This window comes from Rhinatrema bivittatum, chromosome 12, assembly GCF_901001135.1.
Source record: "Rhinatrema bivittatum chromosome 12, aRhiBiv1.1, whole genome shotgun sequence".
In the NCBI taxonomy this organism is placed as follows: domain Eukaryota; kingdom Metazoa; phylum Chordata; class Amphibia; order Gymnophiona; family Rhinatrematidae; genus Rhinatrema; species Rhinatrema bivittatum.
In genome coordinates this window covers 31,967,018-32,255,375 of record NC_042626.1, presented here as the reverse complement: position 1 = coordinate 32,255,375, position 288,358 = coordinate 31,967,018, and the positions used below count along the sequence as shown (strand labels likewise).

Sequence of the window (288,358 nt, the reverse complement as noted above, 5' to 3'; positions counted from 1 at the left end):
GAAAGGGTAAACGTTAATCTGTTGTTTACTCTTACAAAGAATACAAAGACTGGGGACACACAATGAAGTTAGTAGGTAATACATTTAAAACTAATAAGAGAAAAATTTTTTTTTACTCAATGCATAATTAAGCTCTGGAATTCATTGCCAGAAGATGTGGTGAAAACTATTAGTGTAGCTGTGTATAAAAAAGGTTTGGACAAGTTCCTGGAGGAAAAGTCCATTAACCATTATTAAGGTAGAGTTGCAGAAATCCACTGCTTACTCTTGGGATAAGCAGCTTGGAATCTATCTCCCCCTTGGGATCCTGCCAGGTACTTGTGTCCTGGCTTGACCACTGTTGGAAATTGGATACTGGACTCGATGGACCTTTGGTCTGACCCAGTATGGCAAATCTTATGTACTTATCCATGCTGGCATGAATGATATTGCTAGGTACCACAGAGTGTATCAAAAGTGATTTCATAGCTGTGGGAGTGAAGATTCACAAGTGATGCTCTCCTCAGTCCTCTAGTCAAGAATAAAGGCCCCGACAGGGAAGCTCGCATTCTGTAGATGAATGAATGATTGCCTAGATGGTGTTGAGAAGACCCCTTTTGATTTTCTGGACCATGGGATAGTGTTCCAAGGACTGCAGAGCAGCGATGGGATTTACCTGTTGAAGAAGGGGTGCAGTATGTCAGACTTACTGAGGAAGGCTTCAAACTAGGATTCTTGGTAATGGGCAGACAAGTAAAAGCACTCAGGTAAGGAAATCTTTAAACACTAGGGGCCAGATTTTCAAAAGCATTTAAACACTTAAAACTGGGTTTTACATGTGTAAATGCACTTTACCCATGTAAGTGGGTTTTTGAAAATTGCTACAATATTTGTCATTGAATTGTCCGTAGGATTTACCTGTGCAAATGCACTTTATGCAGGTAAATGGCTTTTGAAAATTGTTACAATAGTAGTTACATTTACCCCTGTAAATCCTTATGAAAATTATTTCCTTAGGGGTAATTTTCAAAGGAGTTCTACATGAGATGAGAATACAGGAAGTGCCAGCACCGCGCGTGTTGAATTACCGTGGTGCCAGCACATGAAGAGGAGCTGCAGAACAGCTGCTCTCCACAAAGAAGAAAGTGCAGGCTGGCAGCAGCAGCGGAGGAGGAATGACCCATGGATCCTGACTGCCTGGGCTGGGTGTTTGTGTCTTTTTATGTGAGTTGGGAGCCTACTTCAGATGGCTGGGGGGGGGGGGGGGGGGGGGGGGGGGGTTGTCTGTGTGTGTGTGTGTGTGTGCGTGTGTGTGAGAGAGAGAGAGAGAATGGGATCCTGCCTGGGATTTTGGTGGATATGAATGGGAGCCTACTTGGGGTGCGTGGGTATAAATGGGAGCTTGTCTTGGGGGGTGGGGGTGAGAGAGAATGGGAGCCTACCTGGGTTGTGTATTTGTGAGAGCAAGACAGAGAGAGAGAGAATGGTAGCTGCCTGGGTTGTGAGTGTGTATATGTGTATGTGTGTGTGTGTGTGTGTGTGAGAGAGAGAGAGAGAGAGAATGGGGGCTGCAGGTACATTTCAACCTGCCAACAGCTAAAATGAAGATGAGGGCCTGTGGCTGCTGGCTGACCCAACCAAAGAATAGCTGGAGACATTTGCGGGTTTGTCTGAGAGGGAGCGTATGTGTGTATGACCTTGTGTGTGTGTGTGTGTGTGTGCGTGTGTGTGTGTGTGCGCGCGTGCATGCGTGTGGTGTGTATATATATAGAGAGAGAGAGAGTGAGAGATATAGATATATAGATATTTAAGAAAGAGAGGAGAAAGTTTGTGCATCCCATTCCCACTAATCCACAACAATCTCAGTGTGACTGGAAATCAAAAGTTCCCAGGTATGGAGAGCATACATTTTTTAAATCCTTTTTAGTTTTATTTTTCTGGTGTTATTTGATGTGTCTGCTGTTTTGAAATATTTTATTGGTGTTTGGGACATATAAAAAAACTTGTATAGGAGTTTTTAATTTTTTGACTTTTATTCATCAGCTTTCTTTGAAATAATATTATTAGTATGTTTTAGTATTATGATTATGTATTTATTTTATTTCTTGATTTTATTGTTTGACGGTTCTGTTTTTTCATTGTTGCACTGCATAGAGGGGCGGATTTTAAGAGCCCTGCTCGCGTAAATCCGCCCGGATTTACGCGAGCAGGGCCTTGCGCGCCGGTGCGCCTATGTTCCAAAGGCCTACCGGCGCGCACAGAGCCCTGGGACTCGCGTAAGTCCCTGGGTTTTCCGAGGGGGCGTGTCGGGGGCGGGGCCGAGCGGAGCGCCGTTTTCGGGGCGGGACGCGGTCTTTCGGGGGCGGGCCAGGGGGCGTGGTTTCGGCCCGGGGCAGTCCAGGGGCGTGGCCACGCCCTCCGGAACCGCCCCCGGGTTGCGTCTAGGCGCGCCAGCGGCCCGCTGGCGCGCGGGGATTTACTTCTCCCTCTGGGAGGTGTTAATTCCCCAACAAAGGTAGGGGGGGGTTTAGACAGGGCTGGGGGGGTGGGTTAGGTAGAGGAAGGGAGGGGAAGGTGAGGGGAGGGCGTTAGCGAATTCCCTCCGAGGCCGCTCTGATTTCGGAGCGGCCTCAGAGGGAACGGAGGTTGGCTGTGCGGCTCGGCGCGCGCCGGCTAAACGAAATCGGTAGCCTTGCGCGCGCCGATCCAGGATTTTAGCAGATACGCGCGGCTACGCGCTTATCTACTAAAATCCAGCGTACTTTTGTTTGCGCCTGATGCGCCTACAAAAGTACACGAGGGCGCCCTTTTTGTAAATCTACCCCAGAGTGTCTGGCTTCTTGCGGTTTCCAGTTCAGTTTTTGTCTGCATGTTTGTATTTCTACTTTATGGTTGCTCTATTCTGTATTTGGTGAGGGTCTGTTTATGTCCTGCATGTATGACTGAGGTGAGGTATTTTCTTAATAGGAAGTGTATTAGTGTATTTAGGCTTTCAGAGGGCCAAGTATAGGGATGTGCATCATCATGTATTGGGGGTCCCCGAAAATGATAGGAAAACCCCACGAAAATTTGTGTGGTTTTCTTATCGTTTTGGGGGGGAGGGAAAGGCACACAGAAAAACAAAACCACCACACCCACCCCAACTCTTCAGATCTAATTATTTATAATCCCCCACCCTCCCGACCCACCCAAAACTTGCCTAAAGTCCCTGGTGGTCCAGTGGGGGGTCCCAGAAACAATGTCCCCCTCTCGGGCCATCAGCTGCCACAAATCAAAATGGCCCACGCCATTTTTTAAGATGGCACCGGCCGTCCATTGCTCCTACCATGTGACAGGGACCGGCCAATGGCACCGAAAGCCCCTGTCACATGGTAAGGGCAAAGGGCCACCGGCACCATTTTGTTTACTGGCAGCCAATGGCCCGAGAGCGAGAGATCGCTCCCAGGACCCCCGCTGGACCACCAAGGACTTTAGGCAAGTTTTGGGGGAGTTGGGAGGGTGGGGGATTGTAAATAATTAGATCTGAAGGGTTGGGAGATTTTTTTTGTAAATAATTAAATGTGAAGGATTGGGGTGCACGCTAATGGGTTGTGTTAGCGTGCACTAACTCCCGTTAGTGTGCGCTAAACCGAAAATGATTCTATACGAAAAAAAAATGCCGATCCGCGGGAATACGAAATTTTCCCGCGGCTACATGAAACCGAAAGCGGAAACGATCGGGACCCGATGCACATCTCTAGTCAAGTACACACCCAATGCTCATCAGAATATAAGAACATAAGATATGCCATACTGGTTCAGACCACGGGTCCATCAAGCCCAGTATCCTGTGGCCAACCAAGTCACAAGTACCTGGCAAGTATCCAAACATTAAAGGCCGGATTTTAAAAGGCCCGCGCATGTAAAAACAGTGCATGTAAATATAATGTAAGTGATATTTTTACCCCAGATACTGATTTTTTTCATGTAAAATATAAATACATAACTCTTAACTGTGTGTGGAATGGGGCGAGGGAGGGGCTTTATGCAAGGCTGTAAGGTTCACCTAGGGCACCTAATACCCTTGCACCAGCCATGGGTTTGGGGGCGGGGGATGGTGTCAGTTTTTAAAGTTTGTATCACTGAAGGGAGCTGAGCTTTTTTTTTTTTTTTGGTGTGTGCCCGGGATAGAGAATGAATGAAGCAGGGGCGGGGGGGGGGAGCACAGTAATTGTTGCACATAGGGCACAAAAAAGCTAGCACCGGCTCTGGCTGGAGGGGGACAAATTAAAGTGTGGCACAACTTCAGCACGAGTCTGGAAGATCTAAAGACACTGTTATTGACACAGACTAAGGGACACAGGAAGAGCACGGAGACCCATTTGAGTGGATTTATTTTCTTGGACAAAGTGCTCAAATTATTTTATTTATTATTTTTATATTAGGGAAGCTTATCTTGGGCTATCAAGAGGGCCTGAAGGAGGAATCTGGCAAAGTTTAAAGTTTGGACTATGTTTTTTATGATGTCAGGGTGTAAGGATCCAGGGTGAGGTTTAGTGAACAGCTGATTGACAGTTGGAGATTGCTGTTGGCTTAGTGTGGAGTGGGGAGGTTGAAAGATGGAGGCTAAAGACTTAAGCTGCTATTAGCTCTGGTGTGATTAGAATTTTCTTTAAAAAAAAAAAAAGGAAAAATTCTTGGGTGCACAGGGGATGAATAGCCAGTAGGTAAAAGTTGGTATTGTTGCCCCTGTATAGGTCTCCGATGAGACCTTATTTGCAGTGCTGTGTACAGTTCTGGAGTCCACACCTTCAGAAGGATATAGTCATTCCAGGGGGCAGCTACTAAAATGGTCAGTGATCTTCATCGTAAAGCATTTTAGGATAGTCTTAAAGATCTAAACACATATACCCTGCAGGAATAGAGAGAAAAGGGACATAGATAAAGACACTAGCAGCATGGGATTTATTTAATGCTTGGGGACTTATATCCTGGTTTGGCCACTGTTGGAAACAGGATGCTGAGCTTGATCAACCCTCATTCTGACCCAGTACGGCAACTTCTCATGGTACATAACAGAATGTAGTTTCTGGAACAAGGGGTCATACTCAGGAGTAATCTAAGGAAATATGTCTTTACAGAATTGGTGGTGGATGCATGGAACAGCCTCCATGTGGATGTCGTAAAGACAAGGACAGTTATCAGAATTCAAAGAAACATGGGAGAAGCACAGAGGATTTCTTAAGAAGAGAAAGGGACTACAAAACTAAGCAGGGTATGTAGAAGAGTAGACTGGATGGGCCACATAGCCTTTATCTACTCTCATTTTCTCTGTTTCTATGTTTTGACCTCTTGTTTTGGGGGACGGTTTGCCTGTCTGAGCTCCAGACAGTAAGTAAACTCCTTCTGGGTTGCTTCGCTTCATTAATCTCTGACGAGGGCTCACAGGGAAGGCTCTAGCCATTTGCCTCATCAGTTTGCTGGTTCAAAGTCAGCTTGAGCTCTTTTTCCCTCACAAGATAAAAGCCTTAATACATGAAATGTTTAAATTTATTGCATAGGCCCTTAAGTCTCTGAACATGACCTTGGGCTAGTCATTTAGGTTAAGTAACTTAGCTGGATATGACTAATCTGGCTAAGTTACGATGTATATTCTGCGTCACAGCAAAGGTGCTGAATATACGTGTATATATTTGCGCTCTTAGCCGGATAAGTCTACCAGGCTAAGTTTAGACCTGCTCTATGAGGCATCTAAACTTAGACAAAAACTTTTGCGGCTAACTCTCACCGCCTCCAATCCTACTTTCTTTGCATGTAACTTTTAGCTGTATAAGGGATTTATACAGCTAAACAGTGGACATTGATCGTAGGCGCATATTCAGTGGCCACCACTTAACCACTTTTCCTGCTAAATTATATCTAACAGGCCACCGCTCCCAGACATCCCACCTGCATACTCTTCCACAAGTTTCCCATCACACGTTCGCAACCTTGGTGTTTTCATTGATAACCATCTTACATTCAAACCTTTCATTAAATCTATCATTAAGGAATGCTATTTTAAGCTCCAAACCATAAAAAAACTCAAACCACTGCTACACTTTTCTGATTTCCGCACTGTACTACAGTCTATCATTTTATCTAAGGTAGACTATTGTAATGCACTCTTTCTAGGCATCCCCGCTACCCATACCAAACCCCTACAACTACCACAAAACGCTGCCGCCAGGATACTATCAAACTCTAAAAAAAGAGATCACATCACCCCTACACTTATCGAACTTCATTGGCTCCCTATACACTCTCGAATTCTCTATAAAGCCTGTTCCATCATCCACAAAAGTCTGTTGAACTCTAACCTGAATTGGATTAACCCCCCACTCCTCCCCCGTACCTTGAATAGACCCACACGTACTGCCCTCCAAGGAACCCTACGTGCACAACCTATCAAATCTTTCAAATTATCATCCACTATAAACAGAGCTTTCTCCCTAGCCGGCCCCTCTATATGGAACTCCCTGCCTCCTGATATACGCCTGGAATCATACACACCCACTTTCAAAAAAAAACTGAAAACATGGCTCTTCCAGCAAGCTTACCACACATCACCTCCCATTACATAAATCCCTACTGATTAAATAAGAAGTGATTCTCCTAGAATCTGATACGCGACTTATGATTTAATTCTCGGATTACGTTGTATGCCTATCGATTTTGTACTTTGACTCGGCTATTTATGTACTTATCTATTGTATATAGTTTTGATGATATGTATATAGTGATTTTGCTGTTCTCAGTTTTATGTAAGGGCCCTGCCCAAAAGTTAACCTGTTTGCAATGTTATATGTAAGGGTTCTGCCCAATGGTTCCTGTTTAATTGTAAACCGATACGATGTGTGAACGGCTATCGGTATAAAAAAGACATTAAATAAATAAATAATAAATAAATAAATAAATAGCACTTAATGCGCCTTGAATATTGGGCCCCACGCCTTCCTGTGCCACAGGTTATCTAGTAGTTAAGTGCTAGCCAAAACTCAGAACAACTGGCAAAGAATTGGGGTCTTTTTTTTCCAGTCCCAGATATCTGTTTTGAGCTTCACCAGGCTTCTCCTGCCACTTAGACATTTTCTGGGCCTTATACTTGTTTTCCGATTGGGTAATAATATAGAATTAAGAGAATACCATCAAATTACAATGCCATGGCAATACAGTGTGGAACCTGAAATCAAAAGGCAAGTGACTCAAGCACTAGGGAAGTGCTGTAAAGCCCAGACAAGGTGCAATCTGAAGGATCTTACCATAATGTATTTGAATGTAAATATCTGTGATGTTACATCAGTGCATTTTCCTGGTCATTGCATTGTGATTATTTATCCTTCAGCATTCAAGGCCATGGTCATAATATTATGACTAGCTTATATCTGCGTTTAAATAAATAAAGCTTATAACAGCTTTTAAATAAATCAATAAATAAACAAACTCACAAATAAATAAGTAATACATAAATACATCTGTTATGGTTCTAAAGTGCTTTGATGTCCTGGTTTGCTAAAAAGGAGTTAGGAAAAGCTGTTTTTACTTTGTATGATCCTTGGTGTCTTCATTTACCTGTGTCCACAATGCATTTGAAGAAATCAGTTGCAGACAAGAGTTTGCATAGCTGAAATGTATTTTTGCCCTTCAGAAACTGCTGTGAAATTTTCCTCCATAGAAATAGGTTTCGTACAGGCTTAAAATGGAAAATGTAGCTGGTTTTCAAACCACCATAGATCACTTCTGAAATGAATTTGAAAAGCTTTCTGGGCAAAGAGAAAAGAAGGCCATCCAGTCGTTTAGGGACCTATTCAGCAAGGATTTTATTTTTCCTAGATATACAAAACTCCTTTTTTTTTTTTTTTAAATGAGAGCCCTAATGAATTGATGGGGCAGTGCGTTGCTGGATAATTTGTCAAACCCACCTTAAATTTAGTGTGGCTTTCTTTGATTTTATTTTTCAGGCAACGACATGAATAAGAAAAAGAAAAAAAAATGGTAAAAAAAAAAAAAAAAAGCTTGGCAGAGACGAGAGAAGGGGGTACGGTTTTGCTGCTCTGTCACAACAGTACATTAGGAATAAAGCCGTCCACTTAAACACTTAAATGAAAACACCGAGAACCTAATTTACCATTTGTAATCACATGATTTAAGCAGAAGCTGCTTTAATTTTCTTCCCATTTTGCTTCATTTTCAATGTGAGCCCACATTAGCTTCCCCTATGAAAAGCCTCGGCTAAAATCACAACACTTAAGCCCTTTCATTTTCTTTCCTGATTAAATAATTGAAATTCCTGTCACTGCCTGCACTTTACCAGCACACAAATTTTGTGTGTGACGATAAATACTCTGGGGTGGGGGGGGTTCCCCCCACCCTCTCTTTCATCCTTAATCTTAAAAGCAGGCAAGGTTTATTTTATTGAAGGCTTCACAAAATAGATCAGTACTCTATTCACCTATTTCAGAGAAATTTACTGCTCCCATTAAGTGATTGTTTGGAGAAATTGTAGAAAACCCATATTCACTAATTCATCCCGAGGTTATTGCTGAATAATACTGAATGGTCCTGAAGCCTTCATGCTTGCCCCTAAGCCTTTCTCTCTTATCGGATGTGCATCCATTAACCTCCCAATGCCTTTATTTTTCAATTTATTTGGCTCAATAAGGGTAACGCAGCATCTATTAACATCTTTTTAACATTATCTACTAAGTTATCTAAGTGAAAGCTCAGACATTTTGTAGGGATTATTGTTGGTGGCTGGCAAAGGATGTAAAGCCGGTTCCAGAGAAGTGTCTCGTACATTTTTTTCCCCCCTTTAAGTAGCCTTTGCTGTTAGGGAGGATGCAATTCATCTGCATATTTCTCCCAGCTGCCTCAGTGGTCAATTCTGGAGATCACCACAACCCACCTGGGTTTGCACTGCTGCCACCCCACACTCCTTCCAGCTGCCAACTGGAAGGCATATTATCTCAGGTCAATAGATTTTTTTTTTCCTTCTTTTTCTTTCTACTGCATTTTCTTTTCCTAATACTAATACTCCCCAGTCTTATTCCCTACCGCAAACTACTATGAACATCAAGTCCATCATCTCCCTGTTCTCTTCAATCTTCACCTTACCAGCCGTTCTGTTTTCTGCCTTGTCCATTGATCTTGAACTTCAAAGTTTGCTTCCTGTCATCCAGCCATCTCCACTCTCCCTGACAATATCTCCTCCTCATCACTCTTCCACTTTGTAGTCGTCTCCTGCTCCTTCCTCTTCTCAACTGAGGATATCAATCCCAATCCTGGCCCTCCAAGACAACTCTCACCCCATCTGTGCACATCAAAACCGTTACCCCCTCCAATCTTATCTCTATCAATCCCCTTCCTCCTTCCCTTCCTTTATCATGCTCCCTATGGGGTGCCCACTCTGTTTCCAAAAACTTGCCTGCATTCATGTCCTCTTTATCTGTCATACTCTTCATCTTCTCACCTTGACACAGACTTGGCTTTCTTCTAGGGACTCTGTTTCAATTGCTGCCTTCTGTCATTGAGGTTATCTTTTCTTCCATATACCTCGCTCAATAGGCTGTGGTGGCAGTGTCAGACTGCTACTCTCCCCTCCTGTAGTTTCAACCCCTTCTTTTACCTCAGTCCTTTGAGGCCTGCTCCATTCATCTATTAACCCCACTTCCTCTCCATATAGCTGTAATTTATCAGTCCACTGGAAAGTCCCTCTCATTCATTCTTATTGATTTTGACTCTAGGCTTTCCTTTTTCCTTAAACCATCTTCCTCTTCCCTGACTCTTGGGGGTCTTTAACTTCCATGCTGATGACCTCTCCGACTCTTATGCTTTAAGCCCCTTGCTTTAATCTCTTCATGTGACCTCTAGCTCTGCTCTACTGCCCCTGCTCACCAGCACAACCACTGCCTTGACCTAGTGCTTTCTTCCAACTGCTGTATCTCAGTGTTCTCCATTTCAGTTCTTCCCCTCTCTGACCATCTTCTTTCACACTTAACCACCCTTCTCCATAATCTCTTTCAATAACCACCAACACCTTCAGGAATCTCCAGGCCACTGACCCTTGTATCCTCTTAACTACTGTCTCATTTCTCCTCCATTAACTGCTGTTAATCAAGTTGACTAAGGGAATAGCCACTGCTATTAATTACATCAGTAGCATGGGATCTTCTTAGTGTTTGGGTAATTGCCAGGTTCTTGTGGCCTGGTTTGGCCTCTGTTAGAAACAGGATGCTGGGCTTGATGGACCCTTGGTCTGACCCAGCACGGCAATTTCTTATGTTCTTATTGTCATAATCTATTGACAAGGCAGTTTCTTCTGTACTCTATACTCTCTTCTGCTTTGGACACTCTTGGCCCTTCCCCTTCGCCCCTCTAGAATTCACTTCTTTCCTTCCTATCCTATCTCTGCAAAGCACCTCTGGCTAAAATCCCATGCCCATTCACTCACCAAGCAAGACTACTATGTTCATTTGACAAACTCCCTTGCTCCTCACTCCTCAAATTGCCACTGCCTTGCACCCACTTCCTCTCTGTCCAGACTATGGCTGACTACTTCCATGACAAGGCCTCTACCTCTGTCACTTAATTCCTTTCCTCTTCCTCTGACCCCTCCACCTTCCTTCCGAGGCCGCTCCGATTTCGGAGCGGCCTCGGAGGGAATGGAGGCAGGCTGCGCGGCTCGGCGCGCGCCAGCTGCCCAAAATCGGCAGCCTTGCGCGCGCCGATCCTGGATTTTAGCAGATATGCACGGCTACTCGCGTATCTACTAAAATCCAGCGTACTTTTGTTTGCGACTGGTGCGCCAACAAAAGTACGCGAACGCGCATTTTTTTAAAATCTACCCCTAAGTGAACTTAATAGCAGGTAATGGACTTCTCCTCCAAGAACTTATCCAATCCTTTTTTAAACACAGCTATACTAACTGCACTAACCACATCCTCTGGCAACAAATTCCAGAGTTTAATTGTGCGTTGAGTAAAAAAGAACTTTCTCCGATTAGTTTTAAATGTGCCTCATGCTAACTTCATGGAGTGCCCCCTAGTCTTTCTATTATCCGAAAGAGTAAATAACCGATTCACATCTACCCGTTCTAGACCTCTCATGATTTTAAACATCTCTATCATATCCCCCCTTAGCCATCTCTTCTCCAAGCTGAAAAGTCTTAACCTCTTTAGTCTTTCCTCATAGGGAAGTTGTTCCATTCCCCTTATCTTTTTGGTAGCCCTTCCCTGTACCTTCTCCATCGCAATTATATCTTTTTTGAGATGCGGCGACCAGAATTGTACACAGTATTCAAGGTGCAGTCTCACCATGGAGTGATACAGAGGCATTATGATATTTTCCATTTTATTCACCATTCCCTTTCTAATAATTCCCAACATTCTGTTTGCTTTTTTGACTGCCGCAGCACACTGAACCGACGAATTCAATGTGTTATCCACTATGACGCCTAGATCTCTTTCTTGGGTTGTAGCACCTAATATGGAACCCAACATTGTGTAATTATAGCATGGGTTATTTTTCCCTATATGCATCACCTTGCACTTATCCACATTAAATTTCATCTGCCATTTGGATGCCCAATTTTCCACTAGGTGTCACTATAGAGTGATGACTTGAGTTACCTGCCAGCCCAGGGTGTGAACTCAGATCCTCTATATGGCAGCATAGTCAGTGAGACACCACACTTATGCACATTCTAACATACTATTAACATTTTTGGTTAAGAACCCCAAAGATTCCAATATTTTAAAATGGAGTGAAAAAGAAAATGTATTTCCATTTTATAACAGTGTAAAATATTTTCTTTAAATGAACATGATTATATTTTATGACCCTGCTTAGGAAAACAATTCAAGAAGATATATATATATATCTACATACACACACACACACAAACACACATATAGCCTTGCACAAGATGCAAAATGCAATTTTCACTTTGTTTTTGCACACATTATATCAACATATACCATAAAAAAAGTGGAGAATTTACCTTATAAGTACAAAAGAACATGAGAATTTGCCATACTGGGTCAGACTGAGAGTCCATTAACCTAGTATCCTGTTTCCAACAGTGAGCAATCCAGGTCACAAGATCCCAAACAGTAAATGGATCCTATAAGGCTATCATGCATTTATAAGTAGTGGCTATTTCTTAAGTCTGCTTAGTTAATGATAGTTTATTGACTTCTGCAGGAACTTGTCCAAAACGTTTTTAAAACCCAGTTACACTAACAGCCTTAACCACATTACCTGGCAATTAATTCCAGAGCTTAATTGTGCATTGAGTGAAAAATAATTTTCTCCAATTTGTTTTGAATGTGCTACTTACTAACTTCACGGAGTGTCTCCTAGTCTTTGCATTTTTTGAAAAAATAAATAACCTATTTACTTTTCCTGTTCTATTCCACTCATGATTTATAGACCTCTATCATATCTTCTCCTCAGCCTTCTCTTCTCCAAGCTGAATGTTTATTTGATGTATATTGTATTATTTATATTGTTTGTACATCGCTTTGAATGATTTTTAATCTGAAAAGAGCAATTCATAAATAATTTTAACTAATTAATTAATTAGCCCTAACCTTTTTAGCTTTTCCTCATAGGGGAGCTGTTCCATCCTCTTTATCATTTTGTTCACCCTTCCCTGTACCTGCTCCAATGCAATTCTATCTTTTTTGAAATGTGGCAAGCAGAACTGCACACATTACTCTAGGTGTAGCCTCACCACGGAGTGATACAGAGGCATTATGACATTCTCTAGTTTATTCTCCATTCCTTTGCTAATAATTCCTAACATTCTGTTTTCTTTTTTGCCTGCCACCGCACACTGAATCGAGGCTTTCAAAGTATTGTCTACTATGACACCCAGGTCCTTTCCCTGAGCGGTAACTCCTAATATGGAACCTAACATTGTGTAACTGCAGTGTAGGTTACTTTTCCCCATATGCATCAATTTGTACTGGTCCGCATTAAATTTCATCTGCCATTTAAATGCTCAGTCTTCCAGTCTCACAAGGTCCTCCTGCAATTTTTCAAGCAAAGAGCATATAAAGCAAAGACAGAAAACAAAAAGGAGATGAAACTGGCAGGCTAGATGAAATATATTTAAATGCAAAAGACAACCTTTTTCTGCAGGAAACTAATTAAACGCTATTTTTGTGAATTTTTTTTATTTTCTTTCATTCTTGACTGATACAGGCCATATAACATGGCTAGACTTACTAGAGTTTACCAAACAAAATAACCCTTTTGAGGATCAAAGCAAGAAATTGCTTCCATTACCTGCATTAGCTTGAGCTGCTCAGACTGCGGCCTTCAGAATAAAGGAAGAAAGGTATTTTAGAAGGCTCTGAGTGACACACTTTACTCATAACATTTTGCATTATATACTGCTTGTTTGCTGTTTCAGCTTGGCCTGTATCTGGGCACTTTATTTTAAGCACTGTGAAAGTGGATGACATGTCTGAGGAAAGATAGGATCTATTCTGCATCCAGCAAATGCATCTTCAAATAATGCTTTTTAAACTGGAAATTACGTTTTGAAATAGCATTTGTACATTTTCAAGGATGTGGTATTCAAAAAGGTAATTTAATATTGTATAACATTAAAACTGGCTCTATGGACAGCACCCTGATCTTATTCAATTTAATTTTATTATAAAACAACAATCCAACCTTTAATATTCTTCTGTAGGGGCAGCTCCTATACAAAACCAGATACTGGAGTAAATTTGCTGCTGACAAAGAAAATGAAAAGAAAATCTGAACTTAGTGGGACACACGTGAATTCTGAATAAAAGCTGTGTCATAGTAACTTGACATGAGGCTTAAACTCTGTTTTCTTACGCAAATAGTTTTCACTACAGGACAACTAGTCCCGTAAAGAGTTCAGGTGTACTTAACTTGGCTTCATTCCCTTTTGTGTGCAGCCTGATGCCATAAGGTGTTCCCAGGATAGCACACGGGTTTACTTGTGGTTGGGCGCGCATTTCAGACATGCAATAATAGCGTCCGGTGCAGTAAGATTAGCACGTCTGAAATGCATGCTCTAACAAAATCATACCAGATAGCGCCCATTACATTTAGATTCTGTGTAGATGAAGACATTAGCTATATTACTGCCTGATGCAGGAAAGCGCACCCAAAGGCTGGGCACCCAACGCACATTTTTTAATGCGGGTAATTTAACTCCAGCTCCGGAGGTGGAGTAAAGTTAACTCGCAGACAAGGGCTCATGAGAAACATAAAAAAATAGGGTCCACTGTGTTGCGAGAAATGTGTCTTCCTCCTTAGTCTCATCCTGACCCTTGAATTTACTGCTTCCAGTGGAGAAAAATATATGTACATTGATTTGATCAAAAAGAAGTGCACTTTTATTATGACCGCACAATTTAGATGCCCGTAGCAATGGGGGCCTGAAATAATACACTTCAGCATTAAAATCAACAAAGACTCTGAACCTCAGCAAAATAACCAAAAAGTAACGTGCTCAAAACAGAAGCTCATACTCAGCGCCCATTGCAATAACCTTCTTTGAGCATCAGAAATGCACAATTCTCCCTCAGTGTGCCCTTTTTAACGCCACCCCGATTTCACTCTCATTGAAATACTGCGTCGAGCACACAGGGAGTATGGATGTGCGCGTGTTAGAAAACTGGCATTCAATACGAGCGCCCGATAGAAGCTTGCGTCTTATTGATCGGCCTGTGAGTGAGGAGACCTATATTCTGAAGTGACAAGAGCTTGGCCCGACATCTCATAGTTTGGGACTAATGTGCCCGAAGACCAATGTAACCCCAATCTTTAAAAAGGGCTTCAGGGATGACCGGTGAGCCTGACTTCAATGCCGGGAAAAATAGTGGAAACTGTTATAAAGAATAAAATCACAGAACACATAGATAGACATGGTTTGATGGGACACAGCCAGCATGGATTTACCCAAGGGAAGTCTTGCCTCACAAATCTGCTACTTTTTTAGAAGGGGTTAATGAACATGTGGATAATGGTGAGCCAGCAGATGTAGTATATTTGGATTTTCAGAAGGCGTTTGACAAACTGCCCCGTGAGAGGCTCCTGAGAAAATTAAAAAGTCAAGGAATAGGAGGCGATGTCCTATTGTGGATTGCAAACTGGTTAAAAGGCAGGAAACAGAGAGTAGGACTAAATGGTCAGTTTTCTCAGTGTAGAAGGATAAACAGTTTAGTGCTTCAGGGTCTGTCTTGGGACTAGGACTTTTTAATATATTTATAAATGATCTGGAAAGTAGAACAATGAGTGAAATGAACACATTTGCAAAAGACACAAAATTATTCCAAGTTTCTAAACTGTAAGCAGATTGTGAAAAACTGCAGGAAGACCTTGCAAGACTGGAAGACTGAGCAATCAAATGGAAGATGAAATTTAATGCGGACAAGTGCAAAGTGATGCATATAGGGAAAAATAACCCTTGCTGTAGTTACACAATGTTAGGTTCTATCTTAGGAGTTACCACCCAGGAAAAGGATCTGGCTGCCGTAGTAGACAATACTTTGAAATCCTTGGCTCAGTGTGCGGTGGCGGTCAAAAAAGCAAACAATATTAGGAATTATTAGGAAAGGAATGAAGAATATAACAGAAAATGTCATAATGCTTCTGTGGCACATTTAAAACTAATCGGAGAAAGTTCTTTTTCACTCAATGCACAATTAAACTCTGGAATTTGTTGCCAGGGGATGTGGTTAGTGCAGTTTAATGCGGACAAGTGCAAAGTGATGCATCTATGGAAAAGTACACCCTCCGACTTAATATCATAGCGATATATCAAGTCGGAGGCCCCAAAAATTTTTTTAAAAAAATGTTTAAATCAGCCCGCAGCCCGTGGGTCAGAAGACGGATGCTCAATTATGCCGGCGTCCGTTTTCCGAACCCGTGGCTGTCGGCGGGTTTGAGAACCGATGTCAGCAAAATTGAACGTTGACTGTCAAACTCACTGACAGCAGCCGCTCCTGTCAAAAAAGAGGCGCTAGGGACGCGCTAGTGTCCCTAGCGCCTCTTTTTACCGCGGGCCCTAATTTGCATAGGCCACCCTCCTGAATCGCGCGCCCAGGAGAGTGGCCTGTGCACACACCGGGAGAGCAGGCGCTTGCCTGCCATGCCGCGTGTTTTTCTGTATCGGCCTGTATGTTATTGGGTACTTGCCTGGTTCTTATGGCCTGGATTGGATACTGTTGGAGACAGGATGCTGGGCTTGATGGACCCTTGGTCTGACCCAGTATGGCATGTTCTTATGTTCTTATGTATCACTCCATGGTGAGGCTGCACCTGGAGTGCATTGTGCAGTTTTGGTCATTGCATCTCAAAAAAGATATAGCTGCAATGGAAAAGGAACAGACAAGGGTGGCCAAAATGATAAAGGGGATGGAATGACTCCGCTATGAGGAAAGGCTAAAGAGGTTAGAGCTGTTTACCTTGGAGAAGAGATGGCTGAGGGGGGGATATGATAGAGGTCTCTAAAATCATGAGTGGAATAGAATGGGTAAATGTAAATTGTTTATTCTTTAAAAAAGTACAAAGTCTAGGGGACATTCCATGAAGTTAGCAAGTAGCATATTCAAAACAAATTGGAGAAAATTATTCTTCACTCAATGCACAATTAAACTCTGGAATTCATTGCCAAAGACTGGGACAGTAACTTATTTATCTAACTCTGGCCCACCCCAAAACACTTCCTGCCCACTTCCCGAATTTAGTCACATACGTCTTCAAATATCTCTGCTTTTCCAGTTATCCATCTAAATGGTTTCTGAATATTGGCCTCCTTATATTTAGCAATATAGGATTTAATGCTCATATACTGTATTTGCCAGGTGTATAAAATCTAGGGATGTGAATCGTTTTCCATATCGTCTTAACGATAGAAATCGTGTGGCAGGGCAAGAAAATCGTCTTAGGCACGATTTTTTAGTTAAAAAATCGTTAAAAATCGTTTTTTCCGATTAGTGCGCACTAACTCGAGTTAGTGCGCACTAACTGGGAGTTAGTGCGCACTAACTGAAAATGATACAATTTGACACTTTTCAGGTCAGTTAAGGTCAGTTTAGGAATGAATATGTATTCCTATTGGCTGCCCTCTTATTTATTCATGTTACCAAGTTTCCTACTGACAGTATATGGGGGATGGGAAATGGAAACAGTTGGTAGCTTGACAAAACAAGTAATGTGATCAGTCAATGTGACTAGAACTTGTGCCCTAACCCTGATACCAGGGGTATTGTGATCTTCCTGCACACAGTGCCCTATCCCTATTAATACCAGGAGTGTTGTGATCTTCCTGCACACAGTGCCCTATTCCTGATACTGGGGGTGTTGTGATCTTCCTGCACACAGTGCCCTATTCCTGATACCGGGGGTGTTGTGATCTTCTTGCACACATCCCGGTATCAGGGATAGGGCACTGCATGCAGGAAGATCACAACACTCCTGGTATTAATAGGGATAGGGCACTGCATGCAGGAAGATCACAACACCCCTGGTATCAGGGATAGGGCACTGTGTGCAGGAAGATCACAATACCCCGGAGGAGTGAGGGTCAGGCAGCTCCCCCCTGTCTGTGAAGCCAGCCTCTCACTAGTAATGCAGGGAGGGAGCTGTCTCAGACTTCACCATCCTCCCCCCCCCCCTCACCCACACACCATTCACTAGCTGGGACATGGGGGAAGTCAGGAGTGAGGGTCAGGCAGCTCCCCCCTGTCTGTGAAGCCAGCCTCTCACTAGTAATGCAGGGAGGGAGCTGTCTCAGACTTCACCATCCTCCCCCCCCCCCCCTCACCCACACACCATTCACTAGCTGGGACATGGGGGAAGTCAGGAGTGAGGGTCAGGCAGCTCCCCCCTGTCTGTGAAGCCAGCCTCTCACTAGTAATGCAGGGAGGGAGCTGTCTCAGACTTCACCATCCTCCCCCCCCCTCACCCACACACCATTCACTAGCTGGGACATGGGGGAAGTCAGGAGTGAGGGTCAGGCAGCTCCCCCCTGTCTGTGAAGCCAGCCTCTCACTAGTAATGCAGGGAGGGAGCTGTCTCAGACTGGTATCAGGGTTAGGGCACTGTGTGCAGGAAGATCACAACACTCCTGGTATTAATAGGGATAGGGCACTGTAAGAGATGACTGTAGTAGATTGAATAAAGATCTGATGTTTCTGCTCTCCTCACACCAAACAAAAACAACACACAAGCAGAGAAGCCCTTCTTACAAAGCTGAGCTAGTGAGTTAAGTAGGAGGAAAAGTAAACATACTTGTGCCAGTGTGGCTACTTAAAAAATACACTTACCAACAATCAATGACATATATTTGAACTGTGTACAGTTCCAGCCAGGACCACCTTTCTAAAATGCACAGTGATTGGCAAATTCAACATGCACTAGCATTTCAGGTGCCTGCTAACAAAAATAATAAACAAACAAGTTCTAGTCACGTGAGTGCTGATCATTACATTACTTTTTTTGTCAAGCTTCCAACTGTTTCCATTTCACATCCCCCCAACCATTACCTCAGTATTAGCCTTGGTAACATCAATAGATAAGAGCACAGCCAGCCAATAGGAATACATACATACATATTCATTCCTAAGTGACCTTTACTGACCTGGGAAGTGTGAACACTTTGTTTCATTTTCTGTTGGTGTTCGTTAGTTTCCAGTTCCATTTCCCATCCCCCCAACCATCACCTCAGTGGTAACCTTGGTAACATCAATAGATAAGAGGGCAGCCAGCCAATAGGAACACATATTCATTCCTAACTGACCTTCAGTGACCTGGAAAGTGTTTATTTGTATCATTTTCAGTTAGTGCGCACTAAATCGAGTTAGTGCGCACTAACGGGGAGTTAGTGCGCACTAACTCGAGTTAGTGCGCACTAACACGATTTAACGATTTTTAACGATAAATCGTTAGAATTTCTATTGTATCGTGTTCTATAACGATTTAAGACGATATAAACATTATCGGACGATAATTTTAATCGTTGAAAAACGATTCACATCCCTAATAAAATCTTCAGGCTGAAATGCCTCTGATTTGGGGTGAGATGTATGTATCCTGAAGCCCGGTGTTGATGATATCAGTAAATCTTAATCAAACAAAATATGTAGAATAGGAGAAAAAAGAAAGAAAAACTGAATTAGCAGCAACCATCCTTGTGCTTAATAAGATCTCAATTCTAGTTACAACATTTTTTTTAAATAATTTGTATTGTTGTCTTTCCCAAAAACAACTAGTCGCGGGATAATTGATATCCCATATGTCCCATTCCTTTATATGCAGGAAGAGTGGAACTTTGAGATACCCTTTACCTCCTCAAGCAGATCGATGCACTGCTGCATGCCGAACGCATTTCCAAAGAAAGACATTAGGAGGGCAATATTCAAACAGGTTTTACCTGCATAAATCACCTGACTAAAAATTGCCCTCCCTGCTCGTGGGTAAAAGAACTCATGAAGTTCCATTAGGTGCACACTTTTATCCTCATTGTAGTGGAGGCATTCCCAGGGTGGGGTAAGGTTGGGAGGAGAAAAATAACACGCATAGTTCTGGATTTTCAAACCATGCACATAGTTTTGGTTGGGGAAAAAAAGGAAAAATACACATGCACTTTTCCTATGAAAATTGGTGCAAAGGCTATGGGCAGATTGAAAATTAACCCCCATAATTTTAGATTACGAAGGCACCATTTAAAAGCATTGGGTTTGGTCCTGATGTTATTTGTGATGCTCATATTAAGCTCATCTCTGCAAATTGAAGATCAAACAAACTTGCTCTGAATGTCACTAAAACCAGAGATGGTAACTTTAAAACAAGCACGTGTATGTCGACATATGCTGGAATTTTAAATTGGCTGTTCGAGTGCACATATACTATTGAAAATAAGCCTAGTGCACTTATGTGTGCTCCTAATTTTAAGTGGTTACATGAGGAAACATTATTAGCATATCTTTCCTTAAGACTTGGCTTTTACAGTGCAATTGAGCACATTTTAAAACATGCATGCTTTATTTATTTATTTATTTAACATTTTTTATATACCGAAATTCTAGCAACAATGTTGCTAATCATTTCGGTTTACATATAACATTGGAGTGACTTAAAATGCGAGTCTTACATGGAACAGGAAAATGAACTTGGAGACAATTGAATAAATACTAATAGCAAATAACATTAAAACAAAAACAGTAGTAATAGACATGTTATATACAGGCGATTAAAATGAATCAGTTATGAATAAGATATCTGCAAAATAGACAAGAGGGATTGGAAAATTAATTCTTTAGTTGTTGAGCTAAGAGGTATTATATGGCATAGACCTGGAGGAGGGATTTGTGGATAGTACTCAATCGTAGGCTTGAGAGAAAAGCCAAGTTTTAAGTCTTTTTTTAAAAGTGAGGGGGCATTGTTCAAGCCTAAGATCCGAAGGTAGAGAGTTCCAGTGGATCGGACCTGCAGTGGAGAAGGCTCTTTTGTTTGACGAAATTTTAAGTGGAGGGATTTTCAGAGAGCCTTTTTGCGCAGTTCTCAGTGCTTGAAGGAAATAACCAGTTTGACCTATTAGTTCACCAGTTTGCCCAGTCTATTTATAGGTCATTAAGACTCCTCTGTTTCTTCAGCCTGCACCTTCCCCCCAGTTTACCCAAACTCCTCACCCAGCTAGTTTATGACTATAATGATTTTTTTGCAGATTTACACCTGATTAAAAGCAGAAGTAAATATGCGCAGGTAACAGTCCAACACATGCTGTGTTCTCCAAATTTAAAATTGTGATTTATGCCCCGGAACACCCTTGCCATGCTCCAAATTCACCACTTTTTTTCACGTGTTCGGTTGCGTGTGCACATGCATATATGTGCATAATTTTCTAGTTTTAAAATAAGAGTTGCCAGATACTTGCTGAAATGGGCCTTTTTTTAAACTCTATATTTTAAATATATATATATATATATATATATATATATATAAAAATAAATATATATATATATATATATACACACACACACACAAGAACACCTTGCATTGGAAAGGCAACCAAAATAGTAATATATAAAAGAGAAAAATTATTCAGAGCCATACAAACATTGCTATATGTAGTCCATAATAATGAGAGATCCAAGAAAGAAAGAAAGGGAAGGATATATAGACAAAAGAAGAACCAATTCAGATAAGCAGACACTCAGGGCCCAATACTGAAAGCAAGTTCAGCACTCAATAGCCCAATAAGTAGGACTTATCTGAAAATCAGCAGCCCACTAGAAAGCTAGATAAATCACTTATTTGGCTCTCTTTTAGCCAGTTAATTTGTGGGCAGGCACTGGGCGGATCTAAGCGGCGCTATTTATCTGCTTAACTTAACAGGATAAGTAGTGATATTTGCTCTTATCTAGTTAAATTAATCAAATAAGTTAGACCAGCCATAGAACTGGTCTAACTTAGCCGGATTTAACTTATCCAGCTAAGTAGCACCTTGACCACAGATATTCTCTTTTCATCTCCTATTTTTCTCACTTCCTCTCCCTATGCCAGGTTCTCATCCTCCCATCCTATGTGCCGATGATTCCTCCCACCCACTCTCCCCTAGCCTCTCTTTCACACATATACATTCCCACACTACTCAGTCCCTCTTTATACAATCCCTGATCCCATTTCTATCTAGTTGGCAGTAGGAGGAAGTGAGCAGTGGGGCCTCTATCTATGCTCTCCTCCTCTGCCACTGGGGCCCAACTAGGGCTTTGAACCATCTGGGATACCGTAGTGTGAATCAGTTCAATGCAGCAGTCGGGCCTCTAGGTGGGAGAGGAGGAGAGGGTCCCAGATGCTATTGCTTACCTTCTCTTACTACCCATTAGAAAGGGAATGGTGAATAAAACGGAAAATGTCAAAATGCCTCTGTATCGCTCCATGGTGAGACTACACCTTGAATACTGTGTACAATTCTGGTTGCCACATCTCAAAAAAAGATATAATTGCGATGGAGAAGGTACAGAGAAGGGCTACCAAAATGATAAAGGGAATGGAACAGCTCCCCTATGAGGAAAGACTAAAGAGGTTAGGACTTTTCAGCTTGGAGAAGAGACGGCTGAGGGGGAATATGATAGAGGTGTTTAAAATCAAAATCATGAGAGGTCTAGAACGGGTAAATGTGAATCGGTTATTTACTCTTTCGGATAATAGAAAGACTAGGGAGCACTCCATGAAGTTAGCATGTGGCACATTTAAAACTAATCGGAGAAAGTTCTTTTTCACTCAACGCACAATTAAACTCTGGAATTTGTTGCCAGAGGATGTGGTTAGTGCAGTTAGTGTAGCTGGGTTTAAAAAAGGATTGGATAAGTTCTTGGAGGAGAAGTCCATTACCTGCTATTAATTAAGTTGTCTTAGAAAATAGCCACTGCTATTACTAGCAACGGTAACATGGAATAGACTTAGTTTTTGGGTACTAAGTTGCCAGGTTCTTATGGCCTGGATTGGCCACCGCTGGAAACAGGATGCTGGGCTTGATGGACCCTTGGTCTGACCCAGTATGGCATGTTCTTAATGTGTGTGTGTGTGTGTGTGTGTGTGTGTGTGTGTGTGAGAATTGTTATCGGAGAAGGATTAGGAGGCAGGGGGTTCAAATATTTATCTGCTCATTTTCTGCTCTTCTTATATATATCCAGCATTCAGTGAACACTCTGAGCTTGCTTTGTTTATTGTAATTTGTTGTATATCATCATTGTTCTGAAATAATCCACCTAGAATAAAATGTATTTAAGAATTTTAGATTGAGTGCCATTGTATAGGAAAAATCGGCATTTGAACATTTCCTGACTGAAAGGGACTACAAGCTAAGGACCTGTTTTTGTTTTTGAAGAAAATGCTTTCTCCTATTCTGTTGGCATAAAAAAAATCTTTGCAAAATATGAAAACTGGGTTTAACCTCCCCAACTAGATGTTTTATGAATTGGAAACCAGATTAACTAGGTATTTTTTTATTACAAGTTCTTCACCAGCTAGAAAGGACTGAGGTCTATGATGGTGTCATTTTTTAATGCTACAGCTGAATGCCATACAATAAGAAGCTCATACATGCCTGAACACAATGCAGATAAACTAAAGAAAGACAAGAAAAATGTGCTTTGCACTATACGCCCTTCCAATCAGGTTATAAAATAACCATCTACATGGTGCATCTTACCCGACATTATTAGGAAACTGTTGCAGATATCGGATTTCTATGAATTTGTTTATAGTTGGGAGTGGGAGAGGATAAACATTCAGAAAGGTATTCATTGAACGGCCACTGTGTTACTGTATGCATAATAAGTCTTTGCCATTTGTATTTTCTATCCCATATGCAAAATTCTTCACTTTTAAAGCTGCAATTTTTAAGGAATATTGTTAAAGCCTGTAATGCTGTTTCCCCAACCACCCCTCTCCCTATAAAATTAAAGAAATGTACAATTTCTCTTCTATTTTCCTTCCTCTGTTTCACCTTATAATTACAAAATGACTCAACCTTCATCCCAGTCACAAATCGATGTGAATCGTTTTTTGACGATTTAAAATATCGTCCGATATATTTTAAATCGTCAAAAATCGTTAGAGGCGATATATAATAGGAATTCCCCCGATTTATCGTCAAAAATCGTAAATCGGGGGGAGGGGAAGGGGGAGGGCGGGAAAACCGGCACACTAAAACAACCCTAAAACCCACCCCGACCCTTTAAAATAAATCCCCCACCCTCCTGAACCCCCCCCAAAATGTCTTAAATTACCTGGGGTCCAGTGGGGGGGTCCCGTTGTGATCTTCCACTCTCGGGCCACGGGTGCGTTGATAGAAATGGTGCCGGCGCTACCTTTGCCCTGTCATATGACAGGGCAAAGGTAGCACCGGCAAGATTTTGGTTCCTGTCCCCCGACGTCACGAGCGTAGGAGATCGCTCCCAGACCCCCGCTGGACCCCCAGGGACTTTTGGCCAGCTTGGGGAAGCCTCCTGACCCCCACAAGACTTGCCAAAAGTCCAGCGGGGGTCCGGGAACGACCTCCTGCACTCGAATCATGTTGCCGTAATGAAAAATGGCGCCGGCCATACGGCCGGCGCCATTTTGCAATACGGCAATATGGCCATACGGGCAAAGGTAGCGCCTGAGCCATTTCTATCGTGGCCCGAGAGTGGAAGATCACACCGGGACCTCCCCACTGGACCCCAGGTAATTTAAGACATTTTGGGGGGTTCGGGAGGGTGGGGGATTTATTTTAAAGGGTCGGGGTGGGTTTTAGGGTTGTTTTAGTGTGCCGGTTTTCCCGCCCTCCCCCGATTTACGATTTACACGATATTTAAAAAAACAAAACCGCGACGATCCGATTCCCTCCCCCCCCCAGCCAAAATCGATCGTTAAGACGATCGATCACACGATTCACATCTCTAATAGCCAATACTGGGCTCTGACTTTTACGGTCTGGGGTACTGATACGCAGCCATTAGGGAAAAAAATGCAGGACTGCTTCTATGGCCAAGTCCAAAAGCCAAGCACGTTCAAGCAGCAGCATTGTATGGATTATCAAGAAGGCTGCTCATCTGCAAAATGTTGCTAGAGGTAATTTTGTTATGGGTTTGACATTGCTTGGTTTTGACCATTAATATTACTACCCTTAACTTAAGGCTTGGGCATAACCTGCACAAGGCGGCAGTTACTATCCTTAACAGAAACATGGGGGCAACCTGCACGGAGCGGCAGTTATCACCCTTAACAGAAACATGGGGGTAAACAGGAGAATTACCTGGACTGCATGCTTTATGCTTAGTTTAGACTAATGATGCAAAGAGTTTATTCTTTGTTGTGTTAAGAGTCTTGGATGTTTCTTTGCAGGAGTTTTAGACTTAATACTGACAGCTGGTGGCTTTCTACTGAAGAGATTAAGGAGATGGGTCGGCTCCTTCCCAAGGAGAGCAGGCTTTGTCCCTGCCCCCGCCCCCATACACTCACACACACTTCTGGAGCAGGGTCCAAACAAAAGATAGCTTACAGCATCCTTGGACTCACTTGTCATTGCGTAGAAAGAAACTCTGCATTGGGCAGTGTGATCGGTAGGATGGAAAGTTATATTTAGCATAGATCAGTACTTAAAGTGCAGACGGCTTAAACATACGAACACTCTCACACATCTTTGCACAGTGTTATTTTGTGACGTTGTTATTGCATCGGAAGTTACACAGTGCAATAAATATTACCTCCTGTTGTAGTGAAGAGGTAGGAAAAGAGAGAGAGAGAGAGATGGTCAAAAGCATGCCCGCAGCTTCTCCGAAGTGCTTTCAACTCACCATGTTTGACTTGAGCCTTTTGCAATCTTCTGTAATGAGAAAGCAGACCTAAGGCTGGCGTGTCAAAGTAGCAAGACATCCCAGGCTCATCGGCTGCCTTGTTTAGTGCTCTGCTGGACTGCCTTACAAGTAGAAACCCATTTTCCCCAACCTCTTTCCCAGTAATAATGATATCAGATCCTTCTGCTTTGCTCTGCTGAATTTCTTACTGTGGTCATTTCCTCTTGACATTTCACTTGTACTAAATGTTACCCAATGGACAAGCAAAAAAAAAAAAAAAAAATATATATATATATATAGACCCAATACGCTACAACCTACAATAAGTGTTTATAAATAGATTAAGCTGTTTGTTTAGTTCCAAGACTCTAAAACAGAGCCGCAGATGTGAAAGTTCTTTAATCTTTGAAGCTTCTTAAAAGAAACGTGTCACTTACAGCTAAAGCAATGACTTAAATCCTTCTAAACAAGTAATTTCATTTGCTGAAATGACTAGTCAAGCTGCTTATTCCTCCCTGGCTGTGCTCCCTCTGTTAGCCACTTCTACATTAGACCGGTTTCATCACCATTAATTCATTTGCTTTCCCATTTATGCTTAATGGCAGCTTGTTACCCCTGTTGCATTTTTAATCACTACCCAAAGCCTGTGTTGCAGCTGAAGGCGCTTCTCAAAGAATAATATTAAAGTTTTTAATGTGCTTGGAATCTATATCTGCTGCCACATGTTGGGCGAGACCTTTTTTTTTTTTTTTTTTGCATGACCAACTCCGAAACAGGATTTATAAAAGAAAACTAATACAGCCCATAACAAGCCTGAAGAAGAGAAATCGCAACATCATGCACGAGATCTAAACCCTTGTTTGTAGCAGGAATATATTAAAATGTTTTCTGTGGTCTTAAGATTTATTCTGTCTGTTCCTGAACTTTGTAAGATAGTCCCTGCCTTGGCGAGGGAGCCATAAGAAGAAGCCTGGTGAGTGTTGAATAGCTATGCTTATGGCAAACTTTCCTGTTGTAGAATTGCTTTCATGGGGGCGGGGAGGTGGCCACAGCAGGTGGCCCACGTCCTCATGATGAAAGATGACAACACAAAAGAAAAAAAATACACGCTCGTGCACTTTTGTGCAGGAGGTAAGACAGATCATAAATGTAGCTCGTTCCCTTTCGAGGGTGGCCACTAAAGCAAGAGAAACGCCGGCAGGCGTCCATTGGGTGGTGTCTAGGTCTGTCTTTGCCCAGCTTTGGGGGATCAAGCAAAGTCAGCAGCTCTCAAGGTGTTGCAGTTGTCTGATGGATTTCTCCAGATGATAGGGAGTTCCTCTGGGGGAAGGAGGGAAGTCATAGCCCTGGCCAAGAGGGGTTTGGGATTGCTCTCACTTGCTCAAGGTGTGACCCCCCCATGGCTCATGGACTAAAACAGATGGGAGCACCTTACCCTTCCCATACAGACCTTTTCAGCTTGCCCACTGCCTGTTAACGAAAAAGGCAATAAAGGAAGGAGGGAGAGTAGAGGAACTCAAGAAAGGGGAGAGGTACACAGAACACAAAAACAATTCACATCCTGGTGATAAAGAAACTAAATTCCTAAACCTAGCTGGTGTGGGGGGAGGCTGTAGGCAGAGCATCCTGTTTAGTGGCCACAGGGAGGTGAATTTCTCCACCTCCACAGTGGACACCACCTAGAGATGTTTTACCTTCAGGCAGGAGCACATGATGACCTTGAAAAGGAGAAGGTTCGGGACTCCTGCAGAGACCCAGTGCCTCCTGCCAGCCAAGAAGAACTCCAGCAGCTTCCTCTGGGTATGAAGGAGGAACTCCTGGGTCAGGCTGGTTAACCTCTAAGAACCTCCCCTAGAAGAGCACCAGTTATGGCAGCTGTATCATAAACTGGTATGACCTGTTGCAGCTGATTTGGATTGATGACCAGCATCAAGCCCTGAAAGTTGTTTTCTAACTATTGACTATATTTGTTTGTTTGTTTGTTTGACCTGATTTGATTTCTGACCATTCAGACAACCATCATGGTGATGTACAATAGAAAACAAAACAATGTGAAACATTAATAAACCATCTCATTTAATTTATATAATATTCCGCGTTCCTGGAGTTATTTCATTTGTATCAGTGAATGCAGTGCTCATGAAAGGTAGTAGATAAATGGCGAACCTATTTCTAGGTCTGGATTTATCAATAAGCACTTTGGCACACTAGGCCTGTGTCTAGGGTGCAAAAATTGAGGGAGCAGGGGAGGAGAGGATGGAAGGTAGCAGCTGGAACAAAAAATGTACTGCCACTGATCCTGCTGCTCCCAGTGGCCAAAGGTAAAAAGAGCCACAGATTACCCTTCTCCTTCCCCTTCCCCTGCAATGTGGCCCGGGACAAGGCCAAGGAAGAACCCTCACCCCCCTCAACTGATGCAATCTACAGCAGGGCCAAATAAGAATCATTGCCCCCCCAGATAAGGTTGCCAACTGGCTCCAGATTTTTAGGACAGAGTGATCCAGTCCTGGTTTTACCCCATTTCATGCAGAGACTTGTAGTTCTGACTTCCCTTTTACCATTCCTAAGAAAAACAAGACTACAAGTCCCAGCATGCAGTGGAGCAAAATCAGGACTGGATCAACCTGAAACCAGCTAGCAACCTTACCCCAAGTCTGACCCGCAGTGAAGCCAAGGAAATGCCACTCGTTTCTCCCTGATGTCACTGTGGCCAAACAGTTTACACCTTTGGTGCTGAGCATACCTAATAGTTGTAGTTGCCCATTGTAGAGATTTTAACCCTTTACTTGATATACTTTGCCCAAACGACCTTGCATGTGAGATTGTACCCAAGTTGGGATGTCCGGTGCCAGTCTTGCGTGCAATGCCATTTTGGTCACACTCCTTCCAACTTCAAGCACTGTGTATTTTTAGATTACTCCTTGGCCTAAGGTGGACTAAAAGTTAACGCACATTTCTGGTGGCCATGATACTCTGTTGCCTATGTGGTAGCATCTAGCTGTTTCTATCACACTGGGTATAGCAGCAATAGAATACCTTTGGCCAGCTCAGATCAAAGAAGGAGTTACATTTCTTGTGTAAGCTCTCTTGGGCTGCACCTTGAGCTGAACAAAACATAAGCTTTCTGGGGGCACGCACCTTCAGCTGAATAATATGCATTTTGGTGTTGTGCATCCTGACTTTGGCATACTGTTCAGCTGAGAGAGCTTACATATTGTTAAGCTGTAGGTTTCAGGCCCAGAGATCTTTAAGTCCTTCCTGAGTCTGAGGTAGAGTACCACACTGGGCATAACCATAGACAGCATCGGCCACCAGAAATGTCAGTTTATGCCACCTCAGTCTCAGGAGTAAAATTTCCAATATAAGCTCATTGAGACAGGCATCAGTCACAGGTTTTATTCATTTTCCTGAACAGCTGGACAGTACGCACTGTTCAGCTGTTGGTGCCCACCTAGACAGCCTATGCTTTTTTTATATAGCTATAGCTGCCTTCCCCAGAGAGTTTATACTTTTATTTGTCAAAATGGATTTGAATGAAAGATTTTTGGATATATAAAGATATAAAGATATAGAAGAGTTTTACTTGCAACAAAAAATATATTTAAAAAAGTGTTGGTCTCTAACACAATTCCTATGATGACAGTGTTTCCCCACAGCATTCTTCGGCTGTTGAGGTGTAAGGTTTGAGGAATTGTCAAATTCTTTGTCAAAATGGACTTGAATGAGAGAATGTGTCCACCAGTTGGGATGCACAATATCTATCTCACATGCACATATTTTGGCAAAGCATGGTAAGCAAAATCACAGTGGCGCAGTTACAGACAGGGAGATCCACGATAAGGTCTGTGGACAAGTGGGTCCAGGGCTCCTTATGGGGCTGGCAATGGCTATAACAGTCCCTAGAGTCGACCATGCAGAACTTTTTGCTATATGCAAGTGGGACATGAATCAACATAGGCCTTGACATTTTGCTTCATTTGGGGTCACCAGTAATATCACTGGAGTAATTCAAGGGTTCATGACCACCCAGGGTGACCTTCAACACATGAGTCATGAGCTCATTTTAATACTTTATCATGGAGTCTAGAAGGTACAACTGTCTTCCCTAGAGGGACAGGTATCAAAGTGGCTCAAAGAATTTTAGCGATTGGTGATGTACTTCAGACATTCTGGAATATGCTCAGTTTAGAAGGAGTGAGAGAAGGCATCTGCCCATTGGTTCTTGAGTGCTGGGCAATATCATAATTGAAGTGGGCAAAGAACAAAGACCACCGGGCCTGTCTCACAATAAATTGCTGAGCTTGATGTAGGTGCTCGAGATTCTTGTGGTCCATGTATATTGTAAACCAGTGTTGAGCTCCTTCGAGTAAATGACACCATTCTTCAAGAGCAAGTTTGACTGCCAGGAGCTCATGATCTCTGATTCTGTAGTTGACTTGTGTTCAGTCAGAGAGAACTTCTTAGAAAAGAAGGAACACTGATGAAGTAGACCCTACCCCCAGGGTATAGGCATCTACCTCTAAGATGAAGGGTCATATGGAATCCGGGTGCACAGGCAAGGCTTGTCAGCAAAGGCATTCTTTAATTTTTGAAATGTTTCAATAGCATCTGGTGGCAAATCCTTAGTGTTGGCACCCCTACGGATAAGGACTGTAAGGGGAGCTGCCACAGATGAGTAATGTGGTATAAACTGATGGTAATAATTAGCAAATCCCAGAAATCTTTGTAAGACCCGAAGCCCACCAGGGCCAGTCCATGATAACTTTTATTTTGGCAGGATCCATCTAGAATCCATCTTGTGAAACCATGTACCCAAGGAAGGGGAGCTCCTCTTGTTCAAAAAGACATTTTTCCAGTTTGGCATAAAGATTATTCTCTCACGGGCATTGCTTTACAACCACCCAAGTGTAAAGCAGATCACGAAGGATCTCATTGACCATTTTTTGGAAAACCGCCGGGGCATTGCAAAGCCCAAAGGGTATGACCAAATAATTATAATGTCCTTCATAAGTGTTAAATGCAGTTTTCCATTCATCACCAGTCTTGATGTGGCTGAGGTTCTCCCACCCCTGAGATCCAACTTTGTGAAAATCTTGGTGCCCTGTAGGCAGTTGAAGAGCTCCGCTATTAGAGATAATGGTTAATAGTCTTTCTTAGTGATGGTGTTCAGATCACGGTAGTCTATGCACGGCCTGAGAGATCCGTCTTTCTTTGCGATGTAAAAGAACCTAGCCCCTGCCAGGGAGGAGAAAGAGTGGAGAAATCCAATCCATGTTCCAGATTCTCTTTAATGTAAGTGGACATGGCCTGGGTCTCTGGGAGAGACAAGGAGATAAACCTGTACGCATGGGGATGAGTCTCATGAGATGAACTCAATTCTGCAGTCATACGTACGATGTGGACTCAGTACTTCAACACTCTTTTTGAGAAGACATCCACGTAATCTGCATACTGAAGCGGACGTTCCAAAAGTAAGAAAGCCATGGTCACTAGATGAGGGGGCACTACCAGCACCAAGCAGGAGTTTGTACAGCCGTAGTCCCAGGAAACAAGTTGTAAGGTAGACTAGCCGAAATGTGATTGATGCTGATGGAACCATGGCAAACCTAGTATGATGGGATGTATGGCTCTGGAAATTATTTGCAGATTTATTTTTCCACATGTAGGAGACCAGGGCGTAAGGTCACAGCCGTGTGGTCATGGTAACCTGAACTAGAAGGGGTGTTGTAGTGCTCACAAGCTCCCCATTATAGACATGAAAGTAGTGAAGACGCAGGTAAACACTTTTTGATATGTCACACATAAAGTATTTATTTTTGTTCTCAGTTTTTTATTTTTTTTATCATAAGCAGTTTTGTAATCTTGCATTTGTCCTAGACAGAAAGACTATAAATTAGATAAAAGAATGCTGAAATACAAGAAAAGAACATTTTTTAATAGAAACAAGGCCATAAAAACTTTATTTGCATACGAGGCAAGAATAATTAACATGGAAGCCAAGGGTAAATTACCATATGTTCAATCAGATTATTTGTTTATAATAGAAAACCAATCATAGATATTTTGACAATTGTGTAACCTAGCTTAGGGGCTGGAAATATACAACTAAAATTCTATACAATGCTTTGTTATCAGTAAAATCATTTGAGAGGGAGTTTATGCTAGTAGTGTCTTGCATGTACTCTACCTCTCTTTAAGGTACCCTATTATTTAATGTCTAAGATTTATATTACTTTATAACCTTTAATAAAAAACTTCTCTCTACAGCTAGTAGCTTTAAGCATTCTTTAAGCTAGTGGCTTTAAGCATTCTTATTTTCAATGAACCACAACAATTGGCGACCCAGATAGGACCTGAAGGAGACAGTAGATGAGATTGCCTGCTTGGTTGCTCTGTTTAAGGTAGAGGGGCATGATAGTCTTTTACTTACCTTCATCCTCTGTCCACTGCCAGCTGGCTTTCTCTCTCCTCTACTCCAGAAAGGAAATCCATCGATTTGAGCTTTTGTTTTGCAGATCCACAGCTGGAGATATTATATTATAGCAGTTAATAAAACCTTTTTCTCTACAGCTAGTGGCCTTAACCATTCTTATTTTCAATGAACCACAACAGGGGACTCTATAAATTGAGGAAATCATCAATGGAAAGCCATCTGGACGGTGGAAATCTGGAGTTGGTCAACCAGTTCTTTTAAGATGAAGTTTCCTCTGGAGCCAGAATCTACAAAGGCTTGTGTGGAGAACAAGTGGAACCCAACTCCAGTGTTACTGATAGTAGTAGTTGGGGAGCCAGAAAAGTGAGACCTAGGGTTATCTCCCCAAAGGACTCTAGGTGTTCAAGTTTCCTGATCTCTGTGGACATTGGACCAAGAGATGGCCTCAAGTGGCGCAATACAGACAGACACCCTGCTGTCTGCGATGGAGCCTCTCTTCTGGGGCCAAGCAGCAGCATCACAATTGCATTGGCTCTTCTGGAAGAGAGGTCACCAGTGTTGCAGACTGGGTGAGAACTATGTTGGGATCGGTGTGCAAACAAGATGTTCCTTCATGCAGGATGAGTCTCTTGAGCCCTTTGCTGCAAACAATGATCTATCTTGTTGCAAGTAAAATACTTCTATATATTTATATATCCAAAAATCACTTAACTCAAGTTTTGTATAAGCGAAATGTGCTGCACAAAAATTGAGTTAAGTGATTTTTGGATATATAAAGATATAAAGATAAAGAAGTGTTTTACTTGCAACAAAAAAAAATATAAAAATGTTTTGGACTCTAACACAATTCCTATGATGACTGTGTTTCCCTGCAGCATTCTTTGGCTGTTGAGGTGTAAGGTTTGAGGAATTGTGTTTATAATCACTGTATATAAGGCTTTGCTGCTGGGTTTTTTTGAAGTTTTTTGAATTTCTACAGCTTGCCCTTTGTGTGAATTTTGAGTGGTCTATCAAGTCCAGCATCCTGTCTCCAGTAGTGACCAGTTCAGGTCAGTTGGAAAGTGCCTATCAGATCCTGATATTTTGTAATGGATCTGCCCTCCAGTTAGATAATACACCATAAGCTATAGTAATCTCAAGTATAACAGCACCAATAACATACCACATAGAGCCTTGCTACCAGCACAAAATAGCCACAGTAGTCTATTATCATGACTTAGTATATTTCCATGACTTTCTATTGTGGATGCAGATTTGGAACAACCCCCCTAGCTTTGATCTTAAGAATCCACCATAATGTTTGGTGTGATGCAAATGAGAGGATATCAGGGTGAGAATTTTGGCCATGTGGGCTGGGCTCACAGTTTTGCAAAGCCATTAACTACACCTTTTTCATTTGTGTAAAGCCATGAGAGTTTTGCTTCTGGAGAGCCAGCCAACCTATCAGGGACTGCCTGAGGAGAGAGAGAGAGAGAGAGAGAGAGAGAGACTAGCCATAATGCCCCCATAATGCCCCCCAAAGATGAGATTTGTGCAATGTTCTCTGAACAATGTTCTCTGAACAAATCTCATCTTTGGGTGAGTTTCCTCACTCCGAAGGTCATCAAATCTTCACAAGAGAGCACTGTTCTGTTTGTACGTCTTACTTTGAATGTCAAAGTGGCCCCTAACCCCTACATTAATACCTAAACCTCACCTCGAGTTACTAGGTGGGCCTCCCATAGAGATATAAATACCTCTCTCTCTCTCTCTCTCTCTCTCTCTCTCTCTCTCTCTCTCTCTCTCTCTCTCTCTCTCTCTCTCTCTCTCTCTCTCTCTCTCTCTCAAGAAATACATCAATTCCTGCACTAAAGTGCCTATTATCATAAAACACACCCCTTTTCTTATCACATGTGATATTTTGATAAAACCAGGCTAAATCATTAGATTTACCTTCTGACCCTGTTGGACATCATAGTTCACATTGTTCAGTTTTGCATTTTCTTTAGACATTGTTGAATTTATACAATTGAAATCTGAGAAAAGCATTAAGCTAAGGTCCCCTATGACAAATGACACCATCTATGTGATATATGCAACTGTTGTCCTTGCCATTTATTGTATATTGGTAAAACAATACCCAAGGTTAAAATGTGGATCATTGAACACTGTAGTGCAACTCAACACTATTGATAAAGCACATATTTCGAAGGAACTTCATTTTTTTTTTTGTTCTTCAGCCTGTTTTTTAATAAAATCAGCTTTTATTAGAAAGTGAACAATGTTGGAGCTTTGATTTAAATACTATCTCCTTTTGGTTTGGATGAAAAGTATGTTTGGTGGTCTTTCTTTGAATCTCTTTAAATGAGTTTTTTGGTAGGGTCCTTCCACATATGAATAACAAGATATATAGTTGGGGAATTTGGGTCATGTGCTTCTATTTGAAAAATTAGGTGTTTTTAATTGGTATTTATTGGAGTATGTGTTGTCTTGCATTGATGAACATTTAGAATTTTGTTTGAATCTGCTTATTTTGGTATGGTTAGGTGTGTTTAGATAAAAACGTTTTCATTGTTATATTTATAGCTATGCTGCAAAGTTAAGACCAATGACTATATTTTTTACGTGAATGAACTGTTCACAGGCCACTTTGGTTGTTGATGTGAGGCTGCAACTTATCTACATATTATCGAGTAGATTTTAAAAGGGCCGCGTGTGCCCATAAACACACAATTTTATAAACTATACATATAGTTTATGAAATAGCCTTCCTGTGTATATGTCTGCACATATATCTTGTGTGTGAGAGAGAGAGAGAGCAGGGCCAATGCTATCTTTTTTGCTGCCTTGTGCAAACAATTACTGTGCTGCCCGCCCCCGTTCATTCATTCTCTATCCTGGGCTCACCAAAAACATGCCCAGTTCCCTTCAGTGATACAAACTTTAAACACCATCCCCCCTCCCCCCAACCCATGGCTGGTGCAAGGGTATTAGGTGCCCTAGGTGAACCTTATAACCTTACACAATGTCCCCCAACCCATTCCTCACACACAATTAAGAGTTATGCATTTATATTTGACATGAAAAATATCAAAGTACAGTATTCTGTGGTAAAAATATCACTTATTATATATTTACATGCACTGCTGTGAAGCCAACCAGAAATCCCTACAAAAAAGACACTTGAAACCCATATGCTATTAGGCCTATTGTGATGTGTTGGGTGTGGGTTTGACCCTCTGAAAGTCCAAATACCCTAATACACTTCCTATTAGGAGAATGCCTCACCTCAGTCACACATGCCTCACCTCAGTCACACTCAGTCACACTCAGTCCAAATACCCTAATACACTTCCTATTAGGAGAATGCCTCACCTCAGTCACACATGCCTCACCTCAGTCACACTCAGTCACTCTCAGTCCAAATACCCTAATACACTTCCTATTAGGAGAATGCCTCACCTCAGTCACACATGCCTCACCTCAGTCACACTGTATAATGCCTCACCTCAGTCACACTGTATAAAGTACTACTTTTAAGAATCTGCAACTGGACAATTATCTGTGAGCTCAAAAATTCACTTTAAAAAAAATAAATTCACTTTATTTCATATATATATTAGGCATTGCTTATATTTATATTTATTGCTACGTTAAATAGTTATACTTCTTATATAAAATATTATATTTCTTTATTTATTACCAGTTAAAATATTATCACTTTATTTAGCACTATGTTAAATTGTCAACCAGTTATACTGTTCCATATGTTATACGGTTCCATGTAAAGCTCCGCTATCTGTTGAGCAGTTCTTCGTTTTATGTAAACCGGAGTGATTTTTGGTCCCTACTAGAACTTCGGTATATAAAAATTAAAAATAAATAAATAAATAAATAAACATGCAGAACATAAACCTCCCCTCACCGAATACAGAATAGAGCAACCATAAAATAGAAATACAAAAATGCAGACAAAAACTAAACTGGAACCACAATAAGCCAGATACTCTATGCAGTGCAACAATGAAAAACAGAAGCATCACCATTCCTGAAACATCAAACAATAAAATCAAGAAATAAAATAACTACATATCATAATATTAAAAACATACTAATATTTCAAAGAAGCTGATGAATATAAGAACAAATAATTAAAAACTCATATACAAGTTTTTTTAAATGTCCCAAACACCAATAAAATATTTCAAAACAGCAGACACAGCAAATAAGACCTAAAAATTAAAACTAAAAAGGATTTTAAAAATTCATGCTCTCCAATTATGGGAACTTTAATTTCCAGTCACTCCGAGATTGTCATGGATTAGTGGGATGCACAGACTTTCTCCTTTCTTATATACACTCACACATCCAAGCTCATACACTCCCTTCTCAGATGAACAAGCAGGCATCTCCAGCTTTTCTTTGGTTGGGATCTACCAACAGCCCTCATCTTCATTTCAGTTGCAGCAGGTTAGAATCCACCTGCAGCTCCCATTCTCTCTCTCTCTCTCACACACACACACCCACACACACACACACAACCAGAGCTCCAATTAATACACATGCACACACTGAAGGCAGATCCCCCTTCTCTTTCTTTTGCCAGCAACCTCGGAGCCTCTCTCGTTCCTCTGCTGCCGCTGTCACTGCCACATGGCTATTGGGGAGGCGCCGATTGCTGCTACTGGCACTGAAGCCCATTCTGCTGCTTCCTCTGTGCAAGCCCTGCAGTATTAAAAATTTGCAGGCTTCCAGTTCCTCCGTGCTGATCTCGATTATCGCGAGATCGGCATAGAGAAAGTGCTACTCTTGCACATTCCCAAAGATAACATATGCCAATCACTAAAAATTCAAAAATAATTTTTCTTTTTTTTACCTTTGCTGTCTGATCTTAGTTTTCAAATTGGTTGGTCACAGGCTTTTTTTTTTTTATTCCACCTTCCCTTTCTTGGTATTTTGCCAATTCCTTTTACTGGGTCTCTTTTTTTTCTGTTTCTTCTCTATCCACCTTTCTGCTTCTTTTCTTCCCTCAAACACACACTCAGACTCTCATTCAAAACGTGGCTTCCTGAGGGGAGTAAAGAATTTAATGTTGGCTGTTGAGAATATATTAGTCCATCCTTTAAACATCCAGAGCCGTTTTAAAGGAGTTAGGTTGCTGAGTGAAGTTACCGCGTCTCTGCTCTCCCACTCACCCCTGGGGAAGCCACATTTTGTTGGCGAAACGAGGATCTTCATTTGGGCTGATTTATATGCTTCCATTATGTTGGTCTGCAGCTAAGCACATTTAAGTTTCTGATTCAAAACAGTATTTACTACGTTCTTAATACCCTATGCTGAGTTTTAACGATGCATCTTTGAAATACTTCTCCCTAATTACATTGTCTCTTTTTTTCTCTTTTTCTATATAGGTTCTCCCTAATTGCATTGTTTCTTTTTTCTCTTTTTCTATATAGGTTTTTTGGCACAGCAGGATTTGGTTGGCAACATATGAGACTTTACTTGATTGACATTAAGGATATTTTACCAGAAATAAATGAAACTCTTTAAGGCCTGTTGGCACTTGATGTGATAGCCTTATAAGGTTGCTTGTTACCAGCTGATGGTTAAGTTATGATCTGGTTTTTTTCCTCATCTCTATATGCATATTGTGCATAGTCTCATATGATCTTATATATATTTTTTCATTTGTTTTTGGTATTCCTGTATGATAGTAGTTTTTGATATTGAGTGTGTGTGTGTGTGTGTGTGTGTGTGTGTTTCATTTTAGAACTACTGTACCACAAAAAGATTGTCTGCCTTGTTGTACTACCTTAAATTATTATATATATATATATTGGTTACGTTTTGTAAATATCTTTTTTACTTTATTTTTTTATTTATATTCCATCATGAATGAAGGAATATAAATAAAATAAGCATTGATTGTAACTCTCACAAACTGTTGTTGGTCATTTGTAGCCCATATGATTATGCTCTCTCTCTTACTGCCTCGCTCTCTTTCTCTCTATACTATAAAAATATTAGGGGTTCCAGATGAGAATCACAGTGCACCTGCGCTTGTGCATGAACAGCATAGCTCACTTGGAGCTGGGGAGTGCCACTGCCACAGGAGATATCTGTCAGCAGGGGAGAAACGTTGGGATCAGCACTGCCATAGCATACATACATACATTCCAAGTTCCACCAGTGGCAGGAAGCTTCTTGAGGTGGGGTGAGGGTTGGATTGAGAGAGGAGTGGAGTAAGATGAGTGATAGAGTGGGCTGGGATGGGAAGGAAAGGCTAAGTGGGGAGTGTGAGTGAGGGAGAAGGAGTGCAGAGTGGTTGGGGGGAAGGGGGAATGCCTGAAGGCGCACATACACAAACCCCTCCACATCCACACTTCCCACATACTCACAGCACCACACAGGCACACCCCTGGCACTTTCCCTAAGGCAGCCCACCAGCACCCCTCCCACCACACACACACACTATCACCTCCCACAAAAACACACACCCATCCCACACACACCACCACCATTCACACACACACACACACACAAATTGAAGAATGTGAAATGGAAATAGTGCCTACAGCTATACACACACACAGACAAACCCTGACACTCATCGCACATACACACACATGCACACACACACACACACACACATACACAAATATCCCATCTCACCTTTACCCCCATATACTCTCTCTCCCTCTCTCCTCACCTCTCTGGTGTGTATGAGGGGAAGAGAGTGCCCTCCATACACACATACCCTTTAATTCATGCCCCCCACTGATACAAATAACCCCCCATATACAGTTACCCCTACCATCCCCCTCCCACACATATACACAGGGGGTAAGAAAGGGAGGACAAAATGGAGGGTGTGAGGGGAAAAGAATGCTCTGCCCATACACATAAACCTTTACACCCAACCTACACCACTCCTCTCCCTCCAGCAAACAAATATACAAACAAAATAGAGGGGAGGAGAAGGCTACTAATTGGAGAATGCAAGGAGAAGGGGGATAAAGCACACACACATATATCCCTCCTACATATACACACATGGGTGAGGAGTGGAGATGGAAATAGTCCTAACAGTAGGGATGTGAATCATTTTTTGACGATTTAAAATATCGTCCGATATATTTTAAATCGTCAAAAACTGTTAGAGCCGCGATACAATAACAATTCCCCCGATTTATCGTCAAAAAATCGTAAATCGGGGGAAGGGGGAGGGCGGGAAAACCGGCACACTAAAACAACCCTAAAACCCACCCCGACCCTTTAAAATAAATCCTAAGGCAAAGGTAGCACCGGCGCCATTTCTACAACGCACGGAGGTCCGAGAGTAAAAGATCACACCGGGACCCTTCCTCTGGACCCCAGGTAATTTAAGGCATTTTGGGGGGGTTCGGGAGGGTGGGGGATTTATTTTAAAGGGTCGGGGTGGGTTTTAGGGTTGTTTTAGTGTGCCGGTTTTTCCGCCCTCCCCCTTCCCCTCCCCCCCCCCCCTGGACCCCAGGTAATTTAAGGCATTTTGGGGGGGTTCGGGAGGGTGGGGGATTTATTTTAAAGGGTTGGGGTGGGTTTTAGGGATGTTTTAGTGTGCCGGTTTTCGATTTACACGATTTACACGATATTCACGATATTTAAAAAACCCAAACTGCGACGATCCGATTCCCTCCCCCTCCCAGCCGAAATCGATCGTTAAGACGATCGATCACACGATTCACATCTCTACCTAACAGCCATACACATTCAAACATACCCCGACAGTCCCACCACACACAAACACACACACACACACACCCTGCACCATCAATTCCTCCCCTGCACACACACTCCATCCTCCTTCCACCCCCTCACACATATTCTCTTCCCCTCTCCTCACTCCTGTGTGTATGAGGGAGAGAGAGTGCCAAACTTATATAAACATGCCCAAAACGCATATTCCCCTGAAACTCGGTACTCACACACCATTAGTCCACCCCACTCCTTCACACACACACACACACACACACACACACACACACAGGTAAGAATAGGGACACAATGGAGAGTGTAAGGGGAAAAGAGAGCCTCTAACCATACACACACATAATCCCACCTCATATCACATACACCACCACCCCACCCTTTCCACACACATTCTCCCTCCTGTGGTAGAGTTAGCAAGTGAAGCAAGCAAAGAAACTGCCGTGTGTGTGTGTGTGTGTGTGTGTGTGTGTGTGTGTGTACTTATATACTTAACAGAATGCATGGGGTAACCTGCACAGAGTGGTAGTTACTACTCTTAACAGAACACATAGGAATAACCTGCATGGAGCAGCTGTTACTACCCATACAGAATACATGGGGGTGACCTGCATGCAGTAGCAGTTACTAACATAAACAAATTGCTGGGCAGAGTAGATGGACCATTTGGTCTTTTTCTGCCATCATTATTATGTTACTATATATATATACATGTGTGTGTGTGTGTTTGTGTGTGTGTGTGTGTACAATTTTGCTATTTGTGTGTGTTATATATACACACACAAATTGCAAAACTGCACATTTACATGTGTGTATGCACATAAACACAGAATTGAGAGAGAGAGAGAAAGAAAGAGTGTAGGAAGAATGTTTTAGAACTGATGTACTTGGAGTTTTAAATTCATTAAAAAGTCCTGGTTGCTATATCTATTCTTTTAAAGGTTTTACATCTATTTACAATTTACCAGCTCATACATATGGAAGACATGGCCTGCACTTCCTAGAGAACTGTACTTTTAGGACTAATTGATTCTGGTAATTAATTTGTTCTACCTGCTAGATCAGATGTAAATCCTGTCAGTGTGCCCAAGGATTAGCACTTGCCTCTCTAACATCTTCCCTAATTATCTAATAGCATGGGTTGCGAGAATTCTGGCTCTATTAAAACACTTTTACTATTAACAGTAGTGATTGGAATTGTGATGACAACTCGATCTCAACAAATTAGAGCCTAAAATCAGGAGATGGATGAGAAGTACCTTTTTTTAATTTCCATGAGTTTAACATCAATAATTAGAGCAATTTTGTGAGATGCGAGCTGAAATTATCGCTGCTATGATGTAGTGTATCACCCTAATTCTGGCAAATTGACTCTGGGGAAATAAATGTTACACATTAGAAAAGACAAACATAAAAGCCAGAAAGATAATAACAAGAGTTAGGCATAAAATTAAAGGCAAATGGCTTGGAAAGCATAATAGAAGGGTGATATGGCAATGATGAAGCTGAACTTAAGAGCTACCGGAAAGCCGTTTCATTTTATAAAGAAATAAAATTAAGAAAAGGAAAATATAAGGATGCAATCCAAGCTAGGTTAATGCATGTTTAAATCTCTATAGCCCTATTTATCTATATAGTATGTTTAATAGACACATATCTATATAGTCCATTTAAATTCATTAGTCTAGTTGTTTGTTGTAATAAATATAAAATAACTTAATAAATAAATAAATAAATACATATCATTTTTCCTACATGCCGAAATAAAATAATTATTTCTGACTATGAATTCTATTCTGCATAACTAAATATTTACGATTATCTGGAGGTCAAACTAGCCAAGTTTAAAATATCTCGATATCCTTCACAGAAAGTGTCTGAGCTACTTTCTACACTAATTTCAAGGCATTTACTTGAAAATATCAGTAATTTTCAAACCCGAAATACAGTTTAAAACACTGACAACCTCCAACTATATTTGCCTATACTTCGGCTAATAAATTAGCCATTAAAATAGATTTACACCGGCCTCATTACAATTAATGTTCAATTTCAGCACTTTGGCCAGCGCTCCTCCCTGCCAGTCTCACTATTAATGCCTCTGTACTGGGGCCAGTTCCTCCGCCCTGCTGCTCTACCATTGGCTAAATAAATGTCTCTTTCATCCACCCGAAGGAACAAATCTGCTTCCCCAGAATCAAACCCCACCTTCATCTTCTTATCAACTGCTTCTCAAAAATTGAGGTTTTCTCGTAGCACGGGGGGGAAAAGGGGCCGATTAACAGTTTCATTTTAGCTCATTACCGAAGTTTTAAGAAAACTGCATTCTAGCATATCACACATTTCGGGGACAATGAACCTCAACTTTACCCCAGCAATGTCTGCCCCAAGGCCAACATCATTTTTTATTGAGGATATTTTACTACATAAACCAAAACCTTTAAGGGAAACTCCGCCAGCCAATTTTGCCACTTCCTTTGCATCCAGGGTTCCAATTCTGGAATATGGTTATCCGTTAATGCCAACACCTACAATCTTGGCTCCTCATCCTCATCATCCTCTTCACAAGCCAGAGCACCACCATCCTTATTTTCTCACTACATCTGGTAAGTGTTTTTTCTGTTCTGCCAATGATTGTTTTTCTTAAAAGAAATAGAGATAACGCAGAAAGAATACTGACCTAAATAGTCTACCTTCGTGTAAATGCAAAAATATGATACATGAGTAGATAACGTTGGGCAAGAATACACATAGCATGATTTTCGAGCTGTATTGGAAATAGTTAATATAAAATGCTGATGAATAAATGTGACATTTCTTATTTGCTTCAAGTCAAAGAGTATGTCCGTGGACCGACATCTATCATGGATTATAATGACGTTACAGTTTGACCTAAAATATATTCTACAAACTACACCATTTAGTTTAGTATTACTGAAAAAGCTAAGCCATGTCGCTGCAATATATCCATAGAGAAAACATTAACAAATAGAAAATGTGACAATACCAGTCACTGTGTGAAGAAAATGGCAAATAGATATTCATTTAAAGCTGAAATGTATTTGCAACTTATGATTCAGACGTTGTCGCATTCAGGTAAGCAGAACAAACATAATATTCCTTTATTGTGATATTATTTCATGTAAGGATTAAAACCTGGAGATTATAACATAAAATGTACTACGGTACATTATTTCCATGGAAGCTATTTCCACTGGAGTTATTTGCATTAAGGACTTTAGTGTTACGATTTAAAAAAAATCGAGATAAAATTGCCCACCAGACATTTGCCTAGGGAGGAAAGACTATGTTGGAGGTGGAAGTACTGAATTTATATTATATAGCAAGTTACTTTTGAACACATGTTCTCCTCTTCCTTATCTAATGTGTTTTTTATATATATAAGATTCTTTAAAGTTGGCAGTAAAAGGAATGTTTATAGACTTTTTAAAAACTAACTAAAATTAGGTGCGGATGATAACGATAATGTTCTTTCTCCTCTTTCCTCTTTGGAACCACAATAGGTTTCCACCCCAGAATTAAATACATAGGTGCTTCTGAAGTAATACTTTTAGTATAGAAAGCTCTAGGATACTGTTTGGACAGAATGGGGTTCTATAAATTAAATCAATGTTATTATCGGTAGTTGTAGCAGTTAATTGTAAATGCAAATAACTTTCCTATATGAATAAAATTCAAGAACTGGAAAACCACAAACTGAATAGGGAAAAAATATAGAGCATGATAAACTTGCCCCTGTTTTGATTAATAAAACTTATCCTTTGTATTTATCATAGGTGTATAATGAATTAAATTCTAAAAAACCGCAATAACATATCAATATTCAAATTATACAAATTGTTGAATAGTACATCGAATGCCATTTTCATAAAACTGAATCAGAAAATGGAAAAAGTGAACTTTAGATTTCTTAATTCTGCAGAGATGTAAATTTTTCTATTTACTATATTCAAAGATTAGTATAATGTCACGCATTATAAAAATTATTCAGAAGAAAATATGTCATGGGTTTTAATAGTAAAACCATCTGTAATTTAATCATTTTTTAAATATATAATTTAAACATTTTGGCTAAACCTGTTTTTTATCAGCTATAGAAAAATCTTTTCTACTAAAAATCTTGTTTTTCTGAATGGGTTTTATAAGCACTAAAAGTGTACAAATTTAATATTAATATTAATAATATAGATAGTTTTATAATGAAAGCTTTTAATAAGCAGAACCCAAATTCATGATCAGCAGGTAAAAGTGAAAACCGAACTGAATAGTTAAATACAAAACGAATGAAAATTATTTTGAGCTAAACGCATTTTGGGCTCTTGTCTGAAACAATACTGCAGTTACTAGAGAGCAAATTACTTCCATTTTTCACTGTGTGCATTGCAAAAACCTGCATTCCTTAAACTTTATTTTATTTATTTATTATCTGTTCGAAAAGAAATTCCTGCCAACTTCCCATGCTCTTTTCCATTATCTAACCTATTTTAAGGACTATTTTCCAAAGATATTTTTTGCACACAGATGGGGATGGGGGGGGAGAGATTGCTTCTGCAAAGTGCTATCTATACTCGTTGCCTGTAGGGGACCGTTAAAAACAACACATCTAAATGTTGACTAAGAGTTGGCTGCTCTGACCCATGGATGGCAGTTTTGCCTGCCCTTAACTTGGCTCTAACTCACTGCGCCCCCTTTCCCCGCAGGTCTACCCGTGCCCGCCCTCTTCCCGCATCACCCCGAGCTCCCAGGGAAGCACTGCAGACGCCGCAAAGCCCGCACGGTCTTCTCCGACTCTCAGCTCTCGGGGCTGGAGAAGCGCTTCGAGCTGCAACGCTACCTGTCAACGCCCGAGAGAGTGGAACTGGCGACTGCTCTCAGCCTCTCCGAGACGCAGGTAAAGCCTGGCGGCTACCCCTGACTGCCTGCGGGCAGAGGGAGAGCTACGAAACCGCAAGCCAACAGCAGACTCAAGGATTACCCATTGGATTCTTCTATCAGGGCAGCATGCTAATAATACATTGCCATCATACAGTGGTAGTAATAATGTTCTGCATAGACGACCTCTTATTATAAACCTCTATGATTGTATGATCTTCTGTGAGTCACTTAACCTCCCTTTCATTAATCTTACCAGTGATCTTACCTTCTGTGATTTCAATACTCTGGTGCCCATGAATCGCCGCTAGGTTGCACCTCAGTGGCCGCAGGCTCATTGGCTCCAGCTGCTTCACCGTCTTGCAAAGGACTCCTCAGACTTGGACTATCGGTCTTCTTAGTTCGTTCTGCAACAATTTGCCTTCTAGTCAAATGGGTTTGTTTTCTGTCCCCCCCATGCATTAGTTACTTATTAGCATTAAGGTGACAGTTCTCGAAGAGGTAAAGACTGGAAGGTGTAAGGGAGACTTGAAAGGGGTCAAGCAAGATACTTCCAACTCGGAAGAGCAAGTCCTCCATTAAAAGTTGTAATTTAATAGAAGTGCTGGAATTTGCTTTTCTGAGTTTGGAAAAACCTCTGCAGGTGCAAGGGATCAGACCTTGGAATGGCAATTCTATTCTGGGTGTCCTTCGATATCTCGGCTTTTGGTTCCTTCTCCACCCCCTCACTCCCTGCTCCTTTATTTTGACCTACAATTTAAATGTAAATCTTCGGAGCTGAGTACCCAGGTGACATTCACGCTCTCTCTCCTTTCCCCTCCAGCTAAGGATGAGTGTGCCGCGCCGGAGTAATTTGGATGCCCCCATCTAAACTAGAGGCAGAACTCGAGCTGAAGCAGCTTTTCTGTGCTCCACGCGCACGCACTGACCATTTCCCTTGAATTTTAGGTGAAGACCTGGTTTCAAAACAGAAGAATGAAGCATAAAAAACAACTGAGAAAAACACAAGATGACCCCAAAAATCCATCCAGCGAAGGGTGTTTGGAGCGTAGCTCCAGTGAAACCGAACTCAGTGAGAAATCGGACCCAGAAACAGCGAAAAGCGTCAATCAGAATCCATTCCTGGTAGAAGAAACCGAAGACGACGTTGACATTATTGAAGAAGATATCTGTTCAGCTCAACATTTAATATAAAAAAAGACACTTTTTCTCCCCTAACCATGAAAAGACTACCTTATCCATGACTATTTTTTGAGTACCATTGAAAAGAACGCGGTGCCATTGTTTTATCTGTAGAGTATGTAAAGACTACAGTCCATTTGCAAGCAAAATAAAATGTGAAACCTGTGAATACGTGCAACAGATCCACCAGATGCCTAGCACCCTCAAGGACATTTCAAAGTCATGATCGATTAAGAATACGTATCAAGGAAATAGGCTGTCCATTCCACAAAATGGAGTTAAGGTAATTTTATAATTCGCACCCTCTGAGCATCGATTAAACAGACTAGTCTGTAAAGCTGCCTTTATAAAAGCAAAACATTCACTGTAATTAGCTGATGAATACGATTGCCTACATTCTCTTACTTTCATCTCAGACTTTGTAGTGCCCAGGTTACTTTCCCATAATTGCTACTCGAGGTAATTCCTGTTGTTTTGTTAATGTTTCTTAATCATTTGTCTACGTTTATTCTTCATTCTGTATATGATACTCTTTTGAAACTGTCTGCACTTCATAAATGCCGGGGGGGGGGGGGGGGTTAAACCCTTTAGTTGTAAATTATACAAGCACAATATTAATAACTAAAATTAAATCCTGATACATTTTAACGGGAACTGGCATTTAATCCCACAATTCATTGAGTACAGAGCTCTTGTAGCCTGGGAGTACACCGGGTTATTTTGAAGGTGCCATACCTTTTATTAAACTAACCTAAAATAAGTTGAAGACATCATTGGATTTGGACCAATAAAACGTATCACAACCTCAAAGTCAGTTCATTGACTAACAGTTTTCAAAGTGGCATGGTGTATTACATGATAATGCAAACGTCTAGTAATACTAATCATTGATTACATTGTAAAATATAGGTGTAGAATATAGGTGTGTGTGTGTGTGTGTGTGTGTGTGTGTGTGTGTGTGTGTGTGTGAGAGAGAGAGAGAGAGAGAGAGAGAAAAGACACACACATACAGACACACACATTTACATATACGTATAGCTGCACAGACATACTTATTTAAATATACCAGGTCAAATTACTGAACTATTAGTGAAGCTTCAGAGCATCCTGAACATAAATTTAGGAAATTGACTATCTTAATCACAGAAGGAGGTTAAGAGGTAATAGTACAAAGATAAAATGCCAAATAATACGATAACAAGTACATATCGAATCCATCAGCCAATAACTTCATGTCATGGATTTAAACCAACAACTCAACCACCTGCCCCTCCGGAGATGAGAGAGGAATACCAAGAGCTGACAAATTGACTTGAGAGGCCCAGATTCTTACAATGTTCAGATAGTTATTAGAGCTGGAAATGGGAGCACAAAAGATTTCCAAGAAGCTTCATGTTCAGAACATACCAGAATTTGACCTGAATTCCCAGAAACTCTGGAGGGTTTTTTTGTTTTGTTTGCTTCAGCTCTAATAAGATGGTTTTAAAGTTTAACATCATTTAAAGTGTAACTGGTGAATTTGTATCTTTGTCGATTTGCTTCGCTGGGGTGAAGTTTGGTGGGCAGTGCTGTCACTATGGTGGCGCTTTCAATGGGGCCTTTCTTTACTGTTGTTGAGCACCTAGGCCATCTTCAAGTTTTGGCTGCATTAATTTGAATTAGTGAAAGGACTTGGTGGGGGGGGGGGGTGGAGGCGAGGGGGACAGAGAGAGAAAGAGAGAGTGAGAGAGCGAGAGAGAGAGAGAGAGAGAGAGAGAGCTTGTCTTGTTTTGGATACAAATCTAATAATCCATGTTGCCCTGACTCTTCCTGAATGGTTTGTTTCCAATCTTGTGCCATGGCAATAATCATTGTTGAACAAAACCTGCCGAATTTGGCTCGAGATCCCACTTTCCTCCATAAACGCATGTCTATTCGGGTTATGAGAAAGCACCAGGGAGAGCCAAACCAAGCAAAAGCATGACCGGTGCATAAGCAGCTCAAATGTTCCGACAATATTCAAAGAAATTCGTGGAAACAGGGAACCCCATTTGACTTGACATTTCATTTTGATAAACTGGAATGGTTTGTATAAACTCAAGAGGCGGCCAGGCCACAATTCGGAGAGACAAAACAAACAAACAAACAAACCCAGCAACAAAATATTAAGAACTTTCAACCCAGATCTGCGAAAAATCCCGATGATTTCCTGGAACAGGTTGAGCACCCTCCAGGATCGCCTTTGCTACCTGTTATATCCGCAAACCTCTCTTACAGCTCCGGGTCGGCGAACGCTAGCATTTCAAATCGTTCTCCGTTTCTGTTTTGTTTTCATCCAGCAGCAATTCCGTGACAATAGAGGGAAGCCAGGAGCACCTTTTCTTGCAAACCCCTTCTCTTGGCTTCCTGTCTCCTGTTTCCAGCTTAGCCCATCTCTTCCCTCCCTTCCTTCTCTTGCCGCCTCTTCCCTTCCCCGCTGCCGATCTCTCCGGGCATTCACACACAGTTTGTTTGATTCACGCGCAGAAAGGTAACGCTTTGCTCCGAGATCAGCTCTTGGCTCTTCCTTTATCTGTGCCTGCCTACCACAACGTAAACAATTTCTAGCGAGATCGATGATCAAGCTTCCTTATTTTATCTCTGTCGGTGTGATATTTGTTACTTTGCTGATGCTCATTTCCTACGCAATGAAAGATTTGAAACGTTTGCAGAATGGGACTTCAGAAGTCTTCTAAACTTGTCTATTTGCATCAGTCTTGTGCAAATAAACCCAGCGCCGTTGTAGAATATGCAGTCTTACATTTCATTTTTCATTGACTGGCCTACCATAAAGTGTTAAGGTTATAGCCCTTCGTTTTAGATCACCTGAGGGACAGCTCGTTTCACAAATTACATCTCAGCATCACATATTCAAGGTGAAATGTTTCCTGGTTCTGGAAGAATAAATCCTTTTATGTGAAATAATCTGGGCAGAGACTGTCAGTGTTTGGCAGAAACCGCCCTGGTGTCTCTAAGTGTCTTCTTCATCCAGCTATTGATACACTAGTGGGTGTCCTGCTCTACAGTGCGAAAGGTATTTAGGATGCATGTCTCCGAGCCTCCAACAGGTCCCATCCTACTAGTACATTTCCTTATTAGATTAAAAAAACAACAACAACTAATTAGGGCAATAGAACACGTAACCTATTATAATTGTATCAGTCAAACAATTTTTTTTGTTTTTTTGGTTGAGCTCCAGTTGGAGGTCAGTTACCAGAGAAGTTGTCAAGGTGTGGTGCAGAGCGATGAAGGTTTCAGTAACTGGTTTTAGCTCACATGAAATCAACTGCCGTTTTGGTTCACAGGAAAAAAAAAACAACAAACGTAAAGACAAGGCACGTAATAGGATCATTTTCAAAATGTGCTGGAGCAAGCTAACAGGTGTTACAAGTGCCAAGTACTACGAAGCATACATGAAACAAAGAATACATTTTAAGCGTTCAGTAATACTTGTGAAATGCTTATGTCATTTGTACTGTCGAAACCACAATGCAAATCCCGGGTATTGGCTTTATGCGTTCATTCGGCTTCATCCCGCTTCAGGGGCCAGAGAGAATATTTTAGTCGAACCTTTATTCGGAACAGGTAATCTCAATATTGTTTGTGGGTCTGTCACTTTCAGATAATGCTTTAGATTCTGTTCTAGTTCAGGAAAAATGAAAGGAACAAGTCAAGTTTGTTTGTTTTTTTTATTCGAATTCAGACCTGGTTTGCTCTGAATTATATACCACAATATAAGAACATAAGAACATAAGAAAATGCCATACTGGGTCAGACCAAGGGTCCATCAAGCCCAGCATCCTGTTTCCAACAGTGGCCAATCCAGGCCATAAGAACCTGGCAAGTACCCAAAAACTAATATCACTGCTTAGAACCCCACTTTTCAATCAAAGAGGCCAATGCAGTCATTCATGAATGGGTTTGCAAACAGGACGGTGTGCACAAAAACAAAAAACAGTCTGCATTCACATTTACTCATTTTAGCGCCTGCTGTTCGGCGTTTGTGCGCGCACTATTTTTCACTTGTGACCCTATTTGCAAAACATATGCAGACCTGCTAATGATTGAAAAATCATGCAGACCAGTTCATTGGTGATTTCGCAAATGGCCCTTGCCTGCAAAATCTCACCAAGGATTTCTCACAAACCTTTTCCCCAGAAAAATCACCGCATAGCTCATTTACATGAATATTTAAATGAGCCAGCGCCGTGAGAAAATCTCTCGGTGCCAGGTTATTGCTGCAAATGAAGGCTGACATGGCATTAGGGACACTTGGGCGTGGTTGTCTAAGCCATTAGGATCCTGGCCCAAGGTCCCACATCTGTAGGGAGCCCCCATATCCCCTCTCCCCCCATATTCCTGGATCTCTTCCTCCCACTCCTTCCCTCCTCTCCATCTTGGCATCTTAGGGGGGGAGCCTCAAAGTCTTTCAGCCCTAGGATAGATTAAGAATAAGTCGGCACTGCATTTGAGGGCTAATTTATTAAAGTTTTGGCTCAGTTTTGCATCAGTGCAAGAATTACCACAATGCAATCAAATATGTGGGAACAAAAATCTAATAGGATAATTATTAAAAAAAAAAAAAAAAAAACTTGTCCATTAGAATTTAGCTCTGACAATTTCTGAGAGGAAACTTGATGGAAAATAATCGGAGTAACTGATTTACTCAGCCAACTTTGTAGTACTGAAACTTTAGTTTTACTGAACACCCCCTCAGCTTCTTTCCCATCTTTTTCAATTAAGGGGTAATAATTCTGCAGCACATCTCTATTCTGCAAAATGACCCAGTCATGCAAATAACCCAAATATCTGAAGAGATGCAGCCCATAAACATTTTTCTCTCATGCTACAAATTAGATATTTATTTCGGCTGAGTGTTTGTCTAGTATATGAAATTATAAATAATTGCACACAAAACATATAGTAACATGGTAATGATGGCAGAAAAAGACCAAATGGTCCATCCAGCAAGCTCCTTCTGGTAGTAACTGCCGCTGGGTGCAGATTACCCCCAAGCCTTATGTTAAGGGGAGTAATAGTAGAAATCAAAACCAAGCAACTGTCAAACCCCCAACAAAATTACTGCTAGCACCCTTTTGACAGAGTGAGCAGCCTTCCTGATAATTCAGACCATGCTGTTGCTTGAGCATCTTTTGGACTTGGCTGTCCGGCACTTTTCCCATAAGTTCTGTGTATCAGTACCCTAAGGGATGGAGAATATTTTTTGTAGTCTTCTTCATTTGATGTTCCACCAACATGCCTGCTGCATTTTGTTCCCTACTCACTGGTTGCTCCGGAGAAAGATGATAATAATAATAATAATAATAATAATAATAATAATAAAGATTTGCATTTTAGATGGGCTTTCTAAAGATGGTTTGCAACATTTTTCAGCTACAATAAATCCCTTTTTCAAAGACCTTATAATTTAAGTAGGTACCTGACATAATGAGAGAGAAAGTGACTTGCTGAGAAGTTGGTACCCTGTTCTATAGACAGGACATTGTCAGTAATTCATCACACAATCATTTGCTGTTGGCATTTCCTGTATTTTAAAGTATTAAGTGATGGCAATTTGTTAAAGATAGCTGTGTTTGCAGTTTATTAACATGAAATACTAGGATCTCCCTTTTCAGGCTGGTTGACATTCAGGGTTTCAGTTTTTTTAAAAGCTCTTCTTGCTTTTAAATTCTACTGTTTTGATTTTAAGCAAATCAAGATGTTGCAGTATTGACTGTCAAAGAAACCTCATTGAGGCTGAGCACTGATACACATAAAACAGACATGTTATGTATTTATTTATTTCTCGACATGCAGCAAGAGCAGGTGAAACGTGAACCCAGGCAAGCAGATTTTAAAATAGTTGGGGTTTTAAAAATTATTTGTATTAGGCTTTTTTTTTATGCCTTTTTAAATTTTGTATCATTTTGTATTGTTTTGTACTTAAAATGTTTTCTTGTTTAACACTACACCTCGCTTTAAGTGCTTCAGCATTGGGTAAGAATTATTAGTAAATAAAAGTATGTATGCGGCCAACATAAAGAGAAACATTTTATTCCAGAAAAGTGTAAAAGCACAAAACATATATTTAGATAAGGCAAAGCAACCAAGAGATAAGGCTGAGAGAAGATCAGAGCCAAGGAACAGACAACAAAATAGTATTTGGAAGACGCCAGTCTACTGCTTCTTCTTGCACCCCATAATGGATAATAAATCACTGTGGCCAGTGTTCGCCTCTGACTGTGCTGCCTATGTACATCAGCTGTTCCAAATCTTTATCACTTCAGGACAAGGATCCCTCCTCAGCACTTACTCAGTAATTAGTGGTTCTCCTGGAACAACACTTCAGTCTACAATCAATGTATTTGTTCCTCATTAAATACTCTTTTCGATGTCTATTCTTATCATTTCAAGTGGAACCTGTTATACTCTTGTACTAAACAAAAAAAATCAAAGTTTCTTGAAACCCATATAATGCTCCATAATAAACAGAAAGATCATTCTTAAGCTGGTTTCCTATATCTTGAAATTGAAGGTCTCAAAACATTCTATTCTACAGAGCTAGGCTACCATGTAAAATGTACCTCTTTATTTCTTGGTATTTCCCTGTTTGCTGTTCAGTTTTGATCATGGCCTTAATCATGCCTGCCTCCATTTCAGGTTCAGCTCCCAGGGCTTGCTGGCTTTGATGAGGTCATTGGGTGTTCCTAGTTTTGTTTCCCAGTAGGAAAACCCTTTTATTTTTGTCCCTTTTGGTATCATTGAAAAATCTTTCACGGTATATTCAGGGGTGATGCAAGGGTAAGGGAAACTTCAGCCTTGAGCCCCCTCCCCCCACCTTGCTCAAGATTTTGATAAAATCGACAATTATGACGACACCACCACCACCCCTCCCAGAACAATTCTGTAAAAACTCACGATTGGACATAGGGAGGACGATTTTCGAAAGCCATTTATGTGGCTTTTTGCTGTTTGAGTTCTGGATTGTTCCAATGGAAGAACCAGCTCTGCCTGCCATTGCAAAACAGGACTAACATCCAGAACTCAAACAGCAACAACCCTATGAAAAGGCAGCAATACAAATATTACATCAGGCCCAAGAACAACGTTACTACTCTTCCCAGGAGGGAAAAGGAGTGGCCTAGTGTTTAAAGCAATGTGCTGAGGAAACAGAGAATCAAGGGTTCAAATCCTACTGACACTCCTTTTGGCCTTAGGAAAGTTGCTTTATCTCCTTTTGCCTCAGGTACCCACTTAAAGGTGAATTTTAAAGCCCGGTGTACCTGGACCATGTATATTGTGCATGTATATTGGGCTCCCAGAACTATTTTTTTTCCCAGGACTTTTTATTTTTTTGCACGATGCTGCTTTCTGTGTCGGTACAATACTAATAGGAGGAGCCACTGAAAGTAGGATTTTTGTTTTTTTGGTTGAGCCCTTGAGCACTGCATGCATTAATGCCAGTTCCCGGGCTGTCATTAAATTTATGGCGTAACATTGGGTGCATTAGCCATGCAAGAATTTTTTTGAATCATGGGGTAATAGCTAATAGCCTCATCTACATGGGATTTACATGTGATGAGCGCTATTAGCTACCTGATGCTTAGATGCAGTATTGCATCAGGCATAAGTATAGTGCGTCCAAAACACACGTCAAACCATGCATTTAGTGGCACTCAGACCTGAGCGCCCAATACTGCATCAGTCCGAAAAAGTTTCAACAAAGGGGTGGGACATGGGCCTGGTCTGAGTAGGGCATGGCTGTTCTTGGATTTCACAATAAAACCAGCGTGTGAATACACAAGCACGGGTCGGGATCTCCTGCCACATAAATATACTTTTGCTATGGATAGCATGTAAGTAATAACATTAAACAATCTAGGCATCTCAGCGTGGTTTTAAGAGTTGGGGTTAAGAGTGGAAAAGGAAGGCTATTTAAATAAGGGGGCTAGGATTGGGAAGTCCTATCCCTTACTTGGGTGAACTGGAAACGAAGTGGGTTAACTGGTAATTGCTTTGGCTCATGTTTCTATTAAAGTCCCCCCACTTACACTGTGCGCACATGGGTGCATCCATATAAAATTGTGCGCACATGGTAAAATTGTGCGTGCATGGTATAAACTAGGCGTTTATACCATGCGCGCATATACGTGCATATGTTATAAAATGGCAGCTTCTCTGAATACAAGCCAGCATATTTATTTTATTTATTTAGGCATTTTTATATACCGAAACATATTGTGTACACCTCATATCGGTTTACATAATTTGATGGACAGTCTTTAATGACAAGTCCTAAATTCATTCAATAGAAATAAAATAACAATAAATACAAATAAAAATAGTAAAATAATGCTAAAATAAAATAAAATAACCCTATAAGTAGTAAAAGCATGTAAAATTATATCATAATCATTCTAAAATAACAAAATACATAAAATTCATTCAGAGTCAAACTGAAAAATAGGGTTAAAATAGATATCCTACATGTTTTCATGTCACAGGGGGAGTCACTAAAAGGAATCATACTGTACTATTGAAAGCCTGTATAAACAGCCATGTGTGTACATTTGTGCCTGCGCACCGTTATTAAAGTTACCATCATAGATTATAAGACCTTTGGAGCAGGGACTTGAATTCTAAAAATGCTGTAAGCATTATTTTGAAAGGCAGGCTAAGAATACAACTTTCTTATTAGCAATACACCTCCTATTGGTAAAAAAGAACAAGTTGGACTACACAGAAACTACACATTAGCAGAATATCTCACATTGGTCTCATACACACGCAAACGCAGAAAAGCCCTCACCAAATACAGAAAAGTGAACACAAATTATAATGCCTCTGTTCATTTAGATTTATTGTAATCCACCTTAAGACTAACCTTGAGAAAAGGTAGAATATCAAATGTAAATAAATAAATAATCAAAAATAAAAAGAGACAAGAAACTGAAGATAATATAGCATTGCCACCTATTTTACAATGATTAAATATTGTAGTTTTAAGATAGGGGTTTAAAAAAGCTGGTAAATACCGACTGGCTGACCAATCAGCCAATGCTGGATCTCTCTATCATTAACCCCAAAGTCTGTTAATAGTTTGTTAATATTTTTCAGGGTTAATGTGAAATCATACAACTCAGTAATCCTGCTATCAATAGCTTCCATGAATGAAATGTTGCAGAACAAATGCCCCAAAGGAGTGGCTACAGTCCCAAAATTAGAAAATCCAAAGTGCCATTAATAAATCCCTGACACCTGCTTGTGTTTCATACAATGATTGAATCAGGAGAAACCATGTGTAACACTTATCTGAAAATGAAGTGGTCAAAATGGGTTGAAGTTTCTCAGATCTTCAAAATCATGGCGTCCCGGGAATGTCTATATATAAGTTGCAAATTTTCAGAGATCAAAAATGTGATGACAACAATTTCAATTGTCAACTTAAAATCACCACAATCCAATTGGTTAGACAAAATGGAATCCCTTCAATGAAAAGACAAGATGACATCGTGTAAATCTTTCACAGAGACAGAAAATCAATAAAATGTTATATCGACTAAATAAAGATGTACCATAGATAAAGGATAAATCTAAATCCACATTTTTAGCCCTTCAGGTATCACAGTATTGAGATGGTATATCCATGATTGCTCTCTCTGGAGCAATCACATTGAGAAATCACCACCCCGCCAGTGTAGCAACAACATATTAAAAATGCAAAATCTCAAGTCTTTGAAAGAATGATTAAGGTCCACACAGTGATCAACCAGGGGAGCTGTCATACAAAGTTTATTGATGCAACTTCTATGTTTGACCATGCAAGTACCAATGCTGTGGGTGGTCTTGCCTATATAGGCTTTCAAACATGGACATCTAATCAGATAAACTATTCCAGTGGTCTTGCAATCGGTGTCATAGTATAGTTTGATCAGTTATTCTGATGATGCAATCTGAACTGTATCAGTATGTAAGGATATACTGCAAACTGAATATGCCCCACACAATTTGTGACTGCTTGTGGCTTGTTCAAAGTTAGCTTGTTCGTAAAAATCAGAATGGACCAGTCTCTCTTGAAGACTGGTACCTCAGGTGTAAGTGATCCTGGAAGGATCTTGAAACTTGGGATACGGTTGTAACACGTGCAAATGCTTCATGATAGCTTAATGGATTAAATTCACCGGGGCTTAAAAAGAGACTTATTAATGAGACTTTGGATTTTCTAATTTTGGGACTTTATCCATTCTTTTGGGGGTGTTTGTTCTGCAGTATGTATTCATAGAAGCTATTCATAGCAGGATTACTGAGTTGTATGATTTCACATTACGCATTGAAAAATATTAACAATAAAAAATAATGGACTTTGGAGTTAATGACAGAGAGGTCTGTGTCGCCTGCATTGATCAGCCAGATAGTATTCATCGGTTTCCTGAAACCCTTTTCTTATGCTTCAATATTTAATCATTTTAAAATAAGTGGCATTGTTATATTATCTTCAGTTGCTTGTCTTTTTTTATTTTTGATCTGATATTTTGAGCAAGAGTAGCATTTCTTATTGCTGACATGAATGAATAATAACATAGAAATGTGTGGACAGAAGCAGAACTATTGCCTACTCTAGATTCATCTCTCCCCTTCTTGTTCTCTTTTCTTCCTGTCCTGCAAGGAACATAAATCAACAGAAGGGGAGGGATTGGATTAGGGAGCAAAATGGTGCTTCTTTGCTTTGTTCTGCTGCATCCACTCTAACCTCCCCTCTCCCTTCTTATTCCCTGCAGGACAATGAAATGGGGAGAAACAACAGGAGAGGAGGGGCTGGATTAGGGAGCAGAGTGACTTTGCTTTGTTCTGCTCTGTCCAGTGTAGTCTCAACCCCTTCCCTTACATAACCTGGGAGGGGAGAGGCTGGAGCAGGAAGTAAAGGGCTGTTCTCTGCAACCTGAGATTCCAGTAAGTGGCCAATAGAGTCATTAGGGAAGCTTCTGCTGCCAGCCCTAAAATTGCTCTGCTCTAGGCAATAGCCTATTCTTCCTAATGGAAGAGCCCGCTCTGAGTATATTGCAGTATTTCTCAGCTTTGCCGGCTAATCTTCGTTTCAGTAGGCTTCTGCAGTCATCTGTTTTCAAGAATTCAACCTTTCTTGATTACTACACATAGAAACATAGAAGGGGTCAGCAGAAAGGAATATAAGACTCAGACATCCAGTTTATACAAAACAGTTGAAGCAAGGATGGATAAACCTCTCGATCTGAGAGCCATATTGGGAGCCTTGACCAGGTGGGAATGAAACTCTGAAACTCCAGGCTCCCCCTTGAGATTGGCTGTTCCAGTGATGTCACTTGCAGCTAAAAGTGAAATGCTCTTGTCAACATGAATCATAATTAGTCTGCCTTTGAGTGAAAGGCTCTCTCTGTGCCTGACATGCATACACATTTACATCAGTTCTTTGCTGAATGGCATCCTATCCTGAAATGCATCTTAGGATTTTGAAGCTTTTGAAACCAAAGATGGTCAACTTCCTATTTCATTGCACTGTAAGATGAAAATAATTTGCCACATGAGGCATCAGAAAATTATTTTTATTTAAAATATCCCAATGAGCTAAAATGTAGCATAATGATTTTTATTTTTATGCTTTATAGTTCATAGCGCTCTCCATCTCTAGCTTTTTTTGCTTCCCTCTCCTGCCTTTCCCCCAGTTTTTCAAAACCCATCCTCCCCCATCCCTGGCTTTCTCATGCTATGCCACTCCACGCCCCCCTTCACTGTCTCACACATATTTCCCACATGGCTTTCATGCAACCCCCCTGTCCTGGCCCTGTCTGCCTCCCACTGTTCCGCCTAGCCTAGCCCTGGGTCCTTCACACCTGCTACAGAACTGGTGGCAGTATGGGCCTTGGAGAGGAATAAGGAGCTACTGCAATATGCATCACTGAGGTTAGAGAATCAGGGAGGGTGGCAACATTCAGTCTCTCCTCACCTGCCCCACAGCTTCCTCCTGGCATTGTCCACAGCATTCAACCCCCTCCTCATCTCCTCTAAGCATTCATCCCCCTTGGTTTATCTCGCCCAACCTTCACCCCTTTTCATGACACTTCCCTCAGAAGCATTCACCCCCTCTTTCACTGCCACCCTCCCCATGCATTCACCTCCTCTCTCACTGTATTTACCCCCCCCCCCCCCCACCTCCCCCAGCCTTCAACACTTCATGCACTGCCCCTCCCCTCAATTATTCCTCACCTGCAATCACCCCTTTTTCTCCATACTTTCAGAATTCACACAAATCATTCTACCCTGACTGGAACTTCAGGCGACCCTTATCCACTCTGCTGTCAGCTGAATCCCAAGTCCTGGGAGCACAGTAAGCTGCTGGGCCGAGGGCAGTGTTCACCCTAACCTCTTGCATCTGGACAGCAGAATAAAGAGCCCTCTACGCCAGGAAGTGGGGTGGGGGTTGGACAGGAGGGGAAAGCTGGAATAGGTTGTTAACTCTTCCTTGCTGTCCTCTCAGCTCCAGCATGGCCACACCCCTGCTGTCCTCCACAGCTGCTGGTTGCAGACAGGAGGGGAGGGGCAGAGGAGGGATGAGCAGAGAAAAGCCTCTGCTACATTTTACAGCCTCTCCCTCCTGTCTCCAGGGCAATAAGCAAAGCAGCACTGCAAGGACAGGAGGGGAGAGGCTGGAGCAAAGGGTAGAATTGCTCTTCTCTGCTCTGTTCTGCTGTGAGTGCTCCCTATTCCGTCCCCCCCCCCCCCCTTCCTGTTCTCTGCAGTGCTGCTCAGTTGCCATGGGGACAGGAGGGCAAGCTGCACATTTAGTGCATGAAAGAGTTACAGGAGGCTCCCAAGTCACAGGTTGGCCACCTCTGGCCAGTGGCTAGATTTAGGGCCCATGACTGCAAGGTTGCAGAATGAGCCTCAGAGCATGGGCCCGGCCAAAGACCATTGCAATGATTGGACGAAAAGTATAGTGGAGGAAAAAATATTTCCAGGTAGTTGCTAATGAAGGCTCCTAGCATCAGAGCGCAGCCTTGGTTTCAACTAAGCTGGAAGTCCATAGAAAAGCAGGAGGCAGCTGCCAGGGGGCAAGTGATTACAGCCGTGGCCAATGATTCAGGAGAATTACTGTGGTCAGCACTTGCATCTGCCCCTGATCTTAGCTGAGCCTCTTTATTTACCTAAGCCTCGAGGACCCAAATGAAAAAATAAAAGTGTGTACCTTAAACCAGCTTTCCCAATCAACAAATTAATTGCCGATTAGAAGGTAATAACAATAATAGTGGTAATAAGCCTGGATCCTTGCCGGTATTTCTTTTGTCCAGTTCTGGCCTTGTAAAGAATTGTTTTGCATGACCACTTTGCACATTATCACTTCTACGGCTGCCCCTCAGGAAAAAAAGAAAACTAACCAGTCAGAGCGATTAGCGTGCAACCTGCCACAGGAAGGGAAAGCCAGTTACTAATGCTCGGCTTCTTCTTTGCCTTCAGCTGGAAACCTCTCTAAACTCTTTGAAATATTTCTGCCTGAAGTGCCTTGGATCTCAGCTGCTGGCCCGCATGCTGCAGAATGATGGATGCTTGGATGTAACAATTAGTAATAAAGGGGCCTACACCAGGGGAGGGGAGCCTCTGAGTCACCATTACCTAAACTAAAAACTTTGACAATAAAATAAGGGTTTGAATTAGTTTTAAGCAAAGGAGACTTTGACAAAAGGGGCTTGACTGGTATCCAAAAATCTGAAATCATTATCTGCTTTCTTAACTCTGATTCTTACTAAAGGACCAGAGCAGCTTGATGAGGGGTGATGGTAACTCGGCTCTACTTGAGAAATCTGTGGATTCCAGCTGTAGTCCTCCATCCATTGCAGCCAGATGTGCTCTCAGAAGCCTGTGCACAGCACACTAGTCAAGGGCCAGCTCTAGGCTCACCGGCGCCCTCTTAGAAAACTGAAATTTACACAAACCTCCCTCCCTCAGTCTGGTGGTGGTGGTGGATTAGAGGAGGATCAGATATGGATTACCTAGGAGGCTGGGAGAGAGAAATCCTAGAAGAGATTGCAGTTGATGGCTCATTATGGTGTCACCTCCTCTCTCTCTCTCTTTCCTCTGCCCAGCATCCTTCCCCTCCCAACCTTGCAGCAGTACGATGCTTGGGGTGGAGGTGGAGGTGGAAGAGGGCCAAAATTAGGGCTACAGCTCCAGGCCCAATTTAGAATAACATCAAAAATCACCATACAGCTTGGCAATAGAAAGGTATATCTAAATAGATCAACAAACACATTAAATAGAATATGGCATTATTTGTTATTTTAAGCCTTGAACAGTTCAGCTTCTTCACATGCCCAAACCAGTGTTGCAGCCAAGGGTAGGCCTGGGTGAGCCAGGACCCACCCAGTTTGCACTCAGGCCCACCCACTCAGTAACCCAGTGCCTGAAAAGAGAGGCCCGATATAAGGCCGTTGTGGAGCTCATCCCGTGCGGCCTGATGCTGGACCTGACTTTCGCAGGGCCATTGCGGAGCTCAGCCTACGTGGCTCAAGAAGAAGCCTGACCGTCTTAGTGCTGTCGCTGGAGCTCAACATGCACAGCCAGAGAAGAGGCCTTGCAGCAAGGAAGTCCGGAAGAGAGGAGAGGCCCTGATAGAGTGTGGGTGTGTGTTTGTGTATGATTGAGAGAGATAGAGAGACAGAATGGGAGTGAGAAGCATATGTGTGTGTGTGTGTATGAAAGAACATGGGAGTGAGAAGCCTGTGTGTGTGTTGTGTAAGAGAGAGCATGGGAGTGAGAAGCCTGTGTATGAGAGAGAGCATGGGCATGAGAAGGCTGTGTGTGTGTATGAGAGACAGCATAGGTGTGAGAATCCTGTGTGTGTATGAGAGAGAGCATGGGAGTGAGAAGGCTGTGTGTGTGTATGAGAGAGAACATGGGAGTGAGAAGCTTATGTGTGTATGAGAGAGAGCATGGGAATATGAAGCCTGTGTGTGTGTGTGTGTGTGTGTATGAGAGAGAGCATGGGAGAGGAGAGCCTTTGTGTGTATGTATGAAAGAAAGCATATGGAGGTGAGAGCCAGTTGGTATGAGAGGAAGCAGCAGGAGTGAAAGCCCGCATGTGGGAGAGAGCATGTAAGACTTAGAGCCTGTGTGTGTGGGAGTAGGAACTGTATGTACGAGTGGCAGCCTGAGTAAGAGTATGTGGGAGTGGGAGCTTGTGTGTGTGAAATAAAACATGTGAGAATCAGAGCCTGTGTGAGAGACAGCATGTGTGTGTGAGACAGAGCCTGTGTGTGCGTATCAAGGAGGAAGGAAAGAGAGGAGAGAGAAGAAATAGAAATAATAAAAAAAAAGCCCCTGAAAAAGGAATTAGGAAAAGACAGACAAGGGGAAAAAAAGAGATTGGGACCACATGATTACAAAAATAAGATCAGACAACAAAGTTACGCACACAGGGCTTTTAAAATCTGCCCCCTGAGTTTTTGGAAAGAGTATTCATAAAGGAATACACTGATATTTGTTTTATTACATGATAGAATCTGATGACTTTGTTAAGTGTTCTTTAATTTTTACATGATATTGTATATTTATAATCTGCAAATAAAAAATAAAATACAGATTCATAAGGCATTTTTATAAATAAATAAATAATGTTGGTAAATGCTTGAAATAATAGAATTAAAATATTATAAAGCATCACTCATGATGCATGATGGCTGTTGCAGACTACTTAGAAATCTATTGTCAGGTGCACTCTAAGGCATTATTTATCAATAAGAGTATAACTAGTAGGGCCTAGACCTATATGCCTACTGCCCATCCATGTTAACAATGCCCCCCCCCCCCCCAAAAAAAAAAAATTCAGTTCTGGCTATGCCACAGGCCCAAACCATGCAAAATTCAGCACAGTAGGCATTAAAATGTTTTTGAATTTTGTTTAGTCTTGACCCTTTTGCTTATAACAGATGTCTGTCCTTCATTCCCATTCTTTAATTCCATTGTGCACTCCTAGCTGCACAGTACTAAACACATTTGCATCACTATCAAGGCAGAAGAAAAGACTTTTGTTTTTCTCTGCAAACAGTACGCCATCAACACCTCTCTCTGGTCTGGGAATGATCCTTGCCCTCACAAACCCGCTTTCTACTGGACCTGGTACCATTTGTTTCTGTGGAGACAAGGTATGGCCACAGGTTACAGTACACTATAATGAAGGCATGTGGGGAGGGGTGTATTCATTTCTCCTTCTAAAAGCAATTACTCAATTTCCCAACAGTAGTGATTTAAGAGTGATGGGAAAGGGGGGGGGGGGGGGAGAGCAGGGAAGGTACTGGGCGACTAGGTACTGCAGAAGGTGATCAATTAAGGAATTAAGCATTTTTCTAACACATGGAAGTATCTCTATGTCATTCTAATTACAAGACCATCAGCTCATTTTCAGGGGCCACTGCCTACTTCAGCTCAATCCTCAGATCAAAGCGAGCTTGTCTGCTTGCATTTTCTAATCAGAAAAGGGATGCTAATTTGGTCTCCTTAATGTGTGGTGGTAAGAGACTTCTTCAATTAACTGAATTCTATAGCTGGGAAAATAAAAGGAGAGGGAGAGAATGGGCCTGAAAAGGCCGGAGTCCTCATTAACTCAAAAGGTCCAGTATTCATTACCTCCTGCATCTGAGGCTAAACACTAAAAATGGAGATCATCAAAGGGGGCTTAATGGGTTAAATTGAGAATATAATCTAATTAAAATATTAGGTATGAGTAAATAGTTCTTTGATATTCATCTGAAGGTTTCATTAAAACGAGGTGCTTGAGGCTTCCATTATGGGGTATTATCACTTTTAAGTACAGGCAACAAGTTTAGGGGCTTATCAGAACAGCATGGAAGTGTCCCTATTTTGTGTAAAAAAAAAAAAAAAAGAAATAAAATGGTAAAAACAGAAATGATAAATATGGAGACACAGGACGATAGTATTTCTTCCCCTCTGGTCACTGACATTTCTTCACTTTCTGTAACAACATTGACTTTTTTTCTTTTGAACACTCACTGCGCAGCAAGTTGGTTCTTTAATGGAATAATTGCAATGGAACAAAAGCATTACCTACGACTGCATAAAAGACAGGTACATGGCTGGCTAGGTTAAGAGAAGACCAGAGGTCCATCCAGTGCAGCTATCTTCTTATTGTCTAAGTTATCTCAACTAGTGATCTCTAGGGCAGGGTTTGCCAGGCCTATCCTGGGGACTCCCCAGCGGATAACTTTTTCAGAATATGCATTAAGATACATTTGCACCCACTGGAAACCCAGCATATGCTAATGTATCTCATGTATATTCATTGTGGATATCCTAGATACCTGACAGTGGGATCCCAGGATAGATTTGCGAAATCCTGCTCTAAGGGAAGGACCAAAAGCTGCAACTAATTGTGTTGCATAAAGAAATGCAAAATCCTTCCTGACTCTAAATATGGCAGCCCATCATTTTTCACCTTTCCTATAATCTAATTATATTAGCCTATCCACCAATAGCGTTGCATTCCCCACACCTATCCAGTGTGTAATAGGCTATACAATATTCTATAATAAACCGTTATCTGGAACGCCTTGAGATGCTGAGTGCCTTCGGTCTCCCTGACTGTGAGCTATAGATAGGGTCTTTCGTTTTCAGTTTAAACCAATTTTCACCCATAAATTCTCGTATATTTCCAAGTTGACATTCGGTTTAAACTGATATTCACCCTAATTTTAGATTGATTAAAAAGCTGCTCCAGAGCTGCAGATGCAACATTTCTAGGCCTCCAGCCACTGTTGGAAGCCAGCATGGACCAAAGCACATGGTGTGTTTCAAGTCCAACCTTCCACCAGTGAAAGCGCTCATCCTCCATTGCCGCCCATGCCATGTTTCAAGTCCCGCCTCCTCAACCCCCATGCAGCCAAAGTGCCTGCTATCTGGTGCCATGAACGCATCTGAAGCAGGCCTTTCCACCAGAAGCACTTTCCAGCAGGCTTCCTGGCCCTGCATAAAAGCAGAAGTGCAGTGCTGCAGAGCAAGAGAGCCTGCGTAAGATGCTGCTGTGGGAGAGAGAAGCCTGGAGCCGCTATCGATAAGGATGAATGCTGTTATAGTGTGTATGGGGGGGAAATGGGAGAGGGAGAGAGGGGGAAAGGGAGATTCTCAGTAGGGTGGGAGAAGAGAGAGAGGCATGTTAGGCAGGGGATGGGGTACAGATAGGAATGATGCTGAGTGGGTGGGTTGGAGAATCTGCTAACATTGTTTTATTATCCTGACTTCTGTTCACCAAAATAAACTCCAATATTTACCTGGAAAAATGAGTCATTTTTTTAAACTGATTTTGTCCTCTTCTTGTTCGTATCATAATAAACCCTGATAAATTCCCAGGAAAAATTAAGAACAATACAAACTGTAAATGAATGATGGATGGATGATATATAACAGGGAATGTCTCTGTACGTTGTTGTTTGTATAGCACGGCATAAGTTGAGTAGAGCTATAGAAATGTTAAGGAGTAATAATAGTAGTAGTAGTAGTAGTAACTCCATATCAAGAGGGATAGGCTGAGCCAGGGACAGATGTCCCTAAGAAAAACAGGACTACATATCCCTGCATGCAATGGGGTAAAGTCAGGCTTGGCTCAGCTTGTCCCATCCTTCCCCACCCCCCACCCCTTGACAAGGAGCCATAAGCTCAGCATATAAACCCTATAGTGATTATACCTGTAGAGTAGAAAATGGTCATTAAAAGTTATGATTCATTATTTGCAGTTTCCATTAATGAATTGAGTGCTCGCAATATTTACAATAAAAGCAAGGCCAAACCATGGCTTGTGCTGCTGTACATCACACTTCCTCATGGGAATATCTCCAAGCTTCTGATTTTTTTCCTTATTTTAATTAGATTGTCTTTATTATTTTACTATTATGTAAGAGAATAAATATGACAGTGGTAAAAGACAAGAAATAAGCAATAATTATGTATTTAACAAAGGGAAAATAACAGTCTGGTGTGCCTTGGAATAAAAGTTAAAATCTGTTTGTTGTGGTCCTAGATTATAGTTGTATGTCCTGTTCATCTGTTTCTGCAATTATTTTGCCCAGTTCTTGACGGTTCATAAATGGGGTCTGCCCCAAATGATTGTAATTGCTAATTACTGCTTGTTTGGGCACTGTTTCAGAAGTCTGTAAAGCACAATCCAAGTAATGCTAACAGTAATTAATTCTATGCTTCACCTATGGGAGATATATTTTGGTAAATAGGGTCTGAAATGAAAATAACAGGTCTACAGTTGCCAGTTTGATCACTTTTTCCATTTAAAAAGCTTCACCATCTGCCCTACTGCACATCTCTGGCATTCTTCCCATCTCCAATGAAATGCAAAGGCCATTGGCCAGTCCTGCGATTTCATCACAAGCTCCTTCAGTATTGAGGCTAGTAAGCCATCTGGTCATGGAAACTCCAGTCTGTAGTGGGCCCAGCTCTGCTTCTGAACAGTGACCCAGAGTATATTCTAGAGCATGTGCATGCCATGCTTAAGAAGTGCTTGTCAGAAGTCATTTCAAATATAAATAGAAAGCTGCCCTCATCTTAAAATGTTCCAATAATAGAAGAGTCAATGTAAAATTATTTTCCTTTTTTTGATGAATAAAGTGATCTTATCGACTGATTATTAATTCTATCCCTGTAAAAATATCACTGCAGTTACACAGTTGACATCATGGAATTGACATCCCCTTAACATTAGCGAATTTCACCATGTAATTAAGACTTACAGTTCAGACTGTAATCATGTGTAAGGTGAAAAACAATAGGAACATCATAATGCAATGAAACTAAAAAAAAAAAAAAAGCTTTCTATATTTTATGTCTCACTCAATATATTAACTCAGTTAACACAGAGGAAACCATTTTGTTTACTAGTGAGGTCAATGATTGAAGATACAGATTATGACTCACTTCAGAATAAGCCCAATGAAATAGCTTATTTGTTTATAGAGTGTGTGCTTGTGGCATATCTACAGTTCAAAGGAATCGGCATGATAGAAAATCTTAAAGGTTTCTAATTTAGTGGGCTTATCCTGAAATAAGAAATAATGAACGTCACTGATGACACCTATAAACAAAATGGCAGCCTTCAGGTTGGAAATATTGAAAATATGTTTTGTTTTAATTGATTCATCGTGCTTATAGTGCCATCCATAACCCACATTACTAACTTGAGTTTGTGGCACTTCCCTTTTTAAAAACCATATTTGCCAGGAAACAGATAGAAAATGATATCAGAAAACAGTGTCTAACAACAAATGTCCATTTTATCACAGAGTAAAAGACCCTTAAGTGCATGTAATATATGTTAGGCAGATGATACTAATCAGCCTTCATCTTATACCCTATAAGTGAACTGAGGAGATGAACTGTAGGACAATATAAACTTATCTAGTCTGTATTATGTGTTGAGATAATAGACTTCATTGGAAATCCCTGAGTTAAAGATATGTTTTCCCTCCATAATATCTTTCCCCATTGCAATAATGAGAATGTAGTCTTACTCATTTGACTCCATACCAGGCTGTTACAGTCCTTGTGCTACCTCTACAACATGAATGTTTTTTTTTATTAGGGAAACCTGCGATAACACTAGTGTTTGATTTGCATTCTGTTTGAGTAACTCCCTCAGAAAGCTTTTCACTGCAGGTCTTCAATGAGTGACCTAGATAAGGAACATTTCTACTAGAGATTCTCTAGCATGCCTTTTTCTTAACCAAGTGCCTTTCTACCAAAATGTTCACCCAATATAAAGGCGGATTTTAAAAGCTCTACAGGCAGCAAATCCGAGAGATATGCGCGTGACTGGGATGCGTGTGGGCTGCGTGTATTTTAAGAGGCTCACAGCCACGTGGATATTTCCCGGTACACAGATACAACAGGTTTGCCAAAAAAAGGGATGGGACAGGGATGGGGTCTGGACAGGGCACACGCGGGTTGGGGACTGCACCCATGAAGTCAGTTATGCACATAGCATGTGCCGGGATCCCAGAACCACATAACTTGCTTCTGCCATGGACAGCATATAAGTAGTTAAATTTTAAAAAAGCGTAGTCAGCGGGGTTTTAGGGGTCAGGGCTAGTAGGGTAAAAGGGAGGCAAGTTAGATAGGGGGTTTAAGAAGTCCACTCCTTTACTGGGGCAAACTGGGAGGGAATTGCTAAATAGGTCTATTGCGTCACCGTGCATACCTACTAAAATTCCCCCCTTAGAAGCTTGAGATGGGATTCATGTGTATAAGAGCACGTCGATATAAAATCATGTGCTCATTTGCAAGTGGGTAGCCGATTTTATAACATGCGTGCATAAACGCGCACATATTATAAAATCGCCGCATCCATGTGTGCATGCTGGCAAACGTGCACATTTGCGCACGCACATCAGTTTGAAAGTTACCATCATAGGGTCCTAGCTGCATGCTTAATAAGCTATGTCTGCTTAGTCACTTCTGGTACATATCCTTGTTATTTATCTTGATTGTGATATTACGTTAAAAAAAACACTTAATACTCTAATACTTCCCTTTTCCCCTTCACATTACCATTGTAATGTATTTTACGATTCACTTATATTTTCTGGCAATGTCATCTTTTGCACATTCTGTTTTGGACCTGAGTAAGGGAGTGTCAACCCCAAAAAGCTAGTCAAGAAGTGTATTAAGTTAGTCCAATAGAAATGTGTCACCTTATATTATTTTTCTGTTTGTTAATCTTTATTTCTGTAGATTAAAAACAGTAGTGAAAGGGAACAGAACAAAATAACCTGGAAGCAATGTGTACACATGAAGAAAGGCAAACAATCGAACTGAGAGAACCGACTTGAGACTACTAAGGACCTGCATCAGCAGCAGAAGTCCCGGTGAAAGGATTAACCATCAGGAAATATCTGGTCAATGAGCACAAAATCTCTTTTGTTAAAGTGCTTACAAAGTTGCCCTGACCTTAACAATACTGGGTCAAAAGGGTTTCTCCTGTGCTCGGGCTACTCTACCATTAAAACCTTTGAAAACAGGGCCAATCTGTGGGCTCTTTTACAACAGGACACAAATCTTTAAACAGAGGTATTAGAAAATTAAAACGTAGCTCGCCAAGCTCTAACAAACGATGGTGAAGACCAGCCATGCCTGCTGTTGACAGAGGGAGTTTTCTTTTTTTCTTTTGGGAGGTTTAATCCTCCCAGTGTGGCCAGGGTCCAAACTATTTAGTCTCCCCAGTGAAGTTGGACAGCAGGGCATTAACCCCAATATGTTGTACAGGTGCTCAGTCTCAGCCCTTATATTTCACGTTAGCCAAGAATTCTAGCCTTGCCTTTAGCAGGACAGGTACATCTTATATAGTTTTCCAGTTATCCAAGGGCTGTCAAATATTGTAGAACAAAAAATAAATGAATTTCTGCCAGACTAAGTGCCTCCCATTGGGGAAGGGCACTGCACTAAATTAAGCTTTTCACTGTTTGGTCCAAACTCTATTTTAATGAAACCCAACTCAGCAAAACTAAGCAGTTTTGCAGCCTAAGACCCATTAGTTTCTTGTGAGTTTTTATCAGTACATTTCATGTAATTACATTATCTTTCTAGAGTAAGGAATGCCAAAACATACATTTTAAAATCTGAAATCAAATAATGATCATCATATTTAAACTTTAAGCAAGCGAGCACAAAGCTAATGGCCCCACATAACACGCTAAACTCTTGAAAGTTCTGAAGGAGTCTGAGTGCTGTAGGGCCCATGGTTTCTTTCTCCTGAATTACATTTACTGTGCCTTTCTAGCTCCTAGGACCGTACAATTTTCTTTCATCTCTCTTTGTGTCAAAAAATAACATACCATACAACCAAAGCCTGAATTTGTTCTTCACGCAGACCTTGATTCAGACTACTTACCATCTGACAATATTGCGTCCAGGACTCCTACCATTAATTGCTAATGCATTTTGCATTAACCCTGGGAAATCCTGACTCCTGCAGTCAAGGGATTAACAATGATTTTCAACTTATTACTAAAATTATTGCCAACCTGCTGGACTCCCATTTTTTCCTAAAATGATATACTGTGACCATAATGGTATTTTAAACATCAGGCCAGTAACAACTGCAAACAATTAGTCAACCTATTTCAATATTGTCTGACATAATATTATTTTGCTATTTCCATAGATCTAAAATGGGCATTTCATTAAGATGGCCTGTATCTTGAATGTATTGGAAATGTTGGCTTTTTTTCTGGCATAGCTATATTTCATGGTAAGTTGAACTCGCTAATAGCTTACTACCCACTGTGCTCTCCCTTTCTTTCCCTCTTGGTAACGATTTTAGGTGAGGCTAAATTCTGACTGCCACTTTGTGTAGCTTGCTTTAATTATTGAGTCAACAGTAGTGGCAAGGTTATATGCTACTTACTACTGCTTATTGTTCCTATAGCACTACTACATGTATGCAAGTCTGTACATGGCCATACCGAAAGTCAGGCTGCAGATGATTTGATGACCTAGTAATGATGCTACTAAACAGATGACTTGGAGTCCACTAGATCATATTCCTTAGTCCTGAAAAATATGAGATATGGCTCTAGATATACACGTTCTCTGTTATTAGCTCTAGACATACTTCCTGTTATTGCAGCACAGTTAACACACTTTTATTCCCAAGGCATTTCTTGTATTTCTCCACATACATTCAATTATACTAATGTGATTTGTTTTTCATCGATATGAGAGATCACATTTTAAAAAATTCACAACTATCGCATGTACCTTCTATATTCCAAGCAAAAATATTAACTCTTTCTGTATTTTTCTGGCATCCCCAGCATCTTCAGTACTTTAGAGTTCGTGTACTGCATCTGAGTAGCTAGCAAAATCAGCAAAATTGCTGAAAATCTCAAGCAGAGCACTGAAAACCCTGGAACAGGCATAACCAGGACTGTAAAGCAGCATTACATTTATTTGTGTGCTATTCTGGGAGGGTATTTCAAACAGATCTAGCTGACTAACTCAGGAATTAGCCAGCTAGATATGTTGGAAGTGAAAACTGATAGATGAAGAGTGGCTAAACACAGCAACCTAGTTTTGTTGGCAGCTATATTTTAGCCACTCAAAAAGTGGTCATTTCGGGAAATAGGATTTGGTTGGAGGGTAGACTTATGTGCATATATAGAATTTTCAAATATGGAGAAATTAATTCTTACCTGATAATTTCCTTTCCTTGAGTCCAGTAAGACCAGTCCAGATAAATGAGTTATGCCCACCAACCAGCAGATGGAGACAGAGATCAACAGGTTTGCTGACACTCCTGTGCTGACCTCAGCCTGACAGTATTACCTGTAACAAACTAACAAAGAATTTCATTCCCCCTACAAACCAGGGGGCTTCCAACGAAACATAAACAGTAAAAATTAAACTATGTATAATCTTAGAGCATTGCTTACCTCTTTTTGTTGTAATGATCTTATATACCTCTCTTATACACAGATTGTTGAAACAAAATATTTGGCAGAACAGGGAAGGTTCTGGACTGGTCTAGCTGGACTCAAGAAAAGGAAGTTATCCTTCCTTTTCAGCCAGACCAAGCTTTTAAATCTTTACATGGGTTAGACCCTGTTTTTTTGTCCAGTCTGTTTAAGAATTATGTCACTGGGAGAGTGTCTGGTCTGCTGGAAGGTCACTTCCTTGAAGTGCCTTCAGCAAATAATATTCATTATTTGGAACCTATGAAGCGTTCAATCTCAATCAATGGGCCCATGCTATGGAGTTCTTTATCTGAGAAAATTCAGGCTATTGATGATTTGTGGACGCATTTCAGCAGTTAATGTAAAACAATGATTTGCATAATTAAGATGGCTATTTTTAGCAGTGTATAAGATTCTGACATTTTAAAATTGTGGTAGCATTTCAGGAGTTAATATAATGTAATAATATGCAGTTTTGTGATGGTTTGTTTTATTTTGTCAGTTTATGTGTTGTTTTATATATTATTTGTTTTAATTTGGAATCTGCTTAGCATGACAGAGTCACTATAGGCTGCCAGTGTACGCTTCTTCGGGACAGCGGCTAATGGTGCTGGCCTCCATCCTGCCCTGCTCAGACCACGCCCCCTGGCCCGCTCCTTTTTCAGGGCCCAGCACTTGTGCGCGTATCGGCACTTATGCCCGAGGCAAGCCCCTTTTGAAAATGCTTGTGGTGCACGCAGGGCTCAGCCACGCATGTAAGTCCTAGTATTTGCGCACAAGGCCGTTTTAAAATTTGGATGTATATCTACACCCCATTGATCCAAAATAATTTAGACCCATCTCTGATAAAATCTTGACAGACATCTGCCTATCCTGTGATCCAGAGATTGTGTCCTCCAAACTTCATTTGGAACTACAGAAGGATCCTGCCAACCCTGAAGCTCCATCCTTACTGCCTCTTTTGGATGAACGAAAGGAGAGAAAACTACTATACAGCCTAGACCTCTCCTGTTTGTATCTCTTGGAATCCCAAAATCTATTCTGGGCCTGCATTGTATATGAAGCACCCTTAGGTTTGTCTTCCGGAAATCTAGGTACTTTGGAATATCCTAAAACCTTGGCCATCTTCTTAAAGTCTTCTCCAAATAATGGATTCCCTTTAAAAGGAATCTTTGTCAAATTTGTTTTAGGCCACAAAAGCCTCCTAGCCCCCACACTGGATGCCAAACTTTTAGCATAAGTGCACACCAGGTCAAACAAGGCATCAGCCAAAAAGATTGCTCCAGGTTCTAATTGAGAAGTTTCTTCTTTAATTGAACCACCTTCTAGGGTTCCTTCCTGAACCTGCTGCAACAAACACAACCAAACCTTGCTACAATACAGCTGTAAGCAGCTATTTGAAGCGCCATAATGGAAGCCGCAAAGACTTGCTTTAAAGCTGATTCTATCTTCCTGTTCTGCACATCCTTAAGAGCAGCACCTCCTTCTACAGGAATGGAAGTCTGCTTGGTAACTGAGCAAACGAGTGCATCTATCCTAGGAAATTTCAGCTTTTCCACTTCCCGAGAAACCAATGGATACAATTTAGCTAAGGAGTGCCCTCCTTTAAAATTGGTTTCTGGAAAAATCCATTCCAGATCAATAATATCCTTAACTGCTTTATGCAGGAGAAAGAATTTAGAAGGCTTTCGTATACTGGGGTCTTCAGCAGAGCTAGGCCCCTCTTCCCTTTTGTCCTCGCAAAGATGAGAAATTAATCCTTAAGAACATTGAGGGAATCCTCTGATTTGGAGGATGTGGCCATCATTCACCTCTATGTCCTCCTTTTTATTTCCTCCCTGTCCCTCCAGACCCTTCTAGAGAAGAAGGACTTATTGAAGTGGATCTGCCCCATACAAAATGCCTGCTCCAAACGCTTTATAAATTATGTTGGTACTGAAGCTCAGGCAGAAGAAAAGGCTTAAAAAAAACTGAGGAGGAAGGTGCTGGGCTCTAGTCCAAAGCCCACTCTATAAATACTAAAAGCCCCTGGCCCACATTGATGCTCAAATGAGGGAGGGAGTCCAAGCCTTTCACCTCAGGACCTGTCCTTCAATTTGGATTCCTCTTATCCAGCCTAATCAGGCATCAGCTCACAGCACAGGATACTTGCCTATCATCTGCTAAAAAAGAGAATATTGGATGGCTGAGGTCAGCACAGGAGCCTATAAGAGATGATGTCAGTGAACCTGTTGCTCTCTTTCTCAATCTGCTAGTTGGTTGGCATAACCCATTTTTTTCTGGACTGGTCTGGCTGGATGAAGATAATGGGGTAGATTTAAAAAAAACTTTCCTTCCACCCCCCCCCCCCCGGCACCTTCCCCTCCCTTCCCCTACCTAACCCCCCCCCCCCCCCGCCAGCCCTATCTAAACCCCCTCTTCCTTTGTTCGAAAAGTTACGCCTTCCTGAGGCAGGTGTAACTCTCGCGCGCCGGCCAGCCAGTTGGCGCGCAATTCCCCGGCCCAGGAGTGGTTTCGGAGGCCTTGGCCACGCCCCCAAAATGCCCCTGGGCCGGAACCACGCCTGCAGCCCCGCCCCCGGATGTCACACCACCGCGACATGCCCCTGACACTCCCCCCCCAGGAAAGCCCCAGGACTTACACGCGTCCCGGGGCTTGCGCGTGCCGCCGAGCCTATTCAACATAGGCTCGGCGCGCGCAGGGGGAGCTTGAGGCAGGTTTTCAGGGGGTACGCGTGTATGTTACGCACGTACCCCTTTGAAAATCTGCCCCAATATGTGCATTGTCACTAGGCAGCTTACAGAAAATTGATTCCATATGTCGTGCTTACTTTATTTAAAGGGATCTATGCTAGAATTTATTGAATTCTTCTTCCAAGGAACCCAAATTGGCTACTGTCAGAGACAGGTATACTTGGCTCAATGGACTGTTGATCTGACCCAGCATGGCACTTATTTTAAAGGTGTTAAAAAAAAAAATAAAAAATAGTCATTCCCAGTTTACCAACCCTCAATGTCCCTTTTAATCCTCACAACCTTCTGTACTCCCTACATATGTACAGCACTATGCATACTGATGACTTTTTAAATAGCAAGAAATGATAATGCCAAATATTTATGCATCTTTCCAGAGAGGTTATGAGACATTAAAAGACATGAACAAGCATGTATATCTGTTCCCTGAAGATAATTAAACCATTATAATAGCCTATGATGGCATCAAAAAACACTTCCTGCTTCTCTTGCTCCTTATGGCATTTTTAAGCTTATTACAAAAAATAGTTCAAAAATAAGATGTACCATTGTCTCAACCAAAAAATGTCAGCACCTCAGTGCAACTCTAAACTTTATCACTGAGAACGTAAAAATATTTTGAGGAGCTGTTTCAAATGTAACACAACAGTCCTTGACATTTACAAAATTCTTCTTGTGCAATAACTGCTGAAACGGACAGCTTTCTGCTCCTTTTCTATTTGAACTGGCAGTTGGCTGTAACTAATACTATGAATGCCTTACTCTCATATAGCGGTTGCTGCTGCCTATTCCTCACACAGCACTCATTCTTGTTGACCACGCTCTTGATGTCATGAAATGCTTTGATGGATATATGCATTTCAACTGACTAGCTAGCTGTTCATAGAAAGCCGTTGAGAGACCATCTTCTGACGGCTTCTCTTGTCAGGTCACCTTTTACTGGCGTTTCTGTTGATACAAATTAAAGTGAATAAATCAGTGGTTCTTTTGACTTGATAAACTGCCAGTGTTGCGACTTTTCACAGAGAAGGCTTTTGTAACTTCTACAAATGACACTTCCTAACGCTGCAGGGCTGACTCTATTCCAGGGATCATTCCTTCCAGTGACATAAAAACAGAAGGAGGAAAGCAACAGTTTAAGAAACTGTACTTTTTAAAGAAGAAACTGTGATATATTAAAGTTCTCTCCTTTTCCTAGTAGGGGCCCACTACAAAAACAGGCACTGCTTAATAGGGAAGTAGTAACACGTAAGAGATATTGTTGTAGTCAAGAATAAAGTCATTAATTAAAAACTAGTCTCACTGTATAGGATTTATTAGACATTATTTCATTTATTAGGCATTGTTTATTGCACGTATCATGCCTAATACGTACAGGATCAATATGGATTCTTATACAGCAAACTCATTCTCCAAGCAGATGAGACCATACAGTTATCTTTGACTCTATATTTGATTTTTTACTATGAACTGATACAATATATCTGTCCATGTTAATGTAAAACGAGTGATTGATTTTTTAGCTTTATTTAACAGCACAAAACAAACTTAGATGACAATAAAAAAGTCATAAGATGAAAAACATACATCTTTAAATATAACTCATATCTAAAATGAAAACTAATATATATAAAATGTAGATATAGATTTTTTTTTTTTAGGAAACTACACTAAGAAATGTATATAAAATCACGTTTTTAGGTAAATTTCAAACAATAGCCTAGATTCACTAAGCTGTGATTTATTTTTTTCATGGGAGGGGCCCAATATCACGGTGGTCCCGCGATATTTTGCCCCCCTTGACAAAATATTGCAGCAATATCGCCGTGTTCTTTTGTCTCGCAGAAAAAAATCCGTGAGACAAAAGAAAGCGGCTGAGGCCTAGAAAACGTACAACAGCAGCCCCCAATAAATAGGGGCCACCATTGCTTTAAACTGGGCCGTGTAGCCCAACTCGACCGCTGCAACCAAAAAAGCTTAAGCAAAGGTCACTGGGAGGCCTTACCTGACTCCCCACCCACCCCGGGGCCACCATTTGAGGTGGCTCCATATAAAAAAAATAAAGATTTTGCTTGCCCCACCTTGCCCAAACCCCTCCCCATTCCATTTAAACTTCCCTAAGGAAATGTAAAGGAAAAAAACAAAATATTTTCTTTTATTTTTAAGAATCAGATGCTCTGGTTCATGTATCTGAACATCCCTAGTCAAAGAGCATAAAAAAAAAAAAAAGAAGAAATGAACTGAAGGAAAATCCTAACTTTTGAGTCAGATGAATTTAAGCAAAAAAATAAATATGGAAAATAAAGACATTTGTGTTAAAAATAGCTGTAGAAAAATAAAGCTGGAAAAGCATAAAAAAAAGACCATAACATTTGTAGCTCTGTTTATAATTAGACTGCAGTGTCCTGAGGTGATTTTACAGGTTAGCATTGAAACAAGGAACCTGTTTTTTTAAATGAATCTGGTGCTTGTGAAAGATGCTGGATTGATAGACTTGGGCATTGATATCATCCATTTATCCACAGGACAGGTGGAACATTGGGTGTGGCAGTGCAGGCCTTATCAACCCTGCTCTGGAGGGGTAAGAGGCTAATTCAGTTTCTCTACCCATTCAATCCTTGGTCTCTCCTGAGGTGACCAGTAAGGTTGCTAATGAGCCAGAATGAGACCACCAAGTCATTTAATATAAGCCACCAAATGATCTTCAGAAGGTAACAATCTTCCTTCAGATATTTGTAGTTGTACTGTACCTGCTAGCGTGCAGGACATATCTTGGGTGTTCTACGCTTGCTACAAGATGTGAAGCATTCTTAATGCTGCCACAGCTTCTTTCTCCTTCTCATGCCGATACTGCAGCTCCTCCAGCAAGGTAATCTGGGGGAACATCTTCCCTTCTGTAGCATTCATCATAAAATATTCCTCATTTGCTTCCTGAATTGAGGGATTAGAAGGGATATGCAGTTTCGGCTTTGGGACTTTCTTGGCATACTCCAGCGCCTATAATATCAAGATTGAAACAAGTTTGAAAGCAAATACAAAAACCACCCCACCTTGTAGCATCTCAGTTTCTTTGCAAATACATTCCTGACTCCAAAGATAAAACTGCCTTTGGAACACAGTTAAGGTAATATATTATTTGCAGATTTTACTTTTATTTTAATTACCCTTGTCACAATGCAGTAGTGCCTTAAATGAGTCATGAATATATTTTCTTTTCTTGAACTTCTAAATCGGTAGATATGTAGATATATTAGAAGTTTAAGAAAACAAAATATATAGAGGACAATGTTCAGACATAGCCGGCTAAGGGAGTCATTTATCAAAATGTGCTAAGGCATTTTCGCATGCGTTAAGGGCGTATCGCATGCGAAAATCCCCGTTAACGCATCCGACAGTACCATATCATATAGTGCGATGCAAATCCGAAAAAGAGGAGGAGTTAGGGGTGGGAGAGAGAGAGACTAGCCTAGCCTAGCCATAATGCCCTAACCCTAGATAGGTATTAATATCTCTATGGGAGGCCCACCTAGTAACTTGAGGTGAGGTTCAGGTATTAGTGTAGGGGGTTAGGGGCCACTTTCACATTCAAAGTGAGATGTACGAACAGAACAGTGCTCTCTTGTGAAGATTTGATGACCCTCAGAGTGAGGAAACTCACCCAAAGATGAGATGTGTGCAATGTTCTCTCAACCTAGCTTGATGTTACCCTGGTAGAGAGTCCATCAAGCTAGGCTCTCTCTCTCTCTCTCCCTATTACCATAAAACGGATAAGTTTGAATATCACTTCTTATCTGGCTAAGGCCTAGATTCATCAAATTGCTATAAATATAGCAGAAATAGTGCCCATGATAAAAAAAGGGGCATGGTTAGGATAATTTCTTGTGTACCACATAGGCAATTTACGCGTGGCGCACTGCATTATATCGTCACACATTGCAACAGTGTGTGTTGCATCAGCGCCATCATCTTACATGGCGTGTTATTTTTCTAGTTTATATATACTGGCTTTCTGCAGCTGCCTCTTTGAGGGTGTGTCAGGCGTTTGGAGACAGGAGAGGAGAGTAAGGGAGTTAGTGGTAGCTGGTAGTTGATTGGAGGTAGTTAGAGATTTCTGAGTGCGATATCCTGTGGTTTGTTTCTCATCTATTTCCCTTTCCCTTGGTCTATTGTCTTGACCTGTGTGAGATAGACAGAGAAGGAAGAGGGGAGGGGAGTCAGGAGGGCAGATGCAGGAGGGAGGGAAGGAAGGGGAGGAGGAAGCGGGGGAGGAAGGGAGGGGAGCGTGAGTGAGGAGAGGGAGGACACCTCTCCAGAAACGGAAGTGGCACCCTCTTCAGGAAACTAGGAAGCTGGGCACGTTCATCTCAAGGCTTTGAAGTTCAGCCTGGAGGACAACAAAATGCCCATTGCTAGGGTACTGGAAAATTATGCCATGCTTTTCTGCAACCATGCGGCCAAGACCTCAAGGACAGTCAAGGGCCAGATCTGGTGCACCATTGCCCAGGCAATCTCAAGGCACAGCAGCATGAGATGCAATGGGGAGCAGGTGGCCCACAGATACCAGGACATAAAGGCCCAGATAAAGACCAAGGTGGCAAACTGCAACAGCTGCATTCAGCAGACCGGCAGAGGAGCCCCTTCTCTGATTGTGCTGATGCCCATGGAGGAGCGCCTCATGCAATGGCTGGGACTGGATGTGTTCGAGGGCATTGTTGAGCGGCTGGACACCAAGTGAGCCGGAGCTGGTAAGTTCACCTCATCTGTAAATGCCAAGGCTGCTACAGTTGTGCACATCATTTGGCATAAGATGCTCACATTGATTGACATGCAAAGTGCACATCTTATGCCAAACGGTCCATGTGTGTAATTCTTGGCTTTGGTACTTATGTCTTTTTGTTTCCACAGCTCTCACCTAGGACTCTGCCAGTCCCAGCAGTGAAGCCCCAGGGACCAACAGTGAAGAGCCAGGAACCAGTCATGCAGCAGCACTTTTCCATGCCTCCTTGTTTATGGACCCTCAGACCCAGTTCAGTGAGGAAGAGGAGGAGGAGGAGCAGCAGCAGTAGAGACCTCCTGAGCCCAGCCAGATCCTGCAAGCCCTTGGCTCAGCAAGCTCACTCAATGTGAGCCTAAATCTTTCCAGCTTCATGGAGGAACCCGTCTGCAGTGGCACACAACAGAAGCAGCGAAACCTCACTCCAGCACACCACATGGCCAGCACAAGGCAGCACACACTGAGACGGAGCAGCCCACCAGCCCCCTCATGCCACTTCTAGAGGCTCAAACCTCCACTCCACCCACGACCAGCACAGCACTAGCACCAGCTCTGGCAGCACCACCGGCACCGAGTGAGTCCTCAATACATCAGCAGCTGGACCGGCTGGAAAACAGCATGGTGTCCACCTGCACCACATATGGGCAGAGCTAGTGCGCTTCAGGAGGGCTGCAAGAGGCAGACCCAGGCCATGTGCGACCAGACGGCAGCCCACACACAAGCGCTCACCAGTGACAATGTCTGTAATTAACTTCACCAGCGTCCTCACCCAGATTCTACAAAGAATGCCAGAGCCTCTACCAGTGCCATTCCCAGCATCCCAAGACTTGTTGCCCCATAGCAGTCCCCAGCCAAACAGATGACCCAGAGGTAGGCCCCCCAAAGGCATGCCATCCCCAAGTGGCAAGCCACAGTGTGGCAAAGTGCCATGAATGTTCACAACGAATGCCCTGAAATGCCTAGAAACAAGACCTATTGAACAAACCTGGCCTTTGGAGAGAGTTCCTGTGCCAGCTAGATGGAAGAAGAGTGCTGGGCCCGTCCTTTCTCAGAGTTTATGTGCCAGCTTGCTGAAGGGGATAGTCTACTGTCTGCCACTGTTGTTCTGCTCCCTAGCTCTAAAGCCCTTCTCAATGTTCTGCCCATACTCCAGTCTCCTTGATGTGGTCTCCAGTCACGGGCCAGCTGTTGCCTCTTTGCATCATGTCTCATCTCCTGCTCCTGATGATGGTGTCTGTCTCGTTTCATAGCATCCTGCTGCTGCCTCTATGCTGGTGCCTCCTCTCATCTCATCCTGCTGCTGCCTCCATGCTGGTGTCTCATCTCATCTCAGCTCATCCTGCTGCTACCTTCATGCTGGTGTCTCATCTCATCTCATCCAGCTGCTGCCTTCATGCTGGTGTCTCATCTCATCTCAGCTCATCTTGCTGCTGCCTCCAGGCTGCTGTGTCATCTCATCTCAAATCATGCTCCTATCTCCATGCCGCTGTGTCTCATCACATCTCATGCTGCTGCTAACTCCATGCTGCTGTGTCTTCTCCTGGGTCTGTTACCTCCATGCTGCTGTGTCTTCTGGAGCTGCTACCTCCATGCTGCCGAGTCTTCTCCTGGGGCTCCTGCCTCCATGCTGCTGGGTCTTCACCTGGTGCTCCTGCCTCTGTGCTGCGGTGTCTTCGCCTGAACCTCGGCCTCCATGCTACACTCTCCAATCCTGGTCCTCGGCCTCCATGCTGTGCTCTCCAGTCCAGGTCCTGCTTCCTGCTTCTTGGGATCCACTGCTTGATCTTTACTCTTCAACTTCACTCCTCTCTCTCTCTAGTTCTCTCTGTTTTAGCTTCTAGGCAACTCCTTTGCCATCTCTGCTGAGCAAGCACCAGATTGGAAGCTCTTCTTCTTCACCCAAGTTTAATGCTGGATGGGTATCCACTCCTTCTCCAACTGTTTGCCAGATGGGTAACTGTGTCTCTCAGACTAAGGGACCCACGGGTGACTGACAAGTCTACATAAAACTCAGAGCAACCTTCAACCACAAAACAAAGCTCCTCTGTTCCTATATCAGGGTACAAATTATATTGCAACGATAGGGAGGATCAACTTGGTGGGGGTGTGGCACTTTATGTCCGGAAGAGTATAGAGTCCAACAGGATAAAAATCATACAAGAGACTAAATGCTCAGTAGAATCTATATGGGTAGAAATCCCATGTGTGTTGGGTAAGAGTATAGTGATAGGAGTATACTACCGTCCACCTGGACAAAATGGTCAGACAGATGATGAAATGCTAAGAGAAATCAGGGAAGCTAATCAATTTGGCAGTGCAATAATAATGGGAGCTTTCAATTACCCCAATATTGACTGGGTAAATGTAACATCAGGACTTGCTAGAGATATAAAGTTCCTGGATGTAATAAATGACTGCTTCATGGAGCAATTGGTTCAGGAACCAACAAGAGAGGGAGCTATTTTAGATTTAATTCTTAGTGGAACGCAGGATTTGGTGAGAGAGGTAACGGTGGTGGGGCCACTTAGCAACAGTGATCATAACATGATCAAATTTTAAACTAATAACTGGAAGGGGGACAATAAGTAAATCTGCAGCTCTAACACTAAACTTTCAAAAGGGAAACATTGATAAAATGAGGAAAATAGTTAGAAAAAAACTGAAAGGTGTAGTTGCAAAGGTTAAAAGTGTTCAACAGGCATGGGCATTGTTTAAAAATACAATCCTAGAGGCGCAGTCCATATGTATTCCACACATTAAGAAAGGTGGAAAGAAGGCAAAACAATTACCATCATAGTTATAAGGTGAGGTGAAAGAGGCTATTTTTGACAAAAAAAATCCTTAAAAAATTGAAAGAAGGATCCATCTGAAGAAAATAGGATAAAACATAAGCATTGTCAAGTTAAGTGTAAAACATTGATAAGATAGGCGAAGAGAGAATTTGAAATAAAGTTGGCCATAGAGGCAAAAACTCATAATAAAAACTTTTTAAAATAAATCCGAAGCAAGAAACCTGTGAGGAAGTCAGTTGGACCATTAGATGACCGAGGGGTTAAAGGGGCTCTTAGGGAAGATAAGGCCAATGCAGAAAGACTAAATGAATTCTTTGCTTCTGTGTTTACTAATAAGGATGTTGGGGAGATACCAGTTCTGGAGATGGTTTTCAGGGCTGATGAGTCAGACGAACTGAATGAAATCACTGTGAACCTGGAAGATGTAGTAGGCCAGATTGACAAACTAAAGAGTAGCAAATCACCTGGACCGGATGGTATGCATCCTAGGATATTGAAAGAACTAAAAAATGAAATTTATGATCTATTAGTTAAAATTTGTAACCTATCATTAAAATCGTCCATTGTATCTGAAGACTGGAGGGTGGCCAATGTAACCCCAATATTTAAAAAAGGCTCCAGGGGTGATTCAAGTAACTATAGACCAGTGAGCCTGACTTCAGTGCCGGGAAAAATAGTGGAAACTATTCTCAAGATCAAAATCGTAGAGCATATAGAAAGACATGTTTTAATGGAACACAGTCAACATGGATTTACCCAAGGGAAGTCTTGCCTAACAAATCTGCTTCATTTTTTTGAAGAGGTTAATAAACATGTGGATAAAGGTGAACCGGTAGATGTCGTGTATTTGGATTTTCAGAAGGCGTTTAACAAAATCCCTCATGAGAGGCTTCTAAGAAAACTAAAAAGTCATGGGTTAGGAGGCGATGTCCTTTCGTGGATTACAAACTGGTTAAAAGACAGGAAACTGAGAGTAGGATTAAATGGTCAATTTTCTCAGTGGAAAAGGGTAAACAATGGAGTGCCTCAGGGATCTGTACTTGGACCGGTGCTTTTCAATATATATATAAATGATCTGGAAAGGAATACGACGAGTGAGGTTATCAAATTTGCGGATGATACAAAATTATTCAGAGTAGTTAAATCACAAGCGGATTGTGATAAGTTACAAGAGGACCTTGCAAGACTGGAAGATTGGGCATCCAAATAGCAGATGAAATTTAATGTGGACAAGTGCAAGGTGTTGCATATAGGGAAAAATAACCCTTGCTGTAGTTACACGATGTTAGGTTCCATATTAGGAACAACCACCCAGGAAAAAGATCTAGGCATCATAGTGGATAACACTTTAAAATCGTCGGCTCAGTGTGCTGCAGCAGTCAAAAAAGCAAACAGAATGTTAGGAATTATTAGGAAGGGAATGGTTAATAAAATGGAAAAGGTGATAATGCCTCTATATCGCTCCATGGTGAGACCGCACCTTGAATACTGTGTACAATTCTGGTCACCGCATCTCAAAAAAGATATAGTTGCAATGGAGAAGGTACAGAGAAGGGCAACCAAAATGATAAATGGGATGGAACAGCTCCCCTATGAGGAAAGGCTGAAGAGGTTAGGGCTGTTCTGCTTGGAGAAGAGACGGCTGAGGGGGGATATGATAGAGATCTTTAAGATCATGAGAGGTCTTGAACGAGTAGATATGAATAGGTTATTTACACTTTCGAATAATAGAAGGACTAGGGGGCATTCCATGAAGTTAGCAAGTATCACATTTAAGACTAATCGGAGAAAATTCTTTTTCACTCAATGCACAATAAAGCTCTGGAATTTGTTGCCAGAGGATGTGGTTAGTGCAGTTAGTGTAGCTGGATTCAAAAAAGGTTTTGATAAGTTCTTGGAGGAGAAGTCCATTAACTGCTATTAATCAAGTTTACTTACGGCCGGATTTTAAAAGGGTTACGCACATAAGTTATGCACATAACCCTTTTAAAAGCCCCCTGTGCGTGCCAAGCCTATTTTGCATAGGCTCGGCGGCACGCACAAGCCCAGGGACGCGCGGCATGGTCGAGGCCTCCGGACCAGCCCCCGGGTTGGGTGATGGCGCGCCAGCAGCCCGCTGGCGCGCGCAAAGTTACATCTGCCTCCGGCCGGCGTAACTTTGCCAACAAAGGTAGGGGGAAGGGTTAGATAGGGCCGGGGGGGGGGGGGTTAGGTAGGGGAAGATGCGGGGGGGGGGGGGGGGTAGAAGGAAAGTTCCCTCCGAGGCCACTCCGATTTCGGAGCGGCCTTGGAGGGAACGGGCAGCGCGCACAGGGCTCGGCGCGCGCAAGTTACACAAATGTGCACCCCCTTGCGCACGCCTATCCCGGATTTTATAAGATACGCGTGTATCTTATATAATCCGGCGTACTTTTGTTCGTGCCTGGTGCGCGAACAAAAGTACACGCGCGCATAGATTTAGAAAATCTACCCCTTAGGGCAGAGCTTTCCAAAGTGTGTGTCGGGACACATTAGTGTGTCGCCTGTAGTGTGGAGGTGTGTCGCCTGGTCAACAGGGCCGGCGGAAGCAGGGAACTATAGCAGGAAGATCGGCGGGCAGTGGTGGAGCTTACATCACCACGGCCCGAAGAAGATGGTCACGTTCACTCCTCCTCCTCCTTCCTGCCTGTGCAGCCCCGGAAGAAAAACGTTGCCGGAGCCGCGTGGGCAGGAAGGAGGAGGAGCATCTGCTGCGTACAGAAGAAGAGCAGTATTAATGGGCCGTTGCGGATCCCACGTTGCGACGGCCCGAGAAGAGGAGGAAATCCGATAGCAGGGCTGCTGCGGATCCCACGTCACGGCAGCCCGAGAAGAGGAAACCCGATAGCAGGGCCGCTGCAGATCCCATGTCATGGCCAGGGAAGATCAGGGCCTCTGAAGAGCCCATCCTTCGGCAACCCGTGCAGAGGGACAGCATGTGCCAGTGAGAGCCTGTGCTTGAGCAAGAGAGCATGTAGGAGTGAGAGAGCCTGTGTGTGTGAGAGTGAGACAGCATGTGCACGAGAGAGACAGTATGTATGTATGTATGAGAGAGAGGCATGTGAGAGTGAGAGCTGTGGATGTGTGAGATTGCATGTGAGTGAGAGCCTGTGTGTGTGAGAATGTGTGAGATAGACAGCGTGTGAGAATGAGAACCTGATTGTGTGTTTGAGGGAAGAAGTCAGATGGAGAGAAAAGAAATAGAAAAAAAGACCCTGTAAAAGGAATTGGCAAAAAAAACAAGAAAGGAAAGGTGGAAAAAAAAGCCTGTGACCAACCGATTAGAAAACTAAGATCAGACAGCAAACGTAAAAAAAAAAAATTACTTTTTAGTGATTGGCACATGTAATCTTTGGGAATGTGCAAGAGTAGCACTCTCTATGCCGATCTCACAATGTACGAGATCAGCATGGAGGAAGCCTGCAAATATTTATTATGAGATAGGTTGTGTTGTGAAACATTTTGGGGCGGATTTTAAAAGGAGCGCGAATAGCCTACTTTTGTTTGCGCTCCAGGCGCAAACAAAAGTACGCTGGATTTTAGTAGATACGCGCGGAGCCGCACGTATCTGCTAAAAACCTGGATCGGCGCGAGCAAGGCTATGGATTTTGTATAGCCGGCGCGCGCCGAGCCGCGCAGCCTACCCCCGTTCCCTCCAAGGCCGCTCCGAAATCGGAGCGGCCTTGGAGGGAATCCTCTAACGCCCTCCCCTCACCTTCCCCTCCCTTCCTCTACCTAACCCACCCGCCCGGCCCTGTCTACACCTCCCCCTTACCTTTCTCCGGGGATTTACGCCTCCCAGAGGGAGGCGTAAATCCCCGCGCGCGAGCGGGCCTCCTGCGCGCCGGGCAGCGACCTGGGGGCGGGTACGGAGGGCGCGGCCACGCCCCCGGACCGCCCCGGGCCGTAGCCACGCCCCCGTACCCGCCCCCAAAACACTGCGACACGCCCCCGAAACGTCGCGACGACCGGGCCCGCCCCCGACACGCCCCCCTCGGAGAACCCCGGGACTTACGCGAGTCCCGGGGCTCTGCGCGCGCCGGGAAGCCTATGTAAAATAGGCTTCCCGGCGCGCAGGGCCCTGCTCGCCTAAATCCGCCCGGTTTTGGGCGGATTTAGGCGAGCAGGGCTCTGAAAATCCGCCCCATTATGTATATATTTAAGGAAACATACATAAATTGTTGAAATACATTTTGTTCGTTTAACCTTTAACTTCTGGTTTGCTGGTAGACTGAATTACTGTGTCACGAAATTATGTTTGTCTAAAAAGTGTGTCACCAACATGAAAAGTTTGGAAAGCTCTGCCTTAGGGAATAGCCACTGCTATTAATTGCATCAGTAGGATCTTCTTAGTGTTTGGGTAATTGCCAAGTTCTTGTGGCCTGGTTTGGCCTCTGTTGGAAACAGGATGCTGGGCTTGATGGACCCTTGGTCTGACCCAGCATGGCAATTTCTTATGTTCTTATGTCCTTAGATACTGCGAGGGTGTTTTTTTGTAAGAGATAACAACCTGAAGGAAATGAAGTTTTCTTCCAGATCTTAGGCAAACCTTGCCCTCTCTCTGTAGGAAGGAAGAGTGGCTAAAACTACTTTCCAATCACATTCACAAAGGAGAGAAACAGCTAACCAGCCACAGCAAATGAATTAGTAGCAACCTCTCACCGAACACCTAGGCTTCTCCCTAAGTAGGCCTACAAAATCAAGTAATGAGGAACAGAAGGTAAAAAGCTACTGCTTTCTCAAAATCCAACTCAAAAATCCACACTGAACTAATATGAAAGCCGGAATAAACCACTGGGGCAGCCTCCTGTCTGGGTGCTGTGGCAAAGATAGAACATTGCTCAACTCTACCCTGCACAGCATGACCTTGCCACTAGACTGCACTCCTTAGTAGGGATCCCAATGGGACCTACATATAAACAGACCATTAACTATTAAATAGTACTCTATTAAGTCTATTGCCATTTAGTTAACATGCAACAGCTAATCTGAGTGCTAATTAAAGGGGGCACTTTTCAAAGGGATTCTCCGTGGGGAAAAGAGGTTGTGTTTAATACAGGGCTGGGGTTGGCCCAGAAAGGAAGTTAGAATTTATTTTTAACTCCTTGCACATACAAACTTTGCAGACACATTTGTACCCATGGTTTCTGCAGGCCACACGATTTTCAAAGGGAAATTCTATGGGCACATTCCCTTGGAATACTGACTTGTAGCCCCACAGGTACAAAGTACCTGAGGGCCTGCAAGCCTCCTTAGGAGCACTTAGTTGAAAGTGGTACCAAGCTTCCTGATAGCTGATTTTGCTCTGGGTTTACTTATACCTTAAAGGCTCAATAACCCAAAATATTTATTTTCTTGGGTGCAATCATATTTTGAGTATCTTTCTAAGATCTGTTCGTATTTTAACAATGGATATAATTAGTTAATGTAAGAGAAAATGGCAAAGGATACGTGCATTCATGCAGAATGTAGGCATATAATTGCTAGGAATTTTTAATTTTAGAATAACAGTCCATGAAACACAAAGTTGTCACCTGTAATGGGTGTTCTCTGAAGACAGCAGTTCACCAGTCACACACATAGGGTGACATCATCGGGATGGCGCCAACACAGAACATGATTTCTAAAGCTTTTTAGGAAGTTCCTAGCTCTCTATTGAGCATGCACAGCAGTTCCTGCACCCTCTCGGTCTAGCAGCATTCCTCAGTTTTATAACTAAGGTAATAAGTTAATCTCCAGAAGGAGCGAATGGAAGGTCTGTGTGACTACTGAACTAATGTCTTCAGAGAACACCTGTTAAAGGCAAGAAACTTTGTTTCCTCTGAATACAAGAAGTTCACTTCTTCAGTCACACACGTGAGAGTCTCTAGCTATGAATTGTCTTCCACAGAAAAGGGGAAAACCAACAAAAACCTGTCAAAAAGGGAAGGGTGACAAATGGGTCATTCTTCCATCACTCCATCTGTCATCCCTCCCTGAATTCAACACCCCTCATTTTCTTCACCCCTTGCACAAATTATAATCTTGTAAGAGTGCAAAACTACAGTAAATAATCCAACAAATTAAAAAAAAATAATCTCAAAGTAATGTTTGAATTTGTTGAATCATTAAAGTTTGAACTATTGAGTTTTAATGCTTACAAGTTGTATGATTAGAATTCATGCATTAGCGTTTTTTCACAATATAGCACATATTGGCACTGCTGTATGACACCTTTTTTCATATGTTTTTATTTTATTCACCCACATTTTTTTTTTAATATAGGTTGTACTAAGATACATGGTCTTAATCAATCAGGGTGTCTTCTAGACATGGAGTTTTTATCAGAGAAGGATCAGGCAGAGACTTTAATTCTTTGGACAAGGAGGCACACCATGTTTCACCACCCTGTTAAGCGTGTTACAGGACAAAAAAACTGTCATCTCTATAGTATGCGGCACCTGGGAAGTTTATCAAAGATTTCTCCCATGGGAATAGAAAAGCTTTCATAAATCAGGCCCATCGTGTGATCATCACCAAAACAGCAGGACCATATTCCAGATTAGGGTAACTGTAACTCTGTGAACCCTGGGACATCTTCATCCAGTACGGCTTTATTTAACCTTCCACCCCAAAGCATTGTGGGACTTCTAAGTCTGCCTTTCTCCTAGTGAAACAGTAAAATAACAAAGCCCAGAAGGCATGGGGAAGGGAGGTGTGTTTTTTTTTAAAGACACGCACAAACCAACAACAAAAGAAAGCAGGAGTAGAAAAAATGCCCCAGTGTTTATGGAGCCATCTGGTATCCCTATGCTGAGGGAAGGGGGGGTTCTTTGAGAAGGTCCTCTTTATAGAGCTTTTCAGGCTATGGGGGTGCTTTGACATTATGAAAGACTCTAAACTCAAAGCAAGAGAACAGCAACAAAAAAAAAAAAAAAAACCAGCCGAACAGAGCACTTGTGGAGCACTTATCTGATCTGGAAAGAGGCCAATGAATCAGATAAGTATGGCTATATGGTATTTGCAGGTGCACCGACTGGCCACATTACTGTACCAATTTGTCAACCTAGCACATTTAAAGGAGGAAAATGCATTAAGGATACTATAAGCAATTTGTATCTAGCATTGAAGAACACACTGTCAGATTATATTTTTGACAGTAAAATAGAGCAAAACTTTTTTTTTATTGTGGCGAGGAGTCTGGCAGATTCCTCCTGCTCCCTTGGGCTTTCAGCTCAATCAAAACTGAACAAACAGAACTCTAGTGAGCCACAGTGCCTTGAACTTTCATTCACAATGACCTAGGACTTTCTCCCTTATTTTAACATCCTCTCCCAACTCAGGACTGCAGCAACAGTCCTTGGCTAAGGGAAGGGGGGGGGGGGGGCAAACCGCAGCTCTCTCTGGAAGTGAACCAATGTGGACCCTATGTCTGGCCTCTAGGTGTCACTGTCAAGCAATGGCAAAGCCTCCACAGGATCCTCGACCATAGCTAGCCTGAGACCCAGAGGCTGGGCCTGGGAATTAAACCCAGATCTCACACATGGCAATGAGTTAGCTGAACAACTTACCTGGATAACTCCAATATAGGAAAACTGGTTCGTTCCTGGAATACCACAGATCAGTGCAGACAAGTGGGTTTTGCATCCCTGCCAGCAGATGGAGTCAGAAAACAAAACTTTGAGGCTCTGCTACATAACCGAGAATGCCACCTGCAGTCCCTCAGTATTAACCTGTACCCAAGTCAAGATTAATCTTAAAACACCTCGCACGGGCAAATAGATCCAGAGGCTAGAAACTCCCCAAAACTGCATACTTTACTCGTCCACAAAAAACACAAAAACACTGGAAATGGAACACTGCAGATTCTGCCCCAAAAGAGATTCTGTTTTTGTTTTTTTTGTTTTTTTGTTTTTTTTAAAGTAAAACAAAAAAACCAAAAAACTTGAGTATCAACTTGGCAGGAAATTCAGTCTTTCAGCATCGACAGGGTGGGTCTCTGAGCTGATCTGTGGAATTACAGGAATGAAAATTAGCAGGTAAGAATCAATTTTCCTTTCCTGACCATACTCAGATCAGCCCAGACAAGTGGGATGTACTCAAGCACCCATAAACTGGGCAGGAACCCAAAAGACCTGCGCACAGAACACTCACCAAAGGATGTCTCGTCTTGCGCCCTTACATCTAAGCGGTAATGTCTGGTGAATCCATGACCACAGTGCAGCCCTACAAATCTTCAGTCCAGGATGCCGCCTGCGCTCTTGTGGAATGCACTCTCAAATCCACAGGAATCTGACGACCTTTACAGATGTATGCTGAACAAATCGCCTCTTTAAGCCAACGAGAAATGGTAGCCTTAGAGACTTTGTCCTCTTTCTTCATTCTACCGTACAAGACAAAAAGATGAACTGACCGGTGAAAATCATTTGTAACCTCTAAATAATATTATTTATTTATTTCGATTTTTATATTCCACTTTTCGCACTTTTTAAGCACTTCAAAGCAGATTACATTCAGGTACTGTAAGTATTTCCCTATCTCCAGAGGGCTTACAATCTAACAGGTCGATACAGTAAAGTGTGCTCCGTCGGAGCGCACTGTCACCCTGCTCTGGACGCGTGTTTTCCCTTACCCCTTATTCAGTAAGGGGAGGAAAACACGCATGTTGATGTTGATGGCCCTATTAGGTATGCGCGCGGGATCCAGTAAGTAAAATGTGCAGCCAAGCCGCATATTTTACTCTAAGAAATTAGCGCCGACCCAAAGGTCGGCGCTAATTTCTTCCGGCGCCAGGAAAGTGCACAGAAAAGCAGTAAAAACTGCTTTTCTGTGCACCCTCCGACTTAATATCATAGCGATATTAAGTCGGAGGTCCCCAAAAGTAAAAAAAAGTAAAAAAAAAAATAAATAAATTTGAATTCGACCCGCGGCTGTCGGGCCGAAAACCAGACGCTCAATTTTGCCGGCGTCCGGTTTCCGAGCCCATGGCTGTCAGCGGGCTCGAGAACCGACGCCGGCAAAATTGAGCGTCGGCTGTCAAACCCGCTGACAGCCGCCGCTCCAGGCCAAAAGGAGGCGCTAGGGACGCGCTAGTGTCCCCTAGCGCCTCCTTTTCTCCGTTTTTTCCCGCGTCACCTCATTTAAATACTGAATCGCCCGCACCGGCGAAGGGCTGGTGCGCGCACCGGGAGAGCGGGCGTTCGTCCGCTCTCCCGCGGTCTTACAGTATCGACCTGTAAGTTTGTACCTGAGGCAATGGAGGGTAAAGTGACTTGTAAAAGAATCCGCCATACATCCAAGAGATGCAACTCTCTGTCCTGTGGGGAATCTCTCAACCACTCCGGAAACTTCAGTAGCTCCACCATCTGATTGATGTGAAAAGAAGACACCACTTTTGGTAAAAAGGAAGACACTGTGTGCAACGAAACCCTGTCACTGTAAATCCGCCAAAACGGATCCCTACAAGACAGGGCCTGCAGCTCCGAAATCCCCCTAGCAGAACAAATGGCCACCAAAAACACCGCCTTCAGCGACAAATCTTTCAGGGTCACTCTCCTCACAAGCTCAAATGGGACTCCACAAAGGACCCAAAGAACTAAGTTCAGACTTCAATACAGGCAAATCTTTCTAACCAGAGGGCGCAAATGCTTAACCCCCTTCAAAAACCTTTTTACATCCAGATGAGCAGCAAGCATCTGACCACGACACTTGCTTCTGAATGAAGCCATCGCAGACATCTACATGCGAAGTGAGCTATAAGCTAAACCTTTGAACAACCCCTTGCTGCAAAGACTCCAAAATTTGGTGAACATCCACCGCCAGTGGGTCCAACCATCACTGAAGACACCACGCTTCAAAAGCTCTCAAACCCTAACATACACCAGGGACAGAGCAGGCCTCCTAGCCTGCAGAAGCGTGAAAATGATCTGCTCAGAATATCCCTTCAGATGCAGTCTCCACCTCTCAAAAAACAGGCCGCGAGACAGAAGTGATCTTCCTGATCTGAGAATATGGGCTCCTAATGCAATAACCCTGGTAGATGAACTAGACTGAGGGGTCCCTCTACCTCGAGCTGCATTAGATATGCTAAACCACGGCCAACGCGGCCACTCACGCACTATCAGCACCACAATTCTGGGATGCGTCTCTATACGCCTCAGGACCCAACCAACAAGGTGCCATGGAGGAAACACGTACAGCAGAATTCCAGTCAGCCAAGTGCACACTAGAGCATCGAGGCCCCACCGAGCTGATCTCCTTTCGTTGACTGAAAAACCTATCAGTCTTTGAGTTGACTCGTGTCACCATAAGATCCAGCTGGGGAATGCCCCACCTGGCACAGATGTTATTCCAAGCCTCATGGGACAACTCCCTTTCCCCTGGATCCAGCTGTTGCCTGCTGAGGAAATCCACCTGCACATTGACTACTCCCACTACATGCGACGTCGCTAAGCCTTCGAGATGATGCTCCGCACATGCAAACAAATGCCGAGCTTCCAGCGCCACCGCATGACTCTTCGTACCACCCTGCCGATTGATGTATGCCACTGCTGTCGCGTTGTCTGAGAACACATGAACCATCAGCCCCCTGACCAAGGGCAGGAAAACTTCCAGGGCTCATCGGACTGCCCTCGTCTCGAGGCGATTGATGGACCAGGACTTCTGCCCCAGTAACCAACAACCTTGGGCTGACTGATCCAAACACACTGCCCCTCAACCCAAGAGACTGGCATCCATGGAAACTACTACCCAGTCCAGAGGCTCCAGATCCATTCCCTTTCCAAATTGCGAAGAGACAGCCACCACAAGAGACTGGACCTGGATTCTCGTAGAAGGGGCAAAGGAAGATGGTACTCGTCCGACAATGGACTCCACCTGGATAACAGCATGCATTGCAGAGGTCTCATGTGCGCAAACGCCCAGGGAACCAAATCCAACATGGAAGCCATGGACAGTAGAACTTGCAAATAGTCCCACACTGTCAGAACTGCCAGCCAACGTAGGCGCTTCACCTGGGATTGCAACTTCACCACTCAGTCTGCTGCCATGAAGACCCTGCCTTTCTGAGTGTCGAAACTGGCCGTCCGATACATCAAGGATTGGGTTGGTTCCAATGTCACATTTATCAGTGACCATAAGGTGTTAATCACTCTCTGAAGGGACCTCTCGCATTCCTCCTTTGAATTTGCTCGAACGAGTCAATCATCCAGGTACGGATGCACCAAAATCCCTTCCTTGCAAAGGGCCATTGCCACTACTACCATCACTTTGGTGAATGTGCGTGACGCCGTCACCAGACCAAAAGGGAGGGCTCGGAACTGAAAATGCTGACCCAACACTATGAAACAAAGAAACCTCTGATGTTCCTTCCGAATAGGAATGTGCAGGTATGCCTCCATCAGGTCCAAGGATGCCAGGAACTCTTTTTTGCGAACTGCTGCCACTACGGTGCGCAGTGTCTCCATGTGAAAACGTGGAACCCGAAAGGCCTGATTTACCTTCTGTAAATCGAGAATGGAACAAAACGTGCCCTCCTTCTTGGGAACCACAAAGTAAATGGAATACCTTCCTTGTCCTTGCTCCGCAAATGGGACTGGGACTATGGCCTTTATGGCAAGCAACCTTTGCAGTGTCCCCCCACCGCCTCTCTTTTGTTGCAAGAGACAACGTGGGATTCCACAAAGGTCTCCCTTACTGGGCATGAAAATTCTAGAGCATAGCCTTCTCTCACCACCTCAAGGACCCAACAGTCCGAGGTAATCCTTACCCACTCCTTGTAAAAGCTATACAATCTACCTCCTACCGCTTCTACGCAGGATTGGGGAGCTCTGGCTTTATTGTGCTAACTTTCCACTTCCAGTGCCCTAACCAGCTCCATCTCTGGTCGACCTGCGATCTCCACAAAAGGACTGCTGGCACCCGCTGCCCTGCTTCGCAGAGGCGCCAGAAGAGAACTTGCCAGACCGAAACCTGCACGAATCCCGAAACCAGGCACAAACTGGAAAAACTTTCTTATTGGGCCTCTTGTCCTCCAGCAACCTGTTTCCCTTCCACTCCCCCAGCACCTTCATCAACTGATCCAAATCCTCCCCAAACAGAAGCTTCCCCTTGAATGGGAGGTTACAGAGTTGGGCCTTGGACGACGAATCTGCTGACCAATTGCACAACCACAGAGGTCTAGGGGCCGCCACTGCCATAACCATACTCTTAGCTGAAGTACGCATGAAATCATACAGCGCATCTGCCACATAAGCGACCCCTGTCTCCAAGCGGGCCTACTGCAAGGAACCGCCATCTGCTGACACCGCTCTATCCGGAGCCTTCTGCATCCAACACAGAATATACGCTATTTTATAAAGTATACACATTGGTTTTAAAATACTCTTTATGTGCATATGAGAGAGAGAGAATGACTCTTTATAGGGCTCAGCCTGACATTCAATATATGCACCACTGTAAGGGGGCACTTTGATTCAGGGTGAGTTTTCGAGAGGTGGGTTGGGGGGTGGTGTTACAGAAACATACAGAGGTATTCATTGTAAAATTGACATCCTTAAAGAATTTTAGACCTTTTAAGCGATGACAGTTCTAACAAGAGGAGTTGATTTGTACACTGCAGTCTCTGCTAGCTACATTGTACAAATCAACTCACCCCAATGTTCTCCGGACTCCTACACCTACTGAGGAGCTGTAGCAATGTTACAACAGTAACATACGCACGCTGGCTGAGGAAAATTAGAAATTAGAGGTTATGTGCATCACTGCTTGCCCCGCCTCTGAAACGCCCATGCCCTGCCCCTTTTCCACCTACTTTTTCTAGATGCAGGTAACAAGGCTTTTAAAATCTACCTCAATGATAGAAATCCAAAAAGAATCATGGCAGGGCTAAATAGCACCCAAAGTGGTCAGAGGATGGAGGGATCCTCCTTTGATGTTGCATCCAGAAGGCCAGGAGTTATGGAAGTCCCCCCTCCAATGACATGGCCAGCTGATCCTCCTTCAAAGACAGTGCTGGAATTTGATGTCCCCTGCTTTACTGACAGCACCAATGGTTTTCCTCTGCTCTGGCATTTATCTTAGCCATCCCTTCTGATGGCCCTAAAGCCAGGGCTCTCAATTTTCATACAGATACCTATAGGCTAGCTGTGCTTTGATGTTGCTCTCACTTCATCGGATTCTACAATAAATCTGAAAGGTACCTGAAAAGAGACCTTGCAGCGAAAAGCACAAATGATGCAATCAAATGATATCGCCGAGTATTGCAGAAATCCAACAGATAGGACGTAAGTGCTTTATCTTGTCTTTCCACTCCTCCTCAGAAAATGAGTAATCCTTAATTCTCCCCATCAGTAAGTCAACCTTGCAGGTCTCCAGTATTTTACCAGTCCCAGCCCTGAATAAGCCACCATAGTTCTATTGCTTTTTTTTACAGGTTAACATTAAGAAGTTCCGTTGGTATGGACAGATCATTCTTAAAAAAACATGCATTTTCTCTCAGGCCGATGCAATATTGGCTCACATTAAAGGGGCACTCATTATTGAGCACCTGCTCCCTTGAGGTTCGCCAATCCACCTCTCCCAGGCACCAGATTTAGTAGGGAGGTAGCTGTCAGCTGATTAGGAAAATGGACACTCAATTTTAGAGAGACCCTTTTCCTAACCTGACTGCCGCACCCTTTTTTGGGGACATTTTTAATTTTTTAGTTATTCCAATTTAATATCGCCATGATTTGAAGTCAGAGGAAGAACAGAGAAGTATTATTTTCTGCTTTTCTGTACACTATTTGGGATCCTCCAAATGAACACCTGCTCGGGGCAGGCATTAATTTTGGCAAGTAAAAATGTGTGCATCGGGCGCACTTTTTTTTTGCTTCGGGGAATAGATAATAGCCTCAGCAACGTGCATTTACATGTGATGAGCGCTATGACCTACGCACATGATCGGATGCGCGTTTTGGACTTATTAACCCCCGTTTTGCATCCGGGCTTATGGACTCACGCCAATTGCACGTTGAGCTGTGCATTGCGGCCAGCGCACGGTATTGCATCGGCCTGTTTGTATGAAACCCTGTATAGTACCTTAAGTCTGGCTACTGAAGATTTATTTTCATGCTTAGTAACTGGCTTTGCTGGAGATTTCATCGTGTTTAGTATATTCTTTTTATTGTGCTCATGAACTCTTTTTGCATATTCCTTTTGTTGCTTTAATTGTTCTGACTGCAAAAAAAAAAAAAAAACAGATGAAGGACTTTTATTTAAAAGTGTTAAATCTATGCAAAATTATAAAGACTTTATCTTTTACTAGTGTATAAGTATCTTCTATGACACCCATTACGTAATTACTATTACCAATTTACATAAGCTACTTATCATGCCTATTTACTAAAGTGTGTTAAAAATACAGTACTGGCCATGTAATGCAGTATTTACTAAAACACGTTACAACTAAACTGACACATCTCCTCTCTGGTGAATAAAGGCCCCACTTTGAGCTAAGCAAGACTTCTTCCTCTTGCCCCTCCCAAGCTTCAAGTCTGGAAGACACCTCCAGGTTCCTCCCCTACCCAACCAGATCCTCCCCAACCCTGCCTACCCCATCTTATACTATAGAAAGAATGTCAGAGAGATCCCCACTCCTTCAGAATCTAAAAATGACTCCAATTGATCTAATGCTCTTCTAACTGCCTATATATCCATTTTGTATAAAAAAAACTTGCTGGATAAAGAATGTTATAAGTTGTGATACCTACTTTCTCTTTGATGGCCTCATAGTCAGGCCCAAGACCTCCAAGTTTCACTTCCTGATTCATGTAACCTTTCAACCTAATGATCTAGAAAAAATATCCAAAAATATTATTATTATTATTATTATTATTATTAAGCATTTGAATAGTGAATACTAAATGCATGCAGTGCTGTTCAGAGAAACATAATGGACAGTCCCTACTCATTGGCGTTTACAGTCTTGTCAAGACATACAAGACAAGGCACACAACAAAAACAAATAGGAGGCCTTGATATGGAGGACAAATAGTGTGAGACTGTCTAAATGGAGGAGAGTATAAGGTTGTAGGAAAGGCCACTATGGCTTTCTGTGTAAGGTGCTGTGGAGGAAAAGATAGCCTTCATGACGGAGAGCTGCAATCGAGGCAGAGTCTTCAAGGGAAAGCCAGGTCTGAGTTAAAGCTAAAATGTGGAAGATGGAGAGAGTAAGAGATAAAAAGGTTTATTCCCTTGATAAACCTTTTTTGTTGAGACCAATAATTTAGTATCTTTCTCCAGAGGGGTGCTAGAATGTGTTTTGGACTTGTTTTGCTCCTTTGATGGCTGAATCCACAACTATGGATTCATGAAGGAGTTGACCCTTTTCATGCCTAGGATATTGCTGGACTTTATATCTGAAGTCTAGCTTTCCAGATACTGGTAACATAGTCAAGGATGTATGCCACATTCTATTTTATAGCTCTTACAGTTTCCCCCTGCAAAGTAAAAGATATTTTGTTTGCCATTTTTTGGACAAAGGCATGTTCTCTGGTGGTGATGGACTTTTGGGAGGTTGAAGATAGGGGTCTGAAGGTAGGCCAGTGAATTCCTTATCATCAGAATATGCATATATGTGCATAAGTAGCTTGCCTCATGCACATACTATTTTATAGGCATAAACATACATGCATATTTTCGGGTTCAAATGCACATTTACCTGCTCAAAAAAGGTTCAGACTAGAGATGTTCCAGGACAGGGCCAAGAGGAATATGCATAAGTTGCTATTTTATAAGAGATTTACACAAATATATTAGGCAACTTAGTCACACAATTTTACACCTGCTAATTATCTAGTGCAATTGATAGCAGACTCATCTTTTGTCTGATATTGTTGGGTGGGAGATCTGAGTGAACTGATAGCGTTCAGGGCGAAGTACTAGGTGGGTCTCAATGAACTGGAGATCGACTGGGTGAACTGGTGGAGGTATTGGCAAATTAGTGATTTCAATCAGGCATGCATGTTTTAAAATATACCCACCTCTACATATAAATCAACATTTTAGTGAGAAAGTAATAATTTTTTTGCGCATATAAAATAGGTATATTGTGCTTTGCAGGCATTCACCATTACCAATCATACATGCATATATTGGGGAATAGACTTATGTGTATGTTATAATCTGCATGTACCTGATACTCACATACAGTAACTTTTAAACAGCCATGTGGGCGTACATGTACCCGCATATGCCAGCTTGCGCGAATGGATGCAGCCATTTTATAACATACACACGTACATGTGCACATGGTGTAAAATTTGCTATACGAGTATACATGTGCGCACAATTTTATATGGACACACATATGTGCAAGCAAATGCCAGCTTTAGCGAGTAAGTGGGGGGAGATTTTAAAAACAAAGCATGCCGACGCAATAGCCCTTTTTCCCAGTTCGTTCCCAGTTTGCCCAGTTAACAGATCGGACTTCCTAACCCCCCCCCCCCCCCCATTATGTAGCCTCCGTTTTTACCCTTTTATCCCCAACCCTTAAAACCCTGCTGACTCGCCTAGTTTTTTTAATTTTAATATTTACATGCCATCCATAGAAGAAGTAAAGTTACGTGGTAGGGGACTCCAGTGTGCCCTTGTGTGCCTAAATACTTAGGCGCACATTTAAAAGCAACTACTCAGAATGCCCATGTCCCGCCCATGCTCCGCCTGGACCATGCCTACACCTCAACCCTTTTTTAACTTTGTGATTTGTGCGCGTACCGAGAGATATGCGCCTACTCACACACTTTTTAAAATCTGCAAGGTGTGCACCAGCCTGAGATACTCGCCCATATCTAATAGGTTATAAAATACTGTAATAGATACACATATATAAGGCCACATGGAGTTATTTGAAAGTTATCGTCCCTGTGTTTAAGTCCCAACACCACCCAAACTCCACCCCTTGGAATGCCTCCCCCCCCAATGTCCATACAGGTGCATGAATATAGTATGCAAGCATGAAAATGTACACGTGTATCAGCTGCACAACTTTCTAAAAGGTAAAGTCCCTTTGAAAATACCCTCTAAGGAAATATTGCATGAGCCTAAGGGAGAGCAATTTTGAAAGGGATTCTCTGTGGGAAAATGGGTGTTTACCCACAGGGAAGGAATCTTTGAAAATTTCCCCTTCCCCTTCTGTGGGGGAAAAGGGCAGCAGTGGCAATGGAGCAGGCTCAGTTGAGCAAGGTATTTGCAGGGAGTTTATTTTTAAAATACCGCAGATCTGCAAGCTCTATGGGGAGGCGGAAAACTGGCATTGCAGGGTATTAAATAGGGCGAGGTAATATACTGGATGTAATGTATTACTAAATAATATCAGTTACACAGACAATGAAAAGAAGCCTAAGGTACTGCAGAGTCACATGGCTACAAGAATTTGCTGGACCACAACAGCACATGACAGGCTGTGTTGCATTTACAGACAAAGTATCTCTTGTATTAAATAATGATGTCACAACAGAAGAGCATGCCAATGTAAACACGTGAATACACCTGAATGACTTTCCCCACTGTGTCTAGAGGCAGAATATTGGTTTGCATACAATGCTTTAGCACACCATGAAGCATAAGAATGCCTGTTCTCCAAGAAAGTCTTCAGATGTCTAATTATGAGAAAGTTACCAAGGAAGAAAGCTCTGGGGAAGAGAGAATCGAGGAAATCCGCAATGCAGTTACTGAATTCATCTAAATCAAGCTTCTTAGGAGCAGTCAAGCAGCAATACATGAGCCTGCTGAGCACAAAAATCCACAGCAATAATTATTTCAGCTTAGAAAGTCTATACTGGGACTTCCAGTCAAGGTCTGGAAAATGTCATTTGTCATGGTGGCAGGAAGACATTTTCTTATATAATACCATCCCATTTTAGGCCTTGTTAAAGTAGTTACAGTCTGGTATGTAGACAAACACTAGGCATGAAAAAAAAAGAGTCTGATACGCACAGAAGAATCAGAGCAATGTTTATGTCATTATCCACTCAGGCCTCTTATTCCTTGAGTAGTTTGGTTTGAGGTCCTTGCTTTTCTTCTTTGAAACCTGAACAAAGGATTGATCTTTTCAGCAAATGGATATGATGGAGATAATGCTTTCTTTAGGTTTGTGTTGGCTATCCTGCTGTCCTATACAAATAGCTTCTTTCTAAATCACTTTATCAAGGAATGGCCAAAGGACAGGCTTTGCTCTTATGCCTTCTTCAAACTCTGTTTAAACATCTTCAGAATTAAATTCTATCTTGAACATAATGCACAGAGAATTCGGCTTACAACAAAGTTAAGTGAGTTTGAGCGATCACACTTTCCCCAAATTTTTTACTAAACTTGAAATAAATCATACTAGCTATCTGGGCAAGAGAATAAAAAGTATATACATGTATTTTAGTATCCTTACTTTTAAGTAATACAATTAGGAATTATGATCTTTATGCAGGCAATTTTCAAACTGTCCACATTTAAATAAAGATCACAAATGCTTTTTGCCCATACACGCATACTTTCTCTTTGAAATTTGTCAAGGGACTTAGTTGGTTTCCTTTCTCAAGCACTGAATGGATTCGAGACTTGAGGAAGGGTCTCACCTCTGACAGTCAGGGGACTCATTGTAAAAGAGGTTGATAGAAGAGGAATCAACCACACAATATCTCCAAATTTCCTCTTATAGTTGCTATAATAGTTTTTGGAGGGCAGAGGTAATAAAATGGTGCCAATCTGAAGCAATTATGACTAGACCCGGGAGGCAGTGTGGCGCTTTATGTCCGGGATGGCATAGAGTCCAACAGGATAAACATCCTGCATGAGACTAAATGCACAATTGAATCTTTATGGGTAGAAATCCCTTGTGTGTTGGGGAAGACTATAGTGATAGGAGTATACTATCATCCACCTGGTCAAGATGGTGAGACTGACAGTGAAATGCTAAAAGAAATTAGGGAAGCTAACCAAATTGGTGGTGCAGTAATAATGGGAGACTTCAATTACCAAATCCAAAAATTCTCTTACTATATGATCCCACGATTAGCACAATCTAAATAAGAAACGTGGTACTGAAAGATTTTTCAATTTATAAAGCTGTATGTAAACAATGCTTATATGTATTTAGACTGTAAATATAAGGACCATCATACCACCCATAGTGCTCACAAGTTAAAACTTGTATTTCTTGCACTTCAATTGGGTCACTTTTAATCATTGGTCCGAATCGGCTAGCATCCAATATATTAGTTTTCAATGTTCAAAAGAATTTTTTTTGTTTTTTAAGCATATATATTTAAAAACAAATGAACTTCCCTTCTGTGGCTGTCGGGGTTAATCGTCCGATGCGCGCGTTTCACAACACTGCTGCTTCAGAGACATCAGTTCAAAACTCTCCTGATCCAGCACTCCCCTTCTGATTCTTTAACGGGGGTGTACCTCAGCGATGTGGGTTTGTGCGATGCTGCGGGTCCATCAATTTTTCAGACCTGACGCCATTTCCCCGCAATGTTGGCCACTGTTGGAAACAGGATGCTGGGCTTGATGGACCCTTGGTCTGACCCAGTATGGCATGTTCTTATGTACTACAAAATGCAAGCAACTACTGCCAAAGTTGCTTGCATTAAACTTGGTGCTCCACCCATAATATGGGCTTTAAGCCTCTAGTCTAAGTGTCCTACGAAAAGCTTTCAAGACATAGACATTAATATCTCATGACATAGCAGTTAAAATAAAAATAAAGGTATGATTTGATCTTATGGTGGGTCTCATGATTTTGTCACAAATTTAGATGAGATGACAGTCTGAAAAAGTCGGGAGAAGTTGGCTATCACAGTTGAGTGTCAAGAACCATACACATCCCTGAATACTGGCTGTCCACTGCAACTGCATGTGCAGTGTTCATGTCCTGGCTAGAGGTGTTCCCAGAATACAAAACTAGCAGAACTGGGAGTGGGAGAGTCTTGCACTGTGACACCTTTTGAAGTACTGGATCAGACCCCTTGGTACAGACTGAATACTGAGTACCTGTTTTGGGCCATAAGGAAACTGAAGAGAATACAGCAGTATAATAAATTACGGCAGACAAAGGCCAGTTAGCTCATTCAGTCTATTTATTCTGTCCACACTGCTAAGGATATATCCCAGTTTCTCCAGCCACAGAGTGTGACTACTTGTAAAATATCACTCTTAATCCAGGACGTCTTTTTTTTATTCCTCAATCGTACTCTATATTTTAGGAAGATGAGCATACAAGTTCCCAACTAGTTCCCTCCAGCACCCCACCTTTCCCTTGTCTAACTACAAAGCAATGCAGCAATCCAAACAGCCAGCAGACTAACAAGGCCTTAGCCTGAACATCCAGCCTTTCAGATTGCCCACTCAGCTCATCAGAAAGGCCTGGCTGTGTGCTGAGGACCTGGATTTCTGCTAGGTCCTCTAGTTACATCTGCACTTGTAGCCTACCAAACAGATCCAGCTGCTAGTATGATCTATCTTCACAGCCTGATCTAAATAACTGCTATTTCTAGTAAGCTGCTTAGATCCATTGCATAACCTGGCTCTGTGAGTACCATTACAGTACCTGCAACCTGCCAGACAGACCCAGCTGCTAGTTGATTCTAACATCGCCACCCGCCACACAAATCCATAGATATGGCTCTCTACATTTTTAATAGGAAATACAACTCATTATGCCACTCATTCTGGCAGCTCCATCACCCATTAATGAATCATTCAAGAATAGGGCATTACATACAGACAGGGCAATTTTGAAACTCCCTGCAGTTCTTGCAGGAAAAAGGGACAAAGGTTCCTTCAAAATTCAAACCACAGCCTGGTGTAAGACTGATACCATATTGGATTTCCCCCATTACCTCAACACATACAGGCCTTATGTGTGTAAATAGCTGTTCTAAAATTCACCCAGGCCCAGACATGTAAGGTTTGCACAAAACCCAGTTTTTATACTTTGAGGAGAGGCATTCTGGGAGTGGAGTTGGGGAAGAGTTGTGATATATATGTGCACCTTAGGATTTTAAAAAGTATGCACAGAGGTTAACCACAGAAGTTATACCCTGCTTGGAGTAGGTGTAACTTCATGTGAGGTAATTTACAGGTATACTCCACCAATTATATGGAAGTTTGCTTTGAAAATACTCGGTAGAGTCTGAGTGTACAATGTAGATGCAGGCTTTGCTGCAATGCGGGCTGTTATAAAATTTCCCTTTCAAAGTCCTTCACAATTTCCGCAGGCCCAAAGATTTTCCTTTTCATGTCAACAATGCATGAAGTCTCAATGTCACATACTATATTTCCTTAATCCTCTGGCTCCCTTTATAGTCTTTCAGACAGTGTGATTACACTTCTGCTGCTTTGAATTATAATGAAGAGTAACTTTGCACAATTACACTTCCAGCCATGACGCTAAATGGGACTCAGATTTGTTGCTAGCCTAATGGGAATCTTTCTAGGCATTCATTCAAATTATTTCTATTAGCTCTCAAACTACAGCACCAGTGTCTATGGAGAGATGCCGAGCCTGTGTTACATTTTCTAATGACTAGATCCAAAAAAATGAGTTCATTTAGCCAAATTTGTTTTGGCCAGAAAAAAAGGCATAGCCATTGTAATAGCAATTATTCTGCCCGAGTGACTACAACGTAATTTGGCTGCTGTGTTAGTCCATGGTCCACGTGGACCCCTTATCTGATCCACAGGAATGCCTTCTGACCCATCTCTGACTTTACCAAGGCATATCTCGCCTACCAAGGACTTTAGTTATGCTTGGTTTCTGGATAAGATGGCCAGTTTGTTGTCCAGTAACCTCAGGAAGGAGGAAGATCCAAAAACGGATGTTTTTTAGCTCCTACAATTTATCCAGCCCCTGACAAAAATTGTTTTTTTTCTTGGCAAACAGCCTATCAAGGGACCTACGGCTTAGGATATGGCAAACCTCATGTCTTGTTTGCTCATGGCACATATGACTGATTTGAAGTACAGAGTCCAAGCCTGTCTAGCGTTTGGTATAATCCAACTTCTACACAATTCAGTGGTACTGGATTAAGTTTTGAAAAGTGCAAAACATACTAGGGAGCATTTTAACACATAGCCCGGGTAGGATCAAAAAGCCGTGGATTCTTTCAGGAAGAAGAATTTTCAGGGGTAAGTGTTCAGCATCAGGATTGTGCTTCAACTGCTTTTCATGGTACAGTATCTGCATGATTGTGTAATGTTTCACAGCTTGCGGAGCCTACCTGCGAGCAGCGGCATTCACCTAGCCCCGCTGACCGGCCATGTGGTGAGACGCTGCCATCGGGTGCTTCTGCTCCCTTTCTCTATGCCAGACTTGGTTCTTCTTACAGGGCTCACAGTGGGAAAGTACTTGAGGCACCCCATGATGACGTCAGCCTCAGAGCCCTATAAAAGGCCTTCCAAGACCCTCTCTTCCTGCCTCAGCAATGGGTTGGCTACACTTGTGCAGCGTGAGTTGCTGCATTGTGTTCTTGCCCCGTCTTCTCCAGTTTCCACTTCACTTGCTCCCCAACTGTGTCTGTCCCTCTACTTTGCTTCCTTGGTCTATCCTCGGACTGACTACTGGATTTGACCCTAGCCTGGACCCTATCTTGCCTGCTGCCTGCCACTGGACCTTGATAAGCATTCAATGCATGAAACAGCATTTATCGCATGAAGAATGCTGTTTATCATGCAATATGCGCTTATTGCTCGATATTTCCCCCTAAAAACTGAATGTATTTAAATGAGCTGCTTTTCATGCATACAGTTTGCAAATGTATGCAAAGCCCCTCATACATACTTGATTCCATGCAAATAAAAGAACTTGAGTTGTCTGAAAAATTGCAAGCCATGTTATTTTCTAGATAGTTAGCTACAACTCAGGAATTTAGCTAATTTTCTCTGGGAGCATTGGACCCCATCTTCATTCTGACCCTCTCCCCTTCACCTGAACCTATTCTGTCCCACCTGGCACTCCTGAAATCCACCTAGGCTGCCAGGAGTGCAGTACAATTGTATCACTCCTGCCAATTTCCAGTATTACTGTCAAACTAAAAAAGAGGATATGAGAAATCTAAACAAAGTGTCCCCAAAAACCCTTACTTATAAAGGCATAAATAACCTGAGATATAAAGCTCTTGGCTTGATGTGAAGTGTTTTCCAGTACAGCATCTTTGGGTCAATAAGCATCAGCTGTGTTCATCCTCGTACCCTTTTCATCTGCATGGACATACTTTGTGGTATCTATTAAGGTACATTGGTTGAGAATTTTGGTGGGAAGGGGTTTTTTCATCAAATTTTTTAAAAATTTCTACTATTTAGAATAATTAAAAAAAAACCTGCAAAGGTTCAAATGTGAAGGTTTTTCTGACCAATTTGTGACATTTGCACTTTTTGCTCCTCTCAGAGGTGATTTCCTCCTCTTTTTCTGAAGTGTTTAAGGGTTCTCTATGTCACGCTATTTGTGCCTTTATGAATGAGGTTTTTAGGGACTCTTTGCTATTAGAAGAAGCCACTGTTAAACTGAAACATTGTGTAACTCAAATTTCCAGTTCAGAAGCCTAGAGTTGTGCGTTGGTTAAAGATAATCTTTTCTGCACAGCAAATACTTTATGCCCTTTTTATAGGGTTTTTAAAGAATTACTGCACACCATCTTGAGATTATGGAATGTAGGCAGCATATCACATAAAATAAAGTCATTAAATAAATAAACCCCCATGCATACTTCAGTTGACACACTCTAACCCCACCCCCACCCAGGAGGGGGTCATTGTCAAAGAGCTTTTTTTCTGTTGATAAACGCCTTTGAAAATTCCCCCCACCCCTGCATACTAGAGATGAAACAACTTAATTCAGAGGAAGGAAGAAACTTTAGAACATCTCTGCCCTACTGGAAACCTTGCAGGTAATAGTGAAATATAGAGGTTCACTGGCAGCATTCTTTGCCATAGAAATGGACAGAGATTTCATTTTGGGACCTTTTCTCAAGAATAAGACTCTTTACTATGGGCAAAAGATATATGTTTTCGGGGGGATTTTCAATATATTTTGCGAGGAAAACTGGAACTTACAGATGTAGGAAGCATGTATATGCATAAGCAGTATTTTGCAAAAGCCTGAAGTAGATGAGTACTAGCAGCATTGCGCGTAGATGTTAAAGGGGAAAAAATGAGCATTTCTGGGGAGTTTCACGTTGCTATTTTATACACCCATACATTCCCTAACTCGTCTATGCGTTTTTACACCTGCTATTTGACTTGGGCAACTGAAATCACACTTGTCTTTGGTCTGTCATTTTTGGGTGGAAGGTCTGGGTGGATTGGTGGGGGGTCAGGATGAAGTACTGGAGGGTCTATGTGAACTGATGAAGCTCTAGATGAAACGGCGGAGATATCGATGAACTGATGATTCCAAGTATACACAAGTACATATTTTCAGAAGTGGAGCATGCGCATACTTTATAAAATACCTGCCTCTGTATTTAATCCTGAGTTATTATGTGCGCATTGTTAGAATTATTACATACGTAAAATATATGGGGTGAATTTTCAAAACATTTACGGGCGTAAAATTTGCATATTGCACACAAGTAGCTTGTACTCATGTGCATCTATTTTAAAAGCATCAAAAGTACGCATGTATTTTCAATCTTGTGCGCTCATTTGCGCAAAAAATAAAGGGGTGGTCCAGGGGTATTCTGGGGCAGGGCTAAGTGTTACTCATGCAAGTTGCTATTTTATAAGAGACTTACGCATGTACATTTGTCAGTTTATACGCGTAATTTTACACCTGCTAGCTATCTTACTCAATTGATATCGGACTCTTCCATTGTTTAGTACTGGTTGGGTGGGAGGTCTGGGTGAACTGGGGGGAAGTCAGAGTGAAGAACTGGGAGGATCTCGATGACCTGGAAAAAGACTTGGTGAACTGGTGGAGGTTTCGGCAAACCGGTGCTTTCAATTACACACACACGTTTTAAAATATGCCGACTTCCACGTGTAAACAGGGCTTTATGGGACTAAGCTGCAATTTCTTTCACACAAAATATACACATGTATGTTTTCAAAATAGGTAGAAAAAGTGCATGAGTTCAAAACATTGAAATACATGATTTCATGCACTGCAGAAATTTGCGCATACGTAGACATACACATATTTTATAATCTGCGCACACCTCTGCGCAGCCATATACACCTGTATATGGGGTCGCATAGAAATTGTTTCAAAGATACCCTCCCTGTGTGTAATTTTATAAAATGGGTAGAAACAAAATGCATGTTCCTGCATTACAAACATGCAGGCGAATTGAACAGTACATGTGTTATTTTAAGGGCAGAAATATGTGGTATTTTATTTGCAAACCATTTATTATATCAATGCCAACCAATAGAAAAGAACAACACAAAATTTCTACAAGGTATTTTATAACCTATGTGGCATAAACCTCACCGGGCTCACTTACACATGCAAATGGTGCACCTCAGACAGTTTTGAAAGTTAGGCTCATCAAGATCAACCCCAATAACTAGGAAGCATTTTCTTGACTTACAAATCATGTTTTACGTACTGGTGCAGATTTCTATCTAAAGTTTACTGTAAATATATAAACCCATTTGTGGGTAATAAAGTTCATTTTCTTTGACCTGTACCGTTTGAAGAAACTTCTTTGGATAAAGATTCCACTGTGCATGACCCCCTCAGATTAGTTACTCATCTCAGTATATTCTAGAGGTGGATAGATGCTGAGTCCTTAGAGTGCTGTGACATTATAGGGTTTTCATAACATTGTGATTTACATTATTTGTCTTTGTTTAATTTATTTGCAATTCTCCCTCTTCACTGGGCTTGAGACACCAACACCCCAATAGGTTTCCCGATCTCTTTTTTAATGAGGTTAAACGTACAGACATTGTGAAAGTATGCAACCCATTCTCAGATGGCTGAAAATCTACCAATGTGGAGTCAGCCAATCTACCTGGGTAATTCCTTATAATACCTGGGTAGATCCCTGACTAAGCCCCAAAGACTTACCCCAAATGACTACAGAAAGAGCATTTCCTTCACTGAGTAACAGTCACAATCATTAGTTATCAGTGCACCCAAAACTATACAAGATCTATCACATGGTCTCTCTCCCAAATCTAAGTTAAACATATGGAGGTCACAAGATCTGTCTAAGGTCAGCCAGTGACTGGACTGTAAACTAGGATCTCTAAGTTTTATAGTTCCAGAGCCATTAGCTGCTTTTCCTACTCTGACTTGAGTACTGAAGTAGAATATGGTCTGGTGGTTCTCAGGGAGATAGATCAAGCTATATTTGTCTTGCTGCCTGTCATTCTTGAGGATAGCATTAATCCCTGCTCATCTAGAGTGTTGCACCTAGGGCTGAAAAGAGGATACAAACATTTTAAGAAAAGGTCATTTCAAAACGCACAATAATAGTGAAGTTCTTGTCTTACCTTTCTATTACTTTTATCTTTTAGTTGCTTTTGTGTTTCCATTTGGAAAAGGCAGCCTTCTGAATTACTGCGGCTCATTGTTGCCTCACTTCTCTCGTTACTCCTCTCATCATATAACGTGGAATCACTCTCTACTCTGGACAAGATGGGTGGCAATACAGGATTGGAAAATAGGCTTTCACCATGGTGAAAATCTGCCAGTGGAGGGACTTGATAAAGTGGCTGTCCCATCATCCGTGTAAACTGGGTGGTGGAAGAGGAGGCCACAAGATGGTTGAGAGATGGAGACAACAAATGCCTTAACAAAACAAGTAGCAATACAATATGAGTATGTGTAAAATATACAAATAGAATCCAATGAAAAAATTCTCTTCCATATTCCTTACATGATAAGAATAATGCAAAAAACAAACAGGTCGCGTGAGGATACACTGGAATTTTTAATTGTACATGCTCTTAAGCGCTTAAAGGTAGATTTTAAAAAAAAATGCGGGGGCGTCTATCTGCACGCCGTTCCTGGCACGCGCACATGGTGCACCGATTTTATAACATGCGCACACTGCCATACGGATGTTATAAAATCCAATGCCCAAGCAGACATGCGCACCTGATTTTGTATCGGCATGTGCATATGCGCGCGGGTGCCCAGTCGTGTGTGATGTGGGGGGGGGGGGGGGGATTTTTTTAAAAAATGCATGGCGACGCGAGTAGGCCTTCCCCAGTTCCTCCCAGTCCGCTCCAATAAAGGAACGGATTGGTAGAGAACTTTCCTATACCCCTTCCTACTCTGCCTCCCTTTTCCCCTCTCCTCCCTGACCCCTAAAACCCCTTTCCCTACCTTTTTTTTTTATTTCGGAACTTCATCTGAATAGATGAAGTAAGTTCCCTGCGCCGCCGCACGCTTCCCCAAACAGTCCAAAATGGCGCTGTCCCGGCTGGCCCCCACCCGGTCAAGACCCTGCCTCCACTCCACCCCTTTTGTAAACCTTGGTTCTTCCGCGCATAAATCGGCAGATACGCGCATGGCCAGGCCGTTTTTAAAGTGCGTTTGTCTCAGCCGCGCACATATCTCCCGATTTGTTTGCACACACGGGATTTTAAAATTTACCCGATGTGTTTTACAATGCTCCTAATTTTAAGAAATTCCTCGAGCACGGCCAGCACGCGCGACCAGTTTGCCCAGTTAACATCGCGGTCTTCCAGACCCCTCTGGGTCTTCATCCTGCATGCCCCCCAGATGATCCAGACCCCTCACCCTGCCTGTAAGTCCTAAAATTCAAGATCTCCAGACTTGCACCTCATCTATGTGGAAAACAAGCCAACGCGCGCCATGATCTCCTGTTTTAAAATTCGGAGTTAAGTTGCATAAATCTTGGCCCCCATCCCGGAACTCCCAAGCCGCACCTCTTTTTTGCCCTCCTTATTCCTGAAAGGATTGAGCCGAAAGGTTCTATGATCAGAAAAATTGAATTTCCCCCACTTTCATTACCTGAGGTAATTAAGTCAATGCAAATTTGCATTTGTCAGGAATATCAAGGTTTTAAAAAGTCGCCCACTGATAGCACTGTGTGCTGCAGTAAAGGAGGCTTTGGTTCCGTTTTCTGGCCTGACTCCTGCTCTTTGGCTGCAGCACTGCAGAGTTGGCACTCACAGCCCTGGTAGGGAGAAAGAGACACAGGTATGACCTTGACCGGCAGTCTGTGCTCTGTGATTAGAGAATTAGTGTTGGAATGCCAGGGCTGTTTACAGTCAAAAAGGAATAAAAAGCTGCACTGAGGAAATATTCAAGGCGCCTCAACTCCAGCCCCACTCCCTCCACATTAGAAGCAAGCAGGGCTGAAATAGGTTATGGTTGGGCTGTGTTTTTTGCTTAGAGCATAACATTATTTATAAATGGTGGGCTATAAACCTAAAGAAATAAGACTAAACATAGGCGAAAATGAGAAAAATATGACAAAGGATTACAAAATAATTCAAGGGGGAAAGTGGTCCCTAATGACAGTATTGAAAAAGAAACCCTTTCAAGCTTTAAATGAAAACCTCAGCATATTCCTTCAGACTGGCTGTAAATTCACCAAAATGTGTATTTGGAGAGCCCTGATTCTTTGATATCCTTCTGCCATGATTTTCGAGCCAGTCAGTTTTGTGGCACAATAGTGGCACTCAATAGTTTCCCAAACAGGGATATTGATTTTCAAAAAGGCACATACCGAAAGCTTACCTTTCCTAGTATGAAGTAGCTGGAGGTGTTCAGCCAATCCAAACTGCTGGATTGGCTTTAGCTCCCCACAGGGAGTTTCCAGAATTTACCCCATGGAGTTTCTCTTTGAAAATGTGGGGCTGGCCAGCGTTACAGTGTTTCAGTATCTGTGAACTTCGCACCTTTGTAGCAGGTGCAAATTTCGTGCCACAAATAACACCTGGGGTTTTCAAAAGGAGATCCCTGGGCCTTGTCTGCTGGTCCCACCCAGCAAGAGTATTTTTACCCATGGGCAGGGCAATTTTCAGACTCTCATTTTACCGGGGTAACTGCATAGTCATCCATGTAAAATGTTTTTGAAAATTGCGTTGTTGAACATAGCTTTTCCACAGTGATTTAAAAGAAAACAAACCCAAATACTACAAAATACCTTTGAACATAAAAGCCAGATAAAAGATTGCTACCCCATCTAAGTTTGGGTTACAAGAATTGCCCATTTTTGCTTTGTTGGCTCATCCTCCATACTTGAGCACAAATTCTAATTTTTTTCTATGCTGACAAAAGAGAAAGCACAAATGGAGGGTGATCAGATACAAATACATATGAAGTAGACCACGTCATGCAATATAGTCATAAATTTGCAAAATATAAGCTAACTGCTTGTTATCAAACTAATCTCCAAGGAATTTATGAAAAATTTTACAAAATATACTACATGACACCATACAATTTCATTTTTGTTTAAGCAGTTTCCTTCTGAATTCTGACTTTCTGTACATTTGCATACAAGGTTATATGACTGTACTTTAAAATGGTCTTCTTACCATGAGCCATCACTGCCCTGGTAGCTCCTCACTGCAGACACGCCCTTTATGTGACTTTCAGGTCCAGATTCTTGGCCATGAGTACTAAGAGTGGCCAAAGCCCTGCTCTGACTCTGCAGGACATATCCTTCAGCAATAAGAGGATATGAATAATTGTACAAAGGCTGGTATTCTTCAAGGTGTCTGCCAATATATGCCTGCGACCGACTATATCCAGTAGAGTCTTTAGAAGATGTCTCCTCAGGGGGATACTTAGGAGAAATGAAGCTGATGGTGGCTTGTTTGTGATTCTGAACTACTGAAGAATTTATATTTGCTAAGGGTTTTAAATTTGCCTTCCAGTTCATTGTTGGGGGACTGTGCTCAATGGATGGCCTTATTGGATTTACAGAGACATTGGCATTCCACAAATAACAAGAGGAACTGCTGTCATCTGTTTCAAGCCCTAGTTCTTCAAACGTTTCAGGTTTCATATTGGTGTTTTCAAATTCCATTATGTTTCCAAGAAGATGTTTCTGGTTTGGAACACTCTGCTTTTCTCTCCTGGCTGGACGCTGTTTATCTCTGGGTTTAGAAGTCCTGCTCTGCTGAATATGGTTTGAATTCATTCGATCTGATTGGAAACTGGCATTCTTGTGGTGCTGAAATATAATAAAAACATAGACATTTTGGAAGATCATTGTAAAAAGATGTCCCTTTCCTGGTTGCTTTGCTTTTCTCTAATTGGGTTTTTCTTTCTCTTCTGATCTGCAGATACAACAGATTCAATTTTGGTCAGTTATGGGGTTTTGCAGTGGTGGTTTGACAATGCTATACTTTCCCATTATTTCCTGTTGAGTTGAGACAGGTTAGAGGTTTGAAGAAAATATAATAATGACTGAAGTAAGGGCTTCTTGCCTTTAGTTTGAGTTGACATCACAGTGTGAGCATGCATCCTGTGTTTCCTCTGCCTAACTTCAGACATCAGGAGAAAGTCTGCATACTGAGGAAAAAAACTAATGAGGGTCATGTACTTTAAAATGAAGATGATAATGTGCTATGCAATTCTGAGAAGAGGATAATGTAAAAATCCACACAGGGACCATAACTTTCAAAGGGGTGTACGGGCGTGCACTGACACGTGTGTCGGCACACGCCCAAGAATACAGCTATTATATAACATATGCGCAGTTCCGCAAATATGTGATAAAATAGACAAGACGTGTGTCTATGTGCGCCCTATTTTGCAATTGGATGGGCACAGCCGCACACATCCTGGTCTGAGCCATGTAAGTGGGGGAATTTTATTACCGGCGCGCATGTACCCCATGACCAGTTTCACCAGTTCACCCGCTAGTTTGCCCAGTGTAGAGCTAGGTCATCCAAACTCCCTAGTTTAATAGCATGCACCCCCCTCCCCCCGCCCCCCCCCCCCCCCCCCAGTTACCTCAGACTCTTTAAATAATTTAGACATGGTTGGGTTCTTTTTTAAGTTACACTTCCTCCATAGCAAAAGTAATGTGTCACTGGACCTAGGTGTTCATCCAGGTGCGTAAGTATCTGTGCACACATCTCTTGGCCCCGCCCCAGAGTACACGTGCCCTGCCCAAATGACACCCACACCATGCCCCTTTTTGAATCAGATTGAGATATTCATTTATCGGGAGATGTGTGCGCATGTAGGCAGCTTTTAAAATCTGGCGCAGGCACACATGTCCTACATGTGCGCAAATCGCCCAATTTTGGCATGCTCCCAGCTTTAAAAGTTCACCTTACAGGGAGCTTAGGTAACTTTTCTGACAGATATAGGGCCCTGAGCTGTAATTTCTTAAACAGAGGATGTGATTATTTTCAATTGCTAAAGTTGGCAAATAGCTTTGTGTGAGGAAATTTTCTAACTCACACATTTGGGTGAATTGAACCCCATAGTGCTGCTTCAATTAGTACTGAAAAAGCAGAGTTGCTTACTTGTAACAGGTGTTCTCCGTGAACAGCAGGATGTCAGTCCAGACACATGGGTGACATCATCGGATGGAGCCCAGCATGGAAAACTTATGTCAAAGTTTCTAGAACTTTGACTGGGCCTCAGTGAGCATGCTCATGCATGCAATATACCCATGCATCCATGCAGGGTCTCCTCAGTCTTATATCATAGAATTAAGAGAGTAATAAAATAAAAATCATAAAACCCACGTAGTGGAAATGCAACTCTGTGGGGTGGTGGCTGGGTTTTGTAAGGACAGACACCTGCTGTCCTTGGAGAATACCTGTTACAAGTAAGCAACTCTGCTTTCTCCGAGGACAAGCAGGATGGCAGTCCTCATGTATGGGTGAATTCTTAGCTACAGGATGCCTCCCAATATAAAAGGGGACCAACAAAACACCAAAATAGATGGGAACAGAGTTGTGTTCTACACCTCAAACAAGTTCCGAAGGACAGATTGGCCAAACCTACTGTCGCATCATCCACCCCTATCCACACTGTAACGTAATGTGAATGAAACTCCACGTCGCAGCCCTGCAGATCTCCTCCTTAGGAGACTGCTCACAAGAGGGCTATCGACACTGCCATGGCTCAAACAGAGTGAGCCTTGACAGAAACCCCAAGATGCAATCCCGCCTGGGCATAACAGAAGGATACGTAGTCTGCTAGCCAATTCTAGAGCATCTGCTTAGCAATGGCAATCCCCAACTTCTTCTGAACAAAAGAAACAAAAAGTTGGGAAGACTGTCTATGAGCCTCTGTCTGCTCCACATAGAAGGCTAAGGATCTTTTGCAGTCCAAACTGTGCAGGGTTTGTTCGTCTTGGTGCAAATGGGGCCTGGGAAAAATTGTTGGCAGGACGATTGGCTGGTTAAGATGGAAGAACGACACCACCTTAGGCAGGAACTTAGGTTGAGTATATAGGACCACTCTGTCGTGAAAAAAAACTTAGTGTAAGGTGAATAAGTTACTAAGGCCTGGAGCTCGCTGACCCTGCATGCTGAAGTGACCACCACCAATAATATGACCTTTCAGGTCAGGTACTTCAGGTCACAGGAGTGCAGAAGCTCAAAGGGAGCTTTTATCAGCTAAGCCAACATCATCTTGAGATCCCAAGACACAGCGGGAGGCTTTAGGGGAGGCTTCAACTGAAGCAGGCCCTGCATAAAACATACAACTATAGGCTGTACTGAAATGGGCTTACCATTTACACCACAGTGATATGCAACAATCGCACTCAGATGAATTCTAATGGAACTGGTCTTCAAACCAGCTTCTGAAAGGTGTAGAAGGTAGTCAAGCAGTTTTTCTGGGGAGTAGAAGAAAGGATTTAGGGCCTTCTGCTCACACCAAATGGAAAACCTTCTCCACTTCAGTCCATAGGACTTTCTAGAGGAAGACTTTCTGGAAGCCACCAGGACCCAAGACATATCTTCCAAGAGATTGAGTGCTTGCAATATCAACCTCTCAACATCCAGGCTGTGAGCAACAGAGCTTGGAAGTTGGGAATGGTGCAACCTGCCTCGATCCTGGGTGATGAGATTTGAGGAAGTCCCCAGCCTGATCAGTTTCCAGATGGACATCTCCCAGAGGAGTGGATACCAAATCTGTCTCGGCCAATGTGGGGCTATGAAGATTATAGTCCCTTTGTCCTCGCTAAACTTCAAAAGAGTCTTCCTTACCAGTGGAGTTGAAGGATACGCATACAGAAGACCCTTGCCTCAATGGCAGACGAAGGTATTTGAGGCTAGTTTTCCACATGTCCTGTACAGGGAGCAGAACTGAGGAGCTTTCCTGTTCAAAGATGCTGCGAAGAGATCCACGTCCGGGCTTTCCCAGAGATGGAAGATCCGATTCATGAGCCTTTGGTTAAGATACTATTTGTGGGGTCTGAAGGTATGACTCAGTCTGTCCACTATCACATTCTCTCTTCCGGCCAAACATATGGCCCTGAGGCCATCGTTTGGGAGAGGGCCCATGACCAGATTGAACCACTTCCCAACAAGGAGGTAAAATCATGTACCTCCCTGCTCATTGACATACCACATTGCTACTTGATTGTAGGTCTATATCGCCCGGAGCTCTAGCAAACTGATTTGGCAGAGACGTTTCTGGGCGGACCACAAACCCTGGGTGCTGAATCTATCTCAGCTCCCCAGCCTACAGTGGATGCATTCATGGTTAGGACAATTTGGGTGGACTGACGACTAACCCAACCTTCTCGATCTGGAGGCATCTCTGGCAGTTGACGACCTTGACAGAACCAGCGGTCCCGCTGATGTCGATGACTTGTGTCCATCGGTGTGGCTTCAAGGTCCCTTGATGCCGATGCCTCTGATGTCAATGCCGATGGATCGGTCTTCTTCAGCACAAAGAGGCGATCCAGTTTTTTGAGCCGGATCTTATGTCCTTTTGAGTTAATTTGGCGCACTTGCTGGAACTCTGGACATTGTGTGATATGCCAAGCAGAGGAAACATCTATCATGGGGGTCTATGATAGACATGGTCCTTGCACATCAGGGGCAACGCTTAAAAACAAAATTAGACATGTTATCTCGAAACAAAAGGGACACGAGATAGAAATCGATGGCAATGGCCATCGATGGCTGTCAGGCACCAAGCGCGCCACCACCTCGGGGGATCAACAATGAAAATAAACTTACCCAAAAACATTGAGAAATCTATCTAAGACGCTAATGGGAGAACTGGGTGGACCCCGTGTCGACTGTGCAAGGAAATACAAAAAATTAATCATAACAAAAGCACTTTGAGAATTGAAGAAAAAGTTGAGTCTCACTTAACTGCCAGATGCAAAACTTCACAGAAAAGAAGAGACTGAGGGAACCCCACTTGGACATATGGTATATTGCATGCGTGAGCATGCTCACTGAGGCTCAGTCAAAGTTCCAGAAATTTTGACGTAAGTTTTACATGCTGGGCTTCATTCTATATCACCCATGTGTGAGGACTGCCATCCTGTTTGTCCTCAGAGAAAACAATTTTCTTAGGTATGGATGAGAATACATTAAGGCCAATATTCAGTAGGCTATTTAGTGAACAAGTTATCTGGCTAATGTTAGCCAGATAACTTGTCCCATATATTCAGCAGGATAAACATCTCTCTGAATATACTTGTTTAAATTTATCCGACTACTTGTATCCAGCTAACTTTAATACATAACCTGCTATGTTTGAATACAGCCAGTTAGCTTTCAAAGCTAGCTTGCCTTGTGTGGCCGGATAAGTTGCTTCTTATCTGGATATCTTTAAAAGATCTGATAGGCAGCACTGGAAGAGTAAACTGGAGTCACCTGGAGTGGGTGAGTGAGACCCTCGATCCTAGTGGGGATGAATTTTGTCACCGGGGGATGGAGAAGGTGGGATGGGTTGAGGAGTCTGGGGGGGTGGAATGAGGAATCGGTGGTGGGGGGGCTAACAAATTCTTTGACACTGTGGGGGATTCCAAAGTCCGGGGGAATACAATAGCAATTTTAACAGTGAAAATGAGAAAAGGGGGTGAGGAAGAAATGGCCCGATAAAAAAAATGATGCAATAAGTTACAGTATCATTACCATAATTAGATCATAGTAAAGTCAAGTATCAGCACATTTTAAGTAATTTGAAAAGAGAAGAAGCTGTCCACGAACTGAGACACATATAGATTAGATGCATAATATAATGATTCTACACATATAGATTAGATGCATAATATAATGATTCTAGCCTTTAGTCTTTGAGCTTTCTGTTTCCATTTGGTTTCAGGGTCCAAGATATCTAGTTCATCTTCTCTGACATTCTGGGTAGGGGCATCAACAACATCATCAATGTAAGCTATCTATAAACAACAAAAAAAGATTAAACATTACATAAGCCTGTTTAGCAAAGACAGCTCAAATGTAGGCTATTTTGAATGCTATCCACCCTCAAAAGATAGTTAACTTTATCTCATATTGTTGTGGTACTACAAATCATAAGGTCACTAATGTGCTACCAGTTTCTTATCAAGGGACTCTCAATTCACCGCTTACACCAAGGTCCAAAGCAGTGAGTTGAGAGTCCCTTGATAAGAAACGTACACCAAGGTCCAAAGCGGCATACAGTAAAACACACATAATAAAATACATAAAACGTAACTCCACAGACAGTAAAAATACAAAATGTGTAGAAATATCTGGATAAAAATGTAAATTGAAGACAACTCAAAAGCTAACATTTGCAGAATGCTAATATAATACAGTATACTTTAACAAGGGGCTCCAGGGAGCTCCCTACCACCACTCTACCAGCAGATCAGAGATTAAACAGCCAATGTACTAAGCTCCAAAATTTCATTGCAAAAATGTTTTAAGCAGGAAACATTTTGTAAAACACCTCAAAACATACAAAAAGTATGGGCGTTTTGTGAAATTTTTTTGTGCAAAAAAACCTTTCTGCATACAATGTTTGCAGAAATGCACTTTGTAATAGTAAACTTTTGCACATAATCCACTATGTGTGAAGGTTTATTCAAATGACACATTAATGAGCTGCTGCAATGCAGAATGATGCAATGCCTCTTGTTATTATACCATTCTGCAAAAACAGGTCAAATTTTGCAAAAAAAAAAAAAAACCACCTAAAAGAGTTGCAGTTATATTTTTTCAGTTTTGGAGAGCGAGCCTTTCCTCAAAGAGCAACTCAACCTCCTTCCCTTGCATGAGGCCCCCCCAAAATGAAATACCATACCAGGTATGGGGTCAACTGGTGAGCCAGTGCCATTTTGGAAAATGGCAGTCAATGGGGCAGAGCCAAGTGGGCATCGCTCTTGCTCCCAGAAGACTCCTCAGATGGAGGCCAGATGGGGGATGGATATGGGAAGGACCCAGAATTTTAGAAGACATTGTTTTTAAAGGAACGCAAAAAGGCAGGGCTTGTAACAGTCCCACCACTACAGCACTTTTCTGTCCCACGAGGGGCTTGATGATTGGGATGTGGATGCCACGGACCCAATTTAGAAAGTATTAGTTCAGTCGTTTCATTTGTTGACATTTTGGCATGGAAGGGGATGCAGAAGGCCACTAGATTCCTGGGGATGCTGAACATAGAGGTGGGGAATTCTTCATCAGCCTTGCTTCCCAGGATGAAGGTCTGCCATCATGTGCAGCTGGGAAAACATGAAGTTCTCAGCCATAGCAACACAAGGTAAATTACTGCAGGATTTTCAGTAATTTACTTGTGGTAAAATGGCATTGTAACATGCTACATTGCTGCAGCTTAGTAAATATGCCCCTATATGATGAATCCAAGAGACCCAGTAAAATGTGCATGTACCTCCAAGCAAATTTCCTCCTGCAAGTCATGCATATCAAACAAGAAAACACCTACAAATGCTTTTTTCAAAATGATCAGATGATATGTTATAATCAATCCAGCACACATTCATTGACTTCTTTACCGATTTGACATCATCCTGCTACCAATCAAAAAGCTTGTTTCTCATTCATTAGAAAAACAAAAGACCTCAACAAAGTATCACAACCGCCCCTGATTCCTCGAATCCTATTTTAGGAACAGGTGGTACACAATATGAGGGTAATTTTCAAACAACTCCACGCAGCCCCTTAGTATTTTATAACCTGCGCGTATAAGGTATGGTTATGTATGAATTCATCTAATGCATTGAAAGAACATTCTGAAGGTAATTTTAAAAGTTACATGTGCAAATTTAACATACTTTCGTAGCAATTTTAAAAAGCCTTTTGAATGTGGAAAGTGCACTTACTTGTGTATGGCCTTTGCACAATTCAATGGCATTTATTATAGCATTTCTCAAAATCTCACCTATACAGGAAAAGTGCATTTACCCATTTAAAACCCAGTTTTATGCGTGTAAGACCTTTTTTAAATTACTCCCTCTTTTCCTATTTTTAAAAACATACCTGCATATATTTTACACACAAAAAAATAATCGTTATTTACTCACTTAAAACCCTGTTTATGTGTGGTAGTCATCATATTTTAAAACATGCACACATAACTGAAATCACCAGTTTGCTGAAAACTCCACCAGTTCACCCAGTCCTTCTCTAAGTCATCGAGATCCTCCCAGTTCTTCACTCTGAACTCCCCCCAGTTCACCCAGTCCTCCCACCCAACCAATAGTAAACAATGGAAGAGTCTGATACCAGTTGCGCAAGATAATTAGCAAGAGTAAAATTACACGAATAAGCTGACAAATGTACACACATAAATCTCTTATAAAATAGCAACTTGTGCATAACACGGCCCTGCCTCACAGAATTATAAAAAATCCAGGGCCGGATTTAAGATTTTGTCACCTATAGACAGTGCTATGGCAGTGCCCCTTTGAAGCTGTGCCAGCACATGGCCCTAAAGCAAACCAGAGACAGGATCCTCTTTGGTCTACATATCTGGCACCTTCAAATTTGGCATCCTATGCAGTTGCCTATGTTTAAATCCAGGCATGGGCGAGAGAATAGATGTCTCTGTCCTCTCCTGATTCAGCTCCATCGATAGCTCGAAAGCAGCATCTGGGTCCTGAGGCAAGTTTGCCGCTGGGTAATGACATTGTGAGATGGGCTTTGAATGCCAGAGAGAACGCTGCTGTGGGAGCAGTGAAAACTTAGGAACCTGACTTCAGCTGAAATTAAGCACTTAACTTGGTTGCCTAACTTTGATGCTCAGCCTCTTTTAAATATCGGCCTCTATTTGGTTTGTGCTCCTCACTAATGAAAACTATGGACCAGTCAATTTTCAAAGAGGTCAATACTCAGTAAGCCAGCAAGCAGGAATGTTAGCTAGAGTTATGCATCTGAATGTGCACAAGTCTGCCACTGCATATTTCCAGATAAAAAGATATGAACTTACATAGCTTTGTCCAGTGACATCTTTGAAAAACGAAGGTCTAAAAGGTTGTTTGAGGAACGAATGATATATCTGTAAGTATACTAATTCACATTTCCACAGTGCTGATCGCAAATTAGGGTGAAGCAATACTGTGGATGATTCATGAGGAAATGAATCAATTAAGCACATAACCAAGAAGGAAGGAACAGTAGAGTTTTGAGAACACCAGTAAGAGAGTAGAGTGAATTCTCAAGTTGACAGAATGAAGGAAGATGATTATGGACAAGGATAAAAGATAATGGGATTTGAATTGGCATGTGGGAGCCATAGCAGAGCAGCAGAGGCAGTGAAAATTAGAATAATTGGGCTGACATGTGAGGTAGGCAGCTTCTTTCCAAGATGTGTGTGATTAAGCTCCTGTAAGCTCATACATATAGTACTTAATTAAAAAGGTACTTCTATTGTATTATATCTACTGAAATGTTTTCCCACCATCTCCTGTTCACTCCCTACAATATAAAACCCCACTTTTCAGTAGCCAGACGTCCAAAAGACCAACTCTCATTGCTTTCCTGTCAGTACAAATTAATCATTTGCTGTCACAGTGAGATCCTAATAAGATATACCTACTACTTGATTCCAAGCCATCATATAAAAATATCCTCACATCCTGAAAAATTCTGCAATTTGTAGACATGCACTAAGTATTAAAAAAAAAGAATAATTTATAATTATATAGTGTGACTTCATCTTCATAGAATCCTGTAACAGGGCCCCTAGTCCCTACACACTAACGAGTAGCTAGGGTACAGTTAGAAACAGCCCCTAGGGGGGAAATATCACAGCAGAATGAATGAACAAAATCTCACTACTGTATTATATTGAGTCCATGGTCCCGGTCCTTTGGAAATGAGGACAGGACCCAGAATCCTTCCTAGTTACCTCAGCTAAAAGACATTTGTAATTACAAACAGCTTAACAGGTCAACCAGCTGTATTGAGCATGGTATGTGTGAGCCCTTGGTGCTGTGGCATGGCTGGCACAACCACGCCAACAGCTGGCAGACATGCCCTACGACAGAACAAGCTGGAGCTTTACCTATACCAGACGCCTCCTCCACAGGTTAAGCCCTTGGGTTCTGGTGGCTGGTAGGGTTTAAGTGTGTCCCGAGGGCAAACAAGAAAATGGTAGTCAGGGTAGGCAGGAGATGACAGATACCAGAAGACAGGCCAGGGGTTGGGGCAGGCAGCAGATAAGGAGAGGTCGGGTCCAAGGTAGAAGGTCAGGTCCAGGCAGAGGTCGGGATCCAGGAGTCAAGCCAAGAGACAAGGACAAAGATGAAGACAAGACCAAGGCAACAACTAGGGCAGGCAGAGCGGACAAGGAATGGCAAGGCAAGGTGGAGAGAGAGACTTAGGAACAAGGCAGGAAAACACAAACAAGGCAGGAACGAAGGACCAAGAGAGGAACAGTGGCAATATCTGCTGAAGACCAGAGGCACATCAGGAGACCTATTGCTAAGGCATCTGATGATCCTCTGATGGAGCTTTAAATAGGGAACTGCTGGTGATGTTATCAGAGGGCGTCACTGCTGTCTTCCCACTGCAGGATCTTTAAGAACAGAGACATTGGGCGCGCATGTGCCTAAGGGGGGACAGAGAGGTGGCAGCATGCAGTGTCTTCTGCCATGTGAGCGGGATTCAGCTGCTGGTGGCTTCACAGTGTTGAGCGCTAACAGTGGTGACAGGAGTGAGTGCGGCGGCTATGTGGGGAGAGAAAGCTGCAAGTAGGAGAAGCTTTAACAAGAGGAAGCAAAAGACTAAAAGAAGCTGAGAATGGAGCCAAGTAAACTTTACCTGTGGAAGGCCAGGGGTCATAAACACTGAGTACCAGAGGGCTGCAAGCTCCCAGTCAGTCTCCATGAACATTTCAGTTTGGAACTGTAATTACAGGGCCCCTGCATGAGGCACGTCCTGGGACTGTATCAACAAAGGGGTTATGCGCCTCGTACTATAGAGAGGAATCTATCATTGATCCTAATACACTTTAAAGTTTAGGTCGGCTGTTCTCAACCAGGGTGTCAGGATACAATGGCATGCCATGAAGAGCTGGGAAGTGTGTTGCCAAAATGTGTTTGTTATAGGTAATACCATATTGACCCATTTCAAAAAGTGTTCAAGTACTGTGGTGGAACCCATGCCAGATAAAGAGGGTTGTGAGACGGTTCCAGTAGAACCCATGCCACAGTGGCTAAAGATGGTTGTGAGAGAGCCTCAGGAGAACCCATCCCACCCAGGACTGAAGATGGTTGCAAGAGCCAAGTGGAGCCCATCCTACTGGGGATGTGGTGGTTTGACAGACAGGATGAGCTTGGGTGGGAGGGGGTGAATCTGTGGTAGGTGGTAAGAGATAGAGGGGATGAGCCTGGAGATGGAGGGGGTCGAGAGAGAGAGGATAAACCTGGAGGATTATTAAGAGAGTGGATGGAAACATTAGCTAAACATAGATTTACATACACAATACATATACACAGGTAAATTTTCAAAGACTCACACATGTAAATGTTGGGATTTATGTGTGTGGCTGGGCCTTGTGCGCGCTGCGCGCATTTTACAACAGGCCCGGCCACGCGTGTAAACCCCGATACACACACAAGTGCCGGGCCTGTCAGAAGGGGCGGGCCGGGGGCGGGCCGGGGGGCAGGCCGGGACAGCACCATTAGCTGCTGTCCCTGGGGAAGCGCACACCAGCTGAGTTGCTTCTGCTCCAACAAAGCAGTAAGTAAAAAACCAAAAAAGAATGGGGATAGTTAGGGTTAGGTTAGGGGTTGGGAGGGGATATGAAGAAATAGGAAGGGTAAGGTTAGTGATAGGAAAGTTCCCTCCCAGTCCACTCCTTAATTGAAGTGGACTGGGAGGGAGCTGAGGGAGGCCAGATTGCATCGCCGTGCATAGTTTACTAAAATTCATACTTTTTAAAATTGACCCCACAGTATATATATGCAGTCAGACTATTACCAGCAAATCATGGAATGATGTCATCACCAGCAAAGTCTATGTAACCAAAGAGTACGAATATTTAACAACACATGTTTTCTATTTGACTGAATGTCCAAGCTCTAAGAAATACATAGGAAGGACACGTCAGAAGAATTAAACTCATTTGATAGAACACCGCAGCTGTATCTCTACCCAGAAGATACAAGCTCCCCAGTTCAATACTGCATGGAACATTCTCATACTTTTCAGGATATGAAGTGGCACGTGCTGGAAGGAGTTAAAAAGAATTCTCGAGGGGCATTTTTTAATTTTAGAGAGCAGAACTGGATTTTTTGTCTTGATACTATTGCTCCCAATGGGCTCAATAATGAGATTGACCAGCACTCACTGATTTGATTGATACACATGCCCAATAAAAGGAAGTGAGTTAAACAGTTTAATGACATCATTTCCTGGGGAATGCCATGTTGGTATATAGGACTGATGCAATAAATAGATTTTCTCCGGCTTCTTTGGCGGTATGTAAGACATTTGATATTGTGGGCTATGTGGGTATGTTTAGGAGCTGTTTATACTCTGATACTCAGTTCGGTCTGAAAGTGGATAAAATAAAGATAAGAACTGATTTTTGGATTTTCAGAAAATATTGTTGCGTTCGGGGTTGCTCTACACCCTCGCTCCACCCTCTCTACCTCTGTGGCGAATTCCTCTGGGTCTGATGGACGGCTTGTTGCCACGGCGTCTCCATGCCACTTCTCCCCGATGTCCCCGGACCGGCTCGACGCTGCGGATCCACCATGTTCCTGATGACGTAGGGCGCGCGCGTGCTCCAAAGTATGTACCAGCAAGGGCGCGAACCTCAGGAGCATCCCCCTGTATTGACGTCATCCTCTTCCAGTTTTTTGAGCCGGATCTTATGTCCTTCTGAGTTAATTTGGCGCACTTGCTGGAACTCTGGACATTGTGTGATATGCCAAGCAGAGGAAACATCTATCATGGGGTCCGGGCATATCATTACTGCCACCTCTGGTGGTTCTACTAACCTGTCTAATAAAAGAACTATCTGTGTCTGTCTCCATACCCAAGCCTAGCCGGTGGTCCTTCTCAGGATACCTTTCTGGGGGTGCTGTCATCTGCCATCGGCCCAAGGATTCACCTATTTACATTCCTTTCCAACTGAGTACCCTCTCTAGCACTCCGCTGGTACAGATTGCCAACTCAGCAGTCTATATCATAACAAGATTGCTAGTTCCGCTTACGGAGCATATCCGATTGCTAAACTCCTCCCACTCCAGGAGCTAATTATACAGATCGCTAACTTCCATCTGCTTGCTCCTCCCATCAGCATAGCAGATTCTAACAGATTGCTAACTCCTCCCCTCTGGAGAAGCGAACTCTAACAGATTGCTAACTCCTCCTCTCTGGAGGAGCGAACTCTAACAAATATCAAGCATAGAAAAAGTTTGAATTTATAATTCAAGACATGGATTGTTTTCATTGCAAAAAATGTAATAAAATGTATCACATTGGGACTCACAGTGACCCATGATTATATATAAAGCAGAGAGTGAACATCTGTGCAAGCATTTTATCGATGATACCTATTATGATGGTCACATTTGATTAATCTTTGGGAAACATTAGAGGATTGAGATTATTGTTGCTAATTGTTTTACATCCTTTTACTCCACTTACTACATAAGGAAGGACTTTATACTATATATATATATATATATATATATATATATATATATATATATATATATATATATATAAAGAGAGAGAGAGAGAGAGATACATACAATACATATACACACACACACACACATGCACATACATATAGGGGTAAATTTTAAAAGCCCTGCACCGGCGCACTTATGTTGCATAGGCCGCCGGCGCGCGCAAAGCCCCGGGACGCGCGTCAGTCCCAGGGCTTTGCTTGGGGGGTTGTGTCGGGGGCGGTGCGGCATTCAGGGGTGGGGCTGTGGGCGTGGGGCCGGCCCGGGGTGTTCCAGGGGCATGGCTGAGGCCTCCGAAGCAGCTCCCGAGCCGGGGAATGATGCGCTGGCAGCCAGCTGGTGTGCGCAAGTTACGCCTGCCTCAGGCAGGCGTAACTTTTTCGACAAAGGTAAGGGGGGGTTTAGTTAGGGATGGGGGTGGGTTAGATAGGGGAAGGGAGGGGAAGAAGTTTTAAGATCTGCCCCATAGTATAGGGGATGACATACAAAAGCATTTATTTGCTTTTTGCATAAATGGCCTTTTTGAAAATAAAATAAATAAATACGTGTAAAAGGATGCATGAAAGCGATTTCAAGCATACTCTTACACATACTTTAAAGAGACTTTCTTAGAGACGGAGAAACCATTTATATGCATACTTCCAATTTTCAATAGTATGCAGGTAGAAGTACATGTATAAATTTACACCTGCTCCCAAAAAGGCGTAAACGTGTGCACATATGCCAAATATGGACATGCCCATACCTGGTAATTTTCAAAGTGGATTTGCGAGCTTAAGTCCCATTTGAAAACTAGGGCTGAAGTCCATGTGCACTTTCTACACATGGACTTCAGCCCTATGTGGGTTCTTATAAAATTAGCCTCTCTATATATAGATAGATTGATATAGATATATAGGGCCAGATTTTCAAAAGCATTTATATGGATTTAGATGGTAACTTTAAAACAGTCACGCAGGTGCACCTATACATGTGTATATGGGAGCACATCCAGATAGACAGCAATTTTATATCTTGCATGCACATATGTGCGCATGTTAAAATAGACTTGGCGCATGTATATGTGCTCCTAATTTTATGCTTGTGTGCGTACAGCAGCGTAAGTCGGCTTTGGAACGTGCAAGTGGAAATATTTTATAACAATCGTCCAGGCCATGACCAGTTTCATCAGTTAATCCACCAGTTTGCCCAGTCTAGAGCTAGGTCCTCCAAACCCCCCCTGGTTCTTTAGCCTGCACTCCCCCGAGTTAACCCAGACCCCTCAAACACTTCATAGATGCCTCCTCCATAGCAGAAGTAACTTTGCACTGAAATATACCTGGGCACACGCCCAGGTGCATAGGTATTTGCTCACATATCTCTTGGCCCCACCTTGGAACACTCATGCCCCACCCACATTTCGTCCCTTTGTTTCCCAATGCAAGATATTTGCACATTGCCACTTGTGCGTGCATATGGGCGGCTTATAAAATTGGGTGCTAGATGCGTGCCCACCTCCCGATTTTGGCACGCGTCCGGCTTTTAAAATTCACCTTAAAATGCAGTTATACACATCTAAATGGGCTTTTAAAAAATTACCTCAGGGGATAAACACATAAAAGTACACACAGATGTAATTTTGCATCTAATTTTGTGCGTATTAGACAGAGGCATTCATAGGGCAGAACTGGGGTAGGGAAAACATTTCTATGTATATTTTCCATTTTCGAAAGTATGTGCGTAAATGTATGCATAAATATTTACATTTGCTCCATTTTGTACAGTTTGAAAATTTGGGCTGAAATCCAACTGTAATTTGTACACATGGATTTCAGTCTTACCCAAGTTGTTATAAAATTATCCTCATAGATATATATTACTGAAAGTTTAAGAAACACAATTAATGTGCTGCTTATTATGTTTCAGTACTAATTTGCTTTGGTCACCATCTGTAGTGTGCAGTGTGTTGCACACATGAGCATAGACAGTCATGCATATCGCAGTGGAAAAAAGGTTGAGTACCACTGGTTTAGCTTGTTGGCAAACTTTATCCAGTATGAAGGGCTTGGTGGCATATTTGCATGGAAGCTTCCAAAAGGGCAAAGAGAAAAGAGACTATACTGTTTTTAGTAATATCCACTACCAGTTGGGGAAACTATGGTACAGGGAGGTAAAAATATAAGAAGTGTCATGCTGGGTCAGATCAATGATCCATTGAGCCCATCATCCTGTCTTCAAAAGTGACCAATCCAGGTCACTTGGAAATATCTAGCAGATCCTAATGGAAAGATCATCCCTGTTGCTCACTCACAGAATTAAGTCTACCTGGCTAATAATTATTAATGAACCTGTCATCCAGAGACTTGTCTTTTTTTTAAAATCCAGCTATATTAATAGTCTTGATGATCTCCTCCAGAAACTAATTCTACAGCTTAACTGTGTGTTGAGTGAAAAAAAAACCTCTCTTAAATTTGTTGTAAATCTGCTACTAGTTAGTTTTATGGAGTAGCTCAAGATAAAAAAAGCTGATTCACCAACCTTTGCTAAGAATTAATGCACGTTAAAAATAAGTTAGCTTGTGTTATTTGCCATAGGCCAGATTCTTTTGAATGAGGCCTGTTCACTAATAATGTATGTTAACCCATGTTAATGAATACTGCAAGTTACCTCAGATTAGCAAATTAGCCCCAAAGTGACTTTTTTATTTTTTAACTTTTTATTTTAAGTTAGTTGGAGCATTTACCAGGCAATATAATGAAAAAAGAAAGAAAGCAACACACCACATAATGAAATACAGAGTAATGGCAACAAGACCGTAACTGTTAGTGAGAATTATAAAACTGTCAGTATGAGTCCCAAATCATAATGTACATTTTAACATGATCGCATAACATGAAAGTTAATTTCTCCAGCAGGGCCACAGAATGCAACTGCGACCTCTAACCACCTAGAGTGGGGACAGACTTCCATTTCCATGCAATATAAAAAATGGGCAGCATGTAACATCTGCTGCACAAGCATCCTGAGGTATTTAGTCACGCTAGGAGCCCTCCACAAACTCAAAAGGCAAAGTGCCAGGGAGAAAGAGAGAGGGCAAAGAGTGATTTGCTCAATGATGCAGCCAACCCTTTGCCAAAAAAACAGAAATCCGGGGATAGCCCACCATACATGTAAGTACGACCCAAGAAGACCACAGCCTCGCCGATGCAGGGGAAAACTCAGAAAAAAAAAGGGGGACATTGGAATGTACGCATAATCAAGCAGACCATAAGTTCAGCCCATTTAGCACAAAGAGAGGATTTATGCGCACTGCGCTAATTTCTTATCCATTCCTTTTAACTCAAACAGAGCTGTAAATCTGCTTCCCACTGTTGCTCCACTTTCAGAAACGGGTGGAGATCCAGGCCAGTCTGACAAATTGCCCTGTACAAGATAGAACACGTCTTCCTTCTGCAGCCCCAAAGTGACTTGTCAAAGGTCATACACTCGGTAGCATACAATACATGGGTCAACTTCCAAGGAAAGATCAGAGAGTGAAACCCCTAAGATGGCAAGGATAATAAGTAAGTCCAGAAAAAATAATTTTCTGATTAATAACTGAAAAATCACAATAGCTCTGCTTAGTACTGTGGACATTTCATGAGAGAGGGATATCTTATATGCAGCATCCCATAATAAATGGGAAATAGCTTACTGTATCTCTTCAATAACATAAGAGACTGCAGTGTGTTATAGTCTGCTCTGAAATGACCAATATAGCAAAAACTGATCTCAAAAGGTAGTCACAAATATGCTTTTGAAATATTTTTTAAATTGTCTTTTGATGGCAATATTTATATTCGCCCAATAGGCAATGATGGTATCCATTTTCCTTACAGGAATGTAAATTAAGAAGTCCTATCTTTTATTGTCTTTTTAGGGGACATTGAAATGTACCATCTTTCATTCTTGTGTTGTTTTGGTGAGAACCCACTGATTCACTGTATCGCTGCTTTACCGGGCAGGTAAAGCATACTTCTACATTATCTCTTTGAAAGTGGAACAGAACACAACCTCTGCCAGCATTTTTTGTGAACTATTCTATTAATACCAATCAAATTGAGAAAATGATCAAATGAAATTGCATTTTGAGCATCATAAGCTGTGTAATGTCTATTCTGTTAAATTGAGGCCTATAATTGCTTCTCTACTGAAAAGATACAACAAAGACAGCAATCATGACATGTCATTATCCCAGACTAGAAAACCGGCCTTTGCAGCCAGGACTTCAAAGGCTTGTGGGATCTCGAATTGCATTTGGCTGCTATTGTTGAAGCGCAGGCAATCTTGATTAGGTGTTTACACGGAGGCAAGGCGCACTGCACAGAAAGTCTGAGTGCCTTGGTCTAGAGCCATTAAAAAATTGTACATTATGTTCCTTGCTTTGAAGTGAGGGTTTGTAGGTAGTAAAGCAACTCATATTGAGTATAGCTGAGCTAGATTGGGCAGCTACTTCTGCCTCTCTCAAAGAAACTCATCAGGTTCTTAGAGAATCAGGCAGCACTGAAAAAAGTTGATGTTTGATAGAATGTTATGTGGATTGGCAAATAAATACAGGCAAAGCAACTCAAAAACTCCAACATATATACAAAAATAGAGAAAACCTTTACATCAGAAGGCAGCAGGAAGACAGAATGAGAGTCTTATATTGGCCATGCTTGGTTTCTATACAATATTATCTCTTAATTTTAAAGCACATTGACTATCATGGCTGAGGAATCAAATTTGCTGATGACACAAATTATTCAAAGTTGTTAAATCACAAGAGGATTGTGAGAAACTGCAAGGGGGCCTAGCAAGACTGGGAGATGGGGCATCCAAATGGCAGATGATATTTAATGTGGACACATGCAAACTGATGCACGTGGAGAAGAGTAACCAAAATTATAGCCATGCGATGCAAGGCTCCACATTGGGAATCACCATCCAGGAAAAGAATATAGGCATCATCATAGATAATTGATTGAAATCCTCTGCTCTGTGTGCAATGGTGGCCAAGAAAGCAAATAGAATGCTAGGAAAGGAATAGAGAATAAAACAGAGAATATCATAATGCCTCTGTGCTCCTCCATGGTGCAATCACAATTTGAGTATTGTCTGCAGTTCTGGTCACTGCATCTCTGAAAAGATATAGTAGAATTAAAAAAGACAGAAAGAAAGATGATCAAAATGATAAAAGGGATGGAACAATTCCCCTATGAAGAAAGGCTAAAGCAGTTAGGACTCCAGTTTGGAGAAGAGACGGCTGAGGAGGGATATGAGAGAGGTCTATAAAACACGAATCAATTGTTTACTCATTCAAAAAGTACAAAGACCAGGAGACATTCAATTAAGTTACTAGCAGGTCAATCCTGTAAAGTGCGTCCGCGGTTTCCCCGTTCCTAACCCACTTTCTACTCACTTTCCGGCCGCGTTAGCCCTTCCTGCGATCCCCAATCCCCTTTAACCTACTCTTAACGCGTCCTTAAATCCCCGGGCAACCCCTTCCGCACGCGGCATGTATATTGCATGTAAACGATCAAATGAGCTATTCCCTACCATCCAGTAACGCGCGCCCCGACTATCGCTTTTTTACCCTGCCGTTTTGCTGCGCGTTTAACCTGCTAACTTACCGCCTACCCATACCCCTGCGTTAGAGGCAGGGGTAAGGGTAGGCGTACGGATCTTCTGTATGGTTATTAGAGAATAATCCACATCATGGGCCTAAATTCTTATGTATTCTGTGTGGAATGAAATTACTTTACATAATTTTGAAACCTTTCTTTTCAACCTTGCATTTTCTGACAATGTCGAGCTTTAGGATTTTTAAGTTGAGATGCATTCAGTCCATTTTTTAAACATTTTTGTTCTATATTTTGCTTTACATTTTATGATTTTATGTCTATGATATTATTTTTTTACATTTTTGTCTTAATTTTTATGATCATTTTGGGGCAGGTTTTCAAAGCCTTAAGCGCGCCGGATCTATTTTATAAAGGCCCGGCAACAAGCGTAAAGCCCCGGGACTTGTCTGTCCCAGAGCTTGGAAAAAGGGGCGGGGAGGAAGTGATCCGGGGGCGGGGCAGGACCAGAGGCCTCCGGCACAGCGGCCAATTGCCGCTGTGTTGGAGGATCGAATGCCGGCAGGCTGCCGGCGCACGCAACTTGCGCCTGTCCGGAGGCAGGCGCAAGAGGTAAGTTAAAGAAATGGGGGGGGGGGGGGGGGGTTAGAATAGAGCTAGGGGGCAGGCAGGTTAGGGGAAGGGGTGGGAAGGATAGAATGGGGGGAAGGGAAGTTCCTTCCCAGGCCGCTCCTAAACTGGAGCGGCCTGGGAGGGAACAGGTGAAGGCCATGGGCGTCGGCGCACACAAGATGCACTAGTATGCAACCCCTTGCGTGTGCCAACTCCCAATTTTATAACGTGCGCATATGTTATAAAATCGGGCGTCCATGTGTGCACGCCAGGTAGTGCGCACACATGAACACCCGTGTGTATCTTTTAAAATGTACCCCTTAATTTCCAAAATATTATGTTTGTTTTATTATATGAGCCCCCCAGATTCTGACTTGCACTTCATGGCTGCAGAGGCAGGCTCTGCGGCTGGAGCGCCAGCTTCAAAGACCAGAGGCCCAGACTCTAATGACTATTAAGGACACACCATCGAGTAAGGGAGGAACTGCACATGGACTTCAGAAGGCTGGTGGATGTGGTGGGGCATCTGATCCAGGCTCAAGAAGGCTTCATGGCCGCCATCAAACATGAGGCAACCACCCTAGTCCCCACCCCCTAGGCTATCAGGACCTGGCTTACAGAGGTTCCTGGGCTCTTTAATTTGTGTAAACAGATTTGTCCCTGGTTTTCCCACCACTATTCTCTTTTTATGAAAGTAAAATTTTCATTTAAATTCCGTGTCTCTTCTTATGCATGCTAAGTATCATGTCCTCACAGCATCTAGCCCCTTTCAGGACAGCCTACTGCACTCATTAAAACATTGTGCACTTGATTTCAGCACACAGTTTTAATGCTCAGCTTAAAATACGTTTTTAACTCCCAAAAGCTAATGCTATACAAATGCACTGAAGGTTAAAAAACTCATATAAACTGTGCCTGTGCCGAACGCACATTTTAACGCAGGAAGGGGTGGCGAGGCAACCCTGACAGGCCATTATCTGGGTAAGTAGCGGCAGCTGCCGCTGCCACCTAGCTAGATAAATATCTGTCTATCTGGCAGCGGGAAGCAGCTGCCAGACAGACAAGTCAGTACTCATCCTGCTATCTGGCACAGGTCACCACCACTTAGTCAGATAAAGTGCTTGTCTAGCTGATTCCCGCTGCCAGATAGCCAGATAAATCAGTATTTATCTGGCTCAGTGGCAGCAGCGGCTGCTACCACTTACCCGGATAAGTCACTTATCCGGTTAAATGGCAGCGGCTGCCAGCACTTACCCGGAGTGTTCCAGACTTTTTTTTTTGGAAACTTAATTCCAGTTCTGACCCAGGTGTTAAGTTTTCAGTGCTAAAAAAAGTTGTGCTGGCCAACTGCAGTCTTTTTGCATCAGGAAGAACTGCTTAATGCCCTCACTTGCATGGTCTTTCCATGCAAGGGGACTAAGCAGGATTCCCATTTAGGAATGCATATTTTCTGCGTGCAAAACTCCTTATTGCATCGGGTAGCAAGTTTTGTACACAAAATATGTGCATTCAAGTGCAGGCAGAAAGGTGCACAAATATGTGCGAACAGCACATGCCCACCACTTATTTGGATAATTTTTTACTTATCCAGAGAAGTCTTAAATAGTGCCACACAGCTGGATAAGTCTTCAAGTGCTAGTTATCCATCTGTTTTACATATCCGCCTATGAAGTGCTTTTCTTTAACTTATCTGGCTATCTTACTTAGCCAGATAAGTCTTAAACAGCGCTATTTGGTTGGCACTGCTTAACTGGATATTTGTTGCCACTTAGCCAGATAAGTCAAAACTTATGTGTCTACTGTATATTGAAAATACATGCCACATAGTTTTTGATATGCAGACATGTTGTTGGGTAGATTTATGTGTATGTTAAATATGTGGACGCGCGCATTTGCGTTTGGTTGAATATATGCATCCATGATATGGGCACGTTAGGGCAATTTTTTGTTTTTTAATTGTAAATTTTTATTGAACATACAAAGAGATCACAAAACAACAGTGGAATAGGCTTATGGAAGCACAAGAATTACAATAGTGCAATTGTTCTAAGCAAAGTAGTCAAAATACTTCCATCACACTACCCCTCTTTTCCATTATCTCCAACTATCCCATACCCCCAGCCCACCCCAGAAGAATTCCCCTTACAAATTCCCTTTAGCGAGGTCATCAAACACCTTCCTCTCATTTCCAATTATCCTTCTATATCTGCCTGCTGTCTCACCCTCCTACCTCTCTTACTAGACTCCCTCCCCTCTCCCCATCCCAGAGTGTTAGCTTTCCAAACCACAAACTGCTGCCACCATTCCTCACATTGTTTTCTCTTGACGGTAGCGAGTTTACTCATACAGGGGTAGGTTTTTACAAAATACGCGTGTGCGCTACCCAGCGCTTGCACATGGACGCACAATTTTATAACATGGGCGCGCATGTTATAAAATCGGCGGGACGCGCACATGCCTGCTGGCTTTTGTAATTTGCATGTGCGCGCAGCACGCGCAAGGGGGGGTAGATTTTGGCTAGGTTCGCATGGCAACAGTTCCCTATCCCCTGCCCTAGCCTCCCTTCCTCTTCCCCTCTCCTCCCCACCCCCTAAATCTAATCTGCCTTACCTTTTTTTTTGTTGTTTAAGTTGCTGCTCCTCTGGAGCAAAAGCAACTTGTGTGCTCCCCCGGCAGAGCGGCAAATGGCTGCTGTACCGGCACCTCCAGCCCCGCCCCTCTCCGCCTCCCTCCCCCCCTTTTCAGGCCCCGGCACTTAATTGCGTACCTGAGTTCCCGTTTGAAAACTGGCCCAGTACGCGAAAGGCCCGGGATTTATGCGCGGCGGGGTTTTAAAATTTACTCTATAATGCACATTATCCAACCTTCAAATTACTGTCTGCCTTGCAGGGACTTCAGATTTTCTCTAAAAGAAAGCTATTTCCCTCCGGCCACCATGGCTACTTGTTGGGATAAAAAAAAAATACCTTTGAATCCTCTTCTACCATAAATATATTTAGAAGAAAGAACAATGGATCCTTAGAAATTATTCTCCCTAGAATCAAATGTAAAACGTCATTCCAAAAGAGGACAATTTTCAGACATTCCCACCACATATGTAAAAAGATGCCTTTCATACCACATTCCCTCCAGCACATATACTCCAAATTAGGATAAAATGTATGTAACCTAACAGGTGTCAAGTACCAACAAAACAAGACTTTTACAACTGTTTTCTACAATTAAAGCCAAAATAGAACATCTCTTCGTGTGCAGAAAGCACTGGTCCTATATCTTATCCCCTAGTGACTTATCCAGATCCTTTCCCCTCGCCATAATACAAGAAGGAATGAATTTAAGTTCACTATTTAAAAGCCCATATATTTTAGATATCCCTTTAGTTACCCATTTTGCCTTATCACTGTATCCTTCAAACAAAGATTTCCCCTTCCTCAGAGCCTCAGTCACTTCCCTTTAAGTCATAAAATGACTCATCCGAAAACAGAAATAGCAGTCTGCAGTTAGCAAGCCAAAAGTATGCCTGACTGCCTCGAAATCTAACACCTGTTTAGCATCCCAAACTTCTTCTATTTGACTACAACCCCTCTCTTTCCAGCATTTTGAAGTAACTGATTCACAACCTGGTGGGAATTCTCTAATATAAAAGAGAGAGATGTTCTTTGGAAATAATTCTTATCACCCACCAAACACGTTTCCCCTTATCCCAAACTCTTAACGTTAAAGCTATAATTGGTGACACCACTTCAGGTAATATTCTCGCCTTCTCTTGAAGCCATACCAAACCTTCTGGTGGCATACCATTTAATGTAGACTGCTCCAAACCCAAGTCATCTTTTGTCTCCCCCACCTCTATGCCTTGAGGTTTAGTCTTTAACCCCTTCTGGCCTAGGTCTGATCACCAAACGTTGTCCCTATCACTTGATGGGGCAAGGTCAGGTTGGCGCCATTTTGAAAAATGGTGCCAACTGGGCCCAGGGCTAGGGGACATCCAGGGCCCCGATGCAGGATCGCTTTCAAACTTTTGAAGTTTGGATGTGGAAGGGGGTTCAGAAGGATGGGGGGGGGGGGGGTTAGGGTTCCTACTTGACATGAATAATTTGTACACTTGTGGGATGGGGGAGAGGGAGAGGTTTGTGGGGGGCCCTATACCCCAACGATTTGGGATTACCATTGGGGGGAGGAGGGTGGGGGGGGCCAATGCCAGCACATATTTATAAAGAAAGAGGAGAGTGGGGGGACATACTTTATTTTATACACACAGGGTTGGGGAGATAAGAGCGCTGTTGTAAAAACAAAAAAAAAAGTAGTCGCATGACATTTGGTGGTAGGGGCTAAGCAAGGGTTCAGCTTTGACCCCCTCACACCTTTTTACTTTTTTGAGTGAGCTTTATTTCTTTTTAGCTGGCATGGCCTTTTAAAGCGATGGCGGTCCCATGAGGTTGAGGCCACCATTGTGCCTACAGGGCCCATGCGGTGTTGTTTTGTCCTGCAGTGTTTTGCTGCAAGACAAACACAATGCTGCAATACAGCTGCGATGCTTTTTCAGGGGAGAGGCCCATAATCGAGGTGACACCCTTACCCACTGTGATTGTGGGACCCCTCCCATGAAAAAACATTGCAGTTTAGTGCCTTCTAGGCCTAAGTTTGGGACTTAGCCATAGAAACATAGAAATGACGGCAGAAGAAGACCAAACGGCCCATCCAGTCTGCCCAGCAAGCCTTCACACTCTTTTTTTTTTTCTCCTCTCAAACTTATCTGTTACTCTTAGCCCTTAGTAACCTTTTGGTTCTGTATCCCTTCCACCCCCGCCATAATGCAGAGAGCAGTGTTGGAACTGCATCTAAGTGGGTATCTAGCTTAATTAGTTAGGGATAGTAACCGCCGCAATAAGCAAGCTACACCCATGCTTTTTACCCAGTCTATGTAATTCAGTCCTTGTTGGTTGTTGTCTGTATATAGATCCACTTTTCTTCATTCCCCCTGCCATTGAAGTAGAGAGCTATGCTGGATATGCATGAAGTATCAGTCTTCCTTCCTTGCCGTTGAAGCAGAGAGCTAACTTGCATTGAAAGTGAAGTATCAGACTTTCTCCCCTGCCGTTGAAGCAGAGAGCTTTGCTGGATATGCGTGAAGTATCAGACTTTCTCCCTTGCCGTTGAAGCAGAGAGCTATGCTGGATAGGCATTGAAAGTGAAGTATCAGGCTTATTTGGTTAGGAGTAGTAACCGCCGTAACCAGCAAGCTACTCCCCGCATTTTTTGTGAATGGAAATCCTTTTTTTTTTCCAATTTACTTCTTGTCGTTGAAGCTTAGAGCAATGTTGGAGTCGCATTAACTGTGTGTTTGTTTATTGAATAAGGGTATTATCTCCAGGTAATAGCCATCATTGGTATTATCTCCAGGTAGTTGCCGTCATTGGTATTATCTCCAGGTAGTAGCCGTCATTCCCACGAGCCACCCACTCTTCATACACATCCCCTAGACTTATCCCACGCCCCTTTGAAGTCCTTCACAGTTCTGGTCTTCACCACTTCCTTTGGAAGGGCATTCCAGGCATCCACCACCCACTCCGTGAAGAAATACTTCCTGATATTGGTTCTGAATCTTCCTCCCTGGAGCTTTAAATCGTGACACCTGGTTCTGCTGATTTTTTTCCGACGGAAAAGGTTTGTCATTATCTTTGGGTCATTAAAACCTTTCAAGTATCTGAAAGTCTGTATCATATCACCTCTGCTCCTCCTTTCCTCCAGGGTGTACATATTTAGATTCTTCAATCTCTCCTCATAAGACATTTGATGAAGACCCTCCACCTTTTTGGTCGCCCTTCTCTGGACCGACTCCATCCTGTCTCTGTCCCTTTGTACATACGGTCTTCAGAACTCAGCACAGTACTCCAGGTGAGGCCTCACCAAGGACCTGTACAAATCTCTTGAATATGGATCTCAGTTTTGCTTGCAGGCAAATTTTCAAAGGGAAACCCCAAAAGGAGTTTCCCTTTCTTTTTAAATTTGAGGCCTGCCAGTCAGCAAGTGCAAAGTCAGCTCCTTAAAGAATGAGCGGGTATTCCACAATGAAATCTCCATGTGCTGTCTGCCAGCTCCACTTCCCCCCCCGTCCCTTTGGTGACACTCCCAGAGAGGGAGTGCAATGTTTGACTGATGATTTTACCCGGGTAACTGATTAGTTAGCCAGGTAACACCATTTGAAAATCTTTTTTTCCATATTACTAAATGGTGAAAAGGCACATTTCTTGGGTTTTCCTCAGGGCTAATTTTCTGAATATCTGAAACTTCCCTAGCCTTTCTAATCATTGACTTGATGTTGTTAAAGTGCAAAAGCTGTTCTGATTACATGCATAATATTATTGTTTTCATCTAATTGCCACATCATCTGATGAATTTAAATGCAGTGTTAGGTTCCTTGAGGAGCCTGTGACCCCCATAATGTGTAACTCAAAAGATTCAGCATATCTAGCTTCAAGACTGGCATCATCAACTCATTCCACAGTTTGCTGGATTACTATAATTTGTAAACTGCAAAGTGAACCACCATGTAGTGATACTGGATCAAGCAATGGCAAGGGGTTTTTCTAGAATTGAAACAAGGCCTAACAGCTCAACCAGTGTTAGCACACCATGATTTCAAATTACCTTTCAGAGTTCATACAATGTGTGAATCAATTTGTGCTAGGAGCCATTCTAACTCTCACAGCAGTTGCTGACAAAGAGGGAGGGAGGAAGAATTATTACTTATACAGTGAGACTATTAAACCCTGCCTGATTATGATTATGATTTTATAAACATCTTGGACAAAAAGAAAGTAAACGTACAAAAACATGTAATGCAGTGGTCTATTGCTTCTAAAGAAAACTGGATTCTCTGCAGGTTGTGATCCCTTTTATTGGATCAACATAGGAATTATCCAAAAATAATGTACATGAGCTTTTGAGACCACATAGATGCTTTCTTCAGATGTGTACCATGTGGTCTCAAAAGCTCAAGTATAACAACATCTATGAATAATTATGTTGGTCCAATACAAGACCCTACAACCTGCAGGGAATATATAAACATGAAAATGCAGGTGAACGGTTCTCAAACCAAGGGCCTGATTCACTAAACCTTTTCTCCTATTCTGTGCCTCCGGTAAAAGACCTTGATGAATCAGGCCCTGAATGGTATAAAATTCAAGTGAATTTACCCACAAACAATGGACTGAATATTGGGTTATTAATTATGATTTCAAGAGGAAGGGTCAAACTCATTTGAAGGTATGGATTCTCACATATATTGCCTATTGACTGTTTTAACCACTTAAAAGTGACATTTTTTAAACTAAAGTGGATGACTGGCTAGAGGTTAATTGTATTTTTAAGTACTCACATCTACTGAGGTTCTAATCAATAGATGCCTTCTTATAGCTCCTCAGCTACAAAGTAGTAAATATTACCAGTAAATTAAAATAATGGTCATTGCAAGTAATGCAGGACAGGGCATGGCTTATCCTACCATTACATGTCTCAGACATTTTGTGAGACACAAGATAAAGTAGACTGAATGTTCCTCCTTCCTAGTTAATTCCTGGGTAGCCAAAAGTCCACATTACTGTAACATGTTTCATACCGGATACATTTTCTTTCCTGTTGTTTTATCCAATTTTCCTCTCCGACATTTGAAATTAACATCTATTATATTTGTTCACAGGTTGCACGTTTTAAATTCACAGATTGAGTTAAAGGTTTCCTGAAGTTATACCCAAACATGAATGCACCTTCAGAGTGCCTTTAGTATTGTGGGAATTGTTATTCTGGTGACTATGATGCTACAGTGTCCTCTAGTGTACACATTTGTTTTTTTCAGCTGATGATTGCCATTATTGGAGGTGTCAGGGCTTGCATTTAGTCTTTTTCAAAGTGATCTGCAATGTACTGTACCAGCATAAGAAAATGAGGAGTCTATAGCTAACTATCCACCCTAGCAGACAGAGGCTACATCTGAAAACCACACACATCCGTAAGCAGCGGGCTACGAACCAGGAGACCAGGGTTCAAGTCCCACTGTCGCTCCTTGTGACCTTGGGCAAGTCACTTTACCCTCCATTGCCTCAGGTACAAACTTAGATTGTAAGCCCTCTGGAGACAGAGAAATACCTACAGTACCTGAATGTAATCTGCTTTGAAGTGCTTAAAAAAGTGCGAAAAGCAGAATATAAAAATCAAAATACAAAAAAAAAAAGAATACAGACCAATAAAATGCATACAAACAAAAATGGTAAAAAAAAACCTGAGGCATTTATATGCAAGATAGCCTCATAAGGACACTTTAAGAAAAAAGACCAAGCATATTAATCACAGACCCAGAAAAAAAAAAAAAAAAGAGAACTGAATGTCAAAAATATATCAGTTGTCCTCATTTCACCTGCCTGACTTGACTCAGTTTCAATAACACAGTTGTCTGCCTCAAATTCAAATCGATATATTGGGGTAGATTTTAAAAGCTACGGTCGCGCATCCATGTGCATGCACTTCCCGGCGCGCGCACATGGACGCGCTGAGTTTATAACATGCACGAGCTGGCACGCGCATGTTATAAAATTCGGGTGCTGCGCACACATGCGCACCAGATTTTACAATCCGTGCACGCATGTGCGTGTGTGTGTGACACGTGCAAGGGGGGAACACTTTCGCAAATCCCATGCGGCGACACATCCCAGCCTTTCCCAGTTCCCTCCCAGTCCGCTCCAATTAAATAACGGACTGGGAGGGAACTTCCCTACCCCCTACCCTAACCTCCCTTCCCCTTCCCCTCTCCTCCCCACCCCCTAAACCCTTTCCCTTACCTGTTTTTTGTTTTATTTTGTTGCTTACTGCTCCAACAGAGCAGCAGCAACTTGCACGCGCCCTCACTGCCTTCCCCAGTACAGTGGCAAATGGCCGCTGTACCGGCCGCCTCCAGCCCCGCCTCTGCCCGCGCCCCGGACTGCCCCTTTTCTTTGGCCCGGCACTTCTGTGCACAACGGGAGTTATACGCGCAGCCAGGCCCCTTCTAAATGCGCGCGGCGCGCGCAAGGCCCACCCAGGCACGTATCCCCTGGTTTTACGCGTGCCAGCCATTTAAAATCAGCCCAATTGTGGATCATTTTTAAAGCCACTTACACACATAAAACCCGATTTTATGTGCGTAAATGGCTCTTTGGAAATAACCCCAGTGGGACTGCACATTTAAAGGCAAATTTTAGAAGAGATGCACGTGTAAAAATGAGCACATGCATGAGCATGAAAGTTCTGTTCCATAAACCTCAAACACGCATGTGCAAGTAATAGCGCGCAAATACATTTGCTTGGATAAAAAAGGGGTGAGCTGGGGCGGGGCCAACATTTACGCATCTAAGTTGCTATTTTATAACCTGCAAAAGCACCGTGCATACGGCTGTTACCTGCTAATTATCTGGTATAAATCAAAATAGAACTCTTTATAGCCAAATACTGACTGGGTGAGGGGTCTGGGTAAACTGGAGGGAGTTCAGGCTGAAGAACCAGGGGGGGGGGGTTCTTGATGACCCAGAGATAGACTGGGCTAATTGATAAAAGTGGTCATTTCCTTCACATGTGCATGTAATAAAATTGGATGATTTACACGCGGAAAAGCCACATGCGAAGGCAAATACGCAGTTAAATGTCCTCGTAAATAATTAAAATTAGGAGCACAAATACGATAGCATAGCAAATGTGCGCCATTTATCCAGATAAATTTTGACTTACCTGGTTAAGTGGCAACTTTGTCTCCATTTATCCTGATAAGTCTTAAAAAGCACTACTTAGCCGGATAAGTAAGGTAGCTGAATAAATCTTCAAACACTAGTTACCTGGCTAAGTAACGCTTTTCTTTTATTATCTGGCTATCTTACTTAGCCAAATAAGTCTTAAACAGCGCTACTTAGCTGGATAAGTAAGGTAGCTGAATAAATCTTCAAATGCTAGTTATCTGGCTATCTTACTTATCTGATTAAGTAATGCTTTTCTTTTATTATCCTGCTAACTTAGCCGGATAAGTAACGTTTTCTGAAACTTTTCTGTCTTTTGCCACCACTTAGCCGTATAAGTCAAAACTTATCCAGCTATGTTGAAAATGCATGCCACATATCTTTTAGATACTCGAACATGTTGTTGGGTAAATTTATGTACTTGCGCCCTATATGGAGGTGCAACTATATGCGCCTATATGGATGCGCAACTATATGCGCATCCATATAGTTGCGTATATGAGCCCGCTCATGTATATTTTAAAGTTATCTTCTTACTTTTCTGCACTCTCACGACAGTTCTGGTGAGGCAAAGATGGGACGGGGATAGGACTTATGCACAGACTTTTGGATTTTCAAAAGTCTGTACCTAAGTTTAATGCAGAACTTGCGCACTGTGGAGGTTATTTTCAATAAGTTGGGTGGGGGAGGGGGGGGTTGTACATGCATATATGTTATTTTAGAAACTTCAAGAGTATGTGTACTTGGTGGCGTGTAAATGTGAACGTGGAAAAAAGGGGCCAGTTTAGAGGTGTTTAGACATGCTATTTTGTAAGGGATATTCGTGCATACACTTCAAACTTATCTGTTCGCTTTTACACCTGCTAATTGACTCACACACTTGAAATCATACTGGCTTCAGATTTTCTGAACAGGTTGCTCCCGTTCAAGCTTCACCCCAAGGCATGCAGGGACTTATAGTCTAGCATTATAGAAACTAGTCCCTGAATGCTATGACTAAAATCAAGGACTGGATCTTCCTGTTCTCAACACCTGGAGCCAGTAAGCAATTCTTTTCACGAGCCACACCTTATCGTGAATCCTGTCTCTGGCTTACATGCTGGTACATAACAAGTGGTTCAAGAGATCCACATGTACGACTGGAATGCTTGCAATACAGTTTGTGATTACAGCAGGAGGCTATTCTGTTAGGCAGAAAGGAAGGTCTAGCGAGTGTGAAGAAAAATACCCACATTGCATGTATATTGAAAGTATGTACACATTTCCATTTTGCAGGTGAGGAGCTAGGCGATGACTCAGATGAGCTGGGACCAAGTCGTCTGCAAAGGGCAAGGCAGCACTTACAGGGAACACTGAGTTGGAAGTGGGACCCACAGAGAAGCAGCGACATCCCTTGATGGGGGAAGAGACCCAGTCCCCCACTACTCTTTCCCGCATGCCTGCTCTCGGGCAGCCTGCAGGTGGCCAGTAGGAGGGCAGCTCAGCAGAGGAGGAAGTGCAGGCCACTCCTGCAGAGAGGGGCATCATGGACATCATTCTTGAGTGGTGGAGGAGATTGCAGGCCCTCCAGTAAACTGTGAGGAAGGAGATGCAGGGAGTGGAGCAAGACCTACAGGGTATTCATCATGCAATGGAGGCCCAGACTGCAGTGTGGAGAGAGAGATGCTGCAAAGAATACACCCCTGGCAGCCACAGCCCTTAACAGCTCCCTATTATGTCATGCTCCACTGGATGCACCCACCACCAGCACTCCCAGGCTGGATGGCCCCCTCCCCCAGCTGCAGCTTTACGTATCCCTTCACCAGCTCCCATCATGTTACCACCTCCTCTTATGCCACCACCACCTCTCCCCATGCAATCTGCAGCATCACCACTGCCATCACTAGCTGAAAGAGATGCTCTCACCTGTCTGAGGCAATAGGTGGCTGAGAAAGAAAGGCCCACCATAAGAGGTTAGTGTGGTGATAAAAATAAGTGCATTCCTACCTAGAAGCAAGCCGCTGGTGATGTGGACTTCCTGGAAGCGGTCAAGAATTCCTGACAAGTAGATGTAGGCAACTAGAGTGAGCAAAACATCCAGGGTGATGCTCTTGGTATCACAGGCCACCTGCATGTTGAGGGAGTGGAAGCCCTTGTGGTTGCAGTAGGTGGCCTCATCTTCCCCTGATGCCCTTATAAGAAGGTGAGTACAATCAATAGCCCCCAAGACAGAGAGGAAGTGTTGCCATTTGATAGAAATCAGTCATGATTCATTGTTGTTGATGTCTGCTCCAATTTGCTAGCCCCTGGTCCAGGAACCACTTGTGGGGTCTGAAGGCTCAACTCAGCCTGTCCGCTACCACGTTCTCCGTCCCGGCCAGATACATGGCCCTGAGAACCGTCCTTAAACCACACAAAGTTGAGATAAACCCACCCAATGAAGTTGTTATACTAAAATCCTCAATATTAAATATTGGTCTGATCCATAGCCCGCAAAACAGGCGGAGTAAACAGCACACACAGGTATAAAACATACAACGAAAGAATAATGTGTGGCAACAATCTACTGGTCAATATATCTTAGCAATATAGATTTTTTATAGTGCAAACAATCACAGATGTGGTACATATATTTTTTAAATGTACAGTCACAAAACCATGATACACACCAAGGCTTGTATGTATTATGGTTTTGTGACTGTACATTTAAATTGGAGCGGACTGGAAGGAAACTGCGGAAGGGCCTGATGCGTCGCTGCGCAAAAATTTACCCCCCCTTGCACACGTGCCGCCCCCGATTTTATAACTGTGTTATGTTATTAAACATTTATAAATGTGAAATTTGTAGGTGTTTTACAATATCAGTGTTTTGCAAGAGATAGGCTTTATTTTATAAGTATTATGTCTCTTAAACTTGGACTGTCAGAATCCCTTCCAGGTCGGACTCAGACAATACTCTTATTCAATCAGAAATACCTCCTTCTAGACTATTGTAAAACACAGAGAATTGCATTATTTAATTTCAAAAGAGATAAAAGCTATTAGTTTCATAGTAAGCCAGAAAAGTTAATGAACCTCTCCTTCTAAAGGTTAACCATTCCATTTCCTGCCTATGACAATCATTTTCATAACTGTACAGCCTCGTTTGGTATGAAAGAAGGCATTCAGTCCATGGGAAGGAGTCCCAACCAAGGCACAACAGTGACATCCACTATCCAGGTTTAGAGAACACACGTACCTGGTCCCAGAGGGAGCCGAGTCCTGCTAGGACTAGGCCACATGGAAACAAATGAGAGGAGCCTTGAGAAACTATAAATTAAGGTTCGTAGCAATAAAGCCCCACACTAGAGCCCATTTCCAAATGAGCTGGAAGCTTGAAGGAACAGGAAGAAGCGCCAAGTCAAAACATAAATAGAAAACTACCCACCTGCTCTTGGTTGCTTTCTCCATGCTTTGTCTTATGCATCTGAAGATAAGAATTTTGTTTCTGTGCAGCTAATCCCAGGGTAAGTTTATTTTTTTCTATAAAGTCCTTCTCTGCCATAGCATGTTTAGGGTGATTCTGATTCAAAGCCTGACGCTTTGAATCGCTGACCTTGCCTGGATCATCACTGCTACAAACGGAGTTCTCTTCTGCAGGCTGACCACTCTGCTCATATGGTAACCCAGGAAAATAAATATCCTTGCTAGACAAGTCTGAAGCCTTGTCCTGCTGAGAAACAACCAATGGCTTTTGAACTTTCCTATGTTTATGGCTGGCCTCATTTAGCTGATTGCTGGAATCTAAAAACTGTTTGTTATTGGGAAACACAGAGTCGTGCATTTCAGAATTGGACTCATTTTCAGGAACATGAGGTGGAAACAGTACTTGTTGATATTTTGGTCCATTTGAAGCAGTGATATCTCTATTTCCAGGTCCTCTTTGCTCTTGCCCTGCCTGCGTGTGCTTCCTCTGCAGCTTCTCCTGGGTTGCTTCCTCAACAAAGGGAGATGGTGATGGCTGGAGAGAGTCCTGCAGCACATTCTCCAGCTCCAGTTGCTGCAACCTTCCGAGGTCTGTAGATGTTGCTTCCTCCTTCTTTACCTTCCAGTCGGGGTCATATCTCAGGTCAGCATAACGATCCTCAACTCGATGTCTGCCATGGAAGGCCAATACCAAATATTACAATTTTATACAACATCTACTATGGTTCTTAACTTTTTAACGTCTGTTAATTTACAGATTATGGTTAATGCATTTGAAATGTAAATAAAATATTTGCTAAACTGCAAAGCTGTATAAACAAAGGCTTGTTTGTGAGCTTTTGTTACCTTTATTCTAGCTCTTTCTAGCCCTAATTTTAGAATAGCATAAAGGCATTATTGGCAGTGCATAACCTGCTTATTAAGGGTCTGATTTTAAATAGTATTTACACACTTAAAATTGGCTTTTACATGTGTAAGTGCACATTACTCAAGTAAATGGCTTTTGAAAATTGCTACGATAGTATGTTACCTTACCTGCACTGGGCCTCCAGGAAAGCTGGGGGATAAAGTTATCAGACACTCCCAAGTTTCAGGATTGTCCCTGAATTTGCATATGCATCTCTTGCACTACCAAAATTAAATTGTCCCTGATTTGGTCCTTCATTATCTTGTGCATGCTCCTTCTGTCTGTGGCAGTACCAGGAGGTATTAGTGGCGCCAAATGTGTCAGTTCCTGGTGCAGCCACAGATGGAGGAAGAGCAACACCCTCAGGATTGTGGTGCTGGTTGCTGAAGCTGAAGAAGACTTGGCCTGGCCATTCATGGCAGCAGGAGGACCCATTCTCAACTCCTGTTGGTGGAGGCAGCAAGGCAAGGGGACAGCAGGAACATGTAAGCAGTGACACTAGAGAACCTAATTTAGCCATTGGCGGGAGCATGAAGACTTGGATATCTTCTCACTTCCAGCTCTAGAAGCAAGAACAAGAGGACTCACCCCCCACTACCACCACCATGCCCAACTGAAAGCAGCAAGACTAGCCAATGGGGTAGCAGATGGAGGATTCTCCCCCTCCCCTCCCAGAGAGCAGGTGTGAGAGGACTCTGTCCCCCACCCATCACAGAAGGAAGGGAACAGGAAGATCAGCCAACAGCAGGAGGATTCAGTTCTTTCCCCTCCCTCCCTCCCTCCTGTCCACATCCTGGGGCCAAAGCAGCAAGCAAGAACACAGCTTAGCATGAAGGCTCTACTATAGGCAGAGGCCTTCAGGCCCTTTCCCCCATGGCAAAAGCAAGAGAAGGGCCATGGAGGCAAGAGGAAGCAGAGAATCCCTGCAGCAGGAAAAGCAGCAGGAAAACTGCGACCACATATTGGGAGCTGTGGAGGCCCAGAGACAATGGGAGGGGAGCTGTAGGACTCACAGAAATAGCAGCAGATCTGTGAACAGCGTGAGCTGACAGGGGAGAACATAAGAACATGCCATACTGGGTCAGACCAAGGGTCCATCAAGCCCAGCATCCTGTTTCCAACAGTGGCCAATCCAGGCCATAAGAACCTGGCAAGTATCCAAAAACTAAGTCTATTCCAAAAACTATTCCAATAACTAAGTCTATTCCATGTTACTGTTGCTAGTGGGGATGAAGGAACCAAACAGGGGGCATGGGAAGAGGGTGTTTGAACTTGGGAAGGGAGGTGACAGGGAGAGGGGTGACAGAACCAAGGAGGAGAAAGAGGTATGGTGAGGGATGTTGAAACTGGGAATGGAGGGGGCAAGGGTTGATGGAACTAAGAAGGGGGGGGGAGGTGAGGGGGCAAGAGGCAATGGAACCAGGGATGGAGTCAGGGAACTGAAGAAGGGGACAAGGGTGTTGGAAAGTGAGGGAGGAATAGGGTGAGGCTGTGAGGGGGCAACAGAAGGTGGAACTTGGGAAAGTGATGCTGGGGAAAGGAAGGGATGATGTAATTGAAGAAGGGGACAGGGGAAGGGGTCTTCAGACCTAGGGATGGAAGTGAATGGGTGATTGGTGATGGAGCCAAGGAGGGAGGAGTGAGTGATGCAACCAGGGAGAAATGAGAGCACAGGTTTTTCTATTGGGCCCTAAATATTTTGCGGTAACAATATTTAAAGAATATACTTTTAGGTATATTCACATTTTTAGAATAGATTTGCTATAATTTTCCTATGGGGATAGAGCCACTAGACAGCTCTTTCCCCTCCCTGCCCAACTTGCTCACTACTGATAGAGTGAGGAAAAAGTGTCCCAAATTTACCCACCAAATATATGGTAACCTTAGGGAAAGAGTGAACCACCAAACTCGGTACAATATAAAAGTAGCAGAAGGAGTGTGGACCCCATGTTTCGCCCGAAGGCTGCGTTGGGAGGGATGGCAATATGAATTTTAAACACTCTTCTGCTATAACGTGTCAAGAAAGATGGAGTGCACGGGGTCTGTATCTGGGGACATTGGCAAAATACTGTTAACTGGATTCTGTTTTACATGAGGAGTTGCCTATTTAATAAAGGAATTGAAAAACATTCAAAGCATATAAGAACCTTTACTTCCTCCACACTCCTGCTACTTTTAACCTTATGGAAGGACCATGGTTAAACCCAACTTCAATGAGCATGGGGAGGATGGATTTTAACATGGAAGGGGGCTAACTGATCTTGTAAGAAGCAAAGTTGAAGATGGCAAGGCCTGAAACAGCCTACTAGAGGAGATGGTAGAGGCCATCACTGTAACAGATTTTTGGGAGTGCTAGTACTGAGCAGTAAGAAAAAGGCCAAGAAGTCAGGTAAAAGATGTACAGAGAGGGAGAGGGTATTGGGTTGCATGTGGGAACTCATACACAATAAAATTGTATTTTATTATTTAATGTTTTGTATTTATTATTGTTCTTAGCTTAACTAGTTTATTAAAGATGGACTATAAATATGTTTTAAATAAAATTTAAAAAATTAAAACATCTACCCAAAGTCGGAAACTTTTAAACAGTCGCACAGGCGCACATGTACGCGTGTATGCTGGCTCGTGCGAATGGATGCATGTTATAAAATCGGCTGTATACACATACATGTGCGCGTGATGTTATATGGCCTCGCGCATGTGCACGCAAATGCCGCCCCTACCGCGTAAGTGGGGGGAATTTTAGTAGATACACGTGCCGACGCAATTACCAGTTTCCTAGTTCATTCCTAGTTCATCCCGGTAAAGGATAGAACTTCCTAAGGCCCCTAGCTAGATATTTGCCCTTTTACCTTATTAGCCCCGACCCTTCAAACTCTGGCTAACCCTGTATTTCTTTTATTTTAAAACTTACATGCCATCCGTAGCAGAAGGAAATGTTTACGCGCATACTTCAGGTACGCCCATGTCCTGCCCAGCCTCCGCCTATGCCCCGCCCCTTTTCTGACCTACCGATTTGCGCACGTACTGGGAGATACGCATGTACTCACGCACCTTTTAAAAACCACGCGGTGCATGCAGGTGCGACTTCTGCGCGTATCTTCCAGCTTTGGCGCTGGTAGGGCTTTTAAAATCTACCTGAAAGTGCACAAATTTCAACTGGGTAGGCTATTTTGGTCTTTATCTGTCATCAGTCACTAAGTTACCATAGCTCCCGAAAAGCCTCCTGATAGGCCTCAAAGAGAGTTGGAAGGCAGCAGGGAATACATCACTGGGAGGAAAAGGGCAAAGAAATACGTTTTGCTTGTAGTATATTATGTTAGGTTAGTGACACATTCAGCCGCAACATTTCAATCTAGTTGACTTCTGTTAAAGTACAAATAAAGCAGAATGTGAACACACTTTACTGAAGGGAAAAAATAATATTCAAAAAAAGATATACACAGTCTTTTACAGAGAGAACCACTACTACTAGAGTGTAGGCCTATTTTTTTTCCTTTAAATATTTGATAAAACGAATCAATAATCCCTTCTAGCGCTGTTTCCCTGTGGGTTTTTTTTTGCTTGGATCCTAGATTGAGTAAAATCATAGGGGCAGATTTTCAAGGATTTACGTGCGTAGGGGGGTTACCTGCGTCGGGCCTATTTTCAAAAGGCCTGGGGGCGCGCATAAAGCCCCGGGACGCGTGTAAGTCCCAGGGCTTGAAAAAAATGGGCAGTCCGGGGGCGGGGAGGGGGCGTGGCCAGAGGCCTCTCCACGGCCGCTGGGCTGGGGGATTGTGCGCCAGCAGATGGCCGGTGTGTGCAAGTGAAATAAAGGTATGAGGGGGGTTTTTTTCGGGCGGGACAGGTAGGGGCAGGGAGGGGAAGGTGGGGAGGGAAAGGAAAGATCCCTCCAAGGGAACTAGGAAAGCCAGCTGGTTTCCCTGAGGGCTCGGCGCGCGCAAGGTGCACTAGTGTGCAACCCCTTGCGCGCGCTGACCCCTGATTTTATAACATGCTCACAGCTGCGCACACATGTTATAAAATCAGGTGTACATTTGTGCACGCCAGGTAGCGCGCACAAACGTACCTTTTAAAATCTGCTCCATAGAGCACATTATGCTCTCAAAGTGCAATATTTTTTTTCCAGGGGTTTCACTACTATAAATATTGTACATCTATATCTTCTCAGACTATTTCAGTGATATTAATCCTAAAATTGAAAATAAATATCATCATGTCTTTTGATATATTCATTGCCAGAAACCCTGCCTCCCCCCCCCCCCCAAAAAAAAATCCATATTAGCTCTGACAAACTAGAGGCTCCATTTTTAAATTTTGATACAGGTAAGAAATGGGAGAACCCCATTTTGGAAACAGGATACCCTGAATGTACATTAACATTCAAGCAGTGTGTGGAGGCTGCATGAGAACACAGATTATTTCAATGGCAACAAATATATGTATTCAGATAACAGACTATGAACTTGGAAGGAGCTCTATTATGTAAAAATGCTGCAAATGGGTCCAGTTGTATTGTACAACCCAGGTCAGCGCACTGGAATAAAATGAAGTGTCCCCTTCATCCATAATCATTGGCACACAAAAACTGCAACGCTTTGTTTCCCTGAAAAATAAAGGTTAGATGGACGAATCATCCACAATACTAACAGCCAACAGATGCAGAGATCTCCTCTTCAGATTCCTGGGTTTTAATGGATGAGCGGAGCAGCTCATATGCATAAACTATGATATTTGCTCAAGTTAATGGACTGGATTGGAGTGCGGACCAATATAACTTCCAACAAAGCAAAATCAAATTTCCTTTTAATGAAGCTCCTCCAATTCAACATGACCCTCAGTCCAAAAAATGACTAAAATTAGAACATATTTCCAGTACAATTAACATCCTTTGCACTCAAAATAAAATATTCAATAAATGGCCATTTTGCTGGTTGAGGAGGTGAATAAAAACATGCTATTAATCATTAAACCTTCGTTTGCTCACCACTTTATTTAAAGTAGGCAGTTAAATTGAAATTGCATGTTATTATTGATTGGGTTTTAATGTAATCCTTTTGGCAGAACAAATTATTCTCAGTCTATCCAGTATTAAACCTCATATACATATTAAAGTAAATTCAATATTATTAAGACTTAATTGAATGCATTTTTAAAAGAATGGGAAATTAATAGTAGAAGCCAGCATGTCTGCCAACATTGTTAATTTTACAGTTTAGATATTTACTTAATAAAAAATACATCTAGCCAATCTACAAGTTTAAATTGATTTTAAACTACTGGTAGTTTGATTACTGTATGTGCAGTGCAGGAAATTAAGAAAATTAAGCTGGTATTTTGGAGTTTATTTCAATTATGTGATAGAGCCTAAGACAGCAGGCAATTGCATGAGATAACTGCCATACCAGACAATGCTTGACCTGAGGATCAGGGCATATAACAACAGATAAGAGTGATCATATATTATCCTTCTATCCACAGCCAGGGTTTTTTTTAAATCATTAGACGACAGAACTGGAAGCATGTGTACATGCGCATGTATATGCATATATATATGGGAGTGCGCAAAACTGCTCAGTTATTTTATAACTTGCACATATACCATGTACACTGCTTATAAAATATGTGTGAATGTACACCAGAACATGCACACTCATGTAAAAACCAAATTATCTGGCTAAATAGTGGTACCTATCCAGATAAGTCTTAAACTGTTACTTATCCAGCTAAGGGGGTCATTTTCTAAGTAGCTCGCACGCGAAAAGTCCCTTATCGCGTGCGATACCAGGATGGGGGCGGAGTCGGCTCCGGAAGAGGAGTCGTCGGGGCGTCACCGGGGCCGACTCCACGAAGATGCCGCGGACGGCGAAAAGGTAGGTGCCTTTTCGCGTCCTAGTTCGCGCCTAATAGCTACACCTTCTATGGTGGCGCTATTGGGTGCGAAACCAGCAGCAATCGCACCGCGGCGGTGCGATCGCTGCCAGCTAGCGCAGGACCTCCCCCCGTTTCGGTCCCCCGCCCCTCATTTCCTAAAGTATCGCAAGCCTGCGATACTTTAGAAAATGAGGCCCTAAGTCAGATAGCCAGATAAGTCTAAAAGTGCTATTTATCTGGCTAAATCAGATAAATCAGAATTTATCCGTCTAACTGCCACTATTTATTTATTTATTTATTTATTTAATAGCTTTTATATACTGATCACCGTTTGCACATTGTATCGGTTTACTTAGATAAATCAGAACTTATCTGGATAAGTATCAGCAAAGCACTACTTAGCCGGATTAGTCAGAATTTAGCCATATAAGTGTGTGCAACTGGTATACCCTCATATTTTTACTTCTACTTTTAAAGTTGTATGCGAGTAAATTTAACGTGTAAATTGCATGCATTTATGCCCATAAATCGGCTTTTATGTGTGTAAGTAGGGAGATTTCCTAACATGCACGCGGCAATGAAATTACCAGTTTCACTAATTAGTCTACCAGTTTGTCCAGTCCATCTGCAGTTCATCGAAACCCTCCTGGCTTTTCAGCCTAAAGTCCCTCCTTCATTCAGACCCCCCACCCAGTCAGTATTTCACTTTAAAGACGTTTACGATCACTTACTCCAGGTACCCAGCAGGAATAAATATACATGAGTAAGTTGCAAATTTACCAGCATAAATTGCTTATAAAATAGCAATTTACTTGCCTAAAATGTTGGCCCTGCCCTGGAACTCCCCTAGCCCACCTGTTACGGGTTCAGACCGTGCACACTGGTATCCTGCCCAAGGGCTTTGGCCTGGGGGGTTTATCCCATATAAACACACACATGTACTGGGATTATATCTGGGGGCTTGAACCCAGGAGCTTATCCCCTCCACAAATAGCCACACGCAATTACTGGGATTATACCTGGGGGCTTGAACCCAGGAGCTTATCCCCTACACAAATAGCCACACGCAATTACTGGGATTATACCTGGGGGCTTGAACCCAGGAGCTTATCCCCTACACAAATAGCCACACGCAATTACTGGGATTATACCTGGGGGCTTGAACCCAGGAGCTTATCCCTACACAGAGAGCCAGACACAAATTTTGATTCAGTACATCACAGTTCCAGGTAAGAAAATAAGTTTATTTGAGCAATAGGAGGATAGAATAAATGAAATCTGATTACACAGAAGAAGTAATGGTAGATAATAACAAGTACTACATAGATATACATTTCCAAAGGATCAGCTGTACCATCACGTCCAGAGCTCTCTCCCCCCTCTCTTTCTTGCTGTCTCTCCTTATACACTACAAACACTTCTGAAAGGAATGGCACCACTCCCTCTGAGTTCTTATCAGATTTCAGGCACAGCTGTGTGGCCTTCACTTTCTCTCTCAGGCTTTAGTATAAGTTAATTCCTAGTTTTCTCATCACAGACTTAGTGGAATAACTAAATAAACAGACTCTTGCCTGTTTGTAAACATTTCACAGTGCAAGGCAGTAAATAGGAGTTCACTCAGAGGTTGGCCTGTGGCTTTCAAACTAGTTTGTGTCTGGCTGAAAACTCTGAATTCTTACGGCCTATCCTCTATATAGATCCTCAGCAAAAGTAACAAAAAATGACTCCAACACCACCCCTTTTTACAAACGCAAATGTACTCGCAGACCCTTACTTATGTGTGTATTTTGAGGTTTTTAAAATAGTATATACATGAGTTTATACTATTTGTACTCATATATGCTGATTTTTATGTTTACAACTCTGAAAATTCACCTTTAAAGTTTTAGTTCCTCCTTGCTCTCTCTCTGCGCCCGCTCTCCACTAACCATGCCAGTTGTGCTGTCAATTCAGGCTACAGAGAGCTTTTGTATCAATGAATGTTCAAGCGAGACTATATCTGACTGAGCCAAATGTTCCAGCTTCCAAATTACTGAAGTCATCTCCAGCCGCCAGAAGAACAGGCCAGACCCTAGAGACAGGACTCTTCCAAAGAGGGTGGACCCTTCAGGAGCAAATGGGACAATTGAGTCACCTTGATGGGTTTGGATGCCTGTCAGCTTTGGGTGTTTTACTCAGTGGGATGAGTCTGGAATCAGGGTTTAGTAGCTTTAGATGGATCAGTGGTTTATTGTATTTCTTGATGTATTTATGAGGGATGTATCTTAGATATATTATATATTATTGTATTTTATTGAATATTATTAAGGTGTATATGATTATTACACTGAAGGGTGGATTTTAAAAGGGTTACGCACGTAATATATGCGCGTAACCCTTTTAAATCCGCTCCTGCGCACGCCGAGCCTATTTTACATTGGCCCAGTGACGTGCACAAGCCCCGGGACACACGTATGTCCCGGGGCTTGAAGAAAGGGGCGGGGAGTGGGCGGGACCAAGGCCTCTGGCACAGCGGCCGTGCTGGGGGATCGCGCACCAGCACTCTGCCGGCGCGCGCAACCTACGCCTGCCCAGAGGCAGGCGTAACTTATTTCACAAAGGTCAGAGGGGGTTTAGATAGGCATGGGTGGGGAATTAGGTAGGGGAAAGTGGGTGGGGGGGCGAAAGGAACGTTCCCTCCAAGGAACGTTCCCTCGGCGGAAACGGGGAAAGCCATCGGGGCTCCCCTAGGGCTCAGTGCGCGCAATGTACACAAGTGTGCACCCCCTTGCGCGCGCCGACCCCGGATTTTATAACATGCGCGTGGCTGTGCACGCATGTTATAAAATCGGGCGTAGATTTTTGCGTGCCGGATTGCGCACACAAATCTACGCCCGCGCATATCTACTAAAATCTGGCCCTATTTGTTGTAAATGTCTTTGGGTCGAACATTTATTCTAAGAAGGTGGTATATAAGGCAGTATATGTTACACATATCACAACTTTAAAACCAAAGGTCTAAATTAAATAGAGGGAGGTACTTGGCCACTCCAGGTATCTCTGGACCAGCTCTTATGAATATCTTGAGACAATCCAGGCAGTATCAGGATATAAAGTCAATTTCTCAAAGTCTGAAATTTTTTTTGTTAGAATTTGATACACAGATTCCTGAGTCAATGACTAATTTTAAAATGGCTGAAGAAGGATTCACAGATTTAGGAATTTGGATAGTACCCCTACATAAAAATGTGTTTTCTCTTAACTACACTCCTCTAATAGTTTGTATTAATGCTGATCTTCTTAAATGTGGTGATCTATATATATCCTTGGCTGATAGGCTCAATCTAGTCAAAATGAATATTCTGCCTTGATTATTATATCTATTCTCTTACCTCCCGTGTAATATTCCAATGACAGTTTTTGAGGATTTACATTACACTATTGCTAAATTTGTTTGGAAGCATAGACAAGCTAGAATTAAGTTAAGTACTTTATGGTTCCCCAAGCAGCAAGGTGGAATGGCTCTTCCAGATCTTTGTTATTATTATTGGGCATCCAGGCTGTTTGATTTAAAATCCTGGTATAAACAACAGGCAGATGCAGCATGGGCACACTGTGAATGAGAGTGGGTTGGGGATCTCAAGTCTTCATTCTTTTTTGTTCATTCTGGCATCATCTCTGTGGTTTGATCCGTCTGCAGGAAGAATCCAATTACGGCCCATAGTGTGTGCAACATCTGAAAGAATCTCTCCCGTTTCTCCGATATATCGGAACTCTGGTATCTCTGGTCTTACTTTCTCTAGGAGTTTGTTAAATTGGGAAAGAAAGGGATTGATGTCTATAGCTCAATCGTGAGACGAAGATGGGTTTACGACCTTCACGGACCTGAAAGATGAAATTGAATTGAAGGGTCGAGGGCTCTTTATTTTCAACTGCACAGAGGGTTGGAGAGGTTGGTGGATGTCTCACGCCCTTTACGTACTCTTAATCACTTAGAAGTGTTTCTCGCAGACCCAGATGCAGGGCTGGGGCCGGCTGGGACAGCGCCATTTTGTGCTGTCCTAGTGACTCACGTGCCAGGAGCCGGCTGGCGTGCACAACTTACTTCTACTCCAAAGAGGAAGTAAGTTTGAAAACAAAAAAAATGTGGGTAGCTAGGGTAAGTTTAGGGGTCGGGGAGGAAAGGGGAAAAGGGAGGAAGGATAGGTAGGGGGATAGGAAAGTTCCCTCCCAGTCTGCTCTTTAGTAGGCCTGATAATGTCACTGCACGGTTTTTACTAAAATTCCCCCCTTGCGCGCGAAACTGGGCACCTGTGCGCGCCGATATAAAATTGGGCACATGTGCACAGGTATTGTATTTTATAACATGCACACGGCGACACGCACATGTTATAAAATCGGCACGTCTTTTAAAATCTAGCTTTAAATATTTAATGTCACTTATGCCAGATAATTAGCAGGTGTAAAAATACACGAGTAAGCTAATAAAAGTACGCATGTGTCTTTTAAAATAGCAACTTATGGGCCTGATTTTAAAAAGCATTTACACACTTAAAATTGGATTTTACACAGGCCAATTTTACTTGTGTAAGTAGGCTTTTGAAAAGTGGTACAATATATGCCATTGAATTGTCCACAGGATATACACATGTAAGTGTACTTTGTGTGTGCAATGTTTTAAAATTGCTACAATAGTATGTTACACTCACATGTGTAACTCCTTTTAAAATTATCTCCTATGCATGTAATTGTTGACTCTGCTCCAGAACACCCCTAGACCTTTTTTTATGCATATATATGTGCATGTGAAATGTAAATTATGCGCATATTTTTGATGTTTATAAAATATGGATTCCATGAGTACAGGCTACTTACGAGCGTGACTCTTTGAAAATTACTTCCGCGGTGTAATATGTTTCTTCTGAACTGCATAGCCTTACCTTCTTCTGTCACTGTGTTGTTGGAGGACAGTATAATCATTGCTGTTTGAAATATTCATATGCCCCTGGGTGTTTAACTTTGATTCCTTTATACATTCAGCATCATCGTCATCTTCATTTAAACTGTCATAAAAGTGATCAGAAGAATGGTCTATCGGTTCCCCATTTTCATTAATCCAGTGTTTGAGTTCAGACTGGTACTTTATTTCTTCTGCAAGGCTTTCTGAGTCAGTCTCATGTGAACTGTGCAAACTCAAATGGACATCTTCATCAAAAAAGAACTTAATTTTGGGAATGGCTTTCGATCTGGGACCATGAACAGCAGATTTGCTTAAAATCTCTTCCATGGGACCGCTTTGATTCATGTTTCAAATAAGCAGAAGTAAATGAATGGAAAATGCACTTCAGGTGGGAATTGAATGACAATAGCTTATGGCAAGACCCCTACTCCAAGAGGTTTACAAGCACCTGCAACAAGAAATATAAATGTACATTTCAATTCATAGTATGACTATTCTTATAGTTTATAAAAACCTTATAAAGCCTAGTCATGTACACTTGATTGTCCATTGCTTCTACACTATTTTAGAAATCACAAAGACCCATTTCCAAAAATGTTCGACAAAGCAACAATAAACTACACATAGAGTAATAAAATGTATTTTCATCTATAAATAAGCAGCAAATCCACATCTTGGACAGAAATAGTACTGAATTCTGAGAGGTCAATTTTAATAGAATTGCTCATGCTAAAATGCCCATTTACATGTGTATGAGGGACGAGCACAATTAATAACGGTATATTAAAAGCTGTGACATGCATAATATGAGCGTGCGTGAGCCAAAAATAAGGGGGCAGGAAAGGGGCCTGGGCATGGGTGGGGCATGGAATTTCCAGGGCGGGGCCAACAGTTACGAGAGTAAATCCGTATTTTAAAACCGTCCTCAGCAGTATGCGGCAGCTTGTAAGCCACGTAACTTCCCTGCTGCTCCTGTTGAGGAGCAAGTCTGCAGATCTCGCATTTTAAGTCTTACACGACAGAATGAGAGGTCCGGATCAACTGGGGGGTAAGCAGGATGAAGAACCAGAGGGGTCTGGATGACTCGAGATTGACTGGGCAAACTTGGACTAATTGCAAAAACTGGGAATGTCCTTTACACGACAATGTTTTAAAATCTGCTTACATACGCGTGTTAAAACCGGCAAAGTCCAATGGAAAATACATAAAGTAGGTTTTCTCAAGGAACCTCTTAAAATTAGGAGTATACTTTTTATGCGATAGGCATATTTTAAATCATATGTGTGCAAGCATGCTCATGATTTAAAATTCCAGCGGAAGTCCTCTCACACGCTGATACACATGCGTATGGGCATGCGCACACTCAGGTTTTCTTTTTATATATCTTATTCAAAGTGATATGCATCAAAGTTAATATTTGAAAACTTTTAAACATGTATTATATCATTTTCGCCATTGATGGCTGTCCCGAAGACTCGTGCGCCAGCCAGCTGAAGTAAGTTGTCAAACAAAGGAAAAAAAGAAAAAAGGTAGGGTTTAGGGGGTGGGGAGGAGAGGAGAAGAGAAGAGAGAGGGAATTTAGGTAGTGGGGTAGGGAACTAGGGAAAGCCGGAATGCATCGCCGCTCAGAAATTACGTAAGTCCGTCCCCCCCTTGCACGCGCCGACCACACATTCGCACGTGGATTATAGAAAATCAGCACATCCATTAGAAAATCTCCCCTTATTGTGAATATCCTAAAAACTAGACTGGCAAGATGATACTGGGTCGGGTTGAGAACCATAGTCATAAGGGGGTAATTTTGAGAGAGCTTAGAGATTGCAAGTCCGCTGACTTCTACTTGCAGACCTGTAAATTATTTTTCATGGGAAAATGTGAGCTAGAGAGGACCACAGGTACAAAAGTATCCATGGTACAGCTTAATTTCTGGGGAACGGCCTGGAACAAAGTTCCACCACTTCAGCTCCTCCCCTCTTGGCAGAGTGCAGGGAAGAGGAGAGAGAGCCTGGTGCAGACAGAGCAGCTACTCTGCTGCCTAATCCAGCTCCTCCCCTCCTCTTCTCTTCCCAGTGACAGATTTAGAATTGTGCTGCCCCTAGGTGCTGTTGCTCCCCCCCCCCCCCCCTTTTCTCCCCCTCTCTCCACTCCCTCTTCAGATAAGAGAAAACAGAACAGAACATCTAAAATGCAGCCTTCTTTGTTCTACTCATTTTGCTCCATGCTCACTTCCTCCTTTTAAATCTATGAATGAGAGGGGCAGTAGTAGGTAGCAGAGTGATTTTTCTTGGCTTCCTGCTGTGAGTTGTGGCCTCACCCCCCTCTTCCTGTTTCCTGAACATGATAAGGACTGAACTGAGGAGAAGAACAGTTTTTTCTTAGCTCTGTCCCTTCCAGCATCATCCCTTCTTTCCTGTTCTCTGCAGTGGAAGGGAAGGGTTTGGAACAGGAAGCAGGCCATTCTCTGCTGAGCAAGATTCAGCAGAACTGGGAGGCAACAAGTTTTCAGCCGGCCTACTGCCCTCCAGAAGTTTGTTGCCCTAGGCACAGGCCTAGTATGCCTATTGGCAAATCCAGTCCTGCCTCTTCCCCTGCCCTTCCTGTTCTGCAGGATATGGGGGTGATCCTGAAGCAGGCACTGCAGAATAAATAACTCGGGCACGCCGTAGCTTACGGACCACCGCCCCTCCCACCCTTGACCACACGACAACAGAGTAGGTAAACCAAGATAACTTTTATTGAGTGGAAGAAACGGCCACAGCCAGAAATAACATTATAACATTATTACTTTATATTGCAGCAGCTTAAACGCAATTGGCATTAACTAAAGCCAACGCCCTCACCAGTACCTTCCTTGTTCTTCCCACCCCTCTGTTTTTTGGAGACGGCAGCCCTCCATCCTTCCGCTCCGTGAAGGTGGTATACTATGGCACCCCGCTCCGTGAATGCCAATCCCGCCTTCCACTCCGTGAAGGGGAACACCCGCCACTGGCATCCCGCTCCGTGAACGCCTCCGTGGCTACTGCCGCTCCGTGCAGTATTCTGCCACCTCCTCCCACCCCTGGCCTTGCGGGCCGCGGTTATTGCTTATGCCATGCCTTCATTGGGCCACCTCCAGACCGGCCATTATCTCGGTCTCCGCCATGCTTAGTTATATCCATGCCCCCGCTTTCCCCCTATGCAAAGTCCTTGGTGCTGTGCTCCTCCCCTTCCCCCAACACCAAAAACGTCCCCCCTATGCAGCGACACATCCCCTTATGCTACTGCTCAAAAGTTTCATACTTGCGCTAATTCATCACATTTTTGTGTAAGGTTTACCACTATCTTTTTTCTAAGCATGAAGCTCAGCAGAGTTCGCTGTTCCAGTTCCCATACAGAAACAGAGAAGAATCACTGACAGATGCAGATCATTTCTGCCCCCCCCCCCGGAGCTGCTCACACTGAGAAAGAAACAGCAATATGATTACCAGGCACAACTGAGGTCTAGTGGGTGAATGGACAAAGTCAAAGAGCCACAGAGGGAATACCCTTCAGCCTCATTGCTGCTTATTGTATTTGATTCCTTGGCCCCTCTGCCTCTGCCACTGGTGACCACACTGGGGGAGGAGGAAGAGTCTGTACCCACTGTTGCTCATCCTGTCCAGCAAAGTAGCAGCAGCAATCGTAGTAGCAGCAGCCCTGCAGTAACAGGGACAGGGCACTGAAGGGACGGTCAGTGTGCAATGGCTGCAAAAGACATTGCACTAAATTTTCTCCAATTGCTGCTGCTACTGCAGGCTAGTGAGGACAAACGATTCTGTGACATGGAAGTGGTGATGTATACTCTGAGAGGGAAGAATTTGGGCAGGAGGAGGGCAAACTCCCATTGTCAATAGGGTCAGGCAACTTAGATCTGGTCCTGCTCCCCATCTGAGGAGGCTGAGACTGGGTGGTGCATGCCAGTCTGCCCTGTCGCTCGAGGCAGATGAGAGCCAGTTTATTTTTGGTAGGCAAAATCATCTGGCCACATTAATCTTTTTTAATATTGCAAGATCCTTTTCAAAAGTATCCCCCCTATGGTCAACTGACTCTATTTCAGCTAGTCAAGATCTGGTTGCACCCTAACTGCATGCAGAGATTTGCAGGTCCTGTTTCCTTATGAAAAACAAAACTGCACAACCCTGCATGCAAAGGAAATAAGGCCAGGCCTGTAGCCTTAGCAGCTTACATGGAACCAACTGGCAGTCCCGAGTCATCAGGCACAAGCTGAGCTGTTTATGGGATTCTAACTCCCAACCAAGTGCATCCTGGGACTTGCAGTCCCACTTTCCCCAAAGGAAATCGGGCCTACACGTCCCAGATAGCTATGAAGGGCAGAGGTGACGTAGGGAGGGTGAAGATAACAAAACTCAGGACCAGCTGTAGCTGGGCCCTGCAGATGGGAAACCCTTCGGTACCCCGAGAAGGCGTTAGGAGGTAACCCGCGCAGGCAGCCCATGGGCCAGGAAGCGGTAAGGTTAAGTGGGTGGCAGCTGAGAGCCTCACCTCCGCCTCAGGACTCGCCCAGGGGTCTCTGCGGCTCTGGTTCCGAAGCCGAGTGCGGGCGGCGGGCGCGGATTCCCTCCGTCTCACGGCCGCAGCCAACGCGTCCCTGCCGTTCCCATGGTGACCGGCGATAAAGCGGCCGCTTCCCGCATGTACCAAGCATGACGGGTGAAGAGGGGGGGACACCGGGCATTAGATATCCTCGTCAAATCAATCCTACAGCAAAAATAGTAAAAAGAAGACGCTAACATAGAAGTAAAAGGAAAACTCTGGTAAGGGAGAGGTTGGTTATTCAGTTTGTTGAAATGGTGTGATTGAACCAGGAGGCGGCTCTGCTCCAGGCCCCGAGTACCCCCGCTTAGAATGCTATTGAGATGCCTCACCCCAGCCATCCCAGGAGATGGTAGCAGCTGCAGTTCAGCAGGCGTCGGGCCAGGACACACAAATAGTTTCATCCATACCTGTTTTTTTTGTAGCGACTTATCCATGGATTTGCAATTCTGATTTTCTTGGGGATAATAATAAGTAAGGCAGGGTTTCATATATACTAATGAGAGTTCAACAGTGTGTACTAAATCGGAGTAACATAAATTTTCGAAGGGATTTCCTGCATAAAAAGGCCTTGTGTGCACGTATAGGTGATTTAAAAACTTGAATACGGGTGGAAAAGTGCACTTGAACAAAGTGGGCGCCTTTGGATGATCAAGTTCTTTGCTATTTTATCACCAACTCAGGCGCGAAGGCTTTTACCACTGCTATTTAACACGCCAAATTTAGGGGGCCAATGCAGTCATCTGGGGGTTAAGAAACCGCACTCTGGATTTCAGAGAGCATTTTTAAAACCTGCTGCATTAAGCTAATATTATGCAAATATATCGGGAGTTTAAAAGTGCTTTGAATTTAAAACATGCGTTCGGCGGGGAAAGGGTGTCCCTGACAGGTCGATGCACTCCTGCTGGTAGCTATCGTCACTTATCCAGATAAGTGGCGGCAGCAAGTCCAATTTCTTTTTTTTTTTTTTTTTTAACTTTTAGAGGAGTTTAAGTGTCAGAGCAGTAGTGCTGGAAACTTAACTCCATCTCTAACCAAGGGTTAAGTTTCCAGCATTAAGAAAAACTGCGTTTGGCCAGCACATCTCGCTGCATGGGAGAGTGCTGCTTAATGCCCTCATTTGCATATGATTTCCATGCAAGGCTACTAAGAGGTACTCCTATTTTGCAATGTATATTTTGTGCATGCAAAACTCCTTGCTGCATCAGCAGTAAGTCTTGCACATGGAAAATGTTAATTGATGTGAAGGCAGCCCAAGTAGTCCATCTAGCCTACCTAGATTGAAACTACTTTTCTCTGGTTTTCTATCACTTGGGTATAGGTTCTGGAAGCTAAATATCCAATTTTATGCAGGAAACTGAAATCCAGGACTTCCAGCGTAGCATTCTCAGAAATGCTCTCTGTCCCCAAAGTCAGGAAGATCTCTGGAGTCTCAATGCTGGATGAGACAATAGTGGAAGAAAGAGGGCTTTAGATTTCTTATGAACTGGGCACTGTTTTGGGGAAGGGGGAACCTACCAGTAATTCCAAAATTTGAGCTCCACCTTCACCAGAGTTGCACTCTGCTGCTGGCACTAATATTTAAAAAGGAGAGAGAACATGGGGAAGCAGAGAGCTGCTGAGCAGCACATTGTTCAGAGGGAGGTATCTTCAAAGGATACTGGCAAACCAAATAAATTAGAATGTCCTGACAGAAAAGTGGTTGCAAAAACTAAAAAAAAAACCCCAGATGTATTTAAATACAGACCATGCAGCTAAAAAATGACTCCAAACTGCCTGTATCATCTGATAATAAGCAGGTTGTGGGTACATATAAAAATAGAAATCCATAGCTAGAGTGACTCAGCCTAAAAGGAAAAGGATTTTATTATTAAAGCCTAGGGTCTTCCAGTTAGGCTTAAGTTACATTTTCCATGTAAATGTCATTGAATATAGAGGAGTGAAATATGTACTGAACTCTCATCTTGGGAACTTTGTAAGTAACAGGACAAGTAGGGGGTCCTTCTGGATAGGCTGGGGGGGGGGGTACGGTGGTCAAGGTGGGAGGAAGAAGGTTAGGGAGGGAAACTGCATCTTATTTCTAATGCCATATACAGTCAAGGGAATGAAAAGCTATGAACAAATACAAAACAAATCAGTTCATAAATACGATGAATTTATTAAACTATACATTTACATAAATATATATTTCTCAAAAAATAGAATTCTGGAAAACAAAGAACTGAATGATATGCACAGCATATACAAATGGTTTAAGGTGAAAAGGGTCTGCGTTTATTAAACCAGGCTATAAACAAAGCTGGTGCCAGAAATGTCTGGTCTCTTTCTCGTGTATGAGAAAAGCTACCTTTTGCCGCTCCCTCAAATTGTATCCTTTAATTCTCAATACAACACCTTTGGAGAGCATAAGGTTCTCTTCCAGCTGTATCTCTTTTCCAGGGAACACAACCCATGGCTCAGATCTATGTATTTTTCTCCAACATTTTTTTTTCCTCTATTGCGTAAGTTAGCTCTAATGCACTGAAAGGTTTGTGGCCTACATTGTAATACTCCTCCTCAGTGCCTCTTATAAATTACACAAGACACAATTTATTAGATTTTATTCTTTACCCTGTCTTGTTTTACTCAGGCCGGATGCTTCTGAAAGGAGAAAATTATTCAATATTGAAATTCAAATAAAAACAGCCTGATTTACTAAGACCTTTTTCTTACTCGTGTCTATGGGAACAAAACTTAGGATACCAAGCCCAAAATGTTCAGTTGAATTGGTTGGAGCAGGGCATTGATTCATCAAAATACCGTTTCACTGACTCGACTTTAAGAATATTCTGCTTTTCTTTTAAAATCATGAACAGAGCGTATAAAACAAAAACATTATCCCCTCTCGACAGATCCTTTGCTGGCTAAGTTCCACTGATAGGGACTTCACCTTCCAGTAAGTGACCTGTCTAGAAAAGTTTATTACTTACTTACATAAAATGCAATTCAAGCCTTGTGGCCTTTTAATACAGTACAAGAATCTTTACAATGGCCCTGCAATAAGATAAATGTGTGGTCTACTCTTTTGTAACCAATACCAGGAAATAAAAGTCTCACAGTCTTTTGCCTTTCATAACTTGAAAGATCCTAAAGAGACAAAAGAGAACCTCCTTTTAGTGTGGAGGAAACTGAATTTTTATAGACAGCAGATTTAAATTGGTGGGAACTCTGGTTAGCTACTGTCATTCAACATGGACCAGACGGAACACAATGGGCCTGCAAATGTAGTGTAAGGACTGATTTCTTTCTAGCTCGGCTAATTTTGGACATGGTTAAGAAAGAAGTTATGCCTCTGGGTGCATCAGAAGCGCCCTATACATTTTAAAGATGATTTGATTCTTTGCACAGGTCATGATTAACTTTCATTGAGCCAACAAAAAAGATTATGCAAAGATGTTCAAGCCACATGAGCAACCAGGAGCACAGTTTCCCCTTTTAGAATGGTCATCTCTGAACAAGGTTCCAAGGCGGTCTTGAAAACTTGCATGTATCAACATATTTTCAAAAGTTTTTACATGTAAACCTGCATGAAAAAGCCTCTTGGGAAGCTGCCTTCTCTCGGTGTAGGCAAAGCAGCACATGTAATTGTGTGCACTATAAAAGGGGCAGAGCTAGGTCGGGGAGGGAAAGCACACACAATGTTTTCATTTTGAAGTTGCTGTGCATGCTTCTGATAAGTATTTTGCATCTGTTTCAATGCAGGGGCAAAGTACGTGGGTATTTTGTGCCCACAAAGTGAACGCTGGCCCAGAACTGCAAAGATCAACTTTACGCGGAGTTTCCCTCTCAAAACAAGCTTGCAGGCCACTGCAAGCGAGCCATGGGGTATGAATATTACTTCCTAACAGGGTCATTTTTCAAAGCACGACGGGCCGTTATCGCCCTAACGCACGTGATTACTACCGCTTTGCGAATCGAAAATGTAAATTAGGGAAAGTGGAGGAGTTTGGGCGGGGTTTAGAAAAATTTGGGTCCTGTAGCGTTGCAAGCGATAATGCATCACACATTATTGCCCGCATTAACACTGGAAATAGCTACAGCTATTTCATTGGTGCTACGGGGGTTGATAGTGTGCAGCACGGCCGCAACTGTGGTGGGCGAAAACGTACCGCCGCGATGCCACCGCCTGCTCACTATTGCCTCCTGCCCCTATTTTTTTTGCGGCTCATTATCAATTATGAATCTAGGGGTAAGATTGCAAGAAATCCAGTTATATCCAGGACCAATACAGCCATTAGACCTCTGCAAGAAAATTAATGTGAAACATATGTAGTTGATGAAATAGGCAGTAACGGAACCAAAGAGAAGGCATCTAGATGGTACCGAGTGGGAAGGAAACATCTACTGGACGCATGCATGGTTGCAGCACTGATACATTTCATGACAGTTCAGTGGACAAAAACCATCACACTAAAAAAAAAAAAAAATGAGGTACCCAATGCCAAACTTGTGCAAAGAGCATAAATGACTCTAAACTGATAGATCCTTGTTCTATACTATTGTTTCATCTGGATCAGGTGCGACGGGATCTGTCGTCTCCTTTGAACACCTTGGAATGATGACCGAAAACACTTCATTAACATAAGGTATGGGTTTCTGATTGGGAACTGAAAGAAAATAGAAATTGTGCTGTTAGTAAGTGAATAATACATTTTATCTAAAATGTATGCAGTATTGCTTACTAATAAAAGAGGCAGATGTGAGCCAGGAAATTTCCAGCTATTTTCTAAAGATACAAATGACATCCCCAGGGGGTCACCTCAGTCCTGGGGAGCATTGGATTGGCTTTGCCAGGTTGGAGGAACATTCACCCTCTCCAGGGACCATGGGCTGGGGGGCAGGATTACCTGAAAGGCCCAAATTAGACTGAGGACACTTATGAAAAAAACCCCACATTCTCCAGGCATTAATAGCGCTCCAAAGAAAACCCAAACAAACAAACCAGATAGTTTATTTAAAAAAAATAAGCATTTCATGCACTGTTATGAAAAAAATTAATTAAAAAAAGCAGTTCAACATAAATATCCAAAAAAATTCAGTCCATTTTCAGTAGCCAGAGCAGGAAAAGCACTGGTCAAATCACAAAAATCACAGTCCACTCTCATTGCTCTGCACTAGTTCCGCTGCTGTGATTTATTCGTTATTCCCCCAGGGTCCTCTGCGGTCCCATAAAAAAAAAAAAATCAATCTCTTCCAAGGTGTCTTATTTCACTCCTCTGTCTCCCCTCCATCTGATGGGCTCCCAGATAACTTTCCCCCTTCCTTAGGCATATGCGGCTCCCAGCCCAGCTCTGGAACGCCTCACAGGCCACACTTTCTCTCTGTCCTGCAGGCATCCTCTTTTACTTCCCATGACCTTGGGCTCCTCCACTCAGATTCTTCACTTCTCAGGGCTTTTTTGGAAGCACTCCAGGTTCCTCCTCTTCCAGACTTCTCCACATCAGCATCCGTGGCACTTCAGAGGGGGAGGTGCTTGCTGTCTCCGCACTCACTCTGACGACATGGACTCTCCAGAGGCCTTCCGCAGTGACCAGCCCTACTCCTCATGGAAACTAAGGTTTTATATCACCTTGATGCACTCCCTTCTTGGTCTGAATCCCACTCCTATTTGCACTCAGTCTGAATGGAAAGTTCTACATCTAATCTAAACAATTTCCAGTACCCTCCGCCATCTAGTAACCGTAGTGCCACACAAATCTCCACCTCTGGGAGCACAGAGGAAAGCCTTGCTCCTCTCCTCGGGTATCGTGCATTTTTAATCCACTACACACAGGCATAGCGGGGGAGGGCTGCTGCCTGGTTTGTTTGAATTTCAATATATGCTGTTATCTTTTTAATGTATTTTGATTGTTATTTTTGTTGTGTTGTAAGCCGCTCTGGGTCCTTTATGGAGGAAGGTGACATATAAATTGAAAGTTCACAGTAATGTAGGTGTAATAAACTAAGCAGCCAAGGGGGGGGGGGTGGGGGAGGTGTCCAAAGGTGGCGGACTGAGCAGACAACAGAGTGTGGTACTAAATGGAATTCATTCTGTGCAGTGATTAGCAGAGTACCTCAGGGGTCGGTCCTGTTTGATATTTATGTGAACGATGTTGCAGAAGGGTTAGAAAGAAAAGTCTGTCTTTTTGCAGATTACACTAAAATCTGCAACACAGTAGCCAAAATGAGAAATGATCTAGAGAAGCGTGAGAAGTGGTCATTGGCTTGGCAGGTAAGATTCACTGCAAAAAAAATGTGCAAAGTCATGAATTTGGGGTGTAGAATTCCAAAGGAGCAATATGAGACTATGAGTAAGAAGCTTATGTGTATCAACCAGGAGAGAGATCTTGGGGGTGATAGTGGCTGATGATCTCGAGGTAACAAAGCTGTGATAAGGCAGGGTGCCAAAATCAGAAGAATGCTGAGATACATATGGAGAGGCAGAACTAGCAGGAAAAAAGAAAATGATGAAGCCACTGTACAAGGCATTGGTGAAGCCTTGCCTAGAGTACTGTGTTCATTGATGGAGACTGCATCTCAGAAAGGACAGACAGAGGCAACCAAACTGGTTTGGGGTTTGCATCAGAAGCCATATAAGATAAGACCTGAGGATCCGAAAATGTATGTCCCAGTGTATGCAAATCTATCTCGTGCATATTCATTACAGATATCCTAAAAAACCAACTGGCAAGGTGTGCCTTCATGACAGGGTTGGAAAACATTGCCCGAGAAGAGAGATTGGGGGGGGGGGGGGGCAGAGATATGGAACAGAATTGTAAATACCTGGAAGGTATTACTAATGTAGAAGGAAGTTCTAGAGCAGGGGTAGGCAACTCCAGTCCTGGAGTGCCACAGCTAGCTCTGGTTTTCAGGACATCCACAACGAGAGATCTGCATACAATGGAGGCAAATCATGCAAATATATCTCGTGCATATTCATCGTGGATATCTTGGTTGTGGCACTCCAGTACTGATGTTGCCTACCCCTGTTGTAGAGCTAGGGGGCGTGATGGAAAATAGTTTTTCACGGAAAGGGTAGTGGATGTTTGAGTGCCCTTCAAGTGGCGGTGATGGAGGCAAAAAAGATTCCAGAATTCAAAAAGGCATGGGATAAATCCAAAGGATCTCTAGGATGGTAACCTGCATGGAGCAGAAGGTGTGGTGGTAATCTGTATGCAGTGGTAGTTACAACCTTTAAAAACTTTCTGGGCAAACTGGATGGCCATTTTGTGTCTTTTTTGCCATCATTTACTTTGTTCCTATGATATGGTACAATTAATTGTGCTTGTGTCTTGTACATATTTTGAGAGAGTTCCCTTTAAAATTCTTTTTCACTCAGTGCATAATTAAGCTCTGGAATTCATTGCCAGAAGATGTGATTAAGACAGTTAGTATAACTGGGTTTAAAAAAGGTTTGGATAAGTTCCTAGAAGAAAAATCCATAAACTGCTATTAATCGGTAAGGAATAGTAGCTTGAGATCTATTTAGTGTTTGGGTACTTGCCAGGTACTTGTGACTTGCATTGGCCACTGTTGGAAACAGGACGCTGGGCTTCATGGGACCCTTGATCTGACCCAGTATTGCAAGTCTTATGTTCTTATGTAAAATCTTAGTACTGGAACACATAAAGAATTTGTACTTATAGGTTATTTCATTTAATAACTAATTACAATTCTTTTATGTGGGCTATAGGTGGGAAAATACAGACTATCAATAAAACATTGCATTTAACTGTTAAGAATGTTATGCCAGGGGGGCCTAATGGCCTGACAGGAGCTGGGCGTGCCATCCTGCAGAAGGCTAGAATTTAATTCTCAGAACAATCCCTGCATGTTCAGGCTGGAACAGGGAGCCCTGCTAAGAAACAGTCATCACAGGGAGGAAGGCCTGAATGTTGCTCATTAGCGACATCTGCCACCCAGCTCCAGGGCACACACCAAGAGTGGGTTATGAAGAGAGCCATGATCTGTGCCCCTCAGCCACAGGAGAATCGCTGTGGCACCAGGCTGAGTAATCGGAGAACTAGTTTTGGTAGATAACACCAGCTGCTGCGAATAAAGGGCCCACGCCACCTCAGCTTCAAAACAGCTCTATCCTAAATAGCAAAGTGGGTTGTAAAATATCATCGGAGTGGGCTGGAACGGGATCCCATGACTTGGAAGAAACTAACCAGTCAAAGCCAGGATGTTATGTCCTGGGAAGTTTGTCTTCTATTTTTAGCTGTTACAAATCTTTAAGTAACGGTCCTAAGATAGATTTCTGAATGCCCCATGCAGGATCCTGATGTTGCCAATCCTAGGACAGAAGTGGTATCCAGGTTAGGGTTCCCAGTTCTAGAGCAGTTTGTTATATTCCAATTCCAATTTTCACACTTTTTGCAGTGTTTCAAACTGGATTACATTCAGGTACTGTAGGTTTTTCCCAATCCCCAGAGGGCTCACAATCTAAGTTTGTACCTGAGGCAATGGAGGGTAAAGTGACTTGCCCATGGTGCAACACTGGGACCTGAAGCCTGGTCTCCTGGTTTATAGCCCACTGCTCTAACCACTAGACTATACTCCAGAAGAAGGGGGCATGGTACCTCACAATCCCCCAATCAATTGACGCAAATCCTGGGAGCACATCATGTACTCACACCTATGTCAGATCCTTAGCTTGTCGCAGGTCACATCCTCCCTCTGACTCTATCCTCTTCTCTGTTCTCACAGCCCATGTCCCATTTCCCAGTTTGTTACCATTTGGATCAGATTTTTATTGGGATAGACCAATCATTGCAGAACGTGGATCATACTCACATTGTTCGTTTCTGTCCTGACAGGGATTGTCCTCATTGGATCGGGATTTGTTGCTCTCCGTTGTCTGATCAGAAACGTTGGTTTCTGCACAGGGATACCACAGCAGTTAGTCACCTACTGTATTTCATTAGTACTTCTAAAGAGGATGTAGCCCTTGATTTTAAACTACATTTTGTGCATCATCTACTTCAGAGTGTAAGCTGGCGTTGAGCCTGAGGGGAGAGGGAATGCAGATCACATGTTTTCTTGGGTTAAAATTCAAATCGCTTCATTTCACTTCTGCCCTGCAGTGATTCTTGATCCCCTTTGTAGAAGTGCAGGGATGATAAATCCCAGCATCAGGATACTTTTTATCTATGATTGCACTCTCTAGCACCTGATGAAACCCACTCTGTAGAAAAAAACATCAACTTAAATGCAAAACATATCCTCTGTCTTATTCTAATGTGTACCCTGCCTCTTCTCTCTTTTTTACTTCAGTTATTTCAAAGCACTATATTTCAGTATAGTGCTTTGAAATTAAAGGGTTATATGCATGAATAAACAGCAAAGCTTTCATCACTCAAATAAATCAAATTATGAATACATTCATCTTAACAGAATACAAGTCATTGACAAAAATTTGAACCCCATTCATTTGGTAAAGGGATAGCCATGATACTAAATAATTATAGAAAACACATGACATTGCATGCTTGAGCCATATACTGAAAGACTTTTTAAAAAAAATGAGAACATGAATATGCACACAACCTCATTAACATTTTATAGACATTTAAGTAACAGTAAAAAAAAAAAACCAGCAGATAAAGACCAAAATGGTCCATCTAGCCTGCCCAGCATATGTTTAGGATTGCAGCTGCCGCTCCATGCAGGTTACCCCAAAGGTTATCTCAGTTCATCATTTCCATCCTCTAGCAACTAGGGATCCTCTGTGTTTTACCCACACCCTTTTGAATTCCAGTACACTTCTTCTCTTCCACTACCTCTTCTGGGAAAGGATTCCATGCTTCTACCACTTTTTCTGTGAAGAACAAATTCCTGAGGTTGTTGTTCCTGAGTCTATCCCCTTGGAGTTTCATATCACGACTCCTAGTTCTAGAACTTCCTTTCCATTGAAAAAGGTTTGATTCTTCCGCATTATTTAAATGTTTGTATCATATGCCCCTGTCTTTCTTCTATTCTGACATATTTAGGTCCTCCAGTCTCATCTCATGTGTCTTTTGGTGCAGACCCTACACTATTTTGGTTGCCTTTCTCTGGACCACTTCCATCCTGTCTCTATCCTTTTTGAGATACGGTCTCCAGAACTGAACACAATACTCCAGGTGAGGCCTCACCAATGATCTGTGCAGGGGTATTATCACTTCCTTTTTCCTGCTGGTTACACCTCGCTCTCTGTACAACCCATCATCATTCTGGCTCTAGTTCACTGCCTTGTCAAATTGATTTTCTATCTTCAGATCATTGGACACTGTTGCCCAAAGGTTTCACTCCCGGTCCATACACATCAGCTTCTCGACCCCTATAAAATACAGATCTTTTGGATTTCTGTACCCCCAATGCATGAATTGGCACTTTTTCATATTCAATCTTAGCTGCCAAAACTTCAACCACTCCTCAGGCTTTCTTAGATCACTTATTGTTCTCTGCTTCTTCTGAAGTGACCACTGTAGTGGGCACATTAAGGAGGCCTCCACTACAACAAAGAGGGCTACTTGATGTACCACTAATACATATGGCTCGGCTGTCTGAAATACATGAGAGGGCATTTTCAGTTGCAGTCCCAGTTTTTTGGAACTCACTTCCAGCTGAATTGTGTCTTATGGATTGTGCTAAGATTTTTAAAAGTATGTTAAAAACACATCCTTGTTTCATACCGTAGTCGATCAGCTTATGGATTTGTTTTATTTTGTATTTAAATATCTGTTTGGTTTTAGTATATTTTTTATTTTGTTAATTTGCTATTATTTTATCTGTTTTTATGTTCAATAGTTGTATATTTGTGCTTTTAAGAATTTTATGTATGTTTACTTTGTAAGTTGCCTAGAGCTTTGCACTAGGCAACAAATAAATAATATTATTAATAAAGATATTGCACCAGGTACACTGGTGCAATACTGGCAAAATAACATGGAATAGACTTAGTTTTTGGGTACTTGCCAGGTTCTTATGGCCTGGATTGGCCACTGTTGGAAACAGGATGCTGGGCTTGATGGACCCTTGGTCTGACCCAGTATGTTATGTTCTTAATAGCCCCCAAATACTGGCAAACCAGGTAAGTTAAAATTCCCCTAAAAAAAGAGGTGATTTTAAAGGCTGAAAAAAACTCCAGATTAATGAGCACGCAGATAAAAATGATTCCAAAATGCCCATATCATCTGATTGTGGGTACATACAAAAACAGAAATACAAATAAAACTACTTTAAAATGACTATATGCGAATGCCAGAAGTCTGAAAAAATAAAACTGGAAAATTAAAATGTATGGCGCTAAAGGAAAATATAAGGTACACATGTTGATAATAAAGATTTGTAACCTCTCATATAGTCTATGTATAGCTAAAGGAAAATAGACATAATAGGCATTTCGGAGACCTGGTGGAAAGAGGATAACCAATAAGGCATTGTGATACCAGGGTACAAATTATATTGACATGACAGGGCAGATAAAATTGCTGGCGGGGCTGGCACTATATGTTAAGGGTAGCATAGAGTCAAGCAGGATAAAAGTTCTGCAGGAAACAATGTGCACTCTGGAATCCTAATGGACAGAATATCCAGAGAAGAGTATAGTAGGTGAGATATATTACGGCCCACCTGGCCAGGATGAGGAAAATGCTAACAGAGATTAGACTGTAAAATGGGAAGCACAATAATAATGGGAGACTTCAGTTACCTGACTTTGGGTAAATGTCACATCAGGACATGCAAGGGAAGTAAAGTTCCTAGATGCCATCAGTGACTGCTGCATGCAGCAGTTAGTCATGGAGCCAGCAAGAGGGGGAACTACATTAGATCCAGTTCTCAGTGAAACACAAGACCCGGTGCAAGAGAGAAAGGTGATGGTTGGGATTGGCAACGGTGATCGTAATGTAATAAAATTTGACATAATTACTGGAGGGCGAATACTAAGGAAAACTACTGCAGTAGCTTTTAACTTTAAAACTTCTTTTATACTGCCTATGAAGGACATTACCATACTAAGCAGAATACAGTAAAACACACATAATAAAAATTATATATAACATAAAAATGACAATACAATAACTGAAAATATCGATCAAGGAAATGCAATCCGGAAAAATTGTGCTTTTAACTTTTTTCTGAATGATACATAATGGACATTAAGAGGTAGTTTGTTCCACAAAACAAGACCAATTACAGAGAAGGCACGATTGTGGGTGGACTTTAAATACATGGATTTAACAGTTGCCAACTTCAGCAAGCACATGTCTACAGATCTCAGTACTCGAGGGGGAACGTTGGAAGAATTTTAAACTGAATCCTATCTGTTCGAAAATAAAACTTAAAAGGAGCCAGCCACATGCTTAAAAGTTTGCAGGAAGCATGGACACTATTTAAAATTACAATCCTTGAGGCCCAGACAAAATGTATTCCCTGCATTAAAGAAGGCAGTAGGAAAACCAAACAACTGCCGGCGTGGTTTAATAGTAAGGAAGCAATTAAAACTAAAAGGGCATCATTCACATGGAAAGTAGATCCAAATGAGGAAAATAGGGAAGAATATAAGCACTGGCAAATGTGATGTAAAAAAAGTAATTAAGCCGGCTAAGAAAGAATTTGAAAAGAAGCGTGCCAAGAGGTAAAAAAAAAAAAAAGCAATAAAAACGTTTTCCAGTACATTCAAAGTAAAAATCCCATGAGGGAGTCAGTTGGGCAATTAGATGACCAAAGGGTAAAAGGGATGGTCAGGGAAGACAAGGAAATAGCAGAAAAACTACATGAACTTTTTACCTCTGTCTTTTCTGAAGAGGATGTCGGAGTCATACCCACACGGGAAACATTTTTTGATGGTGGTGACTCTTGAGAGACTAGGTAGAATCACTGTGAAACTGGAGAACGTAATAACTCAACTTGACTGACTAAAGAATAACAAACCACTAGGAGAAGATGGTTCTGAAGGAACTGAAAAATGAAATTGCAGACCTCTTTTTGGTGATTTGCAGCCTATCATTTAAAACAGCCATGGGACCTGGAGACTGGAGGGTGGCCAGATCAATGAGCCTGACGTCTCCGCTGGGCAAAATGGTTGCTGCTATTCTTAAAAACAATATTACTGATCACATAAATACACATGGTTTTTGCAAAGGGATGTCTTGCCTTACCAATTTACTAGAATATTTTGAGGGTGTAAATAAACATGCAAATAGAGGTGAACTGGTTGATATTGTGTATTTGGATTTTTAGAAAGCATTTGCCCAAGTCCTTCATGAGAGACTCCTCAGGAAATTGAGAGGTCATGGGATCAAAGGCAGTGTCCTACTGAGGATTGGTAACTGGCTAAAAACAGAAAACAGAGGTTAGAACCAAATGGTCAGTTTTCTGAATGGAGAAATGTCATTAGTGGAGTGCCGCAAGGGTCTGTATTGGGACCTTTGCTATTTAGCTTATTCATAAATGGTCTGGAGAAAGGAACAATGAGTGAGGTGATCAAATTTGCAGAAGACACAAAATTGTTTCAAGTCGTTAAAATGGCAGCAGATTGTGAAGAACTGCAGAAAGACCTTGTGAGACTAGGACTCTGGGCTTCTAAATGGCAAATGCAATTTAATGTGGACAAGAAGGGAAAAATAATCCCAACCACAAGTACACGATGCTGGGTTCCATGGTTGGAGTCACCACCCAGGAAAAGGACCTCAGTGTCCTTGTAGTTAATACCTTGAAATCTTTGGCTTGGTGTGCTGCAGCAGTCAAACAGGAATTATTTGGAAAGGAACAGAGAACAAAACTGAGAATATCAAAAATACCTTTATATAGATCCGTGGTGTGACCACATCTTGAGTTCTGGGTGCAGTTCTGGTCACCCCATCTCAAAAAGGTAAAGAAAAGGTAAAGAAAAAGGCACCAAAAATGATAAAAGGGGTGGAAAAGCTCCCTTATGGAGACATGCTAAACAGATAAGGACTCTTTAGCTTAGAAAAGAGACGACCGAGGGGATATGATTGAAATTTGTAAAATCATGAATGGGGTGAAACGGGTAAATAGGGGACCCTCCAAGAAACTAGCAACCTGCAAATTTAAAACAAATGATAGGAAGTATTTTTCTCACTCGGCACACAACCAAGCAATGGAACTTGTTGCCGGAGGATGTGGTCAAAGCAACTAACATTGTAGGCTTGAAAAGAGGGCTGGACAAGTTCCTGAAGGAAAAGTCCATAAACAGTTCTTAACCAGGTAGACTTGGAAAAGCCAGCGCTTATCCCTGGGCCTAAGATACAAGAAATAGATCAACTATTGGGGATCTGCCAGGTACTTGTGTCCTGGACTGGCCACTGTCAGAGACAGAATGCTGGGCTCGATGGACCTTGGTCTGACCCAGCTTATATTCTTCTGCCACTAATCACCCTTCTCTCCTCAGAGTGAAATGCATTTACCACTACCCGCTGCCGTCTGTCAATCAACCAGTTTCTAATTCATTACATTAGCTATGTGCGGCTCCCAACTTTTTGTTTCAGTTCATTTATTTCATTTTTTGATTTGTTTAAAAAAAAGAAATGGTCTCCCATGGCCCTAGGAACCCTCTCCCACCATGCAAATCGTGAACCAGGGGCCTGGACCCATCCAACTCCTACTCCTGTGCCATTTTTAAAGGACCAGGACCTGGGCGGGAGTGAATGGCATTGCTCCCGCCCTTTATCAATGAGGACCTGAGAAGGGAGTTAATAGAGGCTGAGGTGAGAGCTCCCTAGCCCCAGCACATTTCAATGAGGTGAAGAAGCCAGGCAGGCCCCAGTTGGGCCAAATTAGTTTTGTGGGCAAGGAGTGGAAATCAGAGGCTTTCAGGCACTGGGTTCATATTTTGCTGGGCAGGTGAGGTTTTCAGGGCTATGGGCGACCTTTTTGTAATGCCACAAATAGGAAAATAGCTGAAAGGTTTGGGGTATTTTTATAGGATGCCATTTTGTAGTCATTCCATTTGAAACGAACTGAAAATGAATACATTTGTTGCAGGCTTTACATTTGTTTCATACAAAAGTACATCTCTACATTTCTCAGGTAGCTCATTTTATTCATGAGCCCCCTACACAGGACCATATCAAAAGCTTTGCTGAAATCCAAGTAAACCACATCAGGTGCCTGGCCTTGATTTAATCCTCTAGTCACCCAAAGAAAAATATTGATCGGATTCATTTGACATGACCTTCCTTTGGGGAAAAAAAATGTTGCCTCGGATCCTGCAACCCATTGATTTGTAGATAGTTCACTATCCTTTCCTTCAGCAGAGTCTCCATTCATTTTCCCACCAGCGAGGTAACGCTATCCCACCTGTAGTTTCCAGCCTCCTCTTTGCTAACACTTTTGTGAAGCGGGACCACCACCGCCCTTCTCGAATCCTGCGGCAACACTCCTGTCTCCCGAGATCTGTTGTACAGGTCTTTCAGCGGACCTTGCAGCACCTCTCTGAGCTCCCTTACTATCCTGGGATATATCTCGGCTGGTCAGTTTTCCCAGTCCCTGTCCTGCACCCAGCTGTGCCCTTTTCAGCTTGCACTGGTCCTCTTTAATGAGCACTGAGCTGTTTATTTATTTCATATTTCAGCTTTCTCCACCCATTGCGCCTCATCACTTTTCAGTCTTCCAGTGCCACCTCTAGCCTTATTCCTTTCTCAGGCACAGCTGCAAAATGTTGCGTCCGCTTGCTTTACCTGTTTAGCCATCCTTCCTTCCACTTTGGGCTTGCCACCCTGATTTCCTTCTCATCGCTCTCAGCGTCACCAGACATTCTTCCCTGGGTTCTTAGATTTGGGATCCTTTGGGCTTTTGGAGTGCCAAGCTTTTTGCCTTTGTTTTTTTCACCCGCCTCTTTGAAGAACCAGATCAATTTTCCATCGCTTATGCTCTAAATCAAAACTATGGGGTCTATTTACTAATCTGTGACATGAAATACATGTTTAGTGAATGAGCCCCCCCACTGCGGTAAATAATACAAATCACAAGTTAGTAAAGAGAGTCCTAGATTTGGCAACCTTCCGAATCTCTGTACTGAGAAACAAGAGGTGCAATGTTTTCCAGTTCTTATTCTGGGCTTCCTTCATGCTTTTCTTTCTCTGATGCTACTAATAATGCATCTGAGATAAGTCATTCCTGTGACTCCGTAGGGCACTGGTTATAAAGGGAAACTCAAGAGGGTCACTAGTCGGTCACCCTGAATAAGGAGCAGTGTGCAACTATGAGCCAAACTGAATGCAGGCGGAGCCTCACAAAATGGAAGCCAGCGCCATGTGATACCTCTTGCAGTTTGTAAGTGAAGGTCAAGCTGCCCTGAAAAGAACTGCAAGTATTGGATACATTGGACATGCTTCCTTAATTGGCTTGTACCGCTACGCACTGTCTTGACTAAGTTTGTGTCTAATTAAGAGGCATATCTTGGTTAACCAGATGGGTTCCCGCATGTCATCATCCACCTGAAATCTGTGTGAATCTGCCAGCTTCTGAAACCCAGCAGTTCCATGCCCGATGGATTGTGGTAATGTCAAATCTCAATGTCTCCTTCTGCATCCTATGTATTTGCATGAAAAACAGATAAGCTCAAAAGTCTTAAAAAAGAAGCTGGAAACAAAAGACTGAAACTTCCCACCTAAGCTTTTGACTTTTGCTTTTCCAACTGAAGCCATCTTGGAGTTTTCCCTGCCTGAAAACTTACTGAAGTTCCCACCTGCACTTTGACTACCAAGTGCCTGTGCTCCTGCTTCCCTACTTGTCTCAGTCCTGTGGTGACATTGTCTGTAAAATGTTATTCTTGCACTGTGAAATGTCACAAGCCTGCTGCCTATTGACAGAGGTACAACTGGCTGCCCTGGACACTGACCAGAGCCTTGGAGCCCTCAGCTGGGATTGCTGCAGAGAGACAGAGACTGCTCGGATGTCTCCAGACACACGTAAGACCAGCTGGTTACTACTTTTATGCTGGTTATTTAGAGGCAATGAATCCTTACAGTGAAAGTTAATATGAAGGAGGCATGGGCTACTCTCCAAGAACTTAAATACGAATAAAATAATTACCTTTTACCTCCCGATAACAAACTGAAATTACTGCATTTTAATTATGTAATAAATACCTATAATTTACTTCAAAAGAGTGTGACTTAATTCTGACCTCTTAAATGAACTTGGGTAAAGTTTATCTAATAATTAAACAATTCAGATACATATGAGGTTATCTCTACCCCTTATGTCTTACAGATCTAAACGATGAGTACATCGTGACATTTCTCCAGGTGAAAGAAGTCTCTAGTTCAGAAAGATCCTGCACCCTGATACGAGGTGCTTTGGGGCAAGTGATACTGGCTGAACACTTATCCACTAGAACAGGAAAATGTTTCTTCTAAATCACCAGTATACTACGCACAGCAGGATCATGGGGAACAGTAGTCTTAGGCCAAAACCTGTGACACTCACTGAGTGCCATGCAGAGATTATTCCATAATGTGTATCTGCGTGTTGCTGGAAAATCAGTGTCATTTGCATAAAATAGACTCTGAGGTATTTTTCACACACTAATTCTCAGGTTGACTCAAAGCCAGATTTTCTATGAGACACTATCAGCTATGCCACAGGTTTCCTCAAAGTAATGTTTTTACAGTTGTAGATGGATTAGTCCAGCATACTGAAATAGTGCCTGTTAGAGAGATGGCAATGGATGGTACAGTACAACAGCGTTAAAGAAGATAATTATCTGATGTTTTCAGCAAGCCCCTTATAAATGCTAGTCTATTAAAATGCACAAATCTTGAGCAAATAGTAACACGTGATTATCCCTGGTGAACTGCTCACCTTTCTTCCATATAAGATGTGCTTTTCTTAACTTCCTCATGAACAGCTGGACAATGATGAGCAAAGTAACAATCAGGAAAACCACCAGGATGATTAATAACACACCACTTTTCCTCTGCCCGGTCCTTCCATAATGATTCTTTATTGCTGCAATGAAAACTGTATTACTCCTTTTTTTTTTTTTTTTTAAATAAAATATTTTACAAGCATGGTTCCCTCTAAGCTGAGTGCATGAGCGATCGCTCAAACATTTGAGTGTCACGCTCACAGGTTTACCTGGTCGCTCACATGCATTTTTCTTTATGCTATATACAGAAATGCAATGCTAATACAGGCTCTCCAAAAGTGTTGGTTTAAAAAAATTGTTGCTTGCATGAAAAAAAAAATCTGCAAATACCTAGTCACTCCTTGAAGGGTATACTGTTTAGAAGTAAGATTCAACACATAAAGGCTGCATGGCAAAGAAGGGCACGGGAGGTCCTGTGCGATATTCCTGTCATACAGAAATGTTCTAAAATATATTGTTTTATGATTATGTGTTTGTATGTGCCATGCTTTATTTTATCTGCTTTATGAATGTGATTTTGTAATTTACATTGAATTTTATTAGAAATTGTCAAAACTAAGATGGAGTAAATAAACAAATAAGAAAGAGTCTCAAAGATAGGGGGCGCTTGGAGACATTTTTCACCTCTTGCCATCTATAAAATGTTTTTGTCAAGCCTTTGTATTTCATTCAGTTTAGCCAATTCCCTCCCCCTTATTTTTGGCCATAAAAACTGTGATTTTTCAAATCTCCCTTTCTAAATATACCCTTGTTGCAATGGATTTCAATGACTGTATTACATTTTCCAAATAAAATACACATTATTATTAAGGTGACAAGAACATATAGAGATTTTATTACATATTTACATACATATATAGACCTAGCAAGAAGAGTGGCCTAACTGCTGCACAGTAAAGATAATTTCTAAGATGGAGGTTGGAATGCCATCTTCGATATGAGTTTTCAGCATAACCAATGGGCACCACCCTTTCCCTCCACATGCTTCAGTTCACTTTACTATGGGGCAGATTTTCTAATGTACACTACCATGCAATATTTAACACACTTTGGTAAACCTGCCCCATTCACTGTAATGTAAGCCATGCTAAAGCTGGAGGATTTTTAGTGCACCTTAGTATATCAGTCTCTGTGATTGGGCAATGAGATCAAATATGCTGTTCCTGGATTTTTTTTCCCCCTTTTTTGAAAGCTGTCAAGTTAATATCAGCAATCAAGCCTTGTTTCCTCTGTCATGTCATTTTAAATACATTGGTCTCCAACTAGAAGAAAATTGCTGTATACATCCAAATTATTACCTTCTGTCTGCTGCCTGACTCTAGCTTCTGTCTCTGTACAGTCTCTTTTAATTGTCTGCTCACTTAGCTGAACTAGGTCCTTCCTGAAAACTCTCCACCATGAGAAAGCGCACTATTGTAGTGCACCAACAGCCTGGATTCTTGCAATACATTCTACAAGACTCTACAGCCATTCCAAAGTAACCCTTCATCTCGGAGTGCCACTGGGGCATAGAACATTTTGATTTAAAGTAACTTCTATGCATCCTTGATTCTTCCTCTATAATTCTAAACCCTACTTTTTTTTTTTTTGCTTTGGTGATATGGAGCCTTTTATGAGTACTAAATATAACTGCTTACTAAACTAGACTGAATAAATCTTGGGACCAACCTGTTGCATTCTTCACCGCAAATGTTGTTTCATCTGGAGCCAATAACGTGCCAGTCACTGTTAATCAATAAAGTAAAGAACAATACATTTTCCTTAAATTAAAATAAAAAACAATGCAATATTTGAAAGTCATTTTTTGTGCGCACACTTTTTAAATGAAACACAGTGTCTGATTTCTTTTCATATTTATGTTTTACAACAAACAGAATGTTGGAAAGAATTATGTAAAGAGATTGACATATGTCCATCTAGCTGTCTGTACACAGTACTATAGCTCTCCAAAAAAGGGATGAAAATTCACCAGATTTGGCATGCAGGGAGAAAATGTGAATATCATAAACATCAGATCTGAATTTTCAGAGAACCAAGCCTCCAAAATAAAACTTCCCATTGTTTTGTATGGGAAGTTCTTAGAAGCTGTTCGTACTCTTAGAATACTGACCAGCAATCCATTCTAGAGCCTTTCAAAACCACTCAATTATAGACTGAGGAAGACGCAAGACGAACCTGTTGAGTTCTCCACTGTGAGTGCCGTTTCTTCTGGATCCAATAATGTGCCAGTCCCTGTTTATCAATGACACACAGAACAATAAATTTGCCTGAATCTATTTTTAAAGTTACATATTTGAAAACTGCTTTGTTTATACACTTCTCAGATAAAACGTATTGTCTGATTTTGTTGTACATTTTTTTTTAAATTCCAGAATAAAATGTATTATTTATTCCCTTGTACACCTCTCTTTTCTGTTTCTCTTTACTTTTCCTATTGCGGGTCCTTAAAAGAAAACTCAGAACCAGTCTGCCAAGTGTTTCTTCTCAAAGAGGGGAGTGAATTGAAGATTTATTTTTTATATTTTTAATTTCTCTCTTGTAAGAAATTGAATTATGAATGCCAATGGTGATTTTGTGTCAGATCAAGCTGGGTCACTGACCCAGAACCTTTTTGCCTCAACAATCCATGCTGGCCACACTAGAGAAGGAGGTGGCATCAGTGTCCTGCATGGGCTAAAGAAAAAGGAAGCTGTGTCAGTGGCTCACACGGGCCAAAGGAGCATGAGGCAATGTCAACTGGGCAAGGGAAGAGGGGTCTGGTTTAGGCCCTATCTACAACCTGGAACAAAGGCTCCAAGGAGGGTAAAGGTGAGAGCAGCATTGGGACAACACTGGCAAGAAGAAGCCCGAAGGGCTGCAAGAGCCATAGAAGCTGGAGGAGTGCCAAATGCAGGGTGGGAGGAAAAGAGGCAAGCAACTGATAATGTAAGGGGCTGGCTTGGGCCCACTTACAACCACAGTGGCAGCAGAGTGACATTCATTACTTGTCTTGGCTCTCTGTGCCTTGTCTTGTTAATAAAGTTTTTTTAAAATGTCGCAAAGGAGGCAGAGGGCTCTGTCAACAGTGCAGCACGGTCTAAGGGAAGGAAAAGGTGGGATCAGCAGCCTACTATAACCGAAAAGGAGGCTGTGTTTATCTGACAATAAGAGAAAGAGAGCGGAAAGAGTGTGGCGTTCAAGGCCAGCCACGTCGCGCTGTACCACTGGAGGAGTTTGGTGTCAGTGCACCATCCACTCAATCCCCACCCTCACGCCATTGCATATAACCTCCCTTTTCCCCCTGCCAACCCAGTACTGTTGCTTTCTTCCAGATCACCCCAATGAATGCTCATGAAAGCCACACAAATGGTCAGTAGCTTGGGTGAAGTTTTGTACTTGTGTTAATTTGGCCCCTTTGTGTGCATGCTACCATGGGTTTAGTATGTGTGTGGTATTTTTCTCGATTACAGAATGTCAGATCAATATGTGCTTTGAGGACTTGCCCAATTGTCTTTCTATTCACAGTGCAGGATGTTCTAGATCAGTAACATAGCAGAGGCTATGCATATATAAAGCATCTGGGTGCTTACTGGTGGGGGTGATGGAGTCCTGTGTTTTTGGTTTTCCTGTTCCATAGAATCCATTTGGCTCCTGTATATCAGAGATCATTTCTGACCCGAGGAAATGAAAAGAAATGCTTTCTGTTGCTTTTTTGGTGTCTTAATCCACACAGATGGGAACAAAACACACATACCTACACTGGCAATATTCCAAGTAGCAATATTCAAAGATCAGAACAGAGCTATATCTTGAGACTCAGATTTGTAGTTAGAACAAAACTTTTGACTCTTCCCTCTGCCACTGACTCTCCATGGAACCCTGTGCCTCAGTTTATAGAAATGGGATTGGATATCGGTGACCATAACACTTTTCCTTCTCTATCTACTTTTGAAACTTTTATCGTTCAGGAACCAGAAATGACCTAGGGGTGATTATGCAAATGTTCTGAAGTACGAGGCTAAAAGTCAGTTTGGGGAATCCTCTCTAGATGAAGGATGTTACAGGAATCCAAATATTCTTAATACAATGTTAAATGACATACATTCACTGCATAAAAAAACCCAAAACTGTCGGCTGTCCCGATGCTACCAAGCAAGAAATCAAGGTTTGATTTCCAGTACACAGGAGGATTGCTGGAAGGATGAAATTTGCTGGCTTGAAGCAAGCACTTCATCTGAGAGTAATCACAGGACACGAGCTGGACATTTTTGGAGGTATGGAGGGGTGGGCCGAGCAGGGGGAGATCCAGGATGCTGCTGCTTCCAGTGGCTCCGCAGGCCTAATCCCCTCTTTCCTCCTTCTTACCCGAGGTGCCCTGCTATCTCTGGCGCAGCTAGTATTGGAAGAAGGCTGGGGATGCACGGAACTAGAGATGGTTGGGGTCTGGGGTGCAAATCTCACGTCTCCCTCTGGTGACCTTGAGCAAGTTACTTAATCATTGACTCGGGTACAAAAATTCATTGTAAACCTCTGGGGCAGAGAATTACCTATAATACCTCATTGTCACTGATTTGGAAAGGCAAATAATTAAAAACCTCAAAAAAAAAATCCAGTCCTCATGGAGTAAAGCCTTTAAGAATGGAGAGAGACAAAAGTGGTCGCTGAAGCTATGGAAAATTATTTGTCTAAATTCAGCAGTGTCTTGGAGATAGTGGAGCAATGATTTGGCCTATTATGTGCTGCCATCTGGTGATGAATTGGAGAAGAGGCAGAATGGAATCAACAGTTTTGTACTCTCGGCCACTGCATACAGTCAGGCAGAAATAGTTTTATTTTGATATGTATACAGTAATCTACAGCACTTTAACACAAATTACATAGAAGTCCCAGACAGCTAGGAGGCCACCTGAGGCAATCCCCTGTACTAATCAGATGTGAATCCATTGTATCCTCTTCCACCTATTCTGCAATCACTGCCACCTCGGCTCCTGTCATGTAACTTGTTAAGTGTGTTTCACCATATTTACTCTGTGCCACTGGATTAATTGTATTTCTGTAACACTCCTTGAATTATCTGCCTGGAAAGGCATGTCACAAATAAACCATGATGACTTGCCCAGGGTCCTAAAGAGAGTTAGTAGGAGAAGCAGGATTTGAAGCCTGAACACCAGCCCAATACCTTAACCCTGCGAAATATACTATGGTGGCAAAAAAAAAAAAACCCACACACAGAACATGGCAAATCCAGTACCTTTTATTATGGGGAGTGAAGTGGTGTCCCTAGGCTGTTCTAAATAAAGTCCACTTGCTTTTTGCTACAGAGCGTACATGCTGCTCTCAGCCACATGTCTTTTTTAGCTCAAACCATTCACTTCTCTCCATATATAAAGATGTGAACCTACAGACAATAAGGCTGGATTCTTCCATTCTCCCCTGGGTGCTGATTGCCGGTGAGTCGCTGGTAGCTGGCTTCTCAGTTGAAAGCTGGGTGGTGACCGCTTGCTCCGATTCTGAAGCAAAACCAAAACAGAACCAGGTGTTCAACAACTGTGCTCAAAGAACTGAAAACCAAAAAGCTGTAGCCTTGCAGTATTATTGCTACCTACCAGAATGATTTTGGGGATTGTGAGACGTGACTGTGCCAAGTCCTGGGACATCTGTCACCATGTCAGTTATTGCTGCAAATTGATAATAAAAAGGAAAAAAAGACAAAATTAATGAAACTGTTCCCATTTTTAGATCTACATTTTGAGAGATAAGAAAGCTGGATGTTATTTCATCCGATGCAATTTTGCGTAGCCGTCAAAAGATTACATGTAAGACTAAAACCAACCTTATTCCTTTCCCTACCCCCCTACCCCCCACTCTCCACCACTACCAGATACAAATACACCTATCTGATCAGCCAACCAACTACAATCACTGTGCACTTCAGAAGACCTCTTACTCCTGTAAGAGGTAGTCTACTTTTGCAGTTTTGTGATGTCACAAAGGGATACCTGACAAAAGAATTCTCTCCTGTCCCCTATCAGAAATAAAACCTCTCGGAGCTCATTTAATTTGCCTTTCACATGACTCATAGTGAAATATCAAAGTTCTGTGGCAGATTTTCTTCTTTTATCAATGTAATCTTCCATCAGGTTGAGTTGTCGGGATGGCCCACTTTTGCCATTCTCATGCCCAATCAATGTGGGACGATTCTCTAATACCAGGATATGCATTTTTGGCATTTATTGACTTACATCAATGTGCTATTTGTTTTTAAACATGTACTTACAGAAAGATGTGAGCCTAAAGGCTGTTGTGAGGGCCCCTGGTTTCAGGCTTTCGTGTCGGACAACGCACTTCACAAGCGTATCTGTGAGGTACGCTCCGATCACTAAAGCACTGCTGGTCTGGCACTTCTTCCCGCCTCTGTCAAACTTGTATTCCATTTTACCTGGATGACAATGTGACAAGCAACCAGTGGGGGATTAATGACACAATTAATGACAATTTCATCCAAAAAACTTTGGAGAAAAATAAAATTAGAAAAAGACAGTGTGAAGATGTATCACGTGATCTTGTGTTTTGCCTGGACCTTGCTGTATCCTGATCCGGCAGACACCCAAAGTTTGGCACCTTACTTTTAAGGGTTCCTCCGTGAGTTTTCTCATTGTGTACCATGTGGTAGTGGCTCAGAGTGCTTGGATAAGAATCCAGCATTCTAACCGGCAACCAACCAAAAGTATGGCATTCAGTGGTGAGGACTCTGTGGGTGCAACCTTTGTAGGACATCCATCTCGGGGAGAAGCTAGTCAAACCATTGCTAAAGGACTCCAGCACTTACAGGTGTCCAAGGAATCTGCGATTTGGACAGCAGAGCTTGAAATTATCTTGGAGGCAAAGAGGAAATACCAGATGGGACGCCTACAGTCTGCTTTTTACTGCCTTGTAATTTTTTATTTATTTTTTTTGTTTGTATTGTGAGCTATGTTTGGAGAATCCAAAGTCTGGAATGGAGTGGACTCTTTTTGTTTTTCTACCATTTTATTATTCTTCAAAAAACTTTTGGTTTTGGAAGAACATACTTTTGTGAAGAGCTTTGTTTTATTGACTGCGTGTGATCCTCTTGGACCCCACAGCATTGAGCTGTCCACCATTGGAAGAATCCTGATCCAGATCTGCAACCAGTTTTTCCCTCTGCAGTACTTGAAGATGCCCTTTGTCTGGTTCAAGGAATGCCCTGACAAAAGGAGGCTACGTTTTGACACCCGAACAAAGACCTAAAGAGAATCGAGGAAGTTGTTCCAAAACTATTTTTCAGTGTTTTTACCCTTTAACTGCCATAGTTTTCTGGCTTTAAAAGACTACTTTGTGAAAAACTTGCATTTTGGTGATTCCAAGATGGCTGCCGTTTCCATCAGTGGTCTTTCCTGAAGAACAAGTGCATATATCCCCATAGAGGAGGGGTATGCATCATGCATGACATCATCCTCGGTGTGATTTTCCGAAACCAAGCAGAAGTGTCATTTGACATCAAGAGGCCTACATGGCTGTACACTGGCCTCAGTATGGAGCAAAATCATGGAGGTAAGGAGACTGTACAACTAGTGGAGGTACGCAGAGGCCTTGAACTCGTTCAAACAGTTGCACCGTGTACAGCAGTGAGCGGGTTGCTTCCCTGCAGTTTGCTCCGTTCAGAGCACAAGAGAGAGAAAAAGATTGACCACTGGAGTGTGACACACCTGAGAGACCACTGATTAAGATAGTTTATTGCCTGAGAAACATGCAGTGGTTTTTAATTGTAAATCACTGTGAAATACCATATGAAAGGTGATATAATCAAATGTAATAAATGAAACTAAATAAACTAAACTAATCTCCTCCCACATCCAGTCTTCTTTCTTGCTGCTTACTACGCATGTGATGGGTATTGGCATGTAAGAATAAGAATACCTTCATTACACAGGTGTTTGATACCGCTGAACTTGTAAAGAGGATTTTTGAGTCCTTAGGAGGTATATGAGTGATGGGAGATATTTTAGGCACCAAGGGAAGTCCCAAGTCTCTTGCCACAGGTTGACACAAGATGTACGAGGAAGTGCATGTTTGCATTTGTAGACTGAGTAAAAACTGTTTTTTTTTTCCTATTTTTGTATCTGCTACATTGGGAAGGATTACTTTTTTATTGCTTTACTTATTTTGTACTTCTGAACTTTTAATTTGTCTTTAATAAAACTACTTTTTGTTTTGGAACACAACTCATAATGCATGGACTGTTCTTTTTTTTTTCCTCCAAGACACTGAGTGTAATCCCCTGGGTCTTGCAAGGTTAGTCTGTCCCCCATACAGAATCTGCTTTTTTCCAGATGCTGCACTAACTTGTGAAGTGCTCTGCAGTCTCTGAAGTGTGGCCCCTTGAGAAAAGGGGTGGGGGGGGGGGTTATACTTGAAAGTACCCAGCTTCATAGAGAAATCCGTTCACTCTCAGCAGTAAGACATGGCAATCCTCACATCTACCTGCCTAATAATTGTCAATGGACCTGTCCTCTAGAAACTTGCTCAACTTATTTGAAACCCATCTATGAGTGAGAGAGTGGGGTCATCCTTTAATTGGCAGGCGTGGCTGGGAGCCAGGGTTTAAAACACAAGAACACCTTGTGTTATGCTGGAAGCCAGGGATGGACTGAGCATTCACGCAATAGGACAGAGCCCAAGGGCCCACAGCACTCTCCCCTAACATCGGTTGGGTGGTTAGGCGCCAATGAGGGGCCAATTACCCTTATTGCCTGGAGGCCCAGATCATTGTCAGTCCGTCCCTGCTAGAAGTATATCTTTCTCCAGTTTGACAGCTAGGCCACAACTACAATATAGCCCTACCTGAGTTGCACCTCTCCAAATAGTAACATTGAAACTGAGAATTTCTGTTCAAGTCACTGCTAATGAGAATCTAGAACAGGGCTTCCAAATCTCCCCTGTTGTCGCTACGACTAATCGAGTTTTCAGGATACCCACTGAATATGCATGAGATAAATTTGCATATACTGCTGAGACCTAATATATGCAAACTGAGCTCGTCCATATTCATTGTAGCTATCCTGACTTGGGGTCACCTGGAAAGGTTTGGCAAGCCCTGATCTAGAACACTGCTTACCATAGACTTCTATTCCATTCTCTAGGAGCCATGTCATTTTAGGAGGGGGCTTGCTTCCCCAGGTGGAGCACGTCAATGTCATCATCCCTTCGTCATCATGCACTGATGCTTTCAGCAATGGCTCAGAGGGAGGAGCTAGAGCAACCAAAAAAAAAAAAAGAGACGTTTACCAATTTAGCACATGTGGCCAACTCCAGCCCTCGAAAGCCACAAAGCCTCCATTGTAGGCAAATCTACTTCATGCGTATTCATTGGGCGTATCCTGAAAACCTGGCCTGTTTGTGATTTTCGAGGCCTGGAGTTGGCCACCTCTGGAATATAGCAAACAAAAAAAAAGAGACGTTTACCAGTTTAAATAATTATATTTATAAGATTGCTTCTGTTCAACTCTGCAGTTCAAATACAATTCTCATCTTTATTTTTTTCGACAGTTGTTTTAATGGTACTGGTAGAAGCAGAAACAGTATTTGAAGTCAGACAAGTCTGGGCCTTGCATAACAGTTTCTTAGCAAGGGTGAAACCAGAGATGGAGTAGGTCAGGGCTTCTTAAAACTGTCCTAGGGACCCCACAGCCAGACGGGTTTTCAGGATATCCACAGTGCATGCGATAAATGTGCATTTCATGGAGACTCGGTATATGCAAATTTATCTCATGCATATTCATTGTGGATATCCTGAAAACCCGACTGGCTGTGAGGTCCCCAAGTCAGATTTGGGAAACCCTGGGGTAAGCTCTGCAGTACTGCAGCTGGAAGGGAAAATGGACAGACGAGATGTTCTATATTTCTGTATTACATAATAAGTGATATGCTCTACCTACCTGCATTAGCTATTAGAATCTCAAAGGATAAAAAATGTGTTTGAAAGAAACCAGGTAAGTTTTTTACATTTTCAGCTAAGGATTTTAGCACCCAGTGCAGGAGTAGCTAACTCTGGTCCTCAAGAGCCACAAACAGGTCTGGTTTGCAGGATATCCATAATGAATATGCATGAGATAGATTTGCAAACAATGGACGCAGAACTGTTTTATGCATATTTATTGTGGATATCCTGAAAATAAGACCTGTTTTGAATCTTGAGAACTGGAGATGGTCACCCCTGACCTATAGCTGACCTTTTGGTTGTTGCTTTAAGGTTGGATAATAGCATCAATAACAAGAGAAAAAAATAATAACAGCCATGCTAGATGAAGATCTGACTTTTTTTTGTGATCTCTATAAGATCTTGTGCTTAGGAATGTATATTTTGTATTATTATTTATTGTTAGTAATATGTATTATATTTATCCAAAGAAAATACAAAAGATAAGTAATAATTCAATAAAACAAAACACACAAAAAAACAATTCCTCTGTCTAATGTCAGCCTACAATAATGGGGACTCCAATATTCAAACCAAGAAAACAAAAGAAAAATTATTAATCAAATAGGCAGAATAGTTGCTATAATAATTTTGGAGAAGAAACAACAACAGTTCTCTTATTTTTAGTAAATAGTTACATTGCTTCTTGTGTACAAATATCCAAACTCCAAAAATTAAAAAAATCTTGTCACTGTTCATTGATAACTGGGACTCCCTTCCCCCAGGGGCTGTGAGCATCTCCTCTGCAGCATCGTGGCTGGTCCAAAGCCCAGGACGTGGGCCCAGTTCCTCCACGGGACAGTGTGCAGCACTTTCCACTCCGTCTCTGGGCCAGCCCTGTCTGCAGTGTTTCTTAAATAAAGGTTAACTATTTCTGGCGAGATCCTTCAGGTTGCAGAATGCCTTGTGATATTATGGGAGGCACACCGCACAGCTTACGGGTTTTCTTACTGACTTGTAACTCACCTAAAACAGTGACATGCACTTTCTTGCTCTGTATTGGATAGGTGTAGTGGATACAGGTATACAGGCCTTCATCCCATACAGTTACGTTAGACAGGCTGATCGACAGCTCATTCTCTGAATACCGGACAAGTTCATATCTTCTGTCTTTTAAAACTGCAGAGGACAAGAAATGCTGTGAGTATAGTGCCTTATTGCACTAGGACAGTGGTTCCCAAACCTATCCTGGGGACCCAACAGCCAGTCGGGTTTTCAAGATATCCACCATGAATATGCATGAGATATTAATTTGCATGCACTGCCTCCATCGTGTGCAAACTTTATCTCATGCATATTCCTGGTGGATATCTTGAAAAGCTGACTGACTGGGGGTCCCCTAGGACAGGTTTGGGAACCTCTGCACTAGGAAATAGAACATCCTTCAACAAAGTTGAGTATCCTTGTCAGAACCACCTGCCTGGGAAATAGCATGTCGCGAGCACATCGGGACTTTGAACAGGATATATCTGCAGTCAAGAAAGATCAAGGCTTTAAGCCAAGGTTGGTCTAAGTATGGTGCTGTAACAGGAAACCTCTGCAGCAAAATGAACCGAGTAGCTTGTTCTCATGAAAGGAGTTTTGTAAACGTCACCACCAAATATGATACTTTATTCATCTAATGAAAGCCTCTGATAGGGACCTTTTATGGCAATAATCTGGACTTTTGTCAGGTTTATCATCTAATCAGGATGCCAGGATGCTTAAAGCTTTGTGCTTGAGCAATGTGCCTGCAGCCACCTCTATGCCACAAAGGGTTCACAGCACATCGTTGGCTTTCAAATTTCCTGACAAATTTTCAAGAGAAAACACAGATGCGATTACTCCCCCCTTGAGTCACCAAAGGCCTGATACACTAAAGATTTTGTTCTCATTTTGCGTCTATGGGAAAAGTACTCTACACCTGGGCCCTAGTTGGCAACATCCCAAGTAAGCAGAGTAAGAAATATCTGCAGATGAGTAAATCTCCAAGGGACAGAGCTGCATAAGCCCACCTGAATATTATCATTCTTTTTAGCATGAAAAAAATTGCCAGAGGTCAAACAGCTCCATCTGTTATTTCTAGGATTCAAATATTTGGCAGAATAGAGGACAGAGTGCTTTGTTCAAGGTCACATAATCAGCAGAGGGGAAACATTTCCTGATATCCCAATTCTTTGCACACAAAACCCCTATTACAGTCAAAAATGTTTGGTTAAGACAGTTTCTTTTAATGAAAACAGCACCTTTACACTGCTTATTTATAAAAACAAAACAAAACAAAAAAACCCTACTGAATCATAATCCAGTTGTCAACTGGATCTTAAAAGATTAAGTTCAGCACATGTTTACGTTTCCAATTTCACTGAAGCATGTATGTGACATGGCGTACTCAAATTAAGGGGGTAACGTCTTCCTTTGGTACTATGGGTTTTTCCTACAGCACAAGGAGATTTTGTGTGGCGGCAGCCAGAAGATACAGAGATAATCTGTAATATAACATGTAATATGTAGGAGGGTTGTCTTTTTTAAAACAGAGTTCTAGTAGCCATATTGATCCTAAAGAAAACTGGAGACTTTGAAGGCTGTGCTACCTTGTAGCAGACAAACAGAAAAAGCACATGAGCCTAGAGACCAGACAGACCCCCCTTCTTCAGACATGACCACGAAGCTGAAGGAGCAAGCAAGTCATAGCTGGACAGTCTAGCAGAAGGCACTGCAACCTAATAAGCGTCCAACGTTTTCAAATGTGAAACTTAGAAACTTTAACACACCCCCCCCCCCCCATCCCACCCCGACCCTCCCTCACCCACCTCTACCATCAGCAGCAGCAGCAAACTGTTTATGACGCAAACAGAAGATAATTTTTGGTCAAATCTTTTTTTTTTTTCTTTTTTTAGCTAACCCAGCGGTTGGAGATTTGGTTTCCTGTTCTTTACTTTCCTGTAGGAAAGTGCTGGAGGTGCCTCTGAGCACACGGCAATGGATGAGTCATTACCTTACTGGGTGGGCAGAAGCCCACCCCTGCAGCATGATTAATTGAACTGTTAAAATGTTTCTATTCATCTGTGGCCCTTCCATAGAGAGAGGGAAAATTCAGGTACAAGATTTTCAACTCACCCTTCTGGTTGTTAAAGAAAGCAACAAAGCCGAGAGGCGTTAACCACTGCAGGGCAGCATCAGCATCCCTAGGCACCAGGCACCTCAGTGCTAACCTTTCTCCCTCTTCCACCCTTATATTTTCGGTGGGATAGATCTGACAGTCTCCTGCAAGAAAAGACAGACGCAAACTGACTTGTGAATCCCGTGCTCCCCCGCAGCTGCACAAGTGAGAGCCATCAGACAGTGGGAGTCTGCCCACTCAAGGTCAGAGGCAGACAAAAATACCCCTACTTAGGCGGTCTCCCACGAGCTGCAGATTAAACCTGTATTTTAAAGCTGAACTTAGTGTGACGAGACTCTAAATTTGGTCCACATCTTTCAGTATGGACTGGAGAAGACTATGGATGGAAAAAGCCCAACACTTGACACTGGAAAAATTGGAAAGGGTAAAATGTTATACACACAGTACCCATAAACCACCAGCAGATGGCAAAATAAACAGAAACTGAACTGGTTGTATATTATGTAGTGGGAATGCTCTGGATAAAGCTACTGATAGTTTGGGTTCCTTTAAGAGGCTGGTAAGAATATCCTCTAGGAGAGTGATCAAGAGGGACTACAAACTGGTTAAAAGACAGGAAACAGAGAGTAGGATCAAATGGTCAATTTTCTCAGTGGAAAAGGGTAAACAGTGGAGTGCCTCAGGGATCTGTGCTTTTCAAAATATTTATAAATGATCTGGAAAGGAATACGACGAGTGAGGTTATCAAATTTGCAGATGAAATTATTCAGAGTAAAATCACAAGCGGATTATGATAAATTGCAGGAGGACCGTGCGAGACTGGAAAATTGGGCATCCAAATGGCAGATGAATTTTAATGTGGACTAGTGCAAGGTGATGTATATAGGGAAAAATAACCCATGGTGTAGTTACACAATGTTAGAGTCCATATTAAGAGCTACCACCCAGGAAAAAGATCTAGGCGTCATAGTGGATAATACGTTGAAATATTCAGCTCAGTGTGCCCTTAGGCAATCAAAAAAGCAAACAGAATGTTAGGAATTATTAGGAAGGGAATGGTGAATAAAACAGAAAATGTCATAATGCCTCTGTATCGTTCCATGGTGAGATGGCACCTTGAGTACTGTGTACAGTTCTGGTTGTCGCATCTCAAAAAACATAAAGTTGCACTGCAGAAGGTACAGAGAAGGACAACCTAAATGATAAAGAGAATGGAACAGCTCCCCTATGAGGAAAGGTTAAAGAGGTTAGGGCTGTTCAGTTTGGAGAAGAGATGGCTGAGGGGGGATATGATAGAGGTCTTTAAAATCATGAGAGGTCTAGAACCGGTAAATATGAATCAGTTATTTACTCTTTCGGATAATAGAAGGACTAGGGGGCACTCCATGAAATTAGCAAGTAGCACATTTAAAACTAATAGGAGAAAATTATTTTTCATTCAATGCACAATTAAGCTCTGGAATTTGTTGCCAGAGGATGTGGTTAGTGCAGTTAGTGTAGCTGGATTTAAAAAAGAGTTGGCTAAGTTCTTGAAGGAGAAGTCCATTAACTACTATTAATCAAGTTGTCTTAGGGAATAGCCACTGCTATTACTGGCATCAGAGGCATGGGATCTTCTTAGTGTTTGGGTACTTGCCAGGTACCTGTAGCCTGGATTGGCCCCTGTTGGAAACAGGATGCTGGGCCTTCGGTCTGACCCAGTATGACATACTCTTATGTTCTTATATAATCTTGGTAAAAGATTGGTGGGAGGAGATTCAAGGAGACCCCACCATGGATTAAGGGTAGGAAGGATCTTCCAGCTAGGGCTGGCATAGCTGGGCATCCCTCCTGTGTGGGTGGGCTCTGCAGGGTCTTTCTCCTGCAAGGGGAGAGGCCTGAGACCAAAGATTGATCCTTTTATTTATTTTGATTTATATTCTGCTTTTCAGGCGCTTCAAAGCAGATTATATTCAGGTAATGTAGGTATTTCCCTGTGCCTAGCGGGCTTACAAAGTTTGTACTTGAGCCAACAGAGGGTAAAGTGATTTGCCCAAGGTTACAAGGAGTGGCAGCGGGATTTGAAGCCAGGTTTCCCTGATTCCAAGCCCACTGCTCTAGCCACTAGGCTACATCTCAAGGATTACCCTGGGAACCCAGTTTGGGTTTTCCCATGGAAGAAGGGACTAGGAGGAGGTGACCCTTTTCCAGAAGGGAAGCAGAGGAAGGAGAAGAGGCTTACAAGCAGGAGGAAGTCAAGAACTTGACGGAGGTCCCTGGGGACATAGGTGCAGGACCGGGCATGCTGTTGGCCCATCTTGTGAGAGTTGTTCTTATTCTGGGAGCAGAGGTGGCTGTAGATGAAGGCGTGAGAAGTGTCGCACTGATGGGGGAGTAGGATATAGTTATTTGGCCTTTGTGGGATTTAGAAGAAATTTGAGCTACATATTTCTAAGTAAGTTTGGAGAAGAAGCAGAGTGGTGGGAAGGAATTGGAAAACTTCCTTGAAGTTATAGTTCAACTTATTGCTAATTGTGGGTGGAGTTTGGAGAAATTGTACCTTGGCTTTGAAGCCTGTGAATTCTGATTACTTCAGCTAAACTGGAATACTCTCTTGAAATCTTTGCAAATAGTTGCTGTGCTGGAACCCTCAGGAATCAAAGTTTCAATCTTTTGGAAGAATGTCTGGTGTGGAACTTGACTGGGGGGGGGAGGGAACGGGGCACCTTGACTACCAGCAACAACTGAACAGAGGAGAGATATTGGGGGTCACAGAGGCGGCATCCTAGGTGAATGGCCTCCCTGTCCCGGTCAAAAAAAAAAAGGGCACCCTGTCTGCCTCTAGCCCGGGCCCACTATGCCATCTGCGTCACCCATATTTCTGAACACGAAAAACCTGATGAGACTGGCATTTGGCTCCCACCAGCGTCAGAGCCTCTCAACATTTCACGTGCCCCATCATGGGGTTACATTAGTATATAGTACAAGAAAGCTGCAGGCAACAAGGCCTAGCTCAAAAGGGAAACAGAGGCACTGTTAAAAATGGAGCAACCATTGACTTTCTGATTTTCATACAACCAACCCAACTAGAATGCCATGAGCTTCACAACCTTCTGCTGCCTTATGTGGAAGGGGCATGGCTTTTGAGGATGCAAACTTACTATTATTTTAAAGATGACTTTCCAATTCTATGCAGGGCAGCTAAGTAGAAGGGGTTTAGGGGTAGCCTGACTGTGCTTTTGACAGGTTAAAGACACAGAAGAGAAGGATAGGCAATTCCTTCCTCATCCCTATCCCCTTCCTCCCTCCCTCCCTCCACAGAGGAAGGATACAGACTATCCCCAACCTTCACACCTTCTGCCTTTCCATCAGCCCTCTCAAAATCAAAACAGTAAGTACTTTTCACCAATTATCTTTGTGGGGGAAAGAGCAGTGAATTCCCTGCAAAAAAAAAAAGGTCACAATTTATAAAACAGCTTCTTTACACAGATGAAAGAAGTTAAAAAGACAAAAGCATCACATAGGGTGTCTCCTCCATCTTGAGTTTCATGTTTATAATGAGTGAAGTCACCAATCTGGTGACTCATAGTCTGTAGGTGCTTCCGTGTCCACAGTGGAAAGGATTTTTTTTTTTACATATTCTTTAGTTTTTGTATTCTTGTACAGTTTTGATCGTATGCTTGACGCCTTTTGAGGGAGTGCAGGCTGTCACAGTCTGTGGCAGGAAACGTTTCTCTATGTGCCCTTTAAGTCACCCGCAGACATTCAGAAATTAGTCTCGGTCTGTGTGAGGAAATGTAACTTTAGTTGCACTGTTCCTTATCAACTGTTAATAAGCAGAGCTGATGGTGCTAAGACCTTGTTATGTTCTTCTTGCTGAAAGGCACTACTTTGATCCAGCATGGGCTTATGCATCATAATTTATTGTTAAAAGAACTTCAAGGTAATATTTAGCAAACGGATTAAGGAAATGGGTCAGAGTTCATGATGTACAATGTCATCATCATGCATTTCATGGTATTATCTGTCAGGGTCATTTTAGTACACTATCAGATGTGTTTTCCAAGGAGTTACATGCATGAATGTAACATACTATTGTAGCAAGTTTCATAAGCCCACTTACACGAATAAAGTGCATTTACACACGGAAAACCCATGTAAATTACATGTTATAAAAAAAAATTGAAACCACTTCTATATCATAACGATTTTAGGACAGTACTACAGACATTGGTATTCTCCAAATTGGACAATTGTAATGGTCTACTTTTGGGTCTTCCAAATAATTCTTTGAGACCGCTTCAACTGCTACAGAGTGCTGCGGCTAGCGTGCTAACCAATGTTAAAAAATGTGATCATTTCATACCCACCTTGATGGAATTGCATTGGTTGCCGATAACATTTACAATTGAATACAACGTTCTCTGTCTAATACATAAAGCACTTAATAATGAAAAAAACCAGAATGGCTAAATGCAGCCCTGTGGATTCACACTCCACAGCGTAATCTACAATCAGCAAACAAAGGTTTTTTTAAGTATTCCTTCAGTCAGGTCTGCGCATTTGAGTAAAGTCAGGGAACGAGCACTATCCTTGGCGGGACTAAAACTTTGGAATTCCATTCCAATTGAGTTAAGTCTACAGTCAAATTACCAAACTTTTAAAAAAAGCATTAAAAACCTGGTTACTTAAGCATCATACAGTATTTTAAACGATGTAATGGTTTTTTTTATTAGAGCAGTCATGCTAGGAGAAAGCGAGGTTTTTATGTTAATTGCTATCTTTTAGGAAATTTTGTGGTAGAAATTTCTTGTTTTAATTTCATTTGTATTTTTTGTTTTGTGTGTTTTATTTTAAATGTTTTTTTAATTCAATGTTTTATTTGATGTTATTTATACTGATGCTGTAAACCGTTATGATTGTTATGCAGAATATCGGTATATAAAATAATATAAATAAATAAATGTAAGGGAGCTATTTTGAAATAACTTGCGGAGTTGCAAGGTTTTAATGCACGTACTTTACACAAATTTTTAAAGGGAAAACCTGCGGGTACCTTCCCATTAAAAATTCACCTATACTCTGTGCATTAAAAGTGCCTGCATAAAGGCCGATCCAGAAAGGGTGCATTCAGTCAAATGCACCTTTCTGCGAGGATATCTAAGCGCATTTTCTGCAGGCAAAACTTCCTGCCAATGCAGCAAGGAATTCTGCACGCTTAGTGCCCTCGCATGGAAATCCCATGCAAATTAGAGTATTAAGCATTACCCCCACCCCCTCACCCCCTGCAGAGAGACTGCATCTGACCAGCACGCTGATTTTAGTGCTGGAAACTTAACCCCTGGTCAAAGCTGGAGTTAAGGTGCCAGTGATATGAAAAAAATGGTTTAAAAGTTTTAAAAAATTTAAAAAATATTCGATATTCTCCAGGTAAGTGCTGGCAGCCACCGCCACCTAGCCAGATAAATACTGAGTTACCCATCTATCTAGCAGCAAGAAGCAGCCACCAGATAGGCACATAAGTCAGTACTTATACAGCTATCTGGCACAGCTCTCCAATACTTAGCCAGATAAAATACTTACCCGGATAGCCTGTCAGGGATGCCTCCACCCCCTTCTCTAGTTAAAATGTGCATTTGATCTGTGCCAAATGCACATTTTACAGTTTTTGCGTGTTTTTTAACTCCCCATGCATTAGCATATCATTAGCTTACTGCATCAGGGGTTAAAAAAATAATAATCTTGGCATTAAAAATGTGTGCTAAAAACCAGCACACATTTTATTAGCGCCAAGATTACTGCATCGGCCTGATAGTTTGCTCCTGCTCTTTTGTGTGGTTAGCTGAGAGGTGGCATGTGTGCTTTCAAAAATGTCATGCACAGGTGCTATTTTCCTATCTGAACTAAAGATGTCCAAGGAAATGCCCCTTTTTAATGTGGGTAAAAGTCTGCATATTGGCGTGCATTATCAAAGGAGTTACGCAAGTGAAAGTAACAATTTTCAAAAGCCCATTTATGCACGTAAATATTTTTGAAAATTACCTGCATTAAATGTGTCATCCCAATTTACACAGGTAAATGGCTTTGAATGTTCCCCTGTCCTAGTATAAATACAGCATGGACAACAGAGCAGGGGATCCCCATCAGAGCTCCATGTAGACGTCACACTGATACATGCAAAGCATGTAAAATCCACAGGGAATGGCTAGAGTAAAAGCGTTTTACTCCCAAAAAAAGTGTATCAGTATAAGAAATAAAATACATAAAGACAAAAAAAAGTAGGAGACATATGAATAAGACCAAAAGAAGAGACACTGAGCCACAAAATTTGAAGATTGATATTTTGCGGTATCAAGTTTGTAGAATGTGACTTTTAACCCATTCTAATCTGTTTAAATTTTCTGATATTTAAATTTTATGTCACATCACTGCTCTGTGCTGGTCACAATAACACAGATATCCTAATCCCACTATCTATAATAGCCAATCCATGTGTTCAGGTGATGTCTGTCAAGTTCATGCCTCCCAGAGTGCACAATGCCTATGGCTCTGTGCAGTCTGCCAGCAGCACAGAGCAATGCTGACAACGAGCAGCCCAGGCCCTGCCAGCAGAGGAGACCATGGCTGTCAGAGCACAGGACTGATGCAGACAGAGAGGTGCTACTACTGACTCTGAGGAGGGGGCTGGGGAGGAATAAAGGAAGGGAGGGGAGATGGAGCGCAGTGGTCGGAAAGAAAAGAGTGGATAGGAGTGGGCAAGAGACTGGAAAGGGGGAGAAAGTGGGTCTTCCCCAAACAATCACCCCACCCACCCATTCACACACACACTCCACCAACTGGCACATTTTCCACTCACTCATTCACATGCACACACACACACCTCAACCATTCATCAACATACCCCGCTCACACACAGCAACCCACTCACACACACACTCCCTCCTCATTCACACACAAATATATATCCCAACTACTCATTCCCTCATGCTCCCACTCAGTCACACACACACTCCCTCCTCATTCACACACAAATATATATCCCAACTACTCATTCCCTCATGCTCCCACTCAGTCACACACACACTTCCCAGCTACTCACATCCTACTCAGACACACACCCACTAGCATGTCCTGTTACGCTTGGGCTCCGGACAGGAGTCGTGCACACCACCCAGCAGGGTGGCTCCAGGTGGAGAGAGACAGGAGGCTCGAAACAGAGTCAGGTACCAGGCTGGGTCAGGGCAGGCAGCAATAATCAGAGTCTGGGTTCAGGCTGGGTCAGGGCAGGCGGCAAGTGGCAGTGTCTGGTACAGGCTGGGTCAGGGCAGGCGGCAAGTGGCAGTGTCTAGAACAGGCTGGGTCAGGGCAGGCGGCAAGTGGCAGTGTCAAGTACAGGCTGGGTCAGGGCAGGCGGCAGTCAGCAGGACAAGGCAGGTCAGAAGGCCCGTAGGCCACACACACACACACACGGAAGGCCCGTAGGCCACACACCAATAGCGGGGCAAGGCAGGTCAGAAGGCCCGTAGGCCACACACACACACACGGAAGGCCCGTAGGCCACACACCATAGACGGGGCAAGGCAGGTCAGAAGGCCCGTAGGCCACACACACACACACGGAAGGCCCGTAGGCCACACACCATAGACGGGGCAAGGCAGGTCAGAAGGCCCGTAGGCCACACACACACACACGGAAGGCCCGTAGGCCACACACCATAGACGGGGCAAGGCAGGTCAGAAGGCCCGTAGGCCACACACACACACACGGAAGGCCCGTAGGCCACACACCATAGACGGGGCAAGGCAGGTCAGAAGGCCCGTAGGCCACACACACACACACGGAAGAAGGCCAAAAGGCCGCACAAGGCAAGGCAAGGATAGGCCCGAAGGCCACGCAAGGCAAGGCAAGGCAAGGATAGGCCCGAAGGCCACGCAAGGCAAGGCAAGGATAGGATAGGCCCGAAGGCCACGCAAGGCAAGGCAAGGCAAGGATAGGCCCGGAGGCCACGCAAGGCAAGGCAAGGATAGGCCCGAAGGCCGCGCAAGGCAGGCTAGAGCAGGGAGCCCAGGTGAGCTCGATGCCGAAGCACCGAGGCAACTGTCAGGCAGGGTTAAGAGGGCACACCCAGAGCATAGAGTGGACATAGGAGATGGACTGGGCCTGTCAGGAAAGCCAGCCCTAGAGGGACCCCTGGTGGTGAGGCGGTAGCACAGCAGCCACCGCCGTAACAGTACCCCCCCCTCAAGGCCTCCCCCTCCTCCTGGATCCCATCTGTGCAGGAGGTAATCAAGAATAACGGGAGACCACTCCGGGGGTGATGCGGCAGGTTCAACTCCTTTCTGAGGCAATAAGGCAGTCCATAACCCCTCCTGGGACAAGGCGGCAGGGTTAGACCCCTCCTGGGGTAGCAGAGGCGGTGCAGATTTCCATAACCCCTCCTGGGGTGACAAGGGGAACACAAACCCCACCTGGGGCAGAGAAATAGTCCGTAACCCTTCTTGAGGCGATAGTAGGACCGGTCCGGACCCTTCCAAGGTCGGCATTAAGACCGGTACAGGCCCCTCCAGGGGCGGCAGCTGGGCCAGTACAGCAGGCTCGGATCCTACTCGGGCAATTGTAGCAGGCTCGGACCCCTCTCGGGGCGGTGTAGCAGGCTCGGACCCCTCTCGGGGCGATGAAGCAGGCTCGGACCCCTCTCGGGGCATTGTAGCAGGCTCGGACCCCTCTCGGGGCATTGTAGCAGGCTCGGACCCCTCTCGGGGCGATGAAGCAGGCTCGGACCCCTCTCGGGGCATTGTAGCAGGCTCGGACCCCTCTCGGGGCGTTGAAGCAGGCTCGGACCCCTCTCGGGGCGATGAAGCAGGCTCGGACCCCTCTCGGGGCGTTGTAGCAGGCTCGGACCCCTCTCGGGGCGATGAAGCAGGCTCGAACCCCTCTCGGGGCGATGAAGCAGGCTCGAACCCCTCTCGGGGCGTTGTAGCAGGCTCGGACCCCTCTCGGGGCGATGAAGCAGGCTCGGACCCCTCTCGGGGCGATGAAGCAGGCTCGGACCCCTCTCGGGGCATTGTAGCAGGCTCGGACCCCTCTCGGGGCATTGTAGCAGGCTCGGACCCCTCTCGGGGCGTTGTAGCAGGCTCGGACCCCTCTCGGGGCGTTGTAGCAGGGCCGGTTCGGCAGGCTCAGATGGCAGAGTTAGAAAGTCTGTCAGCAGGGCTGGTGCGGACCCCTCCGAGGACGGCAGCAGGGCCGGTTCAGCAGACTCAGGCTCTTCTCGGGGTAGTGCAGCAGGTTCAGATGGCAGAGTAGCATGGTTAAAGGTAGTGTGCATGGAAGACACAGATTGTACTGCCGTGGGCTTGATACCTCGAGCCAAAGTCTGATGCTCCTGATTTTGTTTCTGGAGGAGCAGTTTAGAGAAGGCACAGGCAGTTCTAGGACGTCTAGGGAAGGTGCTCGTTAGTGTCCACTTGGCAGCTGTGGGAAGCTGAGCCCTGCTAGAGCAAATCAGCTCTCCCCGTTGTAGAGAAACCTGTTCCCGAGGCTCTAGCACTGGTCTCACAGAAGCCTTCTTGGCCAGGTAAGTCCTGGGTTTTTCTACCCTCAAACTGCCAGCAAAAATGTCTGTTTTAGTTGAGCCAGAAACAGAATACTGGTTAGGAGAGCTGATAGCCTTTTCTAATTGCACAGCTGGTCCTAGAGCAGAACAACAGGGGCAGGGTTTGCCTGGAGGTAACAAACACGGGAGACAGGAGCATTTCCACCACCCTGGTTTAGGAGCCAGACAGTTCAAACACTCCTGATAGACAGAGACATTTTTCTTGTTGCAGTTATTGCATGACCAGTGTTCCTGACCAACAAGTTCACAGGCTAGACAGTTCTGATAGCTAGGATAATTCAAAGTTTGACAGGAACTGCAGGTATAAAACTGTAAAGAAGGAGGCATCTTGAATTAGTGAAAAGTTGACTCACCGGCAGGACACAGACTTATCTCTTCCCCTGGAAAATGTGATGGCTTCGGCATACTGTTACGCTTGGGCTCCGGACAGGAGTCGTGCACACCACCCAGCAGGGTGGCTCCAGGTGGAGAGAGACAGGAGGCTCGAAACAGAGTCAGGTACCAGGCTGGGTCAGGGCAGGCAGCAATAATCAGAGTCTGGGTTCAGGCTGGGTCAGGGCAGGCGGCAAGTGGCAGTGTCTGGTACAGGCTGGGTCAGGGCAGGCGGCAAGTGGCAGTGTCTAGAACAGGCTGGGTCAGGGCAGGCGGCAAGTGGCAGTGTCAAGTACAGGCTGGGTCAGGGCAGGCGGCAGTCAGCAGGACAAGGCAGGTCAGAAGGCCCGTAGGCCACACACACACACACACGGAAGGCCCGTAGGCCACACACCAATAGCGGGGCAAGGCAGGTCAGAAGGCCCGTAGGCCACACACACACACACGGAAGGCCCGTAGGCCACACACCATAGACGGGGCAAGGCAGGTCAGAAGGCCCGTAGGCCACACACACACACACGGAAGGCCCGTAGGCCACACACCATAGACGGGGCAAGGCAGGTCAGAAGGCCCGTAGGCCACACACACACACACGGAAGGCCCGTAGGCCACACACCATAGACGGGGCAAGGCAGGTCAGAAGGCCCGTAGGCCACACACACACACACGGAAGGCCCGTAGGCCACACACCATAGACGGGGCAAGGCAGGTCAGAAGGCCCGTAGGCCACACACACACACACGGAAGGCCCGTAGGCCACACACCATAGACGGGGCAAGGCAGGTCAGAAGGCCCGTAGGCCACACACACACACACGGAAGAAGGCCAAAAGGCCGCACAAGGCAAGGCAAGGATAGGCCCGAAGGCCACGCAAGGCAAGGCAAGGCAAGGATAGGCCCGAAGGCCACGCAAGGCAAGGCAAGGATAGGATAGGCCCGAAGGCCACGCAAGGCAAGGATAGGCCCGGAGGCCACGCAAGGCAAGGATAGGCCCGAAGGCCGCGCAAGGCAGGCTAGAGCAGGGAGCCCAGGTGAGCTCGATGCCGAAGCACCGAGGCAACTGTCAGGCAGGGTTAAGAGGGCACACCCAGAGCATAGAGTGGACATAGGAGATGGACTGGGCCTGTCAGGAAAGCCAGCCCTAGAGGGACCCCTGGTGGTGAGGCGGTAGCACAGCAGCCACCGCCGTAACATGTCCCACTTGCACACAGCCCACACGCACTCCAACTGCACACATACACATACTCCCCACCCATGCATATGCACAAACACACACCACAGAAATCCCCCCATCCTCTCTCACTACCCAGAAACGCACACGTACTCCCAAGTCACTTTCACACACATATGGCCCACCCCCTCACACACATGCCTGTACTCCCCACCCCACCCTCAGACACTACCACCAGCCACTATGCCCCACGTTAAGAGCTCTTAGGAACTGGGGGTCCCACAGGGACAGGGTTCCTTTAGTGGGGGTGGGGGAGCTTCCAAGCGGAGGCTTAGTAGAAGAAAGGGAGGGAAATGAATGAGAGACTGAGTTCACACCCCATCTTCTAGTTTCCTGTCGTTTAATGATGGGTTTTGCCACTAGTACCGTAATTACTATAAAACAGTAACAGGAATCCCAGCAAAGGGCTTCAGTCCATATAGATACCACAGCATAATGTTATTTATTTTATTTATTTAAATTGTTCTTCTATTCTGCATGCTCCTACAATAGTGGAGGTTTACAATAAAAAAAAAACATGCATAAAAATATCATAACAGAAACAATTCAATGGATAAAATACAAACATTTAAGCCAGGATCTTAAAATGTAAAGGGGCTAATAGCTAAATCCAGCACTGTAAAATGCCTTAATATACGAGAATATTATACAATCACAGTAAGGCATAAGGCACTCCAGTGTACTATTTTTCTACACATTTATCATGTCAGTGACTCTGTATCCCCTCTGTATTGTACAGTTTGGTTAGCGCGCAGCTGAAAGTCTATTGTAATGTATTGTAAACCATAAGTTAAGCAAGAGATATTCTACATAAAAACCTGGGATCTCTGTTTTAAACTGGTTGAGAGATAGACAACACAGAGTAATGGTAAAGGGAATTCACCCAGAGGAAAGGGTGATTAGAAGAGGGACAGGCTCTCTTCAATATCTTTGTGAGTGGACACCTCTGAGGGAGTAGACAGACGGACATGTGTTCTACGAAAAGGAGTGGCCAAGTACTTGGCAATTAAGATTCAGTGCAAAAAATAGGCAGAATCCTGCATCTGGGATCCAGAAAGCCGAGGTTAGCAGTGTACAGTGGCCAGGGGCGTGAGGGGTGTGGGGCTGAGATGCTGATGTGCACCAATCAGGAGAGAGAGCTCTGGGCGATTGTGTGTCCGACGATTTCAAGGCAGTGTGATAGGGCCCGTGGGCAGAGCCAGAAGGATGCTAGGGGGGCATAGGGGAAACATAACCAGCAGGAAATAAAGGCAAATCATGCCTCTGTAGGGGTTGTTAGTGAGACCACCTCTTACAATACCATGTCCAGTTCTGGAGGCCATGCCTCTGAAAGGATGGAGGCAGTTCAGAGAAAAGGTTAGCGAAATGGTACGGGGTGAGGCCTGCGGCAAAAGCCATGAGACGAGACGTAAGGATCTAAATATATTTATACCCTAGAAGAGAGGAGCGCAAGGGAAAGATGAAAGAAATATTTGAAATATTTACAAGTATAAATAATACACAAGAAGCAGATGCTTTTCGGGGGACAGAATGCTTAGGACAAGAAGTTTCAATAGGAGGTGCAACATCAGAAAATATTTTTTGCATGGAAAGGGTGGTGGATGTGTGGAATGACCTCCCGGGGGGGAGGTACTGAGAAAATACATGTGATAGGCACAGAGGATCCCAAGTAGCGAGGAAGTGAGGGGGGAAAGCCAGTGATGATCAACTGGGGTCTATGGCACCACGCCAGGAATGAAATTATGCCAGAGACTAGATGGTGGTCACGGGCCTCATCTGCCATCAAATTTTATATCTGTTAGGTTTCACAATCCCTGCTATTATTTTTTACACCTAAAACTTCCATTCTTGCACCAGCTAAAGGTTCTGTATGTGATATCAAGAAAGGATGTTCTGCGGCTCATTGCAGCTGGGGGGAAACAGCGCCTGCCCTCACCCAGGAGATCCCCAGCAGGGCAGAAAAATGTCCCAGAGTTGCCGAAGAACCAGTGCAGCGCTCCTCTTATGGAAGCTTCAGAACAAGAGCGGGGTTGGGGAGTGACAGGAATGGAGCTTACCTTTTCCAGGCAGCAGGGCCAGCAGGCAAATGAGTCTCAGCAAAGCCATCGGGGTCTGGTACAGTCCCCGAGACGCGCTCTGCACTTCCTCTAGCACTGTGCATGCAGACCAACATTCACTTTCTTTTAAGGGGGGGCAGAGGCAGAGCTGCCGTGACTTCATCAGCAGGGTGGTGGACGTGACAAGGGGTATTTCCAATATGCACAAAGCATTCAATGTTAGTTTTATGAGCTATTTATTTAGTTTTATGAACTATTATGTAGAAAATTCTAGGCTTCAATAGACGACTGACTCTGTTTACTTGTGATTTTTAAAACCTCAATGTAATATAAATCATATATATTTAAGGGGTTTTTTTTACATTTGATTTTGAATAAGCGAAGTTTAAGAAGCCATAATAGTCCTGAAAAAAAACAATTCTCTGCAAGTTCTGATACCTTTCATTGGGCCAACATAGTAATTCATAGATGTTGTAGTATATGAGCTTTCAAAATGACAAAAACTGTCCTGGATGAGGAAAGAGATCTTGCTGGTGGTGTCTAATTTTGGGACTCATAGCTTAGGGCGGTCACCCTCTGTGCCTGGCAGCTGGGATGTATCCTTAGTAGTGTAGACAGGAATAACTGGGCAAACAGAATGGGGTAGTTGGGCCACACAGGTCCCTTCTTCAGATCTGGAATCAATGAAAGATATCACAGCCTAGAAAGAATCTTTTCATATTGCCTGAAGTAAGTCTGAATATATTCATCAATAATTAGCCAGTTATATCTCGTTCCCTGGTCTCAGAGGGCTGAACATGTGGGGTTTTGAACCTGGGGTCTCCAGGATTATACAGATATTGTCCCTGTGGCTTAAGATGCAGTATGCGCGAACAAGTCAGCTTATGCAGGCCAATCATATTTTAAAAAGCACCCAGATACACGCGTCCATGCTGCAACGTGCACATCTCAAAAAATGTACAAAAAGGGGAGAGGTCTGGCCTGGGCAGGTCGTGGGTGTTTCGGGGCCTGACCAAGAGATGTATGCGGGGGAGGGGTTGGAGGACCTAGCTGGGGCGCTCACTTAAAATTTGGCACATGGCCAGGCTATTTTATAACATGCGTGCATACACGTGCACAAGTTATAAAACAGCCGCATCCCTGGGCATGGGCTGATGCGTGTGCGCAAATGTGCGCCCACGCACCGGTTTTAAAGTTACGGTCCCTATATGCACACAAAATATGTTTTCTGTTCAGAAAGCAAGCTTTATGTGTATAAGTTGTATTTTAAAAACACATGGCGCCACCGTATTTTAAAAACACATGGCACCACCGTGTCTCTTATTGGAGACGCGGTGGCACCATGTTTTGAATTGTCTGAAGAGACGGGTCTTGCCGTCCGGGTTTGGAGAATATTTGCTTATATGAAGTTACAATGAAATCCCCTGAAGAAGACTGAGGTACAGCTGAAACATGAATCAAAGGTTCAAGTCCCGCTGTCACTCCTTGTGACCTTGGGCAAGTCACTTTACCCTTCAACTTAGATTGTAAGCCCTCTGGGGATAGGGAAATACCTACAGTACCTGAATGTAAACCGGTGTGATATCTCAATTAAGATGAATGTCGGTATATAAAAATAATAAATAAATAAATGTTGGGAATGTTTGAGCATTGTGGTGGATAAGCTGTTTTTGCTGGTTTAAACGTTTCAACTTTTTTTGGGCTAAGTATTCTACTTTTAACTACTTTTTCCAAATTATTTGATGCTTAAAAATTGGGAGTGTTGAGATTTATGATTCATTAAAATAATTGTTGGATATATTTAAATTTATATTGGGAATAAAAATTAGATAAGGAGACATCTTTTTACAAATGACAATAAATGATTAAAATTTCAAGCTCCTCTAAAAGCTGATTACAGCTTGCGGCCCATCACGTGGTGAGAGGCTGCAGATTAAAATATGTTGGAGCTTTTTTATGATATTTTTATGATATTGTCATTTGTGATTTAAAAGACCAAAAGTATTGTTTTATGTGTTTTGGACTTTGATCCTTTTTCCCTGTTTGTTTCTATTATTATTTTGAGAGGTGTTTGCTTCTGATTTTTGTAAGTTGTATTTTATGCATGCTAAGCATGTCTTCTGCCTTTTTTGGGTTAGTGTGCCCTTTTTTTTAACTCCTTATGCACTGGCATATTATTAATTTACTGCATAGGAGATTATCTCAATTAGTACTGCAGGAGTAAAGAAAATGCGAGTTCAAATTTAGCTCACATTTTATTACATCAGGCTCTATAACTTGTCATTAATTGACAGGAAACATAAGCCAGCCAGCCTAAGCCAACACAGGAAGCCAACTGCTGCGAAAGTTAGCAAACCTCCCTTCCCCCGCTGAGGCGGAGACTCTGCTGCTGCATTCCGAGAAGTACAAATAGCGTTCAGCGAAAGTGAAAGGAGAACGGCTGTTTCGGTGATCGGGGAGGAGTGGTGAGGGTGCCCCACCTGTCCAGAGTCTGCGCTCACGAAGCACCCCGGCTTTCGGTAGGATTCCGAATCTTTCTAACCTCCCCCGGGCGTCGGGGTGTGGAGCCGCAGGGACCGCTGACAGCAGGGGCAGGGCACTCTGCCTCGCTGTGCCCTTGATTTAAAGATCACTGGGACTGGGTCACTACGGGAGGGCATCAAAGTTCTGGGCAAACATTGCTTCTTAATTTTAAGCAGCAACAAGTACATTATTCCAAACTTGCATACATCTGGCCAGGCCTGGATTTGTCAACAGGCACGGTAGGCCACAGCCGGGGGCAGCAGGCTGGCTGTGCTGAATCTCACTAGGCAGAGAATACCCCTCTCCTACCTGATCCAGCCTCTCCCTTGGAACGGAAGAGCCTGCAGCAAAGCAAGGGGGGGGGGGGATCATTTTGGGAAGATTAGGAGAGACTGAGTGGATATCACTGGAGGGTGGCATGAGAGGGGGCGTGGCTAGAGGGTGTATGACTGAGGGTGAGAGATAGGGAAACAAGGATAAGGAGGCGGGGTTTGTTTGGTATGAGAGATAAGGGATTGGTGCCAAGTGTGCGTATTGATATTGGTTGATGTTCGAGCCAGGGTGCAAGGAGGAGCAGGACCAGAGCATGGTAGGGATACCTCCCTCCTCTCCTCTCTACCCGCTGCAATTCAAATCCTCCCTCCTTTGATCTTGGATTCTCTCTCCCAGATCCTGGAACCCACTCCCCAGCTCTGCCTACTTCCTGCTTCCCTTCCTCAATTCAAGAATCTCCCTCCCTCTCTCCTTGTCTCCACCCAAGATTCCTAATCTTCCCCATCCCAGGTTCTCTTTCCTTCTCACACTCCTCTCCCTTTCTCCTCACCCCATTCCTGAATCTCCTCTCCTCTTCTCCCCTTCCCTGAGGTCTCCTCCCTATACTGAAACGTGAGATCATGTTTCTTCACCCAATAAAAATAAATTATATTAATAGTTATACTGTAAAATGACTTTGTTTATAATGTAATATAAAAGAGGGAAATCTTTGTCAATTTGCTTCATAATTTTTTTAATTTGTGCCACAGGAAACCAGGGGACTGTGCCTTAGACCTTCTGATCCCTGTTGTCCGACCTCGAGGGGGGGGGTGTCTGCACCAGCAGTGCCTAGGGGGCACCAAAACCCATCACTGCATCTGGCTGTACTGCGAGGTATATCATGTCACTTCTTAGACTGAATTTCTGCCTTGTTTGGCATGTTTCTCAGAAAAGATGGACAGCGCGGTCAGGAGTTGGGTCAGTAAAGATGATGTCAGCAGTCTGCCCATGTGTGCCTGCCTGCTGTGCTGTCACAGATCTTAATGCGATCTGTGGTCATCATTACGATCCCTCTGTTTCTATCCCACGTATGTTTGATGCTCTCCTGTCTTTGAGCTTGTCAGTCTATGGACAGTGTGGCCTTCTGGTGCTTTACTGAGGGCTGCTAGCAAGGTGGGAGAGAGAGGAAGAGATGAATCTTGAGCAAACTCAAAGATATTAATAATGGACAATTTGACTTTTTTGTAGGGAATGCACTTACATTTTTGTCAATAAAAATGCTCAGAGCAAAAACTCATTTAGGCCCATATTCGGTAAGCTGCTCGGTGGACAAGTCATCCTGCTAAAGTTACCCAGCTAGCGTGCTGCATATATTCACCTACATAACCAGATAACTTGTCATGGGATAAACATCCTGCTGAATATACCAGCTTAAATTATCCGGCTACATAACCAGCCAGCGTTTGAATATGGCCAGTTAGGCCTAAATTTATCCGGCCTCGTTGACTGGAAAACAAGCTAATTAACCAGATATCTTCAAAAGATAGGGGAAATAGCACTACAGGAATCCTGGCCTCTTATCCACCCCCAAAAGATCGAAACACCCCCCCCCCCCAGCTGGCCAGGACCTTCCCCCATCCCCTTGAAATTTTCAAAATAAATTAGCTATCAGTGCAGGCTAGGCCCATTATTCCCCCCTCCCTCCCACTCTGTTCTCACCCCTTGTTACATGTAAACCGGCATGATGTGGTTTCTAACCATGAATGCCGGTATAGAAAAAACGCAAATAAATAAATAATAAATAAATAAATAAATACATCATGAAATACGGCCTTTTCAAACCCCCCCCCCCCCCACAAACACACACACGCCACCGCCGCCCTCCCTCTAAAGCCCACCCACCCATTCAGTATCTGAATTGCGCCCCTTTCCATACCTGGGATCGCAGAACAATGCAGTCCCGAACCCTCCCAGTGTTACTCTGGTAATAATGCTGGAGTGGCGTACGCTTCCAGTGATATTATACCAGAGTAACACTGGGAGCACCCAGGACCACACGCTACTGTCATTCTTGGTACAGAAAGGGGGGCAGCATGGGTGGGTGTTTAGGGAGGTTGAGAAGGGCTGTTTTTCATGATGTATTTAGCAGGGAGGGAGGGATGGGTCTGGAGGTACAGCTAATTTCAAGGGGTCGGGACATCTTGGCCAGCAGGAGGGGATTCGGGGTTTGTTTGTTTTTTTGTGGTGGGGAGGTGGGAATTGGGCCAGGAGGCCTGCAACTGTGTTTGTTTGTTTTGTATTAAAGGAGTGCTGCTTAACAGGTTATCTTCTGAAGATAGCTAGTTAAGTAGCTAGTTATCCAGCCACACAAGGCCGGATAATTTTTGGCTCGCTCTGAAGCAAGTCTAAAGTTCTCCGGTTAACTTAGCTGAATTTCAGTTACAGTATATCCGGCTAAGTTAGCCAGATAACTTTGCAACATCCTGGAACATCTGGTTTGTTTTTTTTTAATCTGGCTAAATTATAGCCAGATAATGATTTATCTGCTTATAATTCAGATGGATAAGTGGCCAAATAATCAAAAAAATTGCCACCTTGCCGGATCACTTGTGAGTTAATTGGCTAAATGGCTTTCAGAACTAACCTCCTTATTAGTAAGAGAACGTAAAAGCTGACAAACTAACCATTTGATAATGGCTTCATCACGTGTGTGCAGGGAAGGACATGCGTGTCTTTCTGACCTATTCCAAAATGAGTAAGCATGAATAACCGATGCCAAGAATTTCTAAAAGCACCCGGGAGGGAGAGGGGGAGAGGGAGCTAATTCACCTGTCCAATTTACTGAAGCACGAGCTTTCAAGGACTGTGCCCACTTCGTCATGCATCATGCTTCAATAAATTGGGTAGTCTACAAGGTGCCACCCGACCCCCTCCCCTGTCATTTTTCTGCTACCCCAGACTAACACGGCTAGCCCTCTGAAGATTTTTCACCACATAGTGACACAGTCGATGACAGAAAAGACCAAATGGCCCATCCATTTTTTTGCTTTGCTTATTGCTCCCAGAAAAATTATCTACAGAAATTGCACCTGCTTTCTCTGTGCATACATTTTTCATCAGGCACGACGCAGGTAGGTTTGAATAATCATTGCCTATATGTATGGCTTTTCTCTCCGCCCCCAGTAACCCTTCCATATCTGTGGGTAAAAGGATATGCAGGCAGGTTGGACAATATTTAACCCTCGTTTTGCAGGTAATATGCATTTTTATCTGCAGAAAAGGATTTGAATATTGTCCTCTGTGTTATTAAATAGGAACTTAGTTGTGCAATCCAACACATGTCTGAATCTCTCCAAAGAACCTAATTGCCCTATTATAAACTGCACTGAGCTTCAGATAAAAACTGTAAGATACAAAAAACTACTGTAATTCAAAAGCCAATTGTGTATTTATGTTTCATTTCTAATTTATTGATGTTCTAGGCAGGAGGTGGTGAGATGGAGCTCAGATTTTATGGATGGGAAACTATCTTCGACGACAGCAAGAGATTAAAATCTGGCCAAGAACCCAAGAGGGGCCATGGGTACACAATGTATCATGGCACCCATAAAAACAATGCGAAGGCCATCATCACTGCTGGCTTCAAACCATCTGGTGGTGGCACTTTGGGGTCAGGTGTGTATTGCAGCAGAGATAAGTGCAAAGCCATGGTGTACCCCTTTGGGTGCAGCGATTCAGACAGAGTCGTGTTCCGCCTGAAGGTTCGAGTTGGAAAGGTCAAAAAGATTGATGGAGCTGGCCTCGCCCTTCAAACAACCTGGCACCAAAATGGCTACGACACAGCCTGGCTGCCTCCCGTCGGTGGACGGATGGAAGAAGATTGCGTCTGGGACCCCAAAAGGATCACAGTGGTGGGGATTGCCCAGTGCTCCGATGCTCAGGCCAGTACTGAACTGGGAAAATTAATTAAACAGCGAAACAAAGTGCAACCAAGAGAGAGCCACAAGAACACCAAGGGGAGCTGCAAGATTTGCGGGAAGGAAAAGAAAGGGAACCACATCATCAGAAGCTGCTGGCGATGCCACAAGAAAATCTGCGCATTCCTGAATAAGCATGTGTGCAAGGGACGAAAGTAACAGGTCCAGAAGAAGACATCCCAGGGCCCTAGCTTCAAGTGAGAGGCAAATAGGGAGGAAATGGGTCCGCTGCTGGAGAGAGGGGGGCACTAACACTGCAGAATTCCAAATATTAACCCAGTTCCAATACTTAAGCGTCATTACCAGGGCATACTGCTTTGGCATAGCATCGCAGTAGCATTGGACCACGAGTGGCACAAAAGGCAATTTGATGTTTAGAAACATGAAGGCAGAAAAAGACCACATGGGCTCTCTGGTCTGCCCATCCGCCCGATTGATTCCCATCACTCCCTCAGAGATCCACTGGGAGGCAGTTCCATGCATCCACTACCCTATCCTTAAAGAAATATTTCCTAAGATTATTCCTGAGCATTTGGCTGCTCAAAAATGAGCATTCTGGGGGGGTGGTTGAGTCAGGGGAAAATATGTGGATATATAACATTTAAAAATATGTGTGCATTTTCCCACCTCTAGGTTATCCACAGATATAGCAGCTGTAAGATACCTGAGTACTTTATATCTATGTACGTTTTACCAAATTTTCAAAGAAACTACTATGGATACTTTCTATTTAAAAGATCACTAAATCTTAGGCAGGTACTAAAGTGCCCACATGTATTGCTTCTAGGCAGCTTACCAAAAATTGCCACCATTATATGCAGTCGGTACATTCCAAGTATCTTTTGGATTTAAGTTTTACTTTTAAAATTTTCTTTAACCCTCCTTGGCCAGATTCACTATCTCTCAGAAACCTGCACTGCCTCCAGTGCCACACACTGCCATTTCCCAAGAGCCTGCACTCCCATCTCCTGGGAGCCTTCACTGCCTCCAGTGACACACACCGCTCCATCCCCTCACACTGCCATCTCCCGAGAGCCTGCACTGCCTCCAGTGCCACACACTGCCATTTCTCAAGAGCCTGCACTACCATTTCCTGGGAGCCTTCACTGCCTCCAGCGACACACACCGCTCCATCCCCTCACACTGCCATCTCCCGAGAGCCTGCACTGCCTCCAGTGCCACACACTTCCATTTCTCAAGAGCCTGCACTACCATCTCCCTGGAGCCTTCACTGCCTCCAGTGACACACACCGCTCCATCCCCTCACACTGCCATCTCCCGAGAGCCTGCACTGCCTCCAGTGCCACACACTGCCATTTCTCAAGAGCCTGCACTACCATTTCCTGGGAGCCTTCACTGCCTCCAGCGACACACACCGCTCCATCCCCTCACACTGCCATCTCCCGAGAGCCTGCACTGCCTCCAGTGCCACACACTGCCATTTCTCAAGAACCTGCACTCCCATCTCCTGGGAGCCTTCACTGCCTCCAGTGCCACACACCGCTCCATCCCCTCACACTGCCTCCAGTGCCACACACTGCCATTTCTCAAGAGCCTGCACTACCATCTCCCTGGAGCCTTCACTGCCTCCAGTGACACACACTGCTTCCTTCCCTCACACTGTCATTTCCCAGAAACCTGCACCTCCTCCAGTACCATACTTGGCTCCAGCCCCAAAAGTCAATCTATGTGTAACCTCTGGGCTGACAAGTTCCAGACAGAGTCCCAGGAACCACACCTCAAATACTCTTAAATACTGAGTGCCCATGATTCCCTGAGCTGGGGGGATGAGGGCGGGGGAGAGAGATTAATCTCCTCTGCACTGTTTTAAGTCAAATCCACCTTTTGTACTGACCTCGTAATCACACTGGATACTGTTATGGTTACTTACGTAACTTTTACTGTTCCATTTTGTAATTACAGCTTGTACCACAAGATTTTCAAGTTCTGATAATCTCTTGTAATAAATTTGTGACCCTTCTGTTTAGTTTCTACTGATGCTCATTCAATGCCAGTTGTCCAAAATTTATAGATTCTCTTGTCCAATCAGGTTTCCTCCTTTTCTAAATAAGGAATCTCTCTTAGTCACTTTAGATATGTTCCATGTCAAAGTTCCAATTCTCCTACCTGTCCTGTAGTTCTTCTTTCCTCTCATCCATTCTACTGGTGATACCATCATCTCCTCAAGATACCCATGAACTGCAGAGTGGGGTACACAAAGTCTCCTTCTCTCCCGCGGATGACTCCAGTGTCATCTCTCCTTGAGAATACTTGTGATCCTATTGGCATCTCTCAGTGAAAGGCACTCTTCTTCTTGATATAGAACAAAAAGGAAAATATCCGAGTCCTTGGATACTCAGCAACAATCGGAAGGGCCACTCTATACTTACTTAAGGAACCAAGGAGGGAAGGATGGAAAACTCTCCCCTCTAGCAAAGAGAAAGGTCTCCAAAAAAAAAAAAAAATAGTACTCAAATGAGGAAAGGGACTCTGTTTCCATTTCTAATCAAGGATCTTAACCACAAAGACCCCCAGAGTTCTTTGTCTGCAAAATGAACAAAACAGAGAACAGCAAGGCACATGCTGCCCCCGGAAGGGTCAACTCAAACTTCCACAACACAAAATGGTGGCCTTGGCTTATCTAGGATGGGAGCACATCATGACCAGGCTCCCTCTCTTCTTTCCTAACTCTGTTTTCCCTCTGAAACCATATATTCCTAGTTGAAAAACCTTTAGTCTCTCTACATATGAAACAGCTTATTTACACAGACTAGAGGAATTAAAAAGACAAAAATATCACCCAGGGTGTTCCCTTCATCTTGAGTTCCATGTTTGTAGTGTGTGAAGTCACCAATCTGGTGATTCATAGTCTGTAGGTGTTTCCGTGTCCATGATGGAAAGGAATTTTTTTTTTTATTACATATTGTTTAGTTTTTATGATCTTATACAGTTTTGATCATATATGTTCAATGCTTTTTGAAGGAGTTTAGGCTTTCACAGTTTGTGGCAGGAAATGTTTCTCTGTGTTCCCTTTAAGTCACCCACAGACACTGAGGGATTCGTCTGCCTGTATGAGTAAATGTGGCTTTAGTTGCACTGTTCCTTATAAATAGGCATACTGTAAGTTAGTAGGACTGCTGAAGCTGAAATCATGTTTGTATTCTTTTTACTAAAAAGCATTACTTAATTCCAGGTAACCTTAGCAAGTGGGATAAGTAATCATGTTCAGAATCCATGACGTATAATGTCATCATCTTTTTCATGGCATTATATATAAAATCATATACGTTTGGGGAGATTTTTTAAAATGTGATTTTTGAATTGTCATGGGGGGCTCAAGCATTGATGTTAAGACAGAACAGAGAAAAGCAGGAACCACTCCTGGCTCCTTCCCTCTCAGGCAGCTGTAGAGAACAGGAGGGGAGGGGGAGTGGAGCTGGAGCAGATACTAAAGAAAAGAGCTACACTGCTCCTCTCTTCCTTCACCCAACACAGGCAGGCATGGACTTTTGTCGGGGGACAGAAGGGAAGGGTCTGGAGTGCACTGGGCAGCAGAGGAATTCAGCTAGAGAGGGAGAGATATAGCATGGAACGTCCTCTCGTGGAGGGAAAGATGAGAACTGTAATGGAATTCAGAAGAGCTTGGGATAAACACAAAGGATCCCTAGTGACTAAAGGATGGAAATTGTTTCACAATTCTGTAAACCGTTCTGATGGCGAAACCGAATGACGGTATACAAAACACATCAATTAATTAATTAGATAAATAAATAAATGTATGTATGTATGTAAGGGGTAACCTGCACCGAACTGCAGTTACTACATTAACAATAAAAAAGTAAAAGACTAAATAAATAAAGCTCGCTGGGCAGACTGGATGGACCACTTGGGTCTTTGTCTGCCCATCATATACTATGTTGCTACAGATTAATCTTGGGGGAAGAGAGAGAGAGGATTAAGGTTGGGAGGTATGAAAGCACTGGGGGCCAATGAGGGATAGGATGGACAGATAAAGCACCCTACAGGAGAAAGGTGGAAAGTGGAGAAAGAGTAGCTGCATAAGGAAGGAGGACGTGGAGAGACAGCAGGACCAGAGTGTAGGAGAAAGGAGAGCAAGGTAGAGGGAGAGGGGATAATACAAGAGGGAGGGGATGAGGCGGGAGTGAGACCAGCACAAATGAAAGAATGAATGCTGGAGGAAGGGGGAAAATAAAAAGATTTTCTTTTATTTCACGTCTAAGTCCTGCCAGCCAACAGCACCCGAGGGGAACTTGGCCAGGGCAGACCAGAGATGCCTCTCTTTGCTCTTGGTGGGATCCACCAGACGCGCCCTGCTTGGCTTCAGGGTCGCACTTCCGGGTGCCTATGCCATCCCAACTGGAACCCAAAAGGAGGAAAAACCAACACAGAGCAGCGAGGGAGAGAGAAACGAGGCTGGCCTTTTGTTCCTCCTCTTATTAAGTGGCAAGTGCATGTGAGTCAGTTTCTGAGAGAAGCGCTTATGCGAGTGTGGGACACATCCCCCCGCTCCTCCCTTGACACCGCTGCGCAACAACATGGTTTGAGCTACTTTTTATCCAAGCTGGAGACTGTTCACGCTGGATCTGGTGACTTTCTTCAAGTTGGCAACACTGGCTGACGTGAGACACTTAGAAAGGGGGAGAGCCCAGAGGTCAGGGAAGAGGGACAGTGCTGAGGTCATCCCTGGAGGGAGGGGGGAGGGAGCAAGGGAGAGAGAGAGTTTATGGACCCTCTCCCTCCACACTGAGGTTGGCCCACGCCTGGCACACAGCTGTACATGTGAGAAAAGGGGAGCCAGTGCCTCCTGCAGGAACTTGGAACCGTAAAGCTGCCGACCGATACCACATGGAAGGAGGGACTGCTGAGCCGGGAACTATCGCTGGGAGGAGGATTTGGGAGTATTAAAGATCAGGAGAGGGAGATGCTAGGCAGTGTCCAGAGCATTGGGGGGAAGGAGAGAGTGACCCTGACCAACAGAGGTTACAATCTAATGAGATGACCAGAGGGTGAGGGTGGAAAAAGAGAGAGAGAGAGAAGTAATATTCAGATACAATACGCTCCTGCCCAAGAGAGTTTACAGTCTAAGAAGCTGAGGAGAGCCTGAAGAGAGAGCAAGGAAGACAGGAGGATGTGACAGCGGGGAGATCATGACAGAGACGAGGGAGATCATGACAGAGAAGAGCAGATGGAACTTAGGGTTGCTATATCCCCCCGAGTGACGGATTTAGGGTTTTGGCACCCTAGGCACCATTGGTGCGGTCGACCTTTATCTACCCCTCCCCCTCTCCGAGGTTGGACAGCAGGGAGCAAAAGGTCTAAGGTACACTCCCCTAATTTCCTGTGACAGCTCAGGGGTAGATTCTATTATGGCAAAATTTTAAAAATTCAGAAGCAAATTGGCAAACATTTCCATCGTTTATATCACATTATAAAAATAAAGTGATTTTACACAATTTGTATATTTGTATATATTATTTTCATAGGGTGATCTCAAGCATCAGTCCAGGGAGGAGACAGGAATGGAGAGGGGAAGAGAGGGAGATCAGGAATGAGGTGAGGAGAAAGGGGGAGGAGTGTGAAAAGGAAAGAGGACTAAGGATGGAGAAGATGGGTGATGGGGACAGATTATGAATCTGTGATGGGTCAGAGAAGAGAGGAAGGATCTTGGACTGAGGAAGGGGAGGAGGGAGTAGGAGAGATTGGGGAGTGGGTTTCTATTGAATATGGAGGCAAAGAAGACACATCAGGCAGGTTTCATGGCAGGCAGGAAAAGAGGACTGAGCCCTCCCGAGAGCCCTCTTTTTATTGTACATCCATTCAAAAGCATATGATGTGTCATCACATGATTGGCTCCTTTTCCACATAGCAACAGACGTGTCACTACACTATTGGCTTGGCTCAGAGGGTGTGTACAGATCATTTCATTGGCTGCTGAATTCTATACCTCCTGTCTTTGTCCTGCCTCTGACTAGGGAACACCCAGCCCTTCTTTCAGGCTATCAGGGTTAATTATAAGCCAGAGAAATACATGATAGTCAGGTATCCTCTCCTAGGCAGAGAGGCTTAAGCACAAGTGATGCTTTATTCAGCGCAAAGGTCAGGGAGAAGGGAAGTTAGTGTTAAACCCTGAAATGGCTTGCTGGCAAAGCTCATAATTCCCACAGGTTTCAGGATCTAGAGAGGTAGGAAGGGAGGGAGGTTCCAGGATCTGGGTGAGAGAATCCAAGATCAAGGGAGGGAGGATTTGAATTGCAGTGATGTCCCCCTACCATGCTCCAGTTCTGTTCCTCCTTGCATCCCCCTCTCTGACATCCTACACACACCCAAAATCCCTTCTCCCTCACACAGACCTACGCCCCTACCCAATCCCCGGCCTCTTTTCACACCCTCCAATGATCAGTTTTCAGCCACTCCTCGTCTCCCCAAAATGATCCCTCTTTTATCAGCCTGCTGCAAGCTCTCCTGCTCCCTGCATGCTGCCTGGAAGGGAGGCGCTGGATCAGGAAGGATTCAGCACAGCTGAAAGGCAGCAAATCTTCAGCCAGCCTGCTGCCCTCAGGTTTCTGCTGCCCTGGCCACAGGCCAGGCCCAGTGTGCCTAATGACAAATCCAGGCCTGTCCCTCAGTTCAATCAAACAGGCTGATAGAGTTGTAGTTTTATCCTCCAACCCACCATCTAATGCATGCATAGAAATCAGAACTGCAACTCTATGCATGCAATGGTGGGGGGGGGGGGGGGAATGAAATTAGGACTGGATCGGCCTGTTTGGTTTGGCCAGTCAGCATGCCGTCTCTCCCTTTTCCACGATCCCCCTTTATAACTCACAGCCACCTTTTATAATATGGAAGGAAAGGACCCTCCCTATGAGGATCGGCCAGGACATTATCTCCACTAGCTCTACTCCCCCTTGCTACATCCTCTACTAGAACCTTCCACAAAATAAGACACGGTAAAAGCCTAGTGGAACGGGGAGAGAAGCAGGAAGCAGATGCTGAAGGGAGAGACAGGGGGTGGCACGGCAGACATGGAGCAGATGCTGAAGAAAGGAGGAGGCAAGGGGTATATAGCGGTAAAGAGGAGGGGAGACAAGCAGGGGGCAGATTCTCAGAAAGAGGGCGAGGTGCGGAGAAAACGGCATAAAATGCAGACACATTGCAGGTTGCAAAAACTGATTATTTTCATGTTGACAAGGATTTCCTGCCTTTTTTTCCTCTATAGGTAGCTAGTCTAAGGCAAGAGACTCCTATGTTAAATGACAGCAGATGAAGCCCCAGATAGTTCATCTAGTCTGCCTGGCAAGTTGTTTAGACTTTGTAACTGCCGCTCCGTACAAGTTAGAAATGTCACATCCACAGGTTTCTCCGTTTCTTCATTTCCACCCTCTAGCCATTAGGTATCCTCTCGGTTTTTCTCACGCCCTTTTGAATTCCATTACTACTCTTGTTTTTACCACCTCTTCCAGGATGGCAGTCCATGCATCCACCACTCTTTCCATGAAGAAATATTTCCTGATCTTGGTCCTTGGAATTTTATATCATGACTTCCTTTCCATTAAAAAGGTTTGGTTCATGTGTATCATTAACACTTTCAGGTATTTAAACATCTGTATCGTATCTCCCTTGTCTCTCCTATCCTTCAGGGTATACAAATTCGGGTCCTCCAGTCTCACCTCATGAGTCTTTTGGTGCAGACCCCACACCATTCTCTGGACTGCTTCCATCCTGTCTTTAACACTTTTCAGATATGGACTCCAGAAATGAACACAGTACTCCAGGTGCAGCCTCACCAGGGGCCTTACCCATCTCCTTTTTCCTGCTAGTTATTCAGCCCATCATTCCTCTGTCCCATTGCTTCACTACCTTCAGATCATCAGACATTCTTTCCCAGTCCATGCCCATCAGTCTTCACCCCCATCATGCAAAGCTGCATTTACTGCATCTCAAATGCATGACTCTGCATTTCTTGAGCACTGAATCCCAAATGCAAAAATTTGACTACTCCTTGAGCTTCCTTAGATCATTTCTCATTCTCTCTACTCCTTCAGGTGTGTCCACTTACGGGTCTTAGTGTCAGCCACAAAAAGATACATTTTACCTTCTAACCCCTCCACAATATCCCAGAGCTGATCCTTGAGGGACTCCACTTATCACTGTTCTCTCTTCAGAGTAAGTTCCATTTACCACTGCTCACTAATGTCTGTCTGTCAGTCAGGTAATTTGTAATCCATTGCCAGGTTCTTATGGCCTGGATTGGTCACTGTTGGAAACAGGATGCTGGGCTTGATGGACCCTTGGTCTGACCCAGTATAGCATGTTCTTATATTCTTATCATCTTAGGAGCCACTCTTGGCCCTCTTATTTTATTCATGAGCCTCCAATGCTTTGCTTAAATCGAGGGTAAATCACATTAAGTCTTGGTTGAAGAGTAGTCTAGTAGTTAAGAGTAGTGGGCTATAAACCAGCGAAGTGAGGGTTCATAATAATACTAGTGCTCCTTGGTGACCTTAAGCAAGTTGCCTTATTCTGTATTGCCTTGGTGCAAACTTAGACTATTTACAGGTAAATGAATTGAGTCCCTGAATGTAATCTATTTCTCTAGTTACTCACTCAGATTTGTTCATTAACTGTTCCGTATCTATTTAAAATAAGAAATTTGTTTTTCTTTTTAAATAGCTGCTGTTTTAGATTGTTGTTAAATCTGTTTTTATTTAAAATTCTCCATTGTACCTATTCAGAATAGGAAATGTGCCCCTTTTTTTCATGTTTTGGCCTAAATAGGGACTGCTCCAGCATTCTCTTTGGCATCTAAAGTGGGATTTACTCTCCCTGACTAGACAGAGGAAACAGTTATCTGATCTTCTCATTCACCTCTGTTGTCACCTGTTGTAAACAAAAGTATTTGTCAGGATGGACCAGGATGAGGGGGCAGTTTTGCATTTTGCTGCATTCTGAAAATCTGCCATTTAAAAATCGTTCCCTTGCCAGGCAAATCTGGTCACGCCCTTGTTGACAGTCAAGGAGCTTGCAGGAAGCATATCCCCTTTATACTGCTGAAGCTCTGTGTATTGCAGCAAAGATCAGCAGACCTGCCACGTTGATCACGGGGCCAGGCCGCTGCATTTCGGAAAGTACAAATTCCATCCCCACGAAATGAAAAGGGAAAGAAGCAGCAGTGGAGTTTCTGTAACCTGGAGGGAGTTGTGACAACGCCCCCACCTTTCGAGAACCTGAAGTCAAGAACCACAGCTTTTGGTAAGATTTACCGTGTATGGCTGACTGGCTGACAGGAAGTTTAGAGCAGCAGTGACTGCCGCATGCCCAGTGCCTGGGAAGCAGAGGCAGCCCAGGGACTGCTTTGCAGGCAATTTTATCCTCGATTTAAAGATCACCGGTTCATCAAAGATCTGTGCAAACATTGCTTCTTATTTTTAAGCAGCAGGAAGTACGTTATCCCAACTTTGCATACATCTGTCTACATAGAGGTAGATCATGTCACTTACAGGCCAATGCAATATGGGCACATGAAAAAAAAGGCCGCTCTTGACGGAGCACCCGCTTTCCCGATGCGCGCCCATCCACCTCTCCCGGGTGTGCGATGCAGCATGCTAATGAGCCGCTGCGTTAAAAAGGAGGCACTAGGGGGAATTGTGCGTCCCTAGAGCCTCCTTGTTATCGAGCACCCAGGAGAAGTGGCTGTGCGCAGGTTAGGAAAACAGACACTCATAAATTGAACATCTGCTTTCCGAACATGACCACCATCAAGACTTTTTTTTTCCCCATTTTGCTGCTTTCTGTGGTTCTTCTGCCTTAATATTGCTTTTCTGCTTTTCTGTTCAACTTTTGGGGCTCCTCGAGACTTAACACCAACTCCGGGGCTGGCGTTAATATTTGAAGGTTAAAATGTTAGCGTCGGGCGCACGGTTATTTTTTACATCAGGGGTACTACCTATTAGCCTCATCAAGATGGTATTTAATTGTGATGGGCGCTATTAGCTACGTGCTGGTTTGGATGCGCTGATCCCCTTATTGCATCAGGGGTTATCTACGCGCATTAACCTGTGCGCGAGCCTGAGCGCACAATATTGCATTGGCGTGTTAGTCTGTACTCTGCCTTCATCACGGTTTTCAGAAAAGGTGGATAACGCAGTCAGGAGTTGTGTGTTTTGGTATTTTTGTTAGGCTCTTCCCACTTGGGAGAAGTGAGTGAAAGAGCTATTTCAGTTGCAGGTCCCAGATTGTGGAACAAAATGCCTGAAAATTTAAGACTTTGTCATGATTATACAATATTTAAGAGAGAACTTAAAACTTGACTGTTTAAATGTGCTTTTGATGCTAATTAACTGCCTGACATCCTTGTTATATCTGAATGAAAGTATGACAAAATGTTGTGTATTGTGTATTATATATTTTATTGATTTTTTTAGTTTTACTCTTTATTTTTTATTTTAAAGTTTTTTTATGATTATGTATCTGTACCTTATAAGAATATTGTTTTATTAATTTTATATATTATGAATGTAATCTATTGTAAACCACCCTATTCTACATGAAAGGATGGTATATAAATATTTGGAAGCAAATAAATAAGCAAATATTTGTAAATAAAATATAGAAACAATGATGATGTCGGCAGAAAAGGGGCACCCGTTTGTGCCTGCCAGTTGTGCTGTCCCAGGTCTTTACTCAATCTGTGGTCATCTCCCTCCCTCCATCACTAGGATTCCTTTGCTTCTATCCCATGTATGTTTGAATTTTGTCACTGTTCTGGCGCCTATAATCTCTGCCAGAAGTCTGTCCACTTCCCTCTCAGTTACAAAGTGGGTTTTTTTTTGGGGGAGTCTGTCCCTTCAATTCATAGGGCGCTCTCTTGTCTTGAGCTTGTCAGTCTATGGACAATGTACCTTCTAGAGCTTTATGGGAGTCTGCCAGCATGGTGGGAGATGGCGGAGGGGCAAACTCAAACATATTAAAAATAGACATTTTTACTTTTTTTGTAGGGAAACACATTTTGCCAATTAAAATATTCATAGTAAAAACTTGTTATGAGTGTAACCCCCACTCTGACAACTGTACTGGACACAAAGGCTCATTAGAGAGCTGCTGAGCCATCATGCATATCCAATGCTTCAATGGCAGGGGGGAATGAAGAAAAGAAGATGTATATTCAGACAACAACCAACAAGGACTAAGTTGCACGGGCTGGGTAAACAAATAAGCGTGGGAGTAGCTTGCTTGTTGTGGCAGTTACTACCCGGAACCAATCAAGCCTGATACTTCACTCTGAATACAAATACAGCGTAGCTCACTGCTTCAACGGCGGGGGGGGGGGGTTTGAAGAAAAGAGGATGTATATTCAGACAACAACCAACAAGGACTAAATTGCACAGGCTAGGTAAACAAATAAGCATGGGAGTAGCTTGCTTATTGCGGCGGTTACTACCCCAAACCAATTAGGCTTGTTACTTCACTTTGATGCAGCTCTAGCACTGCTCTCTACATCATTGGCGGGGGTGGAAGGAAATTAGAACCAAAAAGTTACCAATAAGGGCCCTGACCTCAGCGGTCAGAGTAACAGATAAGTATGAGAAAAATAAGTGTGAAAGCTTGCTGGGCAGACTGGATGGGCCATTTAGTCTTCTTCTGACATCATTTCTATGTTTCTATATTAGCAGGAGGGAAAGGCACTTGGTGCTTGCCTCCTCTGAAAATCATTGTGCCCCTCTATGCCACCCATACAGCAATTTCTAGAGGTGCCACTGTGGGGTTCTTCTGGCAGAGGGAAGGCATTCTTTACACTTCGGGGCTCTCTCTTAGGATCCAGGAACTAAACATACATCCACCACAGTTTGGGTTCAAAAATAAAAGGTAGGAATGATAATTAAATGACAGAAAAAAATATATATTTTCTCTAAGTTATATGCATAAAAAGAAATTGCAGATATTGGCAGACCAGGCTTTCAGGCTGCTCCCAGGAAACTTCCTAATATGTGAGAATCCCCTTTTAGGTGCCGAGTACTTGTGATAAAATGGGTCCTTCTCTGAATATGCAGGGTAGATTTCCATGCAGTGCAATGAGATCCTTCTCACGTTAGTGGCTCACTCCTGAGATTTCCCTGAAAATGACTCTCTGTAAAAAAAATTCTTGCTGCCTCTTCGGCTGCAGACATACACTCCCTGGAGCTAATGTCGGCTTCACAACAACATGGATCTGGAGGACTCCAGGAGAGCAAGAAACCCGTGAGGCCCCTCTTCTACTGGGGCGGGGGGAGGGCACGCTCAGTCTCAGGGCTAAGTCCAAGCAATGTCCCACTCAATCCTGGTCTGCATTCTCCAAGAATAAACCTGCAGGGCCCAAGGCACAGGGTGAAAGTCCTGCCACAGGGGGGAATCTCTGACCTTAAGTCTCTAATCTCCAATGCCAAAATAAGACACTCGGGATGGGTGTTTCAGAAGAAAATACAGTTACTGGGATAGTTTGCCAGGGGTTGTGAACTGGCACCAGACATGTCTTCACTGTAGCATCCATATAAATCCCAAGGTCAGCCTGATCTTTGCAAATGACCTTTGGTATTCAGGTCCCAGGGTACCCTTACTCTTACAGATAGGGAAAGGCTCCCAGGATTGGAATGGGGATCCCTGTAGTCTCCCCCCCCCCCAAAAAAAAAAACAACCCCAAGGTCCACAGCTATTCTCCGTGAACTCAAACCCTCTTAGTCTTTTCGGGGGGGGGGCTCCAGATGTCTTTCAAGAAATGCCCCAAGTCTTTTTTTCCCCAAAAAACTATACAAGAGCAGGGAACCACAATCTCCTTTCTTTTTCCCATCCTGGGCAAGAAGGGTGGGCACAAAACTCCCTCCCATAACAGGAAAGTCCCAACCATCTCCAAAAACTCTCAGAAGGCAGAGACACCGCATGCCAACCACTGGATATGAACTGCAACAAATAGGGTTCTCTCTCTCCCTGACCCTTGCCCCATGTCGGGGGGGAGGGGGGGGGCTTCCCTCACTGCACAACCAGGAAGAGCAGAATGAATTCCCACGTCCCTTAACCATCCAAAACAATGAGACACATTCCACTAGTACAGGGTTTGGACCCGCAGTCTGTCGCCTCAATTTCCTCCCAGCCAGCAGGACCAGGGGAACAAAGAATAAGATCCCCTCTATTCAAAACGCCAAACAAAAATCTCACACCCATCCCAGACACCAGCTGCTCTTCAGTGGGCAGGAATCCATCATTGTGGCAGCCTCGGGGAGTGCTGCGGCCCGGTGGCATGCGCCAATCCTACTTCCTTATCAAGGCTCACTCTAGGACCAGATTCCAATGGAGGCCCCTGGGACAGGGTTTCCCCCTCACCACGAATCTTTCCAAAAATTCCTGTAGAGCCCCTGGTGGCCGCTCCGAACACCGTCCCCTGGCTGGAGAACCAGGTCCCGCTACCAGAGAGAGCCCTGAAACTTCTACGCACGCACGTTTATTCAATCTCCCAGTCCTTCAGGCATCTCGCACTGGGGAATGTCTGAACAAGCCCGGTACCCGCCTCCTGTGACCTCCTCTTAGCAAGGAATGGACAGACCCCCCCTCACAGTGACAGAATAGGAGAGAGAAGATATAGGAACTATTTGATAATGACTCGTGTGTGCTTGTGTTCTCCGCTGACATATTCCAAAGTGATTAAGTACTAATGATTTATTCCAAGAACTTCTAAAATCACATCTGGGGGAGAAGAAGAGGGTGGGCTTAGCTCACCAGTCCACTATTTTTGCCATCTTTGAGCTATTCTGAAAGTGGGTCTCTGACCTGCCATGACATGAACAGCAGTAACGTAATAGATTATAACAGAAAAAAATATCTGTCCAATCCAGTCTGCCAAGTTATTCCTGTCTACACTGCCAAGGATATATCCCAGTTGCCATCCATAGAGCTTGACATCTTCTCATCTTCCTTCTCTACCCTACCATCTTGGATAGATGAGCATACAAGATCCTCTATTAAGTTCACACCCAGCACTCTTCCTTTCCCATAAGAGTCTTAACTTGAGGCTAACGGATAAGCACATTTATTACAGATTTTACATGAAAAATGACATACTGAGGTAAAAAAAAATATACTTATGTACTTTATTTAACACAACTTATAGACCGCTTTTCTAAATTATTCAAACCATCCAACAGAATGATAAAACATTTCCATCATTACACATTAATCATGGTACAATACAGCACAGGAAGGAATACTAGTAAAAAGTTCTTAGCGTATATCATTGAGGATAAACCAGGTCTTCAACTTCTTTCTAAATTTTAGCAAATAAATGTTAACTACTTTCAAAATGGCTGTGAATTCCAAAAAAGAAGTAGCTTCAAATTCTCTAAGCTTATCCACCACTACCAGATCCTCTCTGTGGGCCATTCCTGTCCTGTATCCCCTTCTTTAATCTGGCATCATCAATAAAATTTTCTATTCAAAATAAGAGCTTAACTCAATACATGCTGGAAGATTTTCATACAACAACAATTGTTTTTTCTTACCCAAGAAGGACTCAACTATCTCAAAGACCCTCTTGTCTATAATACCCAAATAGTATTTTCTTTTCTCCTGCACTATTTAACTATTTATTTGCTTCCATTCATCATCAATTTTTGTCATCTCAACCTGTTTTCCCCCATCACGTCTCCAATTGACGTCATTTATTGTTTTGATCTACCAAATCTGTACTAAACCAATGGGCATTAAATCTTTTTATCTTATTCACCCTTATCCCTACTTTCTCTTCAATGGTAAACTATCTTTAAAAATAAGTGCTACCCCCGCCCTATTTGCCCACCTTGTTACAGCTTGTTAAGGAATAGCTTTTTGGGGGCAAGCCTGAGTTCCAGAAATGGCTTCTTTGCCCATTAACCAAGTTTCCGTAATACAGATAGAATCAGCACTTTTTTCAATAATTAAATCGTGAACACAAAGCTAGTGTTTGTATAAAGATTTTACATTAAACTAACAGACAATTCAAGCGACCCTTCATCCCTTCTTTGACAGATATTTTTTAAATATCTTTTAAACGTTCAGGGGCATCCAGGTATCAAACTCTCTCTAAGCTCCTCCCCTTATATTTCTTACTTTTATATCTAGTTCCCTCCCCATATTGTCCATTCCCCATTACAACAGATGTAAGCTGTGACATAATACTGCCCACAATACCACCAAAGAATACCCTCAGATCTCCCGAAGAGCATCCCAAATAGGTGATCTTCTTAGGCTCTCAGCATTTTCAGGCAGGGCTGACATCCCCATCAAGTGAGGGGGGAAGGGGGACCAGAAGCCCGGTGTCTCGGGGCTCCCGAACGGTTTACTTGGCCGAATGGAAAGCCAAGGAATCTCAGTAATGTCCGAAGTGCCCTCTTTCAACTGCCCCTCGCGATACTAGTTACATGCACTGCTGTGGTACAAACTAGAAATCTCTGCAGCTTGAAACTCATATGGCATTAGGCCTATTGTAATATGTTCGGTGTGGGCTTGATCTTCCCATATGTATACAGCACTATCTGCCAACACTCAAGCAGTAACAACCCTACCTATGAAAAGGCAACACTGCAAATATTACACCAGACTCTAAACATCAATACACCTCCTATCAGGAAAACGAACAGGCCAAGTTATTACAGATCCCTATAGTGAAATCACATGTTAACAGAATGCTTCATTTCAGTCATGTGTGCAGAACACAGACAGAGACTCTCACTTAATACAGAATAAAGACACCATAAAGTATAAATAGAAATGTGCAGACAAAAACTGAAATGTAAACCACAATACGCCAGCTCTGTATACAGGGCAACAATGGAAAAACAGATATATCACCATTCCTCATGAAATATCAAACTATAAAATCAGACATATAAATCATTCATCATAATAGTAAAATCACACTAATAAAATACTTTCAAAACAGCTCAACAGAATATCCAATAATTAAAAACTATACTAATTCTGAAAGCTTTCCCAAATACTAATAACATATTTCAAAACAGCAGACATACCAACCACCACCCAATAATTAAAAAATAAGGATAAAAAATCCCCCACTCTCCATACCTGGGAATTTTTGATTTTCAATCTGAGCATGTCATGTATTAGTGGGGGGAGGCAATGACAGGCATACACAAACTCTCTCCTCTCTCTTACATACTCATTCTCCAACATATGCAACTCACTCAAACATATTCATAGTCACACTTACTCCCTCACATGCTCTCTCTCTCACACACAGGTTCTCTCCTCTACATGTTCTCACATACATGTGCTGTCTCCCCCACATGCTCTCTCATACATGCTCTCTCATACACACAGTACACCCATGCTCTCTTCTACATGCACTCATCTTCTACATGCACACATCTTCTCTCTCCCCCACATGCTCTCTCACATGCATATGTTCTCTCCCCACAGGCTCTCTCTTCCACATGCTCTTTCATACACTTGCTCCTTCCCTCACATGCTCTCTCCCCACATGCTTTTCTCACACGCATACATGTTCTAATAAAAACACACATGCTCGCTCTCTCCCCATATGCTCTCACACAAACAAGCACTCACATATACTCCCTCCATGGTGCAAGCAGCAGCAGCAACTTTCTTCTTGGACTCCCATGGCATCAGGAGGCCTCCTCTCTCTTCCTTGCAGAGCAGAGATGGCTCCTGTCCTTGACCACGCAGGTACTCTATTGCTGCTCCTGTCATTGACCCCGTGCCCCGACCCGACACTGCCTCCCGTAGGCCGCGTGCCTCGACCCGATACTGCCTCCCGTTGGCCGCGCGGCCCGGCCGATGCTGCTTCTCTGCAGCCGCGTGCCCCGACCCGACACTGCCTCCCGTCGGCCACGCGGCCCGGCCGATGCTGCTTCTCTGCAGCCGCGTGCCCCTCCCATCGGCCGCGCGGCCTGGCCGATGCTGCTCCTCTGCAGCGCGTGCCTCGACCCGACACTGCCTCCCGTCAGCCGCGTGCCCCGACCCGATTCTGCCTCCCATCGGCCGCGCGGCCTGGCCGATGCTGCTTCTCTGCAGCCGCGTGCCCCGACCCGACACTGCCTCCCGTCGGCCGCGCGGCCCGGCCGATGCTGCTCCTCCTCTCTTCGGCCAGGAGGGCCTTCCGACGATGCTTCTGGAAGCCAGGTGGGCCCAACCGACGGTGCCATATGTGACCCTCCCAGCTGCGACGATCGGGCATCGCCCACAACACATTTCCTCTAACCGTCCCTGAGGACGGGAAGGAGGTCCAATTGCTTGCGACCTGTAGCTGCCACCAGAATGGGGACAATGTTGTTTTTTTTCCACAATTCTGAACAGGTCCGGTGGAAGCGGTAGGTATCCTCTGGGCCTCCCCAAAGCCGTGGCGCTCCTGGCGGTGGCCTTCCACCGGCCCTGCGCTACTGGAAGGCTATCTGGTCTTATCTGTCATGTCATACAAACGTTATCACTTGCATAATATCCAAGGCAGTTAGGTTTGTTATCTACAATCTTGGTCCTCTATCCTTCAGCGTAGATGGGCATATAATTTCTGGTATTAAATCCAACACTCGGGCACCCACCTCCCTATTTCTTTTACCCATCTGACCACTACTCAGCTGGCCTCCACAACTACCACTACTAGGCTATTAAAGTCATCTACTAACCTCTCTATAAAGTAATGTCTCCTTTCAGCCTCCCACCTTTCAACTTCATATCAAGACTTCTTTCCCTTGAATTTCTTTTTTTTTTTCTATTGACTATTGCACCTTCCTGTAATTTATTGTGACATGTCATCTTCTGCTATGCTACTATGTTACTGAATTGGAACTTAACCATTCAATCCAACCCCTTTCATAACTCCCGCATTCAAAGAACCTAATTGGGTTTTGATGAAGCTCTACCCCTTTGACCTAATTATAAATTATACTGATTCATAAACAGAAATAAACATAACTCTATCAAAACTAAACTAATTCAAAGAGGTGAAAAAAAACAATTGATTATTTATTTCTCATTTCTAATTTATTATGTTCTATGCAGTAGGTGGCGAAATGGACATCACATTTTCCGGATGGAAAACAATCTTCGACGACGCCAAGAGACTAAAATCTGGCCAAGAACCCAAGAGGGGTCATGGGTACACAATGTATCATGGCACCCATAAAAACAATGCGAAGGCCATCATCTCAGCTGGCTTCAAACCATCTGGCGGTGGCACTTTAGGGCCAGGTGTGTATTGCAGCAGAGATAAGAAACATGCCATGGTGTACCCTTTTGGGTGCAGCGATTTTGACAGAGTTGTGTTCCGCCTGAAGGTTCGAGTTGGAAAGGTCAAAAAGATTGCTGGAACTGGCTTCGCCCTTCAATCGACCTGGCACCAAAATGGCTATGATACAGCCTGGCTGCCTCCCCTCGGTCGGATGGAAGAAGATTGCGTCTGGGATCCCAAAAGGATCACAGTGATTGGGATTGCCCATTGCTCTGATGCCATGACCATGACTGCACTGAGAAAATTAATTAAACACCAAAACAAGGTTCAACTAAAAAAAATCCACAAGAATACCAAGGGAAGCTGCAAGATTTGTGGACTGGAAAACAAAGGGAACCACATTATCAGAAGCTGCTGGCGATGCCAAAAGAAAATTTGCCCATTCCTAAATAAGCATGTGTGCAAGGGACGAAAGTAACAGGTCCAGAAGAAGACATCCCAGGGCCCTAGTTTCAAATGAGACGCAAACCGGGAGGAAATGGGTCCGCTGCTGGAGAGAGGGGGGCACTAACACTGCAGAATACTAAATATTAAACTAATACAAATATTTGGTATCATTGTCTTGAAGACTGCATTGGCCTAGCATCACAATAGCACTGAACCACTAGTGTCTAATATTCACAAGCATTTAGCCGGATAACTCAGAAGTTATCCAGCTAAATAAATAGTTGAGCATTTATCGGGCTAAATTCTAGCTGGATAACTTATTATCTGTCTAAAGGTTGGCCGAATAAGTTAGTAACGTTTCAGGGGTGTAACTGGGAGGAGCTGAGTTAGCCAGATAAGTTATACAGCTAAATCCGATATTCAGAATTAGCTGGATAACTTGTCCAGTTAACTCTGATCTACCTGTAGACTTGTCCTAACCTATCTGGCTAGCTAACTTTAGGATAGCCAGATGTATTCAGCATGCAGCCGTGCCACTGAATGTACCCAGGCTAACTTGCCGAGCCGCACAGCAACTAAATATGGACCTCTTCATGTTTAATAATATTTATGTAGGCCATAGCACCTTTCCCCTCCCCCTCCACACATACATGTTTTTTTGCATGCAGGAAAATTACTGTTACAAGAAATATTTGATATTCTCCAAATAATAAGAAGGGACTGTAAAACGTGTCTATGTGCATAGAGCCTTGATCTATGAGCAGGGGAAGTCTTGATGCAGAAGAGGAGAAAGTCCTTGATAGGTTAACGGCAACTTTCAAATCAACTCTAGTTGTCTAACTAGTGAGTTAGAAGGCCAGATCAGAAGGTTTGGAAATTTACTGCCACTCACTGATACTGAGTGGCCTAAATATGGCCACTCAGTATCACAAGGCAGCTGTATTTAGCTGCTCCAAAAATGAGTTTTTTGGGATGTGTGGTTGGGTCAGAGAAAAATACAAGTATATATAACATTTTCAAATATACATGCATATTTTCCCTTGCTTTAGTCATCCACAGATATAGTAAGTGCAAAATATCTGGGTACTTTTATACCCATGTAAGTTTTAGCAAATTTTCAAAGAAACGACTTGGGTACTTTCTCTGAAATCTCACTAAAACGTAAGTAGGTACTAAAGTGCCCACGATTCTTGCTGCTAGGCAGCTTGCCAAAAATGGCCACTGTTACGTCCACCTGGTTGATTCCAAATATCTTTTAAATTTAAATTTTCTCTTTAAGAAGAAAGTTAAATTACAAATTGAATCCAAGGATAGGGCAATGATACAATACATTTTTCTTTAAAAAGAAATGAGAAGTACAATTTGTTGTATTTTTACTCTGTCCTTGGCTAATATCAGTGCCATCGCCCAGTGCTCCAAAATCAGTGCCACACAGTGCTCCATCCCCACACACACTACCATCTCCCAGGAAGCTGCTGTGCACCCAGTGCCACACACACCTCTCCATCCCCACACACACTGCCATCTCCCAGGAAGCTGCTGTGCACCCAGTGCCACACACCAATCCATCCCCACACACACTGCCATTTCCCAGGAACCTGCTGTGCACCCAGTGCCACACACCAATCCATCCCCACACACTGCCATCTCCCAGGAAGCTGCTTTGAGCCTCTGTTGATGCGTTTATAGCCCTGCCACGTTTGATGCAGTTTTGCCTCTCATTCCACTCCTGATGTCACTTTGCCTCACTCTTGGTGCCCTGAACTGCTCTTCCCTCTGCTGCTGATGTCTGCCTGCAAGTTACACTAAACTTAGATAGAAAACCCCCACTTTTTGAGCCCCAAGTGCTATGCATTGCTTCCCCCATTGGCTTTAATGGAAAACAAATGACCAAATGACCCAAATAAAATTAATACATTTTTTGGCTCCAAACCGAATGTAACAAATCACTGAGTAAAATGAACTGAATAAACAAACTGAACCAAAATATTTCTCCATGCACATCTGTAACGCCTTGTTTTTATCTTGAATAGATATGGTAATATTGCAATCTATTTATAATCCTATTAAGTTTCTTTTTGGCCAAATGGAGAGAACATTGAAATCAGGGCGGAAAAACAACAAATCTGGTGTTTACGCATAACGCTGACTTCCTTCAGTTCTAAGAGTGGAAGTGTCTCCCAACCAATCTTTAGTGTTTCTGAACACTACATGGGGGTAAAAAGATGAAAGACAATTTAAAAAGTAAATCCTACCCACAATGATTTGCCAAATTCCAGAGCCCCATCTTGTATTATTACGATTTGCTCCTCGCCTTACAACACAATTTCTGAATTTGACACTGAGGGAGACCCTACAATACCCCATAACTTGTATGGGAATTAGTACTGAGCCTGCCCAACTTAAAACCAGTTAACTTACATAAGGACAGGGCTGCAGAGAACTGTCCCTGAACAGCTAGGCTAACAGTTAATCCCCAGCACATTTGCTTTCTGCTGGCAGAAAGACATGTACACACAAGGTTAAAGGTTAACAGACCTCTGACACAATCTGCTGCCAACTAGCCCAAGCTACGTGGAAGGTATTGCTTTTTATGCTGAGGTTTCTCCTCGCCCTTGCCTCTCCCCTTCTCCAGCCCCACAGCTTAAAAGACAGACAAGAAGAAGACAGAAGGATGGATATGCTGCTGACCTGAACTCTTTTGCAAAACATGCCACGTAAGAGATGTGTTATATTGCATTATTATTATTATTATTCCTTCTGTCTATACTTCTATCAGTTCTCCTTGCATTATTATCATAACTGAGCACATATAATAAATACTAATCATCCTAGGATCTTCTGCCGATCCAGCTGGTTGTGTGAGTGCGTGAGCATGGTGTGCAGTGTGATGCATACTGAAGCCTGTCAGAGAGGGAAGCTGCAGGATCTGGGTCCGTTTGTGTTCTTGTCTGTTTGCCACACCCGCACATAGCGTGTAGTGGAACATCTCTCTACAGCATGGCTTCCCAAACCTGTCCGGGGGATCCCACTGTCAGTCGGGTTTTCAGGGTAGCCACAATGAATATGCATGAGATACATTTGTATACCACTGGAGACGCAGTATATGCAATTGGTTTCTATTTTGTTAGGAAGAGCTGCAGGGAAGGCAGGAAATAGCAACGTTATAGGGTGTTGTAGGGTCTCCCTGAGTGTCACATTCATAAATTGTGTTGGGAGGCGAGGAGTAAATCGTAATAATACAAGGGAAGGTGGCACCAAAGTTACTAGTGATAGAAAAACTAAAGTAAAGCTGAATGACTGCATTTTCTTGGAAAGGGAAAGAGGATGTGGGCACTGGGCAGGGCCAGTTTTAGGGGGACAAGGGAGAGAACATTAGCTGTAGCAGGGCCTAAGACATGGAATGCGCTTCCAGGTAGTTTAAGGGTTGAAACAGGTATTAAAAGTTTTTTAGAAAAAAAAATTTTAAGTTTTTTTTTTGTTTTACTGAGGCTTTTGTTACTTTCTCAGATACAGGAAAACATCTCATTTCAGGAGTAGCCTTATTATTTATTTTAAAAAAAACCTTTATCCTGCTGTGTCACCAGTTCTAGGTAGGTTACATAAAAACAAGGGGTTATGTGCAGAATTCACAGCATGAACAGTACGAATGGCTAATTTTGTTTTGAGATGTTGCTATTAGTTTATGTATCTATGTATGCATTATATTGTATGTAGGTAAGATTGTAACTTACCTAGGATTTTAGATAGAGCGAATAATAAATATTTTTAAATAAAGCAGGACTATTGCCTTGGTCCCAGAATCACAGGGTGCGATGTCACTGAGACAGAGCTTCAGTGCATTTGGCACCGGCAGAACCCACTCCTTAGTTTCTGCCCTGGGACCCAGTGTGTCTAATATTGGCAAGGGGGAAGGTGCACCGCTCCCCCAGATGTGCTTCAGTGCTGCAGTACTTAAAAAGAAAACACGCCTGCTGCCACAAAATTTAACAGGCCCAAAACATTAATTTTACCAACCACTGGGTGTTACTTTAAGCCTCAGTCTAATATCCACAGGAGACATTTTATCTATCCAGCTATTACTGGAGATCTCCGACAAGAGTGGGGCAAATAACTTCGGAAAAGTTCTGCCTTCATTTTCAGTTTCCCCTCTCTTATCTCCTGCCTGGTGAAAGAGGCTTCAGAAGCCTCCGCTGTGTTCTCCCTGCTCACACCATCAGCGAGGCAGCAGGCTGCCTGAAGGTGCTCCAATCTTGTGTCGATATGCAATTAATACTTGATCGGTGAGTGTCTGGGATTCACGTTTGTGAAGCAGACTGCTTGGATGGATCATTGATCTCCCTGACCAGTACTCCCTAGTGATCTCCAGTCCAAGTAATAACCAGATCTGACCCTACTTAGCCAGGTACTGAAGGGAGTACGATGTGAACACTGATCCATTGCTTGATGGGACTCTAAGGATAAAGGCTGAGATTCTGCAATCCGTTCTCAGTAGCAGAAAGGTAATTTTAAATTTCTGTGACAATGATACAGTGTAGTGGCATACATACCACCCAGAGCTCTCAGAATCACAAAATGTCTTATATGAGTCAAAAGACATTTTACGCTTCAGTGCTTAAAGTAGTGAGATTGCAAAATGAATCCACTTAAATCATGGAATTAAAGGACAACAAACACATAGGTCAGACCTTTTTATCGGGGCTTACTGGCTTCCTGTGCAAAAACTGAAATTAGGTTAGGGGAAGGATCAGCTAGGGATCGCACCAGGTGCGGAGATCCCGGAAGAGGCTACGGGTGGTAGTACCAATCTCTTCCTCTCTCTCTCTCTCCCCTGCCCAGCAGCATCCATCCACCCCTTTCTCCAATATTTTGCTGTCTCCATCCCCCCAACTCAGCAGTATTTATCCCAGTTTTCTCTCCCTTCCGGGCAGCAGAAGCTCTAGCATAGGCTGCGCTCCTCCTTCCTTCTTCATCAGAGCCACGGCAGCTCCAGTAAAATTCCTGCCCACGTCTGGCTCCGTTGCTTTGCCACTGAGAGCACCAGCGGCAAAGCAATGATCCCTTGGATCCTGGTGCATCCCCCACCTTCTCCTCCTTCCCCCACTCCCTTCTCTTTTCTGTTTCTGTCCCCTGCCTTCCTCCCAGCAGCATCCATCTCCCTCTCTCTCTCATTATTCTCTGCCCAACACCACTACCACCTTTCCTCTGGCGGCCCACAATGCCCAGCATTCACCTCTCTCTCTGCCTCCCTCTTCACCCCAGTCACTCAGCATCTTCTTCTTTTTCTCCCCCCTTTCCCTGCCCAGTAGCATCTCCCCTCTCTCTCTCCCTCAGCCTCTGCCCAACAACTGCATTCCCCCTCTCTGTCTCCCTCCTGCCAGCCCCCACCCGAAGTGCTCAGCATCCCCTCTCTCTGCCCCGCTCAGCATTCTTCTCTCTTTCCCCACACTCCCCCCCCCCCCCCCCCCCCATCCTGCACCTTTACCTATAGAAGCTTCCCCCTGTCTTTCTGCTGGCAGTAGCACTGGACCTGGCACGGTGCTTCTGACTCCAAGTGCCTCCCTTGGCGGTGGCAGCAGCTCCAGCACAGCACTTGGCTCTCTCCTCTGGACTTTGGCGGCACAGCTCTGCAGCTCCTTGCAGGGGTGGATTTAGATTTTTATCACCCCTAAGATACTGTCGGCGGCATTGCCCCCCTCCTCCCCCAGTCCCCACTCTCTTTCTCTCCCCAGCCTTTCAGTTCCACCCCCACCATATCCCTGCTTCCTTCTCTTCTTCCTTCTCTCCTTCATGCTGGAGCCTCTGGGATGGGATATCCCAGAGGCTCCAGCATGAAGGTTTCTCCACCAGCCTCCCAGGGAAGTTACTGTCTAGTGTCTACTCCCCCCCCCCCCCCCCCCCCCCCCCTACTGTAGCCCAGTCAGCAAGAGAATGGAGCCAGTAGGCAGATGCCTCTAGTTGTTACTGCTGCTGGCTCCTATCCCTCCTGTGCCGGGCAGATCAGCTGTTTGACCGGTGCAGGAAGAAGAGGAGCCCCACTGCTGCAGGAGCTGGTTAGAAGATCTGACCGCTGGCCATGCTCTCCTCTGTGATTCGCCTCTCACCTTGGTGACTTCAGTGGGGCCACAGGGAACAGCTGCAGCAGTGGCTGACTTAGAGAGGAAGTGGGCAATAGTGGTAAATTTTCATTTGGACCTGGGCCGCATCAGAAGGAGGGGTTGAGGCCACTTGAGTGATGTGAGCCCATTTTTCCTGTTCTCCCCCCAGAGGATGGCAAGGGGTGGCAGAATGGACTGCAGTGGGGGGGTGGGGGGAGGGTGAATGGCAGTAGAGCAGTGGTTTTGTCTGATCCCATGGTGGGCCACATCAGGCAGTACAAGGGGAGGGGGACAGACAGTGGTAGTGACTGTGACCCTGGGAGCTCTGTTTGGCCCCATTAGAGGATCAGGCTGTGAGTGGCAGGGACTCTCCTTAGCTTGTTCGTCAGGCTAGTGGTGGGCAGCTGTGCATCTCCTTTAGCCCTATATCTGCAGTTCTTCCTCGGCTACTGCAATCAAACATCAGAGGGGTAGTGGAGGCTTTTTCCCCCCCTACTCCTAGGAGGCATGACTTTTTTTTTTTTGCTCTGCCTGTTGTCCCCCAGATATTTGCTGCCCCAAATCCAGGCCTGACTCCATGTTTTCCCCTGCTTCTTTTCCATGTTTTCCCCTGCTTCTTTTCCATGTTTCCCCTGCTTCTTTTCCTGTTTCCCCTGCTTCTTTTCCATGTTTCCCCTGCTTCTTTTCCATGTTTCCCCCTCCATGTTTTCCCCTGCTTCTTTTCTATGCTCCAAGTTGTATTACTCCCTTGTTTTATTGTAACTGCATACCTTTAGCCTTCTCTTGTTTAATGTTTTATTATTATTATTATTATTATTATTATTATTATTAATAAGATAAATATTAGTTTTTACCTTTTTTGTTACCTATCCACTTGTTAATTGTAAACCGACATGATGCGATATCTATTGTGAATGCCGGTATAGAAAAACTTAAAATAAATAAATAAAAATAAATGTGCGGGCACAGCTCTGCCTCTTGCATGCTTCTCCCATGTTCTGTAGCAGGAGCTACACTTGTTCCGAGGCTGGGGTGTTTGACTGAGCTGCCAGGTGATGGCATGATTTATTTATTTATTTAATTCTTTTCTATACTGATATTCATGACACATGTCATATCACGTAGGTTTACATCAAACATGGGGAATTAACATTAACAGTGGTCATAACTAGAGAGCTACTGATCGAGTTAATGCTGCCCTGTTCACCCTGCCCTGGTTCCAGCACTGTGGGCAGGGTCTTTATTGGCCAGTCCTGAGAATTGTCCAAAGTTACTTAAGCACCTGAGACTTTGAGGGGACTTTGTCAAGTGTGCTCTGCAGACAGAGGGGCCTTCAGACTCATTTAGGTAAAGCATGAAAGAGCAGGAGCGTAATAAAAGGTTTCATTGGAAGGAGCTGGACCTCTAAGGTCATGTATGCGGAGTAATATTTAGATTGACTGCCAGCTGAACCTGTTTTTCTTTTTCTGTATATGACATCAGCCTCCCCCTTTAACGCGGGACTCGTTTCTGCCAGAACAGAAAGCGAAAGTGGATTTTAGAGACCGGGAGGAGAGAGAAAGAAGCTCGTGAATCCGTTCCTTGCGAAGGTAACGTTGAAATGTGCTGAAACGGGAAGGTTTATTGGCAAGAGGGTAGATAAATGTTAGTTCTTAGGTTGGCTTTAAAAGTCAGCGTGGAAGTAGCAGTGCTCGTTCCCGGCATAACATCCGTGCACTCCTGTGCCCTCCAACCGGCTCCGATTGCTTTCTTCTTCTGAGTCTCGGCCCCCGTCCCGATTGTAACACTCTGGGAGAAATGTATAGGGGGGAAGGGAGGAGCACCAAGCCCAGCTCCCGAGATCGCCTGGAGCCACTCCCGCGGTGAAACTGAAAACTGGGCTGTCTCCGCCGGCTGCACTGGAGTCCCTGTAAAACTTTAAACTTGTAATTGTTTCTATACCGTGTTTTCACGTGTGACTCCCAGGAGCGGATTATAATTCTGGTCACCGTAAAAACAACCGCATCTCAAAAAAAGATATAGTTGCGATGGAGAAGGTACAGAGAAGGGCAACCAAAATGATAAAGGGGATGGAACAGCTCCCCTATGAGGAAAGGCTGAAGAGGTTAGGGCTGTTCAGCTTGGAGAAGAGACGGCTGAGGGGGGATATGATAGAGGTCTTTAAGATCATGAGAGGTCTTGAACGAGTAGATGTGACTCGGTTATTTACACTTTCGAATAATAGAAGCACTAGGGGACATTCCATGAAGTTAGCAAGGCCTGGCCATGCACCTAAACCCCGAAATTTACATGTGTAGCCCTTTAAAAATCTGGGTTTAGGGAATAGCTACTGCTATTACTGGCATCAGTAGCATGGGATCTACTTAATGTCTGGGTACTTTCCAGGTACTTATAGCCTGGATTGGCCACTGTTGGAAACAGGATGCTGGGCTTATTGGACCCTTGGTCTGACCCAGTATGGCATGTTCTTATGATTGCAGTAAAAAAGCAGCCCAGAGGATTTTTCAGAATTAGCCCAGGGGTATCTGACTCCCTCATGTGCATTTTCTACAGCACATGCTTCAATGGCTCCCAAAAGCTCACCCCCTTCAGAGGACCATCATGTGACCTGGAACCTGGCAGAATTGAGCCAAAAAATCTCCAACAAAGATTTGATTATTTTCCCTAAATAACTAAGTGGTAGAGCACATTCTAGGCCTATTGTAATGCATTTTGTGTGTTGGGCTTGGCCCTTAGAGAGCAGTGGGTAAACAGAATTACAACTACAACATAATAAATCCCCCATACCAAAACAGCACTAACTGCCAGAAATCAAGCCAGACTTTATTCTCTGTTTGCTACCCTCAAACACAGAATAAAAATCCTGTAAGACAAACCGAAACTTGCAGACAAAAACTGAATTGGAAACCATAAGCCTGATTTTGTATGCAGTGTAACAATGGAAAACCAGAATCACCATCATTCCTCATAAAATATGAAAATTAAAAAAAATAAAACTTCAATCATAACAGTAAATCTGATACTAATAAATAGAATAAATATTTCAAAATAGCTGACAAATAAAACATTCAGTAATTAAAAAAAAATTGTAAAAATGTCCCAAACACCAAGAAAATATTTTAAAACAGCAGACACATCTAATAACATCTAATAATTTAAACTAATAAGGATTTTTAAAATCCCACGCTCTTTATACCTGGGAACTTTTGATTCCTATCACACTGACGGGTCGATACAGTAAGGACGTGTTAGAAAGAGTGCGGCAGTGCCGGGCGCACCCTCGTTTGCCCCACGCACTGTTCTGATCACATACCGCTCGATACTCTATTTAAATTGCTTGCAAATGCAAGCCGCATCTGCGAAGCGTTAGGCAAAGCGTTAGGCCCGCGCAACCCATTTTACTGTATAGGCGCTTAATACAGCGCCTATACAGTATCCTGGGTGCGCTGGTACCTGTCATTTCAAATGTCATTTCAAATGACATTTTGAAATGACAGGCACCAGGAAGTGGATCCCAACTTTAACCCATGAAAACCTAAAAACCGAAAATCCCCTCCTCCCGAAGTGGTGGATCAGTTAGGTGTAAGGGTGTACACAAATTTTTTTTTTCTTTCTTATATACACACGTTCATTCTCATACGCGCCCTCACAAACCTGCTCTCACACATGTTCACTGACTCGTGTGCACTGAGACACACGTATCCATATGTGCTGACATACATGCTTACTGTGTCACATGAATTCACATACACTCATACAAGCTCACAGACCTGTTCGCTGACACATGCATACTGACTAACGCACTTTTACATATGCTAACTGGCAGACATGCAGTCGCAGATTTTTAGATTCACAGGGGCTCATGCTCTCTCACAAACTCAGTGACTCACTCCCATTCTTCTCACCCTCTGTTTCTGAATAAAAAAAAAAAAAAGTACTCAAACTGGTAGTCAAACTGAAGAGCTTACCATTTAAGAATGATCACAGAGAGGTTAGGTGACATCCTCGAGGGTCACAGGGAAAGTGCCAGATAGAGAAGCTGACCTGGAGTCTCCAGGTTCACGGCAGCGCGGCACTGCTGGCACCAAGACCTCCCATTCTTCTGAGAGTCCGCGCACCCCATGTAGACACCATGGCAGAAGTGTTCAATCAAATCGTCCATTGCCTCCCCGTGTTCTCATTGATGCGTTCTGCCTTACAAGTTACAATAAGCTTGATCTGACAGGCCAATGCAGCAATCTCAGCATTAACACACAGTGCGCTGGATATGCTCAGATTACTTTTTTTTTTTTTTTTAAACTTCTGATTTAGCTAGCAAATGATATGCTAATGTATTGGGAGTTTAAAAAAAATTGGGGTTGCCTGTAAAATGGGGGGAAAACATTTTGAAAAAAGTTTTAAAATGTCTGCGGATAAGCACCAAATTATCTGGGTAAGTGGTAGCAGCCGCTACTTAACTGGAAAAGTACCGATTTATCCAGATCAGTGGCTGCCGCCATTCATATGGATAAGTCAGTACTTATCCACCAACATTTTAAAACTTAAAAAAAAAAATTTTTTCTCCTTTCTTAGTTTTTTTTTAAGTGCCAACTCAGTAGCACTGGAAACTTTACTCCAGCTGGGACCCAGGAGTTAGGTTTCCAGCACTAAGAAAAGTGAGCTGGCCAAATGCGCTGTTTAATGCCCTCAGTTGCATGGGATTTCCATGTAAGGGTGCTAAGCAGTACTCTTATTTAGGAATGCACATTTTCTGCATGCAAAGCTCCTGGCCGCATTGGCAGTGCATTTTCCACACAGAACATGCTCATTCAAGTGCAAGCAGAAAGGTGTGTTCAACTGAATGCTCCATTTTGCATCAGCCTATGAAACCGTAATCAGGATCATACATTCCCTTAGCACATCACTTTTATCTACTTTGTGCTTGCTCTTCAGCTATATACTATGAATTTTTCCTTTCAGGCTTGATCCCTACGTGCTCAGAATGTCACTTGATTTCTATGGCTGGGAGGCTGTGTATGATGACGATTACCACCTCAACAGCGACCAGGAGCCTCAGTCTGGAAGGATTTACACCATGTACCACGGAACCACAGTCCAAATTGCCAGAATAATCATACAGAGTGGATTTCAGCAGTCCGCAGATGGGATGCTGGGCCCTGGAGTCTACATCAGCAGGGATAGGAAAAAGGCCCAGAGGTACCCACTCAAAGCCGCTGAGAATGACAAAGTAGTTTTGAAACTCAGAGTGAATGTAGGCAAGGTCAAGAAAATTGACAAGGATGACCACCCGCTGCAGAAATCCTGGCATTCCCAAGGCTACGATACGGCCTGGGTCCCTCCAAAGTGTGGCATGAAAGCGGTTCCCAGAGGCATGGAGGAAGATTGTGTTTGGGACCCAAAGAGGATCGAGGTGCTGGATGCGGAGCATGCTGCCGATGCCACCGTCCAGGCAGAACTGAAAACGCTGATCAAGACCTTCATTAGCAATTCTTCTACTGCCTGTGCCCTCTGCAAGAGAAAAATGAATCTCCCCCATCAAGTCCAAACTTGCTGGCTATGCTTTAAACCCATATGCCCTTTTATGGTCAAGCATGTATGCAAACAGATTTCATAGTCCCAGATCAGCCAATTGCATGGCTCCATTTACAGAGTCACAAGGTTCTTGTTTCGGGTATTCTAAAGCTTGAAGTTATCAGATTGCTAAAAGGCCTCTGATTTGAAGGTGCCACGGTGCAAAATGGCAACTCTTTAAGTTTCATGTCTGTCCATGCACGAAGACTTCCAGGCTATGTTTTTCCAGGCTTGTAGCTAAAGTCACTTTCTTTCAGTGCTCAGGTCAGGCCTGCTCACCTTAGTTCCAGAAACCATCCTGCATCAGCCTAACGTGCTACCGTTGCCAATGGGGCCTGGAACTAACAGAGCACAGGCATGAATCAACTTGCATGTTTCAATGTCACAAAATGACTTGTAACCATCTACAGAGACTTTTTTTTATGATTCTGCATGTGGTGTCTCAATCGAGATAGCTGTGATTTTCCGGCAAGACCGTTTAATTTTTGCTGCAAGCAGAGAGTGTTTCTGATACTTTAAACAAAAAGAAACAATTTTGGGATTCTTTTTTATGATGGTTTCCCTAGGATGGAAAACTTTGGGTTGCCGCTCAGGTGCAGGATAAAATAATGTTTTCATGTTGCCATCCTGTTGTCCCTGGCTCATAATCAAGTTCTAAAATAGCTCAGGATGTCTTATAAATACAAGTACTTCATAAGGTGCACTTCTTACAATCAGATAAGGGTCTTTCTGCCAGATCAGGGGCTGTTCTCATTCCTTTAATATGTGTACATTGACTATTGATGGATTGCATTCTTCAATAAAAAGGTGCTCATACTGATATTGAAAGCTAATGTAGTGTTTCTGCAGGGATGTCACCAAGAAGCTCAAGAGCACATGAAACTCAAATGGGGATAGGTAGGACAATGTGTTTTCATGTCTTTTACCAGAAATCAAAGAAGAGTGGCTATATCTCTCTCTAAGATTACTAGGGCTCCAGGTAAGTATTTAATCGTGTTGGTGCATGCGTGAGGTAATGACATCACCCAGAGCAGAGGGAGGGGCTGCAGGCAATGAGGGAGGAGCACCGACATCAAAATCGCAGGGCCAGTGAGTGCAGCAGCGGCGCAGGCAACAGAACAGCTGGTGGGAATTCCCAGGATCCACCAGCACAGGCAGCAGAAGAGCTGGGGAGGTTTCCCGGGCTGCCCAGCTAAAGGAAACAACAACAACAAAAAAAAACCCAGATTCACTGCCAGAAGATTCACTATGTTTTTCTAGGCACCACAGGCTGCACAAAGATGATGTCAGAGCCTGAGGTGGTTGGGGACTGGGGGGGGAGAATGAGAAGAGAGGGAAGGGCCAGAGTGGGTGGAGGAAGGAGAATAAAGAAGGGCCAGAGTAGGTAGAGTAGTGGGTGATGGGGCTGCAAGGACAGACCAGTGGGTGAGTGAAGGCAAGGGAGCTGTAGGAGGGGACTTGAGGGGGAGCATTGAGAGTGTGAGAGGAGAGGGAGAGTAGTGGGAGAGTGAGAGGGGAAGGGAGCTGCAGGAGGGGCAGTGGGTGGGGGGTGTAGTAGATTCTGAAATTAGGTATTTGCCCTGTAATCTGGATCACACAGACACTAAGAAAATAACACTGACTGTGTCTTATGTGAAACAATGAAAAATTATATTTTCTATATAATATATGTACAAAACCAAATGCTTATGAGAATGTTTGTGAACAAATAACAAACAAAACAATATATACAGTATACCAGCACAATTAAGGAAGAGTAAATATCTTAATTCCCCAACTAACAGGGAATAATTATATACAAAAGCCTAGTGGAAGTTACCACTTTCCTGAAAAGTGTCTTTCAAATCGTATCAGTTGTTGGTAACCATCCTCTTTGGGGAAGGCTGGACTGTGCACAGAATTCTGGGTTTCTGCCAAGCTTGTGCTAATCTGTAGCTCGTAGCAGGAATTTGTAGGTTCTACTGCATGCTGGGGTTATATGCCTTTTTGAATAGGACATGAGCGGATCAGATTTCTTTGTGTAGCCTTTCTTGATATATTGCCAAATTAACAGATGATAAAAACTTACTGCCTATGTTTTGGGACCACTCTAAAATGGTAAATTTCTAACTTTTTGTTCATATTCCCTATTTCTCATATATGCTACTTTGTGACTACTACTTAAAATATTCTTTAAACTTAACATAATCTATAATCAAAACAATATTTGCATTAGTATAAATGAAAGCAATCATATAATTCAGATAAACACTACTATTAAATCACTATAAAAAGGCCTGTAAATACAACATTCAATTGATATTATGTCTATAACCTGTTTCTTAATAAAAACTTTACTAAAGCTAATATGAGTATATTCCAGGTGTTTCAGCTTTAGTTTTTGCAAAACTTAGGTTCCGCTTGACTGATGCAGCCAGTCAAGGTCAAAATTTAAATCTTAATTTGCTAGCTGGCTTTAAGTAATTGGTTTTCTTATACTTTTAATTGTCATGTCTCCATTTTGTTCTGCTTGTGACCTTGAAGCTTGGAGATTTCAAGTTAGAGGAAGGAAGGGAGGGGGAAACTGCAAAGGAGGGCCATGGGCTGTGGGCTACTGGGAAGGTAGGGTGAGGGAGGCTACCTAACATCCCACAAGCCTGTAATTACTTTAAACAGTACTGTGTGTCTGTGTATTTTTTTTTTTTAAGCAAATATTCATCCAACAAGCTACATGCTGACCTTGTACACAATAATGTATGTTTCTGATATCCTCATTCACCATTTTAAGAACACACATTTACCATCACATCTTGTACTAACCTCTGATCATATTTTCACACATACCTATTTTCACACATACCTATTTTCACACATACCATATTTTCACACATACCATATTTTCACACATACCATATTTTCACACATACCTATTTTCACACATACCATATTTTCACACATTGCCTATCTGATTCCTCTTCACATCCTCTGTCACCTCACACTAATACGGGGGGAGAGCAGAAGGAGGGGAGCTGGAGAGGAAAGAGTGCAGATTCTGACATCTCCACCACCTGCTATTCCCCTTGCATACATCCCCTATTCTCCTACCCCTGCATCTACATACACCTTCCACTCATACACATGCAGGCAACCCCACCTACATGCACCCGTCCACAAACGATAACATCACTGTCTGAACATCAAATTATGCTAACAGACTGAGCAATAAGTTTGTTTGTTTGTTTGTTTATTTATTTATTTATTCATTCATTCATACATACGTTTTATATACCGATGAACGTTGGAAGTTATGAGTGGCGTTAAATGTATACAGAGTACAATAGAAATCGTAGGTTATAATCCCAACTTCAAAGCACCCTCATTACCTTGTACTGGTTGTTGATGTATCGACCCAGAACATGCATTTGCTGTTGAGATGAACTAGCTTATGTATAAATTTGAACTAGAAAATGTAGTTGCTGTTATTTTGACTAGAATAAGAATATTGAAAAGAATAGGAATGTTGAACCAGTAACTGAAAGATGATTTTGTAAACCATTGTGTCTTATTTTGGAACGACCGTATGTAAAATGCCTAAATAAACACACGTGCGCACCCACATACAAATACAACACCCCCCACACACAGGCACGTACTCCTCCAACACACTTGCACACCTCACACACTCACATCCCACATACCCATGTTGCCCCCACACACATGCTCTCTCCGCAAACACTCCCACATACCAACCCCTACCCCCATCACCTCTACATACATACACCACATGCCCAGCCACTCCCCAACCCACGCCTTCAGTTATTCCAAGCAACACACAAGTCGCTCATACCAAATCCCCTGCTTCCTTCTGATTGCAAGAACATATTAAGAAGAAATGCAATCATTGGGGGCTTTGATTCATAGTTTGGGTTTTGAGGGATATATTTATGTAGATGATGTCCACATCGTATGCCCTCCTCAAGGGACTATCCTAGATATTATACTTCTTGGAAACCTAGCAAACACTTCTTGGGCCTGGTCATCAGCTCAGCCTTCTGTAGGCTTGTAAGCACAGCCTGTAGTTAGTTCAAGTTTGTTTTCCAGTTGCCACTGTATCGGAGGACATCAAGATGGACATAATAGGGGATCAACCAAACTTGGGACCGTAGCTGGAGCTCCATGAAGTCCAAAAGGCAGGCCTGTAAACTGGAAGTGTTCTCCAGGTGTTTTCTCTTTCGCTGCCAGCATGAGGGACCTGCTATCATCCCCTTGTGGGTCCAGCGTGGAGATAAACTGTGCCTTTGACTATGTGGGCTATCGGGAAGGCATTGAGCTTTGAGGCCTCATTCACCTTTCTGAAGTCAATTCAAACTGGATGCTGCCACCTGTTTTAGGAACAAGTACAATAGCCAAGGAACAGTCACTATTGGACTCTTCAGTTACACCGACTCTGAGCATCTCTTTCACCTCAGCCTCTTAGCACCTGATGTCTGGACTCTAGAACACGGTATGGCTGCTGTCGAGCCACCCCTCCTGGAGGGATAATAAAATACCGTTGTAACTTGAGAAGCACTGACTTACATAGTCTCTCCTCTTCTTGCCCCTGAGGTTGTGCATTCACTGGTGGCATGTAACAAAGGAGGGTTTGTACAGGAAGGGCCCAAATTTTTTATTTCATGTTCACAGTTTTACACCAAGCATCTCTTTGTACCCAAAACACAGAGCATACCGGTTTCTTAATGTAGGGCTTCCCCACAGCCCTGGGGTTGCGGGCTCGGCCCTGCTGCTTAGGGCTGCTCCACCGCACACTGCTTGATTTTTGACGATGCTCAGGCAAGGGCACTGCGAGGCACAGTTGGATACCACCGACCTTTCCTGGGGTGCAACTGCTCCTCCTGAGCTTACTACTGGCTGGGCTTTCCAGCTTCTTCATTGGGATGACCCTCCCCCAGCACGAGTTTCCCTACCGAGATGTAGGCAGGGCCGATTCAAAGGTAGTAGACACTCCTAGGCAAACCCTTAGCCTTGCACCCCCCACCCCCAACTTACCTATCGGTGGTGGCTCTGTAACCCCACCACCCAATCACACTAAAAAGCCACTTATCTCCACCCTTTCTTTGTACAGGCATTGCAAGCATTGGCACTTCCTGCTGCTTATCTCGCTATGCGCCAGGTGAACATCGGTAAGTGACAGCCATGAGTTTTCAATATGCTCAGGTACTGGCACGGAGATGGCAGAGCGATGGGGAGCAGCAGTCTGCCTCTGGCACCTCTGCTCCAACTGATTCCACCTCATTTTCAGCTGCCGGGGCCTGGAAGATCAAGCCAGCCCTGGCTCAGCTTTGCCTTGTTTAGTGCAGTATTTTTCCCCACCTCGCCCTCCCCAATATTTTGGCAGGCTAGAGCCAACCACTTAAGTCGCCAAATAGTAACGCTGGCCCTGGGCTCGTCTCCGTTAAGCCATGGCTATCCCACATGCCCGGTAAGTCTGTTCTTAACAATCGCATCTATCATTTTGTCCAGCAGCTGCAAGGTGAAGCTTTCTGCTTACCCCAGCGCCCATTTTTGGGGTGTTCCTTCCAGTTTTCAGGTACAGTGGCAGCTTTTAATGATATGTTACACATTATAAGTAGCAGATCCGCAAACCAGAAAATTCCAAAAGCTGAAAGTGCTTGGGTGATTTGCACTTTTTTCTGAAGACTACAATGTAATATCCATCTGTCAATTTTGCATTGTTAATTATTATTACCAAAGGTAATACCTGTTATCTATAAAGCCTGTTGCTAATTATTGTTTATTGTAAACCGTGGTGATGTATCCTTTTACGTACTGCGGTATATAAAAATCCCTAAATGAATGAATGAACTTAAAGCTGCGGTACTCTAAATTCCTCAAAACATCGACTTGCTTGCTTGCTAGTTTTATTTATAATCTTCTCGTATTTTGTCTATTGGTAATATAGGTCATGTCTTTTTGGATCTTAGTCACGTGCCATGATTTTGGTTTGAGCGTGCAGGCGCTGAATCTGTTAGCTTTCGCTCTGAAGCTCCAGCACATGCGTGTCGGTGCCAGAACAGCTCCGGCAGATTCTAGCGGCGATTTCAGGGTCTGTGGTAAATCTGCGCGGGCCCTTTAAGAGCTGCGACCGGGACTACCCCGGCTCCTCCCTCTCCGCCTCCGCCTCCGCCCCCGGGGCTGCAGGGAATCGGAGTGTTGTTCCTGCTCCTGGGGCGCTGGAGCCATGATCTGCCTGCTGCTAGTGGCCGGCCACGGCACCGTGCTGGAGAATCAGATCAAGGTTAGGGAGCGGGAAACCGACCTGCAGCCGCGATGCATGTCCGGCGGGAGGGAGAGGAGATGGGGGAGGGGAGCATGCCCCGCCCCTTCCGAATTGTAATGACTATTTCGGTCACTTTTGTTTTTCATACGTCCCGATTTCTTGCAGTTAGACTCCCTCCCTGAAAAGATTTTTTTGTGGGTGTTCATGTCGGTCCAGAGAGGATGGGAGCCCAACCCGAAGGTTGGGGACCTGTCCAAATAAAGAACCCAGACCTTGGGAGTAGGCAGCGAGTGATAGGAGCCTAGTCTGGGGGTGGGGCCACCCCCTATTAGAGAACAGGGCTGGGGGGAGGGGAGGAGTCTAGCCCAGAGGCAGGCTACCCCACTCCACGATCTGCTGCCTCCTCCCAATCCTTGGGTTCCTACATCTCCAGGCTGAACCTGCTTTTATGCAGTGGTCATTTTTCAAAATAACAAAGGTACTGGGCCAGTAGCAGGCAATATCTTCCACTTTTCCCAATGGGATAAAGGAAGCAAGTTCAAAAAGATTTAGGTTGGTCCTGGCAGAAAATCACTACTGCCTTTTCCTCCTTTCCTTGTGAAGTAAAAGAAGAGTTTTGGTGCAGTTTTTTTTTTTTTTTTTGCATAGTTGACATTTCTATCTGTGATTTATGTCCAGTGCATGCTAGCCTGTTTTTCTGTTTACATTTTTGGCATGTTCTGTTAGTCATCAGAAAGCTATGTGAGAGAGGGCCATATTTTTTTTTTAGCAGGCAACTTTCTGCATATTGCCATGCATGGTTACCACAAACTGGTTTAACAAAGGTCTGAGCACAGTATAAACACCTGGACATTGATCTCCTGGGAGGAGAGTGTAAATGAAAAACAGGAGGTTTGGCTTTAAAGAAAAAAAAAAGTAAAAATAAAAGATAATACAATAGACCTAGAAAATAAAGGAAACCCAAGAATAATTTTTTCCGCATGATAGATTTAGGCATACCTTTCTGCTTACAGAGGGAGAAAACTTCCAAAGGGATAATGTTAGTCTGTAGCAGCAAAGGTGAAAGAGGCTGATGGCACCTTAGAAGCAAAACATTTCAAGAACAAAAGGGGGGGGGGGGGGGAGGGGGTGATGTCATCTCTATAAGATGGACGCCTAAGGGCAGGGCTCTCGTCACCTCATCCTCACAAACTGATTAAATGTTGCACGGAGGGGTGAGAAAAATATATATTGCAGAGCTGAACCCCCTAATCATCACAGGTGATGGCTGGCCATAAAAAATTATGATTCAAGACCTTGAGCAGCGTGGATGGACGCATGGAAGGAGACGCAGTAAGGGCAGGCCAAGGAGATGATTGCATATCAGATGGCTCGGGTAAGGGGAATACTTTTAAAGAGGACTTCCGAAACTGGTTTAAGAACATACAGTTGTATATAAAATGGTTAAAATAGGAATTCCGGTAGAGTTCCGCTCCAATCTGGTAGATTCTGGAAAATGGTGGAAGATGCGGAGGCGCAGGCCTTGAGTATGACCCATTCCGCCATGGTGGAATTATAAAAAGCGAGTTCTCATCTGGCTCTTAAATTGGAAGACCTGGGAAATCGGTCTGGAAGGTGCGGTATTCAGGGTATACGGGGTCGTCCCAAATTGGAGGTCTTTGCAGATGCCTCTCTGATAGTCCATGAGATCTGTCAGCCTGTGTTGAATGCGAGCGGTGAGCAGGAAGAGTGGGCCGACTTTGTCGTTGATCGTGTGCATAGAGCTTTAGGAACTGCTCCCCTTCATGTCCCTCGTGATATTGTTGCCTGCTTGCATAGCTATTGCGCTAAAAGAAAAAGTGATGAATCTGGCGAGGAAGATGGGTAATGTCATGTGAAAGGCAATCATATTGCCATCTACAGTGATCTCTCACCATTCATGCTTCGGAAACCTCAGGGAACTGCATGCTGTTACTACCCTGCTGCAATGAGAAAATATCAGGTATCGCTGGCCATATCCAAATGGGTTCGCATTCACGATCAGTGGAGTAACTAGTCATTTTGAGAGTGACGGGTCTTGCAGTGCCTGTAACTTGGAATCAAAATACCTGGTCTTCAGCGATTGAGAAGCCTAAGTGGCAGCGAATAGGCGAAGGAGGCCACAGGCTATGCAGGAATTTGGGAGATTCCATATCGCAGCCTTCAAACACTTCCTATAAAGATCAGTGACTGCTATCATCCTAACTGGAGTGAAGAAGATGGGAGTTAGTAGCTTGCTAATATGGTGCTTGCTGTAGTATCAACGTAGGTTCCCTTGAAATGTTAAGGGAAATGCAAGCTGAGATGTGAAATTTTTGTTCACTGTCTTTATGCAATGTTAAGGTTGTATTTTGTTGAGTCATGCAAGATAATCTGTTGTTACAATGTAAAATAATGCTTAGAAAAGTGTTTTGTTATATAACATTTTCAGTATGTGGGAAGGGAAAGGAGTACTCATTCCTCTGAGAAGTAGGAGTCTTCTATATAGACAGTGGACTATGAGATGGGGGATTTGATAGGGGTGGGAAGGCTATGGGTGGTATGGGGACCTGGTAGTCAGATGTTTGAGGCAGAGGTTCATTGGGGGTAAGGTGAATGATGTTATGGGAGGGGAAGTTTTATGAGGCTAGATGGATGGTGGAGATAATCAGTGGCTAGTATTAGATATGTGTCCCTCAATGCGAAAAGATTGAATTTACCTCTTAAATGTCAACTTATGTTTCAGGAACAATCATCCCTGAAATCATCAGTTGCTTTCATACAAGAAGGGATGAACATTTAGTGCATTCTAAACAGTATCCTCTTGTGTTATTGACATCTAACACACCGGGAAATAGATATGGAGGGGTGGGCATTTTTCTATCCAATGATTTGTTGATACCAAATGGTAGTGGTGTATCGAGATGAGGTTGGGAGATTTATCATTGCACAATTGGATATTAATAACGGGAGATGTATACTGGTTAATATTTATTGCCCAAACACCAGTCAGAAGGAGATTCTGGAGGATATGGACAATCAGTTGTTGAATTTTAATGGGGGGCAGTTAATTTTTGGTAGGGATTTCAATTTGCCCAGAATCCCTGCACAAGACAGTTCCGGGTGTGTGTGTATGTGTGTGGAATGTCCTCTAAGTTAGACAGAGCACATCTTAAATGATTGATGGATAAATGGGAATTGATTGATATCTGGAAAATATGCTACTCTTACTCTTTTTTTCTTGTGGCAGATTATGTTTTAGTGGAAAAAGCTATGGCTGCTCATACCAAGGGGGCTGATAGTGGGAACATCACTTGATTGGACCATGTTCTGATGTGGTGGCATATGGTACATAGGCAACATTTTTAGAAATTGAATGATAGTTTGCTGAGAGATAGTTGTGCCAACAGATTCAAAACAGTATTGAAGAATATTTAGAGCTTAATGATAATGAAGAGATATTGCCATTGGTTCTTTAGGATTGACTTAAGGCAGTGGTATGTGGAAAGTTGATAGCTTTGGCATCCCATAAGAAAAAAGAGAAGAGAAAGTTAAAGCAATCGTTGTTACAAACCTTAGCAGTTTGAGGCCAAGCACGAGAGACGCCTGCATCGCCAGTTGATAGGCAAGATGAAATTCATCCAACATAAAGTATGTAGAGGCAGATGATATTGTTTACCAGTTAGATTTGGTAAAACCGACTTACTATGAGTCAGGAGACAAAGTAGGTAAACTTTGGGCTCATAAACTAAAAGACAAGAATATTCAATATAAAGATTAAAGATAGGAATGGGAGGCTGGCAGTGGATGGTGAGGCCATAAGATCAAGATTTATACAGTTTTACAAGGAGCTGTATATTGGAGGTATGAATATAACGGAGGAGGCTATTGATGGATATTTGAGCAAAACTGATATGCCCTCACTGAGTCCGGAGGTGGGGGAAGCTTTGGGACGGCCTATTACCTCGCTGGAGGTGTTGGGGTAATTAAGGATTTAAAGCCAGGCAAAGCACCTGGGACAGATGGATTTACATCTATGTTTTACAAGAAATTCTGAGCTTAGCTGACTTTGCCCTTAGTGAAGAGCTTAATTATCTTCGAGATGGGGGAGAGTTATTGAAGGCAGATAATGTAGCGGGGATAATGCTATTGTTCAGATCTATATTGATCATTGATATTGGCTGATAAGTTGTTAGGTAAGATTTTGGCATAGCGATTAAGAACAGTGATTTCTAGCATTATTCATTCAGATCAGGGGGTGAATGACCTTGTACAATGTGCGTCAGGTTATAAAGTTAATACATGTTGCAAAGAAAGGAAAAATACCATCAATAATATTCACAGTCTGTACCAAGAAAGCCTTTAACAGGGTGCACTGGCCTTTCCTTTTTCGGGTGATGGGAAAGGTGGGGGTGGGAGGGCATTTCCAGCAGAGGGTTAAGGAGTTACCGTATTTTTCGCTCCATAAGACGCACCTGACCACAAGACTCACCTAGGATTCAGAGGGGGAAAATTTAAAAAAAAAAATAATTGTGTGCTAAACCGGCTTTGTCCCCGGGCGTCTGTGCGTCTTATGGAGCAAATTTGGGGAGTGCATAACATTTTTTTTGTCCCCATTTTGTTTTCGGGTCTGGGGAGGGCCATTTCGGTCCACTCCCCAGATCAGAAAACTTTTATCTTTCTCTTTCTGTGGGAAACCCCCCATCCCAACCCTTTAAATTAATTAACAACCCTCCCACCCTCCTGATGGCCCTTTGCTCTTACTATGTTACAGGGGCTACCGGTGCCATTGGTCGGCCCCTGTGACATAGTAAGGGCAAAGGGCCGTCGGTGCCATTTTGATTACTGGTAGCCTCGGCCCAAGTGCAGGAGATCGCTCCCGGACTGCTCCTGGACCACCAGGGACTTTTGGCAGGTCTTGGGGGGTCAGGAGGGTGGGGGGTTGTAGTTAGATTTTTAGGTTTTATTTGTTTGTTTATTTATTTATTTATCTATCTATCTATCACTTTTATATACCGATGTTCAGGTAACAGAGTTACTAATCACTTCGGTTTACATTCTAACAACAAACAAACAATGACATAAGATTGTCTTACAATGAACAGGGAGAAAAACTTGGATAAATAACTTGGGGGAACTTTTTTATATTTGCTCCATAAGACACAGACATTCCCCCCCCCCCCCCACACTTTTGGGGGAAAAAAAGTGCGTCTTATGGAGCAAAAAATACGGTATATAGGCACCCCGAGGCATGTTTAAAGATTGATGGAGGGGAGACTATCAACTTCATCTTGCACAGAGGCACAATGTCCCTTATCTCCTTTACTGTTTGCCCTGAGAATAAAGCCGGTGGTAGAAATTATTAGGAAATCATCTGCTGTTCTGGGTATTTTAGTAGGGGAGGGGCACTATAAGATATCACTATATGCAAATGATATTATGTTTACCCTGTCAAAACCAGAATTGTCTTCAAAAACATCAGTGGAGGAGATAACAGTTATTTAGGAACATCTTTCTGGGGGAGTCTCTAGGTCAATCTATGAGAGAGTGGTTTCCATTTAAATGGAACATGGTGAAGCTGAGAGATGTGGGATCTGATTATAGCAATCTTTATCGGCTTAATTATATTACATTAATGAGTTCTTTGCTACAGGATTTAGATAAATGGGCTAGACACATGATATCATGGCTAGGTAGCGTGGCCACAGTAAAACTGAATATTTTGCCTAGAATATGTTATCCTTTTCAGGCATTACCTTATAGCAATAGCATCCCAGATAAAAATCTTTAAGAAGATTTTTGCTTTTATTTGGAAGAGAAGACCTTGGAGGGAGCAAAGAATGTTCTATATAGGTCCAAGCTGGAGGGAGGGCTGGGAGTGCCAAATGTTACAAAATATTTTGTAGCTTCACAATTGAAAGCGGTGGTGGGGGTGCCATTAAAAAAAAAAAAAAAAGTAATGGGTGGACATTGAACAAAGTTTGCTGGGAACAATCCTGGTTCAAAATATCTTTTGCTTAAAAGGGAACCAGGGGTGGAATAAAGACCGAATCTTTCCTTGTATGCGTTTCACTTTATCAGTCCAGGCTAAATAGAAGAATATGTTAGGTAGTAGAGAATGTTACTACAGAACCCCCATTGGATACAAAAGTGCGTTTCCAGCGGGCCAGGAGCATGGGGTCTTTCACACGTGGGAAATTAAGGGGTAAGAACGATTGGAACAGATATGGACGGAGCAGACAGTGCTGGATTTCCAAGACCCAGCGAAGAGGTATTCCATCTCAAAATTCAGATTACTTTGCGCAGGCGCAATTCAAGCACTTTATGAACACAAAAGAAGTGAAAGGGGAAACCCGTGCTCGAGGGATACTGTGAGCAAGCTTCCAAGATAAAGGGGGGCGATATCCAAATTGTACTCCTTGTTAAATAAGGCTCCCCAGACTAAAATGAAGGATGTGGGATCCGTGCTTCATATCCAGAGATGGCGGCTCTGTCTCTTCTGCACTGGTGGAGAATGGACATAAACTGCTACACAAATGGCATTTGACTTCACAACGTTTGCAAAAATTATATCCCTCCTGCAGTGGTCAATGTTGGAGGAGGTGTGGGGCTATTGGTTCGCTCTTTCATTTGTGGTGGTCCTGCCCGGAAATGTAAATATTTAGAAGTTCTGACAGTTTTAATTGGGTCATATGCTATTCTGACTTTGGGATCCCACACGGGCTGTTGGCGGTGGGTGGTTTGCCTGTTTGTTTGTTTACTATATGTATAAATTGTCAAAAACCGGTAATGTTGCTGATTAGCAATTAATGGAGTAGGTTGGGGAATTGAATAGAAAAATTCCCAAAAATAAAGAACCAGAGTCCACCTTGTCAAACGGAACCATAAAGCGTACCTGTGTTATCTTTCAGAATGATTTGACCGGGCTGTATACTTTTTTAGAAGGAGTCCCGAAAGCCCTCTTGCCTGGCGTGGGAGGGAAGAAAATCCTGGATTTCTGGTGGAAGGCTGTCAATACGTAAGTAAAGGATGTAAGGTCAGTAAACGGGAGTGGCAGGGTGACCGGGTGGCTCGCCTCATTCCTGCCGGGAAGGGATCAGATCGGTGCAGTTTAATGAGATCCTCTCCACCCCCAGAGAAATTGGCAGTGGCGCACTCTTCCCAATCACCTTTAGCGGTTGTAAGCATCTTCTGGAGAGGATTAGTCATTCGGTGCTTTGGCTTTATTAACCACGTATATGCTGACCACATCCGATGACCAAGGATCTGGATGCTGTGACGAGACTGCTGGGCATAGCAACTGCCTTGTGGAAATCATTTCCTGGCTCTTTAAAGAGCAAGTTAGTCTTTAAAACAGCCAAGAAACAGAGGTAGTGCAAATGGGTGCGGCTGACGCTCCAGGGCTCCTTAAACTGCATTCAGTGGAGAGCTCACTTCCGGTTTCAGAAGCCAAAAACCCTGAGGGGATTCAAACTGGTCTCATCTTTGCCTGGTCTCACAGGATACTACAGTGGCACACTTAGCATATTTAAAGCTCAGACTGGTAAGGCAGCTGCACCCCCAACCTTTTTTTTTTTTTTTAATGTAAAGACCCTAAAAACAGTGATGTCTGCGCGTGTCATCTCGCAGATCGATTATAAGAACATAAGAAAATGCCATACTGGGTCAGACCAAGGGTCCATCAAGCCCAGCATCCTGTTTCCAACAGTGGCCAATCCAGGCCATAAGAACCTGGCAAGTACCCAAAAACTAAGTCTATTCCATGTAACCATTACTAATGGCAGTGGCTATTCTCTAAGTGAACTTAATAGCAGGTAATGGACTTCTCCTCCAAGAACATATCCAATCCTTTTTTAAACACCGCTACACTAACTGCACTAACCACATCCTCTGGCAACAAATTCCAGAGTTTAATTGTGCGTTGAGTAAAAAAGAACTTTCTCCGATTAGTTTTAAATGTGCCCCATGCTAACTTCATGGAGTGCCCCCTAGTCTTTCTACTATCCGAAAGAGTAAATAACCGATTCACATCTACCCGTTCTAGACCTCTCATCATTTTAAACATCTCTATCATATCCCCCCTCAGTCATCTCTTCTCCAAGCTGAAAAGGCCTAACCTCTTCAGCCTTTCCTCATAGGGGAGCTGTTTCATTCCCCTTTATCATTTTGGTAGCCCTTCTCTGTACCTTCTCCATCGCAATTATATCTTTTTTTTTTTTTTATGGCAGTGTTTGGTATGTGGGTTTGTCTGCAAGGACTGTTTGCAGGCTGCAGCTCAGACAGAGCTCTGCAGCGAGTGCTCCTGCGGGGTGTCCAAGGAGCTCTGGGGCCTTACCATTGCTCCACAGTTTACACTGGTTACCCGCTGCAGCAAGAGCCCAGTTTTAGCTCCTTACCCTTACCTTTCAGGTACTGTGAAGTAACTTCCCCAACCCACCCACCCCATATTTTAAAGGTACACTGACATGGTACAGGCCAAGCGGGGAGCTTAGGTAAAGCCAGAGCTTTTTTATTTTTAAGCTTCCCTTTGCTGCGTGAGGTTTGGCGGTCTCGGCTCAGAGCTAGACTATTTTCCATAGCAGCTCCAATGCTGTAGAAGGATGAGCCTGCGCATGTTGGACAAGAAACCAATTACCTTGCTTTTATTTGGAAAAACAAAAGTGAAAACTTGGGTTTTCCGCACCAATCCATAGTTATTTCTCCCTAATTTGCCCCTAGATTCATGGAAATGCTCTAATATTGCATAGATGACGCCACAGATTGATGGAGGGTAGACGAACAACTCTGTCTTGCACAGAGGCACGAGACAGTGAGGCTTCACAGTCTTGGCATCTGAAGCCTTTTCCTTCTTAAATAAATAAATGAAAAGTATCCATACAGATGGTGAGATTTTGAAAAGGTTTGGTGCATATGTTGTCGTTTGATATTTTGAATTTGCACCGCTAGCCTCTTTATTTTTTTTTCTTTTAGCAGTTGCATCCAAACCATCAAGGCTAATTACTTAAGGGTAGTAATCCCCATGCCTTCTGTTAAGGGGTAATAACTGCCGCTCCGTGCAGGTTACCCTTATTTTAACTTACAGCAACCAAATTGTTGAAGATAGGAGCATCTTTTTTAAAGCTAAAACCAAAATAATGTTTTCCCAGAAAACCTGTGCTTTTGGGAGAAAAGCACTCGTACAGAATGCTCTGCAGTTCTTTCCTTACTTGCTTTATTCTTGTCATTATGCTTTCAGGAGGCAACTTTTCAGTGACGTGTTCCTGGTCACCAACGCAGACAAGTAAGCCCTATTAATCTGTCTAATACAGGGGGACTCTCTGGGCTCATGTCGTGTGAAAGTCAAGCTAGACTGCGCGCCCGGCCCAAGATTTCAGTAACGGAAAGGCAGAAACTTTCTAAAAAGCCCTGTTTATCTAAGAAATTGCGGGATTTGTGTGAATTTTCAGGTACAAGCACTATGAGCGCTGGGCAACGGCTAACGATTTTCCGGTGGAGAATATCATTAACGACGGCACCACCACCTACGAGACGAGGCTGGGTGCCGTGGCGGACCTGCACCTGGTCATCTCCAGCAGGAAGTTAAACGACGATGTCATGGTGGTGCGTACGGAGCATCTTCTGCCTCATTGCTGTGAGGGATGATTTAAATTGGAATTGAACTGAGTGGGATTGGGGAGCTGAGGTCATGGTTTGCAGGCTCTGGGTCTCCAGCAGCGATAAGAAGAAATCTTTACCAGCGTGATGGCCAGGTTCCTGCTATACTGATAGTAAGTCGTGTGGGGAAACAGATAACACAGACACAGGAGATCAGTAGAAAAGTTTACTATATAAAACAGTATTGTAATACAAAAGGGTTCTGGTAAAAATATAATAAAGAAAACAAAACTATTGCTCAGCAATATGGTTATGCATAGAACAGCAGAGAGAGAGAAGATCATATAAAAGGTAAATAAAGAACTAGTATTTACAAGGCAACTCAACGTCTGCATACATCCTGGAATATGCCCCATGGATATCCAACAGTGGCAGTCTGGATACGCCTCTTGGGTTGGGGTTAGATATATCGTTGAGCATTTGCTTCCTTTTGTACTGAGGAATTTGAGGTAGGGGCCACGAATATATAACGTGCCGAACGCAGGCATGCATAGTAAGGGTTTCTTTCTTCAAGCAGTCCTAAACTACAAACATGTGTGGCTCAGTTTTCGTAACGCCATGCAATGTTAGGTTATCAATCAGTGCCCAGTGTTTCACTTTTCTGTGGGACTGTTCCTACACGTACATCTAGATATCTTCTGATCCGCTGTCCTTTAGCACAATACAACTAGAGAAAGCTAGCTTCTGATGCAATCTGGTGTAGAAAGCATAGGATAGGCTAAGAGGGATCAATTTGCAAAGGCTTTAGGTGCCTAATGTGGGAAGTTGGCAACTAATTTGTTCCCTAAATTTCGATACCTAAAACGTCAGTGATTATGAGGGGTGGAGTTAGGGCAGAGAAAAAAAAGTTTGGCATTGATTTTCAGCAGCAGGCACCTAAGTTAGGTTCCTAAATCTAGGTAAATGAATTGCAGGCCTAAGCTTTAGGTGACAGAATTTTAAGAGAATTTTCGGCGGAAAGGTTAGATGAAAATCTCTCTAAATTTGGGGGACCTAATTTCGGCACTGACCAATTCTTTTGAAAATTGTCCGTTTAGGATCCTTACGTTGTAAAGGGAAAGCCAGAGATGAACTGGGGTCCATGGCATTGTAACAGGATGAAGTTTTCCGCTCTTTATCTACCATCCGACTCTTGTGTTTCGGTCTTAGGGATACGTTTACCTGATTGAACCTTAGGTCACCTTGCGATGTGCCCAGCAGAAGTAAAGACAAATCATTTTGGGAATGATTAGAAAAGAATTCACACTTTAAAGGACATCTGCTGTGTACAGTAAATAGTCTAGAAGGCAGATGATTTAAAGAACTGTAGCTGAGGGCCCCTCCCACATCAAAAGCATGTCAGGAGGGGGTTTATACAGTAGATATTCTTTAATGTGGAGTTGGAGTCTTGCTTAGCAGTGCCCATTGCCACTGTGCCACAGAAACATAGAAATGACGGCAGAAAAGGACCAAATGATCCGCCCAGCAAGCCTGTGGTGGTATCTGCCGCGCCGTGCAGGATACCCCCACGCTTATCAGTTTCCCAGACCGTAAAAGTCAGGGCCCTCGTTGGATGCCGTTTGAATCCAATTTCCCTCTGCTCCTTGCTGGGGAAGCAGAGTTACCAGCGTTGTACTTGCTGCTTCTACCTGGCAGAGCTAAAGGCTGTTTCCTGTTTTCTGAAATATCCACATCTCCCATATGAGAAAAGACTGAAAGAACTAAATATATATATATACCCGAGAGGAGAGACGGGGGGGGGGGGGGGGGGGGGGATAGAATACAAACGTTTAAATACCTGAAAGGTATTAATAATGCCCAAGCATCAAACCCTTTCCAGTGGAAAGGAGACTGTAGAATTAGAAGCACCAGGAACAATGTCAGAAAATACATTTTCATGGAAAGGGTGGCAGATGACTGGAATGCCCTCCTAGAAGATGTGGTGACGATAAGAATGGTAACAGAATTCAAAAGGGAGTGGGATAAAGAAAGAGGATCCCAGGTGGCTAGAGGATGGAAGTGAAGAATTAGGATAACATAAGAAGAAAAAAACATAGAAGCTACCATACTGGGTCAGGCCAAGGGTCCAGGATCCGGTTTCCAGCAGGGGCCAGTCCAGGTCTCAAGAACCTGGCAGGATCCCAAATAGCAGATAGATTTCATATTGCTTATGTCTAGAGATAGGCAGTGGCTTTCCTCAAGTCTACTTTCTTAATAAGAATTTATGGACTTTTCCTTCAGGAGCTCCAAACCTTTTTTCAAACCCAGCTACACTTACTTCCTTAACCACATCCTTTGACAGTGAATTCCAGAGTTTAATTGTATGTTGAGTGAAAAAGTATTTTCTCCGACTTGTTTTAAATGTGCTGCTTAGTAACTTCATGGATTGTCCCTTAGTCTGTATTTTTTTGAAAGAGTAAACAACTGATTTTCATTTACCCGTTCTGCTCCAGATTTTATAGATTTCTGTCATGTTTTGGCTGTCTTCTCCAAACTGAAGATCCTTAACCTCTTTTTAGTCTTTCCTCAGAGGTGAACTGTTTCATTCCTAAATCATATTGGTTGCCCTTCTCTGAACCTTTTTCAGTTCCGCTATATCTTTTTTGAGATGCAGACGCCAGAATTGCACACGGTGCTCTAGATGTGGTCACACTATGCAGCAATACAGAAGTATTATGATATTTTCCATTTTATTCTCTGTTCCTTTCCTAATAATTCCTAACATTCTGTTTGCATTTTTTTGACCACTGCCACACATTGACCTGAGCATTTCAACATATTGTCCACGATGCCTAGATCTTTTTCCTGGGTAGTGTCTCCTGGTATGGACCCTAATATCATGTTACTACAGTTTGGATTACTTTTCCCATGTGCATCACTTTGTACTTGTCCACATTAAAATTTCATCTGTCATTTGGAAGACCAGTCTCGTAAGATCCTTCTGCAATTTATCGCAATTCACTTGTGATTTAACAACTTGAAATAATTTTGTGTTGTTTGCAGATTTGATCTCCCCTTTCACTTTTACAGATTATCTATGAATGATATTAAAAAGCACCGGTCCTATTTCCTATCGTAACATTTGATGAAATATTTCTGCATGGGGGGTAACCTGCACAGGAGCTGCAATTACAGCCAGCCAGTGGTGCATTCCAGGGATCCTTCTGGGTGCATCTTACAGTAAACGTATTGTTTCACCATCTGGATGTATACATTACTCCAACAAAATGTATTCAGGTTCACTCATGATGGCGGTTGGGTAGGGGCAGTCCCACTCTTGTGTCTGGAAACATAGAACGTGACAGCAGAAAAAGACTACTTGGCCTGTCTTGTTTGCCCATCCACACCAACTATTCAGCCTTACAGTCCCTACCAGTGTTTCTATGGCTGGCGCCGTAGTGCACTGCACGAAGAAACGAATAAATAAAAGTAGGGGAGGAGAAGGTTTGGCCATCTCTTGTTTTACAGTGTGGATGGTGCCTCCTTGCCCTTAGGGTAACCCACATGGAGTGGCAGTTACAACCCTAAACACCTTGTTGGGCAGACTGGATGGATCATTTTTATCGTTATCTGCTATTTACTAGGGGGGTAATATTCAGTTAGCCAGATAAAACTCTCTCTGGCTAACTAGAAGGGTATATTCAGCTATCTTAAAGTTTGCCGGATATGTTTATGAGGCTAACTTTAGGACAGGTCAGCAGCATGACCAACGTTAACCGCACGCTAAGTGGCTAATCCCGAATATCAGAGTTAGCCGGTTAACTTATGTGGCTAACTCTACTCCTCCCCGAAACACTTCCCACCCGCCTCGGATGCCCCCGACTCATGCGCCTAAATTCTAGCCACATAAATCTTTTAATATCCGTCTAAATGGCTTTTGAATATGACCCTGTATGTTACAATGTCTTCATCTTGCCCTGCATACTTGATTTAGTGCTATGGTTTGCTTAGCATTAGCATAAGAGATCTGATGTTGGTAGGAATTTTGGCAATGCGTGTTGGCGACTGGGTGATGGTTGAAAAATGCCTCTCCCTAAAGCAGCACGGGTCAGGCTGTGAGGACGAATGGCTGGGAAGTGAGTGGTCTTGTACCGTGTCCTGCTAAGGCTCGCGTCCCTCTGATGTACAACAGTGCCCCGTGTTTGCAATCTGATTTCCCTCTTCTTTCCCTCAGATTGCTGGCGATATGCTTTGCGCGGATCAGAATTTTGACATAGCCCAGGTTCTCAAATTCTTTCAATTAAAGGTAAGACAGAAAGCCTTGATTTGTCACATCTCATATTTATTTCGCTCGATTATTTACCGCTCTAGGAGAAGACCTTTGGTGATAAGTTCCATGTCCAGGCAAGTCATTTATTGCTACATTCTGGCATTTCAAAGAGTGCATGTTGCAAAATGAGCATTATTTTGTCCCCTTGCCTCTTTTGTTCACCTGCCACGTTGTCTGCTTTTCCCACTGCCGCTCATCGGCCAGTCACTAGCACTGTAGGAGCCTGCTTGGCTTCCCTCCTCCATGCGACTGGAATACCGCCGTCTTTGTTTTCTAATGAAATGTTTTGTTTAACAAATTATTGCAGAAGGGCGAGCTGGCTATTTACTACGAGATGGAAGAAGGGGAAAGCACCTTATCTCGAGGGATAGTAGAAGTGTGTCCAGAGAGCCACAGGTATGGAAATCAGCAGATGCCATTCTTTGTTTTGGGGAAGGGCGGGGGGGGGGGGGGGGGGGGGAATAAAATGATAATCAAATACGGAGACCTTTTCTTGCTGGCAGGAGCTCCGGTATGCCTGTTTTTACCATAGCAGTGATGCTGAGTTGTTTCCTGGCTCACAAGCCGTATTGTTTGTCCCCTGTCAGGATCACCCACTTCTATGAGAAGCCTGCTGCAGATATAACCAGCTCCAGACTGGCCAGCGTGGTCTTTTATTGCTTTCAAAAGAAAACCCTTGGCCGCCTGTCTGAGTTCATGAATCTCTACGAGAGCACGGAGGAGCGAGTCCTGGGAAAGTTCATGGTACGGTGAAGGATTCGCATTCAGTTTGGTAATGAAATGTCACTGACAGCAATCTGCAAAGGGGACGGTGCTTTTGCAGAAACATTGTGCCGTGGAAGTTTTATAGGTTATTTTTTTTTTTCTATCTTGACATTTTGTATTGTTGTGAAAACTGTACATACAGTATAAATTGCATCATTTGTATTCCAGTCCTAACATGCTTTTTTTCTTTTTTGTCAGTATTTCGTTTTAATATAACTGGAGCATGCACATTCGAGTGAGCTGCAGTAAGAAGTTCATAAGGAACTTAACTGGGGGATGCATCAAGCCATGGCAGTGCTCTAATGCATGTTAAACAGCATGTATTGCGCTACAGACACCATTTATTGCATGATAGAGCACTATTGAGGCAATATTGTGCGATTATAAGTGATTATTTTGCATGGCCCTGCCCAGGTTCTCCTCCCCATTACAATGACCTGTCTGCCTGAGATTTGCGTGCATGAACAGTGCAAATGCATTCAAAGCAGGTCGTTATCAGTCAATTTCATGTTCATATTTTATCGCAGCGGATCAAGAAAGCGGGCTGCTGCGATAAAATAACACCTCCTGGGAAAATTGTTAAATGTAACGTCGACGCCCCAGGGCTATGCAAGTCCAAAAAAAAAAAAAAGGTACTGCAGCAAACAAGGTGAGCAGGGGTCAAGGCTGACCCCCCCCCCCTCCCCGGCTCAACCTAGGGCGGCCATTTGACACCCAAAAAGTTGAAAAATAGATTGAAAAGTGCGGCGACGGCTCCCCTCGCCCTCCGATCCTTGTCTTCAGTAACGGCCATGTCCCCCATCCCTCCTTCCCACTGAAAATTGTGCCGCCAAGCTTCCCCCAAATTAGGGGGTATAGTGCCCCCCCCCCCCCCCCCGCACTCCCAAACCTTCAAAAATGAATAGAAGTTTCTGCAGTGGGGCCTGTGCTGACCTGACCTTGCCCAGTCCATGTGAAAAAGTGGTGCTGCCTGAGCCCAGGGAAGGAGAGAACCCTGCTCCCCATTGAGGAAACAAATCTTTGAAGTTTTGGGGGTGCGGGAAGTGGGTGCAAGGGGCAACCCGCACCACCAATGCTTTCTTTAATACATTTGGGGGAGGGGACACTATACCCCCTCAATGATTTTGGGGTTCTATTTGGCTGGGTGGGGAGAACCCTGGCGGCAGAATTTGCAATGGGAAGCGGGGCGGACAGGACATGGAGGTTATTGAAGACAGGGTTGGGGGTGGGGGCCATTGCCACACGTGGCAGTCAATATATTTTTTTAACCGTTTGAGTGTCGGGGCTGCCTCACATGGCAGGCCTGGGCTGAGTCAGTGGTCAGCCTAGACCCCACCACTCAACTCACTCTTGTCGGGCATTTTTTCTGCCATCTGCCCTTTAAGACAATGGTGGTCCCTTGAGGCTGAGGCTGCCTAAGTGGCTGCTAGCTGCATTGTTTTGTCCCGCGGTGTTTTTTCCGCCAGACAGAACAATGCGCCATACAGCTGTGATGTTTTTCAGGGAATGGGCCCACTATCACAGTGGTTACCACCCCCCATGATAGTGGGAACCCTCCTGTGGAAAATAAAATCACGGCTTGGTGCATCTAGGTATGTGTCTGGTCTATACAAGATGCAGTGGTCATCCAGTGCTCAATCTGCATCGTGCGGATCCCTTAAATGCCTTTGTTTCTGATCACTGACGGTGTCTCAGATTTATCTCTGTAGTCTCTTGACCTCTGCTTTGCAAGTGGACGGAAAAACTGGACTGCAGCCATAGGGTTAATGTTCTGTGGCGTGTCCTAGCCCTGCCAAGTGAGCAGGAACGGAGGAGGAGGAGTAGGCAAGCAGGGAAGATAATGCACTTTAACTGGTGTGCGATCGTCCTATGGCGACTCCTCTCTCTCTTACGGAGGAAAGCAGGACAAGGCCCCAGCAGTATTTTAAAAGCTCTTCAGAGACGAAAAAAGACAAAAAAAAAAAAAATGTAACAAGGTTTGTACTGGTAGGAGTTTGAAATTGTGGGACAGAATCTGTGGTTTACTCCTCTTTCCATGTGGTGTTCCATAGTAGCTTGTGATAAAACAACTCCTGTGCCCTTCCTAGAACATTTCTATTTGCAAACATAATTGGTTCAGATTTTTAGTTCAGAATATAGCAAACCTTTCATGACTGACCCCGCCTAAAGGATCCCACTGTCATATAATGGCCACTTTTTGTACTTTTTTTTTTTTTTTTTACTGAGTGAAACTAATACAGGAAAACAAACCATATTTTAACAGCGGGGTCCTATATCTTTACAAGGTCACTAATTCAAATGCTTTATTTGAATGTCTCTTGTTTAACCTACAGACAAATTTGGTCAGTGGACTGATCTTGCTGGGGGCAATTAACTGTGAAATAATATTTGCACTTGAAATGGATTAACCAGTGGCCTGATGATTTCCCCAGTGTGTATTCCTGTAATAGAGAGGGTGCCTCAGTCTCCCGCTCCGGATTTGTACGGGTCAGCTGTTTCAGGCCTTTATGAATCTCTTCTAGATGGAAAACGTGTGCTGAGAATTTGACCTTTTGTGACCAAACCCTTGATTTGCTTATATATATATTTTTTCTGGTTGCCAGGAATGGCTTATAAATGTGGCCAAAGTTCCTGTTTATGGGATGAAACTGCCAACAGGCTTCCAGCTGATTGGACAAGTGGTAAGAACAAAGGAGGTTAGCAGGGTTGAGTAGGTCGTCCCTGGGAGTACGGGGCAGGGTGCTGTCTTGGAGTAACTCTGATTGGGGGGGGGGGGAGGGGAGGGCTAGGACCCTTCTGCAAATTGAGGGAAACCTGCTGCTGGCTCAGGGCTTGCAATCCTTGATTTGGGCCCATGTCAGGCCCAGGATTCTCAAACCGAAATGCTCCTGCAGCAGGAATAGCCCTGCTCCAGGGAAACAATTGAGGTTCCCACCTCACCCCCCCCCCCCCCCAAGTCCACCAGACAGGCTGATGCAGGCCTGGGTTTTGCTCCTTTGCTCGCATGGATTTGTAGTTCAGATTTTTTTTCCCATTGAGCTCCCTAAGAGCTTTTCTGGAGTTTGCACAGCACTTCCCTCTGCAATGCCTGAGATCTGAACGCAGTTTAATATTTGGGGAATGTAGCACACAGTCCCCTCTTCCAGCAGGGGTAGGGAGAAAGATTAAAGGTTATTACAGAGCCGCAGGAGGCAGGGAGGGGACTTATGTCAAGGACACACAGAAAATGGGAGAGCGGCAGCTCAGGGCTCTAAGCCCGGCGCCTCCTTTCAAGGCCTCTGTCCCCCATCTCACCTCTCCTCCGCCCCTTCCTGTCTCTGCTCCGGTTTCCAGTGGCTCATAGTCTGAAGAACCATTGTAGGTGAAAACCGATTTACTTGGGAATAAATAGCATTTATTATTTGGGTTTGTTTTTTTTGCACCTAGGTCGACGCCAAACACTTTTCATCAGTACCAGGTGTCACTGCTAGCCCTGTGGGTGAATTATGCCCTTTTAGCTTTTAATTCATGCTTTTCTTATTTACTTAATTTTATTTTTCCCATTAGGGCCTCTCAGACTACACAAAATGGCTGACACTCTACTCGGCCAAGAAGACCGAAAACAAAGTGAAAGCAATCACCTGCCGGTCATATGCCAGGTAGGAGGATAATCCATTCGCCCAAGTGAAATATCCAGCCCTGTCCTTTCCTGGCTTTGGTTCTTCACAGGGCGAGGAGCCAGCTTGGAGAAGCTCTTCAGATGCTTGAAACTAGGGTCGCCGTTGAACTCCATTTTTTATTCTTTTCAGCATAGACTGATCCGGTCCTGGTTTTATTCCCACAGCATGCAGTGCAGTTTTGGTTTCCCTGCAGAAATTAGGAACCTACAAGTTCTTGTGTGCCTGAGGGGTAAACCCAGGACCAGATCATCATGAAAAAAAACAAAACAAAAACCGGACTCAGCTGGCAGCCCTCATTAAACATGAATATATATATTTTTTTAATTTGATAGCAAGTGAATAATCTTAAAACTTGCTTTTCTAGTGCTTCTGCTTTGGCACTTTCCCAGATTAGTTTGCAACATGTGGTGCCTGAGCAGACCGGATGCCACAGTCTTGGGAGCTATGCATAACCTCTCTGACCTTTGTGCTGGTCCTGCAAGGAAGCCTGCACAGTCCTACGATCCTGCTTTAGAGAACACCACAGGTGCCCCCTTCCCTGGTTTCTTATGCCCACGTTTCAGATTTTGAAACATTTGCCTGCAGTGGTTTCACAGAGCTTGGCCACTTTCTTCCCTGATGCCTTAAGGGTTTAGTGGGGAAGGTGGATGAAGGCTTTAAGGAGTGTGTGCTCCAGCCTGGAGGAAGGAGCTGAAAGCAAGAAAGGGTTAATGTCCAGCAATATCACCATTTAAAAAAAAAAAAAAAAAAAGCAAGATATTTTGGGCCAAAATATGTGTGCGCTGTAGGACATTTGGCTGATATACTTTTTCTGCTGTCATGTGTGGCTGAGCTGAGAGCTTTCATTTCTGCATTAGCGCAGTCGTATGCGCATATAAATGACCTCCCATAACGGTGGTCTACCCTCTTGTCAAAGTGACATAATTTGCTCATAGGAATTTCAAGAGAAGGCAAAATGGCCATGCCCTTTATCTAGCAATGCAGAAACACTGGCCACATTCCTGTCTTATCAGTGGGTCAAGGTTGGCTTGCAGAGTTCCTGTCCCGGCTGTACAACCACTGAGGTCTCTCTTATGGGAACAATCTCAGGTTTTTAGTAGCTAAGTGGTGTCCTGTAACCAGCAGATTTGCACTTAGGTTGCTGGCGTGGGAAATGAATTCATTGTTCGGAGGAGCATCGGAGTCTCTGAACCCTCCCTGGGGCTTTTTCTGAGCTATGTAATTCTGTACCCGGCATTCTGTGGATTAAAATACTTATCCCAGGGGGAGGTGGTTAGTTGCCTTATTATCCCTGCAGAATGATTTCACTATGAAATGTGCTTTGAGAACTTCTACTATATCGTAACTTATACAGCTGTACCTTTTTATAATATTAACATTTGACTGCCTTTTCTCTGCATTGGGAAGCCTTTTCTTGTATTGTGAATACAGAAATAGGTTGCTAGGCTGTGCTCCTTGGAGGTGGCTGAATGCAGGTTTTTGAAGTCTTAAATTAGCCTCCTGTGAGATTCTGTTTGGTGGAAAGGCCTCTGAATTTTTCAGTTAGTCTTAAGCTACTTTGAAGATCATGGCTGCATAAGCCTGGCTATTGGTGGGCTCTTGTTTCCTCTTGACCACCCAAAAGGAAATAACATGTGATTTTTTTTCTAGAATCGGAATTATCGGAAATCCATCAGACGGATATTATGGCAAAACTATCGCCATGACAATAGCTAACTTCTGGGCTGAAGCCACCATATCCGAGAGCAAGAACTTGGTAAGAAACCGTGAAAGATCCTGGTATCATCTCTCCCTAGGGCTTGGGTGAGCGGAGGCCTCTTCTCTGTTTTTGGATAATAGAAGGACTAGGGGGCACTCATGAAGTTATCATGTAGCACATTTAAAACTAATCAGAGAAAATTCATTTTCACTCAGCGCACAATTAAGCTCTGGAATTTGTTGCCAGGGGATGTGGTTAATGAGGTTAGTGTAGCTGGGTTTAAAAAGAGTTTGGATAAGTTCTTGGTGGAGAAGTCCATTAACTGCTATTAATCAAGTTGACTTAGAAAATAGCCACTGCTATTACTGGCATCAGTAGCATATGATATACTTAGTTTTTGGGTACTTGCCAGGTACTTCTAGCCTGGATTGGCCACTGTTGGAAACAGGATGCTGGGCTTGATGGACCCACTGTCTGAACCAATATGGAAATTTTTATGTTGGGAGGGGCTGGGGATGCTTCAGAGGCAGCATTTCTGCCCTCCCCGCCCACAAGGATGGGAGAGGTGATCATGGTCATTGCTTATGGGTGGTGCCTGGAGGTCAGATTCAGGTCCATGTTTGCATGGCCCCCAGTCTAGGGCTGGCGCTGCAATACCTGGACTAAAATGGACATTAGGAGGGGCTATAAAACAGGGGAAAAATTCCCTGGGCAGTTGTGAATGAAGGCTTGAGGTGCTGGATCCAGGTCCTGATTCCGACTGAACTGGAAGCTCAGAGGAAAGTGCCGGATTGGATGGTGATGTATGTGACTGAAGTGTCCCATGGACGGGTTATGGTCTTAATAAAAGGGGAGATATTAAAGGCCTGAGGGTATGTCTTGGCTCTCTGTGGTTCTTCTGGATCCATTTCATTATGCTCTAAGACCTTTTTCTTTTGCAACTTGACTGGTGTTTTTGCTTGCAAGTCCCCACCTTGGATACCAGGCCTACATGCTAATTTATAGCAAACCGTGCCAGTGTGCAGTCTTTAATGGAGGAGCACGCCTCGCTCACAGCCTCTGCCCCGTCAGTGTGCATTTCCTGTGTGCATTACAACTGAACTTCTGTTTCTTTTGACCTGCAAAGGTCAACGTGACACCATGGCTGGAGCGCTGCAGGGAATGGACGAGTCAGAATTGGCATTCCATCCTTTGACCCCTTCCTACATGCTCAAAGAGAGCCTATCGGTACCACTTCCCAGGAGTAGATTCATACTGATGCATCTGGTATCCATCAGACATTGAGGATGAGACCTGAGCACCATTCACTTATCCAATATTTTAGCAAATACTTTAAAAAAAAAACAAAACGGGGGAAAGGAAATCTGTCCTGTCAGTCTGTCCTGCGGGTGACATAAGAGCAGTCTGGATGTGATTCCGCTTCCTTGTTCAAAGAAAGAGGAATCTTAACTGTAATTGTGAACCTTTCACAGGAGCGCTTCCGTCTCACTTGGGCATTTTGAATTGGATGCCGAGCAGGGGATTGTCTTGTAGACGGAGGATGATTCAGGACTGTTTGTGTCCTCGTTCCGAGATCCTTTTCAGCGTAGTTTAAAGCCTTAGGTTTTACCATGGATCCAAGGCTTCAAAACTGTATAAAGGATATTTAATCCCCTCCTTAAAGCCTCCTCAAGCTGTAAATGGCACAGCAGTCAGCCAGAAGCCTCGGCTTCTAATATTTCCTATCAGCTCCCAGTGATGGCTACCCTGCTGATTTCTGAGTACTGCAGATTGAGACTATTCTTTCAGGCTATGACTTTAATTTCAACATTGGGTTATGCAAATATTTTTGTGAGGGGGAGGTGGTCGTTTGCTTTTATTCTTGGTTTCTGCATAACTTCCTTGCTTGCATTTTCTGAGACTTGTATGTGTTATTTCCCCTACGATTCCTGTTACTTTGCTGAGACAGCAAACTGTGCCACGTCTGCTGTAATGAAACCGGGTTCTGCTATGGATTTAAAACAATAACTCCTAATGGATTATGCTCTCTCTAGAGGCAAATCTTGCTTTTGGAAGCTCAAATTTTATTTGTTTTGGGAGGTGTAATAATATTTAAAAGGAAAGGTAAAACAGATGATGGAAAAGGACGTTTGTGTGGAAATAATGCCAATCTGATCTTTTTAGAATCAGGAAGCTGGCCCAATGGCTTCATGTGGGTTCAATTCATGGCCGAGATCTCCTGCTCCCCACATTGGCTGGGGTTGCTGTGGGAACAGCATTCACAGCTCTTGGGGGAAGAAAGTCAGTCATTGTGCAGTGGTGACATCTAGTGGCTGGAGGGCTGTCCCTGCAATGACAGTGCTGGGACAATTTTTGTTTGTTTGTTTGTTTGTTTTTATAGACCCTACCCAATGTCATGCTGAGATTTGTAGTACTTCATTTCCTACTGAGACAATAAGACTACATATCCCATAATGCTTTGGGATGGTATTTAAAAAGCACAGGCCGTGATTCTTGTGGCAGCTGGCATGCCCAGTCTTCGGCCAGGAGTGTCTATTGGATGGTCTGGGAATTGGCAATTCGTTAAATTTCCTCCTTATCGATAATCTTTGCTAATGATCTGTTTTATTGATCTTTTTTTTTGGGGGGGGGGGTTTGCCCTCAGGTCTTGGTCCCCCATCCTCTCAATGATCCCACTGAATTTGGCAGCTTGCTGGATTTGTATTACATCAGCAGAAAGGAAGGGTAAGTCTAGATACTGCCATCAAGAGAGTCAGACACTTTTCTTTTTCATAAAGTTGAAGAGAAGCAAACAAAATTAAATAAAATGTATTTTATGTATCATGGTTGCCTGCCTAGTGTGGGGATATTCTTTTGGGTCCTGCTAGCATCCTGTGTGCCGTCTATCAGCTGCCTGTGCGATCTGAAATGTTTTCATAATGGAGCAACCTGCCGCATGGCCGGTGTCCTTATCGCACTAGATTTACCCTGTAGACAGGAAGAAACATGCTGCCATTATCTGTTTTGGAAGTGGTGGGAAGGGCCTGTATATATAATTTTTTCCCCTAATTTAAAATGTAATTTCCCAATCCACATAGAGAGGGGAGGTAATCGGGGAATATTCTTGAGGAAGAGAAAAATGCATCCTGTGAGTTGGCCTTTTTGGGAAGCCTTGAGAGCTTGGGGTGCGGTTCTGATTGTGAGCTGGGCTGAACCTGGTTTTTGGGGCGCTGTAGAGAAATGGTTTCTGTTAACGTGTGAGCGTGATGAGGCCGACCGCAGCAGTAAGGAGGCAGCACACGGGTCTGATGGAGTTGTAACCACCGCTGGATTATTTTGTTAGATTTAAAATTTGTTGGCACTTAAACAGACGTCTACATTATTTCACATCCCACTTGTGGTTTTTTTCCTTCCCCCCCCCCCCCCCAGATATTTGGGAGGTTTGAGGTTGCTGCAAGCCACGTGTAAGAAATTCTACCATTTCTGCTCTGAAAAAGGGTAAGGGGGAACAGGGGGGCTGCATTTTCTACACTAGCAAAATGTCTTTCTCCTGGTTTACATTTATGTCTGCAGGCATGACTGCTCACAAGTGGGGAAACAGTTAGAGAGGCGAAAGCAGAGAGATTTTTGTCTGGAACCAGAGCGAGACAACATCTCTTATACCATAAGAGACATCCCTCACAGCATTTTGTTGATGCGTCATAGAGAACCTGGCTGTCTTATACCCAGAGCTGCTTTATTGCTGGAATAAATGTTATCCTGCTGAGTGGAACAATCCAGTTAATTGGTCTCATAGACGAGGCAACACTGTACAGAATTAAAGGCAAGGGGTAATGATTGATTTCATGGTAAGGTTATGGAAGGTACAATGATGCTTTTGGATTTAATGTTAATTTAAAGGTGCTCCTATCCCTTCTTCTCCCCCAACCCACTAGAATGGGCCAGCCTCAGGCCCAATGACCCGTCCGTGTATTCGGATAATATTGCTTATTTTTGCTGTCACCATCCAGCTCCTCCTTCATTATCCAGAGATTTGCCCACACACGGGTCGTTATGGTCCTCCTCTTCAACACTCCCCCAAGCCCTGTCCCATGCACAGTGTGTCTGAGCTCCGATGGCCTAGGCGGTGGAGAGACGGACTCTCTACGGCCTTTCTTGGAGCTTGGGTCTCACTCACACATGGCAGTGCAGCCCTCAGCCACCAATTAAGCACCAGAAAACAATTTCATGAGAAAATATGTTAGCGTGTGTCCTCGGGGGAGGGGAGGGGAAAATAAACCTTTACACTTTTCTTTATTCAGGATAGCACTATCCAAGCAGAATTTCACCTTGAAGTATAACGTCAACATCCCCAGGCAAGTGGTAAGTTCTAGTTTTCTTGCATTGGCTCGTAACTAAATGTTGTTTATTTTTTTCTTGCTGAATCTTAAAAATTTGGCTGGAATGGAAAAGAGCGATGCTGCAGGTGTGGGATGGGGTTGGGTAGGATTACCAGGAACAAACAGCACAACGACAACAGATGCTTAGCAGGTAAAACTGCTGCAGGTAGGAGCACGCCTCGTCACAGCCACCCGTGGTGTCATGATTTGGGTATCTAAGACAATTGCCTGACTTAGCTCTTTGGAAAGGGTCACCTGCCTGGTCATAGACACTGGTGAAAGAAAAAGTCGGTAAGGTCCAGCCGGTCGGCCCAGTTTGGTTCCTGGACGTTATGCAGCCTAGTTGACAGACCCTGGCTGATCTCTGGCTTTCTTGGGATAATCACAGAGGATTTCTAGATGCAAAGAAGTGAGCGGAAAGACAGAGGTCATCGGGAATCTCTGGTATTGCACCAGGGATGAAACAATGCGATTTGGATGGGCCTAGCGGATCTTATCTGTCATCATTTTCTGTGTTTCTATGACCCAGCAGGTGATGCATTGCAAAGAGAAAAGGTGGATAATTTTCTTCGATAACTCAAACTGTACTGCTATGGGAGTGCCTCTACCTGCAGCACTTTTTCCACTGAGCCTCGGTTGTCTCTTCTCTGTTGGCCTTTTTCATGCTGAAAGGCTCTCTTAAGTTGGATAAGGTCTGTTATTGCCAGAGCCTAAATTGGTTCGGTAGGTGCATTTTGATTGGTGAGTAATGTGTTTTTATAAGATATGCCACTGGCTGTTTTGATTTGACAGGTTCCTGCGTCAAGTGGGACATCATTTTCTTCACTATAAGAGGACTTCTCAGCTCTTCTTTAATATGCCATAGATCAGGAGGGAGCTGGAAATGGCAGAAAATGCTGCAAAATGTAAACTGTTTTTTGCCATTTTTAAGATCTAATGGTCAAGGATGACCACCTTGACCTACGTGCAAAACTGGCTTTCACCAGTAAGATAGTTTCATGATCCCTTTGCCACAATCTGTAATTAACCCTATAAAATGACAAGGAGCCTGATGATTTCCCAGAAGTCGGAGCCGGCTCAGTAGCTTGCATTTCCTGGGATGGTCAGTGTACATATATGTTCCTGATTCCAAAGCCAGAAGATTGACCTCATCTAGTGTCATCTACAAGGTAAATCAGTGTATGCTGGCAGAAAAGGACCATTCGGGTCTCCCAGTCTATGCCGGTGTTGCTGCCTATGCTACTCTGGCTCTGGTCACTGCCCCGACTGCCATCGCTGTGCCATGCTATAGAAGATCTCCCAGCTGTCAGCTGGGCAAGGTTGACCACCTACAGGAGGTCGCTTCTTATCCTTTTTTTGCCTTTAGCTGGGAAGTGAGGTCAAGCTGCTGCCCATACGAGGCGACCTGCCACCCTGCCCTTCATTGCCAAGACATGAGTAAAAGCATTGTCATGAGTTATGAAGTAGTGAGCACTTTTCATGACTGGTGAGCTGCTGGACACTCTGCTGATCATTCTGGCAATATTGATTGTGTGTGTTTTCTTTCTTACGCAGGGCTTGGCAGGCAGCAGGTAAGACCCAGTCTGGTTGCTGTTCTCTTGCGTGTCATAATTGTTTCTTCTAAGGAGCATCTGAAACTTGAATTTAAAACAAATGCGAGAATGGATTCTTTGGGTGGGAGCTGATTACGAGGGCTCCTGTGTGGCTCAGTGATCCACATGTCAGAAAATCCCAAGTCCGCCACTTCAGTTTTAATCTGCCATATACAGCCATTCTCATGCATGTTGGCCAGAGGATGGCAGGTTACCGGGTAAAGAAGTGGATAAAAACCATCAGAGAGTCCGTGAGAATAGAGACAAATCTGAATCCTATTGCCTATCCCATGTGCAGGCTTTACTGGACCTGTGAGAGCCCTGTGTTGCAGCTGCGAATTCTGGGATTTACAAGCAACATGGACCTCTGTTCTGCAGAATTTGTGAGCCACGTGTATAGCCCAATATACCAAACATTTTGTGGCATGAGTTTGTCCAGGAGATAATTTAGCTCTGTCCTGCTGAAGATTTACTCCTGTGATTTTTTTTTTCTTTTCTTTTCTATCCTCCTGCACCTTTGTACCTGGTGCAGGAATTTTCTTTCCTGTTATACATCCTCTGCCAACATATTTGAGTCATTGCCGCAACAGTCTATGGTCAGAGGCAGTGCGCCAGGGATCCTTCCGGAGATCTGTTGTCATGGGCCCTGTGGCCAGCCAGTAGGCGTCAATGTTGCACGCTGATAGACTCCTTCCCCAGTGCCCCGGGCTGTGAATGCAGCCTCTGCAGCATCCCCTGCCAGCCTGGGGAGTAGAAGACTCTCTGGGCTGGAAGGGTAGGGTGATTGATCAGGTCCCCGATTTTTATTGTTTAACGCCTTCACGTTTTTGAGGATTGAGCCCAGTTGTGGTCCCGCTCGGTTGAGAACCTCATTGCTCTACGCAGGTACCACGGTTGCAGCTGTAGGGAGGCAGCAGTGTAGCTTTTCTCCCAGAGGTTGGCTTGCAGAATATCACTGGTACGTTACATTTCCCGACTAAGTCTGTTTGCGTTTCAGTGCGATTGTCTCTGCCACGCTGAAATGTCTGATGAAGTTCTATAATTTAACAGAGGACGTAAGTTTCCCTTCATTTTTTTTTTCATAGTTACATGGTAACATAGTTAATGACAGCAGATAAAGACCCAAAATGGCCTATCTGATCTGCCCAGCAAGTTGCTTAGGGTTATGGCCGCCGCTGCGTGCGGGTTCCTGTCCCATGCAGAAATGTTACACCTGTTCATTACTGTAATGCTTTTGTCTCTTCACAGTATTGTTTTGTGCTAAAAACACGTCATACTTGCCGTCTCCCATCCCCCATCCCCTCCTTCCATATTTCTAGAGGTTCAGTGACTGTTTATTTCCTTTGTAATCTGAGCTGCTTTTTTTCTTTTTTTTTGGAAAGGGGTTTGGGAAGGAATAAATGCAATCTGCCTGAGTTGTGAGAACTTGTGTGGGAGGAAATATCTCTGGCAGGCGTAGAACCGGTGACCATCTGACCCATGCCATCTTGTCTATTAGCCAAAAAATAGTCTTTCTTAAATGCAATATTTGAGAAGGGAAGAGCGATCTAGAGTTTAAAGCCTTGAACTACAGATTGCCATTTTCCCAGTGGCGTTGCTAGTAGTCTTATCAATGGGAGCAGAGTTGGGTTGTGATAGTTTTCTGTAAGGGAATAGCAGTGGAGTTGGAGTGTCAGCGAGTGGTTAATTCAGAAGGATAGAGTTTTATGTGTTCAAGATTAAGACATTTCTTTGGGCTTAGACTCTAGTTAATGTGGTTTTTGGTTGATTGCACTGCAGGACAGATTTAGGATTTAAGTTTTTTTGGAGGGGTTTTTTTTTGTCATTTAATTTTTTATTAAATGCTCAATACCATACAAGTACAATATAACATCATCACAAGGTCCTGAACAGGTCAAAAATAGGATCTCTCACGTACAAGGACAACATAACTAACTAAACAGCTCGTACGTTAGGGTTTCAGTTTTCTGTTGGGGGCAGGTAAGGTGTTAGAGGAGTTATTGGGGTTCATGTGTTAAGTGCACGTTGCTTGTAGTGTTTATTGTCTGGGATAGGTTTTGCATTGTCTGTATATTGATTGTGTATTGTGAGTTATGTGTACTTTTATATTGTTACTATCTGTAAAATGAGTATAAAAAAAAATGATGTTTAACATCCCCTTCGCCATGACTCTGTGTGGCTCTGAGATAGCCGTTTTGTCTCTCTCGCTCTCTCTTTCTGTTCATCTAGCTATAGTTGAGCTGTAGCAGTTACCTCCTTTGCCCTCGTCTTATCAGAAGCCATCGTGCATCTCTGGTACCTTCCCAGAGGTGAATGCATCTGCCTTTCTGAAGTATTATATAGAAATGACGGCAGAAAAGGACAGACGGTCCATCCAGTCTGCCCAGCAAGCTTCCCATGGTAGTATCTGCCGCGCTGTGCAGGTCACCCCCATGTATCGGTCAGTGCTGCTCGATGATCTTTGCTTATGGACTTGGCCATAGAAGCAGTCCTGTTTTTATTCTTAATGTCTGAGCCTCAGCACCCCAGGCTAAATTAAAAAAAAAAAAAAAAAAAGTCATGGCTCTTGTTGGTTGTCCCTAAATCCAAATTTCTCTCTCCTTTTTAGCCTCCATCCCCCTCCTTCGAAGCAGAGAGCGATGTTGCAGTTTTATCAAAAGCATCAAGGCTTATTGGTTAAGGGCGGTAATCCCATGCCTTCTGTTAAGGGTAGCAACCGCTGCACTGCGCTGGTTACCCCCCATGCTCATCAGTTCCGCAGACCGTAAAAGTCGGGGGCCCTTGACGGATTGGATTGCTGTCTAAATCCATTTCCCCTGCCATTGAAGCAGAGAGCCATGTTGGAGTTGCATCAAACGTAACCATGTATTAAATGGCCTATGTGAAACATTCTATGTAAATCCCAGCTCACGAGATGCAGTTTGTTTGGAAAAACTAAAAATCACTTTTGGCGTGCCCAGTTGCCGCGTGGAGCCAGTGAAATAAGAAGCTCAGGTTGTCTTCCTCTGATGCACTCGGAGAACAAACGAGAGTCCATGTTCAGTTGTGTTGGCTAAGTGCACCTGGAAGAACACAGCCTGAGCTTTGCATTCTGTTTGCACCCTGCAGTGGCAGTAACAAAAAAAAAAAAAAAAGCAATTGTTTAGTGTTCACCCGAATCCCCGCAAACCGGCCAACTTGTCGTCGTAGGCTGCCGTCTTTGTTATATCTGGCCACCGTGGTTGTATTTGTATGTTTTTTGCTGCTTTTACGCAGTTTGTCCGAGTAGCACGCGCTAGAAAAGCTTCACGTTAACTAGGGCCAACCGTGCATCTGTGTCCCCACAGGACCTGCCCAAGCCCGAGCGAGCCAACTTTATCCTTAACGTGGAAACAGAAGAGCTGTATATTACCGCCGGCCTCCAGGATCGGGTCGTCCAGGTACCAAGATGTTTTTTTTTAAACCTTGGGACCCATCTGTGTTCCTGCATTGTGCGTATTGCGTTCCCATTTGCATTCCTTCCTCCTGACCGGTTTTGTGGTGGTTAAGAGGAGAGACGGTTTTTAAGATGGTCTTATAATTAGACTTCCTGGTTGGTGGCTTTCTAAAATGTTCTTTTAAATCCCCTTACCCTCCCCTCCCAAAGCCCCACTTTTATTCTGCTATTGAGGGTTTTGGTTTTTTTTCAGTTCTTAACCAGGACCCCCAAGCGTGGCAGCACCCTGACCTCCCCTGAGGAGCTGCCCAGGAGCCCTGGCGCCTGTTCGGCTTGCCTGAAGAAATAAGCGCTCGGGGCTCAACCGTCCGGCTCCTGGCTAGTGACTGCGCTCTCAGCAGGACTTTAGGGGGGGAGGCTGTGAGGACTATGGGGCGGAAAAAGGAAAATGCCGCCAGAACAGCCTGGCGAAAAAAAAACCTTAATTTATAGCAACTGATCCAGGGCATGCGCTTATGAAATGAATGTGTTGTAATCTTTCCTTTTCTTTAAGGTCTATGAGGGCCTTGTCTATATGGACTTCAGCAAAGAACTCATGGAAGAGCAGGGCTATGGTGAGGACTCCCTCTGTGTGGGGCTGAGGAGGTTTTGTTTATCTATTTGTTTTAGAGACACTGGCGTACTAACCAGCAGGGCAGCGATCCCAACCAAAAAGATTGGCATGCACATGAGAAGGTGGGGGGTGTGGGGGGGTGAGGATGTAAGATCATGGTGGGTGTCTTCGCTCTTGGCCCATTTGCTGTTCTAGGGGAACTCTCCTGATGAATGAGGAGAAGGGGATGACCCTGGCTCTTTCCTCCTGGGCCTATCAGCAGTTCTTCTGAAACGGCGGCCATGCGCGTCCGAGAGGTCTGCGGCTGCGCAGGGTTTGGCGTGCATCCTTCCCTTGTGCGCAGCGATGGTGTTATCGCAGGGCCGTTCCTCTTTCTCATGGAAGCAGGGGCGGATTGGCCTATCGGGGGATCGGGCATCCCCCGGTGGGCCGATCGCTCCAGTCACGTGGTCAGCCGTGCGTGGCCGTGACAGAGCTGCGCTCGGCAGACCACGTGACGCATCCTGGGCCGGCCTGGGCGGCGGATACCCGGGCCGGTCCGACATCGTGAGTCCGCCGCTGCATGGAAGGAATGGTTTTACTGAAAAACGGATTTCTCTCCACGAAGGCTTTCTCGGAGCAGATTCTGATCTCGCCCACGTCTGCTTTGGCGGATGAAACCCGATGGGAGCCAACCCATCAGCAAGGGTGAAACAATTGATAGCTTTAGGATACTGGGAAATTTCAACTTTTAACTTCTGCGTCAAGACCTGCTTTGTGATTTATGCTTGTTGGTTTGTTTTATTTTGTTCTTTCTGTTTTTTTAGTTTATGCCCATGTGTCTCACTGTAAGAAAATCGCAGAGTATCTGTTTTCTTCGGGCCCTGAATGGGTTTGATAACTGGACACAAGTGCTTTGTTTTTCCTCATATTGACATCTTACAAACAAACAGATCAATACAATGATCAGACCCAGTACCATTATACATACACAAAATATAAGTGTAAATATTAATATCTTTGATGCGAGAGAGGGTGCCACTGGCCTGGGAAGTCTCCTCTTGTTTCATTCTCCTGCCCTCCCCTTTCACGCCTACGTCCCTCTCCACCTCGTTCTTTTGGCCCAGCTGTCTTGCCTGTTGGCGCCTATGAAATCTTTGCGACTGGCGTTGGGAGGCACTAAACAGCTTCAGTCCTCCGCCAGGTGCCTGCTCGCTCACCCATCGAATGTGAGCTGCAGAGGGCATGTCTGACTTGCCTGAGAAGCTGGGGGCCGCCCTGACTATGAAGAGACTGAAAGCGGGGGGTGCAGCGCTCGTACTGAATCTTCAAATATAGAAACGGGTTTTTTTTTGTTTCTCCTGCCTCAGGATGAATGCCGGCTCATATTTCTGCAAAGCTGCTAATAATTACATTTCACTGCTGACTGCAGGAGACTACGTACCCCTGGATATCGGCTCGGCTCCCCCATTCTGGCTTGCATACCTGCGAGATCCCAGCGACTCGGGAACAATTCACAGTAACGTACGGCAGAGGTGGCTCAACGGTAAATCTCTCATTATTCAAACACTAGATCATGGTGCTGGGCTGTCTGGCATGCTGGCACTAATACAGGACTTTTTGCATAAGGCGGCCGAATGCAACTTATATTTGCGCGTCTGAATAGAAGGGAGCAGGACAATAATTCACCAAATTTATAGTGTTCAAGGAATCCGTATGTTTTGTATAATTAGGCCCTGTTTATTGATAATCTGTTAATGTGATATATTATTGCACCCATCTATTAGCTGCCAATCTATCTTCAGTACTGTGGCGTGTCGGGTTTTTGCTATAACGGCATTTTTACAGGCTTGTTTGACATTGCTGGCGCTAATGTTCATTGCCACCATGGGTAGTAGGAATGTGGTGGTGATGCATATAGCACAAGAATGAGACTATATCCCATGTCTGTCCTGCTAACATTTTGTATTCTGCAGAGTTCAAAAACTAGTTGGCTTCTGCAGTCTTCAGCAGGAAGACCGGTGGGGCTTTCTCCAGTGAAAGCTTAGCAGCCATACAGGCTGATACAGTACAGTGCGCTCTGGAGCACACTGTTAACCCGCGGTTGGACGCGCGTTTTTGACGCGCTATTACCCCTTACTGAATAAGGGGTAAAGCTAGCCAAGCCGCGCATTTTACTTTCAGAAATTAGCGCCTACCCAAAGGCAGGCGTTAATTTTTGCCGGCACCGGGAAAGTGTACAGAAAAGCAGTAAAAATTGCTTTTCTGTACACCCTCCGACTTAATATCATGGCGATATTAAGTCGGAGGCCCCAAAAATAAAAAATAGTTAAAAATAAAAAAATTTAAAATCAGCTCGCGGGTTGAAAACCGGACGCTCAATTTTGCCGGCGTCCGGTTTCCGAACCTGTGGCTGTCAGCGGGTCCGAGAACCGACGCTGGCAAAATTGCGCGTCGGCTGTCAAACCCGCTGACAGCCGCCACTCCTGTCAAAAAGGAGGCGCTAGGGACGCGCTAGTATTCCTAGCGCCTCCTTTTACTGTGGGCCCTAATTAGCATAATTTTATTTACTGTATCGCGCACACAGGACACTGGCGGAGGGGTGTGCATCAGCTTGGCAGGTTTAGGGAGCTGGAGGTGGCATCGCGCCTCTCTCTCGTATTGGAAGAACAATTGTGATATTCTTGACGTTGGTGAAATGTACCGTGTGCTTCTACCAGTTTTACCATCGTGTGCATTTGTGTATCTCCTACATTTCAGGTGATCCCAAAGTTCTGGAGGCTATGAGACTGTTCTCGGAGCTCACGGATCAAGCGAGGTACGTAGACTCCATGCTCCCTTTAGGAGAAACTGTGCGGCATTCTCACCACCTTAGATGAGGTTTTATTTATTTATTTATTTTGTTTAATTGTTGACCGGGAAAATGGGAAGACGAGCCCTTTGTTTTCAGCTGGGTCCCCTAGACACAGGAGCAAGAGGACAATTTTGAAAGCTGTTTACCTGCATCAGTCAGCCATCTGCAAACTGCTGTCCCTCGGCATGGCTTAAAATGCGTGCGTTGTTTCACGACGTGCATGCTCGTTAGCCGCATTTAGGGGAGGCTTTCCAGGATGGGGGTGGGGGGAGCCTGTTTTGGCAGGGACCGGAAAATAATGCACATAGGTTGTATTTTCAAGTCTGTTTATTTAAAAAAAAAAAAAAAAAAAAAAAAAAAAATGTATATAGGTGTATTTTAATAAATAAATAAATCGTGCTCTATTCACAGCACAGAAAAAATAGGGCAATTTCTAACCTAAGCAACACAGGTACAAAGCTTTACACTTTAAAGCAATCACATTTGAAATATAACTAAAAAAAAAAAATAACACATATCTTAAACACACCAAAATTAAAAACTTTAGGCCCTAATAAATGATTTAGAACTGGTAATGAATGCAGATACATTGTAGGCCTAATAACCAATAATCTGTCTGAGACAGGCCTTCTGCATTAATATAATAAGAAGGCCTTCAGGGATTATTCTAAAATGCTTGAGCTTGGTTTCGGCCTTTTAATTCCTCAGGGAGCGAGTTCCAGAGGAGAGGGCTGGCTGCATTTTTTGACTTTCCTCACAAAATACCAGCACATGCAGCAGGCCCCCTGCGCCTATGGCAGCTTTCAGAGGGAAAGGTCTGGATGGCCCTTCTCTTTTTGAAGCTCTGTGCAGTCCACGGCTTAAAAAAAAAAAAAAAAAGTACCCACCGAGGCTTCACCAAAGCAGTCGGGCCTGAAAATTTCTCCCAGGGTGGCAGAGAGTCGGTGGCAGAGGGGGGGGGGGGAGCTTTGAACCCTCCTGAATTGTAACCTGGCGTGGTAACCCACCAGAGTCCATTACTCGTCTCGACTGGATGGAAAACCTGCCTTAAAATCGAGCATGGTTCTTGTGTAAAAACGTGTTAATCGTGGTGGGGTTTTTTTTTTGTCCTGGAAACGTGATCCGTTAAAGAACCCAGCTCCTGTGATCGTCTTGCTGAAGCCGGGGAAGCGTTTGCTTATTGTTAGCTTGACTTTTAAAATCTGCATAATGTGGGGTGATGGGGCTGGGCTGCACTGATATCCATTTTAAGGCTCACCTGTTTTGTTGTTTTGGGGGGTTTTTTTTTTTCTGTTTCCTCAGGCAGGCCCTGGAGTCCCGAGACTGGACAGGACTGGCACAGCTGATGGACAAGAACTTTGAGCTGAGACGGTGTGAACCAGCTTAGATATATATATATATATATATATTTTTTTCTTTTTAATAGCAGGATGTTAAATCCCCTTCCTTTTGGCATCGGTCTCTGCATCATGGTGCTTCTCCCTGCCCCCACCCACCTGTTGTACAGATTCTTCATCTCGGCCAAAAGGAGGGCCTGTCTTCTGCTCAGACCGTGCCCTTGGATCTTAGCCAAAAAGAAGCCCAGAATGATACTTGCCGGTCTTATGGCTTTGACTCAAATAGGAAAGAAGCCTCGTGCAGTGGACGGGGTGAGAATGCAAAAGTCAGGGAGAACTCAAAAAGCTTCTGATGGGATTGGAAATCACTCTTTCCCCATCCCCCTCTCCTCACCCTTCATTACAGGAGAACGTGCTGAGATCTTAACCCTTAAAGCAGATCTCATGCTTTATATATAAAGGGCCTAGTGCTGCAATTTCAATTCATGTGCCTGAGTTTGTAGTAAACAATGAGAGAGAAGGACCAAAATGGTCCCTCCGGTCTGCCCAGCAGGATGTTGAGGGTTGTAACTGGGTTACCCCCCATAAAAAAAAAAAAAATTGCCCCTGTGTTCTGTTTGGAAGAGATCTGAACCGGAAAGGCATCGGAGTGGGGCTTGAACTGAAATCTCTCTCGGTGCGGCGCCCCACGTCCTGCTACGGATCTGCCTTCTCGCAGCTCTGCCGGGCCGTGGCCCAATTCTGGCTCCATTTTAAAAGACCACGGCTCGGCTCTAAGCATCTCGCTCGTCCCCCAGACCTATTAGAAATCCTTCTGGAGTGGTTCCTCTATAGGTGGATGCTTGGGGGCAAATAGCAGACCCGAAACCTGCCAGAAGGGAAAATAAAATAAAAAAAAACAAAACCCAAATTCTTCCAGGGTTCTGGTGCCATCGACTTTGTTGGGCTTCTCTCTTTCTTTTTACCTTTCTGATGAAAAGTTTTGGTGTTTGTGCCGTGCCGAGTGACGACTTCTTGCGATCGTGATTCAAGAGCTTCCCCTCCAGAATGGTCCCATCCTCGTTCCAGCCCCCAAAGGGTCCCTTTTACCCTTGTATTTATTTATCGATGTTGCTGCTTTTGGTCCGTAGTGAAAGCCTTTCTGCTCTGCAACATTATGAAACTTTGGCATGTTAGGGATTTTCTCATCTGGGGTTTTGTCTCCGTGAATCCTTTGTTACACGGGTGGAAGACACCATGGCCAGACCCTGGAAAATGAATTCTGAGAAATGCATCATGTTTCCTAACTTTCAGCTTTGGCCATGCAAATATTTTTTATATTTTGACATAAGAACTAAAGAAGTTGCCATATGGGGTCAGCCTGAGGGTCCATCAAGCATCCTGTTTCCAGCCGTGGCCAATTCAGGTTACACGTACCTGGCAAGTACCCAGACATTAAATGGATCCCATGCTACTGATGCCAGTAATAGCAGTGGCTATTCCCTAAGTCAACTTGACTAAAAGCAGTTTATGGACTTCTCCAGGAATTTGTCCAAACCTTTTTTAAACCCTACTGCCTTAACCACATCCTCTGGCAATGAATTCCAGAGCTTAATTATACATTGAGTGAAAAAGAATTTTCATTGATTTGTTTTAAATGTGCTACTTTCCAACTTCATGGAGTGCCCCATAATCCTTGTATTATCTGAAAGAGTAAACAATGACATGAAAGATTGGAATTTGGCTATTGGAATCTTTGTGTATTAAGGGCTTCATCTTTATTAAGGGCATGATTGCCATCTTTCCCTGTCCTCTTGTCCAACTTTTGTTATCAAGGGAATAGATTTGCTCATCCTTACTATTGTCAGCATGCACAGTTCAGCTAGATTTATGTTAACATAGTACACGATTGCAGAAAAAGACCAACAGGTCTATTGAGCTTACCCACACTCCTAAGGATATATACCGGCTACCAGCCATAGAGTGTGACCACCTGGAGGATATCGCACTTTATCCAAGACAGTTTTTGTCAGCTTCCATTGCACTCCACTCCTGGATAGCTGAGCATGCAAGATCCCTTTCTTTATTTACACCTAGTACCTCTTCTAAACTCCCCAGCCCACCTTGCTCAGTCTCTTAACTGCAATGTCCCACAATAATCCAAAGAGCTACCAACACCCTTTGTGGGTTGTTCCTGAACCTCTGGTCTCTTGGTCTTTTCAGGCGACTTCTTGCCCTTGTCAAGCCAGCACACTTATCTGATAAACATCAGGAGGGTGTAGCCTGCTATGGGCGTGCTTGTGTTTCCAAAAGGACTTCTGTAGGTCCATATTCAGTCACTGTCCGGCTACCTTTGAAGGTAGTGCAGCCACCCTATTGAACATACCTGGCAAGCTTAAAGTTAGCTGGCTAACTTTATACGGTTAATGTTAGGACAGCTTTTGGGGCCCAACCAGATAAGTTATCAGAATATCCGATAACTTAACCCGCTAACTCAGCTCCTCCAAGTTATGCCCCAGGAATGCCCCCCCTAACATCCATCTGAATTCGAGCCAGCTAACACGAGCCAGCTAGAATTTAGTTGGATAAGTGCTCAAATCTAAATGGATCTCTTAGTTGTTACTGTATTTGCAGCTTGCCAGGCAAACCCAGTTAATTGGGTATTTGTATGTTTGCTATATTTTACTCCGAATATTTAGACTCGTGTTCTCTATCTTCTGCAGATCCATCTTTACAGATGCCTGCTTGGGACCTGGGAACTTGGAGATGGCAGAAATAGCACGGAAGGTACAGCGCTGGGGTTGGGGTGGAATCCTCTAGGCCAGTGCCTCAGGGCTCTCTTCACTTTCAACACTCGTGCGAGACACTCACGCAGGGGAGGAAAAGGGGACGCTTTGAATCTTGCTGGCTCTTTAGCGAGGACCGTGGTAAGTGGCATGAACGCCGTGCGGGGCAGCGCTTCTGTATTCCGCTAGCTCGCGTACGGTGGCGTTGAGCATCCTCCCCCCCTCACTCCTAGCCAAGGGATCTCAAGCTCCAGTCCTGGAAGGCCACAAACGGGCCTGGTTTTCAGGATCTTTACACTTAATGTTCTTGAGGTTTACTTGCATCCAGCGGCTGTAGTTCATGGTTCATTTGCATGGCCCCTTTGCCAAGGAACTCATTATTTGCTGGATCTTGGATGCCAGAAAAGCTGAAAAAGTATCGGGGTGGAAACCAGGGCGTAATGAGATGTGACTTAAGGGGGAAGTGGGGAAACTTTTATTGTTTTAATTGGTATCTTTTTTAATTGTGATTTGGTAAGCCCTTCCCACCATAATAAATATCCGCATGGTGGACAGTGCTTTGGGTCAAAATTCAAAATGGTAGTTTTTCCAATGTGTGTTGGGTGATTTGAGACACAAACCCACACCCCTTCCTCCCTCCCTCCCTCCCCCCCACAACCCTCCACTCCACCTCCAAAGTCTCTTCTGTTTTGATAGTTTTGTAGTTCAGAGATCTGACCAGGTGCCGCCTTCTTTTCAGCATGGATCTGCAGTGAAATTACCAGGCAGCGGGGGTGCCGTGATAGGACTGTGCCTTGACCCTGAGAAACTGGTATGGATTTTGAGTGCGATGCCATCTTAACACTACACACGTCTAGTTCTCGTCTCTTCATGGTATCCTCTGCTTTCCTTTGCATTCAGGCTGAACTGAAGAAGGCGTTTCAGGAGGCTGGCTATGTCTTTTGCCATGTGGTGCCGTACTGCCCCGTCGGTAACTGAGTAACAGGGCATCTTTTCCCAAGCCTGGTGTTACGGCCTTTAAAGGAAAAGAACTAGGATATAAAAAGTACCTTTGAAACTGTTTTCATAATTGATATTCATGATCATGTATAGTGTAATGTTAGGGCCTGAAGCAGGATCACAGACTTGAAAAAGCATTTTGTACTGTATTTGGCTGCTGGCAAGGGGGGTTTCTCTGATATAATTAAGCAGGTATTAGAACTGGGCTGATGAGCTTAGGGAATGCAGGAAGACTCCTGTTCCATAGCACTTTGAGTCATATCAGCTTTTAATGTGTGCTTAATTAGCCACACCCGCACAGGCACGGAATGCTAAGCCACGCCCCCCAGTGAGATTTTAGGCCAGTATCAATAAATATTCATGGAGTAATTGCAGACGTTTGATCTCATGCAGGAGTTGCCAAACCTGGTCTATCGACCCAACAGCGAGTTAGGATTTCAAAATATCCATGATCAGCATGTATGAGAGAAATCTGTAGAGATGCGAGGCCCATATCTGCAAATTATCTCCTGCATATTCCCTTTGGATGTCCTGAAACCCCGACTGCCTGTGGGGGACAACAGGATGGGTTTTGGTAAATCCCGGTTTAGTATAACTGTGTAATTTTGCATATTTTGATTACTCTGTCACTGTGGCGAGCCTTCTAGCCCAAGTGAGGAGTTTAGTTCGTCAGGAAAGTACTCCTCCCGCTCCCAGCCAGTGACTGGATTTGAGATGCCTGGGCATGCCATCAAATGAGGCAGGGGTGGAGAATGAAAGAGAGAAAAATATTTTGAAGGTGCAACATATTTTAGAGTGGAAAAGGTGACTGGAAATGGGCACTGGAAGAATGTACCAGAGGGAGAAGAGAACAAAATCTCCAGTGTGTCCAAAGGACATTGCCTGTTGCTTCCGGTGGCCGTCCCCTGGCGTGCTGTATCGGATCATTCTGCGAATGCTGTGCTCACAGAATTAATGTGTGCGAGCTGAGACTGGGTAGTCCAGAAAGCTTCAGACTGCTTGCCAATGGGGTTTTCTCCATGTGAAACACTGCAGGAGGAAAAGGGGCCCTGTCGTCGTGAGACTTACCTGGATTATTCTCATCTGCATCCTTCTGTCAAAACAAACTATTGTGCAAAGTGCCTATGGAAAAACAGGTGACGTGCTCAGCTGTGGTGACCCCAGATATGCAGTGGTGATAGAAATCCATGGGTGTGGCATACAGTACTGTTGTCACCTATAGCAACAAGGTGTGTACTGCATTTAAACACCTCATAGGTAAGCAGCCAAAGGTACTTAGAACAGGTACTGACGCATCTGTCATATTTCCATGTCATCATGATTATTTCACCAACATTGGTGCTAAAACTACAAATAAACTGAAGCCTGCTTGCCATTCGGGCTGTTATATAATGGACTGTGTGTAAAGAACTCTTCTTTTTTTTTAATGTCATCTTCTGCTGCAGTGACGATATTCTTTGCTCGTAAAGGACATCGGGGGCTATATTAACACATTCTATGCAGGAATAAAGGTCGCTGAACAAGTCTTAGGTGATACCCTGAATTGGACTAGCTCAGTACATCTTCGACGGGCTTTTGGGAGCAGGTCCATGAAGAGCCTAGCATAGCCACGCTCCCTCCCCTACTCTCTAAGCCCACTGTAACCACATTCTCTGTGCACTGACTCGAGGCAGGAAGCAGAGCTCCTGAGCACTAGCCACAGATGTGCAGCATTAGTCCACTCAAGAGCTATCACCTACAACCTGCTATTTTTATATATTCAAGTGGACTAACGCCATCCTAAACGCATGCTAGAAATCTATAATTTGGTCACAGGAAACCTCTGGGGCTTTCTGATTCTAAGAATGCATTGTTGGTACTTTTGAGTGCTCCAGGGGACACTCGACAATGCCCCAGGTGGAGATATGACCCGCTTTTCTGAAAATGCTCCTACAAGTAAATGTGCAGTTTTGTCAGCAGTCTGGGCAAAACCTTTATTCAGCCAGCAAAAAAAAAAAATAAAGTTTCACCTGACCGCAGGGTGTCACACACTAATTTGCACCAGCTTCTTCTCAAAGCATACAAAATAAATAATTTTACTTCTTACAAGCCATCGGCATGTATTGAGAAGGCTGATGGGCATCACATTAATATCTGGATTTGTAAGAAACATATTTAAACGATTCAGAACCCAAATTTTGAACACATTGAGGTTTTGGGGTTTTTTTTATATATATAAATAAGAAATTTTTACAAGATAACTGCTTTAATTAACTTTTTATAAACCTCTGAAAAATGTATGGCAACATCTTCTCTCTCTTACTGTGTGCTGTAATTTGTCTTAGCTAATGAAGGCAGCATTGGGGAAATAATTATAATAATAATAATGGAAAATCATTCCTAAGAAAAGGGGAATTGCTCTGAATCGTAACACTTTTCTCTCCATAGATGTATTAGCGTGGCTCTAAACCATTAATTCACTGAGCTTGCTCCAGAAATGTGAATTCTGCGATTGTTTGGAAGCACCGAGGGAGGAGTCCCATAACATTTCCAAGGCAGGGGCAAAATCTGTCACTGAAAGTGGATTTCTTCTTCGCAGGCTTCAAGCCCCCCTCTTGATCACCTGGAGCTGGCTGGCTGCAGGTAGAGCAGCTTTTGGCTGTTTCATCGTAAAATGTCCTGGGCGTTGTTGTCATCACGAGCCCAGACTAAAGGTCCACCACGCTCAGCGCCTGTCTCCAGTATCGAGTGCTTAGAGGGAAGTGTATGGGACCAGTTAAGTGTAGCACTAGGACTTGTAGTTGCACCCTTCCGCGTTTCTGGCAGTCATGGGTTAGGGGTGACATCCCTCCCTGTCCTGCCAAGTAACCTCTGATGAATATACCTTCCTTAAATTTTCTCTATTCCTTTCTTTTGATCCCAATAGATGCCATTGAATTGTCAATAGGATTTATATGCATATAAGTGCACAACGTGGATAGATGGGTTTGGAAAATTGCTATGTTGCGTGTACAATTGCATATCCTTTGAAAAATACCGCGTTTGAGTACTGCCCTACATGTTTTCCCCAAGGTGCTGACAGTTCCTTGAATCCAAAGATCCCTCTATGGTTAAAAGTGTTAGGTAACAACGACTTTTTACTGTAGTTCATTCCTGACATCATGATCTCATATTTTTCCTCAGTCACGTTCCTTTGGCGGCACAGACCAGCTTTCTGTGCTATTTATGACTGAAATATAATGAGACAGCAGAATATAAATTGAATAACCCATTTCTACGAGGAATGTGTCTGCCTGTGTCTCTATTCTATGCTCACACGTTGGTGTCCCTTCATTTGTAAATAAGAGCAAGGTAGGGGATGTCTTTAACGGGTTTCTAGTGAGAGGGGAGCTGTTCATTAGAACAAGGTTGTTTTTTTCCCTAGAAATACCTTCAGTAAATCTGGAACTCTTATTGGGGGTGGGGAGAATGGGGAGCCTAAGAGGTGCTTGAAATGACCCGTATCCTGCAGAATTCAGAGGCGTCAAAGCAATCTGAGGTATAGACAGGAAGCTCCATGGTACAGAACCAAAAGTCTCCCAAGCCAGCCCCAAATTAACTATTTTTGCGGCATGAGAAAACCAAAATGGTGTGGGCTGGAAATCTGGAGCTGTTTGCCTGTTTGCTTGTTTCGGGAATTTGGCAGACTAAAGAGGCCTAGGAAGAAGCCCCCAGCTTAAATGTTAAA

At 43.4% G+C, this 288,358-nt stretch overlaps 5 protein-coding genes across 16 annotated transcripts; 3 read left to right on the top strand and 2 right to left on the bottom strand.

Moving 5' to 3' along the window:
* The first annotated feature begins 41,842 nt into the window (after positions 1-41,842).
* Positions 41,843-45,576, top strand: BSX (brain specific homeobox). Its single transcript, XM_029572472.1, has 3 exons — positions 41,843-42,095; positions 44,211-44,401; positions 45,331-45,576. Exons 1-3 carry the CDS (start codon positions 41,843-41,845, stop codon positions 45,574-45,576), a joined length of 690 nt encoding a protein of 229 aa, XP_029428332.1.
* A 28,565-nt stretch (positions 45,577-74,141) lies between these two features.
* Positions 74,142-159,174, bottom strand: JHY (junctional cadherin complex regulator). Its single transcript, XM_029573761.1, has 9 exons — positions 159,082-159,174; positions 154,541-155,008; positions 142,800-143,508; positions 115,579-115,689; positions 109,892-110,532; positions 106,868-107,165; positions 95,143-95,223; positions 94,472-94,609; positions 74,142-75,826 (listed from the first exon to the last, which is right to left on the bottom strand). Exons 2-9 carry the CDS (start codon positions 154,903-154,905, stop codon positions 75,620-75,622), a joined length of 2,550 nt encoding a protein of 849 aa, XP_029429621.1. The 5' UTR covers positions 154,906-155,008; positions 159,082-159,174; the 3' UTR covers positions 74,142-75,619.
* Positions 159,175-161,343: 2,169 nt separating this feature from the next.
* On the bottom strand, positions 161,344-209,027 carry CRTAM (cytotoxic and regulatory T cell molecule). Its single transcript, XM_029573643.1, has 13 exons — positions 208,969-209,027; positions 206,197-206,228; positions 190,107-190,253; positions 187,974-188,126; positions 186,147-186,281; positions 183,288-183,449; positions 182,617-182,688; positions 182,413-182,520; positions 179,207-179,263; positions 178,700-178,756; positions 176,965-177,111; positions 167,947-168,030; positions 161,344-163,778 (listed from the first exon to the last, which is right to left on the bottom strand). The coding sequence occupies exons 1-13, from the start codon at positions 209,025-209,027 to the stop codon at positions 163,663-163,665; spliced, it is 1,329 nt and encodes a 442-aa protein (XP_029429503.1). The 3' UTR covers positions 161,344-163,662.
* On the top strand, positions 205,699-241,289 carry LOC115074317. Its single transcript, XM_029573642.1, has 7 exons — positions 205,699-205,883; positions 206,910-207,033; positions 209,622-210,272; positions 219,236-219,389; positions 228,177-228,821; positions 231,428-231,509; positions 239,850-241,289. The coding sequence occupies exons 3-7, from the start codon at positions 209,637-209,639 to the stop codon at positions 240,502-240,504; spliced, it is 2,172 nt and encodes a 723-aa protein (XP_029429502.1). The 5' UTR covers positions 205,699-205,883; positions 206,910-207,033; positions 209,622-209,636; the 3' UTR covers positions 240,505-241,289.
* LOC115074374 (probable glucuronokinase 2) lies at positions 236,460-286,048 on the top strand. Of its 12 annotated transcripts, none has more exons than XM_029573772.1 (23): positions 236,460-236,479; positions 253,626-253,732; positions 255,950-255,994; positions 256,161-256,314; positions 260,522-260,593; positions 260,925-261,013; positions 261,205-261,361; positions 263,986-264,063; positions 264,929-265,020; positions 266,692-266,797; positions 269,385-269,464; positions 270,149-270,217; positions 271,021-271,081; positions 272,653-272,669; positions 273,688-273,745; positions 276,017-276,109; positions 276,659-276,719; positions 278,130-278,243; positions 279,458-279,515; positions 280,854-280,922; positions 283,591-283,654; positions 284,393-284,464; positions 284,554-286,048. In XM_029573772.1, the coding sequence occupies exons 4-23, from the start codon at positions 256,309-256,311 to the stop codon at positions 284,629-284,631; spliced, it is 1,494 nt and encodes a 497-aa protein (XP_029429632.1). In that variant the 5' UTR covers positions 236,460-236,479; positions 253,626-253,732; positions 255,950-255,994; positions 256,161-256,308; the 3' UTR covers positions 284,632-286,048. The 12 variants fall into 12 exon arrangements, 11 of the variants coding, with proteins under 11 accessions (XP_029429632.1, XP_029429629.1, XP_029429631.1 ...); XM_029573762.1 differs by lacking the exon at positions 236,460-236,479 and adding an exon at positions 245,595-245,919; XM_029573764.1 differs by lacking the exon at positions 236,460-236,479 and adding an exon at positions 246,614-246,735.
* Positions 286,049-288,358: the final 2,310 nt, after the last annotated feature.

Coding starts and splice junctions, on each gene's coding strand:
- JHY (XM_029573761.1), bottom strand. CDS start 154,905: ATGAATCAAAGCGGTCCCATGGAAGAGATTTTAAGCAAATCTGCTGTT. Junction 143,509..154,540: donor CAACACAGTGACAGAAGAAG/GTAAGGCTATGC, acceptor CTTCCATGGCAG/ACATCGAGTTGAGGATCGTT. Junction 107,166..109,891: donor CAGGGCAGTGATGGCTCATG/GTAAGAAGACCA, acceptor TGTTTTGTTAAG/GCATTTGTTGTCTCCATCTC.
- LOC115074374 (XM_029573762.1), top strand. CDS start 245,647: ATGCTCAGGTACTGGCACGGAGATGGCAGAGCGATGGGGAGCAGCAGT. Junction 245,920..253,625: donor ATGGCTATCCCACATGCCCG/GTAAGTCTGTTC, acceptor GTTATCTTTCAG/AATGATTTGACCGGGCTGTA. Junction 283,655..284,392: donor TGGCAGAAATAGCACGGAAG/GTACAGCGCTGG, acceptor CCTTCTTTTCAG/CATGGATCTGCAGTGAAATT.
- CRTAM (XM_029573643.1), bottom strand. CDS start 209,027: ATGATGCATGACGAAGTGGGCACAGTCCTTGAAAGCTCGTGCTTCAGT. Junction 206,229..208,968: donor TGCTTCAGTAAATTGGACAG/GTGAATTAGCTC, acceptor GCTTTGCTGCAG/GCTCTTCCGTTCCAAGGGAG. Junction 178,757..179,206: donor CACAGTGGAGAACTCAACAG/GTTCGTCTTGCG, acceptor ATTGATTAACAG/TGACTGGCACGTTATTGGCT.
- BSX (XM_029572472.1), top strand. CDS start 41,843: ATGAACCTCAACTTTACCCCAGCAATGTCTGCCCCAAGGCCAACATCA. Junction 42,096..44,210: donor TTATTTTCTCACTACATCTG/GTAAGTGTTTTT, acceptor CTTTCCCCGCAG/GTCTACCCGTGCCCGCCCTC. Junction 44,402..45,330: donor TCAGCCTCTCCGAGACGCAG/GTAAAGCCTGGC, acceptor CTTGAATTTTAG/GTGAAGACCTGGTTTCAAAA.
- LOC115074317 (XM_029573642.1), top strand. CDS start 209,637: ATGGAGCTCAGATTTTATGGATGGGAAACTATCTTCGACGACAGCAAG. Junction 210,273..219,235: donor ATGTGTGCAAGGGACGAAAG/TAACAGGTCCAG, acceptor CTGCCACGTTGA/TCACGGGGCCAGGCCGCTGC. Junction 228,822..231,427: donor TGTGTGCAAGGGACGAAAGT/AACAGGTCCAGA, acceptor CCCCTTCTCCAG/CCCCACAGCTTAAAAGACAG.